Source organism: Ambystoma mexicanum, chromosome 11 (genome assembly GCF_040938575.1).
Source record: "Ambystoma mexicanum isolate Mex_15411 chromosome 11, UKY_AmexF1_1, whole genome shotgun sequence".
NCBI lineage: Eukaryota > Metazoa > Chordata > Amphibia > Caudata > Ambystomatidae > Ambystoma > Ambystoma mexicanum.
The window spans coordinates 946,569,294-946,857,651 of record NC_090934.1 but is presented as its reverse complement, the minus strand read 5'-3'; the positions used below and the strand labels follow the sequence as shown (position 1 = coordinate 946,857,651).

At 45.4% G+C, this 288,358-nt stretch overlaps 1 protein-coding gene across 1 annotated transcript; it reads left to right on the top strand.

Annotated features, from left to right (window-relative positions):
* The first annotated feature begins 47,307 nt into the window (after window positions 1–47,307).
* On the top strand, window positions 47,308–280,548 carry LOC138505080 (mucin-2-like). The gene is made up of 9 exons (XM_069625398.1): window positions 47,308–47,320; window positions 47,619–47,733; window positions 107,023–107,161; window positions 143,848–143,946; window positions 181,879–181,948; window positions 218,848–218,988; window positions 219,075–219,239; window positions 274,558–274,652; window positions 280,414–280,548. Exons 1-9 carry the CDS (start codon window positions 47,308–47,310, stop codon window positions 280,546–280,548), a joined length of 972 nt encoding a protein of 323 aa, XP_069481499.1.
* Window positions 280,549–288,358: the final 7,810 nt, after the last annotated feature.

The window sequence follows — 288,358 nt, the reverse complement described above, 5'->3', positions numbered from 1 at the left end:
GGGGGGACTTCAAACCCGCCTGCATATTCGCAGCAAAGTGGAGATGAGTTTGCTCAGAATCAGACAGTGGAACAAGCACAACGCAGCAAGCAGTAGTAAATCTGCCTCAAGGGTAGTAACAGCATTCACCTATGCAGATACAGCAAAGCACAAGCACGGGACAGTTAATAACTCCTAGTATAGGAGATGGTACTGTAGAAGGAGGGAGTCCTTTTACAAGTACAGGAATGAGGCTGTATTCACAATAGGACAGTTCACTGTCACTGGGAGACTTGATGTATTCAATACTATCCGTGACGCCAAATCCTCACGAGGAACCAAGGGTAGACGTCAGTATAGGAGGCAAACGTTTTTTTTGTTTTTAGTAGACACAGGAGGGAAACATTTTAATGTCTGGCAATGCCATGAATACTCAAGGTTTCACAGGAGCTATAAGTAGAGTTCCTTTTACTGAAGACTTACCAGTCTCTATAGGAGAATGTGACATGTGAGTGCCACTGCTGTATTCAAGGGAGACACCTGTCAATATATTAGGTTGAGATTTAATGACTAAGTTGAACATGACAATTTCGTTTACTGATGAAGGAATAGTGTGTTGAACTCCAGGAATGCATTATTTCAACGTGAGTGAATTCATTATGGCATTTGCAGGACAAGCGACCATGAGAGCTTTCCCATTAGAACCTGAAGTTTTTCATGATGGGATACGCATCTTGTTGACATGGCTGCCAGGCTTGGTAGGCAGAACTATGAGAATACCTGATGGGTTTTTATTCAGGCCAAGGATACCTATGGACGAAGAGGAAGGGCGAATCTTTCCACTCGAACTACAAGCAACTATAGTGCGAGGAGAAATGGCCTTGCTTGATGGGAATGATCATGATGGCAGACGATGTTGTACAGTAATTGTTTTTGGGGAGGGTTACAGATTGACTGACGTCACTGATGAGGATATGTTTGGAGATCATCCATCAGATGACGAAGTAATATTTGAAATGAGTATTACTTATTGGGTACGAGCCATCAAACAAGAAGTTCCACAAAAAATTATGGTAGTGCAAAAACATCCTGAATATTTTGAGGAAGACTTGGCAAACGTGCCAGCTTCTCTATAGACTACAGGCCCTTATGACGTATGCCTACTGAAGGGATTTGGGGAAGTGAAGATTAAATTGAAGCCAGGAGCAATTCTACCTCAAGCACAACAATATCCTATGTCTCAAGAGGCAGATGAAGGTATTTTTATTACGATTTCTGCCATGATGGATCAAGGCATCTTGGTGACATCAGAGTCACTGTGTACCACGTCAGTGTACCCTATCAAAAAATCTAAGGGGGTGTCATGGAGGCTAATTCAAGATTTACGCCTGAGTAACCAGATTGTGGAGGCTGAGTTCCCTCTAGTTCCTAATCCTGCTACAATCTTATGCAATATACCTGTTGAAGCATGATATTTCACTATGATTGATTCAAAGAATGTGTTTTTACTCAATCCCCTTACATAAAGACTTGCAGGATCTGATGTCATTTACGTTTAGACAAACTAAGTTAAAAAGCACAAGATTACCTCAAGGGCATTGTGAGTCTCCATCGATTTTCAATAGAGTTCTCCATATGGATCTGAGCAATATTGATCTGGAAAATGTTGTATTGCGATACATATATGACATTTTAGTTTGCAGCACTTCAGAGGAAGGATGTAGACGTGATTCTATTTAGTAAATGATTACACTTGCTGATAAAGGATATAAAGTTGACAAAGAGAAGTTATAATATTGTCAACAAGAAGTGTTGTATATAGGTCAGCTGATTTTGCATGAAGGAAAAAAGGTTACTCCTGAGAGAGCTGAGGCTACTTTGAAAACCACAAAGCCACACACGAGAAAGCACATGCAAAGATTTCTGGGACTGTGTAACTATGTCAGAGCATAGACCTTTGATTACAGTTCCTATACAAGGCCTTTATTACAAGCTCTAAAGGAAGTACAGGCTACACATCAGAAAATCATCTGCACCGAGGAGATGGAAGAAGGGTTTGATGAATTAAAAAAGGCAATTTGAACAGCTCCAGTTTTAGGGATTCCTAATTATGCTGAGGAATTCTTTTTATTTTTACATACGAATGGTACCGTTATGATGGCAGTCCTTACACAAAAAACCACATTGCAGTACAAACCCCTTGCATATTGCAGTGGGATTCTGGACCCAGTAATGAGGGGTCATTTTCTGTGCGAACATTCTTTGCAACCGCTGCGTTTGGCATTGATAAGGCTGCAAGTATAGTGATGGGATGCTCTATGACGTTGTTTGTTGAACATGCATTATTTGCCATCTTGGAAAAACCAAAAGGGACACTGACTTCTCAAAGGGCTTCTGCCTATGAGGTAGCCATATCAAATCCAGCGATTAAAATAGTTCAATGCAGAATGGTGAATTCTGCCATGTTTGTAGCTGAACCATTGGCAGAGGATGAGCATGCGCATGATGAATTCTATGATGAAATCCCTAGGATAAAGGACAGTGCTTTAGCAGGGGGAGAAATTGTTTTTATTGACGGTTCTTCAAGGATCGATCAAAATGATCGGCAGAGATATACAGGTGCCGCTTTAGTAAAACGCCCAGCTAATGGGGAGTTCCAAACAATGATAAGTGCATGACTCTTGTCTCACTACTCAGCACAAGCTGCAGAGTTTGTGGCACTGATAGTCGCGCTCGAGAATCATGCAGACCAGGAAGTAACGATGTACAGTGACTCTGCCTATGTGACATCGACAGTACACGCAGGATTATCACGTTGGAAAAGGAGGGGCTACCTCCGAGCGGATGGCACTCCAGTGCAGCATGCCTCTTTATTGGACAGGCTTATCAAGGCACTACAGCTCCCAGTAGCCATTGAGGTCATTAAATGCACAGCTCACACTAAAAAGACAGACTTTATCTCACGTGGAAATCAGGCAGCAGATGATGAAGCCAAATGCGCTGCATGTTTAGAAGATATTATGTTTTTTGATATGCTTAATTTAAATGAAAAAATGGTGGTGATGATGAGTGTGTCCGACCCCTATAGTAATCTTTCGAAGACACAATTGATAGAGGTTCAGGGAGAAGCACCTCAAGGTGAAAAGGATCTGTGGACACAAGAGGGTGTTCTTTAAACCCTCTGAAGCATTGTGGCAACAAGACAGCACTGGTAAACTGGTAATGCCTGTAGACAGATTAAGGGTGGCACTGGAACAGCTACACTACCCTGCACACACAACTAGAGAAAACCTTGCTGCAACTATTGCCGAGGATTGGTTTGTTCCAAATTGGTTAGAACACATTGCATTCAATGTAGTGAATTGCATTGTGTGTCAAAAATTCACAGCTGGGCATACACTGCGCACAGTTAGAGGAGTTATCCTGAGATGTAATGGCCCCTTTCAGCATTTGCATATCGACTATGTCGATATGCTGCAAGTATGTAATGGGTATAGATACATGATTGTAGTAGTCTGCCCCTTTTCACGATGGATTGAAGCTGGGCCATGTACACATCCAGAAGCTACCTGTGCAGCAAAATCCTTAGTGCAAAAAGTATTTCCTAGGTGGGGGATATATGAAGTATTAAGATCAGATAAAGGTCCTCATTTTGTGAATCAAACTTTTGAGCAGATCGGCTTGTTGCTTGGTATAAAGCACACGTTTTCCTCAGCTTACAATCCCCAAGGAAATGGGATCTGAGAGAGGCTCAACGACCTGCATAATAGCCACATTGAAGCTTATCTTGAAGAAAGGGTGGTTGCATTGCCTACCGCTGGCATTATATGCATTGAGCAACCAACCAGGTTCGGACCACCATCTTACCCCCCACGAAATAGTGACAGGGAGGCGAATAAGGACACCCCTCACACCTCCTTCCAGAGTTAGAAGTGATGCCCAGCCAACGTCAGAATTGTTGGGAATGGAGTTGCGTGATTATCTTACATCTATGACCTCAAGTATCTCTGTCATTTCAGGTCAGCTATGGAGAAGAGGGTGTGGGGCAGCGCAGAACACAGAAGGAGATACTTCAAAAAATGGACTTCAAGAACTATGTGTTCCAAAAGTGTTTCCCGGAGATGCAGTCCTAATTCACAATCATACGAGAAAAAAGTGGGAGGAGCCCTGCTTCAACAGTCCTTTCATCATAGAAGACTTCGCGCCGTCTGCAGTGAGAGTGCAGGGCAGGCATGCTTGGACTTTTCTAGGGGACATAAAGATTTATGCCAGAGAGACCCCATCACCCCCGCACCCTTCTGAAACAAGCATTGGGGAAGAACCTCAGCAAGTGCAGACAAGGTCTATGATGAGGAAGAAGGACGCAGAAGCTGTGTAAAGACAAAGAGTTAATTGGACTGTGGCTTATTTCGAACACTCTTTTCACTCATTTAGAGTAGAGTTAAGGGAGGATATTTGTCCTAGAACCACAGGAGTTTGTGACATTGGACAGAGGCATGCTTAAGGCTTGATAAGAAAATATGCCAGATCTTGATTTCGTTTTTGACAAGTGTAAGAGGGTACAATACCCTGATTCATTCCTCACTGAGTTCCTGCTTGGGTCTGCTCTGCTCATGGTGGTGCCCAATGACAACATTTCACGGAACATATTTGAAGTTTTTCTGTTTGTGTTACACACGTATCCTGCAAATTTGGGGAGAACTACTAGCATTCACGTTTTCCTGCAAGATCCTAAGAATGATCTGATCGTAAGGAGATTGCTTGCAGCAATTATTGAGCAAGTTCTGCAACTTCCTGAATTCAGTGGGGAAAGCACAAATGCCCCGATCATCTGTCAATGCACACAGACTGGTCAGTTTGGTCTTCTATCACCTGGTTGAAGAGTGTCCACAGCTTGTTGGAAGACACACGGATGTGCGTACATTCCTAAGGGATCAGAGAAATAATGCAGCATTAAATGAGATTTTGAGAGACATTATATTTCAAGTAAATGCTTATTCCGTGAGAACTCTTAGATCTGAATGAGGCTTTTTCTTTGAGGGACAGATCGAGGAATGACTGGCTTAAAAGAACCCTTGTTTCATGCTGAGAGAAAATCATCATGTTATCTAGTGAAAGACCGATTCGAGGAGTCCACTGGGAATTCGTGTTCATCATCCAGTAAGCAGACGGTTGACCAAGGAAGGGTGTCGAGTGAAATAAGCAGTTTCAGAAGCAGTGCATCATGGTGCCACATTAAAGTGTATTTTTCCCTTCTTTAGGCAATAAAATGGGCAGTATTAGGAGCAATATCATCATGCCAGATCCAGAGAGACGTCCACGTTGTGCAAAAAATCGATGCTGCACACTGACATATCTCTGTGTTATTTATGCTTGCATTTTGTTCATAATAATATTGCTTTCACTTACTGTGCGAACCTCCTATTACATAGATATGCAAGGAGAATCTTCCTAAACAGAAGGAGGGTATAAACGTGGCAACTACTAGGCAACTAAGACCCTATATAGTCATCCCTGGTCCAAAGAATGATGAGGAATCACCCAAGTCTGAGTCAAACGTTACTGATGATCAGGCACATGCAAGAAGTGTCTTAGAGATTATTTTTGGGTGCCAAAGACAGGCTTTATCAGGGAGACCAAAGAAGTGGGTGTTGAAAGATGAACCTACTCAGTTAATGCATGTAAACACACCTAATTCACTGACTAGTGTTCCTGAGATTGGTCCAAGTCGAAAGAGTTATGCTTACATATTTAATAAACTAATCATGGCAGATCACAAGAAAAGAACAAGATCTAAAAGAGATACCAGGGTGGATGACTTTGAGCTAAACGTTTACCTGGATAGTACAGCACATTTAGGAAACAAAATATGGTATCAACATATGAGGGAAGTAGGATGAATAACCTCAAAGGAGGAATGCTTTGTATGTGCACTCCTGCTTTATAGTATGGGGAAGTCTAAGATCTTCATAGCCATTGAAATAGACATCCAGACAGCTTGTTGTCTTTCACACATAGCACTTTGCAGAACCAGAGGTCAGTTCATGGGTCGAGATGCTTATCTCAAATGGGCAACTGAATGGACAGATCCAGATGAAGATGACTATGTCCAAGATACAAAGACAAGAAACGGAGCCCATACTAAGAATCATGTGATCAGATATGAGAAGCCTGGAGTGAAAGGAGCTGGAATCATATGGGAAGTAAACAAAAGTCTGGAGAGTCCAGGAAAATCTGTAGAAGAAATTCGTAGATGGAAGAACAGAGGCCAAATGCAGATCTGGGGATCAGTGTTATCCCCAGACAGATGGGAAGAAGGAGTGGAAACCTGCAGAGCCTTGGTGGTCATTGGTTGTTATAAACCTGCCATTGATTTTGTGTAGAATTGATGCACGCCACTATGGCCAGGACTTGCTAAGCTACTGACTTGGGTCGAAGACAGGGGAGGACCCTAGCAGATAGTGCCCTTAGAGAGTGCAAAGCTGTGCTTCAGAAATAATGGCACAAGAAAAGTTGGAGAAAATCAGAACTGTGGTTGAATCTTTGATGTACCAGGAATGATACATGGAACAACAGTAATCATGGATCACTATTGGGCTTGTGGATCCAGGGCATACATGTTGCTACCCAAGGATTGGGGAGGGCGATGCTTATTAGTGAATGTTCATGTTCCAGCATTGGTGATTCCGAAAAGTGACTTGCATCTTGATACTTTCCCAAAAGCAGATGCTCACCTAAGAAAGATGAGATCTGTGGAGCTGATAAAAAGAATGAAGGGAGAGAATTATTTCTCAGCAAACTCCATAGAAGCTTTTCATGCTATTCCATATGAGCACAGACTATTTATCCAGACAGCATCAGTGTTTTCGATGATCTTCATGCCGAGTGTCGAGGTTGGAGCAAATACCAAATGGCTGCAGATTACCGGATGGAAATTGCTACAGACAATTAACACTATCATAAAGGGATTCAATGCTATCAGGGAAGAGTTTAGAGCTATACGACTGATGACTCTTCAGAATAGATATGTCTTGGACATGATCACAGCTATGGATGGAGGTGTTTGTGCAAAAATCAGAGAATCATGTTACACATTCATACCCTCTCATGATGACGAGAATGGAACCTTGACAGAGGCCGTAGGTATGCTAAAAAAACTCCATGGCCAGATGATCGACGAAGTAGAAGATATTACTGATGACAGCTGGTTTGGATCGCTCTTCTCTTGTGTTGGACAATGGATGGCAGACCTTTTCAAGTTCTCTGGAGCCCTGATATTAATGATATTGCTTGGATTCTGTGTGATCAAGATAATAATCTCCCAATGCAAGAAAACAACCAAGAAAGCCATAGGGATGAAAATCATGATCAATGTCGAACCAGGATGGAAAGCCAAAGATTTGACAGATGAAGAAATCAGATAATTTGTGTCATGATGCCTGCCCCCGGAAGACCAGACCAGGCCCAGCAGCCCCAGAAGCAGGCATCATGCCACTTGGAGCATACCCAAAAGCCCCAGTTAGGGGCTGTTTGGGTACAGTCCTGGCGCCTATGGCGCCAGGCTCATAAAGATAAAGTCAGTCCTGGCGCCATGGGCGCCAGGCTCATTATTGATAACTTACCTGAAGCAGACCATGCTGCATACTCACCTGAGGCAGACCATGCTGCATGAAGACTCAAGCCAAATGAGGCTTAGGAGGGACTATTTTACTGAAGGGACTATTTTGTTACTTGGGTGGGGCAGTGGAAGAATACTTACCTGGATCTTCTTCCAAGGCTATTTAAACCACGCCCGGACAGCCACACGTGCTTCGCGTTATTCTGCTTGCTGCAGCGTAACGCTCACCGTGTTTTCAGCAGCTCCAGTCTTCAGCCACGCCCGCTTCAGTCCTGGGACTCCTGAAACAAGAAGACAAAAGGATAAAGGTTAGAACAGGAGTTTTAACTTTAATCCTTACCTGAATCCTGATCCATTTCGCCACGGAACTGAAAGACAGAAGTCTTTGAAGCATTGCTTCGCATTCCTACGGCGCCGCGCTGAACTCACCTGCTTGGCGGTACTTCAGCATTCCATCATGCTCTCTCCATCTCGCGGCCGCCCTCCGACACCTAAGGAGACAAAGACAGCAAGGTGAGCAAGGGGACTCTCTAAGGCCATACAAGCTACCCCCAAGGATTTACCTGATTTACCACGGGAGGTATTCACCTCATTTCGGGTCGGCGCAGTCAACTCTGCTTCATCGCCGTACCCCGGCCCCTAAGAGGAGAAAGCAAGGACAATACCAGTTACCCCCCACAAAACTTACCTGATTTACCACTGGGGTCTCACCTCATCTCGGGTCGGCACAGTCAACTCTGCTTCATCGCCGTACCCTGGCCCCTAAGGGGAAAAACACAATAGACTTACCTGAATCTTACCGAGTGCCATTTGGAAATCTTCGAGTGGATTAATCGGCAACTTGCAAGGAATCGGACAGAGTGAAGAGCAGACATTTGAACTCTTATGAACAATTGGACTTTAGAGTCAATACTGGAACTCACCAATTCCTCTACGCCAGTGAAGTAACTGGTCATCAACGCGCCCATGCGGTCGACGCAGGATGGAGAGCTCATCCTTCCAAACCATCAGGTGAGACTAAGGAGGGGACATCAAGAGTGATCAGTGGGAAGACAACGGGAGTGGGCAAGGTGGGTTGACACTCAATTCCACGGGTGGTTAATTCCTCTTCTCCTTTGCAGAAGAATATTCTTGCGAGCCAGACAAACTAGGCTGAGCGGGCCAGTCCAGTCAGTCATCTCGGCGCTACACGTCACGCTGGTGGAAATAACAGCGGCCCAGTTCCGGTCGACGCCCCCGTGGGAACGAGGTGAGCGTAACAGAACGCGAAAACCTACCCACAAATACCCACCTGGGCGTCATGGAGACCTCGGAAACTGATCAGTTGGCCCAATTATTAGGGGAATTAAGGGCCGAAGTGCATTCCGCCCGCCAAGAAACCAATGCCCTCAGGAGGGAACTGATAGTGTCAAAAGAACGAACTGATGAGTTGGCCAGACAACTATTACAGAGCCAGGCTGGACAAACACCTCTACCAGGACTTGGGGCAAGTCCAGCTCCTGTACCATCGAGTAACCCGGTGCAGATAAATTTACCTGGAGCCGTTCCTTTGGCTCCGCCTGAACGCTTTGCCGGAGACCCAAAAGGGTTTGCAACATTCATGAATCAATGCCGCTTGCACTTTTTATGTAGACCTGGAGCTTTCCCAAACGATCAGGCCAAGGTAGCCTTTGTACTGTCATATCTCAGAGGCAGTGCGGCGGATTGGTCCATTCCACTAGTTAACCAGGAGGACCCGATTCTTCGAGATTTCCAGGGTTTTCGAACAAGCATGGAAAGACTATTCGCCCGACACTCCCGAGGACAGGCTTTGGACAACGAACTTTTATCCCTACGTCAAGGTAACCAGGATCTTTTATCTTACATTGCAACTTTCAATAGATTAGTAGTGGAAACGGAATGGCCTGAAGCCAAGCGAATCACATTTTTCCATCGAGGACTTCGAGGAGAACTCAAAGATTTTTTGCCCCAAATCGTGAACCCGCCTCAAGACTGTGCTGAATATATAGATCTAGTGGTCCAGCTCGATCACAGACTTCAAACCAGGAAGGCTGACCGAAACAAGTTTGAGAACACGGTGTTGGTTAAAACCCACGTAAGCTCCAAGGGAGTAGATGTCTCAGAACCAATGCAAATCGGGGGGGGTTAAAGGACCCCTAACCCAAAAGGAGAGAGATAGAAGACGACAACTGCAATTATGTTTATATTGCGGAACTGCTGGTCATTTTCTTCGGAACTGCCCTGTAAAACCACCCAAGAAAGTTATAGGAGCAGCAGACGAAAACCATGTGAAATCTGACTCGGGAAACGACCACGCCCGGCAAGCGTAGAGGTCCGCTTGCCGAGCTTAAAGAAGGACACTCTGACCTCGCATTTCACCATACCCATGGTCCTTGTAGATCCAGAGCAGCCATCACGCATGCACGCGGTAAAGGCGTACGTAGACACTGGAGCCATAGGAAATTACTTGGACTGGGAATTGGCTACCAGGATGAATCTATCTCTCACCCGCAAGACTACGGCCGATGTTGTCACCACTGTAGATGGAACGGAAATCGCCTCTGGACCCGTAACTCATTCCACTGCAGAGATGACATTGCTGAGTCAAGATGGGCATCGAGAGGCTATGATGTTTGACTTAATCAAGGCCCCACAGTTTCAGCTGATACTGGGGATAACTTGGTTGGAAAAACATAATCCCTGTATTGATTGGGGAGAGAAGAGACTAACCTTCCCAGAATGTGCTCACACCTGCTACCCAAGGAAAACTCAAAACTCAGTCCTGACCCCAGTAATTCCAGTAGCCATGCAATTACCTGTTGAATACCAAGACTTTCAGGATGTCTTCCAAAAGGAACAGGCAAACACCTTACCACCTCACAGATCATATGATTGTCAAATAGATCTTCTACCTGGAGCACAACCACCTTGCAGCAGAATCTATGCCCTTACGGAACTCGAAAATCTTCATTTGCGCCAGTACCTAGACCAGTACCTTGCTAATGGCTTCATTTGCCTGTCCAAATCCCCTGCATCTTCAGCTTTGTTCTTCGTACCGAAAAAGGAAGGCGACCTTAGAACATGTATAGACTACCGCGCACTGAATCAGATAACCATCAAGAATCGATACCCACTGCCTTTGATCCCAGAACTACTAGACCAGGTGAAGCACGCTTGTATATACACGAAACTAGACCTTCGGGGGGCATATCATCTGGTACGTGTCAAAGAGGGTGGCGAATGGAAGACTGCTTTTCGCACCAAGTACGGACTATTTGAGTATCAGGTGATGCCCTTCGGACTATGCAATGCACCAGCAGCCTTCCAGTTCTTCATGAACAATGTCCTCCGAGAGCTTATCGACGTTTGTGTGGTCGTCTAAATCGACGACATCTTAGTATACTCTTTATCAGAATCTGAGCATGTAAAACACGTCCGAGCAGTCCTAGAGAAGTTACGCCAGCATAAATTATATGCTAAACTGGAAAAATGCATCTTCCACACTACGGAAGTGGAATTCCTTGGATTTATTTTGACCCCGAGAGGAATCCGGATGGATACACGAAAAGTGGATGCCATTCTTAATTGGCCTTCGCCAAGTTCAATCAAAGGAGTTCAAAGCATGCTTGGCTTTGCCAATTTCTACCGCAGGTTTATCCCGGACTTCTCGCACATTGTACATCCCATCACAACACTATTGCGAAAAAACAAACGCTTTGTGTGGACAGAGGAAGCCGAGAACGCCTTCCAAGAGTTAAAAGCTAAATTCACATCTGCTCCCATATTAAGACACCCGCACCCCGAGCTTCCCTACATAGTGGAAACAGATGCATCCAGTTCAGCCATGGGAGCAGTCCTTTCCCAAAAGGATCCCGAAACTAACCAGCTTCACCCAGTGGCGTTTTGGTCAAGAAAATTTTCAGCCCCCGAATTAAACTATGCCATAACCGACAAGGAGCTGCTGGCCATCAAGTCCGCCTTCAAGGCTTGGCGGCACTATCTACGGGGTGCCAGACATAACATCACGGTCATCACCGATCACCGCAACTTACAATACCTAAAGACAGCCAAAGCCCAATCTTCGCGCCAACTCCGTTGGGCATTGTTCTTCGCCGAGTTTGATTTTGTAATAACCTATCGACCAGGTTGTAAGAATGGTAAAGCAGACGCCTTGTCCCGGATTGGAATGGGAGAAGCAGAAATAACTTTAGAACCCGTACCCATAATTCCGGAACAGAGAATCCTTGGCCTGACTTCCATACAGACACTGGAGAAAATTCAAAACAAGATCCACCAACTCTTTGATTCCGTTGCCCTACAGGACTGGGCAAAGAAAGGTCCAGAGTACTCTGTCATCGATGATTTACCTTATTACCAAGGCCGGCTATTTTTACCGCAAAAGGAACTACAGGAACTTGTCATTTCCCATTACCATGACACCTTAATAGAAGGGCATCCGGGTATTGCAAAAACCGAAGGTAAAATTAGGAAGCAATTTTGGAGGCCTACCTGGCGAAAGGATGTCAAGTCATTTGTCATGTCTTGTGGCATTTGCGCACAAAATAAAGGGCAAAAGAAAAAACCTGCTGGATTATTGCAACCATTAGACATACCACCTACCCCTTGGCATACCTTGTCATTAGACTTCATCACGGATTTACCCCCGTACCAAGGTTACAATACCATTCTAGTTATTGTAGATCTTTTTTCTAAAATGGGCCACTTCATTCCTTTAAAAGGGATACCTTCAGCTTCAATCCTGGCCAAGGAATTCCTTGAAAATGTTGTCCGCCTGCATGGCTTTCCTTCAGTGTTAATTTCAGATCGGGGCAGTCAATTCATTCACATTTTTGGAGGAAATGCTGCCAACTGGCACAAATTGATGTTAGGCTTTCGACCAGTCACCCCCCTCAGACCGACGGTCAAACGGAGAGGACCAACCAGACTCTTGAACAGTACCTCTGTTGTATGCTACATCAGTCTCAGGGGAATTGGAAAGACATTCTGTGGATCGCAGAGTATGGGTACAATAATTCTGTACACTCAGGAACTGGACAAAGTCCTTTTTTTACCAATTATGGGCACCATCCTCGAACCTCGGATTTGGACTCACCCCAGCATTTAGAGATGCCCGCAGTGGACAATCGCCACGCTGTTATTACACAAGCCTTTAAAGAAGCAACCATCCATTTGCAAAAGGCTAAGGAAAAATACAAAAAGGATGCAGATCAGCACAGAAGTGAAGCTGCTCAATACCAAATAGGGGACCAAGTATGGTTAGCCACTAAGCACTTACCACCAAGGGGACTCAGACCTTTAACCCCAGGTATTTGGGACCTTTTTCTGTCAAGGCAATTATTAACCCAGTGGCCGTCAAGTTGGACCTACCTGCTCATATGCAAATCCATCCCGTTTTCCACGTGTCTCTTTTGAAGCCAGTGCAACCAGGAACAAGGCTAACCACTCCACCTGAACCTATCCTCATAGACGGGGAGCCCGAGTTCGAAGTCAAGAATATTTTGGACTCAAAAAGAGTGAGATCAAAACTCTTTTACCTAATTGACTGGAAAGGTTATGGTCCACAGGAAAGGTCTTGGGAACCTAGTGGCCACGTGCATGCACCTCGTTTAGTGAAGAGGTTCCATCGGGAATTTCCAGACAAACCACGGCCAAGGGGGAGAACCACTTTAGAAGGGGCCTTGAGGGGGAGTGCTGTCATGATGCCTGCCCCCGGAAGACCAGACCAGGCCCAGCAGCCCCGGAAGCAGGCATTATGCCACTTGGAGCATGCCCAAAAGCCCCAGTTAGGGGCTGTTTGGGTACAGTCCTGGAGCCTATGGCGCCAGGCTCATAAAGATAAAGTCAGTCCTGGCGCCATGGGCGCCAGGCTCATTATTGATAACTTACCTGAAGCAGACCATGCTGCATACTCACCTGAGGCAGACCATGCTGCATGAAGACTCAAGCCAAATGAGGCTTAGGAGGGACTATTTTACTGAAGGGACTATTTTGTTACTTGGGTGGGGCAGTGGAAGAATACTTACCTGGATCTTCTTCCAAGGCTATTTAAACCACGCCCGGACAGCCACACGTGCTTCGCGTTATTCTGCTTGCTGCAGCGTAACGCTCACCGTGTTTTCAGCAGCTCCAGTCTTCAGCCACGCCCGCTTCAGTCCTGCGACTCCTGAAACAAGAAGGCAAAAGGATAAAGGTTAGAACAGGAGTTTTAACTTTAATCCTTACCTGAATCCTGATCCATTTCGCCACGGAACTGAAAGACAGAAGTCTTTGAAGCTTCGCTTCGCATTCCTACGGCGCCGCGCTGAACTCACCTGCTTGGCGGTACTTCAGCATTCCATCACGCTCTCTCCATCTCGCGGCCGCCCTCCGACACCTAAGGAGACAAAGACAGCAAGGTGAGCAAGGGGACTCTCTAAGGCCATACAAGCTACCCCCAAGGACTTACCTGATTTACCACGGGAGGTATTCACCTCATTTCGGGTCGGCGCAGTCATCTCTGCTTCATCGCCGTACCCCGGCCCCTAAGGGGAGAAAGCAAGGACAATACCATTTACCCCCCACAAAACTTACCTGATTTACCACGGGGGTCTCACCTCATCTCGGGTCGGCACAGTCAACTCTGCTTCATCACCGTACCCCGGCCCCTAAGGGGAAAAACACAATAGACTTACCTGAATCTTACCGAGTGCCATTTGGAAATCTTCGAGTGGATTAATCGGCAACTTGCAAGGAATCGGACAGAGTGAAGAGCAGACATTTGAACTCTTATGAACAATTGGACTTTAGAGTCAATACTGGAACTCACCAATTCCTCTACGCCAGTGAAGTAACTGGTCATCAACGCGCCCCTGCGGTCGACGCAGGATGGAGAGCTCATTCTTCCAAACCATCAGGTGAGACTAAGGAGGGGACATCAAGAGTGATCAGTGGGAAGACAACGGGAGTGGGCAAGGTGGGTTGACACTCAATTCCACGGGTGGTTAATTCCTCTTCTCCTTTGCAGAAGAATATTCTTGCGAGCCAGACAAACTAGGCTGAGCGGGCCATTCCAGTCAGTCATCTCGGCGCTACACATCACGCTGGTGGAAATAACTGCGGCCCAGTTCCGGTCGACGCCCCCGTGGGAACCAGGTGAGTGTAACAATTTGTGAAGGCCAGTATCCATGCACCTGAACGAACAAAGTTCCTATATCCAAAGAATCATAAGAAGTATGTGAGAAGATGGCTCTATTGCAGTCCAAATGGGGAGTGCAGCATCATGACATTGAACAAGGATGAGCATGTGAAATCGGCAGGATGCCTGAGGTGGGGTCATAAAGATATGGATCCCAAAGAAGCTCTTCTTCAGACCAGGATGTATGCATGTAAAGGATGATGAGAGAGTGGTCGATAAATTGCCCAGAGGGGGGAGTGTAGAGGAGGAGCCAAGTACCCCCACCTCAACCACTTCACCCATATTAGCTGATTGTTGGAAACCAGAGTATGTGACATATGTGGAACAATTGAGACGACAAAGGCCAAAAGGAATCCTAGAGGCAAGGTTCCCTTTGAGAAACCCATACCTGCATACAAGAAAATATGATGGCCATTTGAATGAAATCCTGGAAGAAGCGAAGCAAGTAAATGGACAAGGCGAATGGTGACGTCATACAGACCTGAGCTGCTGTACCTAGAAGGGATGCATAGATTAGAGAATGCTGATATTCTATAAGGCATCAAGAAAGTGTCAAGGATAAGTGACGTCTTGGGATCAAGGTGAAGAAGCTTATGCCATAAAATGGTTGAAGAAATGAAGCCAGTGTACACGTGTACATATGCAAAAAGAAACGCAAGCAGACACAGTATTCTTGAGGCTAGCTTTATAGTGAACAGATTTCGGCATGCGCCAATATATACATAAATGCATAAGGAGCAAAGGATGGATGTTTCCACTACGTGTTATAGCAGAGTTAGACTAAAAATGGAAGGCCTCATTCTCAGTGTGGCGCAGTAAGAAAACACATGACTTAAAAGTGAATCTCAAATAGACGAAGCTGGATGAGCCATGAAGTCAAGCCAAGAAACAAACATCTTATCAAGTTGGAATGAGCTGACATTGGATACAGAATCGTGTGAAAGAACGGCTCCTGTTCAGAAGCCATGAACAAAACACAGAAGACGTCAGAGGTCTATTAAAAAATAGTATTTTTAAGACAGTAAAAGCTTGAAATCATGGTCTATAATCAGAAGAAGCATGAAGTTGGACGAGCAAGATGCTCACACCTACGCATGAGAGTAGAGCGTGCTTTAACTCCCCTGGTTCTCGACAGTACAGAACAAGCTCAAGGCCGAGCTAGAAAGCCTAATTGACTACACTGACCATTGAGGTGATAATAGATTGATATGCTAATTGGTGGGAAGCTGGGGCTAAAACAAGCTCACCAACACCTGGAGGTCCAATCTGCATGCTGCTAGACGTAGGTGGAAAGTACTGGCGAAGGTTAGAGTGCCAACCAATTGTAGGGGACCACATAATTAAGAGTCATATTGGGTGTGTAACCAATGGGACGTTGTGTATTTAGTGACGTTCATAGTGGCCATGTTGAAGGGAGGGCTTAGTTGCCCCACCTGATGTTAAGAAACCTATCACTTCCACTTATTATCCCATACTGGTATGGATCGTATACTTAGATATTCACCCAGAACCTATTAATATGTAGGTTTTGTAGTTTGCCACGTAGGATGATGTTGGTAGTGATGTAGGTCAATGTCAATGATGACAAGTTTTTGATATAGAAGCTACGTTTTTTATGAACTGCTTTGAGTATGAATATCGAGCGAATTCGCTGATGTTCATTGTGCTCCCTGTTTTAGACAATTGAAAATAAAACAGTTATCCTTTTTACCAACTAACTGAGTCATTTTGATTATTGATGTTTGAGTAACTTCTACATCCCCATTCATCTCCAGGGTAATTGCTACTTATCTCAAAGGGCTTAGGGTATTCAGTTCATTGTAATTGGCTTTGTCTACCATGTACCTCTTTTCTGCTAGTACAGTCAACATATGCACAGAGTCATTCCTACACTGCGTTTCTGTTTTGCTGCAAGTCAAGATGTCGTCTACGTATTGTGTAACAACACTTTATAACTGTACCTTGCCTAAATCCATCTGTAGTTCCCTGTTGAATATGAAAGGAGACTCTGAGTATCCTTGTGGAAGCCTAGTGTTTGCATTTTTTATTCCTATATAGGAACAAAGTTTAAGTCTTGTGGGTCTGGATGGATGGTATAGAAAAGAAGGCATTCATCAAATCTATAACCATGAAGTGAGTCACTTCCGTAGGAATACTACACAAAATTGTCGCAGGGTTCAGAAATTCTTCCTCGGCAATATGGTTCAAAGGGTGTAAATCCTGTATAAAACAGCACAACCCCCCTGTTGCCTTTTTCACAGGGTACACCGCTGTGTTGCACAGTGACTCTGATGGTATTAAAACGCCTTGCTTGAGTAGGGCCGCAATGGTATCCTAAATGCCCTCATCTGCCTCCCTTGCCAAAGGGTATTGCTTAGCTCTTGGTAGAATGGCTCCTGCCTTAGGTTTTATCTTCAACGCTCCTATCCCTTTCAAAAGTCCCACGTCATAGGGACTTGTGGTCCATAAGACACTGGGGACCTTGGCCAAGTCTTCCTTGAGAAATGACGGTGTTGATTGTTGTATCATCGTCATTCCCTGTGGCACTTCTCTGAGGTGTATTTTCACTAAATATGTAATGCTAATGTTGAACACCATCTCGTGATCTGAGCGGTTGTCTTTAAATAATTCTTCGTCAGTCATGGTAGTCAGCCTGTACCCTTCTCCCACTGCAATCACTGACCTCCATACTCGCCTGGTGTCATCTGTCCCATGTACTTTTATTCTGTCTTCCCCCACTATTACTGCCTCCAATTCTAGTGGGATCACCATCCCCTCTGGCTCGTCTAATGGTAGTTCTGGTCTGAATATGTACTCATTTGGAGGGCACCATAGTTTTCCCTGATTCCCTGGGAGCCATGCTATTATTGCCTCAGCTCCATATCATACCAATTCTTCATCTGCTGGCACCCCTTTTTGTACCATTCATCCGCAATAGGCTTGGACAATTTCCCTCACGTTCAAGAGGTGAATCCCAGGTGTTCAACACACTATCCCTTGATCAGTAAATGAGGTGGTCATGTTAAGTTTGCTCTTAATGTCTCTTCTCATTATTTTTACTAGTATCCTTTGGGAATACAACAAGGGTAGAGCTAAGTCATGCTCCCGCATAGAAGGTGTAAGATCGTCTGTAAAAGGAACCAAAACTGTTGCGCCAGAAAATTGCATGACATTGGATACCTTCCCTCCATGATACAGGACCTAGTCGCCCCTGTGTCTACGAGGAAGGAAAATGTTGTGTCTCCTATCGGCATGCCTATACGTAGTTCCTCTTCCGGGTTGGGTGTAATCGATAGGATGGAACACATCAGGTCTGTCTGTGGGCTTTCCTATTGTGAGTATAATGACATTCCGTTCCCTGTGAATGGGTTGCTCCCTACCACAGTCACCCCTCCCAATTTCCGAGTGGGCGTCATTCCCATGGAGTCTGTGCCATGTATGGTGACTGTGAATTATTCTGCATCTGCAATGCAGGTGGTATCCGTGAGTACTGCTGTGTGGGCGCTGCATCTGCGGTGTCTGTGCCATGGTTGATATGCCTGCAAGTATGCGTCTAATGTCTGCACTTGTGTTTGGTCCTGAGCATAGTACTCAATCTGTTCTCCCTAATATGTGGGCTGATATTGCATTGCCCCATTCTGGTGCATTCACCCCTGCTTCTACACACCCTGAAAATGTGTCCTTTTTGTCAATATACCCAGCACTGGGGTCCTCACCCCATTGGCCTTTGATATTCTCCTGAAAATCCCTCTTGGCAGTGCTGCATCTGGTATCCATATCATCGGCCTCTAGGTGGCCCTCCTCTTCCTCTGAACTCGTGATGCGCGTCAACCCAGCATGTTATACTTTCCCCTGGGCAGCGGTCTGTACTGCGCATGCAGGGCACCATGTCCTTCCATGCTCGTCAACATTGCTCCTTCTAGTATATATTTTGACAACTTCTTCTGCATGAACTTTGCCTCTTCCTGCTTTCTTTCCTCATGCTTTTTTCTCTTGCATTCTGCATTAGCCTACATTAGTGTACTATACTGTGCTGAATTTCGGACCATGGTTTGGCTTGCATCCCCATTAACTTCTTGCGCTACCTTTGCACCTGCTCCGGCAACCCTTGACATAAAATATGATAGAATAATCCCACTGTTTTGTCCCACGTTTCTCTCATTTCAAGTCTCCATTTCTCTTGAGTAGCTTGAATGTACTTCAAGGGGTTTTTGTCTTCCCCTATTTTGCATGCCATAATCGTGCTAATGTCTGAGTTGTCTGGGTAATGTACACGTAGAGCGCGCCACATGGCCGTTTGGCAGTTACGGCGAACTTTCGTGCACTGTTCTGGGCGGTTGTTCCTGGGTAGCCATCCCTTTTCCATGCATCATCGGCAACTTCCCTGAGAATCCCCAAAGTAAACTTTCCACATCCCCCACCACCAGTGTTGTGCCTACTGTTAGCCTTTCTATCTCATATATCCATTTCCACGCTCCAGCAGTCAACAAGGTTAACTTAGACCTCAAGTTGTATTTGTCAATCTGTTGCCATGGTATATATTGAGGTCTCCCCCCTCCCTTCTCTAATAAAGGGAATTGAGTCAGTTCGGTCCCTGTCTCCCAGTGTCTTTGGTGGCAGTGAACGCCCTTGCCAATTCTCTCCTACGTGCTAGAAGGTCCCTGAGCCTCTGCATATATGGAGTAGCGCTATCTGCAGTGTGCGATATAGCACTAGAGTGGTGAGCCCTCCCTTCCTTGTCACCCCATTCTCCACCCATGTCTTTGTCGGCTTCCCATATCGTGTCTCGGTCTGGGCTCTTCACTATAGACCGATGAGCAGGTCACCCCACTTCCTCGTTCTCACTCTCTATTAAGTCATTGTCCAACACGGTATCTTCACCATCGCTGTTGATATTATCTTGGAAGCTTACTCTTCTTAATACTGTGCCTTCCTGCTGCCCTTCTTCCAGGTGAATCACGCTTGCGCTCTCCCCCCTCATGAAGGACCCAGTGTTGTCTCTGTCTGGCAGCACTGCTGCCCTATCATATCTCCTGCCTCGGTCTCGCTCTCCTTGCTCCTCTCTCTCCTCATTGTCACAAAACCTTGCTAACCCAACTTCACCTGCACTTCCCTCAAAGCGTGCCCATCCTCTTCCCTGAGCTGTTGCTCTCTCAGGAGCCGTTCCACTTCCAACTTCCTCTTTTCCTCCTTTATCTGTACTTGCTTTTCCTTCTCTTCATCTGCCTTTTTTCTCAAAATATCCCCAAGCTCTCTCTGTCTCTGCATCTCTTGTTGTTCGTGCTCTCGCACTTCTTCCTTCTGTGTATCCCTTTGTACTTTCTTGCTTTCCTCCTTTTCTTGTCTCTACTTCTTCCATTATCGTTGCCCATTCCATTGCCTCCTCGTGTCCTTACAACCCATTATTTCCTTATTAGGACCTGCCGCTTCTCCTGCTGTCTTCCCGTCTAGTTTAAGCAATATTTGTCTGTCTACTGTGAGAAACCAGACAGTGCCTCACCCACTAGTCCCGGGGATCTGTCATCCAGGTAGCCAGGACACGGCCATCGCTTTTGGATCCAGTTCCTGGGGATGGACCAGTGCAGGAGGATCATCTGGGCGAGGGGTCCATGAGGGGTGGGAGTGGGACACCGGATTTAAAGACAGAATATCCCCTTCCCTGTAACACCTTTACCCCATCCTCGCCTGTAGGATATTTAGGAACTCTAGCCCCCCTTTTACAACACAAACAACCTGCGATGAGGGAAAACAGACTAACACCGGCCATATACCTCACATGTCCCAATACATTGGTCGGGGAATGTTGGGCAATTACTGACCATTGCATACATCCGACTTCCATTAAGCTTCCCCACACAGCACACAGCGAGGCACGGCACACGAGGAAACGGCAGTTCGAAGATGGCAGTTTTACGAGAGAAGACAGAGGGCAAAACAGAAGGGGATCACAAGGAGGGACTTGCCCTTGACCTTTTTTCGACAAGGAACCGTTACTTTCATGAAACCTTGAGAATAGAAAGCGTAAGACCAGGAAACCAGGCTCAAGAATCGTGCATTGTTTGTCGGAGGTACCCGGGGCCCTCTTGCGTCAATAATCAAGCGGGGAGAAGTGCCAGCCCCCGTGGTACAGTCCTTGGCTCCAATAACAAAGAAGCTTCAATGAAATCAACACAGCTGGTGAGTTGGGGGACCGATACAAGACTGGCTGGTGCTGAAGCCAAGGTTGCAAGCAGCAAGATTGTATTGCGAGCACTGGAACGAACATTGTTAAAACGCGTTTGATAAAAAAACAACGCAAGTAAAGTTGAGCTGCTGATGAGTGATTGAACTTTTGAAGCACGATACACTACCCTTGACAGAGTGGTCCGGCAACGGAAGGGTGCTCAGTCAAAAGTCTCTGTAAAGTATCCAGCTGAGAATTGACAAATTTGCACTATTTATCCCATTTTTCAAGGGGGGCGATCGGCTCAATACAGAAAACTATCGTCCTAGTGCCCTCCTTGATATCGATAGCAAACTTTTCATGCAACTACTCTTAAAGGATCTCTCACATTGGGTAGAGTCACGGCAAATTCTGTCATGCCATCAAACAGGTTTTAGGAAGAGATTGTCCACCAGCCTTAATGGCTTAATCCTAAACCTGGTTAGTGAAAAAACAAAGGGGAAATCGGACCTACCTCTTTATGGGGCTTGGGTAGACCTATCCAAGGCATTTGATCATGTAGACAGATCTTTGCTTTGGAGAAAACTTCATAGCTGGGGGATACTACATCATCTACTAGCAATGTTAATTGAGCTACATAGAAACACAACACTGAGAGTGCGGCTGGACGAACAAGGCCATCTCTCCGGTCTGATACAGGTCCTTAGAGGGGTCAGGCATGGCTGCATGGGGGCACCTTTGTTTTTCAACCTTTTTCTCTCAGATCTAGGAAACGTTTTGTCTTCAGCAGCGTTGGCCAGTCCGGGGATAAATGGAAGGAGGCTTCACTGGCTGGCCTACGCGGATGACATTCTTTTATTGGATAGCTCTGCAGTGGGCCTTCAGCGCCTCCTCAACAGGCTTGGGGAGTATGCCATCATTAATGGGCTCACAATCAATCCTTTGAAATCTAAAATACTAATCTTTAAACACCCAAAGAAGAAAGTTGGCTATGGTAACTGGTTTCTGGATTGGAAGGCCATCCCCCGAGTGGAAGAACTGATATACCTGGGTTATAAGATATTTTCGTGCTCTGCAAACAAAGTAAACTCAGCAATAATGGAGAAAGTTGCCCAAATAATTCCTCAAATGAAAAAAACTTAACGCAAAATATTGCAAATTCTCTTTTTACCGTTAATCAGGTTTTACATGGTTAAAGCAGTCCCAGTACTTTTATATGGCCTAGAGGCAAAAGAACTACTATGCCACACAAACTGGAACAGAATAGTGGGCTTAATCTGGAGAAAAAAAACCTGGCTCCCCCTTTATGTACATCAATTGAGAGTTTACGTTTTGAACTGGGTTTGGTCTCACTAGGGTGCCGGGCAGACTGAAAACTAATTTCATTATTTTGTGAAATTATCACTGGCCTCAAAAACACAAGATCTCAGGTTCATTCTTGCTTGGAGAAGAAAATAAATTGAATATTGAACAGATTGGAGCTGAACTCGGAAATGGTTGTTTCAAATCCCTGCAAAGTGAAAAAACCTTTAGAAACCTCGGACTGGATAGATACAATTACCAGTGTAAGATCTAGCAATCCTCCAAACCCATTTCTTAAGGTGGAAAAAAGCTGGCCTCTATCCCTCGTTATCTACAAAAGTTCCCAGATAGACTAATAAGAAACAACTTTCTGAGACTCAGACTTAATGTGACGCATAATGGGGAAATATTAGCAAGAAGAATCCAAGGGGATCAGGCAAGAAAGCTCTGTGAAAATTGCATACCTCCTGGCAAACAAACAGTAAGACACTTATTAATGCAGTCCGAAGGCACCTGGGCAACCAGATTGTCGCTCTTCCGAAGATTTGTGGCCAAGGAGGAAAGTCTATTTTCAGAGTTTTTTTTAGGACAGAATGATTGCTGGTCAAGAGATTATGTTAACAGCAACAATAGTACAAGTACTGAAAATAAGTGCCATCTTAACCTAAAAGAAATTTTTTTAGTACTTTGAAACGTTTGCTGTTTTGACCCCTGTTCCTGGAGGGACCCCGTGGTTTGCTTTTTATCTGCTTTTTATCTGTTTTATATTTGTTTTTAGTTTTTCTTCTTTTGACTCCCATTTTTCTTTTTCTTCATGGATTCATCTTGTGAGATTGTTTTCATTTTTGTAAAGGTTTTCTTTTATAAACCAAAAAAAAATTTTACAAAAAAAATTGACAAAATGAAAGTGAGAAAGAGAGCATATCAAGAACAGAGCGAATAATTGTGAACTCAAGTGGTCCGGCAACAGAGTGTAAGGGAGAATTTTCTGTGCTAATTCCCTTCAACCTTAAGAGGTCCACAACTCTTTTGCTGGACTCAGTACTTTTTAATTTTAACCCTGGAGTGAGTGAGACCTTTTTCTCATTTTCTCATGTGTTTTAACCTGATTCAGATTTTGTGTTTTCACTGTTTTTGGAGTCTGACAAACTCCATAGGCATCTGCTTTTTGTATGGTGACACACAGCACGGTCAGTGCAGCGTCACTGAGAAATCCTTTAGATGTCTCATAAGGTTTAAATACCTTTTCTTGTGTGAACTACAGTTCCCAAGAACAGTAAAGTGAAATTGACTTCACTTACTTTTTGTCTTTGTAAGTCCAGCACACAGCATCTTATGTGGAGTGCTGGGTGTTACTTTTTCATGTACCATGTTTGTTACCCTCCTACTTGAAATGGCTGGTGGCAGTGGTTTACTTGTTCTTGCCATTTTGCTTTTCTACCGCAGGCCGAACCCACAGCTGCAGTACAGCACCCATTTGTGACCATTTCGTCAAAATGGCCCCTGTCTTCTTTTCTCGCCATTTTCTGTTATTTAAGTCTTTCTTAGGCTTTACTCTGTGCGTTGAGGCAGGTTTGAGCCCTTTGTTTGTCTTTCCTTTGGTGGGCTTCAGCCCTAAAGCCCGCCCCTACCTCCAGTGTGTCTGGAAGGACAAGATGTGAGGGAGGGTCCCAAAACTTCCCTGTCCATTGTCTTCAGGAATGCCTGAATGCAGCTAGTCCTGATTGGCTGGTTGGCTGTCCTTAGACAGCCACCCTGCTGTGTGATTGACAGCCTAGGCTGTGCATGAATGGAAAAAACCTGCTTAAAAGGCCAGAGTTTTGGGACTACAGGCAGAGTCAACCACTGTGAGAAACATCTGACGAAGAAACCGTGAACGAAACCTGCTGCAACCTCCTGGACCTTTGAATTGCCCAGTGAAGCCCTGCTGCTGTGCGACCTCCTTTTCCACCTCGACAGAGAAGCTCCGGATGGAACGACATCTCTCCATGGGTTAGTGGGACCAACTAACCCCGAGACGAACTCCACTGGAGCACCATCCCAATTTCTCTGCTTCTCTGTTGCTGTGAGAGCCCAGTGCCAGGGGTCGAGTGTCCGTAGTCGAGTGCAACATCTGCCATGCAACAAATTCGGGCTAGAAGCTCCAGGAGACTCCTAAGGACCCTCCTGAAGCAGGACCTCCAGATCCAGAGTCCCCTCACCACAGTGCAAGACTGAGGTAGTAAAGACAGTCCAACCAGTGTACAAGATGCACAACGGTGCTGTTTGCAAAGCGCTGAAACCGCGAAGTGCCGCTGGACTGAAAAGAGCCCATAGCTGCTGATGACCTCCCAAGCACCGCCGCAGGAGCCCTCCAGAAGTCCTCCCTCTTGTCCCCACAACTGAGGCTCAGGAACCAGGGTCTGCACCGCTGTAGCAAGACAGAATACAGCTGGACCACTCTTCTTCTAACGAGAGGTACTTTTTAGGCTTGGGGTACTTATCCTATTGCCTTTAACAGCACTCTTCTCACTTGGGAATTGCATTGGCTTACCTTTTCGAGTTGATTTCAACTCCCTTCTCACAAGTTTAACAGCTTGTGGCCCTCCAAGTGATTTTTCTGAAACTCTTAACTTTGTGCAAGACTTTGATCCATGTAGTGCCAAAGACCCACAGACTGTGTTCAAATGACTTTGGCTGTCCTGGCTCCCTGATGGCACCCTTCTCAATCCATTGAATTTGGTACTGCTTGTGCCTCCATAGGTTGCAGCTTGGTAACACTGTTACTGCTGGGCAAAGGCTTTACCTAGACTTCATTAGAGGATTTATTTGTCCTCACATATTCTGAGAATCTGTTCTAACCTTTGTTTTTCCCTTGACCTTTCCTTTCTGCAACCCTGAATCTGCAAAGTATAACAGTCTAATATATAAATGCAAATACTATCCTTGTGATTGAAGTCCCCTCTGGGTGTAGGAGAAGTGTATGAAGCATATCCAAAGATTATTCACTGGTGTTTTTGACTCTGAAAAGTAATTTTAAAGTTGATTTGTATTGTTACAACCTTTTACCTTTTTAAAATATGCTTATTTAAAATGGATGTTAAATAAATAAATAACTATTTATAACTGAAACCTTGAGTGTAAGTGTTACTTGGCTACTTGTATTAACACATTTCCGGCCTGATTCATGGAAGTGTTTTATAATGGCGCAATCCCACAGGAAAACGTTCCATGAAAAAGGCCCTTCATTTGTACAGCTCTACAGCTCACATTTGCCCCTCTTTAGATGCTTTAGAGGCCTGACTGATCAGTCACACTACCAACTTGTGTAGTACAGACCTATACCAAAAGACATATAATTTACTGAACACTTTTCTTTTGCATAACATTGTTTCCCACACTATTTGTATTTAGAAGTAAGGATTGGTAATACGTTTATTAGTATATGCCCTTTTATTTTGACAGACTCGACTAGGACTGCATTATTATTATTTGATGGTTGTAGCTTGCTCCCATCTTTAGATTTAGGGTTAGATAGTCATTTATCAAACCCAATTGAAGTTCAATAAACACCCTTGAACTGTGATCACTTGTGTCTGTCTTACTGTTTAATACCATGCCTTCCTTACATTACCCAATCGTTCGATACTATATTCTCCAATCCTTCCTGTCTCGCCTCCATCCCCATGCCGCTCTCTTTTATGCGTGCTTGGATCTCACTGCACTCTCTTTTTGCACCTCCCACACTTTCCGCTTCCTCAACTGCGTGTCCGGTCTCGTTCTGCCCGTCTCTCCTGCTATATGCTGAAGGTGGAAATATGGGATTTGTGTACCCTGCCGCTGCTCTCAATTCCCTTGCTGGGTATAATCCATGGACCCCCGCTGCTGTACTGTCGCTCTTATGTTCAGGAGGAGGAGGGGCAGGGTCCAGGGGGTTTTTGCCCACGGCCTCCAGTTGGTTCAGCATCCAGTTGTGCCGCGCCACATCCCCTCCATCGTCCTGGAACATTTTCCACAGTTTGAATATAGCCATTTGCTTATTCAAGTTCTTCCCCTTGTAGACCTTGTGTATATCCATGTGTAATTGTTGCTGCACACATTTTGAGAAGCTCCCACCTTTTGGCCATGGCATAGGCAGTTTATCCACTGTGCTTGTGTCCATTCCGTGCTATATTTACAAATGTTGTCCTTATAACGCGGAAGGTACCAGCACATGTGCTGTAGGGGTGTGTCCCCCACGTTGCTGCCACAATACATTATTTTAATACTTACTTGGCCCCAAGTCGGGGCTTTGGACACTTCCGCTGTTATCAAACAAATGTACTTTACTTCAAGTCAACCTCACATTTTCAAATAACAGTTCAATCCACAAAGTAACAAGCCTCTCCGGCTCTCAATCAATATCCTCGGAGTGCTCCACACACCGCACTTCTGCAACTCTCTGCCTTCTCAGGCACACCCAATAATCTTGCGCATGTGCCTTCCACGGACCTCAACAAAAACACCACAACTCTGTCAATCCTTGATTGCCAAAAAAAAGTTCTGCACCTCCACGTTCTCTCTGAGTCCTATACACAAACCTCACAGGTGACGTCACCTCAATAATGGGAAAGGATCAAGACTCAGAATCGCTAATACCCGCCCACACACAAAATTGACCAAACATTTCCCAGTGACACCAAGACCGAGACAGATACAAACCACAAATATCCATGGCTGTCTTCCTACCTCCTAACAGGGGATACCAATATTTCATGTGCTCAGTCTGTACCTACAGTGTCGCCTTGTAGATAAAACGCCTCTGCAAGACTTAACCAGAAGAACACCTTCCGCAGTTCAAGCTAGCTTCACTTGCTAAGCCCTATACATGGCGATACCGTCATCCATGACCCGAGCAATAATGCCCAACCCACAGGAAATCCAATATTTGCTTAACTTATGTCATCTGTACCCTCGAGTCAAACGTCTAGGCCAACTGCTGTGACCAATCACCTAAAGATTGAATGTTCCCTAACTGCAAACAATTAACATCCACCTCTGCTTCTTACCACCCACTACTTAATACCACCCCACACCCAACATTTGTTCACCACTTCCCCTCGTTGCCATATGGTTGAGTCTATACTTAAACTCTGTGATCCGCTGATGCCGCTCTGCCACTGGCTCTCCCCAAATCGGCTGCTCCGCCCTTCTGGTCTGCTGGGCGTCCCACAGACCGCGGGCAGGATTTTCTCCAAGGTGGCTCCTGACGGCCTCTTCATGGGGTGCACCTTCTTTGTGGCTCTTGTTTTCCGTGGGTCACGTCACCTCACAGCCCATTAGGCATTGTGATGGAAGAGATGGCTTTGTGCTGATCGTATGTAGCAAACATTCTCTGCTACCAATTTGTAAAGCATGCTAGAGGACCGGGTGTACGCAACACAAAATCCCAGCTTAGAGGAGTACCAAGGGCCCATCCCCCCACTCCCCTGGCAATGACAGAGGACTCAACCATGGGGCAAGTTAGAACTGTACTTTATTTTCCAAACAGACAGAGATCATACAGGAAATAACAAGATCTCAGGCAATCACAGCTCCTGAGCCTATGTTACAAGCTTTTGTCCCGTAGTGACGTCACAATTCCCAACCCCTCCTCAAAATACCTAAGGACCGGAACCATTGGGTAGCTTGGGTAATAACACCTATAGAAATCACCTATATGAGTTGTTTAATTGGTCCTCCCATGTCAGGAGGGTTCGCCAGAATCCTCTCCAAAAACAATCTATTGCATTGTTGCATCGTCGCAGGACTACCATTTGCCCTTGCACCCTCACACACCACCCCAAGATTTGGGTGTCAAGATTGGCTGGAGCAGGTCTCCCCAGGCCTGGGACCCTGTTCTGTTTACAGCGCTCTGTGTACATTTTCAAGGTAATGAGAAAGACTGTATGTCCCCATTGTTGCCACTGATATAGCCAACTAGCCTGGGACAGTGCCTGCCATTTGCAATGTTTGGTTGACAATGCATGTATCAATTCTGCCTGTCTTCGCTGGGAACGGCTTTGCTTCTCACAGCCAGTATAAGGCCATTGTTCGGCTTGGCTGAGTCACGTGGGTGATGACCGCAAAACTGAGCTCCAAGGTGGCTCCTGACGGCCTCTTCATGGGGTGCACCTTCTTTGTGGCTCTCGTTTTCCGTGGGTCACGTCACCTCACAGCCCATTAGGCATTGTGATGGAAGAGATGGCTTTGTGCTGATCGTATGTAGCAAACATTCTCTGCTACCAATTTGTAAAGCATGCTAGAGGACCGGGTGTACGCACCACAAAATCCCAGCTTAGAGGAGTAGCAAGGGCCCATCCCCCCACTCCCCTGGCAATGACAGAGGACTCAACCATGGGGCAAGTTAGAACTGTACTTTATTTTCCAAACAGACAGAGATCATACAGGAAATAACAAGATCTCAGGCAATCACAGCTCCTGAGCCCATGTTACAAGCTTTTGTCCCATAGTGACGTCACAATTCCCAACCCCTCCTCAAAATACCTAAGGACCGGAACCATTGGGTAGCTTGGGTAATAACACCTATAGAAATCACCTATATGAGTTGTTTAATTGGTCCTCCCATGTCAGGAGGGTTCGCCAGAATCCTCTCCAAAAACAATCTATTGCATTGTTGCATCGTCGCAGGACTACCATTTGCCCTTGCACCCTCACACACCACCCCAAGATTTGGGTGTCAAGATTGGCTGGAGCGGGTCTCCCCAGGCCTGGGACCCTGTTCTGTTTATAGCGCTCTGTGTACATTTTCAAGGTAATGAGAAAGACTGTGTGTCCCCATTGTTGCCACTGATATAGCCAACTAGCCTGGGACAGTGCCTGCCATTTGCAATGTTTGGTTGACAATGCATGTATCAATTCTGCCTGTCTTCGCTGGGAACGGCTTTGCTTCTCACAGCCAGTATAAGGCCATTGTTCGGCTTGGCTGAGTCACGTGGGTGATGACCGCAAAACTGAGCTTTTTCGGTCTGCAATTAGTGAGGATTTTATTCTTGTTATGTTGCAGGTGGCTCCTTGCCCCGGGAGCCAGGAATATTTGCAACCAAACTTGTCTTTGGTTGCCGAGCACTTGCTCTGTGCTGCATGCTGTAGACTCTGCATCTCTTCTTCCTGTAGTCTAAGGCCTGTGGCTTCAGGTGAATTCAATACAATCTGTGATCTCCTTATATATGTATACAGTATTATTTTCTTAAGAGGTTAGTAGTACTCTAGTCCTTCCAGCTTCCTTATACGTCCTTGTAGCTCCATATGGTTAGTTGCAATAGGCAGTTGCAAGCTTGCTCCGTGTGACTTTTGCTCTCTTGCGTTTCTGCGTTTGGCTGGTGAAAAAGGAAAGAATTTTGACAGTATGCATATGTATCCGTCCTCTATCTACAGAACGGTGTGTGTTTGTTCTTCATGTATGCATGTGTGTCTGTATAACTTTGTGCAGGGATGCAAGTTTATTTTGTGACTAATGCTGCTATGTCGTGTTGTCACTAATGACATCAGCACGGCTGGGAATTTATCATTAGTCAGCCTAGTCCGGGGATGAGGCACCTGTATCCACAAAGACATCAGCTGGATAGGGTTTGAACGGTTGCCTAAGAGAATATCTGTTCCCATATGTGGAGTACACCGGCCTCCCTGGGGGTTGACCAAACAGCGACTGGCATCTCTCGTTTCTCATTCTTCGGGCTGACATGTGCATAGGGGACACAAGGGTCATCCCGGGGCACCCTCTCTTCAGCTGCATGATATTTAAAAAGAGATGGAAGAAAAAGAAGAGATGGAAAATGTATCATGGAAAACAAGAAGGATTCAAAGTTAAGAATGATAAGGAAAACTAGGTGTAAAAGTTGCAAAGGAATAAAGTGTAATATGAATAAAGAGAATACAGTGTGGTGGCTTTAGAAGAAGTACAGTACACAAACTCTCAGAGGACATCATATACTCTTGTTTATTAAAGTAAAAGTAAAAAAGCCTAACTTTCCCAATGTCTATGGATGGTTCTGACCTATATTAATATCTAAGGTGCTTGATTTGTATTGTATTGTATTGTATTTGGTTATTTATATAGTGCTCTTTCCCCATTGTATGGTCACAATGCGCTTTGTGGTTGGAACGCCCTTGGTGACCATAGTCAATGTGCGGGAGGTTCTAAGAGTTTTAGATTAGGAGATTCATGTGTGCATTTTCGCCGGTCCAGGACTTAGGTGGCTGGCTAGGCTTGACTTACCAGCCCAAAAGGTCAGGCACATGGGTGGGCGCTGTTGGTGGTTTGCGATAGAGTGCTATTGTTGCGAGAGTCGATGTGTGACCAACTATACCGAATTTCTTTTAGTTGTTAGTCGCTGTATGCTAGTGGCAGAGGTGTTGAGGTATGTCAGGTGTTTCAGTGTGGACGGCTATATGCACTGCTGGATGAGCACAGCCATAGCTGCATTCTGCGGTGCATGGATGTTTGGCCGTGCCTGCGGCCTGTGTCCACAGACCTGGTGTAAGGTATACCTACGGTAGGTTTCAATATTGTTCGGTTTCACAGTCCTGTATAGTAGGAGAGGGCTTCACAATATAACAGTAGAGAGGCCTAGGTTTCCTAGTCCTCTATAGTGGGAGAGAGGCCTAGGTTTCACAAAACAATTTGGGTACTAGGGAAACACGCCTAGAATTGAGAGTCCTGTATAGTGGGAGAGAGGCCTAGGTTTCACAATACAGTAGGTTTCATATTATAATAATCAGATATGGCATAGGTTTTACCATGCAGTAGGTTTCACAGCATAATAGGCAGATAATGGCCGATACACCTGGAATTGAGAATCAGTCGTCAATGTCCAAATAAGTATATCCGCAGTCCAAAACTACCCTAACTGACACTACCACCAAGAGTAAACTAACTTAGGTCCGGAGAATGACTCCCTTCTCCTGAGTGTATTGGCCAACGGTACCTTGGGATAGGTCTCTACGTCACCGTGCACACATGTTATTTTGATGATTTGACTATTTCGTAGATCTTCTGGATATAGGAGGTTGGCCCTGACCGCAGTTTGTGTACTTCCCTAATCTATGAGGGCATTAGCCCATACTCCGTTTACCAGCACTCTCTCATGAGTTTTAAAAGGTTGCGATCTGCAATAATATATTTCTGAATTTTCTGGTTCCAATTCTACTTCTTCCTTTTCTCCTTTCCAGGGTTTTGTTAATGTCCATCCTATTTACATTGTTTCCTCTGGTTTATTTTTGGGACAAAACCTACCGATTCCACATGAATAACATATCGGTGTCATGGGGAAAGGGTTTTTTTATTTTTCCCATTTCTTCCCTGGGTGATAGAGGACCTTTTATTAGTGGGAGGGGAGTAATCCTTTTGTGGGCCTCCTCTTTGTATTCTCTTGTGTTGGACATTTCTTTCAGTGTTTACCCATTTTTCGCGGGGTACAAATTTGGGCTGGAGTTTCATTTCTTTCTTCCCTTCCTCCAGTTTCCCTCGGTATCTTAGATATTTAGCAGCTTCTGAGTGTGCCTGGGCTATTTGAATGGCTGTCTCCCATGAGGATTTATGCAGTTGTAAAATACCTTGTTTTAAAGCAGGGGGAAAGGCATCAATATATTTTTCTAAGGTTAAGGCCTCAAGTACCTTTGCTAATGTTTTCCTTCCCAACCATTGTCTTGGGTTTTTTGGACCCTTGCCCGTACCTCTAGGGGAGTTTTGTTGTACAAAAGATGGCTCTTTTGGACTTTTAACCAGTAAAAACTCTCAGTCGGTCCCACTCGATCTAATAGGGCTCTTTTTATTTCTGGATACAGGTAGTCCCCAAGGGATTAATACTCTGGTAGGAAGCATGTAGGTCCCATTTTAAGAGGGGGCCAAATAACACACCTTCACTCCCTCATCCCAGTAAAATTGGGTAGCAAGTGTTTCAAAATTGATAAAGAATGCACCCAGATCTTCTCCCTCCTGATAAGGATGTAAGATACCATGGGGAACTATGCAGTATTGTGGGCCTGCCATTATTCGTTCCAATCCTTCCTGGAGGTGTTGATCTGCCGGTATCTGATGGGCTACTGGGTGCTCCTTGAGGGTCTCAAGTGTACTTATGGTGAGGTTGAAGGTAGAATTGAACCCAGAGGTGTTGGATCTTCGCTTGTGGCGTCCTCCCAGTCATCTGAATTCTCACTGACTTCTGGTGTACTTTCTAACCCCACCTCTTGGTCAGATTCATCTGGTAACCTTGTGGTCAGGTATCACACCCTTAACTGAAACTGGCTTTATTTTCTTCCATAAGGTAGATTCTATACCTAATAATACAATGGGTGGGAGTTCCTCAATGGGTCTGGCCCTATAACCCTGGGAAGGCGGGGATTGACTCTATGTCAGGACCTTAACATCCCACTTCTGACCCCATTTGTGGCGGGTCTGAAGAAGGAGAGAGACAATGAACTGGAGCGGGCACCCGCTCCAGTTCATTCTCTCTCTCCTTGTACTTTCTACTTCCGTGCGTTGAAGAGCGGTGGCACGCAAAAATGTCATATGAAGATATTGAAAAATTAACAGACTCACGAGCAACCATTTTGGGTTTTTCAGCAGATGAGGCAAACACCATCTTTGGTCTAATCAAAGACACACATACAGCAAATAAGAAGATCAAACAGTTGGAATACCTGATCCGTAGAGAAATCAACCGCAAATTACACGCAGTGACTCTTGGACGATATCATAAGGCTCAACGCATCCCTCGTGGCTTGAGGATTGGCCTAAAACCAACATTGTGCAAAGAAAATAAGGAATTCTTTAAAAAGTGGGAACAGATTTTAAACAGATGCTCACTTGATCTTATTCTTCTTACTATTCAAGAATTATCAGCAAATTTGTCCACTTTGGAACAAGAAATACAAGATTTAACCAAGGAGATTACTGAGCTTACCAACGAAGAGTCCTTTGCAGAAATTCTAGCCGACATTAACACTCGCCTTGAAAGCTACAAGTCAGATTTGGAAGCAAGGAAGATATGCAAATTCTGACGTGATACTTTTGATTATTTACGCAACGAGGTTTACACGTGGGCGGATAAATACCAAAACCAACCGTCTCAATTCAACAAACCACGCACAGAGCAGAGTAGTTCAGACACAGACTCAAGCAGAGAAGAAAATCCACATAATGAACCAACAGCATCAGGAAGTGGAGATTCGACAACAGAAGGCAGACCCAGAGCAAGAAGGAATAGCCAGCCTTTTTTAGACAACAGCAGAGGAAGAAAAGAACGAGGAGGGGCAAGAGGAAAAGGACCTTGGGTCCAAACGAGACGCAAAGCACGGACAACCTCGTAGTAAACATCTCAGACAGGACCCTTAGCAACCAAGAAAACAGCGTATTACAAAAGGGGCTCAAATTTGTACCAACCTACAGAACTAATTTATTTAACACCAAGATTGAGCTACATAAACTCACACGAAAACTAAAATTAAAGGTATTCTTTGCAGAAATGGAGAATGAGCAACAATCTGATAGAGATACATCAGAGTTAGTAGAATTCAAGTCTAAAAGTACTTTTGTAGCTCCAGTTACAGTTCCCGAAGTCAGCATCTTTGAAAAAATGGTTCTCGCAGACCTAAAAAAGATACATTTCGGTACGCCCAAATACAAGAATCTCAGCAGGGGTGAAATGGCCATCATCAAAGGCTTATACATGGATGACAAAATAACTATAAGGCCGGCTGACAAAGGAGGGGCGTTAGTTATCCAGAATACAGCAGACTATAAAAAAGAATGCTTACGACAACTAGGAGATCGCCAGATCTATGCCAAAATAGATCATGATCCGACGAACAGAATAAAAACGGACCTTGAGGCAGTTCTCACAAGAGCGGAAGAATTGGGCATGATTACGCACAAAACCAAACAATTCCTGCAGTACCCAAGACCTAAAACTCCACATTTTTATTCACTCCCTAAGATACACAAAAATCTCGACAACCCACCCGGAAGACCAATTGTCGCAGCGACAGGAGGGATATTTAAACCTTTGGGAACCTACATCGACAACTTTTTACAGCCGATTATACAAAAAACTTCTACATATGTTAAAGACAGTAATCATTTCTTAAACATCCTGGAACAGATCCAACTAGAAGAACAAGATATTCTGTTCACTATTGATGTAAATAGCCTCTATACGAGCGTACCCCATGACTTAGGACAGGCAGCAGTGGAATGGCTTTTACTTAAGGAAGATAACATAGGAGCGTATAAGGAATTTATACTGACATTCTCCAGCATGGGGTCTGGCATGGATTCACATGCTCATGAATATTCCCCGTCGTCAGGCTGGGAATCCTCGGTAAAGAAAAAAACAGTATCAGTTTCGTTTCTGATCTGTCTTTCGTAGTAATAACCAATCACTGGTCTCTGCGTCATACTGACCACAGCCAATGACTGCCCTCTACCTAAGCACCGCCTCTGGCAGCCATCTTCAGATTTTTACCGCACGTTCATGTGTTGGGATCCTCGTGCTATTGCTCTCGAGCGTTAGTGCTATTTTTTCACGTTTTTTCTCAAAAACTTAGTTTTTTCCGGTCAAAAGAGCCTCAAGCTCCACCGACTCTCCATCCGATCAACGGGGACCCGTGTCGGATTCGTCTGCGCCCCTCAAGGGTGAAGATTTCGTCGAGCTACGTTTGGAGGACTCCAGAAGCTTCTCAGGCCCGGACATGGCCCAGGAGAAGGGAAGCTCGACGCCCGGAAAGCTGTTCAGGGTCTGCCCTGGATGCCAGCTGCAGAACGTCTTTAAGGAGGACGAACACTCCTTTTGTCTCTACTGCTTACATGAGGACAAGACGCACGTGGAGAAGGACTGTGCGTTTTGCGGCAATATGTCGGAGCGGACCATGAAGGACCGCCACCAACGCCTCGCCAACTGGCTGGAAGGGAAGAGCCCGTCAGGCGAGAAGAAGAGGAAGAAATCCGAGCGGTCTTCTAAGACCTTTGAGGACGCCCCAGCGACGGGGGTCCAACACAAGGCCAAGCACCGCGAGTCCGCTGGCACCGGGAGCGCCGAACGGTCGGGCTCTACGGGCGCCAGGCAGGGCGCACCCTCCCCGGCACCTTCAGCCACGAGCCAACGCTCTGGGTCGGGTAAGAGGAAGGGCGAGCACCCGGCGAAGCTCCTGGAGAGGCCCCGGTCGAGCTCGAAGGCCCCATCGGAGGGGGAGCGAGGCAGTGTCCCCCCCCTCAAGGATAAGGCGGTGAGCGCACCTAAGGTGGTGAAGGCCTTAATCCATCCGGCCAAGCCCTCTATCGATACTGTCGCGGCGGCCCTGGCTCAGCCTGTGGAGGCTACACCAGTGGTGGCGACCTCGGGGCTCAGAGTCTCCCTGCCACCTCGGAGGGAGTCCTCTTTTGTGCCCATCGATAGGACCCCCGTGAAATCCCCGGCGGGGAAGAAAAAGGGGGGGCTGGGCGTCGTCGTAGATTCGGCTTCAACCTCGGAGGAAGAGCTGATCGAGGTCTTAAGCCACGGCCTTGGCGTGGATGAAGACCGGCCCGTCGGGATGGATCCCGACGCAGGTGACGACGACATCGTCGAGGGTGCCGACGGGGCCCCTGATCGCCCGCCGGATTCCCCTCTGCCAGCGCCGCAAGACAACTCGGCGGCCATTTTGTTGGCTATACAGTCCTTATGCACAGAGATAAGGACGAGACTACCGTTGCCGACGGAGGAACCTCTCCCGTCGGGGGATCCTGAACCGGGACCTTCTGGTGTTCCCCCGCCCAAGAAAAGAAGGATTCACCCTCCACCTCCTTTTCAGCCGTCGCGACCCGTCCAGCCCTCCTCCCCGTCCACCCGAGGGGATGATACGGGGACTGACACGGCAGCGACGGGTACGGACGACGAGGTATACGACGAGGATCTCCCGTCGTCACCTCCCACCAGGGCTTCTCCGCCCGACGAGATTGGATCGTTCCACTCCATGATCGCCAGGGCATCCGAGCTTTTCCAACTCTGCCCTGAGGAGAAGAAAAAGGAAGGATTCCTTTATCAACGGCGCGAGGCCAAGAGGAAGACGGTCCTCGCGGTGCCGCTACTGGACGACATTTGGGATGAGGGCCTCGCCCTCCTCAAGAACCCTTCCACGACGCCAGCTAGAAGAGACCGGTACGAGAAGAAGTACCGGGTCCCGGACGCGGCCCCCCTGTGCCTCCGGGCGCAGCCTACCCCGGACTCCGTCGTCTCCGCGGGGGCCAGGAAGAAAGCGGGGGGGGGGGGTGCGGCCTCCACATCGACTTCCCCACCGGACGGCGAGGGAAAGAAATTGGACGCTATGGGACGCAGGGTCATCTCGTCTGCAGCGACGACGATTAAAGCGGCCAACGCCTTGGCTATCGTGGCCCGCTACGACAGGGAGCTATGGTACAAACTGGCTCCCCTGCTGGACTTCCTACCGGACGACAAGAGGGCGGATGCCCTGGAGATCCTACAGGAAGGTGAGGTGGCGTCGGACCACGCCATCACTATTGCGACGGACATCGCCGACACTGGGTTTCGCCAGTTGGGCAACGGCGTGTGCCTTAGGCGGCGTGGATGGCTCAAGGCTACGGACTTCCGTCAAGACGTACAGACCAGAGTCCTGGACATGCCGTTCGATGGGAACAACCTGTTTGGGAAAACAGTGGACGATTCCCTTCAGGCCATTAAAGCGGACACTGAGATGGCCCGGGCCCTTGGGGTTCTACAGCAACGACGGACGCCCTTTCGGAGCAGCGGAGGCAAGGGCGCCTCCAAAGGTTCCGGCGGCGGTTTCTCCACCTACCGTCAAGCGGCCCGCTCGTCGTCTCAGGAGGCCTACAGAGGACGAGGCAAGTCTGGCAGACCCCGCCGTCGTCGCCAAGGAGGTCAAGGCGGCAAAGCCTCATCGAAACAGGATTGAACCGGCCGTGGGGTCGGGCCCCCACCGAAGCACCCCGGTGGGAGGCCGGCTGGCGAGCTTCGTCAGCGTGTGGGAGTCCATCTCCACCGACCGTTGGGTGCTGGACGCCTTAGCCCGGGGCCACGCGCTCGAGTTTCAAAGAAGGTGCCCGCGCGTCCCCCCGTGGCCAGGAAAGAGCTTCACGTCCCTCAGCTTCTCCTGGAGGTAAAGGCGATGCTCAGGAAGGGCGCCATCGAACTCGTCCCAAAGAGGCTTCGGGGCTCCGGAGTTTACTCAAGATACTTCCTCGTGAAGAAGAAGACGGGAGGATTGGGCCCCATCCTAGACCTGCGACGTCTGAACAAGTTCATCAAGGCGCAGAAGTTCCGGATGTTCACCCTCCAGCACGTCCTGGGTCAGCTGGAGGAAGGAGACTTCCTGTCGTCGTTGGATTTGGAGGATGCCTACTTCCATATTCCCATCCTAAAGGGGCACCGAAAATTCCTCAGGTTTGTGGTCCAAGGGCGTCACTACCAGTTCAAAGCCCTCCCCTTCGGACTACGGTCGGCACCCAGGGTATTTACCAAGTGCCTTGCACCGGTGGCGGCGCAGCTGCGCCGCGAGGGGATCCACGTCTACCCCTACCTAGACGACTGGCTCATCCGAGCCAAGACGAGGGAGCTCGCCGTGGAGCACACGGCAAGGACCGTCCAACTTCTCACGGACCTGGGATTCTCCGTGAACTACGCCAAGTCCCACCTGGTACCCGCGCAAAACGCACTGTTTCTGGGAGCGAAGCTCGACACAGTGTCCCTTCTGGCCTCCCCGTCGGAGGAAAGGACCAGGTCCATCCTGGGCAAGGTACAGCGGATGTTGGTCTCCGACGCGGCCAAGGTGAGGTCCATCAAGTCCCTCCTCGGAATGATGTCTTCTTGCATCTACCTCATTCCCATGTGCAGGCTCCGGATGCGCCCGTTACAGGAGTTCCTGGACGCGCGCTGGATCCAAACGACGGGCGGCTTCGAGGAGAGGATCACACTCGACGAGAGTTTCCGCCGAGCGGTCCGGTGGTGGGGCACCCGCGCGCATCTGACGGCGGGCATGGACTTCCAGACCCCAGACCACCAGGAGACAGTGACCACGGATGCCTCCCTGGAAGGGTGGGGAGCGCACACCGAAAATCTGCACGCGAGAGGCCTTTGGCTCCCGACGGAGAAGTCCCTCCATATCAACGTCCTGGAGCTCCGTGCAGTGTTCTGGGCCCTCAGGTCCTTCCTTCCGTCCCTCAAGGGCAAGGTGGTGAGGATCTTCACCGACAACACCACCACCATGTTTTACATCAGGAAACAGGGCGGAACCAGGTCCCCAGCACTGTCCAAGGAGGCGCAGGACCTGTGGCATTGGGCCGTCGCCCAAAGGATGTTTCTGGTGCCGTTTCATCTGGCAGGGATAAAAAACACCATCGCCGACTCACTCAGCAGGGAGCTGCGCTCGTGCCACGAGTGGGAACTACGGCAGGATCTAGTGGATCGCCTCTTCCGACGGTGGGGCACACCCCAGATCGACCTGTTTGCGACGGCGACGAACTCCAGGTGCCGGAGGTTCGCCAGCAGGTTTCCCCAGGCGAGGAGCATGGGCGATGCTTTCTCGTTCCCCTGGGAGGGCCTGTTCCTCTACGCGTTCCCTCCTTTGCCACTGCTAATCCGGCTCGTCAACCAGCTCAAGAGGTCACGGTGCAGGATGATCCTCGTCGCACCTGCGTGGCCGAGGCAGATATGGTTCCCGGACCTTCTGGACTTATCAGCGTCCCCGCCAATCAAGCTGCCGGTGGACGCGGATCTACTCTCCAGGGAAGGAGGCGCCATCCTCCACCACGACCCGAAATCGCTGAACTTGCAGGCCTGGCTCCTGCAGCGCTAGAGTTTGGAGGATACGACATACCGGCCGACTGCAGAGAGGTTCTTGCAAAGGCCAGGGCGTCCTCGACTCTTAAATGCTACGGACACAAATGGAAGAGGTTCTCTGTCTGGTGCCACGCACAGAAGATTAACCCTCTACGGATTACGGCTCCCCAGGTACTGCCGTACCTGCTGACGCTGGCCAAAGCTGGACTGGCACACGCGTCCATCAAGATTCATCTTGCTGCGATCTCCCGATACACCAGAACCACGGGCCGGACGTCCTTGTGGTCTCATCGTCTGGTGAAAGAGTTCATGAAGGGACTGTTCAGATCGTTCCCGCCGGTGAAGGCTCCGGCCCCGGTGTGGGAGCTCAACGTGGTGCTGACCAAGCTCATGGGACCTCCGTTCGAGCCTCTGCACTCGGCCCCGTTGAAGTTTCTGTCGTGGAAAACAGCGTTTCTTGTGGCCATCACCTCCGCACGACGGGTGGGAGAGATCCAGGCCCTTTCCTGCAAGGCCCCGTACTTGACTTTTCACGACACGAGGGTAGTGCTCAGGACGCACCCCTCCTTCATGCCCAAGGTACCGTCGGACTTCCATCTCAACGAACCCTTGGTGTTGCCTGTGTTCTTCCCGTCGCCTTCGTCGCCGGCTGAGAGGACTTTGCACTCGCTGGATGTGGCTAGAGCGCTGAAGTTCTACGTGGACCGCACGAAGTGTTTTCGGAAGACGTCACAACTCTTTGTGAATTTTGGACCTGTCAATCAGGGGAAGGCTCTCTGGAAGGCTTCCATTTCCAGATGGCTCTCCGGATGTATCATGTACGGTCATCGTTTGGCAAACCGACCGCTGCCTGGCCGTCCGAGAGCCCATTCCACCAGAGCGATCGCAGCCACCACGGCGTTCCTTTCTGGTGTGCCCCTGCTGGACATATGCAGGGCTGCTACGTGGAGGTCGACGCACACCTTCACGAAATTCTACTGCGTCGATCGGGATTCCAGGGAGGAGTCCAGGGTCAGCCAAGCAGTGCTGTGCAACCTGTTCGCCTGAGGTGAGCCTGGTGAGGAGGTAAGATGCTTAATGTTGGGTTTGATGTAATGCTTAATGTTGAGCCTTTGCCACCTCCCGTGGTTGTGCATGTGTGTACTGCTATGTATTCTTTATTCATGAGCATGTGAATCCATGCCAGACCCCATGCTGGAGAAGGAACAAGTTACTTACCTGTAACTGTTGTTCTCCAGCATGGGTCTGGCATGGATTCACATGCGAACCCTCCCGCCTACCCCTCTGTGGCTCTTCACTTGGTCATACTGCCACTTCACGTGCTTCCAAATCTGAAGATGGCTGCCAGAGGCGGTGCTTAGGTAGAGGGCAGTCATTGGCTGTGGTCAGTATGACGCAGAGACCAGTGATTGGTTATTACTACGAAAGACAGATCAGAAACGAAACTGATACTGGTTTTTTCTTTACCGAGGATTCCCAGCCTGACGACGGGGAATATTCATGAGCATGTGAATCCATGCCAGACCCATGCTGGAGAACAACAGTTACAGGTAAGTAACTTGTTCCTTACTCACTTTTATCTCCATGAATTTCTACTTCACCTATGAGAAAGAACACTATCTGCAGATATCGGGAACTGCCATGGGAGCCACAATGGCACCAGCGTATGCCAACGCATTTATGCATCGGTTTGAAACCGAACATATTCTGGAAATACAGAAATGGAATGACCAACTGAAAGTGTGGGTGAGGTACATAGATGATATTTTCGGGATATGGAAGGGATCCACTGAAGCATTAAAGGAATTCTTGACATATCTAAATCAGATTGATTCACAAATACATTTCACCGCAGAAATAGGGAATCCCAATATCCACTACCTTGATGTTGAAGTAAAGGTGAATCAACTACAGATCACAACCTCACTGTACACTAAGCCCACCGACAGGAATAATTTGCTACATCGTATGAGTTTTCATCCTCAGAAAACGCTACGGAACTTATCCTATGGACAGATGCTACGATTGAAAAGAATCATTAGTGATCCAGAAGAACTTCACCATGAACTATGTAAATTGGAAAACAAATTATCCAAACAAGGATTACCACCAAGAAGAATTAGATGAGGCATCTAGTGACAGCTAGAACCAGAGAGAATATATTGCAAGAGAAACCCAAAAAAGAAGCCCCTACAATAGTATATGTGTCTAAATGTTCGACTCAGAGTGCACAAATTAAGAAATGCATCACCAAACATTGGGCAATACTCACCAGTGATGAACGTACAACGTCCTTATTCCAAACTAAACCAGTGTTTGCATACCAGCGCTCAAACAATTTACGTGATCTACTGGTCAACACAAGAGACACTGAAGGGAAGAAACAAAAAAACAAAAATATAAACAACAAGGTACCTACCCATGTCTGAACTGCAACAATTGTAATAGTCTCATCAATGGTAACACAGTATCACACCCCCACACAGGAGAAAAGATCCAACTTAGAGATTTCGGGACATGTGACTCTGAGAATTGCATATATTGTATACGCTGTCCTTGTGGACTTTATTACGTAGGAGAAACTGGACGAAAGCTGAAAACCAGGATGAGTGAACATAAGTCCTGTATACAAAATAGGAATCCAAACTCAGCAGTGGCTAGACATTTTAACCAAAAAAAGCATACGGTAGCCCAGCTAAGATTCCAAATATTGGAAGTACTAAGCAACCAGCAACCAGGCATCGATCCGCGAAGAAGACGTCAACAAAGAGAGGCGTACTGGATAGATCGGCTGGACAGTTTATCACCCAGGGGAATGAACGAAGAATTGGATTTGAACTGTTTTCTATAAGTAGACACCATGGTATTAGTGATTGACCAAGCAGGACCAGCACGTACTGCATGCAGAAGTGAGGTTGAGATCATTCCCTACGGACGATATTCCGACATCTGATCAGCCAAGCTGACTTACTAATTAGTTACATATGTGTTTCTGTAATGTTTGTTTATATAATGTGTTTTTTCACGTGTTTATATGACTATTTTATCATGTTGCAGCAATTTCATTATCATTTAAATTGTATTTGTTTATTTCTTGATTTTTCAATATAATTAAGGGTACCAATATAGTACACATAATCATCATTTTTACTGTTTGCCAGACATTATGTCTGCAGCATGTCACTTGTCACAATCGCATGCAGCATCCACTTGTTTACAGTTAGAATTAGCCCCAAGCAAGATGGCGTCTTTTACATAGACAGGACTCCATCTTAGAGGAGGCATCACCATAGTAACCTAAGCCTCACTTTGAACACAGCTTAGTGTTTACTTAGGTAGTGATTTGACAGAGTATCATGACTCAGCGAGGCACGTCTCCCGCGCTGCAGCACTAAACACAAGGTAAGCGCTAAATGGTAGACTAGCTTATCCACGTTGCAGAAAGGTAAAAAATAGAGTATAAAAGCAGATGCAAACGGGCTGACGGCACACTCGATTTTATGTCATTTTTTGATACAGGCTGACTTGTGTACGTGATGTGAAGCGGCTGCGCCGCACATTGAACTAAAAGCTTTTTGAGTTTGGATAAGCCAGCAAAGGTCAGCAATTTTGATCTGTTCACAATATAGGCACTTTAACATCACGCATGTATTCTAAACACAGTAATATGAGCATAAGCACTCGTTTTGAGCGGGTCAAAGGGATTTCTAAATCCGACTGGTTTAATCAATGTTAGATACCACAGGACAGCCATTACTTGTTAGTAGAGCATTTAACACACAATGTGTATCAGTATTTCTAACATTGAATGGACATTTGGGTACTGGCATAACAGAAAATCGCATGAAACATTGTAAAATGTGAAGATGCACAACACGATGTTTATGTGAAAATGTTTATGTATTATATTGCTGACTCTCTCTTCTGTTTTTCTGTTTTTCTTTATATGTTTCTGTGTATGTGGGACCCTGTTGATTTTTCATTTTGTGTTTTATAACGTGGTTAATTTTGGACTATGCTGGCTTTTGTACGATTGATTTAATTGACACTTATGTCTTATGTTTGGCCAAAAAATCTTGATTAGATAGGCCCCGATGAAGGACTGTTGAGTCCGAAATGCATTGGCCATTTTTTGGGTAATGTTGCCCATCACAAAAATGATTGCTTACTGGCACTTTAAATAAACCACCAAACTCAAGAATCAACGACTCATTAATGTTGACTAACAGAGCACTGAACTCTTTTTGAAACCCAATTTGGATTTAAGGGTGTGCGGCCCACACCGCAGGCAAGTTTGCCTAGGTCTTCTCTCACACAGGTCTGAAGAAGGACACAGAATCTCAGAGGACATGATATACTCCTGTTTACTAAAGTAAAAGTTAAAAGGCCTAACTTTCCCTATGTTTATGGGTGGTCCCTGCCTGTATTAATAATAACTAAGGTGCTAGGTTTTGTCAGTTGTCCAAAGAAACAAATCCACTGTCAAAAACTACCCTAACTGACATTACCACTAAGAGAAAACTAACTTAGGTATGGAGAATGACTCCCTTCTTTTGAGGGTACTGCTAGTACCAGTCTTTGATATTCAATTAGCAAATAGTCTCTTGTGACGTCTTGTATTAGTCTCTTTAATTCCCCTAGTGGGATGTTGCACTTTCTTTCTTCTTGTTGAATCCCTTTTAGCTCTCTCTTAGTTACTTTATAATTTTGGTCATAGACCTGCTTGTGCCCAATCGAAGGGAATACACTTTTCCTGGGTCACTCTGGTTTGTAGCTGGTTAATGTCTGTAAGCTCTGAGCCCTGCCTTTCGTTCTCTTTAATACTATTTTCGTATTGTGCAGGATAGCTCTTTGCTTTCCCCCTTTCCCAGGGCACTTTGTTTCTCTAGTTCTCTCTCTTATTATCCCGTTTATCCTCAATGTTCTCTCATGTTTCACAATATTTACATCTACCGGTTTGCAAAGTTCACTTGTTTCATTTCTTCCACTTTGATGAGTTAACTTAGTTTTATAATGATTTTCTCTTGGTTTACAATCTTTGTTACCATTTGCTTTCAAAGTTAAATCTATTTTATATCTTCCACTATGATGAGTTGACTGTGTATTATAATGATTTTCTCTTGATGCACAATCTCTGTATCCATTTAGATATAAAGCAAACTCTATTTCATGTCTTCTACTATGACGAGTTAACTGTATGAGGTACAGATTCTCTGGAGTCCTCCCGCACTTCGCGTTTGCGCGGTTACCTTCTTTCATGGCAGGGAGCGTTGTTGGAGAGTTCCGGTACCAAGATCTCTCCTTCCTGCTGGCTATCACGGACAATGTCTCCTCTCTGGCATTTGGGTCATTTCTCTCTCCTTCTCGCAGCGCCACCGTGCTTGACTGCACTCACAGACACACAGTTCTTCTGGGTTGTTGGAGGTCTGCTGCGATCTTCTGATGACGGTCCACCACAGATCCATGTCTGTGGTCTCACCACTGCATCTGCTTGGGCTTCCGCCCTGTCGGTTTCTCACATCCCGGGTGTTGGTGTGACTTTGACGTCCAGGAAAGAAGCTGCAAGTGAGTTTGAAACTTGCAGGTTTCTTGCTTTCTTCTCTCATCCGGTGTAGTGCAGCTTGGGGTCTGCAACTCCAACTATGATCCTCTTTCTTGTCTCCTGCTTCTTTCTTCTCCCTCTTTGGAATCACGTCTTTTAACATACTCTACCCAGTAAAGTGGACGTCCTGATTTAAAGGGATATAACCTTTTCTCTCAAGATAATTATATCCCTTAGGAGTTTCTTCACCCTAGTTTTGATAGCTCATATTTTCTTGTGTTTTAACACATCCCATGTAGACCATGGTATGGCCAACCTGAGGAAGTTCCTCATGGGAACAGGAGACCTTATCCCCTAAAGGGGAGTCTCTCCCGGTGAGGTCCCACTTGCCTCTCTCCATAGAGATGGTATTGCGGAGCGTGCTCTCCTCCCTAGCCTCAAAGGAAGGGCTCCCCTTTGGGGAGAAGTGACGAATTCCCTCAATTCAACACAGCACAAGAATAGACATATTAAGAAAGATGAAGGGATAGACTGTAATGAGGATGTGAAATGAGGATGTGACAGAAGGCATGCAACGGGAACAGTCACAGAGAATTTAGAGAAAGGACTTGGAGGAAAATAAGGGCTAAACAGCAAGTACGATGGTGTGAGAACAATGAAAAAACAGTGGAAGGAGAGGAGCATGAGAAGAGATAGGAAAGACTAGAAGTGAAAGATGACATGGGAGAGGAAGGTCTAGACAGGGAAGGACAAAGTAAGGAAGGAGAGAACATGGATAAACAAAAACTGCTAGAATGAGGTGAGGACAAGACAACGAAAGAGAAGTTAAGCGAGGCTTACGTGGTGAAGTGAAAGTGGTAAAGGATGGCGAAAAATAGAATTGGTGGTTTCTGGCAGAGGAAGGAAAAGAAGCACAAGAGATGAGAATGTGGGGAGAAGGAATGACAACATATAAGAGGAGAAGGAAAGGATTGACAGTGAAAGAGAAATTCTGATAGCCCAGAGTAAGATTGGAAGGAAGAAATATATCAGGCACTGGGAGAAAGAGATGCAGGAGAAGATGAGAGGTATTCAAGAAGAAGTAACCAAAACAGTTTAAGACCACACAGAAGGGATAACAATGAACTAGTCAGTGTAGGAGGGAAGAGAGAAAAAAAACAATGTATTAAAAGGCCAGAGGAGTTAGAAGAATTTGAAAGGAAAAGGTTATGAAATAAAAAAACTAATATAATGAAAAAAGTCATGGCAGGAAGACAACAAAGCGAAGAGAGCATGTTTGAGGAAGGAACACAGTGAAAACAGAGCTATGAGAAAAAGGGCTTGTAAAGGTCCAATGTTTATTGCGGATTAGCTCCCAGGTATTATGCATGCTGAGTAGTTGTCATGTTCACACTGAAGGTTCTTGCTCTACATGCTTGCAAGCTATTAATGGACGTTATCCTCTTTTTGACTATTTATTTTCAGCCATAACATGCCCTGAAACCTTGGTGTACCAGGAGTGTGGTTTTGCTGTTGAGGACACATGCTCGAACCAAGAGACTTACATGGTTAGCCCTGATGTATGCTCAGCAGGCTGCTTCTGCCCACCAGGCAAGTGGATTCATATACCTATTGATCTATTTCTTGACTGTGTGTCTCGGGGCTTAGTTAAGGAGAAGAGGGAGATTGATGCTGCCTGTTTGCACTTCATGAAATGCACATTGGAGAAATGCACACAAGCTAGCAACCAAAAGATAAAGGGGGGAGATCAATCAAGAACTGTGTTGAGATATGGTTGAAAGACATGTAGTCCTCATTACAAGTTTGCTGGTGCAGGAAAAAGTGGCAGTAAATCCAATAGTACTGTACAATTTAGTACTAAAATAAAGTTCCTAACTGTGATATGCAATATTAAAGTAGTTACAGTGATTTTAATGCTGACGTCACATCTAAATACATACATAATGAAACATTAACAATGTTAAAAAAAAATAACGACATACCTTTTACATCGCGCATATTATCTACATGCAGTCTGTTTCTATAGTTTGTGGCTGCCATCTAGTGGACCTTTTAGTAGTTAGAATCCTGGTTTTGTGGTTTTTAAATGTCTTTTCACTTTTACAATGTTACTCTCTACCTACTTTTGCCTTGCTAATACCCTTTATGGGGGGACACCCCAGCCTCTGTGTCCACTTATGCCTGTCATTCCTCTTTTTCCTCCTCCCCTTTATACTATTTTTAACTGAAATGCATATGGACTTTTTTTCCCACTTAAACCTAAACTTGCAATACTATATTGCTGCCTATATTTTGTTATTTTTTCATCCTGGCACTGTTTTTATCCTCATTATTTTTGCAATTCGTTATTTTTACCCCTTCATTTATTGTCTCTCTATTTTTCCCTGCAATGTCATCACTGGTTCTCATTGAAGTATGTGAGTTGCTGTGTTACATCATGTTTCTCATAGAGTATATCACTTGAAGCAAAGACTATGTGGTGCCTTTTTAGATTGTTTTCTTTCATAAACTTCAACAGAAGTACAGACTTTGTAGTACTTTATTAGAATGTGTCTATTTATATACTTCAATGGAGGCAAAGTTTCGAGTTAATCGATGAAGATCTCTTCTGCGTGGTATCTCAGAGACAGTTTATGGTGCATGGCATCCTTTTCCTCATGTTATTGCACTGGAGGTTCAGACTGTGGCATCTTGAATGTAATGAAGCTGTTTGGTAGGCGTCAACATAAAGTTATAGGCTGTGAGGTAATTAGCTGTTCACAATAGAATCTGATCACAAATAGTATCTCAGTAACGTCTCATATTATGAGGTATTGGTTACTATATGTTCCATATGATAACTACATGGAAGATCAAGCTGTGAGGTTTTGCAGGATAATCTGTTCCCTGAAATACCTCAACAGAGGTTCAAACTGTGAGATATTTTAACGTGCAAATCTGTACAGTGCTGCACAAGAGGTATGTTGTCTTTCATTTATTAAAAGACTGATGTTTCCATTTGATTTACTTAGAGTTTATACGTAAGGACAGCATCTCCAACTGCATCCCCAAGGATCAATGTCCATGCACACTTCATGGAAAGGTCTACGAACCAGGAGCTAACTACACTCGTCCATGCCGCTCCTGGTAAGTACCAGTGCTTTCACAATGTGCTCTACTTCACGCTTTTGACTCTTTGTTCTGGCTAGCGAGGACTGAGAGCAGAGCCGTACTATTTAGAATGTGCATAATTGTTCCCATTTTTTTTAAAAAAACATTTTAAATGAAAGAATGAATCAATTTATTTTTTATAGAATGCAAGTTCACCATACAAGGCATTGTGGTGCTTTAAAGATCATGAACATAAAAGACTCTAGGCTCTATCAGAGCCTTTGCGGTATCCCAACAGTAATACTATACCACAATGCAAATAGCGTTACTGCTACTCGGTCCGGCACTATTAGCACGGGATCATGAGTAGCGGTGCAGCAGTACGTTTCCATTACCCATTGGGTCCGTTGGACCCAATGGGATTGGGGGCACTATTGCTACCGGCGGTAATAGCGCCAGCAGAAATAGTGCCAAAAATGCCTGGAAACGGTAGGAAAGCTGGATTTTTACCTCCAGCAAAAAGCTGGAGGCAAAACTCCAAAGTTTCCGCACAACTCGACATTGGGCGGACCCTTAAATGTGGCAGTAATAGCGTTACCGGTGCATTTAATGGCTACCACCCAACTCGTGATGAGGCCCTCAGTGTACTCACTAGATTGTCATTCAACATTGAACGGGAAAGCCACGCTAGTGGCTGTGATGGAGCCATGGATAGAGCCCCAATGTGTGGAGGCCATGATTAGCCCCATCACTGCCAAAGAAGTGGAGCGTGCTGTATGTTAGCAACAAGGAGGCAGAGCCCCAGGTCTGTATTTTCTCCCGTCCGACTTGTTCAAGCAGGAACTTGACATTTGGGTCCCCTTTCTTACTAAGTTTTTTAATGGCGTACTTTCTTGTAACATTCTACCGAATAGTTGGAAATAAGCTGTTATCCGTCCTATTTATAAGAAAGTTGACAAAAAAGTATACCTTCACATTACAGGCCCATTTCTCTGATTGACTCTTTGCCAAAACTGTATTCAAGGGTGATCTTACACAGACTGTAGAAATGGGTGGACATTTCAGGCGTTCCTACTCATGTCCATGCGGGCTTCCATCCAGGGGTCACCACGCTAGACCAAGCAATGAGGTTGGACCTTTTGCTTCACAAATATGTGCGGCTAAACTCACAACCTGTGTATTTGGTGTTTGTTGATTTGCAAATGGCCTTCAACACTGTTCCAAGAGACCTCTTATGGGCCACCTTATAGGAGTTGCATATCCCCACGAAACTGACCCGTGCCATCCATCAGGTTTCTGTATTCTGGCAACTGTGCCCTCATTCGTTGGGGGGCAAATGGTGAAATGACAGTCAGTTACTAATGGCATTGGAGTTAGGCAGGGATGTGTCTTAGCCCCACTGCTATTTCTGTTATATATAAATGATATCACCCTTGATCTGCATGCTGTGGCAAAGGATGCTCTTTGCCTGGTAAGTCGTAAATGGAGTTTGCTTCTTTTGATGATAATGGCGTTCTTTTGGCGAAAACCCTGATGGGGCTTCAGCATCAGCTTGAGTTATTCGGGAAATTATGCTGTGCTAAAGGCGTTTGCATTAATTTTTCAAAGACAATGATGTGTGTTCCTCGTGGATGCCACTCTTGATGAAATACTAACTTCTATCTGAATAACTATCTGCTGGAGATGGTTGACTCGCATTTGGGACTGAATTTTTCTGACAAGCTGAAATGGATACCTGACTGCAAAGAGCTCTTTGACAGGCACACAGCAATATGGTTTTATTTCTAGCATGGTCTCCCGATTGGTGTGGTGAGGCGGTATTGGTATACCTTAAGATCTATATGACACAGGTAGTGCCTGCAGTCACCTATGGAGATGAACTGTGGGGCTGGTCTGATTGTGCTTCTATCCAGGTTGTGGAGAAGACATTTCTTAAAAAGATACTGTGCCTATCCTCATGTGTGCCCTCTTTCACAGTTCTTTGGGAAGTGGGACATATCCAGATTAAATATACCATTATGCTCCAACCAGTATTGTACTGGTTGAGGATCTGGAATTCAGAGGCCTTTGTATTATACAGGGAAGGGCTGCAGGAGGTCCTATGCATGGGGGAAACAACCAGCTACCATGGTTTAAACACATGAAGGAGATGCTTGCCAATATCGGGCTTGCAGATCAATGGGCAAACTTTACCAGCTTTTTGGCTAACAGTCATGTCATGATCTGCTTCAAGCAATTGGCATGGGGCATGATGATAGATTCTTGCAGCACGAAAAGACGTAGCAGACAATTATGTTAGTTAAAAAGATGTGGGTTCAGGAGCTGTATTTGGATTACCAGTTAAACCCGATTGATAAGATGATCTATGCTAAATCTCCACTAGGTGTTCTGCCCCTTGCCCATTCCACTTGTAATTGGGGTGAGAGCAAGTCATCTTTGTGTCTGTGTTGTCTTACTACGACGAGGATGATGCACTTCTTTGCTTTCGTCTTGCCTATGCCAGGTAGAGATCCCTTTGGCTCAAGCCAGTATGGCTACGCTTAAATGTGAGATCTTCCCACATGGCACTTGAATTTCTGAAATGCTGTGCCTTCCTCGGAAGATATAACAGCGATTGTAGATTTTTAAATCTTTGCCTTTAGGAAAAAGGTTTCTTTCATTGTAATTTTACGTCTCGGGGTGATGCGTTTGGCATAACTCTGGATTTGGTATCTATGTTTTTGATGTTTTATTCTGCTGTGTTAACACTCATTTTATTATTGTATTTTATTTGCATTGTGCATTTCTTTTATGGTGTTATTACGCCAAAATAAAGAATAAAGTAAAGAACATAAAAGGCATTATTGATAAAAGGACAAAATCAGATGAAGCTAGCTACATAAATACCTGTTGATGTTTAAAGCCTGATCAGAAAGCAATATGTTATTGTATGGTTCTGCTCAGACATTTTCATTTTTGAAGGAACATTAATGTATCTATTAAGTTGTAAATGGTTGCATGGTTGGAATAGGGGAGATTTCATTGCACACTTAAAGCATATTAAACACTCGAGAAAATAAGGATTTAGAAGTACATATTTTCGTAAAGCTATTGAGCTACTCCCAAGGGTACAATTTTCAACATGTGTAATTTATACCTATCTGTGATCGTAAATTATGACTTGGTGTGATAGTCATAACAAAACATGTAAGTATGCTTGGTGGAAATTATGTGACGAATCATAAGAGATTAACAAGGATCATGAAGTTAAACCTAAATCTGTAACAATATTTGATCTTGAACATTGATAGTATTAACAATGTATTAAAAAAGATAATGTTATATATTTTGTTTGATTATGTGATGCAGTTCCCTGCCTAATCTTGGGGACCAACAGCAGGGTGGTTAAAGGGGCCAGTGGTCCACCACCCCCAAGCAAGTGAATGCTGGACTTGGAGGAGGTACCCGGGATCCCCAGACCAAACTCACTGGGTTTTCGTACTAAGGTAGTGGGCAGTCACTGGAGCACTCACACACCAGCAACCCTCAGAGAAAACCACGGAAGGGGCATCCAAGGTAAACACATTCAATAAATGTAGTAGTGGTACTCAGCGAGCATTAGTCCACTGCCTTAGCCAGACCAAATAGCCAGCATAGGAATGGATTTCTTTTCTTTTAAAGGGAAAGATGTTTGTTCCCCTGACATCACTGGTGAGTGTTTTGATACATTTTTTCCATCGGTGCAGCTACCAGATAAATAACTCTCACGAGTAAACCACATTGACCTGGGCAGTGGCCCTGCAGATGCAAAGTATCACTCACTAAACAAAATTAGTGACATGAAGCATACACATACTTGCTGCAGGAACTTTAAAATAAGCTCTCGCTGTTCATCCACCCCTGCTCAGATACAGAGTTACATTTTCCCCATGTGGAAAGCATTGCAGTGACAATAACAACATCCCTGGCTTACCGGGGTTTTCCAGTTGCGTGTCATAATATCCCAGCAAAAATGTCATCATACAAGAATGGCGCCGTTTTTTTGCGGTGATATTACCCCATGGAGCCTGCGTGGGACACCCCCCGCAAACCCCATATTTTTTTTAAGGGAGCGTTGGAAACCCCTGCTCCCATTTACCCCATAAATTATGCCCATAAATAATGTTGCCTATGCCGTTTCCCGGCGATTATGTTTATGGGGATAATATTACCTGATACCAGTTTTTCCTGATGGATACATGGGAAGACAGAATGACACTGTCTAAAGCAGGCAACACTGGCAGAGCTCACAGGGGCTGGAAAGGACATTAGGCACATGCCCACAGTAGTTCTAAAAGCCATGCTGATAGCAGGTCTTTACGTACCCTAAGGCTGTTCCCCTATCAGCTCACATGACCACAGATCAACCTAGTCTGCACTACTCAGGTGAAATCCTCATAACCAGGCATCACACGACTGGAGGATAAACCCGACTATAAAAGCCAGCCTGCCATGTCTAGAGTGCATGGTGTTCGAGAAGGAGATGGAGGAGATGTTTGAATTGATGTGCGAGTGGTCTATTGAGGGGAGAGTTATTTCAAGCAGTTAATTAGAGGATGGAGTGGGGAAATGTCATTGGACGAGTAAGGTTGTCATAGAGCTATACTGGAAGAGGCAGGTTGTCATCAAGAGAGACTTGTACTTGAGGAGGAGTGTTGTGTTAAGGCCAAAATTGTTGGAAGAGGAGAGGTACCATATGGAGGGGAGATATTGGATGAGGAGAGATCTCATTTGGAGAGAGGGCTATTGGAGGAAGTGGGTGATCCTGTGTACGATAGTACTGACAAGAATAGAAGGGGCAGAAATATCCACACCTGTATATGTGGAGGTCAAAGGTGTATCATCTGACTGAAAGGGGAGTTGGAGCTGCCCTGCATAATCTGGAGAGAGGATATCCGTTACCCCTGATAGCCAATAAGATCACAGAAATTCCAGCAAACATGTTCAGCCAAAGCAAGATTATAGAGGCAGGAGGAGGATGAAGGAGATGGTGCAGGAAGGCTGTAACAGGTCAAGCGTGCAGAGGAGTGTCCTGGGGACCAGGCACCTAGTGCAAGGAGGTGGGCAGGCTGAAGAGACCTACCCAAGTGTCCTCCTGGCAGCAGACCTATGGGGAAGAAGATCCAACTCTGCCTTAGAGGAAGATCAGAGACTTTGCTAAATCTGTGTTGTTTGTGCCTTGGATGGCCTTACTGTGGACTCTACAAGTGGGCATATGACTGTGGCCAGGAGGGGCCAAATCAGCATACTTTGTAAGAGACTTTCTTTCACAATTCACCATTGAGGACTTCAACCCCTGCTTTGAATATATAAATATGATTATTGTTTATTAACTACATCTTTGTGTTGGCTTCCTTTTGCTTCCCACATGTTTCTCCATAACAGTTACTGAAAATATGGTTTACATTAACAAGGCCCCTTCTGACACTGCTGCTGAATGGAATCACACAGCGTGTGCATTCGAGCAAGGGCTTTGTCAATGGCTGATACTGCTACTGCTGGCCGTGCTGTTTGTTTCATTTCATGAGGATCTAATCTGCATATGGACTCAGTGATCACGGTATAAACTTGCATTAACCACTGCAAGAGACTTTTTGTAACAACCTACGAGTGGACTTGAATAGACCTATTTGACACAATTGTTGCTTATTTTCACTTTACAGTGTCACTAAAGACTCCACCTCTACTTCCCAGAAGCCCTATATCAGCAGGAATGCGTGCGTATTCGAGCAAGGGCTTCGTCAAGGGCTGATACTGCTGATAGGGCTAGAGGGTGAAGAGGTGGAGATAAGTTTCTATCAACACAACGCTTTTTTGTCAAAAATCATTTGAAATAACTGAAAGCTAAATTGTTGTTTGTTGTTGAAAATTGTACTACTACATAAGCTTGTGAGCCATAGAGTGAATTGTGAAGTTATATACTCTTTTATCAGGAATGCCGCCGCCAAAGCAAGTAGCGGAAGCACTGTTTTCAAATAACGAAACACCTAAGCGCTCGATTCACTCTGCAAATGAAGCACGCTCTAATAAACTAGCGGCTCGTGCAAAATCAATCTCCTGCATAACAGATATACGCAAATTCTATCCAGACAGAATTCACACATTGATTTGTGTACGCCTTCTGATTCTCTACTAGCAGCCTTTTCGGAAACAAGTCTCCTGGGAGACTTTGCACTTCCAACACTAAGCCTAATTGAGGCCAGGGCTCAAATTCATGCATCTCATGATGGACTACAAACGATTCTTCCAACACAGGTTAATCAGCCCTCCAAGTCTGATATAAATAAGATACCCGTAGTTTCATCTTTAACTCCAGCAAAGGCACAAATCATTCAGCAGCAACTGATCCCCACAAAGCAATTACGTGACCCTCAAGACTATGAGCACCTGTCACAGTCGCTTGTCATGTTCACCCACTCACCAAATGAGTCCTCGATTTTATCAATATCCTATACCCAGCCTACACCGAGGCAATTCAAGCCTCCCTTGGTGCACTCTCATGAAACTCCTTCTCCAAATACAATGCTATTTCCAGAGATAACGTTACAAGCCATGAACACATTGCTTCTCTCTCTAGCAAAGCTCTACGAAAGTTTAGACTCTCGTCTCACCAATCAGAACTTTCTATTAAAAGAGTTACTAGAAACTAAGCGAAAATCTATACCAATCGTAGAGGCATCAACAATGACTCAAGAAGGAATATTGAACTTGGAGTGGAAATGTAGAGAGTGAAAATCATCCTTTGATAGCGGAAACCTCTACAATCCGATCAAAAGATGCTAAAGAGCCTAAATTGTCTGGAACAAGTAAAATTGAACATGCTCAAAAGCCTAAGACCTTGAAAAAAACAGGTTTTGTTCATGATGAAAAATTACAGGTTGAAGTAATTCAAACACATGATTTGACATCTTGCCAAACTCAAGGTGATTCTATAAAACCATCTGCAGTTCCTAAAGTTCTAAATAAACTGTCATTTAATATATTTGCTCCGCAATGTGAATTAAAATCTATCACAATCAATGAAGCAATGATAAAAAAAATAAAAAATCAACAGATAACAAAGGCACAGAAGAACAAGAATTCACGGCAATTCATCAGATGTTTACCTCTGCCTGATAGAAGAACGAAAGAACGAGGCTCAGCCATAATAAGGAAGTATGTGGCTCTATCGAAGATCAAAGCATCATTGCCGAAATGGAATTAAAATATCTCAAATAATGATTCCTTACCTGCACTGAATCTATCTTATGCCCCTTTGGCCAATTTGGTAAAGAAGCGCAAAATCAAAATCAGGTGAATCCTGTTATAACGAGTGCCGTTGTGTTTGCACCTCAATCAAAACCAAAGTTAATTCCGTCGCCAGTCACAAAACAAGTGGCAGATCCCTCTTTCACCACGCTAGAAACAAGACGAGAAGAAATACAAAAATCTCTCAATATATTCATGTCTCATCCTGTTGGGCCTATTATCCAAAAAATACAGTCACAAGGAGAGCTATGTATGTCTCGGTTGAAAGAGTATGATGACAGATCAGCAATTTTGCAACAGAATATAGGCAAGCAATCGTGTAAAAATCCAGCACAGGCAAGTGACAATGAGGTACCCTAAATGAAGCAGTCAAACAATAATATCAAAACAAAAGTAACTCGAAATAAAACTGGAAATATTGTTCGCTTCAGTCTAATACTTCAATGTCGTGGTAATGACTATGGGACATACAATCTCAACAGGGCTTCTGTGCTGAATATAATGAGTAATGTTCCTCCTAGCCTACAAGATGTAACAACCATTGACATAGCTCAAGTGGAATTCATTCACCCTCATGATACATCTGCAGTCAAATTGTGGATGTCATCAGGCTTGGTGAGGAATGCCATCTGGCAGGCCAGACATGAGCTTTACCAACTGGGCTTTTTGCTCTTGAATACAAATAACATGATGCCTGAGGACAACCAGAATCTGCCTATGACTCATGGACAGCATTTAGAAAAACCATGGTTGTCTACAGCCATGACGATTTCTTGTTCCTCAATGGATCAAGTAGATGTGCGATCTGTAGTCTTTTCTAACAGTCATCACACAAAAGACTATCAATAACAATCCGAACCCAGATTAGATCATGTCTTTAACTTGGGGTCGTGGAGCACACGTGGCAACAAGCATCTAACATCGTCTTCATTGAGTTGGCTTGCAAAATTTGATATGATTCTTCTCCAAGAGGTGTGGCTCACGAGTCCTCCAGTTTGGGACAATCATCAAATAGTTTTGAATCCAGCCACCAATGTGCTAAGAGTGAGACCGATGGCTGGCCTCATGGTAGCAGTGAAAAATACTGGTGACCTGAGTCTAACAGGTTGGGTAGCACCGAGCAGCTATATACAGTTAGTCAGAATTAAGTCCACCTCTAAACATGTTGCTTGCCTAAACTTATACTGGAATCATCTAGCGGTAAAAGTCAAGCAATTCTTTGAAGACATAGAAATGTGCTTAGATCTTATTGCCAAAGATCCATATGTAGAACATATCATCATAGCAGGCGATCTTAATATGAACTTCATGACAGGAAAAGATAAAAACCATCAAATCCCAATTAAAAAAATGGGTTCATTTAATGGAAGAAAGAGGCCTTAACATGGTCAATGGCTCTATCCAAAATAATGTAACACCTCGAAACACTTGGAGAAGAGGCAATCAAGCTTCTCTTATAGACTAGATCTATGTAGCTATCAATCTGTTTGCATGTTTAAAGTCCTTTAAAGTAACAGAACAAGATATACGTGATCATGCCATTTTAGAAATGACATGGTCGTGGTCCATTGGTTCTACAATATAATCCAACTGAATATTACAATACTCACCTAGCTATCTCAGCAAGGGGCAACAGACTTAAGTGGACACCACCCACGTTAGACGATTTATTTAAAGTTATATCCTTTCCTGATGACATCTTACGTCCAGACATTGTCTTATGGGATGGGATGTATGTCGCAGCTCTTCATATATTCAAACATGAAGGATGCCAAATCACTATTCCTAAGAAACCTAATAAATACCATTTGCATGTACCAGATGAAAAATGAGAAACAAATACGAGAACTTAGTCATCTACCTCTGGCCCAAAGGGTACGACAAACAGCTAAACTCAAGACGAAATATGTTAATTGGCTTAAACACCACAAAGCGAGTATGCATCTTAAAGATGCTCAACTTATGCTTTTCACCATAGCCTCAAAAAGTTTGGCAATGATATGGGGTCTTATAAAAACCATATACACTGACCCAACAGTCTATTATACAGATCAATGCGGTACCAGAGGAGATACGGGTAGAATACTATAACTCATTTTATGCTGACATTCCTTGGGCATATCATCCTTTGACAACTCCTTTGCAGAATCTGCTTCATTTGAATATCGATGTAGTGGATATTTTAGAAAATATAAAAATATTTAGCTCTTCCGGAGCACCGGGCCTGGATGGGCTATCCAACGTAATGTTGAACGCCCATCCCGAGGTTTGGTCAAATATATTTAGAGTAATATTCCAACAGGTAATCTGCTCTCAGAGAATTCCCCACTCATGGCAAAACTCTATTATCGTGCCTATCTATTAGAAGCGAGATCGACTAGATCCTAGAAATTATATGCCAATAGCACTTTTAGATGTGCCTGGGAAACTGTTTGTCCGTCTGATTTTTGCTGAGTTTACCCAATGGACTAAAGAATCTAACATTAATGATCCATACCAATCAAGATTCATCCCAGGTTTATGGACCTCCATCAACCTGCATGTATTACATGCCATTAAGCATCAAGAATGGCAGGTGAAACAACCTCTATTCATGGCTTTCATCGACTTGGAAACTGCATTTGATTCGGTATTTAGGCAGCTGCTTTTTGATAAACTATCAAAGAGCAACTGTCCCGACCACTTGCAACATTGGATACGTGAATTCTATACTAACACATCCATTCAAATAAGACTTTCAATGGACCGCAAATTAACTCAGAGTATCAACACATATAGAGGTCTTAAACAAGAATGCTTGCTGGCATCCTCTTTCTTTAATTTCTTCATATCCGACATAATAAACCACTTCATTAATATAATATCTGACTCTCCTCGATTGGGGGGCTGTGCGATCCACTGGCTTCTCTAGGCCAACAATCTTGTGCTGTTGGCAAAGACGACAAGGGGCTTGCAAATTCTGTTAGATCAATTAAAGGACTATGCCTGTAACAACAAATTGATTGTCAATTTGGACAAGTCTAAAATTATGATAGTAGCTACCAACCATGCGAAGAGAAGGATTCGTCAATCTTGGACTCTACACCAGAAACCTTTGGAGATTGTATCGGAGTACAAATATCTGCGGCTGAACGTTAATAATCTAATATCTGACGCACCGTATTACAATGAAGTTAGAGCCAAAATGAGCACAGCTAGCTCACAAGCCAAAATACTAAATTATAAGTATGGAACGTTCTCCCTAAAACCGATACTTACCTTTTATTGCCAGAAAGCAGCTTCGACAGTGTTATATGGTTCAGAGGCAAGAACTTGATGTGACAAATCTTTCTGGTTGGTGATTGAAGGAATTTTTGGGGAAAAAACTGTTGAAATTGCCAAATACCATCTCTATGTACATATTGTGTTATGAACTAGGGTTAACATGACTATATGCCATGTATATGTGGAAAATGTGCAGTTTATACCGAAAATGTATCATGGGTTCTAAGGCCAGAGCAATACTTGACACTTTGTCCAAATATAAAGAAATGACTGAACATAAAATGATGAAGGAATGGCGAGTGAAGGTTAAGGACTATTTGCTTGAGGTGGATGTAACTGAAAATGTATTGATAACTAATACAACCAAAGCAAAATAAAAAATCATGCTATGGGACTGGATTCAAACACAATCTCAATGTGTAAAATGTAAACATTCACAAATCTTCTCTACCTTGATTAAGAGACTCAGGACACCGCAATATTACATTTTGCAATTTCCGGATGCAAAATATCGAGATCTCTTTTTCAGATTCAGACTGAATGTCTGGCATACGAGAGATATTCTAGCTAAATGGAAATTAATCTCCTCAGTGGAAAACGTCTGCCGCTTTTTCAATAATCCTGAAGAACCGGAAACCCTGCCTCATTTGATAACAATTTGCCCATCCCTGATAAATCATCGAATAAAGTATGTCAAACGACACTTTGAGAGCTTTAGATTTAGAACTGCTGAGCAACTGTGGTATTACATGTATAACACTAACTTGAACAAAGTCAGAATTGCTCTTATGAACTATCTCATGGCACTCAATTTAGGAAATGACAATTCAGAATGAATAATAGAGTATGTATAATTAACTCTCTAACCGAAAAAAAGTCTGTATAGACCATTTACAAAACTGGAAGTATGGCTACAGTATAAAGATTGACAAATTGTTCTGAAATGAGAGATGAACAACTGCTTGTTTTGTTTATTGTACTCATGCTCTCTGCTGCTGTTTATGCTGTGTTTTCTTGTTGTTTGGTATTGTATTGATTATCAAACTTTTACTGTCTCTTGAACGTATATTTTTAATTGTTTTAAACTTTTTAGTATATGTAAAAATATTGAAAAGTTGATTTTTTTCAACTATACCAATAAAAAAAAATTAAAAAAGAATCACACTGTTTGGAGAACTTTTGCAGACTAACTGCACCTTGTACAACATTGTAGGCATGGCCGTGTCACCTTATTAGTACCCACCAAAGATATGCATTTTTGCGTATTTATCAACACTTTGCTCTAGGACTTCCGTGTTTATGTGTGTGCTTGTGTCTGAGAGAAATGTATATAAACTTGGGGACTTAGTACTTTCACTGCTGTATGTGAAAACAGTCTTTTACAAATCTTTTATAATTTACAAATATATTCATATATGTAGATGATCGTGCTAGCAGCAGTCTGGTTAAAGCTTTACACAGGAAAATGCAAACATGCTTTTATCAGCAACTTTTGTTCTCACACTTGGAAGCCGCTCACCTGTTTAAAAACAAACACTCGTGCCAAATTTGGCAACGTTTCATCAACTTTTAAATGCTGAAAAAGATCTCTGTAATGAATGCTTTCTGGGAACAAAATCTATTACTCTTGACATCCTGCGAGTAAGGAGTGTAGTGACATGTGTGAGCATGGCAATAGTCAATCACAAACCCACACTTCTATGTAAAGCTGCTCATGCATAACCATGCTACTTAAACAGCCAGTGCAAACGAAATATTGGATTTACGCGAGCAAGGAATGCTCCTGGACCTGGACGTCAGCAATGAACGTAATGACCAATCACAAAACTATAATCCTGTGTGAACCGCTTCTGCATAACCACATTACTGAAATGGCTAGGCAAGAATAAATAAAGTTTTTACTTAGTCTTGGGAGGATAGCTCCGGGCCAACGCGCTTCTCTTGGAAACAGGACGACGCGGAGCAACACAGGTTTGATCCTCCGAGTCCGCGCTTAGAAACCTCTGGGTATAACCAATTACAATAACCATCCATCACATATAAAGATCAGCCACCACACATGCATTTGGATGAAAGTATACTTCATAAAATAACACAACTCCACACACACACACACACACCCTTTCTGTTTGCACAGATGAAAGAAAGCATCCTGAAGCTAATTCTATTATGTACAAAAAGGTGCAAAGACCTATCAGATTTCCACTCTCTTGTTTAAATAACCCTGCCCACACTAAAGCTTGTGCCACTATTAAATAATCATACAGGGAACGACCTGTGACACAAACGACCCACCAATTATGAACCTGGAGTTCCACCAAGGAGCATATGGTCCGTTTCTTGTTTATAACAACGTTACACTTATCCATGAACAACATATCTCACAAACAGACTTACAATTTTCGCTCTTTAACTTAGAGGATGTTATCTTACAGGATGTCAATGACACAGAGACCTTTGGATGGCTACAATGAGGCTTGTACGTGGTATGCATATGCTTGTCCAGACCAGCATGTCCATTAAAAATAGCAAGAATGAACCTCATCGTACACATCTCAAATTACAAAATTCATCATGCTTCTGCATGCACACCATCACCACCACAAAGGCCAACAACATCATGCAGGCACCAATCAAAGGATCTCAACACTGTATACCCGAATACAAGGAATCCTCTTAGCCACAACCAAGCATGCTTTCTTGCAAAACACCCAATATGATCCTTTCACCAAGTCGGAAAACACAGAAAAACAGATTACCAAGGCAAAGGGAATTTTCATTCAAACCGCCAAACTACGTCACCTCATAACAATACTGAATTTTCTCAAGTGCATCTTTAACAGCCATAAGTCACAGTTATTTCAGTGTTTTGTTTAATACACTGTACACCAATGGCATGCTTATTTAAATGTTGCATATAAGCAAATCTCTGCTTTCGTATTTTGTGTAAAATGATGTACAACTGTGACCGATTACTTACATTTTGTACATAAGCACATCTATGTTTCAGAATATGTTGTTTAATATGATATACAGCTGTGATGTATGTCTTAAAAGCTGACAATGATTTATGCAACAGTATGCGTCACACACTACCCAGATACATCTGTTAACTAAATGTAGCAGAACTATGCCACATTTATTTCAGTTAGATGTTTAATATACTGTACAACTGTGACATATGTTTGTTTAAGTTGCACATAAGGATATCCTTATTTTTACACTTTTTTAATGCTATTTTCATCTCTGATATTTGTCTTAAAAGTTACATATAAGCTAACGCATGGTTCAGTATGTTTTTAATACAATGTAAAACTGTACAAAATAGCATGTTTTTGTAGTTTAACAAAAACACATTGTTTCTGTGTGTTCCTTCAGACAATTTACAACTGTGACCTATGTATTTAAAAGTTTTATATCGTCTGATTTATTGTTCAGGTTTGTGTTGTAATTGACTGCCCATCACACACACTTTATGTATTTTGCAAAAGACATGCATTACATTTAGACTTATTACTACACAACACACTGAACCTTGCACTGCAAACAGAACATAGGTCACAGTTTAACACGTGAGAATAGAATTCTCCATACCAACCTTAACGCCCCTAATGATGTTAAAAGTGGAAGGAATGGGCATTGTACTCAATGGTTTCCAATGGAACTGGGTGTAAGGCAGGGTTGTGTTATGGCTCCGATCCTATTCGATCTATATATCAACAGATTCATGACTAGGCTTGAACCCTGCAAAGTTGCTGTCCCACATTCTGTTTACTTATCTGTACCTATTCTCACCTATGCAGACGACACTGTCTTGATTGCCATGGCACCACAAGCTTTATAAAGGCCAATAGGCGTCTACACAGGGTTTATGAATGAGTTGGAACTTGGAAGTTAATGTTGCCAAAGCGGCTGTGATGATTTGCTCATCCCCCTTGCAGGGGGGAGGATCCCTTCTCTATTTTTGTTTGTTATTGGAATTAAATAAATTCCTGTCCGCTCATATGACTAGCTTGGAATGAGTATTACCTCCTCACTATCCTGTACAAATCATTATACTCAATTAGCGAATTGCATGGCTCAGGCCATTGGGGGTATCCATTGCTTTGAAAAATCATACATATGCTGACCAATTGAAATAATATAAAAAATATGTCATGCAAAGGTTAGTACTATTGCCAAATATAGTATGGGACTTTGGGGGTATGGTAACTTGTCTCTGCTGCTGATTCATGAAAATTCGTTTTTGAAACAACTGTTGGGTCTGCCATTGTCTTCTGCTCATTTTGCTGTCCACCAGGAATTAGGGCTTACCTGTATGATGAATTAAAATCTGGTTATGGCTACAAATTTGTGGAAATCCAAAAGCTGCTTTATCCCAACATAGAATATCATTGGTTTTCCCTTGATTGTTCATGTTAGGAAGATGTCAAATATTATTAATTGTGGCTCCCTACTTATTAAACCTGTTCTTTTAAAAACAAGTGAGATAAAAATACATCATAGAGAGATTGATTGTCGACAGGGAAGAAATAGAACTACGGAAAGTAGCCAATGCTCGGCATATTTTGTTGACTTTGAACACTCTCCAAAAAGACCTGTTCTGTTATAATTTCACAAACGAACAGTCTCTGATCACCAGAGCCCATTTTAACTTACTTCCATCAAAATCTGTCACGGAATGATGGGTTCTTGTGGCCATGAGAATGTCATTTGTGATCTGTGCAATAATGGCCCAGAAGATCTGTTACACATGCTATTTTTTTGGCCAATGTATAATCCTATTTGCAAATACATGTTAGCTCCTTTATTACGCAATTTTAACTTTTACCAATGTAGGCCAGCAATGTTTTTTATGCTATCAGCTGAGACTCCCTTGATTTCTTGGATATTATTGACTTTTTTGTAGGTCAGCCTTAGCAATTAGTAAATATATTTAATGAATTCGTAAACGCTTGTTTTAATGGTGTATTGATGTTGCATAACTATTAACCAATCCCTTGTTTAGCACTCTATTATTCAACAAAATTAGTTATTTTCCTCTTTTATATGACATTGTTTTTTTACTGCGTATTATGTTGCTTGTTTTTAATTAATGTGTTAATGTTGTTGATGCTAATACTTTTATGGATATGTTTTATCCAAAGTAAAGTAACTTGACTTACACCTAATGATAATGAACTTTTGTCAGTTCACATTGCCATATACCTAACATAGAATACACAGCGAGGATCAAAATACAACAAATGAATAGGATGTAATATCTGTAGATCACTGTGTAAAAATGCAACCCATAATTAGTGTGCCATTTGAAAGACAGCCACTGCACTTCAGGATCAGAAATCAAAACTCACCCAGCAAATCACCATATTAAGAAGCATATTAAGAAATGCAGTAATTCCTACGAAATTTGGCAGTAAGATGGCAGATTTACCTTCAGCTCTGAGCTGGAGGTGGATCCTCCAACCTTCCGCCCAACTCATAGCTGGGCTGTGCAGTAATGCTGCGGTAGCAGTATTACTGCCGCATTTTACCCGCACCGCCCAACCCATAATGAGGCCCAAAATATAGGCAGGCAGCGCATTCATTACATACATGTATTTTCAAAAACGACATGAAAAAAGAAAAGGAGTAGAATACTGGACCACGAGAAAGGTCACAAAAAAGTGAAAACGGTGCAAAAGAACCATTGCTATTATTGCACCACTAATTAATTTCAAGAGTTCATTAAAATGTGCTCATATAGTATTAGATAAGCACCATTCCACTAAATCAGTGTGTTCAAACTGTGGCCTTGCCCGCCAAGGGAGGCAAAGAAGATACCCATTGAGTGTCCAGAAGCCTATTTAGGGAAGGTTAAGAGTGATTTAATGTACTAAAGTAGTAGTGTTCAAACTGTTGTCCTGTCCCCTGCGCTTCTTCTTCTTCTTACTGATAGATTTTTTTCCATCATCAATGATTTTTGGACACCGAGGCTTGAGCCTCATTACTCCATCTTCTCGGGTTGAGTATGTAGTTGTGGGTTAGTATTCTTCTTGGTCTGTGTGCTCTTGTCACAGGAAGGCTGGTTTCACAGGTTCTTTGGATGGGCCACGGGAGGGCTCGGGTTCTGATCCAGTCCTTGGCAGAAGTTCTTGCTCAGCTTCGCTAGATGTTCGTCCAACATCTCGATGTCCAGGTCTCTGTGAAGGTCTCCTATCCTTGTGAAGATTGGCGCTCCAGACGATATCCGCAGGGCCTTGTTCTGGACTATCTGAAGACTCTTCCGTCCTGTCCGCTAAGGGAGCACCTAGAATGTCTAGTGGGCCAAGTTAAGGCTTTTTTATAAAAAGAGAGGTGATGAATTGCTTTTGATAGAAAATAAGCAGGCCCCGCATTTGGTAGTACATAACCAGCATTATCTTTATTCAATGAGGGGCTAATCATGCAAAGGTTTGAAAACCGCAGTACTAAACAGTATTAATACAATTAACTGTTTAAGAGCTTTCTACAAACGAAATAGCAAATAAAAGTAGTCATTCAACCTCATATTATTGTCAATAAAATAAGACATTGTTGTTAATGCAAGTAACAACAAATCAATACTCAACTATAATTACTGAATATATGTGTTAATTGCTTCAAGTCATTGTAATATACCTGGAGAAATGCGACATTGCACTGCAGAACAGAAGCCTCAACAACTGGCCTAAACCATCACAAGCTCACTCCCCTTTGAGACACAGTTAACAAACAATACTTTGCATATTAAGTTTAAAAAAACATTCCACACACTGTCAACACCAACAGGCACCAACTAGAGCAGCATTTCCAATGCACATGAGGAGAAAGACCTACACCATCACATACCCACCTCCCTGGGACAACCTGAGAACACTAACACCTGGATCCAATACAAAGAAACACAAGATGTGATATGTGGTGTGGCGTGAGCCCCTTGGCATTGTGCCAAACAATTTAGAATGGGACACAAAAGTGAAACCATGACATGGATATTTCTTTTTGGTTTTTTTTATTAACGTTGTGGTTTAAATGAACCTTTTGACATATATATTACACTCAAAATGTACATTTATTATTTTTATTAAGTGCATTTGGTTACATTTAGTACCTTTTACAGTTATTCTCAATTAATGAAATAAAAACATACATTATACAGATAATTAATAAAATATCTTAAAACATAAAGAAACAAAGAGGAAGATCCAATAGACCCACCAAAGAACGTATGGATCAATCATAGAGTACAACTGGCTACATACCTTCTTCTCTGTAATCAAGACATAAAATCCAAACGGAAGGCTTACAGATCCAAAGCCAGTTTCCTGACCGCCCGTTACCATACATGAATTACTGCCGCAGCAGTCACCAGAGATTATGCCCCGAAAATGGTGCCCCGAATTGGTCTGAAGTGTAGACTTCACTATAAGCCCTATTGTACTCCATACTAAGTACCCCACACTGTGTCAAAATGGGGCGTGCAGTTTCCACCTGCTTAAAACACAATCTACATAGTCGTTCGGTTCTAGGTAGGCCCGCCCATGCCCCTGTATGTTCTAGAAGGGGAAGCATTTGTAAGCAGGCCGTCAAAATAATCTCACCAGCATGGGGAGGTGCAGATTTACCTGATAGGACTTTGGCAGATCAAGTGTGAATGCCTGGTGGGCATAGGACTCAAATTTACGAAGGCCGGCCAGATGGTCTAGGACGGCACCAGCATCATGACAAATACATTTTTCGATCCTTCCCATGTTAAAATCCAGCCAAAACTCTGGAATACTACCCAAGCCAATCTCCACTAAGTGGAGCTTCACCATCTTCTCCAGGTCCCTAAACCACACACTCTTCGAGAATCTCTTGGAGTGCCCCACCGCCCTAGCCAGCAGCGTGTCGTCGCTTAAACAGCCATAATGCATCTTAGCACAGAAATTACTGGCTTCCGTTTTCCCGAACGTCAGTAAAGAAGGAAGACTCAGCTCCAACCTGATCGCCTCCACAGGAACCCCTGGTACTCCAAGTAAGGACCACAGGATTTTTGCTCAAGTCTAGGAAGCCACTCCACTTCCCTTAACGGGAATTCCTCCGGTGCATAGTGTATGCCCGGAATGATTGAGACTCTATAGACAATCATTTTTGCCTCCATTGAACTGCCACCCTGGGTATAAATGATTCTTTTGAGGGACAACCATTTATACCTGGCCCTGTGTTAAGCGTTCAGATGATAGACATGGCCTGATGGGGACACCCAGGTACCTATACACTGTTACCTGCTCTAACTAAACTCCACCCAACCTCCATACAAACGAAAGTGCACCATATGCTCCTTTCCCATCGATAATTACTTTGGTTTTAAAGGCATTACGGCTGAGGCCAGGGTTACTTGTGAAGATGTGTAGGGCATTAAGTGATTGCTGCAGGCCGAGCGGTGTAGTGTCTAAAATCCACTATATCGCCTGCATAGAGAAGGCATGGAATAATGTCCTTAACATACCGGGGCGGATGGTTCTGTCGCCCTAAGCACTGTAGGGAACTTGGATGGATACAAATGATAAATTAATATACAAATGATAAATTAAAGGGGTCAAAGGGCACCCCTGTTTCAACCCCTGCACAGTGCTGAGCGGTCCAGACAAGTCCCCTTCTTGAGACAATCTCAACCTAACCTGGGTGTCACTGTACAATGCTTTGATGAAGTACAGGAGTGATGTGTCTGTGCCCCATGCTTCCAGCTTTCCCTAGAGTTTCGATCTAATTACAATGTAAAAAGCGGCTGAGTAGTTAATGAAGCATAGGTATAGCACCACTCACGGATAGCATTGCGTGTCCGAGATGGGGATTAACAAAGTATATATGGATGGGCTAGTCCCAGAGCCTTTTCTTAAGCCTGTCTGCTGGTAGCTCAGCAGGCCCTTCTCCCTGACCCAAGCCAACAGCAGCTCCAATAAGAGGCTGGCAAAAAGCTTGGAGCTGCAGTCCAACATTGCATGGAACCTAAAGTTTGATAGATGAGTCCGCTGCCCCTTCTTATGAATGGAAATGAGTAGTGACGATTTCCATGAGGGATGTATGATCCAAGAGTCGCAAACCTGCATGTATAATGTAAAAAGAAGTGCCGCCCACCATTGTAGATCACCCTTTAAAACAAGATTATGCAGACCATCACGGCCCGAGGCCTTAGAAGCCTTGGACCTCAGAATGTTGCTACTTACCAGTGAGTTTGCCATAGATTTTCCTACCCCCCCCACAGCCAAATCCCCATCTCGCCCATAGAGCTTTTCTATCTGCTGTGCCCATTGTTGCACCGAGATACCCACCAACTCCCTGGACTCCACACCTGCCCCATGGCTTTGAATGAGAAACCAACATAGCCATGGGTCTTTATCAGGCGGTATATACATTTCCAGCCTTCATTTGAAAATCTGTACCCTTTCAGCCAGTTCTTGTAAGTTGCCCTAGCTTCTGAGATGGATTGAGCTTTCTCAATCCTGGTTAAGCAGCTGCTTTTCTTTACCCTATGCACCATCCCATTCAATTATGTTTTCCTTTTAGAAATACCGGGATCAAAAATACTCCCTGGCCTACACTGTTGGTTGTGCTTAAGGGTGTGCCTAAGATCTACAGGGCAGAAAAGAGACTGTAACTCCCTCAGATCTCCCCATGTGTTGCAGTCTCGAGCCACACAGAAGCTGAAGATAGGAGCAGAACCTTTGTGGAAATTTATGTGCAGTACCTTTTAGGGTCGCCAAAGCTAAGCAAGCAAAAGTCGTGTCCCATGGGGCTTGTGGGTTTAATGGGCAAGCGTAGGGTGACAAGCGGACTCGATCCCCCCTTAGTAGCTCGTAGGAGTGCTAAGCGGTTAAGAACAGGCTTCAAAGTGGGCCTACAAATAATGGGGGTTCCTGAAAGGGTCCCTCAAAGGGATAGCAGGAAGTTGGTTCCAAAGTGGAATGACAAGGGCTCTTCTGGGTCCATTTCTACCACTCCTGTTCCTCTATGGCAACTAGAGGTATCAATGTCCCAAATTCTAATGAAGCACTGATTCTGGCTGATCAGATGGAGGCCGATGACCAGATGCAGCAACAGCCCAATACCCCATACATTAATTACAATCGGGAGAGATCAAAAAAGCTCTCTCTACAGTGATCTGGCTCTGGGAGTTACAGTTTTCCTGAGGCCATTGAACCAACATGAATGCCAAAGCATGCTAGTCTCCCAGTCATGCACACACATCACAAGACAATACCAGGGCTCTGCATTCCAGACTTCAGGGCTATTAAAAACGTTTCTAAGGCAGACCCTTCAAATTTGTCCAGACCTCAGGGGTAAAACAATCACAAGAATGTTCCTCTTCGATAGCTAAGGGAGGCATGGGGGGCTGCCCAATACCCATCCAAACCCACAGTGCACTGTATGGATGGATTGGTTTCTAATCATTCGAGTCCGAAGAGCTCAGGTACCAGGGTGTACTCGCTCCTCTGAATGGATTGTTTCTGCAGAGATCCCGGGGAACCCCTGGCAGGCATGAACATGAACCCATACGAGAGGACGGACAAACCAACCCAAGTCCAAGTTCAGGATCAACCCCACTGCCCAGAGCGCCCAGCTTCTCCGGTTTGCCCCATAACTGGGGACATTATACTGATGCTAATGAACAATGTGAATTTCTTAGAAACCTGAGATCTTTGTGCCAACCTGCTCTACATTGTGAAGGAGGTGATTGACCTACTCAAACTGCCCTCGATAAAACCAATGGAGAAGTCAAACTGTTGCAGGCCGACCTAACCAGGCTGGTTGAGAATTGTGCAATATTTGAGGCTCAGTTAGATGCTCATAACTCAAATACTGGCAATCCAGTCCCAACTGAGTGCTTCCCAGTGGAGGAAAGGCAGCGGGCCTACAATCTTGCCCCATTGCTTCCATTCAGCCCTATTATGCAGGAGAAAGATCCTCAGGCATCTTCAGCAGCCAGGAGGGATATTCTCCCTAATGGAGTGGACACCCACGCAAGGGGAGGTAGTAGATTCAATGGATGCCAGGGTAGGGCACAGGGATCGTGGGGATGCTGCATTCGACTCTAATTTGCCTATGCCCTCCCGCAGGAGACCTCCGTTGGACATTCAACATGCTCGGGCCACTCATCTGCACCTACCAACACAAGTCACTCCACTAGTTGTAGTTATGGGTGTGCCGCCGCATAGGCAAGATCAGGCAGAGGGAACCAGTTCACTGATCTGCAAAGTGGCACATCATTTTAATGCCATGACTGGTGCCAAATGGGAGAGTGGCAGACACATTCTGATGGCCAGAAGGGTGGCATGCGTGGGCAATGGGGCGAAGACTTGTGAGGGAGTCTGCGTGTTAGTCACTTGTAGATCACCTGTACTTAAAGAACATTTTATAAAAACTCGGAATGAGAATCCTACAACCAGCTCACAGATAAAGGCGGTACCACTGGGTTTCTTCTATTACCCTTGAAAGGTATTTGTATTTATTTGTATTTATTAAATTTAGATAGCGCTTTATGCCAAAGCCCTTTACATTACAACAACAGGAATACATTAGAATAATAAAATAGAAGCATAATTGCAAAACATGAGACAAACTTTCAAAACAGTATGTAGAACAACTTACCTACGCAAACACGAGAAATGGAGCAGGGGAAGAGGAAGAGGGAAGTAATGGTGGAGTCAAGACGGGAGTGAGGAAGAAGAAATGTGAAGGGAGAGAATGAAGCTTACGAGGAAGTGGAGAGGATAGGGAGGTGTAAGTGAGAGGGAAAGGGAAGTGATGAGGGGTGTCAGGAAAGGGGATGAAGAAGATGAGATTTCAAAGAGGCTCGGAAAGAAGGAGTAAGAGGAAGTGGAGTGAATAACGAGAGGTAAAGAGTTCCAATGAAGGGGGGCTAGGAGCTGAAACTAACGGAACGAGAAGAGGCACATGGTGTGGAGTTACAGAGAGTAAGAAGAGATCAGCAGTTCGGAGGGACCAAGAGGGATCATAGAACGAAAGGAGAGAGGCAAGGTATGGGGGAGCAAGGTAAAAAAGAGATTTAAAAACAAGACAGAGGAAGTTAAATTTAAGTTGGGAATGGAAGGGAAGCCAGCCAAGATAATAGAGCGAATAGGAAATGGAATCATGAGGGGAGAGAAGGCAAAGTAAACGGATGGCAGAGTGGTAAAGGGATTTGAGGGGGGCAAGATGAGAGGCAGGGAGACCAAAGAGGAGAGAAGAGCAGTAGAAAAGGCAGGAGAAGATGAGGGAAGAGATTAAGTGTTTGCTAGCATGGAAGGTGAGGGAGGAACGGATTTTGCAAACATTGAAGAGGTGGAAACGACAAGCGCGGGCGGTAAGAGCAATGTGATGGGTAAAAGAGAGGGAGGAGTCGAAGTGAAGGCCTAGAGTGCGGGCAGAGATAGGACGATTAGTAGGGGGAAAGAGAATAAAAGGAGGGGGAGAGGGAGAGGGAAGCGTGTTGGAGGAAAATAATAATACTTCAGTCTTGTCAGTGTTGAGGGAAAGAAAGTGGAATGACATCCAGTTTTTGCCAGCAGTGAGGCAGGCAGAAAGATTACAGTGGAGGTCAGGAGTGAAAGAAGAGAAGGAGAGGAAAAGCTGGGTGTCATCAGCATAGAAATGGTGAGAGATACCGAAGGAAGAGATGATGGGGCAAGAAGGGAAGTGTAAAGAGAAAAAAGAAAAGGACCAAGTACAGAGCCTTGGGGAACACCGAAATCTAGGGGGAAGAGTAGGGAAGGTACGACTGCCCAGGAGACAGCAAAAGAATGGTTGGAAAGGTAGGAGGAGAGCCAGTTGAGAACTGAGCCTTTGAGGCCGAAGGAAGAAAGAGTATTGAGAAGTAAGGGGTGATCGACGGTATCAAAGGCAGCGGAGAGGTCAAGGAGGACAGAGGATTGCTTAGAGTAGCGAGCGGTGAGGAGGGAGTTGAGAACGTAGTTTCAGTGGAATGTTTAGGACGGAAACCAGATTGAGACGGGGGAGAAGAGAGAGATTAGTTACAAAGGCTGAGAGTTGAGAGTAGGCTAAACATTCAAGAAGTTTAGAAAGGAAAGGTAGAAGAGAAATAGGACGAAAGTTGGAGGCATGGAGGTGGTTAGCAAAGGGTTTCTTCAAGATAGGGATAATAGTAGCATGTTTGAAGGCGGAAGGGAAGATGGCGGAGAGACAGATGTTAAAGAAAGAGGTGAGGTAAAGAATGAGAAGAGGGTAGATCTTAAAAATTAATGGGGTAGAGAGGGGATCAGAGGGGGAGGCAGTGGAGTGAGTTTTGGACAGGAGGAGGGAAACATCGGAAGAAGTAATAGGAGAGAAGTTAGACAAGCAAGTGGATGGGGTGGTGAGAGAAGAGGGAGGAGGGGAATAGGAAGGGGAGCGAAGATGTCTTGGTGTAGAGAGAGTATTTTGGAAGAGAAAAAATCACCAAAATCAGAAGGGGAGAGTGAAGAAGTAATAGAGTGGTCGGGAGTGGGTGGGGAGAGAAGACGAGATAGGGTCTGAAAGATACGACGAGGGTGGGAGAATTGGGATTAGAGGAGGTTAGAGTAGTAGGAACGTTTAGCTGAGCAGAGGCAGGAGTCATAAAGAGAGTGGTATGAGAAATAGGAGGCTTGATTAGCAGGAGAGGGAAACTTGAACCAGCGTCGCTCAAGGCAATAGAGGAAACGACGCATAGACAAAAGGTGTGGAGAAAGCCAGGGTTGGGAGGGTTTGTGCGTAGGGCGGAAGGAAGAGAGAGGGTAAAGTTGATCAAGACTGGAGGAGATAGAGGAGGATAAAGAAGATAAGGATTTGTTAGCCGAGAGAGAAGAGAAGTCTGAGAGATGAGGGAGAGAGGAAGAGCAGGTGTCAAGGAAGAGGGAAGGGCTAAAGTTACAGAGGTCGCGTCGAGAGAAGGAAATGGGGCAAGAGGAGGGAGTGGGAGGAGGGTGAGTGAGGGAGAAAGAGAGTAGGGCATGGTAAAAAGATAGTTGGGAAGGGTAGAAACTGAGGAAGAGGTACAGGTAGAGATAAAGATATCGTCGAGAGTAGAACCTGAAGAGTGAGTCGGAGAGGTATGGAGGGGAGTAAGGAAGTAGGAATCGAGGATGGAAAGAAGAGGGGAAGGTTGATGGGAAGAGGGGAGGTGAAGGTTGAAGTCGCCATGAACTTTGAGGGGGGAGTGGAAGGGGGTGATGAGGGAGAGAAGGCAGTCAAGTTCATCATAGAAGGAAGAGAGGGGGCCAGGTGGTCTGTAGATCATTAGAAAGGAAATAGCGTGAGGGGAAGCGAAGGATTTGTACAGATATTCGAAGGAAGGGAATGTAGGAAGAGGTATGGTGAAGGGGGAAGGGAGACATTTAGGGTGACAGAGGAGACCAATGCCACCACCATGGCCAGAAGGGCGAGAAACATGAGAGAAGGAGGAGGAGGTGGTGGTGAGAGAAGCAGGTACAGTAGTGTTGTAAAGAGGGATCCATGTTTCAGTTATGCAGAGGAATTGAAGGTTAAGACGCAAGCACATGTCTAGGACAGCTGCAGTCTTGTTGCAGCGGGATCTAGCATTCCAGAGGGCAATATTGATGAAACTAGAGGGTTCAGTGATAGGGGGATAAATGAGGTTGGGGCAATGAGGAGGGGAAGGGGGGTGTGAGCTGGGGAAGAGTTTGAGCGTGGGGATAGCCATGAGGGTGCGGAAGAGCGATAGGAGAAGGGGCCAGAAGCGGGAGTGAGGAGAGGGGGAGGAGAGCAACAGGTAAGCTGAAAGAGGAGGAATAAGGAGATGTGCATGTCAGAGGGGGAGGAGAGGTGATGGAACAGAGAGAAAGAGATAATGATGGCAAAGGTGGCTAAGACGGGAAGTTGGGAGTAAAAAAGGAGCTCAGGGGAGAAGGGGGAGATCGGAGAGAGGAAGAAAGGGAAGTAGGGGAGTCACGGGGGAAAGAACAAGGGTCACAGAGCTAGTAGGCCTAAGGTAAAGGAAACCTCAGGGTAGATGGAGGAGGGTACAAAATGTGGCAGAGTACACAGGGGTGCCCAATAGGGGAGGCCAGAAGAAAAGGAAGCACAGGCGGTAGGCCGGTTGGGTTCAAGCATGTAAGGATGGGATGCAGACTGAGAGGAGGCCTAGGAGGAGAGGACCTTGGAAATGAGAGAGCTGCAGGGAACAGGGATGTGACACTAACAGAGGAGGACAAGAGCTAGAGTAATAGTGCTACAGTCCGGGCACAGGCATTATACTGGAAAGACCCAAATGTTGTGGAGGCAGGATGCAGGAAGCAGGCGGACAAACAATATACAGGGTTCTCGGAGGATCGGTTGCCATGGATGAGCAGGAGCACAGCAGCAGAGGGGGTCAGAAGGACCAGAGCAGAGGCAGACTTTGGGGAAGGGGGCCAGTTACAGCTGTAAAGTGTCCAAGAAGGCCGATGTCAGGAAGACTGGTGCAGGCAGAGGAGAGTCCAGTTGGAGACGGTAGGCAGGCAGTCAGGACAGAGCAGGCAGCAAGAGAGTTCACCAGGGCCAAAGCCAAGAAGAACAGTGCAGGCCAACGGAGAGCCCAGTAAGCGGAAGGTGACCCGCTGACTGGAGGGACCAGCGGTGAGAAAGTTCACAAGGCTGTAACCAAGGAGACCGGTGTAGGCCAACTGAGAGCCCAGGTGGAGGTGGACGACCAGCAGACAGGAAGGAGCAGGCAGTGAGAAGGCCTCAAAGGCTGTGGCCAAGGAGAATGGTATAGGCCAACGGAGAGCGCTGGTGGTGGCAGGCGGCCCGCGGGCGGGGAAGAGCAGGCAGGGCTGAAGCAGAGAAGAGCGGAGCAGGCCTATTGAGAGCCCAGTTGGAGGTTGGCAACCTGCTGACAGGAGGGAGCAGCAGTGAGAAAGTCCTCAACGCCATAGCCAAGGCAGAAAGTCTGTGAATGAAAGGGGGAAGAGAGGTGCGCCTGTTCCAAGACTTGTGAGCCTAATCATTGACAGGCGATCCATGCCAGGACAAAGTAGGCAGACAGGGCAGTCCGGGAGAAGGAGGAAGCGAAACGTGAACTGTCCAGGATCGAGGCGGCGAGGGGAGTCCAGGTGGCAGCAGCGCCGGCGGTAACAGGTAGCCCGAGGCGGCGGGGCAGGCCAGGAGTCGGAGGATGCCGAAGCGCCCTCACCAGGACCCAGGCGACGAGGATAGCCCAGGCGGGGACACCATCCACGATAACAGGTAGCCCGAGACAGGCAGGGCGGCCCAGAAGTAGGAGGTAGTCAGATGCACGCTCTCCCACTCGGCTTTCGAGCTAATACCAAACAGCATGATTTATACAAAACCCCCAATCCGGCAACATACGCTATTCTCTGACCTCCGGTCTATTGGCTATTCAGAGATTCGATCAGCCCTCCATATTGGCTGTTGGAAAATAGCAGGTCTCCCTCCAAAGATGATAAGGACTTTTTACTATTTGCTATCAGAAGTACCGGTTCTCCGAACTGGTTCTGTAGACAGACATGATAACACTGACATGGATAGAAACATGAATCCTATGGCCCGGACCTCGGGTTTTGTTCCTCATGTTGGGACCGGTCCTTCTACAACCACATTGATGTTTTGCCAATTTCAGGCAACAGTCTCATGTGTAAAGGTGCTGAAATCCGGGAAATAGGGTGGGGTGTCCAAATGTCATGTAGCCAGTAATGTCTGTTGGGTCCTAACGGGTTACTATGCTAAATTTGGTGCAGAATGGTGAAACGATGTGGAATTGTGTAAGGAACAATGATTTGCCAAGCCACAAACCCACAAACTCATTTTGACTTGTGCTGAGATCCGGGGAACGGGGTGGGGTGTCCAAATATCATGTAGCCAGTAATGTCCGAAGGGTCCTAACAGTTAACTATGCAAAATTTGGTGCAGCTTGGTGAAATGGTGTGTAACTGTACAAGGAACAACGCTTCGCCCACAAATCCCGCCACAAACAAACAAACAAACACATTTGGGCTTTTATATATATAGACTGGAACCCTGGATGTTGTCATTCTGCAAGAAACATGACTGAAAATGCACTGCCGATGGCTGGTTTTATATGCGTATGTACAAATGCAAAAAGATCCATAGAGGGGGCGAAATAAGGAGGGTCGTATCATTTGGATCTCGACAAAACTGAGCATCTTCTGTATAGAGACTCTCTTAAACATTGATGTAATTTTTATGGTTAAATTGCTATTCAAATGCAGTCGCAGCCTTATTTTTGTGAATCTTTACAATGCAATAAGGGGTCCCAATGATGATAAATCATCTTTAGGCATTCAGTTGAGGATATTTTAGAGAATAGGGGAGACTATATAATTTTGATTAGGGGAGATTTTAACATGAAGACTCCTTCGATGAGGAAAAGGACACCTCTTTTAATATACCACACACTCTAATGTCAGACCGTAGAAGGGATGGTTGGGGTTCCATATTTTTGCTCTATCTACAGGAGAGTGGGCTATGAACTCAAAACGGGTGGCAACTCCCAGATGTCCCAGGGAGGTTAACAAACAAGGGTGGTCTGCAGAAAAGCTACTGCATATTACATGTAGAGGATTGGCACCTGGCAAAAAATATGAAGGTGTTAGATCACTATCCTTTGGTTGTGCGGCTTCTTCTTGGAATAGCCCAAATTCTAAACACACACTAGGCAAAACAGCTTACATTTTAAAATGGTGTGAGGCAAAGGCATTGCTCAAGCGGTCACTTTCTATCACACAGGTTCTCGGTTCAAGGGCCTATATCATACCATGGGCAAATTCTTATTGCTGTTAAGTGATCTGTTATGAGATTGTAGAATCTTTTCCTAAACTAATCGTTAGTTTGGTACACCCATTGTCAAGTGAAATTCGATCCAGGACACAGAAGGCTTCTTTCTCCCTGGTAACTTGCCTTGTAGAAGGGCAAAATAGGATCTCTTGGCAGAATTAAAGAAAGTACCAAGAGAGAAGGCTCTAATAACTTTAAAAAGGCATGCTTTCAGAAAGGCAATGAACCAGGAGATGAAGGCGTAGAAAGAAAAGCTATGGGTAACCTTAAAGGAAACGGCTCAAGAACGTCACTTTTGTGTTATGCCAGGATTGGCTTGAAATACACAAAGGAATCTTAGCCAGCAGTCTAAATGCCGAGTGCCACCAACCTGGATCCAGGTTGAGATGTCTGCCGGATGAGTAGAGAATCCACCTTGTCGCCACTCTGTGCTGCCTTGAAATTGACAGGAGCAAGGAGCGGTCTCCAGGGAAACCCTTGTGGGGAAGAAAACCCTTGGTGTGCTGCTAGGGAGCGGAGAGTCCCACCAGGTCTCCGTAACAGATTGCCAACCCTCATATGGAAGTATCCCCACAGCTTAATAACCGAACATCAACTGTAAGAAAGGATCGGGGTTACTGAAAGTCTAAAACCAATCAGTTTGGAAGATGTCAGAATGATCCTTACTCTGTGTGCTGTGCTCAGGTTCCCAGAAACTGCTTCATGTGGGAACCGTAGAGGTAGAGGATATCCCTGTGGTCAAATAGAGATTAGTAAGCGAAAGTAGCAAGTAGCCAAAAGAGAGAAGAATGTAATGTCAGGGGAGATGGGAATGTGCTACCTTTTCACTTACCGTTGGAAGTGGCGCTCATTCTCCAAGAACAGCGTGGGCGTGTTCCTGAGGTCTTAGTCTGCTGTCGTGTATATGCCAAAGGTAAACCTAGACGGGCTTAGATACGGATTAATGTTTGTTATGGAAATATGTTAATAAATAAATGCTCATATATCCCCCACCTTTTGGACTGCATGCACACCTACCCGAGGCTGACAGGCAGCCGCCGACAGAAGGGGGTGTATCATTAATCCACGTGTGTGTTGAACGCGATGCAGTGAGTAGAATAGTGCTGGCAAGATAGGAGAGAGCGAAATGGGAAAGCGATGAATGAGAGCAAAGGGAACCAATACCGGAACAGTAGCGAAGCGGTTTTGGGATAGCAATGTTAGTAAGGAACCCTTACTTAGCGTGGGTGACTACAAAAGTAGCAACACGTAGACGCATTGGGATCCGAGGTAGAAAAGCACTTCCTGTAGCAGGTGGCGTGACATGCCGAGGGCTCAGAGGCTGATCCACTAGAACGGTAACTGGAACATTTGCCACCATGTTGTAGGGAGCCCTATACTGGGCTGCATTGGGCTCATATGCTGGATACTAAGGGCCAACTGGCAATGAAGACGCACGTACTAGACAGAGAACTGTGCGCTTCATCACACTTTGCGGCACTGTAGGAGTCAGCACAAGGCCAGGAAATGCACATTTCTGATCCTAATGCGCCAATATCAAATCGTATTGTTCTCAGGGTAGTGCCCATGACCTGTTCCTTAGATGATGTTACAGATGATGCAGTACTCCTGAAAGTTTGGGGTGACAATTCTAAGAGCTGTGCTCAATGCAGTCTGTAAGTCTGGTGTTGTTCCAATTTCCTGAAAATGGGCAATACTAGTTCCCATCTTCAAGAAGGCCGACAGAAGGGACCCACCATGCTATCGACCAAACTCTTTATTTGACATGGCAGATAAGTTATTTGGACGGTTGATCTATACATTAGTCCTTGAGTGGGCAAATAAATATTATCTTTAGCAAAAATCCAATAGGAGAGGGTTGGCACATATAAACAATCCTTGAACAACCTCCTGTGAACCAGCAAGCTATCCGAGGGCTATGGATGGCCTTAACTTTTATCGATCTATCTCAGCTTTTGAGTTTGTGGATAATGCCTAAATAGGTGTGGCATATGGGGCGGTCATTTGGGGCCACACGTAGGTGACCGCTTTGGAACGCAGTGAAAATGAGTTATTTAGGAAGCTACTTGGAGTCCTGCAGGGTGCCACCACTTTCTCGACGCACTCAGAGTTGGGAGCTATGTGTTTAGCTGACTATTTGAGACTAAAACCGCTCTTGTTATGGGTCTCAACCTGGACAAGCCCCCAGGCAGTTCTAAGGCGCATCATCTTGCAGACTGGTACGAAAATCCATGCCAAATTAATGCTAGCTCAAGAAACACACTCAAGCGCCTCTACTTTGCAAATTGCAATAATCAGAGAGAATGTTCTGAGCTTGTGAAGCCAAGGTGAGAATACATGCTTCTCTGAAGTGGACTGGGGGCTGCAAGCCCTACCTTTTCTGGGTTGCACAAAGACACGCTCGCTCTCCGATAAAAACATTCAGATTTAATATCTTGCCATTAAAGAGTGAAACCAGCAAATGGAGCAAAGGCATTGAGCTATCTGAATGCCAGTGTGATCCAAGGATAGTGGAAGATGTGGTCCATTTTATGTTCTTTTGTCCACTCTACGAATCCATATTGCAGAGGACAATCCGCCCGATTTTAAGGGAAATTAATTTTATTGGTTATGAACCAGCTCTATTCTTTTTAATATCTTGTAATAGCCTAGCTGTTTGTTGCACACTTAGATTTTATCTATGTAAAGCATTGAAAATATGGGTAGAGTTTTGATCCTGAAACTGGAATTTGAATGTTAGCTTGTTATTCGACTGAACAGGAAGTAAAGAAAGAAAAGAAGACTCAGCCCTGGTCCGTTCCTTATGGAGAGTACCACTTCCATTTTGTAATAATCTATGAGAGGGATAGATGAATAATTAGAAAATATTTAGTTTATGATCTTCATCTATGTCCTCAGTGGTTTAATACTAGTTCTTTGGTCTCCCAAAAACACTTAGGGCCTAATTACAAGAAGAGCGCTAAAAATGGGGTCACTACCGGCATGGAGGTACTCGCGGGTCCATGCTCGTATGACGCCGCTAATAGCGGGTGATTACAAGTGCGTGAGCACGCGCGAACCCCCATGCCGGTAACGGCCATACCGGCATGCCGCTAAACTCCCTCCAACTTCCCGATAGCGCCATCACGGGACCCGCCGATACTGCCTCTGCCTAGGAGGCACCCCTTAATACTAACACGGTAATAACAACATGCTAATACCGGGCTCGTAATACCGGACCCGAAAGTAACACCATTGAGTCGGAATGGGAAATGCTGAGGCGGCCATCTTCAAAAACACAATCCATTGCCATCCACCCAAACCACCTGTTGCATTCAGGAGAGACCAGTGGCAATCCCTTCACCATGTCGAAAGCTACCCGTAAAACAACCTCCCGCCTGCGCAAAAAGCGTTTCTCAGACGCAGAACTTAATATGCTGGCAGACACCCTTGCCGCACATGCTGACGAGATAAATCAGCAGAACCTGAAGCGTGAGGCGCAGCAACGCAAAAAGGAGATCTGGGAGGAGGTAGCCCGCAAGGTCTCGGCTGTCGGAACCACCCCACGGACAGTGAAGGATTGCAAAAAGAGGTGGGATGACCTCACGTTAATCCAGTCCATCGAGGGATTTGGGGAGATGGAGACGGGTGCGGCAACATCTGCAGATGGAGGTGAGTGACCCTGCAGATACCTGTAGGGGAAACCATGATGTAGCACAAGTGATGTGGAAGAGAGTCTAGGCAAGGCAATGCATTTCCCAACACACACATTAACATATTCTTGTCCAGATGGAAGGCCAAACCCTGCCACACTGAAATGCATGCTGAGGGCCAATCCCATTACCAACACACACCCAACACACACGTACCGTGCCCATGTAATGCATCGCACAAACCCCAATACAACGGCATGCCACCTGCCATGCAGCAAACGCCAAAATGCCCCCTCCATACTACCCTGTGTGACACACCTGTAAGATATGAATACATGATAAATGAAATACTCCTCAGCACCATATAATGCATCTAGCATGTAACACCATCACTGATGCCCTGCATCTCTTCTACCCCCCCAGGCACCGATGGAGAAGATGCCAGCCAGGATCCCACCACAAGGGCATCCACGTCCCGGCCAAAGACAACGGCCAGCGACAACACCACCTCTGGGGCAGCCTCGCAGCCCACAACAACAGCCAGTGCACCTGACACTGTGGACACTGAGCTGCCTACACCTACAACAGTGGAAGGCGAGGCCGTAGAACCACTGACCACCACCGATGATGCAGAGGAGGAGTATGTGGACCAGGAAGGACTGACGCATGTGGCATGTCCACACTCCCCAGGCCCCATGCCCACACCCCACATTCAGCCCTCACCCACCTGCAGCAGTGCGGATCCCTGCCTGCTCGATTCAGACATAAGCAGCATCCACGAGAACAGCACTGCCATTGCAGGCCCCGTCACAGCACCCTCGACCACTGCTGCTCCCACCATCAGCCTTGAGGCACGGCTGGCGAGGGTGGAGGCCAGACAGGACTCGATGTTGGATCTGCTCTGGAAATATATCGTGGATGGGGAGGACACGAGGTGTGGGATAGCCCAGGCCATAGCGGGGACCACAGCCGCCATAGCAGCAAACACAGCCACCATAGCCGCCTACACAGCCGCCGTCAATACCTCGGCATTGTTGATGAGAGACTGTCTGGGGGCCATCACGCAGGTCCTCACATCCATCCTGCTGCACATGCAGCAGCCACAACCCGCACCAGGCCTGCAAATGACCACAGCTTCCTCCCCATCCACCACACCCGCTTCCTCTGCCCCCCTTCCTCTGGACCCTCTAGCCCTGTGCGTCAAACAAGGCGCAGTGCGAGGCAACCTGAAATGCCGCCCCGGTCAGCAAGAAGTCCCGGAAATAGTGTGGGAGAACTTTGGGAGTGGGTCAGATGGTGTTGGCAGTGAATGGGAGTATTAGGGGGAGTACATTGGGGTGTTTTGGGAGTACATTGGGTGTTTTGGGAGTTCACTGGGGGGTATTGGGAGTTTACTGGGGGGTTTGGGGGGTTTACTGGGGGTTTTGGGAGTTCACTGGGGGTATTGGGAGTTTACTGGGGGGTTTTGGGAGTTAACTGGGGTTTTTTGGGAGTTCACTGGGGGGTATTGGGTGTTTACTGGGGGGTTTTGGGAGTTTACTGGGTGTTTTGGGTGTTTACTGGGGGGTTGAGGGTGGGGGGCTTGCACTATCTCCACTTGTTATCAATAAAAAAACATTCAATGGCTGGAAATTGTTCTTTTCGTGTGTATCGATTTTATTAATGATGGTGTACAGTGCCCAACTCCACACATTCCCTGTGTGCATGTCCACATGGACACAGTGTACAAAGGGTCACTGACACATGTCTATCAAGGTCCCTGTGGGTCAGAAGTATTCGTCAATCAGTGATTGGCGTACTGCACGGCCATCCTGTGCATCACGTACTGGCAGGGGTGCTGCTTCCCCTCCATCTTCATCCTCATTATCCTCACCCTGTGCATGCATGTCAATGTCAGTTGGCAGTGGTACATTTCTCCGGATGCACATGTTGTGCAGCATGACACAGGCCATGGTGATCTTTGCCACCTTCTCAGGCACATAGAGGAGTGCTCCACCAGACCGGCTTAGGCAGCAGAACCGCGCTTCAACAGGCCAAAGGTCTGCTCAATCACTACACAGGTATGGGTATGTACCCGATTGTACTCCTCCTCATGGCTGTTCCGCAGGTTCCGCACAGAGGTAAGTAGCCACCGCTTCAAGGGATATCCTCCATCACCTGCAAGCGAATACAGATAGGTCTAGGTGAGTCATTCTGAGCTGCCACCTTCAGGATACACAGTCATGGCCGCAGCTATTTACTGTCGACCTGCGCATGTCCCTGTAGGTATGCACGAATATTGTTTAGATGCATTTTATACTGCAATATGGTGTGGGAGTCTGGATGGCGTACAGATGATGCAGGGTGAAATCATGCATGCTGATGCGGATGTACTGTGGTTGTAGGACTTGGTTTTGCCTCCCATTTCTGCTGTGTATACTACACTGTGCATGGTCACACTAGCCACATTGGCACAGTTGCAATCCTGTTCAGTCATGCATTGCTTGACATACCCATGGTGGCCAGGTTGTGCGTCTTACATATTGTCATTGATATGCGTAATGTGTGCCACTGATGTGTCATGTTGGGGTTGGGAGGTTCAGGTCAGGAGTGTTTAGCTCTGCGTGCATTCCACACTGACCATCAATTCCCACCCAGGTGGAGTATGCATTCCCCCCTTTTCCACCCAGCTGGAGTATGCATCCCCCCCTTTCCCACCCAGGTGGAGTATGCATCCCCCCCTTTCCCACGCAGGTGGAGTATGCATCCCCCCCTTTCCCACCAAGGTGGAGTATGGATCCCCCCCTTTCCCACCCAGGTGGAGTATGCATCCCAACACATCACTATCCCAAAGCACTGCCATGGGCCAGTTAGGCAACTCACCAAGCAGCCAGGTACGTGGTCCAGCGTGTCGCTCCATGTGACGGGGTAGCGTGGAGTTGTGCAGCACCATGGCATCATGTGTTGATCTGGGAAATTGGGCGCAGCAATGTGTGATGATCTTGCTGGAGTCACATACCATCTGCACATTGATGGAGTGGTATTGCTTGCGATTGCGGTACACCGCCTCTGTGGCATGGGGGACTACCAATTCGACATGGTGCAATCCAGGGCCCGACACAATTGGGCATGCCTGCCAATGCATGGAAGCCTACTTTGGTGTTGGCTATCTCCTGGGCAGTCCGTGGTAGGGATATGTGGGTGCTAGCGTGCTTCAGGAGGGCATCCAGCACTTGGTTCAGCATGCGTGAAAATAGTGGTTGTGAAATGCCATGCAGCTGGCCCACTGTGTGCTGGTAGGTGCCTGTGGCCAGGAAGTGGAGCACAGACACCACCTTTAGTAGCGGGGTGATGGCAGTGCGTATTTCTATGAGGCTGGCAATGTTGTTGGCTATCATGTCCACTATGGTAGTGATGGTGTTCCGGTCCAACCGATACAGGGTATGGATCTGGTCAGAGGTTAGATTGAATGGACTGGGTCTGATGCGAGGGATTGGTGGCTGCCTAAGAGGTACTATTGGCTGCACTGGTGGTAATTGCTGGGCCTGTCTCACCCTCCTTCTCATGTTGCTGCTGCTGTAGTTGTTGTTGTAGTTGCTGTTGTTGCTGTAGTTGTAGCAGTATAGGCATGTCCTCCAGTGCCGTGATTGCAACAGCTAGTGGTATCATTTTGGTGTAGGAAGGGGTGTGGTGTGTGGGTGTTCTCCTATTATACTGGGCCAGGCTCCATTTAGTCCACCTGTGGTGATTGTGTGCACCTGTGGCAGTTGGCTTGATTGCTGATTGCTGTTTACGGGTGATCCACGATGCCTCTATGGCCGCCATCATGCAGGCCCTGATTACCGCCTTCGGGATGCCGGCATTTGCATGCCCGCGTGGGTTGTGATGTCCTCCTATTACCGGCATGCCGGTATTTACTCCCCGAAGGAGAGCGTGTAGGCGCCCATGCCAGTATGAGGGGGCACGGTACGGGCGGTGCCGGTATTGGCGGGTTGTCGGGTCATAATGCCTCGGACCCGTGAACGATGCCGGTATTGCCATTACACCTTCCTTTTTTCATTACCTCCATTCTCATAATGAGGCCCTTAATGTTGGACTTACCTCTGATATTAAACCCCAAATAGGAAAAGAATAATACTTGCTTCAACTGCGTTCATCCAATCATCAAGTTGATGTATTTAGCTTTCTTTGACTGGAAAACGCCCTTGTTGATTTTGCACATTTACTTTCAAATTGTTTTCCCCAGGGTACTGTTGAAAAACATCTAATTTTGACTGGAGGCCAATTGGTGTTGCATCAAAAAAATAATGATATAATCTGGATAAGAGAACCAAGATACTTGTAAGTTACCAAATGTAACCGAGAAAGAATGAGTGTAGTCCAGTGCTTTCCCCAGGTCAAAAAGATACAGGTTGAACAGAGTGGGTTCTAAAACACAACCTTGTCTAAGGCCGAGGGTTGTTGGAATTCCTCTTGACAAGGTGCATGTCCTGTTCAGCCTCTCCTTTATAAAAGATGCATATTGGAGCATCCTTTGGATTTTTAATAATTCTAGAGCATTGCCTCAGTCTTTTAACATCTGCCGTGGAAGAGGTCTTCTGACATTGTTGAATGCTGCACCAAGATCAAGGAAAACAGGATATACTGGTAGATTGCCTCTCTTAGTACCTTTAGAAAATAGGAAGGACGGTGGCCCTCATCACAAGTTTAGTAGTAACTCAGCGGTAGATCTGCTAAAATAACACCAAACGGAATTACTGTTACTGCCACTTGGTCCAGCGGTGTTACCTCCGGATTACAAGTGGTGGTATGCATTGTTAGCCTCCATTAATAGGACTCCATGGGGGATTTCAGCAGAATAACTGTTGGCGGCAATTCCGCCGGCCTGTAATTCTGCCAAAACTGCTGTATTGTAGTGGATGTACTTCCAACTCTTAGCCTGAGGTGAATCCTCCACCTCGCTGCCAAACTCGTAGTTGGGCGGTGCAGTAATGCTGTGTTAACGGTATTACCAGAACATTTGTACTGCATCGGCCAACTTATAATGAGGCCCAATTATGTGGTTCCCATGCCTAAAACTGGTTTGCTCCATCGTTATTCTGCTGACTTTTCTAGCCCATTTGTCTAGTCCTTTCAAAACTAAGGCTGACAGTATTTTACTGGATACTTCTAAAAGGGCTATCGGTTGGTAGTTCACAGGGTCTAACTTATTGTCCTTCTTATGAATTGCCATGATATGCGATGTATGCCATGAAACAGGAATTCTTGTTTGACATTTTTGTTATGTCTCTAAAGAGAGAGTACATGATGTCAGTACACAATGGCAGATTCTCTTTTAAAGTCAAATTAGACAAGCCATCTGGACCAAATGGGATCTATCAACGCTAATAGACTTCTATTATCGGTAGAATATAGCAACCTCTGAGAGAGGCTAGATCTTTTGTGCAGACTGCTTTTAATATAATTTGTCTCTCTTTTAGGAACATTTTAACTTTATGCTTTTGGCCCATTTTTTATATTGTTGTATTCAAATTCTTTTATGAAGTTATCTCTGTCCGAAACAACTCTTTCTGGATGCCTGATATTTGCTTTCAAATTACATTTTGTTATCATAACATTTAAATCAAAAGGTTGAATATGAGAAGTTGGTCGGGATGTATTTGTCCTAACTGGCAATGTATCATAGAGTAAGTCCAAACTGACTCACAATTATCCACTTGCCATAATCTCAATTAATTCCCTTTCCGGTGGTACATGAAAGAGCCGCTGTGTACTTTTAATGAATGCTCCAAATTGTTTCCTAGACCAAATTAGTCTATTTTGTCCTTCAATTAATCCTAGGATAACTAGGCGGGAATGTGCAGAGAATCTATAAAGTTCCATACTAAGGGTTAATATAAGACAGGCATGGTCACTTAATTCCGAATAGGTGGCTACCAGAGAGGTGCAAATATTAAAAATAGATGCTGAAGCAAATATAAAAGCAGTGTTTGATTTGGATAATCCTCTCCTCCATGTTGGGGCTAGAGGGATATCTCCTTTGATATTTCTGTTTAATCTAACTAAATTCTATTCCTTAAGAAATGTTGACCACAATTTACCTTTATTTGGTATACCCTTGTTTGTTAATGCCAACCCCTTAATAGTTCTGATGAGGTGGGGTAAATCTGGACACTAATAACTGAAGTACCTTCCCAGAAAAATGGTATTGCTATTACCTTCCAAAAAACACTCTAACAGGGTATCATTTAAGACATCAAGCATTTCCATTTTTGATGGATTTCAGTACATATTGATTAGTAGTAGATACCCTGTAAAATTACCCTCTGTATCTTCCAACTTCAATGCTAACGGGAATCCAAATTATTTTGTAATTCAGTCACCGAAATTGCTAGGTTATTTAACACTGCTGTTAGGAGACCACCAAAAGGTCTTCCAGTGGACCCCTGTTAAATAGATTTGTAAAATGTATTATAACCTTCTACAGGGGCTCTGTCTACTAACCACGTTTCCTGTAATAAAATTAACTCAAAATTTGAAATATATGGAAAAATCAGAGGACGTGCCACCAAATTTTTGTAGCCTTTACAGGTCCATGACAATAATGTACATGAATTCTCGCCAAAGATGCGTTGATCCCAAAGGAACAACATTGGGTTGTGATAATTCTGACAGGAGCCATGACCAATCTTTTGAGATGGGCTCATGAAAGTCTAGTAAGGTAATCCAAAACACAGTTCTGATTCCTGGATGATTTAGTAAACTATACATTTTTTAATCCATGCGTCCTGACCCCTTCCCGTGCCCATTTAGAGAACCCCCTCACCAACTCGATCCCTAACTGCAACTGAGGGCTATATAAATTGAAGTCCCTTAATAAAAGTGCATTTGTTTCACTCATAATTACATTCCAAATTAACTGTGATCATAAATGTAGCCGGTCTGATACAAATTTGACTTGCTCAATTTCTATTGACTGTATTAACTGAAGCGCTGGAATTAAGCAATAGGCCCCGAGCAGGAGGGCATTACCACTTTAGGTAATGCCCCGGGGTCCACAGTTACAACCCAGAGCGAAGCCAGAAGGGACTACGTGCAGTCCTTTCTTCCTTTCCATGACGGCCTGTCACAGATAGGGAGCGGACGTGCTGGGAACAGAAGTGTTCCCATCGCGTCTGCTCCTGAAATGGACTTCAACAAAGGTAGGTGGGGTTGGGGGGCGGGGAGGGAATTCTGTGGATGGGGGAGAAGAAAGGGGAGAGGGGAAGGGGAACACCACTTACCTCATTCCCCAGCGGGGGAAGATGGCGGCCTCCAGCCGTGAGGCTGCTCGGAGCGGGGAGATTACCACTGGTAATGCCTCCATTCCGCGCCTCCTCACTGGTGGCTGAGAGGCTGTTACCCACCACCCCCCCCCCTTAATGAGCATACATCCTGATCATCAAACAAAACCTCTAGACAGATACATTGCCCACTACTGCTAGTTTCAGTTTCGGAATAGATGGTGACACTACTGCCCTTCCAACCAGTTCATGAACTAATTAAAGTGTGTGTTTTCCTTTCCTCAAGATTTCCCAAAACATTTGTTACAGATGTGAAGTTGGCGCAGGAATCGGTCACTAGACCTGAGTCAGCTGTTTCTACTTGCAGTGGAGCTTCTCACATTATGCCATCCATTGCATGTCTTTTTTGGTCATCTTTGGTAATTCCTTGGTTTGATTGATTGATAGTTTATTTGAATAGCGCCTATACACACATGTGTTTCAAAGCGCTTCAAGGCAAGGGAGGGAGCACGAGAAAATACAATGACATTCTTTCAAGGCCTTGAGACATGAAGAATGTGAAATCAACTATCGTACTAGGCCTGGTGACATTTCACATAGTGCAAGAGCTATGACAATGATGAGCAGGGGAGGGAGGAGGGGTAGGAGATGAGAGCAGACAAGCGCCTATCATACTAGGTCTGACGATATTTCTGGTAGAGCCGGATATTGACCAGAGGTGAGGGGAAGAGGAGAGAAACAAAACAAGCGACTATTGTACTAGGCCTGACGACATTTCAGGTAGTGCTGGAGGGGGAGGGGTAGGAAACCACAAGTGCGGGAGGGGGAGGAAACAAACAAGCTACTATCGTACTAGGTCTGACAACTTTTCTGATAGAGTAAGTGCATAGAATATAGTAAGGGGAGGGGGGAGGGGGAAGGGAAAAAAATAGAGAAAGAGAAGACTGAGAATCGGTGAGTGTGGCGAAAGAGAAGAAGAGGTAAGCCAGCGAAATACAGTGTTATAGGGCGGAAAAGCAAGTGGAGAACACATCAAGTTGCAGAGGTAAAATACTGAACACATGTTGCAAGGGCATGATGTAAAAGAAAGTCCAGCATGAGAACGACGAGACCAACATGAGTCACATAAGTCCAAAAAGTCAAATCAAAGCATCAGCAACAAAGGGATGAGGTGTCATCAAAATGTGTCAATAAACTCCCGCAATGGGCAAGGAGGCCTTGATTTATGTGGGGGGATAGCAGGAGACGGCTACTCAGGGCGGGAGGGGACAGCAGATAAAAGGATTCAAACATACAGGCAACACATGCATACAACAGGGTGGGGGGAGGCAGCAAAATACATAGGCAGGCAGCACATACATACAATAGGGGGGCAACGAAGTAGAAGAGGCAGGCATACAGGCAACACATGCATACAACGGGGGCAGCGAAATACAGAAACAGGTATGCAGGCAGCACATGCATACAACAGGGGGGGCAGCTAAGTACAAGAGGCAGGCATACAGGCAGCACATGCATACAGCAGGAGGGGACAGCGAAGTACATAGGCAGGCATACAGGAGCACATGCATACAACAGGGGGGCAATGAAGTAGAAGAGGCAGACATACAGGCAACACATGCATACAACGGGGGGCAGCGAAATACAGAGGCAGGCATGCAGGCAGCACATGCATGCAACAGGGTGAAGTAAGGAGGGGCAATTTAATATATATATATATATCTTTATTCTTATACTTATTTAAGTTATTACATAAATAAACAAGGGACAACGTCGTATGCGTCTCCTCAGCTTCGCTTCTCTTCCAACTGTCCTTTTTCCACGTTCTCTCTCTCCCTTCCATTCTTCTTCCACGAGCATAGTCGCGTGCAGACGCACGCTTCACGGAAGAAGGATACTACACATCTCCCTTCTTTATATGGAAGGACTCTCTTTAGCATAGTTTCATCATCCCACATAGTCACAGAGATATCTTGGTGGTCTGGATTCTCTTCCCGACCTGGATCTGAACCTGTAACTCCAGTCCTGACTCTCATCTGAATCTGTTGCCAAGGAAGAAACCCTCTTTGATTTTCTGTTCAACACTTCACCCACACCTCGCACATTCCTACCTACATTGTCAACATTAGTGCCAACTCTACTTCTCTCACTGTCCAAATTTCCCAAAGCATCATACTGACTTCTCCATTTTTGACCACTTATATCCATTACCCTTTCATTGTTCCATACTCTATCATCCTGGGTTCTAATAGCATGGGAATAAACCTCTGCCACTCTCACAGGCTTGGACCATTTGCAACCATCTCTTCTCAAATTCTCAGGTAGTTTTATCCTCACCCAATCACCCACCTGAAACTCAGGTAATTTCCCAAAGCGTTTTTTATCATGCATTTTTTTGTTGTTAATTTGTCTATGTCTAATATTTTCTTTTGCAATTTCTATTTTATTCTCACTACTCACAATATCATTCATCCACCCTGGATACATATTTGTATTGGCTTTCCTGCCCCTGTTGAGTTCAAACGGTGTGACTCCAGTGGAGCTGTGAGGAGTGAATCTGTGGGCCAATAGAGTCTCTTTGACCGTTACCTTCCATTCTTTCCCATTGGCCCATGCCAGTTTTATAGCATCTTTTATCACTCTGTTAAACCTCTCCACAATGCCATTGGTTTGTGGATGGTAAATGGCGCACAACTTATGGTGAATGGCTTTACTTTTGAAATATGTCTCCATTTGCTCAGATTTAAATTGTGAGCCATTATCTGTGAGGACTGTTTTGGGATATCCCTCTCTCTCACACACTTCTTCCATGAATCTTATAACATCACTTGTGGTAACTTTAGGTAAAAATTCAACTTCAACCCATCTGGTTAACATGTCAATTATAACTAGACAATACGTAGCATACCCATCACTCCAAACGGGACCAATCACATCCATAGCCAATTCGCTCCACGGACTTTCAGGAACCTCTCTCAAAACCATTGGATATTCTGCACCCTTGCACACTTTATCGCTCTTAGAGCAAAGGATACATTTTCTAACTCGGTCTTCGATCAGTCTATCACAACCGGGCCACCAATATGTGCTTCTAATTCTTCTTTTAGTCTTTACAATTCCCTGATGTCCTTCGTGAGCCATCGTTATAATCTTTTCTCTTAAGTTGGTAGGGGGTATCAATTTGTCTCCTTTCATGAGGCAATCACTTTGCAAATATAATTCTTCACGTACATCCCAAAAAGCCTTTATTTCTGGAGAAAGTACTTTATTCCTCTTCCATCCCCCTTCTTTCACCATTTTCACAACTTCTAATAGTGTAATATCCTTCGTCATGCCATCATTCCAATCCTCCTTGGATACTGCTTGGCTTGATATTTCACACACGGCTTCACTATCTCCAAAATCTTCTTCAACGTCATCAAGATTGGTCAAACGGGACAAACAATCTGCCGTAATGTTCTTAGAACCTGGAATGTACATGACTTTGAAACTGAACTCTTGAAGTCTTGTGACCCATCTCCTAATCCTGCTGGATACTCTGTCTAGACCTTTGGTACTGAATATTTGCACTAAAGGTTTATGATCTGTGTGTATGGTGAATTGTACGCCCCAGACAAAGGACCGGAACTTCTCAATGGCCCACTTGATTGCCAAAGCCTCTTTCTCAATTGTAGCGTAATTCTTTTCTGGTCCTTTGAGTAACCTAGATGCAAAAGCAATCACTAATTCTTGTCCATTATAATATTGCGATAAGGATGCACCTAGACCCACGTCGCTTGCATCAGTGGTAATTACAGTCTTTCTGCCTCTAACAAAACTTTGCAGTGCTGGGGCTTGGGCTAACGCCTTTTTTATGAATTGGAATTCTTTTTCACACTTCTTGTTCCAACTGAATTTCTTATTCATCTTCATTAAACTCCTCATTTCGACAGTGTGGTCTGAGAAATTCTCTATAAACTTGGCGTAATATTCTGCCATTCCCAGAAAAGTCCTTAGTCGATCTTTGTTGTCTGGAGTCTTCATGGATTGAATAGATTCTGCCAGATCTCTCTTGGGTCTAATGCCATCACCAGTTATTACATGTCCTAAATATTCAATTTCTTTTCTATTGATTTTCGATTTGGCTTCACTCAAAACCATTCCAGCTTGGTGTAATTTGTGCAACACTCTGTTCAGCCTTATGTCATGTTTATCTTGATCATCTGCAAAGACCAATACATCGTCTTGAAAGAAAACCACACCTTCCATATCACCAAGTATGTTCTGCATTATTCTTTGAAAAACTGAAGCCGCTGATATTAACCCAAATGGCATCCTGCGAAATTGATAGAGTCCCTCTGGCGTAATAAAAGCCGTCAAAGATTTGGAATCATCATGTAATTTGATTTGGTGATATGCCGCTGTGAGATCTAGTGTAGAAAAAAACTTTGCTGGACCCAAAGTAGATATTAGTTCCTGTATATTGGGTAATGGGTGTCTGTCAGGGATCACACATTTATTCAATTCTCTCATGTCGACACATATTCTTATTTTTCCTGTGGTTTTCCTCACAATGACCAATGGTGAAACCCATTCCGCTGCATCAATTTTCTCAATTACTCCTTGCATTTCTAATTTGGTTAGTTCCTCTTTGACTTCCTTCTTAAGAGCCAATGGAATATTTCTGAGCTTTTGGGCTATCGGTCTTGATTCTTTTTTTATCAGTATCCGATGTGAGAAACCTTTTAAACATCCTATTACATCATCTCTAAATATTTCATTCTTTATCTTCCGAATGTCACCCATGTGTGATCCATCAATCTGGTAAACCATCTCATCAGCATTAGGATCTAACCTAACCTTGAGCGATTTTTGGTGTGTCCAACTGAGAAGTGCAGACTCTCCGCTTTTAGATACGTAAATGCGACCACTTGCTTTTCTCCCTTTGAAGTCTAAGTTTGCAACAAACCACCCAAGCAATTCTATTCTGACTCCACCGTATGCCTTGGGTTTGACATCAACTTCATGTAAATATTCTGGGCCGCATTTCTTCCACATCTCTTCTGGTATCAGCGTATACTTCGCTCCCGAATCCACCATCATATTGACTGGACATCCATTAACTAGAATTTCAGCCCTGGGGCTCTCTATGTGCGTGTCTTCATCAGTGACCATGAAAACACATTCTTCTCCATCATCATCGTCTCCAATCCAATTAGAGGATTGTTCTTGTTCGCCATTTGGGTTGGTCCTACAGCACTTTGCTATGTGACCTTTTCCACCACACCTTCTGCAAATCATCTTTAGAGCAGGGCATTCCTTATTGTCAGCCCAGTGGCTAGGGCTACCACATCGGTAACATCCTCTTTGTCTGGTCCTTCCTCTACCATCCTGGGGAAACATGCTCCTGTTTTGACGTTCAGCACCTGACGTCGACGTCCTCATCACATCGGGTCTATTCTTTCTCCTAGACTCGACTCCGCCGGGTCTTCTTGTATATGCTTGGTTATTGTACACATCTCTACTCTCGAAAGATCTCCGCTGTAAGTTGCTGGTGTTGGGTACTACTCCGTCTCTTTGTGATCTCACTTTCTTTTTTTTGTTGCCTCTAATAATTCCAATTTCTTCTTCTTGATCTGATTGTACTAGACTGATCGACGCTTTGACTGACACGTCTTTCATTCTATTCTCTAAGGTAGAAACACATGTTTCTGTGTGTTCTACTTCCTTGGCCAATCTAAGTACCATATCAAGTGTAGGATCATCTTCAGACCAAAGCCTCTCTCTGACCTTGCTGCTCCGACACTCAAGCATGAACTGGTCTCTGATCCTTTCATCGAGTTGTTGGTTGAAATTGCAATTCCGGGCCATTTTCCTCAAAGCAGTAACATATTGTTCTACAGATTCTTCCTTTTCTTGAACTCGCTTTCCGAATTTGTATCTTTCCAGAATGGTGCTCATTTTCTTGTCGTAATGTTTATTGAGTTTGGCAATTGCAATTTCATACATGTTCTTGTCCCTTGTTTCATCTTCTGTGAGGTCAGGCAGGTCCTCAAATTTCTCTTGGCCCGCTGGTCCTAAACAATGTAATAGTAAGGACTTCTTCCTCTCTATACTGTAGTTTACCCCACAAACTACATGCGCATAATGTTCAAAAGCTTTAAGCCATCGCTTCCAGGAAAGTATAGGTTCGCCAATTTCTGGTAAAAACATGTGTGGTGGTTGCACTCCTTGCATGGCCATTTTAATTGTATGTGATAGTCCGAGGATGGAGCTTAAAACTGTATTTCGTAAGAAAAATCGAAGTCCTTTATGTTCTCCCTTCTCACTGTGAAAAAGGAAGAGTGTGAGAAGTAATGAGGATTTGATGTGAGTATTGAAACCTATGGCGTTGGAATCTGTGAGTCTTAATATATATATATTTTTTATTTTTTTTTTTATTTTATTTTACATCCACTGTGAAGAGGAAGATCACGGAGAGTGATGAAGATTACCGATTTCTCGGCACGGAGTATTGCGTAATGAATTTAAGCAGGCATTACATCCACTGTGAAGAGGAAGATCACAGAGAGTGATGAGAATTACCGATTGCTCGGCACGGAGTATTGCGTAATGGATTTAAGCAGGCATAGACGTACGACAGTTAACAGTGAAAGGGATGGGTCCGCCTCCTCTGAGATCACGTAAAGTCTATTGGCGGTGAAAATATAAACACACGCCGTGGATGGATGGGCCTGAGATTGACAGCTGGGGCCAAGCCCGCCTCCTCCAGAGGCACGCACTGTCTATGGGCGGTGAAATTATTAACACGCCAATGAATAGACTTGAATTTAACTGCCGGGGTCCGCCCCTTCCTGAAAGCACGCAGTGCGGTGTGCGCCAGGCGGGGCCCAGGAGCAGTGAATAAATTAACTCGCCGGAGGCTCCACGGTCCTTGCACAGCCTGGGTGGGAGCCGCGTTCCTACCTGCTGTGCGGCCGGAGATCCTTCTCAACGGCCACAAATGTGTCTTCTTTCATCCTCGTCGCCATTGAAGTAAGGAGGGGCAATTTAATATATATATATATATCTTTATTCTTATACTTATTTAAGTTATTACATAAATAAACAAGGGACAACGTCGTATGCGTCTCCTCAGCTTCGCTTCTCTTCCAACTGTCCTTTTTCCACGTTCTCTCTCTCCCTTCCATTCTTCTTCCACGAGCATAGTCGCGTGCAGACGCACGCTTCACGGAAGAAGGATACTACACAGGGGGCAGCTAAGTACAAGAGGCAAGCATACAGGCAACACATGCATACAGCAGGGGGGGCAGCGAAGTACAAGAGGCAGGCATACAGGCAGCACATGCATACAACAGGGGGGCAGCCAAGTACAAAAGGTATGCATACAGGCAGCACATGCATACAACAAGGGTGGCAGCCAAGTACAAGAGGTAGGCATAAAGGCAACACATGCAAAAAACAGGGGGAGGGGCAGCGAAGTACAAGAGGCAGGCATACAGGCTACACATGCATACAACAGGGTGGCAGCCAAGATACAGGCAGCACATGCAAACAACAGGGGGGGCAGCGAAGTACAAGAGGCAGGCATACAGGCAGCACATGCATACAGCAGGGGAGGCAGCGAAGTACAAGAGGCAGGCATACATGCAGCACATGCATACAACAGGGGGGTAGCGAAATACAAGAGGTAGGCATACAGGCAGCACATGCATACAGCAGAGGGGGCAGTGAAGTACAAAAGGCAGGCATACAGGCAGCCCATACATACAACAGGGGGGCAGCCAAGTACAAAAGGTATGCATACAGGCAGCACATGCAAACAACAGGGGGGGGCAGCGAAGTACAAGAGGCAGGCATACAGGCAGCACATGCATACAACGGGGGGGTAGTGAAATACAAGAGGTAGGCATACAGGCAGCAAATGTGTACAGCAGGGGGGGGCAGTGAGATAAAAGAGGCAATTATACAGGCAGCACATGCATAGAGCAGGGGGGCAGCTAAGTACAAGAGGCAGGCATACAAGCAGCACATGCATACAGCAGGGGGGCAGCGAAGTACAAGAGGCAGGCATACAGGCAGCACATGCATACAACAGGGGGGCAGCCAAGTACAAAAGGTATGCATACAGGCAGCACATGCAAACAACAGGGGGGCAGCGAAGTACAAGAGGCAGGCATACAGGCAGCACATGCATAGAGCAGGGGGGGCAGCGAAGTACAATAGGCATGCATACAGGCAGCACATGCATAAAGCATAGGGGCAGCGAAGTACAAGAGGCAGGCATACAGGCAACACATGCATACAACGGGGGCAGCGAAATACAGAGACAGGTATGCAGGCAGCACATGCATACAACAGGGGGGGCAGCTAAGTACAAGAGGCAGGCATACAGGCAGCACATGCCTACAGCAGGAGGGGACAGCGAAGTACATAGGCAGGCATACAGGAGTACATGCATACAACAGGGGGGCAATGAAGTAGAAGAGGCAGGCATACAGGCAACACATGCATACAACAGGGGGCAGCGAAATACAGAGGCAGGCATGCAGGCAGCACATGCATGCAACAGGGGGCAGCTAAGTACAAGAGGCAAGCATACAGGCAACACATGCATGCAACAGGGGGGCAGCCAAGTACAAAAGGTATGCATACAGGCAGCACATGCATACAACAAGGGTCGCAGCCAAGTACAAGAGGTAGGCATAAAGGCAACACATGCAAACAACAGGGGTGGGGGCAGCGAAGTACAAGAGGCAGGCATACAGGCTACACATGCATACAACAGGGTGGCAGCCAAGTACAAAAGGTATGCATACAGGCAGCACATGCAAACAACAGGGGGGGCAGCGAAGTACAAGAGGCAGGCATACAGGCAGCACATGCATACAACAGGGGGGTAGCGAAATACAAGAGGTAGGCATACAGGCAGCACATGTATAAAGCAGTGGGGGCAGTGAGGTAAAAGAGGCAGTTATACAGGCAGCACGTGCATACAACAGGGGGGCAGCAAAGTAAAAGAGGCAGGCATACAGGCAGCACATGCATACAGCAGAGGGGGCAGCGAAGTACAAAAGGCAGGCATACAGGCAGCACATGCATACAGCAGAGGGGGCAGCGAAGTACAAAAGGCAGGCATACAGGCAGCCCATACATACAACAGGGGGCAGCCAAGTACAAAAGGTATGCATACAGGCAGCACATGCAAACAACAGGGGGGGGCAGCGAAGTACAAGAGGCAGGCATACAGGCAGCACATGCGTACAACAGGGGGGGTAGTGAAATACAAGAGGTAGGCAAACAGGCAGCAAATGTATACAGCGGGGGGGCAGTGAGGTAAAAGAGGCAATTATACAGGCAGCACATGCATACAGCAGGGGGGCAGCTAAGTACAAGAGGCAGGCATACAGGCAGCACATGCATACAACAGGGGGGCAGCGAAGTACAAGAGGCAGGCATACAGGCAGCACATGCATAGAGCAGGGGGGCAGTGAAGTACAATAGGCATGCATACAGGCAGCACATGCATAAAGCATAGGGGCAGCGAAGTACAAGAGGCAGGCATACAGGCAGCACATGAATAGAGCAGGGGGGGGGCAGTGAAGTACAAGAGGCAGGCATACAGGCAGCACATGCATACAACAAGGGTGGCAGCCAAGTACAAGAGGTAGGGATAAAGGCAGCACATGCAAACAACAGGGGGGGGCAGCGAAGTACAAGAGGCAGGGATACAGGCTACACATGCATTCAACAGGGGGCAGCCAAGTACAAAAAGTATGCATACAGGCAGCACATGCAAACAACAGGGGGGGCAGCCAAGTACAAGAGGCAGGCATACAGGCAGCACATGCATACAGCAGGGGAGGCAACGAAGTACAAGAGGCAGGCTTACAGGCAGCACATGCATACAACAGGGGGGGTAGCGAAATACAAGGGGTAGGCATACAGGCAGCACATGCATACAGCAGGGGGGCAGTGAGGTAAAAGAGGCAGTTATACAGGCAGCACATGCATACAGCAGGGGGACAGTGCAGTACAAGAGGTAGGCATATTGGCAGCACATGCATACAAAAGGGGGGCAGCGAAGTAAAAGAGGCAGGCATACAGGCAGCACATGCATACAGTAGAGGGGGCAGCGAAGTACAAAAGGCAGGCATAAAGGCAGCACATACATACAACGGGGGCAGCGAAGTACAAGAGGCAGGCATAAAGGCAGCACATGCATAAAGCAGGGGGGCAGCGAAGTACAAGAGGCAGGCCTACAGGCAGCACATGCATAACCCAGGGAGGGTAGCGAAGTACAAGAGGCAGGCATACAGGCAGCACATGCATACAGCAGGGGGGGCAGCGAAGTACAAGAGCCAGGCTTACAGGCAGCACATGCATACAACAAGGATGGCAGCCAAGTACAAGAGGTAGGCATAAAGGCAGCACATGCAAACAACAGGGTGGGGCGGTGAAGTACAAGAGGCAGGCATACAGGCTACACATGCATACAACAGGGGGGCAGCCAAGTACAAAAGGTATGCATACAGGCAGCACATGCAAACAACAGGGGGGGAGCGAAGTACAAGAGGCAGGCATACAGGCAGCACATGCATACAGCAGGGGAGGCAGCGAAGTACAAGAGGCAGGCATACATGCAGCACATGCATACAACAGGGGGGTAGCGAAATACAAGAGGTAGGCATACAGGCAGCACATGCATACAGCAGGGGGGGCAGTGAGGTAAAAGAGGCAGTTATACAGGCAGCACGTGCTTACAACAGGGGGGCAGCAAAGTAAAAGAGGCAGGCATACAGGCAGCACATGCATACAGCAGAGGGGGTAGCGAAGTACAAAAGGCAGGCATACAGGCAGCCCATACATACAACAGCGGGGCAGCCAAGTACAAAAGGTATGCATACAGGCAGCACATGCAAACAACAGGGGGGGGCAGCGAAGTACAAGAGGCAGGCATACAGGCAGCACATGCATACAACAGGGGGGGTAGTGAAATACAAGAGGTAGTCATACAGGCAGCACATGTATACAGCAGGGGGGGCAGTGAGGTAAAAGAGGCAATTATACAAGCAGCACATGCATACAGCAGGGGGGCAGTGCAGTGCAAGAGGTAAGCATATTGGCAGCACATGCATACAACAGAGGGGCAGCGAAGTAAAAGAGGCCGGCATGCAGGCAGCACATGCATACAGCAGAGGGGGCAACAAAGTACAAAAGGCAGGCATAAAGGCAGCACATACATACAACAGGGGGCAGCGAAGTACAAGACGTAGGCATACAGGCAGCATATGCATACAACAGGAGGGATCAGCGAAGTACAAGAGGCAGGCATACAGGCAGCACATGCATACAGCATACAGCAGGGGGGCAGCGAAGTACAAGAGGCAGGCATACAGGCAGCACATGCATACAACAGGGGGGGGCAGTGAAATGCAGTGGCAGGCAGCTTTATGGTAGCAGACAGGGACCTTTGTTGTGGGCCTTAGGTGTAGGGCTAGCTCCCACCTCCAGGTTGCTGGGATTGGCTGAAAAGGCCAAACCAGCCAATGTGAGGGGGAGCAGGCTCCTCAGGCAGTTATACTGCATTTGATTTGTCCCCCTGCATTTGCTTTGTCCCCTTTTTATTTTGGGGAACCCTTTTCTTTTTTTCCCCTTTCTTATTTTCACCCATGAAGATTCTTCCTTATTGTGAGTCAGTAATGAACGCAAACATTTCTGTGCCAGACATTTTTGTTGGTCTTAACTTTTTTATATTGTTTTCCTTTTTGCACATTTTCTTTCTTGTTAGATGGAGATACTGTTGATGTAGGCTCACACAGGGATAAGTTAAGTTACTGTTGGTGTAGGCTCACAAGAGGGATACGTTAACACTTATGGGCAGATTCTCAGAAAGTATTGCAAATGAAAGGGGTGCAGAAAATGCACCCCTTTCATTTGCGCTATATTTAAAAATGTGCAGGTCACCTTATTCTTAAAGATGACATGCGTATTTCAGAAGGGGCTGGACACTGGCTCAAAGGTGCTCTGCCCTACCCCTTTGCATGCATCAGTGTTGGGAGTGTGCTCCCGACACTAATGTACAACACTAATGTACAACAGTTGCAGTCATCAAGTTGCACATCATTCATGCAAAGCCACATCCAATAAAATAAACAAAAACAGTAATATGAAATGTTAACGTAGCATCATAACTCAGAATGCACCTGCACAAAAGGCAAAGCCTTATACATGTTCAAATGTTCCACACCTATAAATGTAGGTTTGTTGAATGGGAAATATTCTACAAACATGAGGGCAAGTCCTGCAAAACAAAATGTACTGCATAATAAATACCTTGCACCGGAATGCTCTACTATCCACTCCAACATTAATCTCAGAACAATTAAAAATAAAGAATATAAAACATGAAATAAAAGGATACAATAACCCAGAAAGTAATACCTATTGAATAGGCCTACCGTGGAGCACAGTGACGGATCCCATCAACACAGCCTCAAATCAGTGAATGCAACTATTACTCATGCAATCCAAAAGTGTTTACATATACCATTTTAACCCTTCAAAAATGTCCTTTTTCCCATACAACAACTACTCATCTGCTAAAAATCAAAATGTCTTCACTTTCAAATCACTTACTAACCTGCTTCTAAACTATCATCTTAACTCATTAAATAAAAAACTAAATAAATAAACATGATACAAATAATTACACATGCCTATGGCAAAAACATCTTAAAGATATAACTGAGAAGCACATTACTTTAAAGTTAACTTGTGTAGCACACAAAAACGTAACACATCAGCCATGTGCTCTAAGGCATACAATTACCCCAAGTTCCTTCGTCAATGATTAAAAGTAATAATCTACCAATCAAAAACACTCTTGTAATGTAAATCCTGATAGTTCACATACCACCACATTCACTTTCACCTACCTATAATTTGAAAAAACACGCATCCAATAACAGATATATATTACTCAAATAGGAACCATCAACCACCTTGAATGGTTACGTTTTTAAAAAACGTTTTTAGTATCAATGCTGGTTTTATGTTTAATAATGGGTTAAAGCTTATCACTGGCATTCCTGACATGTATACACTTCAACTTTTTATAGTCAGTAACCTTCCTTTTCAAAAATGTTTTTTTGTATGTTTTTTCCTCCTGGCATATATACAGGAAAACATTTTGTTCTAAAGTTAAGGTTGCTATCTATAAAATGTTTAAATCTATATATGTTAAAAATGCCAATGTCAAGGTTTAATATATTAATAAACTCTAAACTATAGGATAAAACCAAAATAAACACTAAACATAACATAAAATAAGACCAACATTAAAACCAATATCAGCGAAACCTAAAATCACCCTTTTGTTTTGGATTATTGTTAATGTGTTAATAGTATTTTGCATTTAGTTTGTATAACAATGTATGTGTGTTTGTAGTAATATCGACACAATGGTGTCACATGGGTTAAATTAATAGTTCATGAATAATAACCCCTAAACTAATTTTATTCAATTCAGTCAAAATACCCTGTCCACACATCTTGAGTACAAAAATATATATGTTTAATCTCTTGACTGTAAATGTGTATATATAATAAATGTTCACAAAACCATACCAAACATAATTGGCAATGAATTTCTGGGCCAAAATGGCACCACAATGGATAATGACAAAACATGTGTGACCAATCATTATTACTTGAACCAATGAAACTAGCTAAATCAAGTCAAAAAATGAAAAAGGCAATTGGAACAATTCATTGTTACATAAATAAAAGTGACAATCTCAAACAGTGTTTGTATTTGGCATGTAAATGTTAATGTTTTCTATTACATGATGGTTATAAAAATGTACTTTGTTTTGAGGTATTCATTTTATTATTAGGAGTGTGTATTTTTTTAACTAACTTAATTTCAGATGTGTATTGTTCGTATTTATTTTAATCTTTATCTTGCATGTTTAAGAATGGATTTTATGTTTGCTATGTATGTAGATGGTTTATGTTATAAAATTGTATCTTGGTGCTCTCTTTATTTTTTTATTTGTTAATTATGAGTTAAACTCCTTGCCATATTTGGTTTATGTTAGGTTTAGTGTCCCTGCTGGTTATTTTTAATATTGTTTGGTGTTTCAAAATACATTAGACATTAATGGTGGCATTCCCAATGTTTATGGATATTAACTTTTTATAAATAGTTTTAACTTTTAAAAATGAAGTCCACACAGAGTTCCTCATTTTTTGAGGGAGTGTTGTTTATTTTGTATGCGAGTTATGTTGACAGATTTGTTAAGCAAAAACAAAGAGGTGATGGCTGTAAGGTTTAGACAGAATCTTAACCACTGGCATTGCTCGGGGCAACCCTACAGACCATCGTTCTTCGCCTGCCAAGCCATTACAGAAGGAGAAAAACCATATGCAAATCAGGCTTGGTCCCACCCCAAGAGGGAGTCCAGCCCGAACTACTAGGTCACATCCCTTCTGCACGAGACCACAAGCATCCCCAAACATGTTTCGGCCTTGTTGGGCCTCATCAGTGAGGAGTAGCTTGGGTCTCTAGGCCCAGCAGGCACGGGACCCACGTCTGGGCATACCCGTCCCACTCGGGGTGACAAAGCAAAAACAAAGAGGTGATGGCTGGAAGGTTTAGACTAATCTTAACCACTGGCATTGCTCGGGGCAACCCTCCAGACCATCGTTCTTCGCCTGCCAAGCCATTACAGAAGGGGAAAGACCATATGCAAATCAGACTTGGTCCCACCCCAAAAGGGGCAGTCCAGCCCGAACTGCTAGGTCACATCCCTTCTGCATGAGACCACAAGCATCCCCAAACATGTTTCGGCCTTGTTGGGCCTCATCAGTGAGTAGTAGCATGGGTCTCTAGGCTCAGCAGGCACGGGACTCACGTCTGGGCATACCCGTCCCACTCGGGGTGACAAAGCAAAAACAAAGAGGTGATGTCTGGAAGGTTTAGACTGAATCTTAACCACTGGCATTGCTCGGGGCAACCCTCCAGACCATCGTTCTTCGCCTGCCAAGCCATTACAGAAGGAGAAAGACCATATGCAAATCAGGCTTGGTCCCACCCCAAAAGGGGCAGTCCAGCCCGGACTGCTAGGTCATGATGAACTTTGCATACAGAAATTGAGACTGTTGGTGGTTTAATTACTTTCTGTTTGGGTTGTTGACATAGTAATGCTTAACCTTTTAACTAATGAAGATAAATGTGGTTTCCTATTTTGATTTTTCCCATTAATGAAAATAAATGAAGTTGCATATTGTGATTTACTAAGTGTGTTGATTGTTTTTGATGCATATCTGAGCAAAAATAAGTATCTATTCGGGTTTAAATTAGTATGTGGCTGGAATCATGTTTTTGATTCGTAGATTATTACTTTTAATGATTTTATGAATATGGGTACAATGTTATATGGTAGGGTTTATTTGCATAAACATGGCTGTTTCAATTGCATGAAGCATATTTGGTAGGCATTTAAGTCATTTTCTATTGTTATTTTCATTCTGCACGTCTGCATAATGATTAATATGCATTTCTACGGGATGTTTCTTCTTTTGTTTGTAGTTTGACATATGTTTTAAGTGTAATATTGTTGTTTTTGTTGGGTTTTGTAAAGGAAGTTTGGGCTTTCTTGGCTCATCGAGTGTTTAACATTTATGCTGACTCTTACCTTTGTTTATTAGCATAAACCTTTTTGTCCTAGAATGCCCTTTTTAGGCTGGGATGGTTTCTGATTACAGACACAGATTAAATAATGATCGATGCAAAGCAAGATAATTGTTTTTAATTGATGTGATTTTTATTAGCAGGTATATTATGTTTTATGTGTTTGATTTTTTGTGTGCAGTGTTTCTTTGTGAATAAATTGAGTCTTTTTTTCATTATACTTTTTATGTTCAGTAAGAACTTACTTAAATTATGTATGGTATTTGCATATTCCATTTTCACATGTATTATTCCACATAAGTAAATACATCTATTCTATAGTAGATCTTCATTTCATTGTTTTTTTTTCCATTTTGTGGATTGGTGAATGAGCAATAACCTCAAAGTGGCTTGAGTTTGGCTGTGGGGCATGGATGAACCATTGGGCATTGCATACTTTGCTTGAAACATGTTCTGGTTGTTTTACATCTTACAAGTATGCTGTCATGTGTATCAATGTATGTTCTACAAAGCCTTCCCTTGCCTCTGTGAGTAGACTTGATGTGTGCAGCGTTTTGCTGTTGTTTAGCGTCTAGTCTCTTCTGTTATTATTTGTTTGTCTTTCTTTGAGTTTGTCTCGAGTTTCTCTATGTGTGTATAAGAGATTCAAATATTCTGTGTTGAACATGGGCCTTCCATTTTCTGTTCATAAAGTTAAGTTAGTACTCATAATTTAGCACAAGAGAACAGGACTTTCCAACTTAGAATAGACATGAAAAAATGGTTACGCGAGGAAATAATCAACATTTAGGAACCAAGGTTTCAGTGCATAAAATACATTGTTATACAGTTCGTTATTGAAATCCAAACTTTTGGAAATACAAGTATTTCATCTAAAAGCTATTGGGCAACACATGTTTCATTCCAACTTGGAGCTTCATCAGGGCCTTAGTAAATAGTTTTCCGTTTGTATTCCTTGTTCTATTTCAACAGCTTCAGTTATAGGTCCTGGTGTCATGATGAACTTTGCATACAGAAATTGAGACTGTTGCTGGTTTAATTATTTTCTGTTTGGGTTAGCACAAGCCAAAGGTATGGTTGAGCCAATTTCTGTCAGCAAAAAAGGTTATTATTTATAATTTGTTCTGTTTCATTTCATGCTAGACTTTAGCTCGCAGTGAGACTAAGTGGAGCTTTGCTTGGGATTAGGCTATCAAAGTATATAATACGTAGCTATCTATAGTGAGAAAATATACCCTTAGCTCCCTATGCAAACTGTGTTCTTTAGACTGTGTGAAAGGTGGAGGTGGATGTGCGACAAGCAGGGTTGGTAGGGTGTGATGGGTCAGATGTCTGTGGGAAAGTGACGGAATACCCTGTGTTTATCGTTGGGGCATTATGCCCTAATCTTGCTATGTTTAAAAGAATCTAGCTTATTTCTGAGGAATCACTACACAGTCAGCTGCTAACTGTATGGGGACCCACTCCCTGGGATTGGGATGTGCAAGGAACTTAGGGTTAAACGTGGGAGAATCTAAGGCCACTTTCATCCAGACGGACCCTATCCTGGCTCATGCCCATCATGCATCACGAAGGTGGTATCATTATCACCATGCTACCTATCATTGTCACAATTGTCTCATGGGAATAAAGGTGGGGTCACATCCCAAAAGTCGCCAGGCAATGGGCTTTGAACTATCCTGGCTCTTTCAACCAGTTTATGGTTCTCTCCCTGGCTAGAGTGTCGAGCAAAGGCTCCAAGCAGCTCTCTGAAGGATGATATTACCTTCGTCCAGGCCCTGGATTCGATGGGCCTCCGACAGACACTGGTGACTTCCCCTCCCTGCTGCATCTTTATCCTTTTAGTATGGACTTTTATTTGAGGGACAGCAGACCATATATCAGTGACTGAAGACCCTCCTCTCCTGAGCTAAGAGTCTGGGCTGCCTGGGGGGCCCTAATAATGGCTTTATCCATAGAGGAATCACATTTATGGGACAAAACCTCTAGGTTATTTTTTTTATTAAAGTCTCTGCCCAATGCCACAGACACAAAGTTGTCAACAAGCCCCATACATTCAATGAACCAGTCACCTGGATCAGTGTCTTCATTATTGGCTAAGCAAGACTCATTGCTGGCACCCCAGTGATATAGTTTATCTTGATAAAAAAAATATGAGACATGCTCCAAAATGAGTCTCCAGTGGATGCCTTCCAGTCATTTCCTCAGAAGGTCCGGGTACGGAAGCGACACACTTCTGTGCAGAGACTTTCTGACAGAGTGCACAAGATACACCCGGAAGGCAGCACCCACACTACATGCTAACCTACCATTGAAATAAAGAAAAAGTGAATAAGGTACTTATCTATATCAGGGTGATAAGAGGAAGAGTAATAACCTGGCAGATGTTATATGAGGAGAGTAGCACTTTATACAATCCTAGTGATAATATTAGGGAGCCGTTGGACATTTGTGAAGTTGTTTCTCTGAATAATGGCTTTTTTGATTAGGGAAGTAGAACATGAAATAAGGAAGCAGAAATCGCTCAAAGCACCTGGATTTATTGGGGCACCAAATTACATTTTTCGTGTCCATATTGAGCTTGGAGTTCTGTTTCTGGTTCACATGTGTAATGCTATTATTGTCACTGGACAGGTACACAAGAGATGAAAAATGGGTATCATTGTTCCGAGCTATAAAAAAGGGAACAAATCCCTGCCCTTGTCGTATAGTCCCGTAACACTGCTGGATGGTACATCCAGTCTTTTTTAGGGAATTGTTCTAAGGAGACTAAAGAGTGGGTAACAGACCACGATATTCTGTCTGATACAAAACTGGCCTTTAAATTGGGCAAGGTCACAATAAATCAGTACCTAAATCTATGCTTGATAATGCCCAAATGTGTAATTGGTTGGGGTTGCCTGTCTACGTGGCCTTCATGGACCTTAGTTCGGCTTTTGACTATATAGACAGGAGCCTCTTTTGGCAAACTCTCAAGGAAATGTGGGCCTGGAACCTACCTACGTTATATATGCTGATGACTCCCCATACTAATATGCAGGCTTGCGTCCGTTATGGTAATGAGGGTGAGTTAAGTTATCCAATTGAGGTAGGGTATGTGGTAAGGCAGGGGTGTGTTTTAACACCCCTCTTGTTCTACCTCTATATTAACTCCTTAGGAGTTTTCCTGGAAGCCTCTGGGGCTGGTGGCCCTTTTCAGTAGCAGATGGTCCCCAGTTTTAAGTTATGCAGATTCACAAATCTCTCTTGGTCAATACATTCCGCAAATGTATGACACATCACAGTCTCAGGATAAAGGTTGCAAAGTGTCAGTTAATGTGCTTTTCCAGCAAAAAGAAGAAGTCTATAGGTATATCCCTGGCTGTCCATTTGCTCATTCCCTGTGATCATTTTGATTATCTAGGGTTAAGATTCAACAAGAGGTTAACGTGGAAGGATAGTATTGACAAACAAGGTACAAAGATGTTACAGGTTATAGACAGGCTTTTAAGATTTTCCAGAACCCTGAAGCAGCACTCTGTAGAGTATATGTTGATGATCTTCAGAGGTACGGAAATTGGTTGCTGCAGGAGCCTATATGAGTGAGCTGTAGGGCTCTGGAAATCTGGAAGTAGTACAAGAAAATAAATTGAGAATCGTTTTCTTGCACACCTTTTGGGTGTCTCCTACAGTACATCAGCTCATGTCATGCACCTGGACACAGGTGTAGCCTACATTACTGATTTATTGTCCCTAAGGCCTTTTTTATTCTGGCAAACATCATGGTCTGAAGAGGAGGGGGCTTTAACCAAAATGCTGATTAAGAACCTGATATTCTTAAGAAGTCTAAACGAAAGTGGTTGGCTATGTCATATCAAGAAGACTTGGCAGAAAATGGGGTTGGTGACTTGTCTTGTGACCCCTAAATATATTGTAACAGTTCCTAGACACATGTTAAAATTAAAAATAAGGGAAATATGGGAGCAGACCAGGGAAGAGGCAAACTCTGTGAAGACTTCAGTAAGGCCCTATTTACCTCTTGCTCCATCAGTAGGTGTTGCTGGATATCTTTTGACAGTTACTAATCCTTGCCATCTGATTATGCTGACATAGGCCCTTTTTACTGTTCTCCATCTCAAAACAATCACATGTAATTGGACAGGCCATCGCAATGAAGCAGTTGCTACCTGTTTCTGTGGGGTGAGAGAAACACTATTATTTTGTATTGTTCTGCCCTGTTTACAAAGATTTACGTAAACGTTATTTGGTGAGTCGCCTGAGGGGTAGTTGGTTGAGAAAGTGAATGCCAGCTTTTTTACTGCTACTGTCTGACCCAGATTCCAAGGCGGCATATGTCTTTGCTAATTATTTAAGAAGAGCTTGGCTTATTGTGTATTGTGCTTTGTTTGGATTTCTCTGAATTTCTTCTTTCTTTGACTGTCCTGTTGATCCTTTTATATCTATTCCTTTTCAGCATCTGCATTGGGGGTAGGTGGAACTGCACAGAACATGAATGTCTGGCAACATGTTCTCTGGAAGGAGGTTCACACATCACAACCTTTGACAGGATCACTTACAACCTCCATGGGAATTGTATCTATGTCCTAACAAAGGTATGCAACCTAGTGACAATCGCATTACAGGCATTTTAATCCCTAAGCTGATATATATATATATATTCGCTGAAAAGACCTTTGTTAAGGTGCAATTAAGTTGGGCAGATTTAACGCAACAAAACCCTTGAAATTCAGTGGATGTGGAAAGTCATGACCAGCTTAATTCAGTAAGTTCCTGTTGAGGTCCCCCATAATGCTATTTTGTATGTCATTGTGAATCCATTCTCTTATAATATGTATGTGCTTGTGGGCTTTGCAACGGGAACACACAAAGAAAAGCTGGTCATGACTTCCTACATCCGCTGAATTGCATGTTTTTTTGTGCCTTAAATCTGCACAAATTAACTGCACCCTAACCAAGGGTTTTTCAGACAGTTTCAAGGGTTTTGTTATTCCATTGTTTTTTACTGTCACTAGCCTTGGCTTTCGGCCTTGGGCGTGCCCACTGTACATGCTCCCCCAATATGTTTCTTTTTGACCCACTAGATATACATGTCTTTCGAGCCCACTAGCCAGAGCCTTTGACCCTGGTCACTGAGCACATCCTTCGTCCGTGCCCACGTTATATTTTAAAACAATACCGAACCAATAGCCATGGCCTTCGCTGGATTCTTAACTTACCTATAGTGCTGCGACTGCTGCACTATAATATCTATACAAATACTGAGGGGAAACTGATTATGAGATTTTCTAACCAGAAGATGAGACCCGTGGTTCCCATTTATTGTGTTCCATTTTGCAGTACTTGTGGTATTTCTAAACCACTCTCTCCAAATCTTATATCTGTTTGTACTCCCAGCATGCCAGTATATATGCAATTTGCACATTACTTTGGCATGCAAATGAACATGTGCATGTAAACCCACTTTGGGTCCATCTCAAGGGATTAATATATCTTTGTATACAGTCATGTATTGATTGATATATAATTGGATGAGGTTCTATTTTTAGCCAATTCTGGCAACTATTGATAGTCTTGAAATGAATGGCTGTTATTAACGCCATTAACAAGTGAACTCAGTACTCAAACTGAATAGCAGGTATAATGTTATACTAGCATTTTAACATGTCCGACTTGTTAAACCATACCTGTTCTGGTCTAGATGGCCTACCATAGAGTGCCGGCACCTGTATGGGGTGTGTGGGCGTGTTTACAGCGTGATCAAGGGTCCAGGAGGGCTCGAAACGCATAGCTGTACGTTTTCCTTGCTCAGATTGTCTGTTTATCATTAAAGAACATTGTTTCAGTAACTTTAATTTTTTTGTTCTCTCGCTGTGAACCTGTGTGAGTATGACTGTGGCGCACATCATGTGTCAGTTTTGCTTTTCATATATATATATATTTCTGAGGCTTGTGGAATCTGCTTAGATCACATGCCGTGCATAGGCCGACATCTAGTGGAAGCTGCAGAGTATTACAGTTTGTTTTTCGAAACACGAAAATGGGAGTCGACATAGGGCGTGCCAGTAATACTATCCCTAGTGTGACGTCCACTGTACCCATGATCCCTCATGCGTGTAGGACCCTCAGATTGTTTTTTTCCGCAATACTTGTCGGAAGCATTGTTGGGAAGTCCCTGGCTTTTTGCCATTTGTTAATAATTTATCTAAAAATCCCCGTTCTTCTAATCCCTTGTCAAGAGATCGACGCCGGTCTGAAGAACCAACAACCGTCGAGACTCGATGGACTTTGGGCCACAGAAGGGCTCTGGCCTCGGCCCAGGCCTCGGAAGGCCGCTGGCCTCGGCCCTGCAAGTAGGGAGAGTGGATATAATCACACTTGCTTTATTTCCTACACACACTCGCCCGCTGCCATTAGGTAACATATCGAGAGTACTCCATTTAAATTTTTCCCCAAGTGTAACCGCAAGTTTCCTTCGGTTGACAAACATACCATCTGTAATCTCTGTTTGCCGAGGGACCACCCCGAAGCTAACTGCAGAAGACAAATCCGACCTCCACCCCCAAGCTGCACAATTAGGGTCGGCTCCGGCAGCTCGTTCCACGTCTGCCTCTGAGTCTCGATGTTCTCACTCTAAAGAGACAGAAGCTATCCTACACACTCCCGAATCTCAGCGCCAGGCGTCAAAAGATTCAGAGAAGGCCAAACCATCAGGGAAACACTCCTTCACTCATGGTAAAGGGGACAAACAACAGAAGAAGCCGTCAAACACAACTTCTGCAGGTCCACAAGGACAAACATGGGTCTTCAGATAAGAGTAAATCTGGGACCCCTGACCCTGTCACCAAACATAAAGTTATCCCTCCCACTCTACGGGATATGGGAATAGGAGATGAACCTCAGCAGGAGGTGGTCATCCCCAGTTCCAGGGAATGGAGCTGTGACGACATAGGCAGGGTAATGAGAAGAATGTCTTCCTTGGCAAATTTCAATGAAAAAAATCGTGATTATTTTCTGAGCTATCAGAGTACCCCTGACAACTCTACTCCTTCAGGATCCAAAGACCCTCAGCCTCCCAATAAAAGACCTTGGGCCTCATTACGACCCAGGCGGTAAGTTACCGCCTGGGTCGTACCTTTACCACCATGGCGTAAACTATGTTTACGCCATGGTGGTTGGCGGATTTACCGCCCCATTCCGAGGTTGGCGGGGCGGTAAGTCCCCAATCCCCATTTACCCTTCCCCATTCCCATTTTTGCCCCATAGGGCATAATGGGAGTGGGGAAGGCGGTAATTACGCCACCGTAAATTACGGTGGCGTAATTAACAACAAGGTCCCTTAGCGCCATGGATTTTAACACCTGCTAAAAGCAGGTGTTAAATCCTCCATGGCGCTAAGGGACCTCGGAATCAGGCGGTAAGGGTCGGCGCTGTTTACGCCGCCGTAAACCCCTTACCGCCTGGGTCCTAATGAGGCCCCTTGTATGGAAGCTCCAGCTCAGTGACTGATTTCAGACCCATTCTCTGTTCAACCGTATCACCAGTATGCTGAAAACCCAGACATACAAATGCTGGACGACCAAGCGGGAGTTCATTATTATGGAGACGATGAGGACCAGGACGAGGAGGAGGAAGACGAAGCAGTGGTCTATAATCTAGACTCACCTGTTAACAAAGAACCACCGGTCACTGACTCACCTGTGGATAATCAGCCTCTTCTGAATGAGATCTTAGTTAGAGCTGCAGAGCACTTTCACGTAGACACTCAAGGAGCTCAGGAAGAGAGGAACTTTGCAGAGGAGATCATGGGGGATAAAAAACCCATCTCCCAAGCCATACCAATTCTGAAGTCCATCCAATGCAGAATTGACCCTTCCCTCCTCTCCCCTAATCTCACTAGGGCTGTCAACCCCAGAATTGAAAAATTGTTCAGGGCCGCCCAGTCAGACCCACTTTATATAAGGGGTCAACTTAAACCCGACTCGTTGGTAGTCACTAACACCAGGAAAAGAGCGGGGACACCTCTATCATCATCTGAAGTTCCCCCAGACAAGGAGAGCAAGAGGATTTATGGGTTAGGAAGGAAAGTGGCCTCCACTTCCGCTTAGGAAGCAAGAATCGCCAATACCACCACTCTGCTGGCAAGTTATAATTGCCACCAGTGGGAGTAGGTAGCTGCCCTCATCGCCTCCGCACCAGAACCACCTAAGGGCCAGTTAGCCCAGATTGCGTCTGAAGGTAGAATGGTGTCTGGGTGCATTCTAAAAGCAACCTTTCACGCCGCAGATAATGCAGGCCGGCTCATCGCAGAGAGCACTGTCATCAAGAGACACACTTGGCTCAGACAGTCAGGGTTTAAACCCGAGACCCATGTTACTCTTATCGACATGCAGGTGGAACCGATTGTCTTGTTTGGCAAAGCAGTAGAGGAGGCACTCAAATCTGCCAAGGAGGAATACAATACCCTAAAATCCCTGGGACAATTGACCAACAAACCCACGAACCAGAGAGGGAATAAAAATAATTTTCGTCGCTCACGCGGACAAAATTCCCAGAGGGGTTCAAATTACTCACAGGGGCAGGGTACATCGTGGGGTAACAACCAAGAAGATACCCAGAGTTACGGTAGAGGTAACAAGAGGGGCCACGGTAGAGGCAGAGGCGGTACGCCTGCTAGCAAACAGTGATGCTCCGGTCAGGGTCCCTTCCCATGCATCCCCAGTAGGGGGGGCGCATTTCCAACTTCACCCAAGCATGGGAAGGGATCACCTCGGGCAGATGGGTGCTGTCCACAGTGTCAGCGGGATACTGCATCGAACTGCTGGAGCGCCCCCGCAACCACCCTCCACGACAAAAAATACACTCCCGGGACCACCAAAAGATCCTCTTCGAGGAAATCATCAATCTTCTCGCAAAGGACGTGATAGAACTCGTCCCGGGCAAACCAGGTAAACAAGAGTATTTATTCAACTTACTTCCTTGTGCCAAAAAAACATTTGACAATTTCGCCCATTATTAGACTTACGCCCTGCAAACAAGTATGTCAAGCCCCAAATATTTCACATGACTACGCTCCAAGAGGTAATCCCCCTCCTAAAAAAGGGAGATTACATGGCAATATTGGACATGAAAGATGCCTATTTTCATATTTCCATGTTCCCAGCGCACAGAAGATTCTTGCGCTTCAAGGTGGAGAGTCAGCACTACCAGTTCAAGGTGCTGTCCTTTGGTATAGCCTCGATTCAACGGTATTCACCAAGGTACTGGCGGTGGTGGCGGCACACCTATGCAGGGAGGCAATCCCAGTGTACCCTTACCTGGACGACTGGCTCATCACGTGGGAGACCCCAGTAATTTGCAGTTCCAACATCCAAAGAACGATCAACCTCCTCTTCGAATTGGGTTTCTGAGTCAACGAGAAAAAATCAACCCTGGTGCCAAGCACCTCCAAACAGTTCCTAGGAGCTGTCCTAAACACGCAAGAGGGGTTGGCCTTTCCATCAGAGGAAAGAATTCAGAATCTACTACTGTAAATTCCTCAATATCAGCCCGGTCGCCAGATAAGGGTGCGCAAAGCGATGTGTTTGCTACGCATGATGGCGTCATGCATTTACCTGGTTCCCCACGCGCGTCTGCGCATGCGACCCATGCAGGAATGGTTGGCTAAACAGTGGTCTCAAGCAAGTGGTAAGTGGGATGATCTAGTGGTCGTTTCTCCAACACTAGTACAAAGTCTTCACTGGTGGACAAGAGAGAATCTGTCAAAGGGGAAACCCTTTTACGACCCGGAGATACAGGCCGTAGTCACCACAGACACGTCCCTGTCGGGGTGGGAAGCACACCTCCTTCACCACACAGCTCAGGGTCTCTGGTCTCACACAGTGGCCAAGAATCACATCAATCTGCTAGAGCTTCTGGCAGTCTTCAGAGTGGTTCAAGCGTTCCAAGCCCACCTGTTGAACCTTTCAGTGCAGATCTTAACAGACAGCAGGACCGATATGTTTTACATAAACAAACAGTGAGGGACTCGTTCGCCAAATCTGTCCCAGCTTGCCCAGAAGATTTGGAAATGGGCACTCAGAGGAACATTTACCTGTCATCTCAACATGTTCCAGAGGATCTCAATTCACTAGCGGACACCTTGAGCAGAGATCCCCTCCCAGAGGAACACGAATGGTGTCTACGCGAAGAGGTCGTAGGAGACCTCTTCTCACAGTGGGGTTTCCCCACTATAGACCTATTTGCCACAAGCGAAAACAGACAATGCCCAGGATTTGCATCCAGGTTTCCCCACCCAGGCTCCAAGGGGAACGCCCTGTGGATGAACTGTTTGACTATGCTTTTCCACCCACTCCTCCTCTGATGAGGAAGTGGGTCAACAAGATGCACAGGGAATCGATGACGCTCATCCTAGTTGCTCCCATGTGGGTGAGACAACCGTGGTTCCCACACCTGCGCAGACTGGCAGTGTGCGAACCCATAAAACTCCTGTGCTGGCACAACCTACTATCCCAGCACGGAGGACAAACAGTGCATCCTCAACCCAGCTCTATGAACTTGGCAGCATGGCTCCTGAAGTCATAGAGTTTGGCCATCTCAATCTACCACAGAGATGCATGGATATCCTAAAGGAATCTAGGAAACCTAACACTAGACACTGTTACTTTGATAAATGGAAGAGATTCGTTATTTGGTGCCAGAATAAACAGATCAACCCAGTTGATTGTACTCCTTCCAATATTGTCACCTACATGCTCCACCTGCTGGACGCAGGGATGGTGTTTAATTCACTCAAGGTACACCTGGCAGCGTTATCAGCCTACACCACCTCCCATAACAAGGTGTCGTGGTGGAAAGTACCAGTGGTTAAAGTATTCATGGAAGGGGTTAAGAGACTCCGCCCTCCAATTTCTAACCCACCACCAGGATGGGACCTTAATGTGGTACTTGCTAAACTCATGGGCGCCCCATTTGAACCCATGCATAAAGCTAGTCTCAAACACCTGACCTATAAGACTGCCTTCTTAGTAGCCATTACATCCATAAGAAGGGTCATTGAAATTCAGGCTCTGTCAGTTCAGGATCCTTTCTTTACAGTTCATAAGGATAAACTGGTTCTACGAACACACCCTAGGTTCTCACCTAAGTTAATTTCTAAATTCCACGTTAACCAGTCCATTGAGCTACCGGCCTTCTTCCAAGAACCCCAAAGCTCTGCTGAGGTGAAACTACAAACTCTAGATGTGCGAAGAGCGATCCTCTACTATGTAGACAAGACCAGACCGCTAAGAAAAACAGACCAAATGTTCGTCTCTGTAGCTACAGACAGAGAGGGAGATCGCGTCTCTGAAAGCGCCATCTCGAAATGGATAGGCAAATGTATCCAGCTGTGTTACTCACTTTTCTGAAAAAACGCCAAGAGCCCACTCTACTAGAGGCACTGGGGCCACTCTGGCTTTCATTGCAAATGTACCCTTGACTCCATTTGCAAAGCAGCTACATGGAGCTCTATTCACACCTTTACTCAGCGCTACTGCATTGACACTCATTCCAAGACAGATACTCAAGTGGGACAAGCGGTTCTAAGACATCTGTTAGCTCATGACCCTTCTCACATCCCACCTCCTTCATCTAACACTGCTCACTAATCTATGCACAGCATGTGATCTAAGCAGATTCCACAAGCCTCAGAAGGGATACATTACTCACTGTAATCGTATTTCTGATGCTTGTATCTGCTTAGATTCACATGCGCCCACCCGTCCTCCGCTCCGAGAGAAGGCGCATGGATGCTTGTAGTCTTATCTATCTATCTATTTGCTCAGACAATCTGTACTCACGCTACTCCTCATGCTACCTCATGTCAGAAAAAATACAATCTGAGGGTCCTACACACGTGAGGGATCATGGGTACAGTGGACGTCACACTAGGGATAGTATTACTGGCACGCCCATTTTCAAGTTTCGAAAATAAAACTGTAATACTCTGCAGCTTCCACTAGATGTCGGCCTATGCACAGCATGTGAATCTAAGCAGATACAAGCATCAGAAATACAATTACGGTGAGTAATGTATCCCATATACATATATGACATATATATGACATATATATGGCTATATATGGCATACACTACTTAACGTAATTATATTCCGTAATCTATTTGTATCTGTTCAGATTCACATGCTTTGCATAGGCCAACATCTAGTGGTAGGTGCAGAGTATTGCACATGTTGTTTTCGAAGTTTGGAAAGGGACATCGACTGGGCATGTATGTAATATTATCCCTAGTGTGATGTCTACTTTAGCCATGATCCCTCACGCGTCAAGGTCCCTCAGTTTGTTATGTTTCTGACATGAGGGCGTATGAAGTGCATGCATGAAGTATAAGTAAATTGATGATGACGTGTGAAATATTTATGATTTGCCTCAGAACCTTGAACTCCAAGAGGGGAGGAAAGGTGGGTGCATTTGAATCTCAGCAGATACTAGCATCAGAAATACGATTGCAGTAAATTATGTATGCCTTCTGAGGCTTGTGGATCTGCTTAGAATCACATGCTTTGCATAGATTAAGGCGCAGTACTTGGAGAAGGTGATGGGTTGTTTGAAGGTAGAGCAGGAAAAATATGTTTTAACACTGCTTGACCCACTTGTGTCACCTTTTGAATTTGTATCTAAACAGTAGTGTTGAGTGAGGATATAAATGAAACTCCAAGTGACAGCTTTGCAAACGGTATATAAGGGCACATTTGCAATGAAAGCTGCAGTAGCCCCAGTGCCTCGAGTTGAGTGTGCTCTGGGCTTGAAAGGTAAAGTTCTCTTGGCAAGAGAATCACAAAGTTGGATGCATCTGACAATCCATTCAGAGATAGCCAATTTAGAGACAGGATCCCCTCCTCTCCCTGCGGCTAGAGACACAAAAAAACTGTTTTACTGAGTGGGTTAGTGTTTTGAAGGTAATATGTGACAATCCTTCTGACATTTCAAGTATGTATGCTTTTTTTGACTGTATTCTTTGAGTTTGGGAAGAAAGCAGGTAGTTCTATGGATTGGTTCAGATGGAACTTAGAGATACATTTTGGAGAAAAGGCTGGATGTGTGCGTAAGTACCACTTTGTCTTTATGAATAACGACAAAAGGATCTTGTACTGAAAGGGCTTGAAGTTCACTCACTTTCCTTATCGACGTAATGGTGACAAGGAAAGCAGTTTTATACGTTAGATTTTAAGACTGGCTTTGTGCATTGGCTTTGGCTCGAGGGGCACCCATGAGCTTTGTGAGCACAACATTCAAGTTCCAGCCGGAGTTGGATCAGAAATAGGTGGGTATAACTTCTTAGCACCTTCCATGAATGCTTTGACTACAGGTACTTTCCACCACAAAACTTTACTTTGTGATGTGGTGTAGGCTGAGAGTACAGCTAGGTGTACTCGTAAGGCATTAAAGATCAAGCCTGAGACATAGTAAATAGTGTGTGAAAGTGAACAGTCAATAGGGTTGATGTTACGAGCTTTACACCACAAAACAAAGAGTTTCAATGTTTTGAAATAACAGTGTCTAGTGTTAGGTTTGCGTGTCACCTTTAGAATGTCCATACTCCTTTGGCTTAGGTTTAAATTACCAAATTCTATCATGTCAGGAGCCAAGTTGCTATGTTCAGTGTCTGAGGGCATGGGTGCATTGTTGTCCCTGGTTCTGTGACAACATGTTGTATGGGCACGGTAGTTTCATTTGAGGATAAAGAGACATTTTGAGCAAGTGTGAAAACCATGTTTGTCGTGCCCACATTGGAGCTGTGAGGATTAGCTTTACTTGTTCCTGGTGTTGCTTGTGGACTATCCTGTTCTGACCAGCATTAACAGTGTGCTTCCTTTGGATTTTTTTCTGAGGATACCTGGATGCATAGCTGGCATTGTACTTTCTGTTGTGTATCAAAAAGGTCTATGTTTGGTAAGCCCCAGTTTGTGAAGATGTTGTGTAGGATGTCTGCATTCAATTGCAATTTGTGTTCTGATGACAGCTCTGCACTTGTGCTTAATTCATCTGCCAGAGAAATGTGTTCCCCTGGAACATGTTGTGCTAGGGGAAACATGTTGTGTTTCAGTGGCAACAGGCAAATGTTCTAGGCTAGTTTGGAAAGCCCTGGAGAGTGTGTCCCTCCCTGTTTATGTATGTAGAACACGGCTGTGGCGCTGTCTGTTAGTATGAGCACTGTTCTCCCTACTAGCTGTTGTTTGAACAATTGTAGAGCTCTGAAGACTGCTAGCAGTTCTGTAAGGTTGATATGCTTGTGTCCACACCTCGTGTGCAGTATGTTGGAGAAAATGAGCTCCCCACCCTGCTAGCAATGCGTCTGTCGTGAGAGTGGCCTCGATTGCTGGGATTTTGAATGGCTTGCCTTTTAAAAGGTTTTCCTTTGTCCACCACTGCAGAGATAGAACACACAACTATGTATTGAGGGATTTGAAAAAGTATGCTTTGCACCCTCTCATTGAAGGGGAAGACTAGGCGGTCTTCTGTTTGCATCAGTGCCCTAGAAATTGTTTCATCTGACTGGGTACTAGACTGGATTTTTTCTCGTTGATTGAGAAGTCTAATTGATAAAGCAGGTTGACTGTTTGTTGGGTATTTTGTTGACACAACTGAGGTGTATCTTCTGTTATTAGCCAGTCATCTAGGTAGGGGTACTCTGGAATGGATTGCCGCCTTAGGTGTGCAGCCACCACTGAAAGGGCTTTGTTAAACACTCTTGGTGATGATGCTATGCCGAATGGTATCACTTTGAGTTGGTAGTGTTTGTCTCCCTCCTTGAATCGTAGGTATTTTCTGTGCGCTGGCAACATTGAAATATAAAAGTATGCATCTTTCATGTCCAATATTGCCATGTAATCTCCTTGTTTTAGTAGGGGGATTACTTCCTGCAGCATTGTCATCTGGAATTCTATGGCTTGACATACATGTTTGCAGGGTGGAGGCCTAAGACATGGCGCATTGTTAGATCTTTCTTGAGAACAAAGAAGTACATTGAATGAATACCTTTGTTTTCTTCTGGAAGTGGAACTAGCTTCAGTGCTCCATTCTGTAGCATTGTTAGAATTTCTTCTTCTAAAATCAAGTGATGTTCTGGAGACATTCTTCTTGATAGAGGAGGACAGTGACAAGGTGTTTCTAGGAATTCTATTGAAAATCATGCATGCATGTTCAGACGTGCGTGAGGAACTAGGTAGATGCAGGAGGCCATCATCGCATGGCTTTGCGTACGGTCATCTTGTGACTGGCTACATAATGAGGGATCTGGAAAAACATGTTTTGAACCCTCTTGTTGGAGGGAAAGACAAGGCCGTCTTTGGTCTGAATTGGAGCCCCTAGAAAATATTTGACTTGGCTGGGGTCTAGACTGGACTTTTTCTCGTTGATCGAGAACCCTAGACTGAATAGGAGATCTATCGTCTTCTGGGTGTTTGTTAGGCATGTTCCGTACGAATCCCCTGTTCTCAACCAGTCGTCGAGGTATGGGTAGACTGGGATGGATTGCCTTCGCAAGTGAGCAGCAACTACCGCCAATACCTTCGTGAACACTCGTGGATCGAGGCAATGCCGAAGGGAAGAACCTTGAACTGATAGTGCACATCCTCTATCATGAACCTTAGGTACTTTCAGTGCGCAGGCAACATTGAGATATGAAAGTATGCATCTTTCATGTACAATGTTGCCATGTAATCCCCCTGCACCAGCAGCGGGATTACTTCCTGCAATTCTGAATTTTTGCAATTTGACATATTTGTTTGCTGGGTGCAAGTCTAAAATAGGGTGCATGGTGAGATCCTTTTTGGGTACAAGGAAGTACACTGAATAAATACCCTTGTTTACCTGATGAATGGGGACGACTTCTATGGGGCCCTTTTCCTGAAGGATGTGCACCTCTTCCAGCAGGATTTGCAGGTGCGCTAGCGATATGCCTCTGCTCTTTGGAGTATGGTATAGAGGTGGCCGGTGGAACTCGATACAATGACTCTGGGTGACGGTCTTGTGCACCCACTGGTCTGAAGTGCACCCTCCCATGCGGGAATAAATGATGACAGCCGTTCCCAGACCGGGGAGGCATGTGAGGGGACCCGGACTGGCGAGTCATTTTGATACGGAGGCCGGAGAGCCCCTTGGGGTGGAGTTTCTGCCTCTGCCCTTGCCTCTGCGCTGTCCCCTCTGTTGATATTGGCTGTTGTCAATTGCACCTTGCCCGGAGGACCATGGGGTATCCCCTGCACCATATTGGCCGTGTGGAGATCCGGAAAAGGGCTGACCCCGAAAGGAACAAAAAGGCTTGGATGTGATTTGGTTGAGAGATTTGAGTGTCTCATGCTCTTTTTTTCGCCATTTCCAAGGCGTCATCCACAGCCTTACCGAACAATTTTGATTCTTCCACAGGTTTGTTTATCAAAGAGGCCTGAGTCTCCGGCTTAAAACCTAAATTATTTAGCCTGGCGTGCCTCTTAAGAAGAGTACCCTGTGCCAGAGTGCGTCCAGCCGTCTCTGCAGCATCCAGCATGTTCTTAAGGATGTTGTGGGTCACCTGCCTTCCCTCAGAGACGATCACCAGCAGGCGTGATCACACAGGTTCAGGGACCTCTTGGCGGCCTTCCTGAAGCAAGTTCCACTGCGCATTGCTATAACTCGCGAGACGAGTAGTATTATTTGCAATTCTGGTACAATAAGCTGCCGACATGGTGATACGCTTGCCAAGGGCATAGAGTTTCTTGCAGTCCTTGTCTGGGGGAGCCTCTGCAGTAGATAGTGGTACCCCCAGCCCTTTTCCTGGTGGTCGTAACAACCAGGGAGTCTTTTGTTGTTGCATGCCCCCTAATGTACATAAGTTCAGATGGAGAGGGGCGAAACAGTTTCTCAACCCGAGGGTTGACAGCTCTTGTAAGTGAAGGGGACAGTAAGGAGGGTGCAAGACGCTTCTAAATGGAATTCAGCAGGGAATAGCTTGACCTGTGGGAGGTTTTTCCTTTAGAATGTCCTCAACAAAATCAGAGTCCTGAACAGCTTCCTGCGTGGCGATTTGGAAGTGGTCTGCGGCCCTCTTCAGGATGGCATTGAAAGCCATTTGGTCATCAGTAGGCGATGGCTGCCTCTGTTGAGGCGAGGAGGGCGGGTCCAAACAAATGACATCTGGGTCAGGAGTTGGAGTGGGTGGGAGCCAAGGTGCTTCACCTGCTGGCTGAACTTGTCCCCAATCTGGGCTCTGATCAGTTGTGTCCTGCCCAAAAGGATTGTCCTCTTGACTAGTCTATAGGGATCCTTATATGTCTCCTCTGGTTCAGAAAACTCACATACTTCTTGATAGGTTTGACATTCGGTTGAAAGCTTCTGCAGCTTTGGTAAAATGGGGCAGGAATCCTCCTCCCTAGGTCTTTTGGGAGTGATGAACCTTTCAGAAAAGTCCATACATTTTGACATTTTGTCATGTAATTTTTGAATTTCTCCCTGGTCCACAGGAATGAGGCAGATGTCTCTGGAGGAGGGAAGGATTCCCTAGAGGGAGGTGATTTATCACATAAAGCTGTAGAGAGCGCATTGGGCCCTTCAGAGTACTCCTCAACGAGAGGGTGTGCCTTTAGGTCGTTCTGCCACTGAAACAATAGATGTGAGACTCTTGCATAGCTTTGGCGGCTATATGAGGGATTTCAACGTGCCTGTAGGCGTTGTCGCAGTTACCGGCTCTGCCGAAACCTTTGGCGCTGACGCGCTCTTAGACAGCGTGTCGGCACGCTTGTGCTTTTTAGAAGAGACACCCTTATGAGCGGAATGCCCGGATGCATGCCGAGAAGATGGATGCGGGAGGGCGCCAGACCGTGAGGTTCGGCAGACACAACGATGAAGCCTTTGGAGGGACTGTTGGCGTCTGATGCTTCTTCGATCTATCCGTTGAGGAAGTTTGGGGCGGGTTGTATGCTTATCCTTGCATGGTGCGTGTGTGCCCCTGTCGCCAGGGTGTGTTCTCCTCATAGCAGTACCGGTGGCATGCCTGTCGGGGCCAGGGGCGGGCATCCCAGAACCAGAAGGTTCCGCCGAAAAGGTCTATGGCTTCCATGTCAGAGCCATGGCTGCCGCTAGAGTCCTTGTCACTCGATGCGATGGCGCCAGCGGGGGAATGGCTTTCAACCTGCATTGCGTAGGCCCCCCACTGTTTTGTCCACCTATCTTTTTACATTTTAGGATGAAAGAGTTGGCAGGACCTACAAGATCGCTCATCGTGGTCACGAGGCAAGCACCTATTGCATTTGAGATGGGTGTCCTTCCACAGATATTTTCCATTGCAAGACTGACAAAATTTAAATGGAGTCCTCTCGATAGCAGAGGAAAAGGGCAGACAGACCAGAAAGGGAAAGAGAGGGGAAAATGAAATGCATTCTCAGGAAAGAATCAACCCAGGGCCCGCTCTCCCTACTGTATTGGTTTGGCCGGAAGGCCTAGGCCATGCGGTCGACAAACGTCGAACGATGCACCAGTCGCCGACCAGCCAAGGATGTCTTCGGCAGAGGGGTCCACGAAGTAGTCATCGAAGGAAGAAGTCAAAGACTAGACGACCAACGGTCGTGGGACAACAAAATAACTTTGCAACGTAAACTCTTGCAAGCTCCGCATAAGGCAACCAACTAGTTGGGTGGAAAGAAAAATCTGAGGGACCTCGACGCATGAAGGATTTGGGTACACCACACGTCACGTTAGACATAGTGTTACAGTCACGCCAATGTCGCCGTCCCCTTTCGATCCTCGAAAGAAAGATGCAATACTCTGCGATTACCACTAGATTTCAGACTATATGCACACCATGTGATTCTAAGCAGATTAACAAGCATCAGAAATATATATATATATATATATATATATATATCAAAATCAGCCGGTGCGAACACTGCAGCGCTAATGAGCTGCTCTCCCAGTCAAAGTCTTACATACAAAACAGCACAAAATTAGTCAGAGGAAGCCAGGGTACACGAATGAAGTTTAAAATGTCCTTTTTATTCACAATATAAATTTGTTTTAAAATATCTGTGTTGCCACACAAATGAACGCCAGGGGAGGCAGCGGCAAAACAATGACGCGTTTCGCAACTGCTCGTTGCTTGGTCACACATATATATCATTAAAAAAAAATCAGTTCTTCTAACCACTCTCTACCTCAATCGTGGGTGGCTCCGGGTGTATGGGTGAAGCCAACACATACAATTGATGCAAAAACAGGGAGCACTGAATCTACACAGTATTGCCAGAATAGTCAAAAACATACAGGCAAACACTCTGTAAAGTGTATTTGTGCAATCTTTTATTCAGATCAAAATCATCCAATATCGTTTGCAAAGGATTAAAGCCATGAATACAGAGAGGGAAAGACTAACCCATGTGTAGCTAGCTGGCACGCGTTCCAACCTCTACCAGGACTTTGTCAGGCAATAGTTCATGCTTCTCTAAGCTTGGCTCGAAAATGTAATATATATTCATCATTATTACATAGGAAATGCTTAAAGTCCCACACTTTCAGGGTAATTCTAAGGATTTATTGCCCACTAGTAAATCGGGCATTACCTGACAGACTGATATGCAACTGACGGTACGACAGTCATCTCGAGTCAGCTGCCAGTAATGGTACCCACCAAAATCCCTCATTCCTAGCCCACTCCAGGATTAAATGCACCATTCCAGTAATATTAGTTAAATAGTTTAAATGAGTTGCCAGACCAAAGTGTCCACATTTCTGTTTGTAAAAGTAGCTAAGTTTGAAAACTATTGTCTTTAAAAATAAAATGTACAAAATGCAGCTAAAAGCAATCCTTTTCCTTACCCTAAGCTTAAACCAATCTAAATTTAAAAGTAATAATTTAATTGTGGGTAAATACAATATGGGTTGCCCCTATTCCTCTTTTTTTTTTGTTTAACCAAACCTTTATTCGCTCAACATGGGTTACATATATAATTAACTTTGTATTTCCATGTAATATTTTGCATAGCACATATTCAATCAAAGTTGTTTACTGTATCAACTGCAACACTCCGCTCCTCCCTCCCGCCCCCCCCCCACCAGTTCCTGAAGAAGACTCCTCAAGTCCTGTTAATTACGGCTCAGTCCTCCTCTTCCTGTAATATCCCCAGCGCCCTCATGCTCTTCGGGATGTATAGGTGTGGGATGTCCTTGATTGTGTAGTTTATGAAGGGTGACCAAACTTTCCTAAATTTTCTCAATGACCCCCATATTGTCACCGTCATCTTCTCCACATCTACCGTGTCCCATACCGCATAATCCCATTATATAATGGATGGCGGCTCCTTCTGTTTCCATTGTTTAGCTATACATCTCTTTGCGGCCATCATTACGTTTGCCCATAGCATTCCAGCACTCCAACCTATTCTTTGTTGCCCCTCAGGCATAATGGGCAGGAGCACTGCCACTCCATCCAGCTCCATATTTACTCCATTATTTCACACACCTTTCATTTCACCTCCCACCAGAAGTGTTGAAGCTGCAGGCATCCCCACCAGATGTGCTCCATCCTTCCAGTTTCCCAACACACTACTGACATTGAGGTGTACATTTTATAAAGTCTCTCGGGGGTGTAATGCCAATGGTGTACCAGCTTGTATTGTAGTTCACATTGCTGTACCGAGGTGTATGAGGTATACCAGCCCTTTAGTGCTTTGTCCCGTTCCTTATCTGTGAGCACCTTTCCCCGTACCTTCTCCCATTTGTCCCTCAGTGCCCTATCTCCCCCCTCCTCCGCACTTAACAAGATTTTATAGATTGTGTATATTAGCCCCCTGTTGCTCTCTGTGGATGAAATTAGCTTTTCCCATTCTGTATATTCCCTAGTGGCACCCTCCATCATTGCAGGAGTTCCCGCCCAGTGTTGTAGTTGTTGATAAGCAACCAGGTCCCCTTTCTTTAGGCCCAGCTCTCTTCTGCGGTTTGCTAATGACCTGAATTGGGGACCTTCATACAAATCACTGATCTCCCTTATCCCTCTCTCCACCCACCGTTTAAACCTATTATATTCCTTTCCTGGTGGGGAGGTGGTGTTTCAAAAAATGGGTGTCCACTGTGATCGCCATGGAGACAATTTAAACCTCTTATTCAAGTGCTCTCAGATCTTCAGGGTGTTTCTTGTAATTGGAGTTCCCAGTAGCCTCTCAGGCCTGTCCACCTTCCTCATCGCTGATACTTTCCTAAGGTGCTCTCCCTCCACCGCTTGCTCCATGCACACCCACTGTTTCTGGTTCTCTGCCCTCCCCACTCTGCCATTGCTCTAAATTGCACCACCTGGTAGTATTTCATTACATTAGGGCATCCCACTCCTCCCAGGGTCTTGTTTCTGAATAATATTTTCCTCCCTATCCTCATCTTTTTCCCTCCTCAGATAAACCCCATGATGCACTCCTGAATGTCCTACATCAGTCTCCCCGAGACGGCCAGGGGAATCGCCTGGAAGAGATTCGAGAGAGAGCCGAGGGAGCACGTTCATTTTGACGACAGCTATCCTTCCAAACCATGATATGTACAACCCTCTCCACCTTGCTAGGTCTGCCTTAATGTGTTTCAGCAGCAGCCGGTAGTTTGTCCCCACTATATGTTTTATGGAAGTTGTCAGGTTCACCTCAAGATATCTGACTGGTCCCGATGCCCACCTGAACGGGTTACTGGTTTCCAGTTGGCTCCTTTCCCTCTGCCCTATCAATACTTTTAGAATCTATGATTTTGCAAAGTTCACTTTGAAGCTGGAATACTGCAGAGAAAGCCCTTATCTCCTCCATTATTGCCAGAAGCCAGTGTTCCGGCTCAGTGATCATTAGGACCACGTCATCGGCAAACAGGCCTATTTTGTGGCGCACCTTCGCCCACCTGACCCCTCGGATCTCCCTATTCTCCCTTCACCGATGCGCAAAGGGTTCCATCAACTGAGCGAAAAGGAGTGGGGAGAGGGGGCATCGTTGCATTGTCCCTCTTCTTATTGAGAATGGATTGGTCAACCTCCGGTTCACTTTAACCTTAGCTTGGGGATTCTGGTAATTAGCCTGTATCATTCTAAAAAATGTGTTCCTATTCCCACCTTTCTAAGTGTGCGCTCCATGAAGGCCCAATTGACGCGGTCAAACGCCTTCTCGGCATCCAGCATTAATAAGCAGGTGGGTGTGGTGCCCCCCCCCCTCTTCCAGCCTTAGCGATAATATGTAGGACCCTTCTTATACTGTCAAATGTGTTGTGTCCCTGAATTAATGCTGTTTGGTCCTGTGCCACCAGACCCGGTAGAGACCCTTCTAACATTGCCGCTAGTACACTCATATAAAGTTTGGCGTCTGCACCGATGAGTGCCATATTCATGGATTTGGATATCTCCCCCTTCTCTCAAAAGTAAATAAATACCCGCGTAAGGGCTTTGGCGAGCTGCTCCCTGAATGTTGTGTAAAATGCTGCCTTCAGCCCATCTTCCTCCGACTCTTGTTTGTCTTTAATCGGGATATTGCCCTTTGCACTTCTTCGCATGTTGTGTGTTCTTCTAATTGGTCTTTTTGCTCAGGGGCTAATCTCGGTCCTTCCCAGCCTGATAGGTATGTCGCTTGTCCTTCCTTATCCATTGGGTCCTCCCTGTACAGGTCTGCATGGAATTTTCGCACAATCCTATGTTTGGCTCCCCCCGCCCCAACTTGTCTGCCCCCCATCCTCCAAAGTGGCTATGAGCGCCTTCTGTTTTCTGGCCCTTATGTGCCGCGCTAATGCTGTCCCCACTTTATTACCTTGCTCATAGAACTTCTGCCCGCTCCTTAAGAGGGTACTCTCCACCGACCTGTTAGTTAATTGTTTAGTTGCCCTCTCGCGTGCGCTACTCTCCTGGCCACCTTATTTGTTCCCTTTTCCTTATGCATCCTCTCGAGTTCCTGTATCTCTCCCTCTATCCCTCTTTTCCTCTTTCCTTAACTCACGGCTCTTCTTTGAAGCTCTTGTGAAATACTCCTTAATGTGCTGCTTAAACGCATCACATCTCTCCCCCGGACTGTTTGCCTCACCCCCCCCCACTCCTCCACAAATTTGCATATCTCATTCTCTGTTGTTGATCTCTGAGAAGATATTCCTCCAGTTTCCATCCTCCACTGCCCCTATGTGTTTCCTTCCTCCCAATTTAGTGAGACCGGATCGTGGTCCGATATAGTCATGCTCCCAATATGAACTCTGCTGGTTGCCTAGACCACCCCTCACGTTGCCATAATATAATCTATTCAGGAGTAGGTCTTGTGGACATGTGAATAGAAAGAGTAATCTCTCTCTTGTGGGTGGTGTGTCCTCCACACATCATTGACCCCCCTCTTCTTTAAACCTTCTTAGCAGGTGTTTGGACGTTGTCCCTGTTGTATGCCCCCTCAGTCCACCAGACCTATCCCAGATGGTGTCCGCTGCTAGGTTAAAATCCCCAGCTGTGATCATTTCCCCCTCCCTGAACTTGCCCAGTTCATCTAGAAATCTATCGAAGAACCCTTCCTGCCCCTGATTGGGGGCATATACCGATGCCCATGTATACACCAGGCCACCCATTTTTCCTTTCACCATCACATACCTCTCCTCGGGTTCACGTTCTATTCTTGGTCCCTTCTATTCATAAGGATTTATGGAATAGGATTGCCACCCCTCCCCATTTGGTTCCCGCGGCTGCATGATATTGTAGTGGGTAATTCCTGCTACGTAGACGACCATCATCTCCCTTCATCAAGTGCATCTCCTGTAGGCAGACTATTCCTGCCCCCTCTTTGCCAATTTCCCCTCAGGTTTGTCACCCTCTTATTCGGGCTCTTCAGTACCCTTACATTCCATGAGTTTAACCTATACATTTCTTCTGGCTAGTGTTACACCCGATTGGCCTGGCACCCCTGCTTCCTCTGATTGACTGAGCCTTTGTCTCCCTGTACCCGGCCGCCCTCAGAACTGGTTAGACATCCCCAACTTGTAACTGTCCCTGGATCCATAGTCCAGGTTCTCGACGTGGTCCCCTTCTGCGAACAGTTTGTGGTGTTCACCCCTCCCCCCGCCCGTCACTCTCCCAATTCCTTAACTCGCATCAGGCTAGATTCTAGTCCTTTAGTCCTTTTTAGTGAGCCTCCACCCGGATTGCATTGTCCTTCGTCGTGTCTTCTTCGCCTTTGTTTGTGCTCCACCCGTGGGGCCCAGATCGTGCCTCGTCCGACCACTCTCCTTGTTGGTTTTTCGTGCTGGTTTCCCCTGCTTTTCTTTGAGCCACCCCCAGGTCCCTCAGACCATCCTCAACCTGGGAAACAGTTTTTTCCTCATTGCCCATGCGAAATTGGAGCCCTGTTGGGAAGAGCCATCTATATCTCAAGTTCCATTTATTCAATTCCTCCGTGAGTGGCTTGAATAAACATCTCCTCGCCACCAGTGTGGTTTGGGACAGGTCATCATATATCTGAATCTCACAGCCCCGTACTCTGATCTTCCCTTTCATCCTGGCTGTCCCATGAGCGGCGCTTCGTCCTTGTAGTTATGCATTTTCACTAGTATGTCTTGGGGCCTCGCACCTCGATCCATCCTTTGGCTGCCCACTCTGTGTGCTCTTTCTATCCCCATGTTTTGGGCCTGTTTCCCCTCTACTAGGTTCTCGAACAATTCCCGGGTGCAAACTTACAGGTCAGGCCCCTCCACTCCCTCCTCCAGGTCCTTAATCCGGATATTGGGGGTCATTACGACTATGCCGGTAGGGGCTTAACAGCACCGTTAAGTATGGCGGTGCCGTTAAGCCCCTACCGCCATATTCCGAGGTCCCTTAGCGGGTCCCAGCAGGAACGGCTGTTCTGACAGCCGTTCTTTGCGTGACCCGTTAAGGGACCTTGGAGCTAATAACGGGCCCACAATTTGCAGGCCCGTTATTAGGGCCTTCCCCATTGAGCTCTATGGGGGCTCAAATGGGAATGGGGAATGGTTTACTGAATGGGGACTTACTGGGTCCGCATAGGTCGGAATGTCCCGGTAAGTCCCCATTCAGTGAGACCGGACCCAGACCCAGGTTTGGAGGCAGCCATGGTGCTAATGGCGCCATGGCTACCTGCAAACTCGTAAGGGCCCCCAATGTCTTTTTGTGACCTATTTTCTAGGTCCTCACACTTCTCCTCCAGGGCCCTTATTCTCTCCTCCCCCTCCTTTGTCTGTTGTGCCCACTCGGGCACCTTTGTGTCCAGCTCCGTCAGGCGCTCTTCTATCTCCATTACCCGCTCACCTAGGGAGTCAATGTCTCTCCGGTTGCTCGTGATGGCCTGCAGGAGCTCTTCTCTTATGCTTTGACTGTCTCAGTGAGCTCCCCTTTGAATTTGGCCACTGCAGTAAGCAGATCCTCTTTGGTGAGTGCCATGCCCATGTCGCTCTGCCCCACCAGATTTCCAAAGGGAAGCTTTGTTTGTATTTGTCCCATATGGCGCCCTTCCAGGTCCCGCTCTCTCGGGTATTCTTCTTTTTCTGTCTCATCGACGTTCCTCTATTCCATTTTTGAAGACGTCTCTGTCCTCTGGTCCCAGGCTTCTCCTTTTATCCTTTTGGGTCCTTCCTCAACTTTGAATTGCCCTCTCCTCCTGCTTGCTCTTTTCCAGTCTGCTTTTCTGCTTCATGCAGGGCTTTCCCTGGTGGCTCCCGCCGTCCCTCCGCTCCAGCGAGGGAGTCCCCTTCTGTGCGTTCCGTGGGTACTCCTCTGATGTTTCCTGGGCCTTCACCCTCTGTTGTGTCTCAACTCCACCTTCTATTGCTGTGGGCGTGAGGTCCCCTTGCGTTTCCCCAGGGCCTTGAAGTGTCCTTTCTTCTCCCTTCTGTTTCCCTCTGGCCGCTGGCACCACTGTGTCTCTGGGGTGCCCTGTGCTGATGGGTACTCTTTTGGAGGTTGTTTATTAGTCTCCATGCCCAGGGCCTCCCCCCATCATTATGGGTGCCGTCCTTTCCCCTTTTTCAGGCCGTGTCGTTGTCATGATGCTTCCCTCCACTTTTCAGGGCTGCACTGCTCACTGCACTCAGACTGCAAGCACAGGATCCCTGCCTACAGCCTGTCTCCTTTTTGGCCCGTTGCTCATCCTCACCTGTCTCCTCGAGGCTAGTGGTTTCCCGGGCTGCTTCAATGCTTCTTTCTCACCTCTGTCACCCCCCCTCCTCCCATTTCCTGGCACTGCTCCTCACCTCCTTGCCATCTGGTTCCAGATGCTTGGACAGCTGCTCCTCCCAGAGGCCGGATGCTTTCCTCTGTGTTCCACCACACCGCTCCTCCTCTCCGGCGGTGCGCTCCTTCCTGGCTCTCCTGCTGCTGCCGTACTTCTTTACCTCTGCTGCGAGACACGATGAAGTTCTCGCAGGTTATCTCCTTCACCCAGCGGCTCTTGCTGTTCCCCCTCTGACTGCTAGCCCCTGGCCCCCAGACATCTGGGGCCGGGCGTGCCTGCTGCCATGTACCTTCTCTTTTGGACTTTCCCACCTTGCGTGCTCCTTCGCGGTCTGCCTTTGCTTCCCTCACAGCTGCACCGGGATACTTCGCAAAACATTCCCGGTCCTTCCTGTATGTGGTCTGCTCCCTTCAAGGTTCGGTGAGTTCCCAACGGCCCAATTTTCCCAGAATGCGGATCCACCGCTCTCCCCGGGGCCTTCAGGTGCCGTCCGCCATCTTTCCGTGGGGCCTTCTCTGCCGCCTCGCCCGTTGCACCTTCTGCTTCTCTTGGTGCAAGGCCGTTCCACTGCTCCCACCCGTTGCGTTCTGTTCCTCTATTTTAGCTCACACTATTTCTATTATTTAAGGATGTGCCTGGTGCCGGCTTCCACGTTGTATCATCGGGCAGGGACGAAGCTCATACGTAACACGTCCGCTCAGCCCACCAGCTTGGCTACGCCGCCTCTTTTTTTTTTACTTATATTTTTCAACGTGTTCTTTTTTTTGTTTAGATATTTTTATTGATTTTCAACGTGAAAGGCATTACAAACAATTATATCAACATTTAAGTCCATTTTGTTCAAATCAAAAACCCTCAAACCCCCAACAATTCGTCAATGTTTCACATATTTGGCATTAAATAACAGTGTTGAGTACAGATTATGTCATACAATATGTCTTCAGGTGATTAATCGGGGTTAATGAGAGAGAAAATGGGGGAGAGAAAAAAAAAGGGTCACCAAGTTAAGTTCATTGGGTCAGTTATCTCTCATTTAACCCATCAGAAACATGAATTCATTAAGCAATATTAGATATCAAGAGTTCATAAACATTACTACCATTGTTGCCCATTCTCTGTCAAAAGTGCGTAAGTGCAGAGCTAACAAATCTACAGCCAATTCAGGAATTCATGAAGTGCTTCAAGAGTTGTGGTTGGAAGAACATGTGTTCTTTATCAGAGACAAAGTCCAGAAAGGGGCGCCAGGTCTTCCGGAATCTCGAGAGCTTTCCCTCCATCACAGCTGTAAGCTTTTCCAAACCTAACAATTCCCACACTTTCATCCACCAGTAGGCCATCTGCGGGCCCTCTATCGCTTTGCAGAATCGGGCTCTGGTAATGCAAGCAGCCACTAATAAATCCACTAATAAATGCGAAATCAAAATTGCTTTATGCCCTGACATGGGGAAGGACCCATCTTCTGGGGCATCCTCCAACAGGAACACCCTTGGGTCCATGGGGAGCAAGGAGCCCGTGATTTCCTTGATTCTAGACCTCACCTCTAGCCAGTATGACTGAATAATCTGGCAATGCCACCACATATGAGCCATAGCCCCTCGCTCACCGCACCCATGCCAACATGCATCCGGATACTCTGGATTAATGGAGTGGAGTCTGCTGGGGGGGAAGTAGCACCTGAAACAAATTTTGATGGCATTTTCTTTTACTAGAGCACATCGAGAACTGGTCTGAGTTCGGTGCCAGATCCGCTGCCAGGATTCCTCTGGTATCTCCAGGCCCAGTTCTCTCTCCCAAGCTTTCATATATGGAAGCTTCTCATCTATTGAGGCTTTCTCTAAGAGTCTATAACACAGCGAAATCCTGCAGGACTGCTGACCTTCAAGTATTTTAAGGTCAATTCCCAGAGGGGCCCTTCTAACTGCCCTGCGGAGGCCCTATTAGTGAGCCAGTGGTGTAGTTGTATGTATCGAAAGCGTTCCGTCTCCGGGAGATCAAACTTTTCCTTGCATACCTGGAAAGTCAAAGGTTCCTGATCAGCATATAAATCTCTCAGATGCAAGGGTTTGTCTCAGCACCAGATTCGGACGTTGTGGGTGTGAGGCCTGGGGTGAGCCGGGTTCTGGTGATAGATGACAGTGGTCCTAGCCCCAATCGGATGCCCCTCTGCCCTCTGCCCCTCTGCGATCGTGCTTTATCCCAGCTCAGTAGAGTGGACAAGGTGGTTGGCAATATTCCACCCCTATAATTACGCGCTTCTTTCTGAAGTAATGGAAGGTGAGCCAAAGGAAGTGAGGCAGCCGCCTGCTCGATCTTTAACCATTTAGGAGGATCCGGGGAATCTCCCCTCAACTTGTTCTTTTTAAGTTGAATTGTTGACTTCAGGACCAAATACTGTCAAAATGTAAAATATTCCCATTCTTTGTAGTCAAAGTTAATAATGTGTCATATACTTTCTTAAGAAGTGTGGATGCATGTTTTTAGTAAACCTTTTTTGTATGCTTTTTTGACACCGCCAAAATACAAATACAGAACTATTGGCAATCTTTTACTATACCATCAGTCTTTACTTCTACAAAGCACAACGTTTGAAAAGAACATTACCTCTATGTCTATCTACCAAGTCACATTACTTTAAAACCTTTCCAAAATATATATGCATTTTGTGTGTGTGTGTATGAGCACTCCAGGAGTTTCAAATGGACTGAGTGCCAGGGTTGCCCATGTTTGTGGGTGGCTGTTTTGGCAAAGAGCAAGGCACTGAAATGGAGTAGCAGAAATCAACTGCACCGGGGGTCATAGTGCCCATGCTTTGGCCTTGGAGTAAGGAACCAGCTCGGCATGATGATGAGTGGATTACAGCCACCCGTCCAACGAGCCTCAGGTGTTCACAGTGAGTATAGATTAGGAATGCAGTCACTGGGAAAGATTCTGAAAACTTTTTGGACACAATTGATGAAATGCGCTAGAGCATCTCCTCACTTGCACCAAAAAAGAAGCAGCCCAATTCACAAACAACATCTCAATGGGATGCGCTTATTCAGATGCCCTTTTTTCCGGCCTGTCATACATTAGTAATGGAAGCACGCTCTCGACACTAAAGTAGGCAAGGGGGCTGGAAAGTGCATATTTGCACTATTATACAGCCGCTCCTGAAATGCTCAGATCACCTTTGAGGATAAGGTGACCTGAGCATTTCAGCAATAAGCGCAAATGAAACCACAGCATTCTCTGTTCTACTATCATTTACGCTCTTTTTTGAGAATTTGGCACACTGTGTTTTTCTCTATGTCTCATTTAGGTTGCCACTAGCCTGCCTTTTCGGTCTAGTCTAGCAGCTCTCCATTTTTAGCTTTACAATCAACAGGCCTCTTGCAGGTTCTACTGGGTATTTCAGTCTCTTTGTGAGAGTACAGCTCTGGGTGTTGCTCCCTGTTGTGTTAGTGGCAACCTAAACAACGATTATGCCATAGGGGATGTGTGACATTTTGTGTTGTGAATCCATCCACAGCACAGTGGACAGGCTTCCAGGCCTGTTGGAACACGTTGTTGCCTACTCCCTCCCCCCGCATTTAAGGACAAAGTGCTGCATGAGAATTTGTGGATTGCAGACACCCCCAATGAGCCTTGAGGTCACAGTAAGTAGAGATGAATAGTATAGGTCTACAGTCACTGTGTTATTCCGTGACTCATTTATGTTACTGCTTTTCTATTTAGCGGATCTGGCTATTCCCCAGTATCAGACTTGCAACGAATAAGACCTCTTGCAGGCTCTGGTGGGCTTACCAGTCTCTTGGTGTGGGTACAGGTTTGGGCACTGCCCCCTGTTGCAGCATGAGCAGCTTGAGCCGATGAAGGGGGGGAGCAACATTTCTGCTGTGAATCCTCCCACAGCACACACAGTGGGTAGGCTGGCGGCACTGCTTGGAAAACCCCAAACCTATGCCCCCAATTATCAAGTGGGGTTCTCAGTTGTGCCACAAAGAAGATATTTGGAAGGTAGACTGACCTGAAATCTTTTCCCACTGTCTTACCCACACTTTTCTGTTGCTGGACCTGTATTTCTCTACAGCCTGTTCAAGCTCGATCTGGATAACATGGGGAAGCTTGTGTAGGTTCTCTTTGATGTGCCATGCATGAGGAAGTGGGTTCCCAGCAACATAGAGAAGCTGTACTTTCTATATGCTCTGTCATGATGGCTTTTCCATGTGAATTGTACTTTTTCACTGGTTACTATGGTAACCTAGCAAAAACCAGCAGCTGAAAGTAGTTTGTGAATTAAGCTTCCTTCCTCGCAGCGCTGCAGATTGAATCAAATTCAGGTGTTGGGTGACCAAGCTTGTTTTTGTGTTTCCTTTTTCCTTCTTGCAGAAATTAGTTTGACGACAAGCAGTTTACTTTGGTATCAGGCTATGACTGTTTAGGAAGTGAAAATAAAAATTTGATATAAGAATGAATGTGCAATACATTACTTGTTTTCAGTGAAAAACGTTTCTACAGTTACATTGGAATTGGATACAATTTCTGTGTGAGTCATTATGCGAATGTTGTTTGGTGGAACCTGTATGGCACAATGGTTAGAGCACTGGACTTTGAACCCTAATAGGATGAATCTTTAAATTTTGCATTCTACTTCTTTGAATCCAGTTAAGCATGCAATAAATAAATACAGATTACATTTTAGAATCACAGTGTTTCATTCCTGCCTGTCATGTGGGGAATGCAGGGATGACATTACTACAAGACTGCAGTCTGCCTGGGGATAGGGAGGGACTTTACACATTCAGCTAATAAATGGCAGTATCTCCTTTTAAAGGGAGAGAGTATGGAGATTGCAGATCCCTGACCATTTTGACTGGTGGCACAGTACCAAAGCGGTTGGCTGTGTTGGCTACTGTATCTTGCTCCTCTGTGATCACAGGGCTTGCCGATGGTTCAGTGTTCAGCTAGATGGCCAGGAATGTGGCTGTGGGTACCCAAACCCCCACATCAGTAGGTGTTTTGTTTTTATAACATGTGCCCTGCTGGGTCAGGGCAAAGCGTTTGGTTTGGGAGAGCCCTCATAGCACTTCAGATAGTCCCTTGTCCCCTCACACCTGGGGTGTGTGGTTTGAGGTATTCCTTAGAAGACATGCACAGAACAGTGTAGGTGCTGTATTCCTGTGTTCAGTTTATTTTAGCTCTTGCCAGGTTTTGGCAACTGCTATATGTTTTTCAGATGCCAGCGGCACCTCGTTCCTCTTTCGAGCTGTGTGCAAGTATTTCTTCTTTGCTGGCCATGATGTCAGTAGTAGGTTGTGTCAGATCCAGCTTGGTATTCCTGCAGGAGTGGAAATAGCCCACCAGACCCGCAAACAATCTTTTAATCAAGCTGGCAAACCCATGGGGAAAGGGGAAGTGGATAAAATAACAAACGCCGGTTTCTTCAATAGCCCTCGACTCGTCTCCTGCTTTCTTACACTGTTTAGAAGATAACCTAAAAGTTAATCACAAACAATTACTCTTGCTTGTCTACACAACTGTAATATTTTCCTTGTTATTATTTAATCCCACTTCCCAACAATACTTGCAGCCTATGCTTCCTTGCTGATAGGCTTGATAAAATTCAATACTGCCAAATACTGCTGCTGATACTGTCCATTACTGCAGTCTAAAACTGCTGCTGAGTTGTTATTGCTGGCCACTGCTGATGCTGTGTCTTTATTGCTGTCTATAACTGCTGCTGTGTTGTATCTTTTCTTATTTTAAAATCTTACAGAATTTGTTTTCTCTTTAAAAGTCTTTGCTTCTGCTGATGCAACCTTAAAAGTAACTTGACTTCTTTAAAAATAAAGTTTTGAAATGAAATATTTTCCTGGCCTGAGCTGAACGTTGCTGTAAGGCTCTTCACCTTTTACTATAGTACGAGGCTGCACTGCTAAATTATGTGTCCATAGTCTATAACGTGAAACGTAAACAAAAACAAACAATTTCTGGCCTGTGTGGTGAAATCCTTTGAGTCTGTCAAAGATTGCGCAATGAGAAGAGATTTACGGAATCTCTCACTCAGCTGGCTCTTAGGACGAGATATGAGGCACGCACGCCTACATTTTAGGGTCCCTTGCTCTAGAGTTCACTGGCAATCTCCTTGTGCGTTGCTCCGAAAGAGGGTACGCAATGTTATTAACAGGGGAACAATTAACTGTTAAATTAACACTAACGCTATTGGGTTAATAGACACCATGGCGTTGTGCGACCTCTCACACTGTTAATTAATAAACGCGCGCAAGGCTGGTTGCTGTCACATTACACTGCGGCTTCAAACTGGCAAACTGCTAACGTTGATATGTACTGTACGCTAACATTCCTTTCAAATGAAAGCTACGCATGAAAAACTTCACCAGTCTTCTTCAATAAAGGTGTTCACAAACATATTAACATTTTACTACTGTTTCGTTCTTTCTTCAATTACTGAACTAAAACAAACATCAAAGAATTGATTAGCACTTAGCTTTCTTCTTTTTCTTCTGCTGGCTGGACATTTTATCTTCTTAGGTGATGCTTTAACAGATGACAACTTCTTCTCTGTGGATTAACACTGATACTCCTCTTTTTTCTTCTTTAGATGTTTACTGTGACTCTATGGAGGGTTAATTACTCTAGATTTCAGGAACTTAAAAAGCTCTGACCTACTCAGATGACAACTTGAATGAAAGGCAGTTTAGAATTCTAAAAATAATTCCAAACTACCTCACACCCAGCCTCAGCCAATCAACGCTCCTGCACAGAGTATCTATCTTGCCCTGGGGAAACAAAGGCTTCCTAAAAGATACATTAAGGAAATTTCAATGTCACTGTTACACATGCCATTTCACAACCACTAACTCCCCCCTATAGTTTCCTTTAGTCTAAATCTTAGACAGTCCACCTCTCCAACTGTTATCAACATTTTCATTATCAACATATCAGGAAGACAAATTGGTAAGATTAGGTATATTTTAACTACTTATAGGGCCTCATTACACGGAAGGCCGTAAGGGTTAACGGTCACTGGTAATGGTACCGGTGACTGTTAACCCTTACCGCCTTACTACGAGGTCCCTTTGCGGGTTGGTACTTTAACGCCTGCTTTTTAGCATAAATGGGAATGGGGAAGGGCAATGGGGGAAGGGGGAATTACTGCCCCGCCAACCTTGGAATAGGGCGGTAATTCCCCTTTCCTCCGAGGCGGTGCCAGTATTTTACCGGCATGGACCAAAGTGCTAATAGCACCTTGGTCCACTTCCTACCGTGTAATGAGGCCCATTGAAATTACGCCATTTCAGTATCCAGGTTCAAACCAAATATAGCTGAGTTGAAAAAACAAATAATTTTTGCTTCTGCTTGGCGTAATGCTCGAACTCTATGCCCCCCTCTTTTTTTCATAGTAATGTGTTTTAGGCCAATAAATTGTATATCCGCCTTATTATCCAACTGATCATTTTGTTGCCAATGGACTGCCAGAGGTAGGGTGGGGTCTTGGCTCCCGATTTTAGCCAAATTTTCCCGAATTCTAATTCTCAGCTCTCTTTTAGTACTCCCTATATACAATTTTTTACAAGTACATATAATTGCATAAACAACAAACTTTGTTCTACAATTAATTACATGTTTAATTACAAATACTTTGCCATTGGGACCCTCCAGGCTCCTGATTTTATCTCCTGCAAACTTGCACATTGTGCAGAAACCACATTTTCTGAAGCCTGGTTCGGTTTGGGTAAACCAGGTGGTTACAGTCTTCTTTGGTGTATCAGGTAACATGGATGGACAGATGATGTTTTTCAAAGTGTTGGCTTTCTTCAAGATGATGTTCGGACTATCTTCAATGAATTTGTGCAAATGTTCATCTAATTTTAATAGGTACCAGTGTTTTTGTAAGGTTTTTCTAATCAATTGATGATCTTGATTATATTTGGTTACAAACATAAGTTTCATTTGTTTATCCTCTGCAGGTTTCTTTGGAATTAATGTATCCTCTTGTTGCAAATTCTTAGTTTTCGCATAAGCTTTTTGTAGGCACTTTTTCGGGTATCCTCTTTCTTTGAATCTACTTCTTAGAAGTTTGCATTCTTGTATAACTTTTGGTCATCTTTACAGTTACGTCTTGCACGTATATATTCACCAAAGGGGATGTTGTGAATAGTTGTACGTTGGTGACAGCTGAGTGCATGCAACACCGAGTTGACTTCCGTTGTCTTACAAAAAGTTCTTGTTTCCAGATGATCCTCCTTGACATAAACGGTTAAATCTAAAAAATGAATGGATTCTACATCCGATTCCCTTGTGAATTCGATCTGTTATTATGTGTACTCTTCATAATAAACCTTACTTTCTGTTAGATTGATCTTAACCCTTTATTTAAAAAGTTGTTTATATTTCATTTCAGTGTGTATTGTGATGATTATGGCATCCAGCATATGAATGTATGTTACTTGTTCAAAATGTAACTTTTCTACATGAACATGTACAGTAACAGAGTGTGTTGTAAGAGCGTGTGGTCTAAGTGTCTGGTGTAAGTAAGTGTGTGGTGTAAAAAACATTGCCTACGAGCGCTTGGCATAAGAGCGCTATATGTCTCATACACAAAGCGGACATCAATCATTGCTGATTTTAATGCAAATTTTCAAACATACATTAGTGTACATGTATGGAATGTACATCTCCTACACGTACACACATATATATATAGAGTTTGCGTAAAAGATGTGCATTCATTCTCCACATGTCTTATACGTCTCCTATATGTATGAAAGCTCAAATTAAAGTGCGATTTAACTTTGATGTGAATTTTTGTACGCGCAGGATGCATATAGTAGTTTTGTATTTGATACATGTACGCAGTTTACATCTCCTCACAACTTACATCAAAGTCAGTCCTGTATTTTGCTACGTATAGTAGAGTACATGTACGAAATGTACTTCTTGTACACATACATGGTGAATTTGTATAAAAGATCTATATTCATCTTACACATCTTTCCTATTCTTATGAAAGCTCACATTAAAATGAGGTCTAACATTAATGTGAGTTTTATACTTGTAGGAAGCATATAATAGTTTTACATTTCGTACATGTACACAATTTATATCTCCTCATAACTTACATCAAAGACAGTCCTGAATTTGATGTGTATTTCGATACATACGGTAGAGAGTACAGGTACAATAGTACGTCTTCTACTCGTATGTGGACAGTACGCATACAAAATGGCATTCATTCTGTGTTATAGAGATACATCTTAAAATTGAAATAGCTGAACATTGGCCACCTCAATTTTCTGTTTTTGTTAAAGTACAGCAATTCAAGTTAAGATCTAGTTCCATGGAAAAACTCGTTTTTCCCCTATTGATGCAGCTTTTGTGTTGTTGCATGCACTTTAGTATGTTTCTTTTGGCTGCCCATCAACCCCTTGCAAAATATCCAAGATCTTGCTGCACTGCACACCCTTGTGCAACCAACTGTCTCCAAATTATTTATGAGCGGTCGATGGTGGTCAACAATGTTTAGATTGAGCACGTAGAAGCTGTTGCTTTTATTAGTACTGTGTTCTAGAATTGACCCACACTGATAGCCCTTCATAGTGCAGTACTATGAATTTAGTCTGCACAGTCACGGACTTGTGTTGGTTTATTAACCACTTCCAATGTGCTATCAGCTTGGGAGACTCTAGGTTGTATCCCCTCCACAACAGGTGTTTTGCTGAAGTGGCTAAGGTAAAGGGCATGTGTGCCACAGTACAGAAACACTAAGAGTGAAGGCACAGGTATACGTATTCAGCTCTGATTACTCCCATTGCAATGCAGTGATAGACGTGATCCTAGTTTGTACTGTCTACAAGACAAGCAGCATAACACAGCTCTACAGACTCAGCAGCATAACGATCAGAGTGTGTTGAGTTGTGGTGTGTTGTGTGTTATCTCCCCTGAAGGTGCTCCTCTTTCACACTCTCAAACACAATCACCCTACATGTTTCCTCCCTGCACTCCCCGTGGAGAGTCACAATGCATTCACAACATACTTCCACCTTTCAAAATGGCAGGTTCAATTCCATTCACTAGACCTGGGTCACAGTCCGCTGCTGGCATTTTCTCCAGACTGCACACTCAGTGAAGCATTTGTATCAAGCAGGATCTCCCACTATTGGTGCTCGCAGCCCTTTGCAACATCCCGTATGCACGCCTCACACCCGGAACATCAACGGTTCTAGGGATTGCAGCACACTCCAAAGATGTCTGCACACTGCATGGTTCTATATATCTCCCTGCAATATTCTCCCTAATGCTAGCTTCCGCTACAGGGCCAAACCACTCAAAATTGCAGTGGAACTGCATTCCCAAATTCACATTCCTTGTTAGTACTTAGGCACTCCGGAAAGGATGTTTTGAAAGGATTGTGTGCTGTATGTGAGAACTAGTTTAAGGTGCAGCCCTCTGCATGACAGCTCACTGGCACCCCCATTGCGGCGCTGTGTAGGAGGATGAACGTGGTCATTTGTTAATGTTATGTTTATTTTTTGAGTTACTTACAAGGGAATGTGGAGTGCTCTAGTAAAGCGGGAACTGACAGTTGGATCTGGACACTAAGGTACTTGGTACTGCAACAACTCTGTTTTTTATAAGGAACTCGTACTGGAATAAATCTAGTAAGAGAACTTATATATATATGGCTGTGCCCTTTCCCTATGTACTACGTTTTACTGGCGACAAGATGGTTGTAGCAACTCTCTAGAGCGAGTTACCAATATCCTGTTATTGTCATCTGGCCTATGAGCAAGATATGGACCACTCAAACGTGCAAAAACTAGTAGCATCATAGAGTTCATGTTTCATGTAGCACTGTGCTAAAAGTAGACCAGACTGTGCTATGGCTGTTGTGGGTATTGTGCCTAAGGTTTCACCATCGATGGCCTGTTTCACGTGTGAGCCTGTGGCTCTAAAATAACATCCCATGGCAGGGGGGAACTGCTGTCATTTGCATAATACTTTTCTATGCAGATGGAAGGCTTCTCGACTGTTAGTTTTCATTGAATCATCTAGGTTGTTGCTGAGTCGATACAGGGCAAAGGCCATGTCTCACACCCTTCCCTCTGGGAACATGATGTAGAGGCTATGATTGTCTGCGTCTCTTTGCTTCACTAGAACACATTATCCACATCTTGCTTTTGAAGGTGCAACACTAAATATCCTCCTAGTAGCAGCAAACTGTGGAATGCATTGTCTGCAAGGTGCCACTATGAATACCATCCTAACGGCAGCTAGCACACGTTTCCATCGCATACAAATTGCAATTCAGGTTGATAAATCTAAAACATTCCCCACGGTGAAAGTGTCTACGGTTAGAAAATGGAATAGTTAGTGTTTACATCTCATGCAATAGTGTTTGAAAAATATGGGAACAGGAACTTTAGCTGTAGACATAGAATGCACCTGTATCATGTTCTTTCCTAATCCTGATGAACCACAAGTCTAGTGGAAAGATTGTAAGAAATAACTTCTTCAATGCATCTGTGCTGTATATGGCCATAACTTGAGCACAGAGAGGATGAAAGCGCCTTTTATCATTCTTCAGGGCACCAGAGGCACAGAGTATTCCGTATCCAGTAATAAACCCAGATACAAACTGGCTCACTTTGGAGAGGCTTCTTTTGACGTCCAGGTTCCCTTACAGTGGAATCTTCTTCTCGCTCCCATGCGCCTAGCTGTCAACCTGCTTGCCTTCAATTTTTTAATAAAAATATATAGATTAGGGACACATGATCAAAAAGAGTGTGAATCAGTAGGGCAAATTGGTGATAAAAGTAAGGGGGAAATTTTGGATGATGGGTGATCCCTCATTTAATGAAATAGTTGATATAGCTAAGCACACAGAACATTCTGTTAAGTGTGCTAAGGAAAATGTTAAAGATGGTTGAAAAAGGGAATACAAATGTAAGGGAAGTGAGCGAAGACAAACAAATGTAGCGCTAGCAATGGAAAATTTAAGAAATCAAACAGTTGGAGAATGGTTCTAACCTGGTGCTGGTTTTAATTTTACATGTCATGAGTGAGGGTGGAAGAAGCATTTTTTTTACAAACTAGGGTTGTGTGAAGACAGTGAGGTGGATTGCTCTTTGGGTGATCTTTTGTTGCCCACTGGTGTAGTGCGGGGCCATAGATTGAGAATTAAAACGTATCCCACTATTGAGGTTAATTGCATTAACACTGAATTATTAGTGTACTCCGAGAAAACTGTGCTGGAATTATGTGAGCAGTTTGATCATGAAATACATGTGAATGGTTATGGAGAGCATCTCTCCTTTGTTGAGTTTCAAGCAGAGCTGGTCTTCAAAGGAAGACCTGCTAAAGTGAACGTGTCTTTATCGCATAAAGAGTGATATCTGTTTGGATGGCTGAACAGGAAACTTGGAATTGTGCTGTGGCCCAATGATCCCGAACAAGTGTTAGTTAAGAATGACAAAATCAATCATGGGGATGAGACTGAAGGGGTTTTGCCATAAGATCCGACTCCAGCAAGGAGGCTGTAGCAGCAGCAGCTAAAGTTAGAGCGCTCCCCTCATTTTGAGAAACAACATGGTGGAGGAGTTGCAGCACTTGCAAAATGAATGGTTGTCTCTACTAATAGAAGCTGGCCAGTCCAATGGCAATGCATGCCCCTGCGTCTGAACCAGAATGTTGTGGTGGAAATGTGTTTGTTGCCCAATATCAGGGAATTGGTATGCCTTACATCGAAAGGCTGAATACTGACCTCATATCAGATTGTCATCAAGTTACACTACAACCACAGTGTCTTAATCCTGCGCCATTGATCAAAGTAAGAGGACTAATTGCATTCAAGTGGTTGCTACTTGGACTTGTCAGCTAGCATGCCCCAAATGGTGAAGCACCAAAGAGTCTGGAATTAGCTGCATCCAAGACAATGTTCTTGAATGTGAGATAGACATGGATGGCATGACCTGAGGCTATGGAAAGTCTTGCATGTATCTAGTGAGTTTGGGCATACTTTGAACAGAAATGACTCTACATTCAGTTGTAGCAAAATTGAATATTTGGGAAATAAGCTTTCGCGCAAATGCGTACACCCAAAGTATGATTTGGTGAATGCCATACAACAAGATTAAAGGATTGGCCATGTCAAAACCAGGATTTGCCTTGCTTAAGGATGTGCTAAAGAATTCAAAGAAATACAAAAAGAGGTTTGAGGAAGCTTGTGAATCCATATTATATGCAGAGGCTAGCAAGTATAGCTTAGTGGAGGTGCTGTCTCAACTGCACGGCGGAATAGGGGCTACTAGAGAAGCTGAGGATTGTTACTGTGTCATTTAGAAGGAGGCCTTGGTTGTGTACGGGAGGAAAGAAATGTAATGTGTCTTTGTGGGTCCAGAACTTCATGCTTATGAAATTGCTCAAAGTAGTGTTTGAAGGTAACGGGAATTATGAGCTTTCTAGAAGAATAGTCAGGTGAGTTACTATTTTCAATGTTTGAATTGTACCATTGAATTTGTTCAAGGAATAAATAATGTGGGGGCAGAAGCCCTATTGCAGAAGCTGATGGAATTAGATAGTAATGAGCTGTGGACAAGGAGATGATGAAGATAATGGGCCACATTCCGAGGTTGGTGCTAGTCATGGCACTATTAGCACCATGACTAGCACCATTACCGGTACCGTGTCCGCCCTGGTTCAATGGGGACTTAACGGTCTAGTCCGACCTTTGCGGGACCGGTAAGTCCCCATTGAAAATGTCAATCCCCATTCCCATTGAGCCCATATAGGGCTCAATGGGAATGGGGAGGGTGCTAATAACGGTACCGTAAATTACAGTACCGCTATTAGCTCTGAAGTCCCTTTGCGGATCCCGTCCTTAACGCCTGCTAAAACCAGGCGTTAAGGAAGGACCCACAAAGGGTCCTCGGAATAGGGCGCAAAGAGATTACTGGTACCGGTGTCATTACCGGTGCCCGGTATCCCTTTGCGCCCGGGTCGTAATGACCCCCAATGTCTATGTGTATCAAGTGAGATGTGAAACAGAATGGAACTCTGCTGTTGGGGAGGACAATCTTTATAGGAACATGGTGGCATGTGTTGAAAGCTGGAAGTGAGCGACGAAATCAAGTGTTTCGACAGGGTCATGAATCAGTTAGGGCGTTAAGGTGGAAAGCTGTATCAGACTTCTATTTTCATAGCGCCCTGAGGGGTGCAGATAAAGACTCTTACTCTGGCCCATGAAGGACACAGCGAAATGACCAAAGAAAGGCCATACTGAAGAAATTAATGGTGGCTAGGAATGGGTCAAAATGTGCAGAATATAAAGAAGTAGTGTCAGTGTATTGTGAACAAGGGTGTTTGTGTTTCGCTGTTGGCTTTTTATTAAATCTAGCTATATTCATTTTGAATTACTGAAAGCTTAAAACAGATATGCCAGAAGTATCCATGATTTAATGTTTATGTTATTTGCGTCATGGCACACGCAAACATGTTGATTTATGGCACAAAGTGATGCTTGATGCAGACGGTAGAAGTATGGGTGCATTGACAGTGTTGGATGGGGTGTAAACAAGAAACAAGTATTCACAGGTAGGTAAATATAGACGCATGGCCGGAGATTGCTTTCCAGGAATTGGGATACCTTAAATGAAACCCTTGCATAGAGTACTTTGCAGTAAAAAGCATTTAGTAACATAAGTGCAAAGGCACTATGTAAGAAAAGTGCGTATGCAGGTGATTTCAAGCATTCAATTGGGAAATGCGTGTTCGAACAGTTACGTTTTTTAAATGCCTCAAGTTGTTTTGGTAATGTCACAAACGCATGCTGCTTTGGGGTTTTGCACCACCTTCAGACTGTGTGCTATATTTTGGGATTTATTATTCCAGTTGCTGACACTTTGTAGCTCCTGTGCAATATACATATTTGACATGGCTATGTTCCACTACTATTAGCCCTCAATAAATTAGCCTTATATCTTTGAGGGGGGGGTGTCCTCTAGTTGTGCTTACCGCAGGTAAACATCTGCCACGAAAATGTATTATTGAGGTTCATCAATTAATACGTTGTTTATACCATTTTCACAGCTGTGCAACAACAGCAGATTCATAGTTGAAGGCCGGCTATCAATCCCATTATTCCGACAGACGGTGCTGACAAGCGTCTTCCTACGTCTCGGTGGTCTGGTAAGGCTTTAATTTGTCTATAGAGGCACCTCATTGTTACGTCAGAGCCACGCCTTTAAACCTTGATGCTTCTTCCTTTTGCTACTGTTTACAGTACCTTCGTATGTTGTGATTACTAATTGAAATCAATATTTGATCTAAATAATGTTATCGAACTACAATTTTATCCAAACAAATTAATCTAAATACAGTTTTAATGTATAAATGATTCTGTTACCACAGCTTTTTTTATGCGACCAATCAACGGTATTTGAATGTGAAGAAGCCCTTAATTCTTTTCTTTAGATTGAAATGGTTAGTTCCTTTGACCGACATTTGTTTAATGCATGGTGCAGGAAAAAAATGATCTATTGCTTTGCTGATGCACGAGAAAGCACCCTATTGGCCTTACTGCGAGTTTGGTGGTAACAGTAAAGCATGTGATTTTTTAAAACCTCATATTTTTAAAATACCACCTAATTATGAGTTGGGATCAAATGATAACATGAGATAGTTCCTTGCAGTACCGTAGAGAAAATGGAGAACATTTGAGTTATTGACCCCATGAAGTACTTTCTGTTTATGCCATGCTACAAATATCATAATTAGGTGGTATTAGATTAGGATGTGCAGTATGTAAGATAACACACTTTTTTAACATTACTATCAGAATCCTATCCCATGTGTTATGAATTTTGGCGATTTTGAGACTGTGTTCAACCAACATGAAGGTAAGATTTTGGGGCCTCTGAGAAATGTTCATTATATAAATAATTCACTTTGGTCCTTGAATCTTAAACATATACCTGATATATGGTACATTACCCACATTCGTCCATCTCGGCTACACATTCTTCAACTGTATTGTTACATTTTCCATTTGTAGATCTTATTAGTTTAGACCTAGTATGTTGTTATGAATACAGTAGGAATCGTCTGGTGCCAGAAGGACAGGCGGCTCTTGACAGGACACAAGCATTGTAAATGATTCAAGGACATTTAGTACTGGTGCATATTGTCAGAAGTCATAAATGTTCTAGAATGTGTGCAAGTAACCAATCATAGCAATGGAGCCCAAAATTAATGTAAGGGGTTCAGAGTGATCCCCAGTAAAGAGACACCTTGGCTGTCCTTCTGCCTAGTCCATGCAGCACCGTTGGTGGTGGTGAGGACCCAATCCAATATGGCGGCCACATGCGTTCTTCCCACCCACACCAAGATGATGGCTGTGTGCCTCCGTGCATACCTGCACCAAGATGGCAGAAGGAATCCCCGTACCAGTAAGGACGCTTTACGCTATAACTGAAGCCCGCCTAGAAGCACAGGTGTGTTGCAACAGTTGTCTTGCAACAGTTGTCTTGATTGACATGTTGCAGTTTCCCTGATAAACATGTTCCTTGTGTTTTCTATAGTCCCTTGCTCTCCTTTATTGCTCCTCATTTGGGATATGTGCCCTGTTCCCGCTGTACTGTATTTCTAGATTTGTTTGCTTACCCTGAGCTTTGTGCCTCCTATTTCATGCACGTCTTTCATCCATGATGCCTGTGCAAGATTCTGCTGGATTGTTCCCCTGCAACTACAGCCATTGCATCTTGCTATAGCGACCAACCTCCACTTCCTCTGGAACCCATGCAGCTGCCTGCACTTGTTTTCTCTACCAGGTCCACCTTCATAGGTTTTTTTCCAGTTGGGGATTTTATCCTCTGGGTCTGGAACATTTAGGGGGCTTTTCACTACTGTTACTATGTGGGGGTCGATACAGCTTCCTGGGCTGAAGTTAATGCCACCAAGAGAATCGTTTTAAATGTTAACGACCTTAATGGACATAAATGTAAATGTTGAAAGGGTGCACACATTAGAAATGTTAGTATCAGAATAAGGTCCCAAATTGGAACCTGGAAAGGAGATAAATTGGTGAGCCCATTTAGAAATTGTGTCACCAGTGGAATTTTGAAATATGAACATACCTCAGATGAGCACTTAACAACAGGGCTGCCAATAGCCTGTTGGCTTCAGTTCCATTTTTCCACGTAAGTGGTAGCTCCGAGAAACTACCGCGCGCTTCCTTTATTCCACTGTGAAATGCCTTCTTCTTCGACTCGCACTACCGGGTTCAAGAAGTGTTGAGATTGTGAAATGTTGTTAACTGACCCACACAGAGTGTCTGTGATGTCTCGGGGAGGAGCATAAGACCTCGGACTGCTCCAAGTGTGAATCAATGACCGGAAAGACCTTGAGGGAGTGAAAGGGGAAATTGGCAATAGGTACAACCCCCCAAAAATCTCCATATGCCCCGCCAAAACCTTTGTACGTCAAGTCGAGAGTGACTCTCTTTGGAGGAAGAAGGTTAAGAGATCAAGATCGAACAGAGACTCCCACCACTCCTCTTCATCGTGGAGGAAGTCTAAAAAGAGGCACCACAGGTCACCTTCTTTGACTTTGTCGTCAGACACCTCCCTTGAGAGGGTATCTTGCCCCACGAAAAGCTCTTCACCTGCCGAATGGGAAGCATTTAAGAGAGAAATCCAAAAAATCTTCCAAAAACCCACAGCAAGCCTTTCTCCTACTGTGCCTTCCAAAGAAGCCGGTAAGGAAAGGGTTCTAGCCAAATCCTGCGCACCCTCGAGCCCGCGTTGAAGGCCAGATCCTCATTGTGAGCCATCGAGGCACAAGCATAAAAATAAGTCGAGGTCGTCGACACCATCGACGCCAGCTGCACCCTCGATGCCAGCTAAGCCCTCGACATCGATAACACCATCGGCGCCAGCCGCGCCATCAATGCCAACTGCGCCTTCGACGCCATTCATTCCGTTGATGCCAACCGCCCAACTAAACCAATGGCACAATCAAAGTCGAAATCGATGATTCCTCGAGCATCGAGTTCTCATTTTTTTAAGCCTTCAATGCCTGTCCCTGAAAAAACCTATGTTCTTTTACCAAGGAAAGAGTATTTCAAGTCTCTTACTTCAGTATGTGAGGAAAATGAGCCATCAGACAATCGTGCCCCTTTTGGACTCCAATTTGGCACACCCAATGTACCTGAAAGCTTTATCTCTGAAGAGTCCAAGCCAAAAGAACTTTATGATAATTTACAGACGGCCAGTGGGGTAGGCACTTCACCTGAACTGGATTTTGGCAGACCTGAGGCTGGTGAGCACACAGATGCCTCCTATAGACAGCTTATGTCTAAAGTGGCAGACTATATGGGGTGGAGTAGGCCTCCCCTCCCCTACGAACAGGATGATCTGACAGAAATCCTTGATAATGGTCCGCAGATGGATCCAATATTACCTTTTCATGTTGCTCTCCAAAAAAGGTTGGCAGCAAATTGGGAGACGCCAGAAACAAATCTGTCTGTGAATAAAAAACCTGACCAAAGAATACTGCCCTTCCAGTAGTAACCCCAACTACCTGTCTAAACGCCCCACTCCAGAGAGTCTAGTGGTACCGGCAGCTCGCTCAACTTCCAAGCAGGCAGCTTATCCTACTATCCCTCCAGCTAGGGATGACAAGAGAGAAGATGGATGTGCTAAAAAAGTATTTTCTTCAGGAAGTATGGCTCTAAAATCAGCCAACTCCACATGTGCACTTGCAAATTTCTCATTCACTCTATGGGACTGCATTTCCATGGTGGCTGAGCACATTCCCGAGGGGGAGGAAAGAGCAGTTTATTGGCCATTGTTAGAGATGGCAAAAAAGCCATGTGTGAGTCTCTTCAGTTGGGTCTGGATTCTGCTGACAGCAGCAGCAGAGCCATGGCTACCAGCACCGTAATATGCAGATTTGTGTGGTTGAGGAAGTCGGGATTTTCGGCGGATGCGCATTCCAGACTCCTCAACATGCCCTTTGACGGGTCTCACCTTTTTGGCAACAAGGTTGACGAGAGCCTTGAGAAGTTGCAGACCTCAAAGGCGGCAGGAAAATATTTAGGTGCTGCTATTAGGCAGCCTCAGCCTTTTTGCCCCAGTGCACAGCCTTGGAGGGGTAGATCTTTTTGATACTACTCCTCAGTTGGAACAACAAGAGGAATGGCTGGTCGAAGAGGCCAAAGAAGATTCCCTCGTGATGGACGAGATTCCCTCGTGGTGGATGAGGGAGAGGCAGGGGCAAACTTACCATCAGCGCCCGCATCAGCTGCCTCAAAACCTCTCTGAGGTCTTGAATCACTAATTACCAGTGGCAGGCAGACTGTCTCAGCATCTGCAAGAATGGCGAGACATTACTTTGGATGCTTGGGCACTAGAAACCACAGCCCACGGTTACTGCCTTCCTTTTATTCAGAGACCTCAGAACAATCCACCGGGGAACCACTTTTTGAGGATTCCAGATCCACTTCTTGTGCAGGAAATGTTTACCCTCCTAGTGAAAGCTGCTATAGAACCGGTGCCTGTAGCGGGGAGGAACACAGGATGGTATTCTCCATATTTCCTAATACCCAAGAAGGACGGAGGACTGAGACCCATCTTGGACTTGAGATACTTGTACAAGTTCCTCAGGAAGGACAAGTTCAAGATCGACAAACTTTCTCAGATCCTTCAAGCCCTCCAATTCCAGGATTGGATGGTATAATTGGACCTTCAGAATGCTTATTTTCCAGTGCCATTCCATCTCAAGCACAGAAAATACCTGAGGGTCGCCGTTGGCAGTTCCCATTATCAGTTGCGAGTTCTGCCATTCGGGCTAACCTCCGCCCAAGAGTTTTCACCAAACTGATGGCGGTAGTGGCAGCGACTCTCAAGAGAAGGGGGATTCACGTCTACCTCTACCTGGATGATTGGCTGATCAGGGCGCTTTCTACCGAAAAAGTTCTGCATCATCTCAGCATGACCTGCCACTCTCATCACAAGAAGTCCCATATGACACCATCTCAGAAGCTCCAGTTCATCAGGGCTGTACTGGATACATCCTTGGGAATGAGATTGCAACCCGAGGTGAGGGCTCTAGACATTCTGCAGATGGTCTCCAGATTTCAGAGCGCCCAGCGTCTCCCGGCCTGCGATTTTTTGAGGTTGCTTGGCCTCATGGCATCCAGTATTCTTGGTGCCAGAAGCCCGCCTGAGAATGAAATCCCTTCAATGGACCATCCGAACACAATGGTCCCAGTTCTCAGGAAACATGTTGGACCTACTTCAGATTCCAAGCAGAGTCGCACAGGATCTCCTGTGGTGGACCTGCAAGGACAACGTTCTGAAGGGAGAACCATTTTGGCAACCATAGCCAGAGATAACAGTAGTGACGGATGCCTCATTCCCGGTGTGGGGAGCCCACACCAACGATCTGACAGTAAGCAGTTGTTGGTCTCCATCACAGTCCAAATTACATATCAATCTTTTGGAGCTGAGGGCAATCAGACTAGCACTAGCACTGAAGGCCTTTCTGCCCTCTGTATGGGGGAAAGAATGTCCTGATAATGACAGACAACACAGTTGCAATTCAAGAAGGAATCTCTGTATTGACAGTTCGCCTAGCCGGTGAAGAGAACATGGCGGCAGACGCTCTGAGCAGGCAGCGCACAGTGTCCCACAAGTGGGAACTAGTTCAGGAAGTCCTTCAAGATATCTTCGCCCTTTGGGGAACCCCTCAAGTGGATCTGTTCACGACCAGTGTCACCCAGAAATGCGAACTGTACTGCTCCAGGGAATTTCCTCAGAGAGGAGCTCTAGGAGACATGTTCGTAGTGGACTGGGAGTTTCCACTCCTGTACGCATTCCCTTCAGTCCCCGTCATTCTACATGTGATCAGGAGGTTGAGAAAGTTTGGGAAATACATGATCCTAAATGCCCCGGATTAGGCCAGGAGGACATGGTACCCAGACCTTTTGGACATGTCCATCTGCCCTCCAATTCGTCTTCCACAAAGAGAGGACCTTCTATCGCGAGAGGAGGGTCGGGTTCTCCATCAAGCGGTCAAGACACTCAGCATTCACGCATGGTTTCTGAGAGGATGAGATACAAGGATTGGGTCCTCCCGCATGATGCCATGGAGATTTTGCTTTCAACCAGATGACCAGCAACAAAGTCCTTGTACTGTTGCTGTTCGTACAAATTCTGCAAATGGTGCTAAGACAAGAATGTAGACCCTTTTCTGTGTAAAACATCAGAGGTGTTATCCTTTAAACTGTCCTTAGCCAACCTGGGGCTCCAGGTTGGAACTATTAAGGGCTATTTGGCAGTGCTATCCATCTTTATGCGCTCGTCTGAGGTATCTTCATATTTCAAAATTCCACTGGTGACACAATTTCTAAAGGGGCTCACCAATGTGTTCCCCCCATCACCTTTCCAGGTTCCAATTTGGGACCTTAATCTGGTACTAACATTTGTAATGGGTGCACCCTATGAACCTTTACATTCATGTCCATTAAGGTTGTTAACATTTCAAACCATTCTCTTGATGGCACTGACTTCAGCACGTAGAGTGAGTGAACTGCAGGCACCTTCTTCCAAGCCACCCTTTATTATCTTCCATAAGGATAGGGTTGTTCTGAGGGTTAAACCTTCAGTTTTACCCAAAATCATTTCTGATTTTCATGTAAGGCAGAACATTGTTTTACCCACTTTCTATCCTCCACCTCATCCTGGCAAAGAGGAGAGATTACATAGATTGGATCCACACAGAGCTCTGAGCTTTTACAAATCTAGGCTATCAAAACTTTGTATTAACAATCCGCTTTTTATAGGCTAGATGGGATATAAGCTAGGTCAGGCTGTTACAAAACAGACCTTATCAAGGCGGATCATTCTGCCAATTTCAGAATGCTACAGTCTAGCGGGCAAGGATCCTCCGGAAGTATTAAAGACCCATTCCACCAGGGGCATGGCTACCTCTACAGACCTAGAAAGGGGTGTACCATTCAAAAATATGTGTGAGGCAGTGACGTGGTCTACTATCCACACGTTCACAAAAAATGACTGCCTTGAGTCTTCCCTCAGTCCGTATGGAAGCTTTGGCAAATCTCTCCTCCATTGAATTCATGAAAACCACTGACAAATAAATTCTTACTCCCTCGACCAAAACAAACACTTCTTTGGGAGTCTATCAAAGATGAGGAATATGTGGGAGGACACAAGCCATTCGAAGAACATGTTACTTACCCCCGGTAACGTTCTTTCGACTGGATGTTCGTCCCACATATTCCTCATCGCCCTCCCAACCTACCCCAAGGTAGAATTTCCCTTGCTATTATAGCTTTGCTCCTTCAAAGTTGAGTAAGGTCAAACCTGTGGTTATGCAGGGAGTTTCTTCTGTAAAAAAACAGCAGTGGAGCTAATGGGCACTGCGCATACTATATATGCCTTCGATGACATCATCCTCGAGACGGAGGCCCTCGAGGGACATCGAGTCGACTGCATCAATACACAGCGCCCACTACCAAGAAAAAGTTTCAGAACAGTTAAAGCTGGATATCATATATCATAGATGAGGAATATGTGGGAGGATCATCCAGTTGAAAGAAGGCTACAAGGGGCAAGTAACTTGTACTTCCCTGTCATTCTGGGAATTCCCTACTTGAAGCACCATAAACCGTTCATTCATTGATGTGGACACTTTCTTGGGTTCAGAATATTGAGTGTCTACATGTTTGTCATGGCCAACACAAGTTACTGAATTGAACTGCATCTCCCAGCTCTCTGATCACTAAGCTATGCGCTTTTCCCGCTAAGTACGAACATTACCAGAAAGTGTTTACCAAGGAACACAAAAAGGGACTCCTCCCTCATCGTCCTAATAATTGTTTAATTTGTGATCACAGACGCCATGGTACCCTTTAGCCAGATGTATGTCCTCTCTCCTCTGGAGAAATTGGCACTGCAGGAGTGTCTGCAAGAAAATCTGAAGAATTACCTTATTTCTCAAGCTAAATTCCTGGTAGGGTTTGGCCCTCTTTTTCATACCCAAGAAAGACACGACCAAATTCAGAGTTCCCGCATTGACTACTGAGGACTGAATCAGATCACCGTAAAATATAAATATCCTCTGTCTTTATTCATTGATACCCTACAAGCAGTTCAATCTGAGAGAATATTAAAAAAAATCACATCTGAATCAAAACTGGTGAGGAGTGGAAGACTGCCTTTCAGTTCCCCTTTGGTCATTATGAGTACAGGGTACTGTTGATTGGTCTCGCTAATGGACCAACAGACTTCAAGAGGTTCAGACACTTTCTTTTTTGGGATTTACTCCTGCATTATATCGTGGCCTACCTTAATGATATATTGATATTTTCTGCACATCCAGAGGAACATTATTCTCATATTTTCAAGGTCCTTAATCAACTGAAAGAACATCAATTATCATCCAAGCCAGAAAAATTCATTTTTGATGCTACCACTGTCCTTTAATCTTGTCGGAACAATGAACCACGATGTACCCCAGGAAAAGAAAAGGCTATTCTTGAGTGGAAATCTCCTACCTCAGTCAAAGAGGTGCAACGATTCCTTAGTCTTACCAACTTTTACGCCATTTCAGTTTTCTCATCTTGTTTTACCATTTACCGGAACACTGTATCATGTATGTCTCCAAGACAGTGTCCTACAGTGAAGTTAATTACTTCATCCAAAAGAAAGAGCTGCTTGATAATAAACTCACTTGTAAATAATGGAGACATCTTATCCCGGGAGCTTGATAACTGACAAAAATCCATACGGACCACCCTAATTTACAATTGTTGAAACATTTTGACTGTCCAAACAGTAAACAGGCCCAGTGTGCGCATTACTTCGACCAACACAACTTCAACTTCATTTAGATCCCCAAGACAAAGGGTAGTCAACACGTTCCTACAACAAATATGCCTTGCCTTGATGGCTGTTCTTCCAGATAAAGGGTTTATGCAGAAGTGGAATCTAAACCCGAAAAAGGCCTTCTTTTTCAGGGTCATCGATTATACATCCTAGGGACTGAAATGCAGAGCAGGACATTATCCAGTATGAGTCCCTTTTTCTGTACCTAAGGCTTCCATCCCAGAAGGATACCAGCAGTACTGAACTTTTAGTTCTACATTTCCTGAGGTGGAAAGGTAGAAACCATGCTAGTGGAAATATGGGCAACTCAAGAAAGTGCCTTAAGCAATCTACGTATGGCACAAAACAATACAAAGAAATATGCAGATCAAAATTGGGCAGAAGCACCCAGCTGCACGTCAGGATACAAGGGCCCTCATTACAACCCCAGCGCTAAACCATGGCGCTATTAGCACCATGGTTGGTGCCGGTGTTGTAACGAGTCCGCCATGGTGGAATGGGGAAATACTGCCCCATTCCAAGGTTGGCGGGGCGGTAATTCCCCATGCCGCCATGTCCCTTCCCCATTCCCATTTTTGCCCCATAGGGCTCAATGGGACTGGGGAAGGCGCTAATTACAGCACCGTAAATTACGGTGCCATAATTAGCTCCTAGGTCCCTTTGCGGGTTGGTTTTTTAACGCCTGCTAAAAGCAGGCGTTAAAGTGCCACCTGCAAAGGGACCTCGTAATCAGGCGTTAAGGGTTTAACGGCTCCAACACCTTTTACGGCGCCGTTAACCCCTTAACGCCTGGGTTGTAATGAGGGCCAAGGTATGGATTTCTTCTCGAAGCCTACCAGCTCATTGGATGCCTACTACATTGTCGTTTAAATACTTTGGACCTTTTCAAATCACCAGAGTGGTGAATCTCATGGTCTGTAGGTTTTAATTTCCCGATTTTTAAAAACAAATAGACACAGTATTTCATGTTTCATTGAAACCATATTCAGCTGGACGTTTTGCTCATAGATCAAAGGGCCCACCTCCACGATCAACTATGATAACAACCTTGAGTATGAAGTCTAACAGGTCTGTGATGCTCATTATCATAGTGGAGTCTCACAATACCTGGTGGACTGGAAGGGCTATGCACTCTGTGTGATCATTTTTGAACGGGAAGTATATGCCCATGCCTCCTTGTTAGTTCGCCAATTTCATCACTCCTTTCCATGGAAACTAGGGGCAGAAATCCTCGCAGGGTGCATGATGATGCCTTAGCCGTCCTGCCCCCTGGGCTGTGTGGCCCAGTTGGCTACTGTACAGACCTAATCCAAGATTCTGACCCCATGCGTTATGTCTATCCACATCAAGATGACGGTGTCCTGCCTCCATGCACACCACACCAAAATGGCAAACGAAAGTGCCAATGCCAGGTGCTACAAATGAAGCCTGCTCAGTAGCATAAGTGCATTGCATCTGTCGTCTTGTTTGACTCATTGCCTAGTCCCCTTCCCTCTTGTTTTCTTCCTGGTTCCTGTAATCTGTGCCTTGTTCCTGCTGCACTCCACTCTAAATGCATTCACGGCACATTTTACAACACAGTTTTTGGGGGAAATAGAGGAAAAGATCACGCAATGTTTAATTAGTTCTCAAGGGTGACACATAAAAATATCCAGTTGATGCCAGACCAGCAATAATACACAGGAGCATTTTAACACATTTCTTGTGTGCCGGTTTCACATTATCTGCCAATGCTGCTGTTGTTATCACTTTCATGATGCTGCACCCACAATATATGCCAACAATGGCACAGTAAATCACTTGTATGATGCATTGCCCACACTGTAGACAAGATATGCTGGCAATATCCTCTTGTCAGGAACCTGGTCAGAACCCTTGGCAGATGATTTACTGCAAGTAGCAGACATATGATATGTTTTATTTCATAAACACTCAATTTACTTAGATGTTTTTTGGATCAAAAACATTTTTAATTGTAGACACAATTATGGTCCAATGTATTCCAGATAATGAGCGCCATCTTCAGGGATCTTTTTGTTAACAACAAACATAAAAAAAATATGTAAAATCATATAATTTTAACCAATGTATGTCTTGGAATCTTTTATCAGTATAGTATTACTTGCCTTGGTTGTGTCAGTTCTCAATCTAAAAAATAATAAACAAGACAAACAGAAGAAAGGTAGAGGAAAAGGAATGCATCATTACAATATTATAAGTGAGGTTACATCTCATGATTAATGTCATGCTTATGAAAGAGCCACCTGATTCAAACAATACTTAAGAAAACATACCTTCCTAGATGCTGTCACTACCAGGAATGAATTTTCGTAAAGTGTGGTAGGTGTCTGTAAAGTCAATATAGGGTAAACTCAAAACACATACAGTGCGACATTGCACTGATTTCAGAACTGATTGTATGGTAAGAGAGAGTCTGTTTCCCAAAGAGAAGGACTTACCAAAGTATGGATTGTAGTGATAAAGACTGCCCACCAAAGGAAGCAAAGTCTGGGCCGTGAATTCCATGGATGGAAATTGATTAAATGTAATCCTTTCCCAAACGGTAGCATGTATTTATGTATTATGTCACAGGCATGGTGACATCATAGGAGTGATGATGTCATCTACATAGTGATACTAAAAAACAACAACCAACACACTTTACCCTCTCCTCCTTCTTTTGTTATACTTTCAAAGAGTTACCTCGTGAACCTCGTGTTAGGCAGAAACTTGTGCAGTTCCCTCTGGGGCCACTGCAAAAGATTTAAGACTACAGGTGTTTGGCAGTAAACCCTCTTGGTAGCAGTCTGTACCACACAGATTCACTTGGTAGCAGTGGCTGAGCAGTCAGACTTCCCTCAAGAAGAGTTAGGCATTACACAGAGTATTCACAATAGGTCAAAAGAACACAGTAGAACAAGTAAACACTGACCAGAGCTTGGTGTAAAAGAGATATAATTATGTATTTAAAACCACATCTAGTAAAACACACAGGCACTAATGTTAAGCAGTTCAAAAACACGGTCACTAAAAGATATACACTCCCTTAAAAGAATATTAGACAAGTCTTAAGTAAAGCCCCACTTATTTTCAGACAGCGGTGAGCGCTTAATGCAGATGGCACTCTAATAATTCGTTTTGAAAAGGGAGAGAAAAGCAGAGTATAATTTGAAACAGATCCCAACACTTTCACAAGAACACAACAAGAGAGGAAGGCAAATTAAAACCGTGAAGTTAGAGTTCAGAAGGCCGGATCCACTTTAAGAGGATCAGAACGAAATGTGTCCAAGGTCACACGGTTGAAGTGCACAAAAGTCTTGAAAAGGTTCAGAAAGAGTTGGACCAAAGAAAGGGACCAGTTAGATGGTCAAGGCCGCCAGCCCAGTCCAGAAGGTTAAGGGATTATTATTACCTTGTAGCAATCTTTATAAAGGGAGCCCTGGCGGACACGGTACCTTAAAGGGGTGAGAATACTCCAGCGGGGGCAGTTGTTCCTGGCAGCGGATGCAAGTCGGTGCTTCGTCTGGGAGAAGAGAGGATCTCGTCGGGGAGGAAGACAGGAGTCCGTTGCACTGCCAGGGAAGAAACCAGCCACGGAGTTCTCAGGTAAAAGGAGCGGTCCTTTTATTCGCGGTCCAGTGGTAAGTGGCTATCCGGTTGCCGGGGTGCTTGGCACGGGCAATTCGACCACAAGACGTCCTGGGATGCGAGGAAAAGAAGGTAAACTGGTTGTGCCCACCAGTCAGGGGAAGAAGCCTCTCCAGCCGGGAGATCTTCTCTGTCGTCGGGAAGTGGTGAGTCAGTTCCGCAGGGCTCCACCGGTGGTGTCGTCGTGGTAGGTCGGCTCAGCTTCTCCCTCGTCGGATTCTCAGGTCCTGTGGCGACTTCTGAAGTTCCAGTCCCCAAAGCCCTGCTTTTATGCAGCACACCCCCATTCACTCAGCCTAGCTGTCAATCAAACATGCTAAGTGGTGAGCCGGCCGGCTCACCACCTGGGCCAATCACACAAGAGTGCGACTTGAGTTACCAAGGTAACTCAGTCCATGGTGCCTAAACCCCCTCCCACACCCCCTGTGGTACCCAGACAGAGTGGCACCACTTTTGGAGGCTTCTGTGGAGAAGCCCGCCAAAAAGTGGAACAAAGGGCTCGACTTGGGTTGGAGTCACAGAAGAGAACACAAACGCCATTTTAGAATGGAGTCCTGGCAAAAAATACCAACCGGCGAATTAATATTAAATAAATAAACCGGCGGTATGTTCGAGGCTATGAGAATTAAATAATTAAAGTTGGTAGCCTCGAACAATGGGAAAATCCCATAGGGATATATTTGCGGTCGAATATAAAAAGTAGTATCCACTGCCACCAGCCAAAACTCGATCAGGGGGGACGGAGACGTGCCCCTTCGACTAACAGACCCCTGGGCAATCGAATTGCCCCGACCAGTACGTCCACAATATGATGGTTTGTACCGGTTTCTGTTAATAATTTGGGACTAGTAAAGCCAATGGTGACTTTACATGCCCTGGGAGACAGTAGTCAGTCCCAGGGTATGGAGTCTATGGTGGGGTGTCACTATGATACCCCTGTGTCACTGCACGGAGGGTGCTGTGTAACACACATAGTAAAAACACATGAGGCCCTATGGAGTAAAGGACCCCATAGCCCATAAAACACATAAACAGTCAAAGGAACACCATAAATCATGTCCAAGAGTGGGAGAAAAAGAGTCTCACTCTTGGCAGGAGAAAAAAACAAACTCCAGAAATCCAGCAAAGCTGCTGGGGGACTCACTAGGTTAGGAAATTCCGCCTAAAGAGAGAAATCTCCCTAACACCTCGTAGCTTTTCATAACCTTTTTCACTACACATGGGACTCCAAAATGGTTATAAAAAATATATAAGTCTGAATTTTATTATTTTACCTGGAACATACACATTTCTTTCTTCTCCTTTCTTCTCCTTTGAACAATTCATCATAAGACCACAATAGATTTAATAGTACAAATTTCAATTTTTGAGCAAAATGGGGTTAGTAAATGTGATTTTTGTATATCAAGCAGTACATTTAAATTTTTTGGCTTGCAACCACAGGCTTAAACAGGGAGTGTGATATTTCTCAATTCTTGACTTTAACAATTAAAAAATGAGGTGTGTTTATTAGTTTTTCAGTCACATTTTTGAAGACCACTCTCCCTTTTTAGTCTTTTTTGTAATATCATATCTTCCAACTTCCTTAGAGATAAGTTATTTCACCATATCTCTGTTTTATTAAAATTGACAAAACATGGATTGGATAAAAACAATGTTGACACCAAAGCGTTTCAGCCCTTTACAACAAGATCCGTTCGTTCACCACAGTCTTTTAGTGATTGGTATCTGGGCCTTCGTCAGGACAAAAGTTGATTGTATGTATAGCTTGAAAAAATGTCTCAAACCCCATGGTTACTTCATTGGGTCTATGCAAATACTGAATAATAAAATCAGAAGGGGATTCACATTTGTGGTTTTCACCTTACCATATTGGTAATCACAAGCTTAACACTGACATGAGGGGAGCACAACCTTTTCTTTATTGCTGCATATTTTGTTTGGATTTCATTGCAGTCTCTGTGGGAGAAATGTAAATATTCCTCTGTCATATTATTCAACCCCAACATCTATTAGTACATACTAAACTCGTATGTTTTTTTTTTCAAATTACTTAATTTTTTTATCAACCAAATATATTCAAATGTACCTTTCTGTTCCTTTTTTTATTCAGAACAATTGCGGCAGCCAACTATTTTTCAAGTCATCAGTCTTGCTGTGTCGCCTGCTTAATATATATATATATATATATATGTATATATATTCTTTCATATAACTGATTTACAAACAGTCACAAAGTCGTCGCACTCTCCATGGTGAAAAATAAATTCCAGGGCACTGATTCCTTCCAAATACATTCCTTTTTATTGTATTCCGTGGAATCAAGGCAACAACAACGTTTAAAAAGATAAGGCTTTTCCATTCAGTGTAGCAAGGGATATGTGTGACGCGTTTCGCGGCTTCCTCGCTTCTTTTTCAAAACAAATGCATACTCCAAAAGGTGCCTGTTAAATTGTCCATTGCATTATGGTATTTAGAGGTAGAAAGGGGACTGATTACTCTTTCTCTGAGATTTTACTTTTTTCGTTTTTTACGTGTCAGCCCTCCTCTTAGTTATAACCAGCATACATTATTATTGTAATGCTCATTATTATACCATGCACTACATGGATTAAACAGCCAGTGTTAAAACGCTCAATGATTGTACATGGAAATAATTTACATTTGTAACATGTGTTGTTAAAATACTGAATGAGGTGCGAGATAATACACAAGCATATAAACTTCATGTTCTCCAATTGGGATACATATTGTTTGCTGCGGTATAGCATGGTTGACATAAAGTGCATAGTGCTTTTTTCATTTTTAAGGTGCAATAGTGCAGAAGCAACATGTTTTTCTGTAGAAGGCCATAGTGCATTAGCAGCATATTTCTCTATGAAGTGCCAAAGTGCATTAGCAGCATCATTTTCTACAAAATACTCTAGTTCATTAGCAGCATATCTCATTTACATTCCCTAATGGAATTACCTTAAAGTGCATAATGCATTAATAATCTAAACCAGCATTTCTTTCCTTATTAAAGTGATATAGTGCATTAGCAGCATTGAATCAACTGTGCCCAATTTATTGCATAGTGCTAGCAGCCTATCCCATGGAATAACACAACTTTTTAAAGTGCTTAGTGCAATAGTAACACGTTACCAATCCATCTGAATACATATCTAAAAGCGACCCACTCTATTATTCGTTTCTTTGACTCCATAATTGCTAATCCCATGATTCTGGTTGCAACTTTCATAACATTATTTGTCTGAACAACCTGCACAGTGTTTAAATATTAACCTCCTCTATCCTATACATTTAGGATCACTTTATCTTCCCTTTCATTATTGAACCTTCAACAAGCACTGTGATATGTACAGTAAAACACATCTTATAAAAGATTAAAGAGAAATAACAATCACCAACAAAAAAGCAGAAATAGATGGCAGTGCTACTTTTGACATTCAGAACTTAACCTGATGCAAAATATTGGACAATATACATGGCTTGGCATATTGACCCAGAAACATGTATAATTCTTCGTCGAGTTGTGATCATTTGGTTGTTTACTTTCAAAATCCAGAATACAACGGCTTTCTTTTTGTTGTAACATACGCTCTCTATCGCTACCCCATGGACCAATTGCAATCTTATGAATGCCAAAGAATCTAAAACTGTCCAAATTGTTGCTATGGCATTCCACAAAATGTTTGGCCATCGGGTAATTGGCGTCATTATGTATAAAAGCTTGTGCATGCTGTTGAATCCGGATCTTCAATTTGCACTTAGTACTCCCAATATACCATTTCTGACATGAGCATGTCAAAACATATGCAACATACTCAGTTTCACATGTTATTCTGTCCAGTATTGAGATAGCATTACCCAATATTGGATGTTTGCACAGTTTCTGGCATATTTGCAAATATTACATTTTGTACACTTGACAAAGCCTTTTCTTTGGTTTCCAAGCCAACTTTCCATGTTTTTGTCTTCTTCTTTGGCCATATAACTCTACCAATGTATCTTTGATGGAACGATTTCTTCTGAAACAGAAACTGCAACGAAGATCCTTATCTGCCAATAGGATCTTCCAATGTCTTTGTATTGTTCTTCTGATCATAAGGGCTTGTGTGTCAAAGGTTAAAATCAGGCGTGTACTATCTGTATCTGTTTCCAACTTCGTTTATTTGGAGGGTGCCATCAGGAGACTTTGGCTCACTTGTTTTCTTGCCTTGATATATGCTCTTTGAATTACTTTTTTGGGTTTTTGGGTGTTGTTTTCTAAATCCGTGGGCAGTGATTTTGCTCTCTGAATCATAAACCTCCATGGCAGTTCTCTGAACTTGTCTGAAGAATTCATTATTGAAAAGGAACACATTATTTGTTAAACAGAGATCAATCATTTCCAACACCATTTCTGTGTGTTCGAGATAGTTCGGAGATTTGGTATTCGTGGCCAATTGAGGTATAAAGAGAGACAACATTCATGGTTGCCATTATATAATCAGGTTGCCATGGTATATTGTCCACACAAGATAGAAAGTCTTTTGTATCTCTTAGATAGGATGGAAGGATGGAGGCGAATGGAAATAGAACTTCATCTACGTACTTTGACATGTATTCCAGGGCTGACCCTATTTGGGGCACAATGGGTCTCCCTGGTGGTTTCTTAATATTCTTGTGTAGTTTGGGGAGAAAGTATATCATTGGTGTGATTGAGTGAGTAGTTTTGAGGAATGTGCAAGACTCGCCTGTCAGTATTCCTTTTTGTTCCCATGTGACAAGAAATGATTTTATTTTTTCTTCCAATTCTTTAATCATATTATTTTTGATCCTTTTATAACATTTTGCATCATTTAGCTGTTTGTATGCCTCCTTTATATAGTCCTTTTTTATTTTGTAGTACAATGTTTTGTCCTTTATCGGAGAGTTTAATAATGCAATTTGTCAATTCTTGTAGTTCTTGGAGTGCTTTCCTGTCTGTTACTGACATGTTGTCTTTAAATATTCGTTTCTCTTGTTTACGCATATCTTTTAAATGTTCAATCACAAGGCTTTCGAAAGCCTCAATACTGCTACCCATATTAGATGTGGGACCAAACTTAGATTTTTGTTTAAGTTTACTTTTTGCAGTCAAATCCGTACTGATATTAAGTTCCGTGAGGTTGACTGGTTCTTGTTCCATGCCCACAGCCAGTCCTTTTTCCAATCCAATCAGGTCTGACAATATGCTTAATTCACCAATCTTAACTTCTGTCCTTCCTGTCGCTTCTTGAGTAGGCTGTGTGGTTTGTTCATTAGTTGCAAAGAATTTCCTTAGGTGTATTTTACGTATGAACTGGTCAAAATCTATTTGAGTTTGCACATAATCATTATTCGCTGTGGGGCAGAAATTACGGGCCAAATTTAGTATTTTATGTTGGTCGGCAGTGAGGACATGCTCTGATAAATTGATAATCTTCAGATTTTTGTCATCACCTTGATTTTCTTCTTTTATTTCCCAGAGCGCAGCAATCTAGCGGGTATTGTTTGTGGCATTTGTTGCCCCTCTACCCCCTCCTCGATTTTTTTCGCACCCCTCTGCCTCTTCCCCGAGTTTGGGTACCTCCTCTTGTTTGTTTGATTTTTCTGCCATCATGGCATAGTAAATGCATCTCGTCTAAAAAATTCAGATGGATATTCGGTTCTTCGTTGTCACTGCCTGTGATCTCTGACTCCAATGTCGATGAATTATCACTTAATATCTCTCTCCGCTGCTTCTACTTATGTCAGTTTCTTGCTCAACGTCTGTCTCAGTTGGTCAAGCCTTCTGGCAAACGTATAAACCCTGCCTGAGTCGTAATCTTCCTTATCTCATAGGCATTTCCTCTGTTTTTTTTTGTTTTATCTCTTCTTCATAGTTAACAAGGGTTTATTCTGTGTTGTTTTTCAATTTTTTATCTTCTACACTCTCCGGTATCAGTTTCAGTTTGTCTTCCACCTCTTTAATTTTCTTCAGTACTTTTATCCTGTCGCCACCAGCATACTTCACCAATAATTGTAAAAAGGTTTTATAGCATCCATTAGTTGCATCACTCCATTCTTTTAACATGAGTAGATCTTGTTCCTCAAATGAGGGAATAGTTGGTATTCTTAAACCCTGGGGAATTCTCCCCACTTTGATGTAGTTTATTAAAGAGTGTTGTTCCCACCATTTGCTCACTTCTTTGCATTGCAACTTTTCCAATTCCTTCATTAAGCCAATTTCGCTATCATTTTGTGCTTCTTTAATTGTGTTAGGTAAGGTCTTGCTGACTTGCAATGTTTCATTAAACAAAGTTATGGCATGTGCCTTTCTTGTTGCTTCTGTACTTGCTTGGGAGTTCGCCATTTTAGATCCCACGCTCTGAAAAGTATTGCAGTTTTCTCGCTCACCTATTTTATCCACGTTGTCAGTTTTTCCAAAAAATCAACAAGATTCAAAGAACACAGCAATGGAACTTTAATTAGTCTGTGCAAGCCATGGTTTTCACTTGATATATATATATATATATATATATATATATATATAAAACCACGTGATTTTCGTGATCAAATGTGTTAGATCACATATGTATGCCTAGTTATTCAAAATCAGGTGACTCTGGTTAGCTTTAGCATCACATTGCTCCAAAAATAAATGTGCAATTCCATAGGGTTTTCTATCTACAGTGTCTTGAAACTGAGCTGAAACTCTGTGGGAATTAGCTTCTGTTACTATAATATATATTATGACACGCACCGCATGTGATTACAATGCACGCTTCGGTAGCTCTAGTTTATTTTATGGGGCACCAATCTCCTTCAATGTTACCGGTATCAACTTTCACATTAATTTGTCTGTGCATGGATGAAAGCACATTATTTCCACAAGCGCTGCGTGTAATTGCTCAAAAAATCGCTATTCCATAGGTTTTCCTCTCTACGGTGTCTTAAAATGAAGCTGAAATTTCTTGGGAATTTGTTTCTGTTTTTTATTACATCTATTATCACATGCGCAGCATGTGATTGTCATGCGCCTCTGTATCTCTAGTTTATTTTATTTTACTGGGCGCCAATCTCCTTACATGTAACCGGTATCAACTTTCACATTCATTTTCCTGCTCCGATATGAAAGCGCATTGTTTCCCCAGGCACCACATGTGATCGCCCAGCACGCGACAGTAAATCAAAAGTTATCTTTCAGGCTGCTTCGGCATTGGTTACAAGCTTTCACCTTGATGGCGAGAACTTCATTAACAAACTTCGATTGCCGGCACTGGGTGCCATTTAGTGTTCTGATCTAATGTAAATGGAGAAAGGCCCCCATAGCAATGGTCCGTCAGACTGGTTGTTTGTCATTTTTTTATTATATATGGCTGCTCCTGCATGCACCAATGGCTCTATTTCATATCAATTTTCCTACATCTCTCCTTGTAGCAGGTGATCACCTGACTTTGCTGCCGCGGTATGATATTCTCTCTTCTAGTTCCTGTTTTAGTTGGTTACTTGGTAACCATTCTAAATAGCCTGGATAGCCTGTCACCCTTTCCGTGTCAATGCAAAGCGCCATCTTGGAAGGGGTTGAATCAGTGTTCTCACCTTTATTCAACAGTTACTCTTTTGTTTCACAAATTGTTCTATTTTTTAATTGGATTTTGACTCTTTGTCAAACACAGAGTTTCATGGGCCAATGTTTTCTACAAAAATGTGAACATTCACACTTTTATTGTAGCCAATTCCAGTTTGTTGTAAAACATATCAGGTGCAATTGTAAACCTGGTTTTCTATATGTATGGATTTTCCTCATAATTTTACATTTGTAGATAGGCTCAATACTAAATTGAATATTTCATCAGCCCAGGTGGAACATATTAAAGCGGGCCATCACTTAACTAGTGAATATGACTACCATCCTCTGTCTTGAGAGCCACCTTCCTGTGCAGATTCTTCTATGCATGGGATGTTTAAATTAGAAAAACAAACCCCATTCAATACTTGTGTTCAACACATTCTTTACAATATCCAATTTATGAATCCATTTCTGCTCTAATCTCCTTAGAGACAAATCTCTGTCACTGCCACGTTTGTATAACAAACCAAAACATCTCAGTATGGCTGTTATTCTTTCACAGAAATGTTCTACCATTGGTTTGTCCAGGATTTTGTTTTTTATGCAGGACATGTGCTCACAAATGCACTGTCTTATTTCACATTTTGCCTTGGCCACTTATAATAGACCACATTGACACCACATTGCATATACAGCCCATGTGGTACTGCAGTTGGTAAATTCCTTCAAATCCATGAAATATCCTTTAGTTTCAAATTTTTCATTTTTTCCGTTAACCCACATACAGAGCAATTGCCGCAGCTTTAGTGGCCTGACTCTGCGGGCAACCCCCATAGGCTGGTCAGAGTCACATCTTTTGGTGGTCTGTTATGTGTATGAACCAGCATCTGTTTCAGGTTTTTTGTTTTCTTAAAAGCAACCCGGGTTTTGTTGGGTTGAAAATCAGCCAGTTGGATGGTCGGCCAATTTTTTTAGCACAACCTTTCTCAGTGCATCGCTTATTGGACTCTATGTTATAACACTTGTAATCCTGTCCTCAATATCTTTTCTGTGTTTTGTGAGATATATATACCTATCCATATGCCTTGCTCTTTTTTGTGCATTTTGTATCACTTTCCCCGGATATCCTCTCTGTTTTTGCCTGCATGCTAGGCCATCTGCATGTTCCTTCAACTGGTCTATGTTGGAGCAATTTCTCTTACCATATGAAAGTAGGGTATTCTTATCCATTGGTTTTCGATATAGGGTACTCACTAAGTTGCCATTGGCTTCTTTACTGATAGTTAGATCAAGGAAAACTACTGAGTTCATTCCCAAGTCATTGTGAACTTTATATATGGATCACATGAATTTGACCATGTCTTAAAGAGTTCAAGAGCAGCTTGGTTACCTTTCCATATTAAGAAGACATTACAAGTCAGCTGGTCCGGAAACAACGCTGGCAGTAAATCTGCCGCCGCCGTTGTTTCCAGACCGGCTGATTCCGAGTCCTGCCAGCGGGAGGTGTCACTCCCGCCAGGTCTGACCTGGCTGGAGTAACACCACCCGCCTGCAGGCAGACATGGAAACACCTGCTCTGTCATAGATGGAACCAGTGTTTCTATGGTCCCCATCCGCATGGAGTCCCATGGAACTCCATGGGAATGGGGATTTACAGAATTCCGCCTCCAAAATTACCGGGTCACTGGGGTTATAATGCCCAGTGATTCCAGCAATCACGGAGGCGGAATGGTATTACGGGTCCGACGGCAGCCTTCCGGTTTTTCCCGCACAGCTACCGCCGGACTCGTAATGAGGCCCATTTTTTTTTTTTTATAACACATTTTATTGGTTTTTAAACATACATACAGAACATCAACAAATCCCCACTCCTTTCCTCCCCCAACTCCCGGGTTGGTTCATCACTCCGTTCCTGTCTTGCCGCTTTGCACTTTACTTTCGGAATCTGCATTCCTCACCATGTCCCGTATAGTTGTTATGTCCATTTCTTTTCCTATTTTACCGACGAGGTCTATGCAACTTGGTTTTCCCACTTTCCCCAGATCTTGCTGGCTTTTGCCGGGCATCCCCGTGCTGTATAGATTCTATGCTCTGTCGCTGCACATATGTCCATTTCATTTGACCATTGGGCCACTGATGGGCTTTCCGGGGCCCCCCATTTCTGTACTATATCGCGTTTTATCAGGCCCATTGCATTGGAGAGAAAGATACCCTCCCATTTATCCAAAATATCCTCATCTGGGGCCCCTAGTAACATTATAGCAGGTTGAGGGATTATTGTGCGCCCCAGGGTTCTCGTTAACAGTTGACAACATTGCGCCCAGAAGGATTTGCTTTTAGGACATTCCCAGAGGAGGTGGATGAAAGTGCCCTCCTCCCTCCGACATTTCAGACATTTAGGGTCCTCCGCCCTCCCCCAGCCAAATAGGGCCCTCCAGGGTAGTACACCCTGTGAAGTATCTTAAGTTGTACCAGTCTTATTCTGGAGTCTATTGCGATTTCGCGTGGGTGCATCAATATTTGGATCCAGTCCTCTGGTTCAATGGGCCCCACGTCTCCCTCCCATTTATTTTTAAGACTGACCAGATCCGGAGTGGCAAACGCGTTAATCGCCTTGTATAGAATGGTGGTGACTTTTTTCGGGGATGTGTTGTGGTAGTAAGTTGCGTTCCAGAGGTGTGTAATCTGGTATGTCGTCGAGCTCTTGCCCATGTGCATTAATGGCGTGAGTCAATTGCAGGTAGTGGTAATGTTCTGTGTCAGATATTCCGAACCTTTGCTGCAGGGTTTTGAATGGAAGGATGGAACTCCGCAATAATGTCTCCTATTGTGTTTATCCCCGCCTCCACCCACCGGGTCCATGCAGTCAGCTTCCGTACCTCCTTCAATCCATGGTTATGCTATAGTGGTTGTGCCATAGTGATCCTGTTCCCCCAGCCTATGTGGGTGTGTGCCTGCCTCCAGATCATTGCGATATGGGTAGACATTGTTTGTGTGGGGGGTCTGGTTAGGGTCTGGTATGGCGTTTCCAGTGGTGGGGTGGCTTGGATTATGGGCTCCTTCGCTCTAATGTGTGATCGTTCGGGGCCTCCATGCAGGAGGTCATTGACCACGTTTAGTTGACAGGCCCAGTAGTAGGACCCGAGGTATGGAAGTCCTATGCCCCCCTCCCAGATGGATCGTTGCAACGTGCTCAATGCTATCCAGGCTGCCCGCCCTTCCATATCAGTTTCCTGACTAGGCGTTCTACCCGATTAAATTCCGCGTTTGGTATGGCTAGTGGGGCATTCTAGAGTACATAAAGGAAGTGTGGGAGCGCCATCATTTTGAAGAGAGCCGATCTGCCCATGAGGGGGAGAGGAAGTAGCTTCCAGTGCTGTACATCCCCGGCAAAACGGTTGATTAGTGGGTGCAGGTTATGCGCTATGTATTCCGAGAGAGTCCCTGAGACCCATATGCCCAGATAGCGGAAGCCTCCTCTTTCCACCCGATATGGCATGCCCCGGGGGATTGCCAGGTCGTCACCCTTCACTGGGAACAAGACTGATTTCCCCCAGTTAACTCTAAGTCCACTGAATTCCCCAAAAGTCATCAACATTTGGGTTATGATTGGGCACTCATGGTCTGGGTTGCTGAGATAGAGTAGCACGTCATCTGCATATAGGGATACCCTGTCTTCCCGTCCGCCTGGCCAGCAAAAGCCCGACCATGTGGTGACCTGTCGGAGCCATTGGGCAAGTGGTTCAAACGCTAGGGCGAATAGAAGGGGGGATAGAGGACAACCCTGTCGGGTGCCCCTGCCCAGTGGGAAGGTCCTGGAGGTCCAGCCATTTACCCTTACTGCGGCCATTGGCACCACGTACAGCAGTTCAACCCAGTTGAGAAAGGTCTCGCCAATGCCCATGCGCCTCATTGTTGCCCACAGGCTTTCCCACACCACCGAGTCGAACGCTTTCTCGAAGTCAATTGCTAAGAGAGCAAGTGGCGCGTCGATGCTCGGGGCTTTTTCCAGGAGTAGATGCAACCTGCGTAGGTTCATTCTGGTCGATCTTTGCGGCATAAAGCCGCACTGGTCCGGATGCACCAGTGAGGGTATAACCTGTTGAAGTCTTTTGGCCAGTACCTTGGCCAAGATCTTTGCTTCGCTGTTAATAAGCGATATAGGCCTGTATGATGTGCACCGGTCAGGGGCTTTCCTTGTTTGGGAATGACCACAATGTTGGCCTTTCGTAGGTCCAATGGAAGGGTGCCCTGTCCTCTGGCCGCTAGGAACAAGTCCCGGAGGGGGGTTGCCATCTGGTTGCTGCCCAGCTTCCTCCAGGTCTCGGCCGGGAAGCCGTTTGGGCCTGGTGTCTTCCCGGATTGTAGCTGTGACATGGCCTCCATGATTTCGGCCTCGTCCAGTTCCCTGTCCAGATATGTTGTCTGCTGCTCCGAGAGGTGCGGGAGCACGATCTCGTCCAGAAGGGACGGATCTACCGGCGAAGTTGGGGCGGCGTAGAGTGCGGCATAGAAACTAGCGAAGGCCTCCGCTATTTCCGAGTCTGTTTGGGCTAGTCCACTGGGGTCTACTATGATCTGACTGACATGTCTGTGCCCCTCCTCTCGACGTTCCAGCCAGGCCAGTAGTTTGCCGGCTTTATCGCTGTGTTCATAGATTCTGGTCCTTGACTCCCTGTGCGCTTGCTTTGCGTTATCTAGTGCTGTGTTGTGCAGGGTTGCTCTGGCCTTCGCGAGGGAGCGGTGGGCGTCAGGAGTGGGGTTAGCGACATATCTGTTCTCCCATTCCCTTACGGCTTCCTCTGCCTCCACAACTTTCCTATGGTGTTCCCTCCTTTTATTACACGTCCAGGCCGTTATTTCCCCTCTAAGAACCGTCTTATGGGCTTCCCATAATATCACCGGATCCTCCACCGAACCCGTGTTAATTTCAAAGAATTTGTTGGATTTTTCGGTAATGTGCTCCACGAATTCTGGAAGGCCTAAATAATAGTTATTTAGCCGCCAAGTCTTGGGAGGCAGGGGTCTGTCTGTCTGGAGCAGTATCTCCAGGGGAGAATGGTCAGATATGCCGCGGGGAAGGAATTTGCCGCTTTTACCCTATACGCTTCGTGAGTCGGAAGGAAAAAGTAATCCAGCCTGGACAGGGACGCGTGGGCTCCCGAGTGAAAGGAGAAGCCCTGCTCTGTGGGGTGGAGGTCTCTCCGTAGGTCACTTGGGCCTAGAGCTGATGCGAAGGTCGCTAGCCGTGTGGGTTTATTTGGGTTCCGGTTCTGTATATGGGTCCGGTCACGTGTATTACACATAACATCATTAAAGTCCCCCCCAAGGATCCATAGATCAGGCTGTTGTTGCGCCATGAATGCTGTGATATCCCCCAGCAGGAGAGCCTCACCTAACCCCGGTGGGGAGTATATCGCCAGAATAGCCACCACCTCCCCCCACAGTGTGCCTCTGAGTAGCACGAAGCAGCCGCTGGGGTCTAGTTCCACTGCCGTCAGTGCAAAGGGGAGCCATTTATGTAGAAGGATCAGGACACCTCGGGAGCCCATCGTGTAGTTAGTCCTGCGGAAGAATCGGCAGGTCGAGCCCGCTAGGTGCGTCTCCGTAAGGAGAGCAATGTCAGGGGAACGCCTGTTTAGGAATTGCATTATAAGCCGACGATTAAATCTTGAGCCCATGCCATTTACATTCCATGTGAGGATCTTAAGGCATCTGTGACGTTCCGTATCTACCATTGGGACATACGCGTCCCCCTGTGAAGCCGTTATGTTGTTGTGTAGCCATTGCTGTCTAGGGATTCAAATTGTTGTGTCAGATGCGTGTGTGATATATATGACTGTGAGAGTACCGTGGTCATGCCTGGTGGGATCGTGGATGTTGGGCATGATATGTTTTGCGGTCTTGTGATGAAAATTAGGGTTGTGTACCTTCCCGGAAAATTCCTAACATTTAATAACTCCCCATCACCCCTCCCCATACTCCTCCCCAACATGAAGTATCTGTTGCCCGAACTCTACTGACGCTAAAGAACTATGTCGCCAGATCAACTTGCTATAAACTGTTATTACTTCCCCACCGACTTACAGCTCCTCCTTGGGTCAAGTGTCTGGAGTCGGGGTGGGGGTGGCGTTCGCCGATGGTATGGTGCGTTGAATATGGATACATATACTGCGTTCGGTCCTTTGTGCGTAGGCGGCGGTGACCCCTTTCTGGAAACAGTCCAAACAAGGTGTTTGTCGCGGGTGCCTGCCTGGAAGGTAGTCGGTCAGTGTGCTCTTTTTGATATTTCCATCCGTTATTTTGTGTAGCCAATGTCTCTCTTGCTAAGGATTGGGGCCTCCATTAGGTTTATTCAGATTCTCCAGTATCGGTTGTCGGGCGGGTCTTTCCTCCCCTGGTCTCGGTCTCGGTCTTCCCCTGCAATCTCGATCGGCCACGGTCCAATCTCCTCCGATGTGGTTCTCCGCCCATCTCCATGCCTTCTGTGGATCAGTGAAGTGGACTGTTTTGCCCTCATGTTGGATCTTCAGCTGTGCCGGGAACAGCAGCCCATATTTCACATTCATAGAGTGAAGTTTCCTTTTCAAGTGTTCAAAGGACTGTCTGGCCTTCTGAACTGCTCGGGTGTAGTCCGGGAAGAAGGTAATCCTGGTTTCATTATACACCACCGTCCCTTGTGTTCTGGCCATCTGTAGGATGGCGTCTCTGTCGCGGTAATTAAGAATTTTCGCGATGACTGTCCTTGGGGGCGCCCCCGGGGTTGGACGACCCGTGGGCACACGATGTGCACGTTCCACCGAGAAAAAGTTCGAGAAGATTTTCGGTGCGAAGAGATCTGCCAGCCATTCCTCCAGGAAGAGTTCCATGCTGGGGCCCTCTGTGCTCTCCGGCAGGCCTAAAATGCGAATGTTATTGCGTCGGGACCTGCCCTCTCCCTCCTCCACTCGGGCTTCCAGGGTTTTCAGGCAGTTCAGTGTTTGTGTGAGCTGCTGGTGCACACCGCCCAGGTCGTCCTCCATGAGATTCGCTGATCCGCTGTCCTGTTCGGGATAAGAGTTTTTGGAGGTCGTGGCGAAGGAACGGAACCTCGGTGGAAATAGTGTCAATTTTTTGCTCTATTGAGGAGCGTGAACTGGCGATTGCGGTCATCACGTCCTTCAGGGACAGGGGTTCATCCATTGGGGGAGGGGGTGTCCCCGGATCCTCCGCGTTTGGTGCTGTCTGTGTGCTCGTGGCATATTGATCCATGGTGCTTTGCGTCGTATTTCTCTTGTTTCTTTCCTTGCCCATGATATGGAGTCCCACAGGGGGGCAAGTGAGGGGACCAAAGGTGGACTTGTGGCCCCTGCTGTGTTACCTCCGTGTTGCAGTGACTGCAGCTCTAGCCTCCCCAGGGCTTGGAAGAAGTTGTGGTTGTTGCGCAGAGTTCGGCGCCGGGTTCCAGTTGTTATAAAAGATTGTCTGTGGGGAAAGAGAGCTGCCTGCTCAGTGTTGGGGGCTCGGATCTATCGGCCTCGTTTGTTTCCCGGCCGCGTATCTCAGGTCATCTCACCTCAGGTCACCCGCTTTGACTGTGTTGCTAGTCTAGGGGGTCCTGTCGCTGGAGGGTGTCCTGCTACGTTGTTCCTCCCTGGAAGTTTCAACTGCCGCGTTGGTATGCAGGGGGGCTTCCCTCGCAGCGGCCAACCAGTCATGGGCCGCCGGGCCGCAGGCCATCCTGCAGGGGTTTTCTGGTCGCCGACCCCCAGGGTGTATGCTACCCTTGGGTCGGCGCGGCGGGCGTCCAGGTCCAGGCTTCTCGTCTGTGGGTGGCCCCGGTCGATTTCACCAGCCGGGGGTTTTGAGCGAGGGCTGGTTCAGCAGGTTGGGATCATGGGCGGGTTCCTCCAGGCCTTCGCTCTATTTGAGCGTGCTTCATGCACGGCGGCCATTCTGTTTGCCGTCGGAGGTCCCACTCCACTATTTTCCGGCGGCGATATCTTTCTCCTCACGCCGCGGTTTCGATCAACCTCTCTGTCGTGTATAGCCACTGGGTTGCTGGAATCAACTTCCCAAATCACTGGATATCAGCAGGATATTTCGGGCGGCCACGGGACCAACTGGGATTCACGTCTCCATTGCTTGCTCGCTGGCCACCAATGAGGCCCATTGTTAATATATCCATTCCAATTTTTGATGTTACTTTGAAAAGGATTTTGATCCATTCCAATTTTTGATGTTACTTTGAAAAGGATTTTGATTGCACTCTATGTTTTAAAAATTCAAAATAAAATGCTATTTTTTTCCAAAATTGTCCATATATAGGTTTGCAAAATCTGCACGAAGGTTGCACTGTGAATTTGTTGGAACAACTTATCCCCAAAAAGAAAGAAGTTCTTTGTCAATGCTATAGGGATACATTCCAGTCTGAAATCTGTAGGTACTATGCCTTCCGCATTGGGTCTCTTTTCAAGAATCCAGTCTCATAACGTCAATGCTCACAAGTTGAGGGATACTTGTATTTAGTGTCTCCACATCAAGACTTGCCAAAATGTCTTCTTGTTCTGTATTGATGCTGGTCAAATTGTTGATCATCTCTGTGGTGTCCCATATATACGATCTATGTGGTGATGTCATGCTGCGATTGTCTCACAGTGGCCAAGAAAGGCATATAAAAGTCTGAGCACAGACAAAATGCATAAAGATGGTGATGGAAAATGTCAGTAATTCTAAAGTAATTAAAATGATTAACTTAGGTTTGATCAATGTTATAATTATGTGTGCATGTCTCAAACACATCTTATTTGTGATCTGGGATTACAATGTACCATGATGTATTACCCGATCTACTCCACAATTCTTGATGCATCAGTCAAAATGAAACAATCATTTTTTTATATAAAATACGATATAAGTAGAGAAAAGATGAACAAGATAATGAATAACTTCAACAATTCCATGATAATGATAGTGATGTTCCATTTTTGCCTAACAATACAGTCATGTACATGTATTATGAACACACCATAGTTGTAATTTAGGATTGCAATATGTCGTCACGGATTACCAATGTTCACCTATAATGTAATCTTGCACTTCATCATTCTCAATTCATTGATCCAGACCAAGTAGTAAATTCCAGCATTGCATTGTGGGGAAAAATGTAACCCTATTGAGTCCATCATAATCACAATGTTTTTACTATTTATAAGAAACAATTCAAGTTTAGTTCCTCATTCGTTCCTCCTGTAATTATAGAGTCCAGTTTATGTATACAGTAGGCTTTCCTCTGGTCTGGACGTAGTTCAGTGTTCCATCCAATATTCTTGGTCTGTACCACCTCCAAGATTTGGAATCTCATCTCTGATGTTCGATGTTTCAATTCTAAGAAATGCTGTGTTACGGAAGACTTTTAATTATTGGTCCGTAAATTCAACCGTGTTTATTCCAATGTAGATTTACTTTACATTTACATTATCCAACATATTAAAGACCACACAGACATATGGTACTGTACATACGTTCACAAGTAGCTGTGATGGGAGATGTCTTGCTTTTGTGTTTTTTTGGTGTGTACTAATATGTCTTTAAAGTTTTTGCTTCTAGAAAATGCAAATACAGGAGGTTCCATGAAAAGAGAATTCAATATGTGATCATGAGAAAAAATCTTACAATGTTTGTGTATGATTTTCTTGTGGCTTTGTAAATAATACTTGGATACATATACCAAGTTGTGGTGCTCCCTGTGTTAACTGGTGTATAGAATGTAATGTCTTGTTGTGTTCTCTAATGTGTTGCATGCTGTGGCTAATTCATCTTCATTGTAACCCTGCTCTAAGAACTTGAGTGACATCTCATCTAATTTCTTTGAACAGTCTTTTTCATCAGTGACTATCCGCTTTACCCGTTGGAATTTACTTTATGGCAAACCTTTCAAAGTGCTTTGTGAATGGAAGCCTAATCTTTGCAAAGGATTATTGCGATCTGTAGGCTTACAGTATGAGTTGGTGATCATTTTATCGCCTGTGCTTCAACTAATACATCTAAAAATGTAACTGACCTCTGCTGTGAACTGTATTCCCTCATCATTATCATTGATGCACTCCAAAAACAGATTCAGGTCTTCTCGTGTGCCCTAGCAACTCAAAAAATAATAAGTGATCAGAGTCGCTTCGGATAGACACTCAATGTTGTCTGTAATAATAATGCTGTCTGCGCTCTATGACTTTGTACAAAAAATATATTTTGTTTATTTCTATTTATTTTCTTGAAGTCATAAAAAATGTTATCAACAAAGTACTACATTACTTTACTCACCTCATTACAACACAACTTTTTTCATAAACAATTATTATGTTCCCATCACTTTGTCTCTGTATAATCAATTGAACAACACTCAAAACTGTGATAACATATCATGACTTTCACAGCTTTAGGCTAGTAATGACGAACGACCTGTATTTCACAATGTTGACAAACAAAATTCACCCTATTAACAAATGGCACAGAACAAAGAGATGAAAAAGCTCTCTGGACTGACTGAGTGTAGTTTTCTTTTTTGACGTTTATAGCCTTATACCATATCTCCCTAGTTTGGACAGCCCACATGAGTTTCGGGAGGTCCCTCCATAACTGCTCCCCGTCCTCCATATCTATGGGCCCTCCAAGTGACCGCTCCCATCTGGGCATATATATATATATACATATATATATATATTGGGCTGTCTAAGCGTTCCATCTGCCAGGAATTAGTAAATGTTGGAAACTAGCTTCTTGTGTTCTGGATTGGTAGTGGGATATTTCTGGAATGTTGTGAGGGGCCTTGTCGCATCTGCCTTGTTAGTGGGGGATAACAACCAATGCCTAAGCTGTAGATATTGTAGCGTGTCCCTTTCCCTCTTGTTTGCATTGATCGAACAGTTTGACCCCCTGGCCCTTTACCATGTCCCCCATCTTGGTGCACCCCTTAGCCTTCCACCTGGCAAACGCTCCTGGCTCCATCCCTGAGTGGAACTGGTTTTTTGAAGCAGTGGTGTGAATGGAGATGGGAATGTAGTAATGCCGCTTTGGCGTATTGCTTGGTCCCAATTGTCTTTCAATATGCCTGTATTGGCGCTTTTGTGAACGTTTGGTCTGTCTCCTCTGCTCAGCCACTGAACCTCCCTGGAAGGGAGAGGGGTGCCCGTAACCACCCTGTTCATGCGTAGCCATATTTTTTCTGGATTCCCCGTTAACCAATCCTTATATATATTGCAGTTGGGCTGCTTTACAGTACAGAGAAAAATTTGGCAGGCCCACGCCCCCTCCTGCCGCCGCTTGTGCATTGGGGCCGTCATTGTGTGCAGAGCGACCCTTGTGGCTCTGTTGTTCCCCACAAAAGCTGCAACATCTTGTTCAAGGCTCTGAAAAAGCGTTTGGGGATAGGAATGGGGAGTGTCTGGAAGTAGTACAGCAGTCTGGGCTGGATCACCATCTTAATGGTATTAATTCACCCAAGCCAAGACACTGATAGGGGGCCCAGCAACGCAGCTAGGCTTTGGTTGCCTCCAGCAGCGGTTTATAGCCCAGCTAGCAATTTGGTCATTGCTACCACCAAAAACATTATGCCCTGTGGTGCCCAGCGGAAAGAGGTGCTTTCCACAGCCCGCTGCAGAGAGTGTCCAGTAAGCACCAAGTTCAGGATTCCCGACTTTGCGATATTGACTTTCAGTCCTGCCACCACCCCAAATACTTCTATATCCCGTACTATAGTCAGAAGAGAGCGATCGGGATCGGTGAGGACGAAGATCATGTCGTCCACAAACGCCATAACCCTGTGGTCCTCGCCCCCGAATGGAATCCCTCGAAATTCCCCCAGCAATCTAATTTTACTCAGGAACGTCTCTAAATGCATAGCATAGAGGAGCGGGAAAAGGGGACAACCCTGCTTGGTTCCTCTTCTATGCAGGCTAGTCTTGGATAGCTGTCCGTTAAGAGAAAGCCTAACTTTCGGATAGCTATAATTAGCACGTACCCTTTGCCGGAAAGACATCCTGAACCCCATCAAATCAATCGTGAACGACAAAAAGGACAACTCCACACGGTCTAACGCTTTCTCTGTGTCAAGTGAGAGGAGGACCAATGGAGTGGCCTTCCTCACGGTTTTCTCGATTAGGTTGCAGACCCTCCTAATGTTATCAAAAGTCTGCCACCGCTAAATAAACCCTGATTGGTCCGGGTGTAATAGTTTAGGGAGAAGGTCTTCAATTTGGTTTGCCAGCACTTTTGCATAGAGCTTGACGTCTATGTTAATTAGGACAATGGGCCGGTAAGTCCTGCAAAGTGCTGGATCTTTGGCCGGCTTCAGAAACAGTACCATCTTTGCTTCTTCCACTGTTGGGGTTATGGCATCCGAGTTCCCGAATGTGTTGAAAAGACTATTCAGTCTGGGGGAGAGTAGCTTCTGGAAAGTTTTTGCAAAAAATGGAGGGATAGTCATCAGGGCCAGTGGATTTGTTGGGCAGAAGTTCCCTAATTGCTTTTAGTACCTCTACGACAGTGATATCATTCTCTAGCTGTTCACGTTCTCCTAAAGTTATTTTTTGAATGGGGATTGAGTGGAGGTATGCATTTTGCGAGGCACCATTGTGTCAGTCAGAAGCGTAGAGGGCTGTGTGGAATGTTGTAAATTGCTCGATGATGTCCGGTGTAGCAGTAACTTTGGACTCCCGGGAGTTAATATCTCAGGAATAGTCTGCGATGCCGCCTTTTGCTTTAACCGTCACGCTAGAGGCCTTATTGGCCTTCACACAGCATTTCTGCCGAAGGCGCAACAACCCCTTCTCCACCTTTTCAGTCTGGAGGAGTTCAAGTTTGCCGCAGTGGTTTGTATATGTTTTGCGAAGTTGCATCCCTGCATCCATTTCCATTTTGAGCATGACACCCTGGAATTCCCACTCCATCTCACGATTAAGCTCAAAGGACTGTTATACCCTAGCCGCATGCATTGCATTTAGGTCTCCCCACATGGTTTCCTTGAAAGCCTCTTAGAGACACCATTTCATGGTTTCCGGTGAGGCGTTGAGATCGAAAAAGTCTATAATCTTCTTGGATTCTATTTCTTTCCTCAGTATTTGGTCTGCTGGGAGCCCTTCGGGGAACAATCAATTCCATGGGCCTCTCCTCGCCTTTGGCAAGTCCAGCCTTCTGGTCAGCAGGGCATGGTCTGAGACCTGGATAGTTCCAAGGTCGATTTCCCTAACCAAGCCCAGTATGGTAGCTGAGGACCAGATATAGTCAATGCGGGAAAAGCTTTTTTTGGACATGTGAGTAGAAGGGCTAACCAAGAATAAGTCAGAGCCAGTTGGTCCAGTTAGCGCAGAGAGCTTGTGAGGGCACGAGCTGCCTGTGGTATGCATGCAAACCTCTGTCTCTCCCCGGGTCCCTTGCTAAATTAAGATCCCCATCAAGAGTATCTCCCCCTTCGCAAATGACTCTAGGTCCGCCAGGGTGGCTCTAGGAAACCATCCTGTCCAGTATTTTGGGCGTAGATAGATGATATGATATGATATGATATGATATGGCATTTATAATGCGGCTGTACTCAAGTGTTTCTAGATGCTATTGTTAGTGTTGTTATGCCTTGTTGAAGAGTAAGGAACAGATACCTCCCAGGTTATCCGCCATAGAGTCAAGGATACGGATATCGGGATCTAAGCAAAGGGCTATCGGCACCCCAGCCACCTTACCTTGGGAATTAGAATGGTATATGTGTGGATAGTGTTATAATTTAAATCTGTGCCTATCCCTTTTCCATATATGTGTCTCTTGGAATGCCACTAAGTCTGGTTGCTCCCTTGAGAGAAACTGCTCAATTTTTTGTCTTTACATTGGGGTATTTAACCCCCTCACATTTAGTGTAAGGCACTTGAAGACGATCTGGTTTGTGTTTTAATGCTGATGTCCCCCATCCCCGGCCTCCCCCTTCCTGCTGCACATGCCCTGCCCATCTGAACCCCCAACATAACACTCCCGCCCCAAGCATCTCCCCCCACAAATACTCCCCCTAACTCCCAGAAGTGGGTCAAAGGACCTAAGGAGTCTCCAGACGTATTACCCTCAGATTTGGTTTGGTCTTGATTCAACACCTTGTCCTGCACCTCCGCAATTGAGTGCCCCCCTCCTTTCCCCTTCTGTCCCCCCACACCCGCCTCCCACAGCTTTCCCTCCGCAACTTCCTCAAGTCCTGGGGCAAACGATTGTAGCCCGGAGGCTCCTCTGGCCGAGCTCCGTTAGGGGCCATTCGCTTTCCAAACCAGGATGTACTTGCAGGGTGTCCCATACGTCCCTGAGTGATTCCAAGTGCGGGTTGATCTACAGTGACCCCATCGGTTTTGATGCTATTTTTAAGGTGGCAAACTCTGTTGGCCTTCTTTTGTGCTCGTGCCGGTCGTTCATCTATCAGGTGGCGATTTCTGCATCTCGTTCCTGGGTTTTGCGCCCATTACCAAGGTTTCCTCTGGTGGGGGATGTCTTCCCCTCGTGGCGCTAGGTTTTTGGGTGAGCGTCACCCTGCGTTAGGTGATTAATATGCTTTCTTTCTTCACATTAGTTGATCCTATTCTGGCGCCCCTCCCAGGTGAACAAGCAACCAAAGGGAAACATCCATATATTTTTGATCTCTCATCGCTTCTGGAGCGTCGCCTGGGCTAGGTCTTGAAATAGTTGGATCTCTGTGCCGTTAAACGTAATGGGCTTCCCAAAGGACGGGTTCTTTTTGCGGGTAGCACGTAAGTGCCGCCAGAATGTCCCTGGGTTGAGCGCCCGGCTCTAGCATCCTGGGACCTGTTCTGGGCACTCTGTCAATATGAACTTCTGCTGTATCCTCCCCAAGAATGTCCGCAAAGATTTGCTGCACAGTTCCCTTGAGTTCTTTATCTGCCACCGCTGCAGGCAGATTTAGGATTCGGATGTTAGATCTGCGGGTCCTATATTCTAGGTCCTTGCATTGCAGTTCTAGGTTGTGAGAGAGCCTCGCCATATCGTCTATTGCTTCATCTGATTTTCTGCTATCTTCCACCAGCTCTTGAAGCACTCTCTCTGTGGTATCTGTTCGCTCTCCTAAGGATTCAATGTCCTTTTTCAGGTCATGGATTGACTGTTTGACTTCAGTCGTGAACTCTGCTAACTGTGATTGGAAGGTGGGTAATAGCTTCTCCTGAAATTCATTAAACCAGGCCTCAAGGTGTTACGCTCACCTGGTATCCACAGGGATGCCACCCAGCCAGGTTACTCGCTGGTATGCTTCTCAGCTTTGCCCTGATGTGGTCTGCGGGGAAGGTTCTGCCTTGTGGTAGAATTAGGTGTGCTCTCCATCCTGCCTTCTTTGCAGGGGCGCGTTGTCTTTCATGGGCGAATGCGCGGTCCAGTTACTTCACTGACGCTGGCCCGTTGGATATTGTTCAGGTAGGTCTTATTGCTGTTCTTTAGTTTTGTTGCTATCCTGCATGCCTTTCTTTGTTTAAAATGTCTATTTTTTCTTCTCCCTTAGGTATGCGGAGCTTCAGCGCGGCGAACTGGCTTGGTTGAGCCCCGCTGGTAAATGTTGGTGCATTAAGAGCGCTATGATGCGGTAAGTAAGCGCTATGTGCATGATGCGAAGTCTTGCCTTTGCTAACCTGTGTTTTCCTTCCTTGTAGGTCGTGGTGTTCTTCAGCACGAGTGGAATGTCCGGAGTGGTGCCAGCCTAGAGGCGACCACCCAGGTAAGCCTTTTGAGCAGTTCGTAATTTGTAAATGTCTCTACTGCTTTCTTTAATGTTGCCTCTATCTTCCTCTTTCAGGTCGTTATGTCCGGGAGGCGTGCAGATTCGAGGAAGCTGTTCTCAGTAGCTGCGAGTGTTTAAAGAAGACTGCAGGTGAGATGCTGCTGCTAATGATGTTCCTTTTGTCTCCTTGCAGGTTCTGCTTCTCCGAGGGAATAGCTGGACAAGGTGAGCATCACGTTGCAAGCTGCAAAGTAATGCGAAGCGTATTGTCTTGCTCGGGTGTGGTTTAAATAGCCCCAATAAAATAGTCCAGGAAAAGTAGTCCGTAGGCTACCACACCCAAAACACTAGACCGCATAGCTTAGTTCTTAGGACCCAAGCTATGTGTATGCTTCCATGTTGGCTGACAATAATAAAGTAGTTCCCCAGCACATTGTTTATTCATGGTGTATGAGCCTGGCGCCATAGGCACCAGGACTGGCCCCATGAGGGCTTTTGAAGAGGAGGCCAGGTTCTAGAGGCCTGAGTCCTGACTCCACCTGCCCAATGGGTTTGCCAGAGGGTGTTTTGGGCGAGGGTCGTGACACAAGGTCCGCCTTGGACATCGCCATTTCTCCTGAGGGTGTGGGTTGGGTTTGTTTTCCCTGGTCTGCTCCTGGCTTTGGGGGTGTGGGGAGGATTCCTGGTCCTTGCTCTTGGTCCAGCAGTGGCAAAGGGTTCCTTCTCTGGGCACCGCCGGAAGAGGACACTTGCCAGGATTGCCCCATCCCTTGCTTCTTGGCATTGGGTGGGATCCCACTCACTCCTTTTATATGGCTCTTCACTGTTGATAGGGAGAGCCATATCTCCCCTGTCGACTGGCAGCTGCCCCGGGTCTCAGTGGACCCACCTTACCAGCAAAAATCGCTGGTGTTTCAGGCACCGTTAATACCTGCGCCTGTAATACCGGCAACATCCCCCATGGAGTCCAATGGGACTCGACTCCATGAAATGGGGATTACACCAGCTACCGCCACTCGTAATCCAGTGAGCATTCCACCGGACCGAGTGGCGGTATCGGCAGATCCGTTTGTCGGTATTCTGGCGGATTTGCCACCAGAATACCGGCAAACTTGTAATGAACCCTAATGCCTAAAAGCATTGGCAAATAGGTCACAAATGATTTCTCAGAAAGTACACAACCACCAAAATGGGTGAGATTGGGGACCTATTGGAGAAGTATTCGCCAATTTCAGAACGGTGAAATTGAAACGTCTCTCCTAAATGTATTCCTGTGTTAAGCAACCTATAAAAAGTATAACTATAGTCTGTTTATGAATCCCTATTATCAACTAGGTTCAAAATGTCTGTCCGAATTGTTTAAGAAATGCTAGCTGATAGACATGAAATGTTTTGTCAATAGCCTATCGTGTAATGCATGCCAAATAAACTAATTAAGGCACTCTACATTTTGTGGTCGGTTTCCTCATTCAGTGATTCAGTCTGATGTGGATTCACGTCAATGAAGGTTCATAGATTGATTTCCTCATGGGTTCATGCTCGGGAGTGTATTCCTGCACAGGATAAAACGAGCTTGCTTAGAGTGGTGCCCTCGGACATTATTCCCTTCGTGTATTCATGGCTGTACTTAGTCATAAATAATGGCTTTCTGATTCCAGGGGGAGCCACAACACAATGTGGGTTTTAGATGATAGAAGCTCCGAGTTTGTGTATATATGAACAACCTGTAAATTAGTTAAGTGACGAAGTACAACCATGAATACACCATGGGAACAATGCCTCGCGTTCAATTGATTGCCTGTAACAGAGAGGCGCATAGCAACGTATGAACGTATGTGCACCGACAGGCTCCACCGTTGCATTGTTGTTGCACTATAACGCACTATAATGGCTATATGTAAATTATGTGCATTTCCTTGTGTAAATGCCTCCAATCATATACGCAAGGTGGGAGGCATTTAACAATATCAAAATCAGATGCTTGCGTTAGTGCGTTACTTTTTGGCAGGAATAACGGATGGAGCAGGCACACGTGTAACGTTTGCTCTGTGAGCCAGCTCCCCCGGCCAAAAACAGCAAAATCCCCTAGAGTGGTAAACATGTTTTATTGTACAGGTCTTATCACCCCACCCCGGGATATTGGAAAATGACTGTTTACGGTATTTTGGTAAAAAGATCTTCAAAACTGCCCTTATTTGTGTGCCAAAAACAGTGATAATTGTAACTGCGTGCAATGATTTGGTGTATCTTTCTGACTGGTGTCTCCCCATTTCCCACAGACCATCGAAGTGCACTCCTCGGGCCGTGTCTACAGCAAGCAGGGGAACATTCATCTTCCCTTCATTACCGGTAAGACTCTCCAGCACAGCTGTATGCTATCCAGAAAACACCTTCCAGACCTTTCTCTGTCTCATAAAACAGGCAAGGCACCGCTCCTCTTTAACATGTACTTGCTGTAGGGTAAATTGTAATTGTAAGTTGTTATTTATAACGAATACCTAGAGGTTTCTTAGCGCGTACCGAGGGATCACTCTGTCGTTCCCGCGTCGTCTTGCTTCCTAGGCTGCCCCAGAGCTATTCTGCCGAGTAAAAACAAGTAGAAAAAACCTATGAGCGCACAGAGAACATAGTAATTATTTCAAGTCAACGACTTCAAACCAGTCATTTTGGAAGTCACAGAAATACCGAATCGATTTACAATCAGTAGTGAGGGGTTTATAAAGGCTTTTTCCTCAGCTGGGTACTCTGTGGCCACAAAATGGCAGAAAGTGGGAGAACAGCACTGTTGGAAAAGCCTGCTTATTTCTCAACAGACCCGTGTATTGCTTTGGCAGGGATTACTTTAGTTTTAACCGAAGTCCTGAGACTACATGTGATGTTGTGCTATATACGTCGTTATTTCATAAAAATAAGAGCTAATTCCACGTAGGGGACTGCCAACGTTAGCGCTTACATGTTGCAGGGACTCCGCCATACCATTTTTTTAGTCTTTTTTTGGAAACTTTATTTTTCAGTTTCGTCTTTTTATTTGTGGAGACAAAATAAAGCATAACACATGGACTCCATGACATTTTTATTGTTTTTAAAACGCAGTGCAAAACCTAGCAAAATCTCACTTTTAACTGTGGTTTGCAAAAAGGTAAATGTCTCCTGACTTGTATACATTAAATTTGACATTTACAATGGATTCCTATGGAACCCTAAGTTATAATGACTTACCTGGAATTTCGACCCTGACCTTCCAGGTCCCAGTCTACATATAAATTACATATGATCAGGATCAGTGGGGATAAACAAACATTGGCCTAATTTAATTCTCAATTAGGCCAATGTTTGTTTATCCCCCACTGATCCTGATCATATGTGATTCATATGTTCCTATGGAATCGGTCTGCTTTCACAGATGCTAAGAATAACTCTCGGCAGGTTCAAAGAATGTGCTAACAACCAATGGATTCATGGGATTCCCACTCCATCCTGGTAAGCATTGAAAAGGGCCCAGCAGACTGTCACTCGCTCATCTATTTCTAAGCCTGACGGTCCTCTGAATGGCCAGCCATAAATCAATCTGCTGGGCGGAGAGGTGCTGTGTGGTGTTCCTTACACACCCCAGTTGAGGACCTCTTTGGTCCTCTACAAAGTCTGGAGGGAGCTAGGGATCCCCTGGCTCCCATCCAACGCCATTTTCCACATGCTTAGTTAGGGGAGACGAATGGGTGGCCCCCAAAAATCAAATCTTCGAATAATGCTAGCAAAAAGCATGCATTATGCTTGCCGCTTGTGCTCCTGTCACCACCATAACCGTATCCAGAGTCAATGGTCACGAGGGATGTCTCTTTGTATAGGACACAACACAATGGCAATCCAGCCCTTTTACTCACTGGGCTTTCTGTGATGGCTATTTTCGATGGCCCATCTAACTGCAGAACAACAGGGTCCTCGCATTAGTATAATATGAGTATAGATTCTAAGCCATAACAATGATTATTTGGTGACATTATATATAGCGTTTCATACAGATCTGCTTTAAAGTGCCGTAGTAATTGGTGTCACTATTATTCCACACTCGTTGTATAAGAAAAATATGGTTTGCATTTTTAGCTGCATTCTTTTTTAAACACGATCTTGTGTTGTTCATGGAAAGATTTTCAATGGAGTTTTTAAACACACCAGTCAGTGATCATTAGACCTTAGGTGTCAATCTTCCGTGTGTGTAACGCTATGCCCATTTTGAGAACCAGGTGTATTATCACCTCTTCACTTCAAGGGTGGTACGCACATTGGAACAAAATGTGACCCTTCCTCACAGGCACGGAGAGTAATTAATCTGTACCAATATAAGGGCACTAGCTGCAGTTACATAATGGTATGATATGATATGATAAGGCATTTATAACGCGCTTATACACAAGTGTTTCAAGGCGCGACGTGGCAAGGGAGAGGGGAACAAACAGAAGACAGAGACAACGATCATAATAGGCCAAGTGTCATTCAGATCGCGCAAGTGCAGGGGAAGAGGAAAAGTGCGGAGTGGGAGTGGGTGGGGACAGTGCAGTACATGGGAAAAATAGGATAAATAACAATATGAGAAGTAGTGCCAGCTGGTGGCAAGTGCAAGGGTAAGTGCAGACATCAGGTGTCAAATGCTGGAGGGTGACTGTAAGGATACCGAGAACAGTCCCCAAGTGTGGGGGGTTGCCAGGGAGGCAGTGCAGGTATGTAACTGGCAGGGGAGGGGACCTGGGCCCGAGATCAAAGAGTGGCCAGGTAGCCAGTACATTTCAGCCAGAAATTCAGCAGGGGAGAGGAGGAGAGAAAGCAGAAGCGAAGAGAAAGGTTTTGAGGTGCTTCCAGAACTGGAGATGGTTCTCCTCAAGTTTCAGGGAGGCAAGGAGGCTGTTCCAAAGGGAGGCCCCAACCAAGGAAAGAGATCTACCACCAACTCGTTGCTTGGAGAAGCGACTGACCCTTAGGGAGTTGGAGGCGGATGAGCAAAGAGCGTCGAGGAGGAAGATATCTAGGAAGAGTGAGTTGAAGGTATTGAGGCCACAGGCCCCAGAAGGGGAGCCAGTGAAGAGATTTCAGTCCTGGAGAGATATGATCCCTGGGCTTGAGACCAAGGACAAGTCTTGCAGTCCTGTTCTGGATGAGTTGTAGAGGGCGGAGAGTAGAAGCAGGCAGATTTAGCAAGAGGCTGTTGCAGTAGTCCAGCCTAGAGAGAACCAGAGCTCTGGAGACAGTGAGCTTCTGTAGGAAGGAGAGGAAAGGAAGAATACCTCTGAAGAGGTGCAGCTGGTAGTGTGACTTCTTAGAGACGTCAGAGATGTGAGGAGAGAAGGAGAGTGTGGAGTTGACGATGACTCCAAGGTTTTTAGCCTCACAGGTGGGAGCAGGAAGAGGGCAGAGAGCGGCCGGCCAGAGAGTGACAGGAAAGGAGGGAGCGGGTGTGCCAATGAGGAGAATCTCAGTCTTACTGGCATTAAGGCAGAGATCATTGGTGGCACACCACTCCTGGATAACAGACAGACATTCACAGATGAGAGACTGAGAAGAGGTGGCCGAAGCTAGCCTGAAAATGAGCTGGAAGTTGGTGCAGAGCGCGGCAATGCCGTGGGCAAGAAGTGCCAGGTATTGGTTGAAAAGCCAGGGCGAGAGGATAGACCCCTGGGGGACACCACAGGTTGCGATAGAAATAGAGGAGAGGAAGGACCCAAGTTGGACCTGGGAGGGTCAATGGAGAGGAAAGAAGTCAGCCACTCCAGGGCCTGACCGATGATACTCAGGTTATCATGGAGACGGTTGAGCAGGATGGCATGGTTGACTGTGTCAAAGGCAGACGAGACATCAAGTAAGATGAGGACACATGGGGTGTTGGAGTCAAGATTTGAGAGAAGGTCTTCACGGATGTTCAGGAGAGCAGTTTCCGTGCTTCTGGCAGCTCTGAAGCCAGACTGATGGTCATGAAAACAACCAAGAGATTCAGTGTGAAGATTAAGCTGGAAGATGGCCAGTTTTTCCAGGAGTTTGCCCTGGAAGGGAGTGATGGAGATTGGGCGATAGTTAACCGGACAGGACGGGTCGGCTGAGGTTTTCTTGAGAAGGGGGTGCACAAGGGAGTGCTTCACGGGTGATCGGAAGACTCCAGTGGCGAAGGAGTGGTTGCAGAAGTCGGCAAGAGCAGGAGCCATTGAGTCGGTGTGATCCTTGATGGTTTTGGAGGAACAGGGATTCAAGTGTTTTGATGAGACTTTCATAGATCAGACTTGTCTAGAAACCTTGTCAGGGGAAAATAGGGGAAAGGCAGAGAAGGAGGGAGGAGAGGTGGACAGAGAAGGGCCAGAGGAAAAGCAGAGAGTAGAGGGGTAGAGGTGGGAGAGGAAGAGAGAGAGGACATGCTATCCTGAGTTTTAGAGATGAAGTGAGAAGCCAGAGCCGTGCAGAGGGCCTGGGAAGGGACAGGAGAGATAGAGACTGCAGCAGGATTGTCCAGTTCCTTGCAGATTTTAAAGAGTTCGTCCATGTTGTTAGATGCCGCAGAGATGCGGGCTTGGATGTGGGCTCTCTTCTTGGTGCAGACTGAGAGCCGGTATTGCCTTTGGAGCAGGCAGCAAGCCAGTTTGTCAGAGGATGTACCAGAAGCATGCCATTTCCGTTCAGCCATCCTGCACTTGCGTTTGAGGGTGACGAGGTCTGAGTCACAGATAAACAGCATGCACCACACAGTACGTTCCATTCCCTATGGATGGGCTGCAGTAAACCGGTCTCCTTTGAACCTGTATTATGTCAATTTGAATGATGTATGCCAAGGAAAATCTATCTGAAATCTGTGAATTAGTATTTTGGTCTTGTCAATGAAGACTCACTATAACACACACTTTTTTCAGCAATTCTGACTGACAGTTTATTATATTTATTATTAAAAATCACATTATCCAGCTACCATTTGACATTATACTTTTATACATATACTTGGAGCCAGTGGGCAATCTGGTTGCCCTGCCAGGCTTCTCACGTCCTGTGTAGGATGACAAAACCCACCTCTTTATTAAAGTATCGTTGTTGGATGAAATTCCTTCTGCTAAGGCAGAAGTCTGCAACCTTTGGCTCTCCAGATATTTTGGACTACACTTTCCATCATACCTAGTCTGCATAGTTAATGGTCAGGGTTCATGGGATTTCTAGCATGAAACATCTGGAGAGCTGCAGGTTCCAGACCTCTGTGGACCTACGGAGTGGTCTCTGTGCCACCAAGAACTGGATGCCAGCCCTTTCACTCAAACTTAACCCTAGAACAACAGGCCAGCTTTTATTCACACTTCCCTTTCTTTTCTCCCTTTGCATGACTGGTTATTGTCACTGCCCACTCTTAATATTAGTCCCACATTCGGTTTCCTCTGTAAAAGTGTTGGGCTTCAAACTTGACACAAATGTGGCTTTCAAATCTCACATTTCTTCCATAACTAAGTCCTGTTCTTTCACTTTGTTCTCTTGAAAAAGATTGAACAATGTTTTTAACGGATTATATCCTCCCACAGATTCATCATCTTTGATTTACCGATATCCTGCTTGCAGTTGCGGAAACTTTGTAGACAGCAGATTGTGGCATCAGAGCGATGTCCCTCTGCCGCTTCGATTCCTGCTCCCAGTCTTGACATTTACAGTGGTATAAATAGCATGCACTGTGCCTGTTGCCTCAGTTTGTTTTTCTGCATGTACATCATGCTTCAGAACGGTTGGACTCACCTCAGCAATTCTTTTCTACTGCATAGCACTATTTCTATGAGTATCTCTACTCTAGAGACAGGTTCCAAGAGGTGTGCGGACTGTGACTCGAAGATTTCGATCACATAGCCGCACAGGATATTCCTCTGGTACCTCGGTAAGGAGTATGAATGTGGCTCCTGTCAGTGCCTGACTAACAATGCTGTGGGGTGCGTTTAAGGCCCTAAACAGAAATCCCCTCCAGCTGAAACATCGCATTTAAACCCTGTCACCAAAAATGGCCATACTTTGCTTTCCCTGTCACGTGAGTGGCAAGCAGAAGTATGCAATGCATCCAAAACAAACAGCCCTGCGTTGTTTTATTTCACCTGAATGACAAGCAGTATGAACTGCATCAAAAAACGGCCCTGCGTTTTTGTTTCACCTGATTGACATGAAGTTATCCACTGCATTCAAAAACGGCCATGCTACCTCGTACAGAATTGGCGATCGGCTTACCTAATTCCCTATGACCCGCTCAAACCGCATCTAATGTATATGTATATGTCAGGGGCTAGTAGAAATATGAAGTTATGAGACATAACTGGGTTTTGTCAAAAAGTGGCCAAGAGAAAAATGAAGGGTTATAAATGCAAATAGACAGAAGGTGCCCTCTTCCCTTGAACCATTCATGCCAGGGGGCGGAGAGAAAAATGGTAAAGTGTCCTATCTGAGGGGTAGGGGTAATTATAGAGTACTCCACCTAGATTGCAAAGTGAGTGATGTAATTTGTGCTAAATAAGGGGGACTGTACTAAGTCAGAGGACACAAGAAATCCAGGGAGACAGGAGAAGGAGGACGGAGAGGAGGCGGCTGAACTATACCATCTTTGAGAGTGCAGTGGCCAGACCCCTTGCATAACTGTTCAGAGCGCCCTGCGATCCAGCTGTCTTTCCAGAATCCCCAACCGAGGCAGAGTGCAGTGACTAGACCCCTTGCCTAGCTGTTCGGAATGTTCTGAGATGCAGCTTGCTTTCCTGAATCCCAAACTAAGGCTTACTTTGTAAGTAGCTAATAACCTCAGCCCTAAATTTCATAAGCCCTTCCTTTTTGTAGCATTGCACCCATTGAAAAACCCATTGAAAACCTAATTGAAAACCCAATTGAAACCCTCACATTGCTTGTGTAATTCAGTCACCTTCCCATAGGAGAATCTGTGTTTAGCCTGCGTATGCTAGCATATTCCTTTGGTAAACCTCTGTGTCTGTGTAAATTCTTAGCATATTTTTAAGTAAATCAATTAATTCCCCCATCGAAATTAACCCCCTTGTCCATGGTGTCTATCTTTAATAATTATATTCATTAAAGTGTTGTCTCAAAAGAATTAGTCTCCTAGTAATTGAAAACCGAATTTGCCCGTGCATTGTGTGCATTAACCCACAAATTCCTATTTGTATCTGTCCTATTAAAACCCGAAACTGTAGTCCCTTTGAGAGCAATCCCTTTTGTCTTCAAGTCTATCTGTTATGTGTCCCTGTACTTGTCATTGAAAACCAATTTTCCTATTCTGAGCTCTACCCCTTCCCTGAGCTGCCCGTCATTGTAAATCCAGTGTAAAACGAATTTCCATTTGCCATTGTATTTTCCTTTTTTTTGCATTTGTTTCCTCCCAAAACCGATTTTCCTTCTTTATTTCTACTTTGCCCTTGTGTGCTGATTAGTAGTATCTAAGCTTCCCTATCTCCTCAAGTGTAGCAACACAAATTTAATGTCATTCTGTCCCATAGCAGTTGTGAGTAATAATCAAAATCCCATTCTGCCATTTTGCTCCGAAAACGGGTTTTCACTTTCTTTGCTGACTTCTCATTTTGGGGTGGTGGGCTGTTCTCTAAATCTGATTTTCTATCTCTTTCCCTACTCCTTGCCACTGCCTTCCATTCAAAGGAATCAAGTTAGCCCATGTTTGTGGGGGAGTGTTGCAGGGGGAGTGCTAACCCGTTGGTGTTATCTCTTTCTAAAACTGCTCTTTTTCTGTGTTGCAATGAAAGATTGTGAGAATTGTAACAGTATATCTTAACCTAATTGTTTTATAGAGATTAGTGCATTGTGTTACCACAACATTTGTGGCTGTGAAATTGTTTGATTTTCCTTTTTTCGTTAAATAATTCATTAATACATTTCTTCTTGATACACACCGGCCGGATTCCTGGTCCATTGTGACACGGGGTATTTGTGGAGGTTGGGTGCGAGACGGGTTGGAGGCCTATTCAAACAGAAAATAACCTGTGGTTTATTAAAAATAAAAAGCGCTTTATTGTGCACTGCATTCATTGTCGAGGCAAAGGAGTCCCTGACTGGAGTGTGCCGTGTAATAAAACTGTGACAAAGTGGGGGCTTGTCTGGGATTGAGATAAGAGTTTTTACCTGGGACAGTGCAGCACAGTAGACTAGCCCATTGAAGTATTGTTACATTTAGTGGATGGTAAGCTGTGTTACACTGTATCAGAGCGGTGTGGCCAAATAAAATATTGTAACCATAACCTAGGCAAGAGCAGGGTGGAGATTTTGTCCTTGCATAGATAACCCACCAGCAGTAGAACACTCTTCATAATGAGCACCGTGGAAATTAACATGGCTAGTCAGCACCTCCTTTCCAAATTGTTCATCAGAGGGGAATGGGCAGAACAAAAACACAAAGTCTGGCAAGCTAGAATGATGCAAGAGGTGACCCCTATAAATAAGGATGCGTGGCAGGACAGTGGCCTGTTACATCAAGTCATGACTGACTTCTATATGACACAGAACGTCAAAGCTGAACAAATTAAAATGGTCCAACTCACTGCATACATGTACTTCCACATAATAGTCATGGAAGAAAGGTACCAAGAAAATTTTACCTCTGTGCAAAATCATTCTGAGCTTTTAAATCAAACACAGAGTGAGTTAAGGGAATTAGAAGAGAAAATGCGAGAGAGCCAAAATTCTAAGTTAGAATTAGGAAACCTCATCGAGCAGCTAAAGGAGGAGTTGGCAGTACAGCAACAAAATAATTCAGAGCAAGAGTCCCAATTATCTTCGCCAAAAGAGGAGTGCCAAGAAAGGGTTGATTCCCTGAAAGAGAGTCAACTAAAATTGAGTCAACAAGTGACATACAACAGAGCCTGCTTAGACGATATGTGCACTTTACAAAATCAGATCAAGCAATTGGAAGAGGAGAATAGCAAATTAATCATTAAAGAGGTCCATTCCCAAGCTGAATTTGACCAGGAGCGCCAGAAGTTGAGCGCTATAAAACAACAGAGGGATAACTTTAGTGAACAGAATTGCACACTGTATCAGGAAAAAAATAGCCAGGAAGTGTGCAAATTAAAAACAGACCGGGAGAGAAGTGAGTCATGTTTTCAGGAACTGACTAATATTAAAATTAGAGAATGGAAAATTAATGGGGCACATAAGACAAATAAAATTAGAGAATGAAAAATGAATGGGGCACATAAGACAAATAGAATGTGATCTAGAGTGGACAATACAGACCAAAAATGCGCAGAGTGAGGAGATGCATCTCCTGCAACAGAAATGGTCTGAATATTCCTAGACAATACAAGAAGCACAGAAAGAAATGAGGCCCTTGGTGATGAGAACAGGGGATTCCAGAGCCAAGTAGTAGCACAAGGGAAGGTCATAGAAGCCAGTCAAGCCCTGATAGCAGAGCACAAGGCTCAGGCCTTCGCATACTGTCAAGAAATAGGGTATGAGAAAGAGAAATTCAAGAGGTTAGAAAAAGAGTGTGCTAGGTTTAATAAGGACTTGAGGAACCCCAAACAGTTAGAGAGTGACAGGGCAATCCCTAATCATGGTGTAGGACCCTCTATACCAGGGGCCTAAAGCCAACTTACCACCCTGTATATGCAAGGCGCTGCTAACTTCATGTCTACAGGTTCACAAGAACCGGAACCATGAGGCAGCCAGACTCAATTAGGCCCAGCATGATTGAGCCGACAGGCTAGTGTCCATCAGAGATTGATGGGCGTGCATCCCTGTTTAGGTTCAAAAATATTGTGACCAATGTATCTGACCAGGAAGACTCATATGAAGAGAAAATCAGGGAGTTAGACTGGCAGAAACATCAGCTACAAAGGAACCACCTGGTCCACTTTGTGGATAAAAAGGAGTCTGAAATTAGGCCCAAAAAGAGCATCTTGAAAACCTCTGCCCAATCAGGGAGGTGAGAGGAGTTCTCCACCAACCCCGGAAGAAGGGAGGAGTCAGGTGAGTATTCCCCTGTGCGAAAGAAGGAGTCCAAGGGAGTCCCAGAGAGCCCACAATATAACAGGGGCGAAGAGACTAGGCCTTGTCATTCTGGGAGAGACTTTCAGCATCCAAGAATCAGGGAGCGCCTAGAGGAATGGGATAGGAATTCAAATAGCAGCAGCTATGAGTCTGAGGGCGAATGGACTCAGGTGCAGCGGAAAAAGAAGGCTGCCAAACAAAAAAGAACTTTGGTAAAAGACCCCATTAGGCAAACAAAAGCCATTAGAAACTTTTTGACCTTGTACCATAAAAATGCCAATTACTCAGTGTGGGAGCATCTGGAGCTGTATGACCTGATGATAACATCATTTGGCATTAATAATTATTAGAATTGCATGGATTCTGCCAAATGGACATTCTCAGCTTCTTTGCTGGGCTGGAGGATCCCAATCACTCAAGGTGGTCTACCTACAAGGCGGCTATCTTGAAGCACTTCTCTGTGCACCAAAACCCCCAGGAGGCTTGCATGGTGGCCTAAAACCTACAGTGCGGAAAGGATCAGGCCCTGAGGGAATTTGTCCAAGAATTAAAGTGGACATTTGCACAAACCACTAGGCGGGTGTGCACGAACAGTAGGGAGTTCATAAATACCTATTTCATGCACTTCCTAAGTACATTATGATGCAGTTGGTTAGGGACTTCTACTAAGAAAGGACCCTGGACTAGGTAACAGAGCAAGCTACTTGGATCTATGAGGTCCAAAAGCCAGTAGAAAACAAGAGTTCCCCCAAAAATCTCAAACCAATCAACACACCTGCTGCTGCCAAGGTGGCGGAGGTGAAGGTTACCCCCATTTTAGACCTAGAGACGGGGGGCCTAAAAATACACCTCCCACTAACCAACCAAACCAGAGGCAAAGAAGAACCTCTGACCAGTCCCAAGCAGGTGGTAGCCAGGCAGGGTACCCCACAAATGTGTCACCTGACTGTGCCACCTGCATCAGCCCGAGGTACAAGGGGAATAGACCCATCTTGGGGTACTTATGGACTCCCCTGGCTCAAGGGGTGGATCAAACCAGGTAAGTACGGCCCCAGGAAATCTTCCTCTCAACTTCCCTCCAAACTTCCTGTCATGATCCCAGTAAATGAGCACTGTTCCCATTCAGGCATGCAGGAGAAGCCAGGGACATCACATCAGTCAGCAGGTCAAACGTGGGTACAAGCCTGGCACACATGGCATTTGCTCCCATAGTCTCTCATAGTGCTTACAGTGATTTTATACACTAAATATGGCCGCTGCCAGGTCCATAGATAACTTACAGCACACTCTATACCTATCACAGACGGAGCTACTTAAGTCCGCCTCCGCTGGAGTGCTCGCTTCGCGTCTGCTCCACTGACAGCGGGTAAGGCTACCAGCATCTCTCCTCACAGAACCTGTCAAAGGAGAAAAAGACAGAGACATTAGTTTTCACAGAAAAAGCAACAGAATTCCATAGTTATAGATAATACTTGCCGAACCGAAGTACTTCCAAAGCATTTCTTCAGTCAGCTGTATTGTTTCATAGCTGCAGCATCTTCTGTCAAAAGTTCTCTCACAGCTGCAGCATCTTCAAGCAGCAGTCTTTGTTCGCGGTCGCAGTACTTTAATCCAGAAGTTTCCTCAGCGGTCTCCGCCTCTTCCGAAGGTATTTCTTCCTCAACTTTCCGAAAACCTGCAAAAAATAACATATTTCATTAACGAATGAACTTAATAGAAATAAGACAGAAGAAGTTTAATAAGTTACGTACCTGACGTTTCTTCAAGTTTTTACCACTTAGTTTTTACAGCGCACTTCTCTGATGGCTGCAATTACTCCGTATAGACGAACTTACACTTGTTAAACGTTTCTTCATTCCGAGTAACGTCACAGTCATTCCGCAGCCATTAACCTTTCCGAGTTCAGAGAACCTGCAAGAATAGGAGAAAATATTAGAAAGAGAGATCTCTCCAACGTAGGGACTATTCACAATCTAACAAACTGTAGTATTTTCTCCAAATACTTATCCAAGACAATTCTGGAAAAGCAAAGACATTATAAAGACAAGAGGTTATTGAACACCTGAGCTTTCCAAGTTTAAAGTTTCTTCTTTGCAACGCGCCCCTGTAGAATAACAGGATGGAAAGCTCCACAAAACATAAACACAGGTGAGAAGGGAGGGATTATCAAGAGTACACAGTTATACAGTAGCTTCTCAGAAAACAGATATTATAGTAGTTTTATTGTTGTTATTGTTGTTTACACAGAAAAGGAATCCACAAGTGCCCAAGTAACAGATCCACTGGCTGAGAAGGCATTACGCTCCTGAGGAGTCCAGGTAAGCATTACACTTCCCTCAAGACAGCAGTAATCTTCCACCCCCTAGTTTAATTTTCTTCCCCAGGTACCCCCAAAACCCCAACATTCATAACAACCCTTTTTTCGCTCCCCGATTTTAGGTGTCTAGAACTGCAAATCAGGGCTAAGGGAGACCAAGGATGGAGGGCTACCAGAGAAACCTTCCATATCAAAGTTACTCTGGGAGAAGGGACAGTTACCCTTCCCGAGAGCAACAAAGATTTGACCCAAGACCCCTGAATCAGCCAGAGAGGGTGTCACAACTGGAGCGCCAGGTCCAGAGCTTGACCCAAGACCTGAGTCGCGTGTTGAGGGCTCAACAGAACCCTGAGATGAACATGGCTAGTCTGAACAGCTCAAACCAAGGGTCTGGCACTCTGGGACAATGACGGGGAGAGAACCCCGACAACCAGCAGAATCTAGAGGGGGAGGCTCGGGAGGAAGGGGGATGCAAAGACTTAGAAGAAAATCTTCCTTCCTCACCCATGAAAAGCCCCATGAAACCTCTGAACCTGAACCCAAATCTCCTACCCCCGAAAAGCGGCAACAGAGGGTAAGTAGGAGAAACCAAGGGACAAAGAAACCCATTTTGTGGTGGAAGTCTGCATCCTCCAGTTTGAAGGGGAATAACCCCTGTAGGATTCTGGGAAGAAAGTCTTCTGTTTCAAGGATGGGGGATTCCTCCCAAAGAAAAATGGGTCCCAAAAGACCATAACTCCAACTGGGTAGGCACGGGGACTGACCTAGAACCGTCTATCCGTGAACCCTGAAATGTCACCCTGAGAACTCAGCAATGAATGAGGGATCTGCCCCTCAAACCGGTTCAAGAGACTGTCTCCAGGAATAGGGGGACAGCACAGAATCAGGGGAAAAAGGAGATTCCCAAATCCCCCAAACCGATTCAAGTGACTGTCTCCAGGAAAAGGGGTACAGCACACAATCAGGGGAAAGGGGGATTCCCAAATCCCCCAAACCAATTCAAGTGACTGTCTCCAGGAAAAGGAGGATAGCACAGAATCAGGGGAAAAAGGGGATTCTAAAATTCCCCAAATATCAGAATGCCAAATTGTACACAGATTCCCGAACTGCGACACAGAAAAGTGGCCAAGATCCCATGGTGTTGGAGTCCAAAATAAAGAAGTTAACTGCCCAGCTGGCCCAAAATGCCCATTCCCTTTGCACCATGGAGAAAAAGAAGGTAGGTTTTATGCCCCTGTCTGGGTGCAAGGGCAGTGTGCATTTCCAGCACTGTTGGATACCGGATCCCAAGCCACCCTCCTGTCTAAAAGGCATTTGAGCAAATCAATTCAGGAAGGGGGAGAGTCACCAAATCCCCCTCACCTCTCTTCCTGGACAACTCCAGAACTTCGATGGGAATGATATTCCCGTCGAGGGCACTGCAGAACTGGAGATCAAAATTGGGCAACACAACATGAAACACCCGGTCATAGTCCTTACTCCAGAGGGAACCCCATGCCTCTTAGGGAATTACCTCCTCCGGAGGTTGTCTCCCCTAATACTGTGTGAACAAGGTCCTCTGGACTCAGACTAACTGGCCAATAAAATTAAAACAGAACACCAACTATGTAAGCCTAAATGGCACATGCCACATGGTTGAGCAGTGGTCTGACAAAATTGAGTTCCATTTTAGGAACAATCAAGTCCCTGACATCACTGTAATTGCTGAAGGACAACAAACTGGTCGATGGGAACCCTTCTCGATTCCTGAAAATCAACCTTCCTTTCAATTCCAAGTGGCATTCCAGACTGGTAGGAAATACCCGAAAATGTTATACTGATCCACAATTTGGAAACCCAAATCCCATGATGAAAAGTGATGAAAAACCAGGTTAAAGCTGGGCTGATATTCAGAAAAAGGGTGAACAGCTGTTCCTCCCCGTTCAGGTAAATGAGGGGGGAGCCTGTTCTCGCCAGAGTAGGCCTGAAAACTGAGGAAATCTTCATCAGCGAAGCGTTATTCAGGAAACTCCCAAAAGATCAGACCACTCCCATGGTTGAGTTGTTTTGTCAGTGCGTATGGGGTCTGGAAACTCCCTATTCCAAACATCTCCTGCCTAGCAGGTGTATGCAAAAAATGTCCATTGGTGATAAAAGTATAGAGCATAATTGTTGGGTCATGCAAGATGTTCCCTCTGGCTTCTACTTAGGCAGTGACATTCTCAATCGGTCAACAATTAATTGAACATCATTAATTACAAAGCCTGGTCCCAAATGGAGGGTAACCCCATCGGCTTTGACAATCCTGAAAAGGCATTTCAGTCAGCCCAATTGCTATCGTATGCAGTTGAAATTCAAATTGGAGAGGAGGTCACCATCCTAGGATGGACCTGACAAATCCCAATCACCCTAAAAATTAAGAGAGGACAGAAACTCCAAAACCTAGACGTTTATCTACATTTAAATCATCATCTCCAACAGCAGGGGTCGGGTTTTACCAAACACCATTAGTTGACTTAGAACACAACAACATTCCAATATTGGTGGATAAGAGTGACCCTAGCAGTATCAATCTGGGCGCAGACACCTTTATTGGAATGGCAGTTGATGACCAACATTTCTTCATTGATTTAGGGAATTAAATCATGGGACCAATCCCCAATGACTGCTACGACTGTGACGATGACATACCGCCAGAAAAGATCTTTACCCGGCAAGGGGGGAATTTCTTGGTGTACTCTTCCTGCCCTTACGGGGGCGAAGAGGTGACCTGTGAAATCAGGAAGGATGAGGTGATATTCCAGGTCCACAGCGACTGCCTCTCCTACCTGAAACCTCCTATCCAGGTCAACACCATCACCAGAGATCTCTCCACGCAGCTGGAGCATACTGCAGAGATTGCAAAACCAGAGGCCTTTCCAGGCTTCAGACAGATGATTGAGGAACGGGTCAACCTAGCTGATGCCTGTGAGACCGAGGAGCAAAAGCAAAAGCTTAAATAGGTGTTTTTAGATTATCAAGAAATCTTTGCCGTGGACCTGTATGCCTGTGGTTGCACTGAGGTACATTCTACAACCATACCCACGGACCCTGGGATAACTCCCGTATTTGTGAAGCAATATCGGTTGCCTCTCGCGTCTATCGAGTCACTCACGGAAATCATAAAGAACCTAGATTCCCGTGGGATAATTAGTCCAGTCCACAGTACCTTTAACAATCCGGTACGGGTGATACTAAAACCTAATGGCCAATGGAGACTATGCGCTGACCTTAGGGAGTTGAACAAACAGGTCCACTTGTCCGATGGCCTCTTCCCTACATTGACCAGGGACTGGCCCAGATCCAAGGGTCAAAGGTGTACACTGCCATTGACCTAACCAATGGATACTGGACAGTACCTGTGAGTAGGGAAGACCAGTACAAGGTGGCCTTTGCCTTCGGGGGGGCAGCAGTACACATGGACTCAAACTCCCTTTGGATATATAAACTCTGGCAATTAATTTAACATCTTTCTGCACAAGGCCATGCCCGACTTGTGTGAAAGGCGTAACCTGACCTATGTGGATAATGTCCTAATTAAAAGCTCAACTGTGGAGGAACACATAGCGGAAATCCGCTGTGTTCTGACCCAGTTGAAGAAAGCCGGAGCAAAACTGTCCTTCCAGAATGTGCAGTGGTGTAGGACCCGCGTGAACTTCTTAGGTCATGAAATCACCCCTGAGGGTCTATGTCCCCAGGCAAAAAAGGTGGAAGCACTACTAAAACTGAAGGACCCCACAACTCTGCGTGAACTAAAGAGCCTTCTTGGACTGACTAATTACAGTAGAAAGTTCATAGAGGTTTACGCAGAGGTCACGAGACCCCTGGTCCATCTATTAAAGGCCGGGGTCAAGTGGGAGTGGGGCCCAGAGCAAGCTGAGGCAGTGAAACAACTGAAGAGAAGCCTCTCCCAAGCACCTTGTCTAGCTTACCCTGTCAAAAACAAGGAGTTCTTTTTGGAGACGTGGTTCTCAAATATGTGCTTAACAGCAGTATTATAGCAGAAGCATGACAAGGTCAATAAAGTAATCTCCTATGCGAGTAAGACTTTATCTTCTGTGGATGTCGATTTTGAGAAGGCACTCCTGGCAACGGTGTGGGCATTGAAAAATTACCGCCCGTTCATCCAGGGGGAGCACATCATCGTCGAGACTCCTCACCAGCCTTTGCAATACCTCCAAAGTGACAGAATCCGGGCAGGGAATGTGAGTAATTCCAGAATTACTTCCTGGAGTGTGTCCATGCAAGGCTTTCCAGTGGAGGTCCGATATGGCCAAAACAAGAAGAGTCCCCTCACGCAAGGTTTGGCTGACTTGCATGATTGTGCTCGAGAAAACTGTCTCGAGGACGAAAGTCTCAAAACACAAGACAACATGGAGGCGTACCTGAATTCCCCGCACAAGGTCTATGAAGAAGACACGTGCCAGGGGATGCCCACAGTTTATGTGGATGGGAGCTCCTGTCATGTTGATAACAACGGGGAAAAGGAATTGGTTGCCGACGTTGGGAATGCCTGGGTGAATGATGCCCTGGAGCCCTCCGCTGGGTACAAGATCGGTCCACAAAGTAATCAGGTGGCAGAGTTGATGGCGGTTCATCAGGCCATCCTCACTGCCGTGCAACACCGACTCCAAAAACTGGAAATAATCACTGATTCAGATTATGTCCGGAACAGGTTTTTGGAGCACCTGATAAATTGGAAAACCAGAGGCATGCTGCGTGCAAACAATAAACCACTCAAGCGTGGCAAACTAATCAAATCTATTGATGATCTGGCCACCTCTAATGAGATGACCATCTACTGGAATAAGATCAAGGGTCATTCCAGAATAGAGGGACCAGACAAAACTGGAAATGACCTGGCTGACCAGTTGGCCAAAACCGGAGCCATCCATGGGGATCTCCTTGAGATCGAGTCCCTGTTGGGGGAAATCCAGGTTGCTGCTGTGACCATGTCCCAAACACTTGCCCAAAATGAACTCTCAACTGCCCAGTGGAGTAAGGAGACCCCAGATGCCGATCTGATTATCGCACAAAAAGGGGATCCGATTATTGGGAAATTTTATCAACACATTGAAGACCCCGTGAATTGTCCTCTGACCGAAACTGATAACAACGGGAAAGAGGACCTGCAGGTGTTGATGAAGTTTCTCAAAATGTTCTGAATGCAAGTCCATTTGTTGGTACGGGGATCCATCTGTGGATGTGACCAGTGGGTGGTACCTACCTCATTCCAGAGCCTGATGCTAAGTCATGCCCATGATGCGGCCACAGCCGGTCATCAGGGGTTTCATAATACTTTGAAAATCTTGCGAGAGGTTGCCTACTGGCCACACATGGGTCAGGACCTCGACCAATATTTGAAGGGGTGTCTTGTGTGTGTGCAATTTCAGCCACGTTCACTTACACACCAAGCTCCCCTCCAGAAAAGGGGATGACACTGCCTTGGTCAGATTTACACGTAGATTTCATCGGGCCCATGATTTGCTCCTCTAGTGGAAACAAGTATATTTTAACAGTAAACAGCTTGTTTACCAAATGGGTGGAATATCTCCCGGCCCCAAATTGCAACGCAGAAACAGCAGCTGCCCTGATGATCAACCGCATCTTCTTGCGTTTCGGCCTTCCCAAAGGATTGAGTCGGACTGAGGAAGTCACTTTACCAGCAATGTGATGACAAAGATGTGGGAGATACCTGGGATAAAGAGAAAACTCCATATTGCCTACCGCCTAGCCTCTAGTGGGGGAGTTGAGAGGTACAATAAAACAATTGTGAGCATTCTTAAGAAGTTTTTGGCAGACTCTGGGCCTAGTTGGGACATCCGACTGCCGCTTGTCCTGATGGCCATCAGGTCTACACCATCTTCTATGATCAAAATTTCTCCATTCGAGCTAATGACTGGATGAAAAATGGTGCTTCCCCATCACCTGCTCTACTGAACACAAGAGCAGACACTAATTAACGCGTCCACGGCTCACGAATATATTGTAATCTGAGAAAACACCTGCAGCATGCTTTTGCATACGCTCAGCAGAATCTGGAAAATTTGGCAAAGGGGGTTAAAACCCACTATGATTTAAAGACTACTAAAAAAGAATATCAAGTAGGAGACAGGGTCTACTTGTGCAATTTTCAGAGGAACCAGACCACGGAGCGGGAATTCCTCCCATCCTGGCGCGGCCCCTTTGAACTTGTAGGCAAAATCTCACCTGTCGCCTATAAGATCTGCATCCCTAAAGGAGAACAGACAGAAGAAAAATGGGTCCACATCAATCAGTTAAAAAGCTCTCATCCCAGACACGCTTTGCGACTGATTGCTGAGCCAGATGAAAATCGAGCAGAGGAACCATCTGAAGAATGAAAAGAAAGGAGGAAAAATCAGATGGAAGCATATATATATATATATATATATGTATATATATATATATATATATACACAAACAGGGAGTCATTCTCTTGGTGTTATATATAAACAGTGAGTAATTCTCTTGGTGTTATTGTAAAAATTAAAAGAAAAGTTGATGTTGAATAAAAATAGCAAGTTGTTGTCATTGTAATTTCTCTGTAAATCTTCTCGGAAAAATGTCTATAAAAGTACTGAAACTTGTTTTTTTAAAATCTTCTATTAGAGAACTAACATCCTTAAATTCCAGCCTGGAGAGGAAAAGCCGGGGACGTGTAAGGAAAGGAGGAAAGGGGGTGCATACCTCCAACCCAACAATGGAAGAGGATACTGGAGTACCCGCTCCAAAGGAAGGAAGGAAATGGGGTGCCATGCCATAACCCCCAATCCAGAGATGGAAGGGGATACTGGAGTCCCCACCCCCTGAGGAAGGAAAATTATGCCAAAGGAAACCCCACTCTGCCCTACTCGTCCCCAACAAAAAGTCATGGAAGAGCAGGGGGAGATCTGTGGGGTGTATTTAAGGCCCTAAACAGAAATCCCCTCCACCTGAAACATCGTATTTAAACCCTGTCACCAAAAACGGCTGTGATTTGCTTTCCCTGTCACATGAGTGGCAAGCAGAAGTATGAACTGCATCCAAAAAAATGTTCTGCATTGTTTCATTTCACCTGAATGACATGATTATGCACTGCATTCCAAAAACAGCCCTGCGTTGCTTTTGTTTCCCCTGAATGACATGAAGTTATGCACTGCATACAAAACGGCCCTGCATTGCTTTTGTTTCACCTGAAGGACATGAAGCTATGCACTGCATTCAAAAACGGCCCTGCTTTGCTTGTGTTTCATCTGAATGACAAAAAGTTATGCACTACATCAAAAAACAGCCCTGTTTTATTTTAATTCACATGAAGGGCAAGGATTCCTACATTACAACCCGACACAGCTTTTGCTTTCCATTTCATATGAACAGCAGCCCTTGAAACACTGAAAATGAAAAAAAAACATCTTGCACACGTGTGAGAAAGAAAATTTACTTTAAAAAGCCACTGTGAAAGGATAGCTCTGCTCGCACAGCAATTACAGGGAAATGTGCTGTGGAGGGGTTGACTAAGCAATGTACATTATGTTTCAACCCGCAAGACTTCAGTCACCTTGGAAGAGGCTCATAATACCGGAAAAAAACAGTTTTTGGGCTCAGGAAGGAAACTTCTCAATTGAAAGCCCTCTTTCCCACTGGAAGTCGCACCTACTAATGAATCATCCATATACTGAGAGCGTTATAATTCCCTGCTCTGCCAGACTTGAAGGCAGGCGCTCAGGGATTTTAAGGAATGCAAGTGTGGCTAAAGACTTGACTGGGAGGTGTGAGTTCCTCCTGCACCCACTACCAAGAACCAACTGACAAATTCAAAGGGGGTAGTACAAATATCTGGTCACCGGCTGTGGGGGATAAAGCGCCCATCCCACAGAGGGGGACAGATCTTCCAAATTGACATTAAAGGACTGATTCCATTTTTAGGCATTTTTGTAGCAATTAGAATGAGAAATAATTTCATTTTATGCTATGTTTTTATGTAATTTCCAAGCGGTTTTTAAGAGCTAAAGTGCATTTTCCTAGGACTTTGGGGACTAAAATGGCCAGTTAAGACTAGTTTCTGGCTGCTCGGAAGATTTGACAATTATGAGATTTGATGGAAAGATGGAAGGTGAAATTAGGAACATGCTTGTCATTTGCAGAGTCATAACTGTTATACATTTTATGAAAATGACAAAACGGTGCCAAAGGTCCATGCTACCTCGTACGGAGTTGGCGATTGGCTTACCTAATTCCCTATGATCCACTCAAACCGCATATCGAATGCATATGTCAGGGGCTAGTAGAAATATGAAGTTATGAGACATAACTAGGTTTTGTCAAAAAGTGGCCAAGAAAGCAAAGAAGCATGATACATGCAAATAGACAGATGGTGCTCTCTTCCCTTGAACCAATCATGCCAGTGGGCGGAGAGAGGAATGGTAACCTGTCCTATCTGAGGGGTAGGGGTAATTATAGAGTACTCCCCCTAGATTGTAAAGTGAGTGATGTAATTTGTGCTATATAAGGAGGACTATACTAAGTCAGAGGACGCAAGAAATCCGGGGAGACAGGAGAAGGAGGACGGAGAGGAAGCGTACTATCTTTGAGAGTGCAGTGGCCAGAGCCCTTGCCTAGCTGTCCAGAGTGTCCTGAGATCCAGCTGGCTTTCCAGAATCCCAAACTAAGGCTTACTTTGTAAGTAGCAAATAACCCCAGCCCTAAATTACATAAGCCCTTCCTTTTTGTAGCATTGCACCCATTGAAAATCCCATTGAAATCCTAATTGAAAACCTCACATTGCTCGTGTAATTCAGTCACCTTCCCATAGAAGAATCTGTGTTTAGCCCGTGTATGTTAGCATATTCTCTTTGGTAAACTTCTCAGTGCCTGTGTAAATCCTTAGCATTTTTTTTGTAACTTCTTTTTTTATTGATTTTACAATACAGAAAAATGCATTTCCCAACTCCCCCCACCCCCCCAAAGGCAGCTGCGTTATGTCCATAGTCCATTAGCGCCATGGACCAGGCACTCCAAGTTGTCAATTGTATAACAGGAAAACAATGACCACCAGCGAGCCCCCCCCCCTTTCTGCTGGGATGCCTCCTCCTTGTCCATAATCCATCACTTCCCTGGGCATTCACCAATGCTCATAGCAGGTCCAATAATCACAGACGCTGAGGGTGTAGATTGTTATCCTTCGCATACGTTGCCCATTCAAGAGCCACAATTTCCTAAAGTTTCTGCAACAAGTCCTGTAGAAGAGGGACATCTTTACTCTTCCACCTCTGCGCTATTAGGATCATAGCTGCAATTATAAGGATCACCCTTGCCTTCCCCCGAGATTTAGGCTCTCCCGCTCTGATACCCCGCCCAACTCCCAGGAGGACCTTTTCTGGGGGTCTGCTACTTCGTGGTCCGAATGCTTGCTCCTGAGCCCTCTGGACCTCCAGCCAAAAGGGCCTTATTATTGGTCATGTCCACCAGAAGTGCTGCATCGTGCCCTCCATTCCACACCCACGCCAGCAGATCCGAGAGGTAGTAGAATATACCTCCCGAAGACGGGCTGGTGTATAGTGCCACCCAAACAAGATCTTGTACCACATTTCCTGCAGCTGAGATGCTTTGACCACTTTGGGAATTTTCCTCCATAGCCTTTCCCACTCTTCTCTCTTGATTGCCCTTCCCAAGATCTGTTCCCACCTCTGCATATACTTCCATTGACTTCTGGCAGTTGCTTCATCCAAGATCTTATATAGATTAGATATTAACCCCTTGGACCTATCATTAAATAGAAGGAATCTCTCAAAGCGTGTCTATTCCCTTGTTGCAACCTTTTTGTTCACGGGGTTCAGGACTCAGTGGTGTAGCTGTGATATCTAAGTCTTTCCCCCTCTTTCAATCCATACTCCCTCTTATACTTCTTGAAGGAGAGAATCCTCCCCCCCCTGAAACATATCACCCAGCCATTTACAGCCCCCCTCCTGCCACTGCTTAAATGCTCCTCCCTCCATCCCTGGGGTGAAATCTCCATTGCTGAACAGGGGTGTGAAAGGGGAGGGAAAGGGGAGGGAAAGGTCATAATTCCCTTGTTACTCACCAATTTGTCTCAATTCTCCGCCATCAATTTCGTGATGGTGCTTTCATATACATGCTTGGGCCTATGCTGTTTTGGGAGCCACAGGACCTCCGCCACCGCTCTGTCCATTGCCACCCATTGCTTGTCTTGTGTGGCCTCTCCCTCCCGGAGCCAGTCTCTGATCACCCGTAACTGCGTTGCCTCATAATACTGTTGGAAATTCGGTAATGCCAGGCCCCACTCCCATCTCGGAGCCATCAACAGGTGTCTGCTAACCTGCGTTTTTTTCCCTTCCCACAGGAAATCTCTAGTCAAAGATCCCAATTCCTAAAAAAAAAACCTGAACAAATTGCCTGAGGTATTGCCTGGAAAAGATACAACAAGCACATGAGGGTTACCATTTTAACCGTAGCCACCCTGCCTAGCCACAAGATCCGAAGACTCCTCCACTTACGGAAGTCCCGTTCGATAGCCTTCAACAACGGTGGGTAATTAGCTCAATACCAACCTGCCAAGGTCCGTATGATTCTCACATCTAGATATCTAATCCCCCTCTCCCCCGGGCTCCATACGAACGGGGTAGCCCCCATCAGGGATTCCTGATCCTCCGCCCTTAGAGTCAGATTCAGGAGCTCCGATTTGCCAAAATTAATCTTGAGGCCAGAGGCCCCCCCGAATTCAGCCAGCAGTTTCCAGTTTAGGTGAATGGACTCTGTTGGTGCCATCAGGGTTAATAACAGGTCATCGGCAAAGGGTGCTATTTTTTGTTCTACTCCCCCAAATGGAATACCCTTTATCCCCTCTGCTTCCCTAATCGCCTGCAGAAGAGGCTCAAGATAGATTACGTAAAGCATAGGAGAGAGGGGGCAGCCCTGTTTAGTACCCATGCTCACTCTAAAGGACCTAGACATAGTTCCGTTTACTGCTATTCTCATAGTGGCTCTTTGGTAGTTGGCCTGTACCATGCGTAAAAAATGCCCACTGAAACCCATCTTCCGCATTACCTTAAACAGAAAAGACCACTCCACGCGGTCAAGCGCTTTTTCTGAGCCCAAAGAAAGGAGTACTTCGGGAGTGTCCGTTCTGTGAGTCTTTTCCACTAAGTGGGCCACCCTCCTTATGTTGTCCGCTGTCTGCCGGCCCCTTATAAATCCCACCTGGTCTGGGTGGATCAGGTCCGGGAGAAGACCCTCCAACCTGTACGCCAATATTTTGGTGAAGATCTTGGCGTTGATGTTAATCAACGCAATGGGTCTATAAGATGTTCGCTTCTCAGGGTTCTTATCGGGCAAGGACAAGGGTTAGTCTAGCTTCCTCCATAGACGGAGTTATTTTCCCCGTTGTCCCAAATGCATTAAAAAGGCAAGTTAGGTGAGGGACCAGTACAGTTGCAATAGTTTTATAGAAGGCCGCGGTATAGCCATCAGGGCCTGGTGCCTTATTCTGAGGTAAACCTCTGATCACCTTCGCTACTTCCTCCTATTTGATCTCCCCGCTCAATAGTTACGATGCTTCCACTTTATCTAGAAACTCAAGCTGCAAGCAATCCCGGGGGTCCTATGACGCATATAGAGATTCATAGAAAGTGATCAACGTCTCTCGTATCTCCCCCGCCTCTGTAACCCTTTCCCCCGACCCTGTTTTTAGGGCTATGATCGCATTTCTAGATTTCACTCCAATTAATAAGCGTGCAAGGAGAGCGTCTGGCTTGTTCGCTTTAGCGTAGAATTGCTGACGGACCCTCAGAAGAGCCCCCTCAGCCTTTTTGGTTCGGAGGACCTCTAACTGTTCTAGTGCCCTGCGATAGTCCCTCATAGAAGCTCTAGTCGGGGTCACCCCTGCCTTCCACCTCGTCGTTTCTACTTCCTCTTCCAACCGCGATTCCAGCGCTTTCAATTGCTTCTCCCTATGGGTCGCTGTCGCTATTAGTTCCCCACTCAACGTAGCCTTAAAGGCGTCCCATCTTATCTCTTCTCTTGTATCCCCCCTCTGCTTGATTACAAAGAAGTTCCTTATTTTATCCTCTATTTCCTGCTTAATTATTGGGTCTCTGAGGAGGTGTCCTGGATACCTCCATGTGATCCGCTATACCGATGGTGCCCGTTACTACCTCTCAAACCCGGCCCACTAGACTCGAGGTTACCCAAATATAATCAATTCTGGATTGAGATCTGTGGACCCCAGATAGGAAGGTGTAGCCTTCTTTTTCCTCCTAACCTCCAGCCACACATCCCTCAGCCCTGCACCGCATATTCTATCTTTTAGATCTTGCAACATCACTGCTCCACCTCCTCCTACTAGGCGCCCTGACCTATCCCGATCACTTCCCCAGGCTATGTTAAGGTCGCCCAACAAAATGATTTGTCCCCGGGCCTTGTCCTCTAGATTTTCCAGGACCCGTTTCAGAAATTGCTCCTGACCAGCAATTGGTGCGTACACTACTGCCAAAGTATACAGGCTGCTCTGGTACGTCCCTATAACTATTATATACCTGCCCTCCTTGTCTCTTATAGTTGCAGAGATCCTAAAGTCCACCGAGTTTTTGATAGCTAATGCGTTTCTTGCAATCCCAGAATGTCCGGGTTCTCTTTTCTCGTGAACTGTTCTGGTTTTTTCCTCTTGAGGGGGGTGTTCAGGCCTGTTAGCCACTTAAGAGTGAATTAATATATCTCTACTTCCTTGGCACCTTGGATCTCCCCAGGGCTTCCTCTTTTATGGGTACCCAAGCAGCGGAACATTCTAGCCAGCTCCCCTAATCCCCCCTGCATCTCCTGGCGTCGGATAGAATCTCTGCTCTCCAGGCCTTGGTCTCCGCTGCCCTTCCCAACCCCCTCCCTCCTCCCGAAGATCCCCCCCCCCAGAAGGGCTTGCCCTTCCCGCCTCCCACTTCCCCGACTCCTCAGGTGTACCCACCCTTTCTGATTCATAGATGGGTGCTCCCCCCTGCCAATTCCTCCCTTTGGTGGTCCACCACCCTTATAACGTTTGATGATTTAGGTCTCCTCTTGTGCATCCCCTCCCGCCTCCCCGGTGCATTTCTTGTTGCTTTCCTTAGGCGGTTTACCACTCAGCTTCACCCTCCTTCTCTTCTCACCCACTGTTGTCCAGGCCCGTGGCCTTAATTCTGGCCCAGCAGTTGCAGGTTGCCTTCCAGATCCCATGGAGGCGTCTTCCTGTAATGTGGTTATTCGCCTCTGAGACCCCTCCCACTCGAACAACAATCCAAATGGGAAGGTCCACCTGTATTTAATCCCCCTCTCGTTACGTACTTTAAGAACCGGTCCCATTTGCCGCCTTTTCGTCAGGGTGCTGCTCACTAAATCCTGGAACAGCGCAATGCAGTGTTCATGGAACATAATTTGCTCTTGCCTCCTTGCCTCCCTGAGGACTGGTCCCTTTTGGGCGTACCTTTTGAACGCTGCCAAAACTTCTCTAGGCCTCGACTGTGACCATGTGCCCCCTCTGCCCACTCTGTGAATACGATCAAGCTCAATCTTTTCCGGAGGTGCGACACCTAGGATCTCTGCGCCTTTTAAATCTTTGTCTTGGACGGTTTCTGGTAGCATTTTGACTCTTATGTTGATTCTTTACACCATTACATTGATTAGATCCTCTCCATCATTTGATTACATGATCTTATAATTGTTGTTATCTTTAACATCTTTTGTATTTTAAAATATGTTTTTTTGTGTAACTATTAGAATGTCTTATTACACATTGTATGTACTTTGGTAAATGTTTTAGTTGCTTGAGGTTGGATGATTGTTATTCAATGTGGGCGAATGAGTGAATGACTTATCTGGAATGGTGAGTGGGGTAGCAGCCTAGTCTTGCAGCTCCTGGACCTCTACCTGAAGACATTTTCAAGATATAATGAACTGAAAGAAGAAGATAGTAGAGGCTGAGAATCCTGCTTCAAAAAATCTAAACAGCTTTTGGAAATGGATGATACCTCTAGCATTAAGGATGTCTACAAGATTCTTCTCCAGGTGGCCCAGGATGTCAGTGAATTCAGAGTCTTTGGCTGATCTCAAGTTGAAAGCTTTTCAATTGGATGGCAGAGTTTCAGATCTGGAGAAATCATCTCTGTCTATGAACACGGAAATTACAGGTAGCTTTCAGGCTTACAACAATCTGAAGTCTGATCTACAGAAAGAAAAAGAATTGCGTTTGGAACTGGAAATGAAAATACGGGCCAACAACATCAGACTGGTTGATGTGGAAGACTTGGCTGATAAGGAAGATCTGATCCCTTTGGTCATCCACATTTTTAAGGAAAGTTTTAACTGTATCTCCATTTCTCCAGGTGATATTGACAATGCTTTCAGGATTGGTAAACATCAGGGGTGAAAGCCAAGACACATCCTTGTGACCTTTATGAAACAAAAATCTAAAGAAAGTCTATTGGGCTCTGCTAAATTGGCAGGAAAAGCTGTTTTCAAAGGTAAACCTGTTTTTATTTATCCGGATTTTCCTAAAGAAGTTCTCATACAGAGGAAATCTTTTAAAGGGCAAAGGATCTGGCCAAACAGCTAAATCTGAAAGCTTTCATGTCCAAAAATAACTTATTAATAAAAATAATAACTATAATGCTGCCGGATGGTGAGAAGAGCACTTCTGACCCTGTTCAAGCTCTGCGCTGGCTGGAGCAATACAAAGGAGGAATGTCTGCCTCTATTCCCCTCAATTGAATTTATATGTGGACCCCTCGTGATTGCCCTGACTGGTTATGGTGATGGTTAACTTATTTTTTATTGATTTCCTTATTTACTGAATGATTTTTGCTTTTTGCAAATGACACTGTAAACTTAAGCCAGTTTAACGTTTTTACGCTTCAAATATATGCCTTGGAACGTGCACTGATTCACTGACATGTGGAATCATTACGCTGCCAAGTTGGATCGTATTATTATTGCAAAGTTGTTTACCTGCAGCGTGTTGGTGATGGTGACAAACAGCTTGGTTTGAAAGGGTCTGATGTTCGGTTGTGCGTGGAGCTTCTTGCCCACAAAGGATTTGTTTCATCGTTTCCTCTCGGCTTGACGTACTTAGAATAAAGGACCTGACGTCGCGGTGGTCAGCTGATCCAGGACGTCCGCTTATACGGAAAGCGGCGTACATCGTAGGCGAATTTGTCATTCTGAGCTACATTACTCTGGAGGTTGGATCCTTCCATACTGCTGATTTTATTCGGGGACTAGTTTGGTGCCGGTGAGTGACTGCCTTTCATGTCTCCAGGAATGACGCTGCGCTCCACTGCCTCATTGGGGGTCGGACATTATTCTTCCATATGAATTCTTTTTTGTCTGACGTTTTTCCTGAACCCTTTGGTATTATAATCTAGTCGTGACTAATGGATCCACATTTTAAGGATTTTCTGAATGTCTTTTCCTGAGACTCTTTGTTTATAACATAATAACATCACAGATCTGCTACAATACAATCTTGGTTTTTACATGTTTTTAGGATTGGTATGGGATATTTATATTTGATCGGTTTTCTTGTATTTTATTAGTGCAATTGAATCCCTATTTACTCACTTACTTTGTAAAATGTGCAGGGCACGTACATTTTATGGTTTGGTCTTTCGTGATTGAAATGTACTATGACACGTGTGAACACTGCTTTATGTATGGGGTGTGTGGTGTTTTCTCCTGAATGAGTGGTGAGACATTTATGAAATGTTTTAGATATGACACCTCCTTCATTTCTATAACCAACTTGATATGTTGTGAAGGATCTGTTGCTGAGTGAACTTCTTCTTCCAGGTACTGCGATGTTCTGCTGATTCTTTCAGAGTTTGGAGTTGATATTAGAAACTGGTGATGGGTCACATTTAACCTGATATACACTTTTTACACCTAATTTAGGTTTTACTTTAATGATTTACCTTTGCTCAAACCAGAGTGCGGCATCAGGGGGTTGGTGGGTTGATCACGGGGTTCCTTCATTTTTGCTTTGAATCTACTTTTAGATAATCTATTCTTTGAGTTCACTAGGTATTTGGGAGAGGTCCTAGAGTTTGTTCTTTATGAATGTTTCTTCCTTTATTTTCTAGGTTGAACAGACTTCTCAGTTTATACTGTTTCTTTAGATGGTACTCTGTTTTTTTTGGTTTTTCTTTTTTGTCTTTCTGTGCTCCATTAAGTGTTTAACTTTGGATACACAGTCAAACAGCATGAATAAAGAAGGTATATGTGTAGTGACTTGGAATATGAATAGAATCCCCCCAAAAAAAGAAAGTGTTTATGACTCTAGATGAAATGAAGGCAAATATTTACTTTCTCCATGAAACTCACGTATTGTCTGATGAGATTAAGGAATTAGAGAAAGACTGGGTAGGTTGTGCTGTAGGTTCCTCTTTCTCTTCAAGATTGTGGGGAGTTGCTATCTTGATTCAGAGAAAGGCTCTGATTAAAATTTTGAAGGAATGTACTGATAATGAAGGGAGATTGGTTGCTTTACTGGTGGAGATTCATGGGGAGCAGTTGGTTTTATGCAATGTATATGCGCCCATATTGGACATTGGTACTTTTTTTAGGATGGTGGTACAGACATTGCTAGATTTGAGTTCACCAAATATCCTCCTTCGGAGTGATTTTAATACTATCATAAATCCGACGCTTGACAGGAGCCTTGTTAGAAGGATTAATCGGATTGATCCACATCACCAATCTCTTATATCGCTCATGGAGGAACATAACTTAAAAGATTTTTGGCGGCCTACGCACCCTGATATGCGTGAATATAGTTTTTTTTCAGGTGCTCATGGTGTATATTCGAGGCTAGACATGCTTCTCACTGGTGGTTCCTTATCAGAAAACTCTATTTCTTGTGATATTGGTGATATTATAGTGAGCGACCATGCTCCTATTACATTGCATCATAAATTAAAATTTGAATGTTGTAGATCATCTTCTTGGAAATTTAATACATCTATATTGATGGATGATGATATTCTGGATAAGATTGTTTCTGAAACCAATTTTTTTGTTGAGGAGAATTGTACTGGTGAGGTTTGCTCTTGAAATGTTTGGGAGGCTTTTAAATGCTCTATGCGTGGGATATGTTTAAGTTTATCCTCCGGTAAACTAAGGAGAGAAGGTATTGTTCAACAGGAACTTGGAGAGAAGATCAAAATTGTCTCTCACGAGTTGATGAATGTTCCGACAGATTCGACAAAATTAGGGATTTTGAACAAACTAAAGAGAGAGTTGGACAGAATACTCACTGTGAAGGCTGAAAGATGTTTGTTTTATTCTCAATGGACTTACTTTGAGAATGGGGAAAAGTGTGATAGATGGCTCGCGTACAGGTTGAAAAAGAAAAACTCTGAGTCCGCCATTAACTCTATCATTGACACTGATGGTAAGATAACATTTAACCCGAGAAGCATCAACCAGGTTTTTCATAATTATTATATGGATCTTTATCGTAATGAGGCGGGCATTTCAGGAAAAGGAGATGATTTTTTTGGTAATCTAATGATGCCTAAGATCTCCGATGCTGAGAATTGGATTCTGGGTTCCGCACTGACAGTAGATGAATTGAAAACAGCTATATCCAGATTGAATATAGGTAAATCCCCCGGTCACGATGGACTTCCAATTGAATTTGTTAAAATTCTTCCAAATTCGGCCCTTGTGCTATTAAAAGATATGTATCTGTCTAGCAAAGCGGATGGGACGCTCCCCTTGAGTACTTGTCACGCCTCAATTTCTGTATTTTTTAAAAAGGGGAAAGACGACAATCTTCCATCTAGCTATCACCCTATTTGCCTTATTAACACAGATAATAAGATGCTGTCTAAAGTTTTGGCTTTAAGAGTGGAAAGTTTTCTTCCAAAACTGATTGGTGAAGAGCAGTCTGGCTTTATGAAAAAAAGACGCACTTCTAGTAATATTCGGAAACTTCTACATAAATGGAAAAGGTGTATGAAGGTGATTATGATGCTGTTGTGTTTTCTGTTGATGCTGAAAAAGCGTTCGATAGAGTGAATTGGGAGTACTTATATCCTGTGTTGAAGGTCATGAATCTTGGTAATGAGTTCATCTCTTGGGTTCAGTTGTTGTATACCAATCCTACCGCAGATGTTAAAACAAATGGAATGAGGTCCGAGCCATTCTGTTTGGAACGAGGTACAAGACAGGGTTGTCCCTTGTCGCCGCTCTTGTTCATACTAGCAGTTGAATCTCTGGCTGTTGCCCTCAAAACAGATCCCGGTTTGTTTGGTGTCAAATGTTGGGGAGTCATGCAGAAATTCTGGTTCTACGATGATGATCTATTATTGGTTCTTCAAAACTTGGAGGATTCTCTACTTTGCTTGATGCAGATTTTGATCAATTTTCAGGAAACATCAGACTACAAAGTTAATTGGCTTAAGTCAGAGGTAATGACACTTACTAACAAATGTGATAAAGCTCTAGTCACCGGCTTAGGTTTCAGATGGTGTGATGTCAGACTACGCTATTTAGGTATTTGGTTGACGCCTTCAGTTTATAATTTGGTTGAAGTAAACATGCGTGTTGTCTGCGAGGACTGTAAAATTGACCTAGAAAGATGGTCGCATCTTAACCTGTCGATGTGGGGCAAGGTCAACGCCCTTAAGATGAATTTAGCTCCAAAAATAAATTATATTACTTGTATGCTTCCACTAAAAATTAAAAATCATTTTTGGCAGGACTTGGATCGTATGATTCTGGAATTCTTGTGCGACAGGAAACTGCCTAGGCTTAAGATATGGAAACTACAGCTTCCAGTAGATCAAGGAGGTCTGGGGGTTCCCAATTTTAAGGCATATCATTTGGCCTTTTTTGCAAAAAATGTTATTCCATTCCTTCACAAGGTTCCTGATCCTTGGGCCGTTGCGGAATCTAGTGCCTTCGGTCCTCATGGTCCTGAAGCATTACTTTCTACAAATACAAAGGATCGTGGCAGTAAATCTGTAGTGACCGGATCATTGTGTACTGTGAACTATTAGAGCAACTGGGCATAGATGCATTTAAATGCCAAAGGGCATCCATTTGGATGAATCCAAAGGTCAGGGATAACTCCATTACAATATTTTGCCCTGTGTATGGATGGTCGTTGGATGACGGCAAATGAGATTAGGGAAAGATGGGACTTTGATGCCTTGTCCGATTCCGCCTACAGGCGCTTGAAGCGGCCAGTCGGTGAAGTTGATTGGACAAATGCTTTGAATTTGGACATCTTTCTTGAAAAACCAAAGAGAGGTGAGGGTAGGCTTGCGAGAAGATTGTATAAAATGATGGTGACACATTTTAAAGGTAATGACCAAATACGGGAGTAATGGAGCAGAAGAATTGATTTTGATATCTCGCCAGAGAATTGGCAAGGTATTTGTAGAAATGTAGCGCTTTGCTCGTTTAATTTGGGTGAGAGATCTTGTCAAATTAAAATACTGAACCAAGTTTATTGGTGCCCTGAAAGATTAAAAAAGAGAGGTCTTTCTGACAGTGATGGGCTGCGTACATGAAATTGGTTCCTTGGAACACATGCTATGGAGTTGTTAACGTGTTTGTGATTTTTGGACAAGTATTTGCGAAATGTGTGAGGATTGTGGATCTGGATCTGAAATTAGACTTCAAAACAATGATATTGAGAGATGATTCAGAGTTACGTGAACTCAGTACTGCTCAGAAGAAACTGATCTTCAGGGGTTCGATTGTGGGCAAACGTTTGATTCTCCGAGGATGGAAAATGAGTAATGCTCCTTTGTTTGATCAGTGGATTGAGGAGATGCACATACTTTCAAAAATGGAAAGAATTAATTATAAATTGAAGAAAAAATTGACACTATATGACAACATATGGAGAAAATGTAATGATATGATTTTAATTGGGGACCTTTTTTTTTCCTTCTCGCTCCTTCTTTAGTGGGGGAGTTTGTGTATATATGTGATATTTGGTAACCTCTTGTTGTACATTGTTTGCTTGTCTTGTTACTGTTTCCTTATGTATTTGAAATGTAAATAATTTTAAAAAATAATAATTTTAGTTAATAGATATGTTTTCAAAGTTGATGTTTTCCTCCAACGCAAATGAAATTTGAAGTGTTGATTAATACATGATTTGTTCATCCTGTAGAAATTCTGTATCATGCTAAATAAATGTTGATACTTATTTTTGAAATAATGCCCTCTGAACACATTTTTCAGTATACTTTGGCTTGGTAATACCCTGGTGCAGAGCGTAGGGTTTTCCTGCGCCTTTCAATTATACATCCTTACTACAGGTCCACCATATGTTCCAGAAATTCACTCTGTGCCCACACTCCCTCCAACAAAAAGGAGTCACCCCCGGGTACAGTTTGGACAACCTCCCTGGCTCATACTGCCACCTATGTAATAGCTTGATCCTGTGCGTTCTGTATCGGCATGCAATTGATATCTTGTGTGTCCCTCTACACATTGCCACCCACAGTCCGTCATCCAACACCCTCTCCAGGTCCTCCTCCCATCTGGTCTTAGTAGTCTCAATACTTTTACCTGTTGTCGACACAAGTACCCTATAAAGAGCTGAGATCAGACCTCTAGTCCCCCTACCCGTATCTGAAATCTTCTCCACCTGTGTCAATTCCCATTGTATCATGCCTTTCCATTTCCTTGCCCTCACCACCCCTTTCAATTGCAAGTACAAAAGACAGAGTTGACCCACCCTTTCCAATCCCGCCTCAAACCAAACCTGGAATTGAGACAGCAGTGGTGCCCATAGTTGGCTCCCCTTCAAGGGAAATCCCCTTCATTCTCGGTTGCTGTATCCATATGTCCCGCAATACCCCCAAGATACCATGGTCCGTTTCAGGGTTTTATTCTGTGGGACCTATAACCACTTGTCTATCGTAACCAGCTTCTTCCGATAATTTTCTATGAAAACCCAATGCTTTTGCGGATCCATCCTTTGATGAGGGAATAGAGCTCATAACTGCACCACCTTATAGTACATCCCCATCTCCAAAACTGCCCAGGGTTTGTAGATGTGAGAGGAGTTTGTTCACATACATCCGCAGTTTAAACTCTCTCCCACCAACCCACAAGCCCTCCCCCCTAAGGAGAAACCCTGATCCGCCACACAAGGGGTTCCGTCGTGAGGGGGAATAACATAGGGGACATGGGACAACCCTGTCTCGTCCCTCTTTCCGTAAGTCGAGTTGCTTCGAAAACTTTCCATTAGCTGCTAATCTCGTAGTAGGGGCGATGTATATAGTTCTTATCCCCCTTAGGATTTTGCCCCCAAATCCAAACCTCTCCAAGACTGCGGACATAAACTCCCACCACACCCTTTCAAAAGCCTTCTCTGAGTCTAATGAGAGGAGCACTGGGTCCCCCCTTTCCTCTTGCAATGGTTCAATGTCTTACGCAACGTTTCAGCCCCCTGTCTTCCTGGGAAGAACCCCACTTGGTCTGGATGAACCTGTTGCTGCAGCACCTTTTCGAACCTATGCAATTTCCCTGGTGAATATCTTAGCATCCATGTGGAGCAGCGATATTGACCTGTATGATGTGGATTTTCAGGGTCCTTATCCACCTTTGGATTACTGCGATTAGGGCTTGGCCGCTTCCTGTTTCAGAAATTTAGCTAAATACCTTTTCCAGAAAAGGGAGAATAAGAGTGAGGACCTCCTATGAAATCCAACAGAGAAACCGTCACCTCCAGGCACCTTCACAGCTGGTATTTTTGATATGATCCTCTGAATTTCTTCGAATGTGAAAAAGCCGTCCAAATCGCTGACACATGGTGGGTTCAACCTCGGGAGAGGGATGTATTCCAAATATTGCACAATATGTTCCCTATCTGACCTCCTGTCCTTTCCATACAGCTCCTCATAAAATGCTGCGAATCCCTGAAAAATCTCCTCTGGCTCGAAACTCGAACTCCTTCCCGGCGTCGCCAGCTCCATATTCTCGTATATTTGCCGTGCAGAGGGGAAAAGAAAGGGTATCCGCCTGGCCCCGAATGCTTCCCTCTCCATACATCCCACACACCTTGCAACTCAAGCAGCCCTCCCAATGTGTCCTGTTGCAGATTTGTCATCCGGGAGCCAATCCCCGCCCCCCGTATACCTATACCCTTCCTATCCATCTCCGGACCATCCCACATGTTAAGGTCGCCCATAATCAGGTCCAAGGCCTCTGCACAGAAGGTTGCCTGCCCATGTTTGGGACAATAAATCATCGTCACCATCATACCTACTGCTCTATATCCCCTCGGGCCACAAGAATCCTGCCTTCCTTAGCCCTCACCACTTGATGGTTCGTCAGCCTCTACCTAACCTCTTGTGGAACAGGATACCCACACCTCCTCTTTTCATTTTCCCTGAAGTGCAGAAAGAGGGCCCTATCAGCGCACCTGGGATGTGCCTCTCCTCCCCCTCTAAGAACCTTGTCTCCTGCAATTCCATGATATCTAAGCCTAGCCTCCTGAATTCCCGGCCTTCCAGAGAACATTTAGATGGAGAATTCAGGCCCTTCACGTTCAGGATGACCATCCTGATCTGATTTCCACCATTCCCTCTTTTCCTTTCTACACCCGGCATTGTGGGTATACTGTAAACCTGCTGACTTTAGTCCTTACACCGCCCCACACTGCTAGCCTCCTGTCCCCAACCTTTCTTCCCGCCTGCAGGCCAAGACGCCCATCTACGCAATAGGCCACTACACTCCCCATTCCCCCACCCCAGTAACCCCCTCAATTGTGTGTTTGAGCCCCTCCCCTCACAACTTCCTCTAAACATTAATAAACAGTTTCGAACATCTGGTACCCCGGCCGGTAAGCCATACCTGTGTGAATGTCATTTCACCGGAGAGGGAGTTCCCAGCCTTCTGAATTTCCTCCCTCCCGGAACTCTTTTCCGAGGTGGTAACAACTTAGATAAGTCTACCTTCTTCTTCCCCTCTCCGGAAGGTTCTCTACGTCGTGGGCTTCCTCTGTAAGGTGTTGTAGAGCCAGTGTGACTTTGGTGCCTGTCGTAATCCTGTAGTCGACCCCTTGAACTTCAAAGATCATGACAAATGGATATGCCCGTCGGTATAGGATGCCCTTCGCATTTAACCAGGTTGTGAGTGAGCGACAATCTCAGCGGCGTGCGAGCAAAATGTTTGACAAGTCTTGGTAAATGCCAATCCGCTCCTTCTCGTATTGAAGCTCCAGTTTGTGTCTCACCCTCCCCAGCACTGCCTTCTTCTCTGTTTAATAATGAAAGCACACCACCTCCAATATAGGGCCATTACCTCTTCCTACTCCCCCCTGTGCACTCTCTCCAGTGTGACCTTGTTGCCCGTCTCAGCATGGAATAGAATGTTCACTATCTCTTTAATCTTGTTTTCTACATTGCCAGCTGTTTCTTTACGATGTTCCTTAAGGCCGAGAACTCTCAAATTACTATTTTCTAAATCGTCCAGTTTCAGTCACACTTCTTCCTCGCTATTCTCCAAGTCCAATAGCCGTGCATCATACCGCATTTCGAGCAGGTTTTCACTGATATGATTATTCTCCATGCCTTCCATTCTGTTCTCTAGTGAGTCGTCTGGTCCTTCAGATCTGATAGAGAGGACTGTATGTCACCTTGCAGGGCTTTTATTTCCTGGAGAATCCCCTTTCTATTGTCTTTGGTCATAATCGCAGAGGTCCTGTTCTTTGCGTCCTATATCTTTGCCAAATCCCCCTCTTCACCACCAAGCGTCAATCCCCTGCAGTATTGCTGTAGAGCCTGTACTCCTCTGAGGCCTCTTTCCTCCAGATCACATCCGTGGGTGCTCTCAACACACTGCAAAAATGCACTCAACCTGAGGCACATGAACGACAGTCACGTCCAAAGATGCCTTCCAACACTTCAGCTCGGAACCCCTAGGCTGGACTCCTCCTGTCAACACTGGGTTTCCCACCCTTGTGCCTTCCACAAGACTTGCCCTCCTCTGGGCCCTTCTCCTGCTACAGCCCCCTTGCAAGGGCCTCTCAATGCTCCTCCTCTACCGTGACCTGTATGTAGGGTCTTCACAGGGTAAGGCTATGTCCAGGAAGTATCCGTTAAGGAGGACCCAGCCAGGCAGCAAGACTGAATGTCCTGTCTGACCCTCAATGCCAGGGTTGGAGGGCCTGAGGCGTCAGAGCCTCTCTGGAGGAGCTCTTCCCTGCAACCCAGCTGATGCGCTGTCTCGTTCTCTGCTGTGCCTGTGCCTGAGATGCGTCCATCGCTGTTCTGCCATTCTCCCCGTCCAACGGCCTCTTCAGTGCTTTTTGGACCGTCGCTGAAGCAAGGGACTGCCGGCAGAGGGGCAGCGCTTCTGCACCCTGCTCCAGTCTGCTGCAAACATCTGGATCACGACCACGATAAAGCCGACCTGATCCACGCAGAACCGTTCACCTCTAAATCTGGACCATTAATAGGCCTATCCTTCATGTGCTCCTGCAGCTCTCCGTAGCTGCACCTTTTCAGCCCTTGCTCCTGTTCTTTCGTTCTTCTGTGTTCCGCCATACCAGTTCCTGTGGTACCCTTTAGCTTAATGATGATCTTGAGTGAGGGGTCAGTAACGCTCTAAATTAAGTTCATGTGGGGGTGGGAGGAAGCCGGAGCTCAGCTGCAAGCAACCATCTTCACCCGTACCTCATATCGCTCTCCCCAATATTATTTTTTTTGGTGTATTTTTATTTATATTTATTTTTGACTTGATATAAAATATACATATTTTCTTTTGGCTGTTGTTAAATGCCCCTTTGCCTTTCAATAAAAATAATGCTAATATAATATGGATAATATTACTCTAACAGTAATTCCAAGTCTTTTGCATAGCTTATTCATGTCATCTTGTGCGATGATTCTGATACTGTTTTCTCTTTTCACAGACCAAGTGACCATCTTCCAACCTACTACCCACTACATCATTGTGCAGGTGAAAGGGCAGGGCCTCCAGCTGCAGATCCAGCTTGTACCCATCATGCAGCTCTACATCTTACTTTCACCAAACCACAGGGGGCAGATGTGTGGTAAGCAGCATTCCTCACACCATGCAGAGGAACCGCATTGTAGTTTACAAATGAAAGCCTAACCTTCCTCTGCCATTGTCACCTAGGCCTCTGTGGAAACTTCAACAGCGATGATACGGATGACTTCATGCCTCCCGGTGGAGTGAGAGAGGGAGATGAATTTGCCTATATTAACTCCTGGAAGAGTCAAGTCTCCTGCCCTGATGCTGAAAAAGATTTTGTGGACCCATGCGTCTCCAACGCTCCCGCTGGTATGCTGGTTCCTCAGTATGGAACACATGTTTTTTCCAATCTTTTGTTATATTGAGCAACAAACAAAAATCGTAGGAATTCACAGGCCATGAGAGATGGCTCAACACACTATCAATATAGCAGTCACTAATGAATCAACAAGAGATTTTCAGGGCCTACTTGTTTGTCTTATAGAAAGATTTGCTGTAACCACCACATCTCATTACATGTGTGTTAACAAACTTTCACTCTCTTTGCCTCTCCTTTCCCCTCTGAACCATACAATCTTTTCCCCTATTCCCAAGAATATTTTCTTGAACTCTTTCAATTTGGCAAGCTTCAGCCTAGACCACAACCTCCCTTTTCCTTAAGGCTCACGTAGATTTCTGCCATGGAACTATCCAGAAGGCAATGCTTTTCAGGGCCTTCTTGACGTCTTGAGTTCTACTGAAAGCATCAGTTCCTTCCTGGTATTGCTCATGGACGATATACGATGGATATCTGGTGGTGTGTTGAGGTAGAGCCATACTGTGTTTTATGATGGCTTTCACGTGGCTAATCATTGGTTCATTTTCAGCCTGCTGCAACAGCATGTGTTTGTTGTCCTGATGTGGTTGTCCTCATTCTCTCTGAAGAATTTAAATCAACCTTTCTTATCCTTTTCTTTACAATATCACGCCCATGGGAGCTCTCAGAACTCTTCACTCGCCCCTCTTTCACTACAACCAGTTTGTCTCGAATGGTGCTGCCAGATTATCTCACGAGGGAAACCGTGTCTCAGTACTGGCCTTTAAATTCTCCATCTTTTGCAACTTGCTAATTGTGTTGGGTCACTAGGCAGAGCTCGGAATGGGCCAGAAGACGACAGAGTGGGGCTTTGGCAAAACATGCCTTTCCGGAGCAGCGCTCCTCAAACCATGTTTTGTGGCCCTTGCCGCAGACTCAGGAGCTTGCCCACAACACCCATGCTTTAACATGCAGGCTTCGAAGACTCTGCAGAACTTTTAGTCTTATGTAAGCATTCTCCTCATGAAGGGTCTGAAGTGGAGTTAAAACGCACACAATCCATGTTTCAACAAACAGACGCTTTCTTTTCATTTCAAATTCTTTATTTGTTTTAGTTGTAGATCACAACTTTTCAAATATATTATAAGTAGGTTAAAACATAATTAGATAATAACATGGACAAAAGTAAAAGTAGGTACGACATTAGAGATAAAAAGCATATGGCATATAGCATAGGAGACAAGGTGCATATTTCTTGAATGGTTATTTTCATGCAATTATATTTTCTTCGTTTTCCAGTGCATTGGTTTAAGAGAAGTGGTCATCATTTCCTATATTTCTTTGTCTTTATAGGAGACAGGGTCTTAGGTGTCTGCTTATGGAGTTCATGACATTTCTATGAGGCGGTGATAATGGACTAACTGCGTTCGACCAACCAGAATACACCCTTTTTATTGTACACATGGAATATTATTATCAAAAATAGTTCAGGAATCGTTATTGCACCATAACAAGCAGTACATCACATATTGTTGGACAAGAGTGGTCAGTGAATAAAAACCTTTAATGGAAAAGATGATCTAAATGCAGTGTGGTATAATATGGCAATACATTTGTCATAGTTGCGTATCAGCAACAGATTTATTCTCTGCATTTATAGCTCTAATTTTAATTTTAGCAGAAAATGAATTGTGGCTATGTTTAAGGAGATGTGTTCTGCATTGTATAATCATGATCCACATTTGGTGGGCTGATGATGCACGATAATTGCTGAAGAATTTATTGAAATATTCATTTCGTACCACGGATAAATTAGTGCACCATTAGATGTTCTAAAGTTTCTGGATGATGTCAGACAAAATCTACACATGGATTTAATAGCTTGGTCCTTAGAGCGAGCAGCTCCCAACGCTTTAGTTGGCCATAGGTTAAATCTCATTCTCATTAGATGAGTACGATCATTTTGACTTGGGAATTTCTTGAGATAAGCCAGAACTTGATTTAAAAAATTTTGGGATGAAGTTACTGAAATCAAGAATTTTGTATTCAGTGCATTTTTCCCCAGTGTTAATCCAATCTGAATACCAGAGTTTACGCTTTGCGCGATCAGGGTTGGTAATTAAAGTGTTTTCATTTATGTGTGCCTTTTCCGTGGATAGAATGCAACCTTCTTTCCAAGTATCTAATAATTTTCCAGTGCAGGTTTTCAATGATATGTGCTTAAGTCGGCAGTAAGGTCGCTTTAAATGTCATTTTCAACAGGCATTTTCTATAGAGCATTATTAATCCTAGTTCATGGCGAATTAGCAGAATAGGGAAGCTTTTTGGTAGAGAGAATATAGTCTTCCAAAACATTCCTTCAAGATTGTGCCTGTCTGGCTGGTTTTCAGAAGTTTCCATTGGGCACTGTATGTTACTGTTGGTATAACTTTTTGCTTGTAAACGGGACACCAGAGAATCATCCATATTTTGGGTGCCCTTGCTTTGCCTGTGAACGCAAAGATTCCATTGTATACTTCATCTCATTATTGACATTTTGCCCTATTTATATTCATGGATGATATCCAGTTTTTGCATTCCTATAGACCATGAAAATAAGGAGGTTTTATTTCCTCCTCTGTTGCGCTGCATTATCAAAATGTTAGATTGTTGATATTAATCATAAGTCTAGATACTTTCTGTAGACTCGGCATGGGCAACTGAATACAGAAACAGCCAAAGCCTTTCATACTTGTTGAATTTGTTCGGACTGGTATATATGTGCTGCCATGTAGAGACATTGTTTTACTTAGGGTGAGTAATGTGACCAATTCAAACTGCAGACCCCATCTTCCATTATTCTCTCAAAAGTTTTTTTTTACTGAATCTCAGTAAGACATGGTTCAAATTAAACATTCTGGACATACTTACGTTTCCATAATGCTCTTTGCTTTTATGCAAATCATCAGGATTGGGTTCTATGAACTGTATTGGTGACCTGGCCTGGGACCAGGCCCCTCGGCCCGCCCGCTCCTCCCCCGCAAGGATGAGAGGCTACCCCCAGAAAATGTTTCCCATTTCTAGCACTGGTTCTATGTGAATAAATGCTTGTAATTTCTTGAAGGTGGCAGGTCTGTTGGACATATTTTGAGCAACCTGGTTTTGACCTTTTTGTCTCTTATGGGTTTGCCCCTAATCCCTTGCTCCCTGCCCCATACAGCGCTACCCATATTTTGATAGATATATAAACAAATGTTTTTATTATAACGCCTGTTCATGCAGGGCTCCAGCCTCTAAGCACGGGACCAGTAATGAAACCTGTGCTGTTCGGAGACAAGCACGGTGCCCCTTAGCTATACTCTCAGTTTAGGTGTGCCATGCGTGTGCTTGTGTGCGTGAGGGTGGTTGGGCGACTCGATAAAACTGGGACGACCGCATCTACCATCTTCAAAATTAAAATGATGTCATCACTGTACACTGGTCATTGTAATTGAATAAAATTGACTGAAGTAAATCGAAGCTAAAATAGAATCCCTGAAGTGGATTAGCGTGTCCCGAAGACATGGAGACACCTGCCAAATCTAAACTCTAATCTATCGCTGCAAAATCCTTATCTATGCATATGACCTCAGCACTACACTCGCAATACAACTTTACCTACTAAATCCTATTCACTTCTCAAACGCTCTGTGCCTTGAAGTTATAGGCACGGGACAAAGTAAAAATGTCACACATGGAAGCAGTAATTTTTGGGAGCGAGGCTGAAGGCCGATTGTTTGCAAAACCTTGCCCGATGTGCTAATTGTTTGTGCTTAGGTTGCCAAATTACAGCCTGATTCATGGAATTATTTGCGTGAAAAACACAGATTTGCGCGCCTTTCTGCCCGAAAATCCCTGTTTGAAGTATGGGTATTTTCGAGCAGAAAGGCGTGCAAATCTGCATTTTTCACGCAAATAATTCCATAAATCAGGCTAATAGTGTCTTTGGGAGCGCCCCCTACACCCAGTCAGAGGCAAGATATGTGATTCTTCCCCCACAAGAGGAATTTTGCGAAATATGTAAGGAGAGGGCCTTACTGATGGAGGAGACATGCCCTTGGCTTCTCTATTCTCCATGCAGAATTTAGTAAATATATCGACCCAATATCACAGGAAGTTAATTGCTCGCTTCAGAGATCGGTCTGCATCCTACCGGTCACGACCAGTACACCATTGCTATCTTTCTGTGATCGATGAATTCAGTACCATTGACTGGATAATCGTGGCACCTGTTATTTAAAGTGGTTCCAAATGTCACAAATTGCAATGGCAACTACAAAATAAAATGGTTTATATATGTGTTCTTAGTTCATAATGCCTCATTGTGCCACCCCACAGGAGAATGCAGAAGGGATCGCTTCTCCCCACCTTATTAGTTTTGCATTGGCTCCTGAAGTCTAAGCAAATATCTGTAGGGCAATTTGCGTTTCCAAAAAATGGCATAACACTCCCAGGATGCATCAATCCTCTCACCTGGACTCACCCTTTACCGTTCCAGTCGTCCTTGTTGATTTGCAGCAAATAATGATTTGTAGAATCTTCTTACAGGAAAAAAAAACACTACTTGATGTTGACTTTGCCATCCTCTAGAGCTAAAAAGATGACAGCTGGTGCAACAAAATTCAAAATGCCATGCTCGTCAAATTGAAACCCTGCATACCAAAATCCTAGCACACCAAAGTGCACTTTCCAACCTCATTGACAACTGTAACAACACCACTAGGGTTGAAGCCTCTTCCACCCCCGCACCCATGTTCGATTTCAAAGACATGAGCGAACTTGAAGACACTGCCCTCCTTAACACTATTAAACCATCTAACTGCAAGGGCGACACATGCCCAGCACAGATTATTAAAGACTGTGCCTTCCCTCTGGTCCCCATCATCACAGCATTCATTAACTCGTCCTTCCGGGCTGGACACGTTCCAACTGGACTCAAAGGAGCCTGGGTCAGACCACTCCTAAAAAAACCTTCTCTTGACCCTTCAACCCCTGGAAATTACAGGCCCATTACCACGGTGCCCTTCCTGCTCAAAATTCTTGACAAAGCAGCCTACCTGCAAGTTCAAAAATGTATTGAAGACAATGAACTCCTAGGTCTTCGGCAGTCCAGCTTCCGGCCAAGACATGGCACGGAAACAGCTCTGGTCGACCGAAAAAATCAAATGGACGACCTCAGAGACGCGGGCACACCTGCACTGCTCCTGCTCCTCGACCTCTCCGCTGCTTTTGACTTGGTGGACCACAAGACCCTATGCCATCACCTCTCCACCGCAGCCAAATTCTCCCCGAGGGCTTGTGCCTGGACAACTTCCTTCCTGCAGGACAGAGTCATGAAGGTGTTCTCAGAATCCTCGTGCGCCAACCCCAGCCTCATCAAGTGCGGGGTTCCACAGGGATCGTGCATAGCTCCCACACTCTATAATCTATTCACTAGCCCACTATTAAAAATCCTTGACGCTCTGGGCATCTCATACACCAACTATGCAGATGACACCCAGGTGCTGATCCCCCTCTCTGGTGACTACACATCTGACCTTAAAACCCTCAATGCCATCTACTCCACAATCCAATCATGGATGGCCAAAAACTGGCTTTGCCTCAACAGCGAAAAAACAGAACTCCTGCTGATTGGGGCCCCCTCCACCTTTAGGAAACTAGATGAACATTACCAATCGTTCACAGTTGATAACATCCCTATCACTGTCTTCAAAGTCATCAAGACACTGGGTGTCTACATTGAACCTGACCTATCCATGAACAGACAGGTCAATGCAATTACATCCTCTGCAGCGTACCACTCTAAACTCCTCAATGCAGCTAAACCTTACCTCTCCCAACCAAATTGCCTCACCATAGCTAGGGCAATAATTGGGTCGAGGTTGGACTACTGCAATGCCCTCTTGGTAGGCACCTCACAAAAAAACTTGGCCAAACTGCAACTGGCCCAGGATAATGCCCTCAGGGCCGCAACTGGCATTTCAAGACGTGAACACATCTCTGAGGCCAGGAGGAAGGTCCACTGGCTCCCCGTCAAGGAGAGAATTACGTTCAAAACACTCGCCCTGGCGCACAAGTGCCTGCACGGTCGTGCCCCACCCTACCTATCTTAGAGAATCAGCTTGCACACTCCTACTAGGCCCACCAGGGCGGCCTACACCAACAGAATCCTTGTACCTTCCACCCGTAGGGTGAAAGCGGGCGGTACAAGCTTCCCCAACATGGCAGCCACGTTGTGGAACTCCCTTCCCCCATCCATCATGGGGATAGACTCCCATGCATACTTCAGGAAGGCCATCAAAACTAGACTCTTTGTCTAAACAACCTCTGCTATGCATACTGTAACATGTTTTTTTTACAATGTACTGTTTTCCTGCCTTTCCTGCCTAACTGTCATGAAATTGTCCCTTGTTAACCGTAACTAATTTCTATTTGCAAGTCTCTGCTGGGGCCGCATTCTTGTAACCCTGATTCAAGCCTCCCTAAGCTTTCTCATAGCGCCTCAATGCCTGAGGGCGACAGTGCGCTCTACAAATGCAAATACATAAATAAATGAAAAATAAAAAATAAATAAATAAAAGGGATAGGAGATGGGTGATTTTCTACCCGGGCCTCCATACTGCAGAATGCCCTTACATTCGAAGCACACATCTCAAACTTGATGGCATTCAGAAAAGCCATAACAACTCTAGTCAGGGGTGGACTGGGAACCAAAAATATGTTTCAAAATGCCCGCATTTTACATATTTGCAGCTAGACCAATCCTTTTCCTATGAGAAAATGTTGAAATAAAATAGGTTACCACACAAAAGAGGCCTAGGGTTCAGAAGCCTAATGGGAAATCTCCTGAGTCCCCTATAGGCATGCTGCCCCTGCTGTCCACTAGGGGGCATAAAGGCTGCAAAGGCAGGGGAGAAGATCATTCTGACTCCATGCCCATTCATTCTTTGGCCTTTCAACTGAGACGTCCACAGGAGTATGTATGTGGCAGTTTTGCAGGAAACCGTGTAACCAACCAGACAGTGGAACAGGGAGTATGGGACCGCGGTTGAAGGAGCACTAAGGACAGAAACCCATTGCACCTAGTATTTATTAACCCTATTACATAACAAAGCGTTCCGTGTACCAGCAATAAGCACAAATGTCAGCACCCCTGTCATGACATAAGGTAGCGTAAGATTTAATAACATCAGCATTAGTGTGACCTACACAATACATATTTCTCTAAAGTGGACAACCGGGTTCTCCTGTTCACCCCAGTGGAGTTTTAAAGAAAAACAAGATGCAGGAACGTTTTTGAAATTCTCTAAAACGGAACTTTATTTAAAATACCGAAAATGCCATGCCTCGAAATGAAAACGGATAAGCGTCCGCCGTTCGTTCATACAATCGAGGGGGAACAGAGGGTCCAGCTAATCCAGCGAAAGATCTGCGTTTGCACCAACGTGCCACTTCTGTGGACAGGCGCGGCTCTCCATCCACACACTGTAAGATTCAGTTACAGCTATGACAAATTCGGTCTAGCTGGTAATATACATGTTCGCACTGAACCCCAGACTTGCCTCATAGCCTCTTCCATTAGTTCACAGCGTCAGTCTAGCTAGGTACACATCAAGTCTCCTGCACTAGCACTCTGTCATGACCACCTACAGCACCCACCCACTTACCTGGCCTGGCCATGTTACTGACTCTAACCCAGCCCAATACGCCTTTCTGATGCACTGCTGATTGAAAAGTCGTCAGAGCAGTGTTGTCGGCGATGCTATTCTAATCACCTTTCGTTTCCTTTGCTCACAGAGTCATCTACGCTCTGTCCGAGACGCCCCTGTTAAAGATGTCCCAGCCACCCACTGCCCACGAAGGGTCCACCCCTAAATTCGCAGATTATTTGCCATCTGCAGTTTATTTTGGAGAACTAGTGCACAGTCTCGGACTGGCCAATAGGGCATAGGGCCAATAGGGCCTAGAGGACTAGCACCACAGGAAAGGTTGAGCAGAGAGATAGATGGCCCTTGGGCTTGCAGGTTGCATCTAATACATTTGATCCTTTGCACAACACATCACACAGGGTACAGACAGACTGGTGGCATACCATTTTCAGTTTTTGTGGATCTGGAACAGAACGTATGCAGGCAGCAGCTGAGCTCACCTCGTCGTCGCCGGAGCACGGAGGTTGGCATGGGCGAGCACAGTCAGGCCCATGCAGTTTGTTTGATGTCCGGGAGGTGCTCCCTCCCAAATGTGCAGGCACAAGTCACGGGCCGGCAGGGGCAGAGTCATGCAGCACACTGCGAAGAGCGAACATCCCGGGATGGCTGAGGCTGGCCTGGATGGATGATCATGATGTGTATTGGTTCCCATTGAATGTATGTATTGTTCCCCCAAGAAAAGAGGCCCTATGCCCGAGAGGCCTACCGAGGAAAGTCCTGGTGGGTCAGTCCAGGCCTCCTACTACTTGGTCAACCATTCAATTAGTGTGTTTTCAGTGTGACAATCAACTTCTGGGGGACCGGTGGTCTAGGGGTGAATATCGGTTTCTAAATCATTAGTAGTACATTAGTACATTAGTAGTACACCAGAAAGGATCCGAACAGATTGGAATAACAAGCAAATTATAGACCTCCTGGGTGGACTGCCATCTAAATGCGAGGACAAGGAATGACTGCTGTCTAAGTGCGAGGAATGGCGGCGGACCAGTCTCAGGAGAGATGCCCGTCCCACCACAATAGTTAGGAAGGGGGCCCAGATGGGAGGGTCTGGTACTCTGTGTGACTCATAATTGACCAAGCCGTCCATTGAAGCAGCAGTTGGGGGTGTTAGCGAGGGAGAGGGAAGGAGGTAGAGAAGACCAGGGTCTTAAGAAGCTTCAGGACCAAAAGAGGGTCTGGCTCAAGTCTGAGAAGGCAAGGGAGGCCATTCCAGAGGGAGGAACCTGCCAAAGAGAGAGATATACCCCCCACTCTCTGCTTGGAAAAACATCTGATCTGCAGAGAGTTGGAGGTAGAGGACCAAAGGGCTCTAGCAGGGAGTTATTTAGGGAGAGAGAGTTGGATGTAGCGGGGTCCCAGACCCTAGAAGGCCTTGTGGATGATGCAGAGGGTCTTGAATTTGATCCTTGCAGCAACTGGGAGCCAATGGAGAGATTTAAGGGCTAGAGAGATGTAATCCCTGGTTTTGAGGCCAAGGATACGTCTCGCAGTCCTATTCTGGATTAGTCGAAGTGGCGAACAGAGGCAAGAGGCAGATTGAGGAAGAGGCTATTGCAGTAGTCATGACTAGAGAGGACCAGAGCTCTGGAGATGTTGAGTTTCTGAGGGAAGGTAATGAAGGGGAGAATGCCTCTGAGGAGGTGAAGCTGAAAGTGGTCCTTCTTGGCAAGGTCTGTGATGTGTGAGATGAAGGAGAGAGAGGAGTCAAAGATGACACAGAGGTTTTTTGCCTCACAGGATGGTGAGGGGAGGGGACCCAAGGAGGGTGGCCAGAGAGTGGGAGGGACGCGGGGAGCAGGGGTTCCGATCTTACAGGCATTAAGACAGAGATCATTAGACGTGCACCATTCCTGAATAGCAGTTAGACAGTCAGGAATCAGAAAGGAGGAGGAGGAGGAGGAGGAGGAGGAGTGGAGCTTGAAGGAGAGCTAAGTGTCATCAGCATAAGATTGGAAATGAGGAGAGAAGGAGGAGATCAGGTGGGCCAAAGGGGCAAGGTAGATGTTGAAAAGCCACAGCGATAGGATCGAGCCCTGAGGAACGCCACTGTTAGAAAGTGAGATGGAGGCACAGTTGCATCTGGGAAGGTCGATTAGAAAGGAAGGTGGTCAACTAATCCAGGGCCAAGGGTGTCATGGAGCTGCTTTATGTGGGTAGCATGATTGACTGTGTCAAAGGCAGAGGACAAATCTAGGGGGATGAGAACAGAAGTAGATTTAGAGTCAATGTTTGCAAGCAGGTCCTCACAGGTGTTCAGGAGAGCAGTTTCCATGCCTCTAGATGCTCTGAAGCCAGACTGGTGGTCATGGAGACAGCCAACATATTCAGTGCGAAGGGTCAGTTGGGAGATGGCCAGGTTCTCTGAGAGTTTACCCAGGAATGGGGTAGTGGAAATAGGGCGGTAGTTAGCCGCGCAGGAGGGGGGCAGCAGACGTTTTTTTTAGGACAGGGTGCACAAGGGAGTGCTTGAGGGAGAGTGCGAAGGAACCAGTCACAAAGTAATGGTTGCAGAAGTCAGCCAAGGCAGGAGCGAGTGGGAAGATGTTGTCCTTGATAGTTCTGGAGGAGCAGGGGAGCACATCGAAGTTGTCAATGGGTCTGCATTTGACCAGTGCATGTATGGCACTGAACTGTAGGTTTGCATTAGCCCCTTCCTGCCTCATTGCTGTAACCCTTGCTGTTATCCTCAGAGCTCTTCCATGACCTCACCAACCTGCTCTCTCCCACCATGAGGGATGGCCTGCTGAAACCCGCTGACTGGCCACACTGCTCCAGAGTATTTATTGACCAAGTTCTTGGTCACACCAATGCCCACTCCCATTTGCAACTCTTGAGTGGTCCTCTCTTGCTGGTGTGACTAAGCTAAGTGCATTGTCACCCTGTCCAGGGTTCACTGACTGAGCCTGGCCTAACCATCACAGGTAGGCTCGAACCTTCAGACTGTGAACCTCCGACTGTCAAACCTACAATGAGCCCCCTTGTTCCCCTGATTGCCTGTTCAGTGGTGGCTATTACAAGTCAGAGTTTGGGTATTGAGATAACTTATATCTCTTTATGCCCCCCCTATCTCCATTAACTTGCCTTGAACATAAAGCCCTTAGCTTAAAAATAACTTGTTCACCAGGCCAAAGGCAGTAGAACCTGCAGGAGTCCTCTTTTTGGTAATCTAGGGCCCAGAGACTGGTAGTTACTCCCTCCACAGCTCAAAGACTAACTGTAAACTTTCTTCAGCGACTTTACAGAAACCTGCTTAATGCGATCAACTGTCTGTAAAAGACTTAACTTTGAAAAGAGTAGAGTTATATCAGTGATGGGTCACACCTCCTTCTGTCTCCTTTTCTTGTAATCAGCGTGGTAGGATTTGTCACTTCCAGTCTCCACCTTACCTCACAACTATTTAGAAAAAGCTACAGGGACAAGTGACAAAATGAAAGAGGAAAGCACCAGGCAGTAAATGTCTTCATGTTGTAACACACTGTTGGTATGGAGTCCACTGGAGGATGATGGGAGGAGCTTAAGCAACGTGCACTCCAGAAGGTATTTCAAAGGTTGCGATCCTGAGACAGGGCTAAGAGTCCAGGAGGGAGACAAAGGTCTTGCCATGGGATCCCTGTGGAGGTAGAGACTAGAAAGGGTACCCGTGAAGGAAGCAGCACAGATTTATAGCTGGGAATGGAGGTGGGAAAAGCTACCGTGGAGCAAGCAGAAAGAACAAGACAGGTCTAACATAGCTTTAGCAACAGCTAACTTAACTTGTTGCGATGTGCCGAGCTGATCTCTGTGCATTTATATCACAACAAACTACAGAAAACAGGACTGACTGGCAAGCTCGTCGGCCTTCTTAGTGTAGTATCACCAAGTATTTGTAGAGGATGGGGTTGTAATGATATCAACTTGTGGGACCCTGCGACATTTGTCTTGTAATTTTTAGTACACCTTGTGTCGCGTATGTGAGAGAAATGGAGGACCAATTCCCCACCTCCAATGTATAAAGCACGGTCTCTCACAAAATAACTGCGCCACAGATTTTATTCCATAGTAAAACTGGTTGTTTTAATCATAAATTATCCTCCCGTGGGAGTGCCCATATGATGACATGTGTTTCGGCACACCATGTGCTTTTTCAAATCTGGGCAGTTGATCAATTACAAACATTCATTACTTCATTCCAAAGAAAGAACCATCCATATACAATGTACAGTTGAAACATGACAGAGATTAGGGGGTGGTGAGGGGTCGGATTTTTAAGGATTGCAATGGAGAAATAACAAACAATGAAAAAACAGGAAAAAAACATTTAAAAGAAAAAATTATCACCTTTTTCTCCATGTATGTATGCATATAACATTATCAATTAAACATCAGTTGATTGCGATAGCATTCTCAGATATTGGGCCTCATTCCGAGATTGGAGGTAGCCATGGCGCTATTTGCGCCATGACTGCCTCCAATAACTGGTCCGGCACCGGTCTTGTTCACTGGGGACTTATCGGTGCATTCCGACCCTGGAGGGACCGCTAGGCCCCATTGAACAAACCATTCCCCATTCCCATTTAAGCCCCCATAGGGCTCAATGGGAATGGGGAGGGTGCTAATAACGGGCTCGCAAATAGCAGGCCCGTTATTAGTGCCCTGGTCCCTTAGCGGGACACGTAAAGGACGTGTGGTCAGACCACACGTCCTTTACGGTTCCTGCTAAGGGACCTCGGAATTGGGCGGTAAGGGATTACCGGCACCGGTCTCCATACTGGTGCCGGTAATCCCTTACCGCCCAACTCATAATGAACCCCATAGTTTCATAGTTAAAATCTAATTGGCATTTTTCTAAACAATCCCATCTTTTAATATATGTATCTACTCTAAAGCTTAATTGCTCGAAAGTTAAGTGATCTAGTATCTTTGCTGACATATTACCCTTGTATACCATGTAACAAAATTACCCTGTGTGCTTTCCTTGCTAGAAACGCTAGTATCATGAATAAGCATGCACATCTTACCATACCTTCACATTTTCATTTCTTTGATTTCTTGCTGACTAAGTTCACAAGTTAAATCCCTCCTGTGGAAAATTACACTTATAAACACTCAGTCCATACATTCACCAACCCATTCTACTCGCTCCATTAGTTTATTTTAAAAAATGTATATAAGGGTCAATGTTCGCGCCTTGTTAAGCATCAGTAGGACTCAAGTATTCAAATGTATTCATTCCCTCATAGAGGCTCAGATTTCCACCGCTTGCACCTACATGTATACCATGTGTATTACATGTTTGAGCTATGTAACCACTACTGCAAATTTTACTACGAGCTTTAATTTTTCGCATTGTCATTCTCTGTAATAAATCGCCGTAATTACGTGTATCTTGCATTCAAGTGCCGCTTAGCTACAAATGCTCTTCCCTGTATCACCCAGTGTTTGCACTGTATGTGCCATACACCGTGTCTGTGCATTACAGGTTTGTCTTCATAAGGATTGTTCTAAGGTGGTAAAGTATACAAGCCATTTAAAGGCATGTGAAACTACTCCGGCATAAACTCTGGGATGCCCTCCCCAACACACTCAGAGCAGAACCTTCCTTACTCGCCTTTCGCAAATTCCTCAAAACCGCACTATTCATATAACCCTCACTACACTCTAGCGCCCAAGCCCACCTTGCCCTGCGAACCCACAAGATGCTCTATATATGTTATCCTCTATGTATTCTGTAACCCCAAGATGAACCGTGAATGCAAATATATGCTATCTTCTATGTACTATGTAATTCCAAGATGAACCGTAAATGCAAATATCAATGTAATTACTAAGCTTTCCTTTGTAACCAGCAATGTTTATATGTAACAGCGCCACTATGACCTTGGGCTGATGTGCTCTTTAAAAATACAAATAAATAAAAAATAATACTCTACACCTCCCTTTCCCCCCCACTTTAGCTATGTACAGTGCATATTCCTATGTTTGAAAGTGTTGGATTCTAAAGAAGTAGGTAATCCATTTTGTGTTTCAATGTTATAGGCATTATAGTGAGTATGCTTACCAGTATTGTGTTGAACTTAATGCTTGCTTGTGTTTAAACAATATTATATTCTTGTAGTTACCTGCATGGACGTCTGATCCTTAACAGTCTTTGCTCTTCTTACCTGAACGTTACACCAAACCTATCTTCTCCTGAGTGTAAGCCTATCTGCTCATACACTCAACCACTGGGAGAGTTGTCAAAGCCTTTAGTATAAACTGGTTGCACCTTTAGTTTGGCTTCTCCGAACCACTCACCAGAGAAGCTTCTGAAAAATCCTCTTAGCATGAACAGGGAGTCAGCTAAAGTTTAGACAATATGATTACATTGACTTTAGATTTTCCTCTTCGGGACCAAAATAAATAAGCAGCTGGATTAGGGCATGGTGCCAACAGGGCTGTACACTTTGCCAATAAAATAGGGCTTGGGGGAATTCCTCCATTCCAGCAAAAGCCTGACAGCTATACTGAGCAATAGAAGTTTCAGATGCCTTTGGGGCAGAGGATTGGGGCACCCAGAAGGTGAATTCCATTATTGGGACTGAGAAGGACTGTCCTGAAAGTCTCCTCAGGGTACACAATGGAAATTCTCTAATGTGCATGAGATCCAAGGTGGGCATTCAGGCCATTGGGAATAGTTTCCAGGTGAAACTGCTACGTATTTGGGTTTGCAGCAGGCTGAATGACAAGGCTTTGATTTATCATAACTTTAAAGACTGCAGCTGGGGGGCGTCTGTACTACTACCCATTATATGGGTCGGGTAGAGGCACAGAGGCACCCCGGCCAAAGCTCTAAATTGGTAGCAATAGACTAGCAGCGAAGGATGAGACTCAAGGGAGGGGATGCAGGCTGGATCTTAGGTACAGTGAATCCCCAAGCTCCCACAAGGAATGTCCACCCATATGTTATGTGCTGACACAGTTCTTTTATTACAGGATAAAAAGTTACTTTGATATATACAAATAAATAATACTCACTCTTGTATGCAGAATTCTAATCAAATACTTCACTCAATATATATAGTTGTATGCTGTACCCCAGTTACCCTTAGATTCAGTTTTAATGCACCAACTGCTGACAGTTATTAAAACGCATTACATTTATTAGGCACTGGTTAACCCCATAGGCATTAAAGTAGGAATGCAGGTAATACTTGGAACATTTGCAGAATGCTTTCTTTGAGAATAGAAATGCAATACTGTGTGAGGATCCCTCCACCTGGGCAATCTGTAAGAAAAAGGTAAGTTGCACTTTGCTTTTCAAACAATGCGCAGTCCTTATATGTTTAGTAATTGTCTGCTTCGAGGGGTTTGTGTCCTCTGACGATTTCCACATCTATGACAGGTAGTCACCACAGTTGTGCTGCTTTGGAAATACATTTTGGCGTCAGAGTCCTGCGTGGATGTCGATACACTGTCCCTCGAGGGCCTCCGTCAAGCCGACGTCACCGGATGTTATAAGTAGGACGCACGATGCCCGTAGCATCAGTTCAGTTTTTTCCGCGAACATGTTTGCTTCGGAATCTCGGCGCGCCTCGGTTCTTCTCCTGGTTGAATCGGTTCTTCGAACTTGGTTGTTTGTGAAGTATCATGTCTTTGTCTTCTTCTACCCCGCAGTCGGGCTTCAAGAAGTGTTGGGACTTCGGTTCCAAGATGTCAATTACAGACCCGCACGACGTCTGCCTCTGGTGCCTCGGCGAGGACCACGCCACCGATGACTGTGACAAATGCCAGTCTTTGACTTCGAAGGCGGGAGCAAAAGAAGAAGTTGACTGGAGTTAGGTTTTCCAAGCCCCGGAAGTCGAAATCCACTGGGCTTTCGACCGACGATTCGAGGGGCGACTCTCCGCATCAGCATAAGTCCAGGGTGTCTCGGTCCCGGAGTGGTTCCCGGCATTCCTCTGCCTCTTCGAGACACTCTCGGAAGTGCCGTCACAGGTCGCTTTCCCCGTCCTCCTCCAAGGACTCCGCCAGACGGTGGGTAGCTTGTCCACCAAGCATTAATCTCCGGCGCAGTGGTACGCATTTCACAAGGAGATGATGGCGATTCTCGAATTGCAGGGCTCCGTTCTGTCTGCCCCTTCGAGAGAAGCCGGCAAGGAATGCGCTACGGCCACCGCTCGCACGCCTTTTGGGCTCAGGCGGTCGGCACAATCATTGGGAGCCATCGAGGTCCCGATCGGACAAGGTGGATCGCTCTAGCCATGCCCACTCCAGGTCCCGGTCCTCGACGCCCTCGAGACCATTGGAGCCTGTGAGGTCTTCTAAGAAGACATCCACGCCACTGGCGCCATGCCCGTCGAGGGACTCTCTCTCGGCTCTGAGGAAGTCGTCGACGCCATCAGCGCCGAGGCCGTCGAAGGACGCGCTCGGGGCTCTGGCCTCGAGGCCGTTGTCGAAGATATCGGTGCCTCGCTCGATGTCGCCGCCGATTCTCTCGACGCCCTCAAAGCCTTTTGAGAAGGCTTTACCGGAGGTGCCCCGTAGACCGCTGGAAACCGCGAGGAAGGCCCTGTGTAAGTCAGTGAGGCCTGTGTTTGAGCCTTTTTCTGTGCCCTCATCCAGGGATTTATTCTAGCCTTTGGATTACATCTCAGAGGTGAATGAAGGGTCAGATGTGGAAGGGTTTGTCCGTCCTGAGGTTCCTGACGAATTGTTGTCTGGTCATAGCCAGATGGAAGATCTGCGTCAATCCTTGCATGACGCTAGTAGTCTGGACACCTCCCTGGAGGTTGAATTTGGCAGGCCTGAGCCTGGCACACACGCCGAGTCTTCGAACAGGCGTCTCATGTTGAGGGTGACGGAGTACTTGGGGTGGTCTGCTCCCCTGTGGATTTTCTGCAGGATGACCTGACAGATATTCTGGACCAAGGTCCACCCACTGACACGGTGCTGCCATTTCATATGGTCTTACAAAGAAGGGTGGCGGCGGCTTGGACTGCTCCGAAGAGTCTCCCGGCAGTGAATAAGTCATTGCTGAAAAAACACCGTCCAGCCAGTGGCGACCCCGGCTACTTGTCTTTGCACCCAGCTCCGGAGAGTTTGGTGGTGCAGGCGGCTACGGCCCCAGCGAAGCAGGCGGCGTACCCTACCATCACTCCCGATAGGGACGACAAGCGCTTCGACGGTTGGGCGAAGAAAGTATTTTCATCTGGGGGTATGGCTTTAAAGGCAGTCAACTCCGTTTGTGCCTTGGCAAGATTCTCTCACAATTTGTGGAATTGTGTATCTTTAGAGGCTGAACATATTCCCGAAGGGGAGAAACGGGATGGTTTTCTTGCCCTCGATCAGGATGGCAAGGATGCCATGTGTGAACGTGGCAGACTGTGTCAGCCGGTCCATGGCGGCGAGCACCGTGATGCGCAGGTTTGCGTGGTTGTGGAAGTCGGGGTTTGCACCTGATGTACAGTCCCGGATTCTCAACATGCCCTTTGATGGTGACCATCTTTTTGACAGCAAAGCTGACGAGAGCCTTGAGAGGTTGCAGACCTCCAAAGCTGCAGCAAAGTCTTTGAGCGCTGCAGTTCGCCAACCTCCGCCTTTTTGTCCTAGGGGACAGCAATGGAGGGGAGGTTCCTTTCGATATTACTCATCTTTTGGTAGATCGAGGGGGGCTGCCAGTCAAAGGGGCCAACGTAGGAGTACCAGAGGTGGAAAACAAGGTACTCGAGGTGTCAAAGCCTCTCGAGCAGTTGCCTCGCAGCCGCTTCAGCTCAGTCATGAGGCCATGTCCCATGGTTCGCCGGTTGGGGGAAAGCTGGCCCAGCATCTTGTAGAATGGCGTGCCATTACTTCAGATGTGTGGGTTCTGGAGATCATAGCCCACGGCTACTGTCTTCCTTTCCGGCAGAGGCCTCATGACAATCCACCGGGGAAGCTCTCTTTGAAGAGTCTCGATCTGCTCCTTGCGCAGGAAATCAGATCCCTGCTGGAGAAAGGCGCCATAGAACTGGTGCCTGTAGCGGAGACGAACAAAGGGTGGTATTCCCCATATTTATTTATCCTGAAAAAAGACGGGGGATTGAGACCCATCATGGACTTGCGTGGTTTGAACAAGCTCCTCAGGAAGGACAAGTTCAAGATGGTTACTCTCTCAAGTCCTCCAGGCCCTTCAACTTCAGAACTGGTTGGTGTCTCTCGACCTCAAGGATGCTTAATTTCATGTGCCGATTCATCCCAAGCACAAGAAGTACCTGAGGTTTGCGGTTGACGACTCGCATTGTCAGTTTCGGATCCTGCCATTCGGATTGACCGCCGCCCCGAGGGTCTTCACCAAGCTCATGGTGGTGGTGGCAGCGTATCTCAGGAAAGGGGGGATTCACGTCTACCCCTACCTGGACGATTGGTTGATCAGGGCACACTCTCCCGAGCAAGTCCTGGATCATCTGTCAGTCACCTGCCACTCCCTTCACAGGCTGGGCTTCTCCCTCAACTTAAAGAAGTCCCACTTGACACCTACCCAGCGGCTCCAGTACATCGGAGCAGTACACGACACATCCCTGGGGCTGTGTTCGCCTCCCCAGGTGAGGGTTCATCACATTCTGCAGATGATGAACAAGTTTCAACGTGCCCAGAGTCTCCCGGCGTTCGAGTTCTTGAGGTTCCTCAGCCTCATGGCATCCTGCATTCTCCTGGTGCCAGAGGCCAGGCTGCGGATGAGATTTCTGCAGTGGGCTCTCAAGATGTAGTGGTTACAGTCCTCCGGCAGGATGTCGGATCCCGTTCAGGTGCCGCCCTCGGTCGCCCAGGATATCTGTGGTGGGCTGTCGAAGGCAATCTGATGAAGGGGGCTCCATTTTGGCTACCCTGGCCGGAGGTAATGATCGTGACGGACGCATCCCTCATGGGATGGGGAGCTCATGCCAACGAGTTGACATTCAGCGATCGTTGGTCTTCGTCGGAGTCCAGACTCCATATCAATCTGTTGGAGCTGAGGGCCATCAGGTTAGCCCTGAAGGTTTTTCTGCCATCTGTACAAGGGATGACTGTCCTGATTCTAACGGACAATACAGTGGCCATGCACTACCTCAACAAAAAGGGGGGCAGGGTCTCTCCCACTGTGCAGAGAGGCAATGCAGCTCTGGTTCTGGGCCATCCAGCAGGAAATTTCGATCTCGGTAGTTCATCTGGCTGGAGACGAAAACGAGGCGGCGGACGCTTTGAGCAGGCAGAGCACGGTCTCTCACGAGTGGGAGCTGGCTCAGGAAGTTCTGTTGGAGATCTTCGCCCTTTGGGGGACCCCACAACTGGATCTCTTCGCCACCAGTGTCAACCGGAAGTGCGAAAGATTCTGCTTGCGGGAATTTCCTCTAAGAGGAGCCTTAGGGGACGCGTTCATAGTGGAGTGGTCCTTCCCACTGCTGTATGCGTTTCCTCCAGTCCCCGTCATTCCGCAAGTCCTGCGGAGGGTACGGAGGTTCGGTTCCCAGGTGATCCTCATTGCTCCGGCATGGGCCAGGAGAGCGTGGTACCGGACCTTCTCGACATGTCCATCTGCCCTCCACGCCGTCTTCCCTACTGAGACGATCTGCTCTCACGGGAGGGGGGTCGGGTTCTCCATCCAGAGGTCAAGTCTCTAAACCTTCATGCTTGGTTTCTGAAAGGTTGAGGTGTAAAGGTTGGGACCTCCCTGAAGACGTAATGGAGGTGTTGCTTTCGGCCAGAAGACCCGCAACAAAGTCCCTGTACCGTTGGAGAAAGTTCTGCGCCTGGTGCAGGGTTAAGAATGTGGATCCTTTTTCATGTGCCATTCCTGTGGTTCGGTCTTTTTTGCTTTCGTTAGCCCACAAGGGCCTGCAAGTGGGTACCATTTAAGGGTTACCTGGCGGCTCTGTCATATATAAGTGCTCGTCTGAGGAGTGTTCTTATTTTAAGATCCCTTTGATTTCTCAGTTTCTGAAAGGGCTAACTAATGTGTTTCCACCGTCACCTTTCCAGGTGCCAGGTTGGAATTTGAACTTAGTTCTGAAATTCCTAATGGGAGCTCCGTTTGAGCCCTTACATTCTTGTCCTTTGAGACTGTTGACCTTTAAAACTGTATTTTTGGTTGCGGCTACTTCCGCTCGCAGAGTGAGTGAGTTGCAGGCACTATTCGCCAAGCCACCTTTCACAGTGTTCCATAAGGACAGGGTTGTCCTTAGGGTTTGTCCTTCTTTTCTTCCGAAGGTTGTGTCGGACTTTCATTTGAGCCAGAAGGTCATTCTTCCGGCTTTCTATCCTCCGCATCCTGGTAAGGAAGAGGAGAGGCTCCATAGGTTGGATCCTAGGAGAGCTTTAAGTTTCTACATCTCACGCATGTCCCGGGTCAGAGTGGACGATCAGCTCTTTGTAGGATATGCTGGAAGGCGTTTGGGACAAGCTGTTACTAAGCAGACCTTGTCCAGATGGATTATCTTGACAATCTCTGAATGTTACCATTTGGCGGGTAAGGCTTACGGGCCCATTCTATTAGGGGTGTGGCTGCATCTACTGCTCTGCCGAGGGGTGTTCCCATTCATAACATTTGTAAAGCAGTCACATGGGCCTCTGTCCATACTTTTGTAAAATACTACTCCCTGGACTCTATCCATGGGCAAGGAGGTCCTTTATTCTGCAATTTGATTGGGCATTTTAAAATTCTAAATTCTTTTCCCACCTCCATATGTTGGTACTGCTTTGGGAGTCTGTCATAGATGTGGAATACGTCGGGGGACACAATCCCTTCGAAGAACAAGTTACTTTCTTACCAGCTAACGTTCTTTCGATGGGATGTTCCTCTGACGTATACCACATCGCACCCTCCTAGCCTGCCCCTCTACAGAATTTCTTATGCGATTGCAGCTTACGTTTCCACAAGGCTTTCTGTAGTCATACTGGCAGAAGATTGGTGCTACACATTCTCGGAAAAAACTACAACTGAGGCTACGGGCGTCGTGCTACTACTTATAACATCCGGTGACGTCGGCTCGACGGAGGCCCTCGAGGAACAGCGTATCAACATCATCGACGCAGGACTCCGACACCGATTTTTTTTTTTCCGAAGCAGCACAGCTGTGGTGATTACCTGTCATAGATGTGGAATACGTCGGAGGAACATCCCATCGAAAGAACGTTACCAGGTAAGAAAGTAACTTGTTCTTTTGTTTTTACAGATCCCACCACCCCAAAGTACACGGGAAGCCTCAGGAGAACAGGGTCCAAGATGAATCTAGAACCCTTGGATGAACCCTGAGGTTGGAAGACACTCTTCCCCGTCACAGCACTTTGGGAGGCGAAGTGGTGAAGTTTCTCGGTTTTATTCGACAATGGCCCTCGAGAGTGAACACCCTCTGGAAGAAGGAGTCGCTGGGACGTTGGTGTTGAGCAAGGGAAGGGAACCAAGCAGTGTCGGAAAGGCAGCTATGAAGGTCTGTCATGGTGGTCTCTTTGGTCAGGCTGTTACGCCGGCTGTGGATGTCCCATGAAGATGAAACTTGCTGTGGACCTCAACATGGCTTGGGGGGTGTATATAAGTTCTTTGCTTTCCACGGATGACCTTCAGTGACGGCAGGTGCAGTTAGAGAAGTAGGGGTCGGGTTTCTTTAGTTTGCAGTTTGTCGCTGTTCAGTTATTTGGTGCTGCAGCCACAGCGCAGGCTAACAGGATGGCTTCTGGTGAGTTGGACCCGAACACTGGACTCCTCTGCAGACCTCCACCAAGTCTGGACCCTCAGGACTCGATCTTTGCTTCGGTATGGCGGGAATCCCACGAGCAGGCACTTCTCTGCAGGTCGGCGACACTGGACTTCTTCAGCCATGGAAAAGTGGACAGATGTCGTGGGTGCAGTGCCCTTTGATGATGTTTGCAACTTGGCAAGCTCCAGGGGTCAGGCAGCACTATGCCAGTGTACCCCCTCTTCTGGGTGATATACAGCAATCTGGTGGACTTCTTGGGCTCAAGATGTCCGGAAACTCCTCTTCAGGACCCAGAAGATACTTCTGCGGGATTGCAGGCACACAGGTCTGGCTTACAGGACACTTCGGGGGAAGAGAGGCAGTCGTACAATGTCCCCTCATAGCTATGGGAGAGGCAGCCTCTCCAGGTCCTCTCTGATTTAGTCCAGGAATAAGCAAAGCAGCCTTTGGATTTGTTGAAGAGTTGCAATTGCAGGCTTCTTCCTTAAGCTGGATTCAGGATACAAGCTTCAAGAATACTCCAGGTTTCTTCTTCTGGCTTCTGACTTCAGTTTCTGACATAGAGTTAAGTGAGGGGTCCCTTGTCATACACAACTGTCCCCCATTCACTCAGGCTGAACTAGGCTGAACCAGCTAATCACATACTAGCGCATTCATCAGGGAGCATCCAATCAGGCTAACAGGCATTCGGGCCATTCCCCCAAACCCAGACACTCAAAAGAGTGAATGCGCATAGGAGGCAACTCCCAGCCATTCAAAGCACACGCTGCATTCATACCAATTTCAGTCAGGGCTGGCTCAGGCAGACCACAGGCGTTTTGACACACAACCAAAACCAGACACCCACAAAACAGAATGTGATTTGACTCCTCTCCATTCATTCATGTCCCACCCATTGGGTGTACCCAAAACAAGCAGTCTCTGGTAAGGCTCCTAGCAGTCTCGTAGGAGCAGCCTCAGCGCCATATACAGTCCTTCCACCAAACATCCAATCAGTGGAAGGGAACAGAGCCAAGGCTTCTCAGGACTTTGAGAAACAAGGGGAAAAGCAAAAGAAACAATGAGGCTACCATGGCCGTCTTGCCTTTGCCCAGGAATCAACTGATTCCTGTGGCAGGGCCTGAGAGTCCCAAAAATGTAGGACACTCAGAGCCACTGTCAAGTCAGCATGTAGCTGCCCCCAGCCCATACCCTGCTCTGTGGGCAACGCATAGATGCTAAAAAACAAACATTAGAGGTACAAGGGTGTACCTCTACCCATGGGTACAATAAGGGTATCCCATGGGTCTTTGTTCACCACAAATAATCAATGAAGAGCTGCACTGCCAGGGGTCCAACTGGACTCCTGTGCAGAAAACCTACAGAAAACACACTCAGGGAGGTAGTGGGACAAGGACGAGGAGGCCCTGTCCCTCCAAAAGCATTTCCAGCATCACATTGTCCCCCCAGACTGAGGTTAGGATGGACCAATCTTCCACAAGATTGTCACCCTCATCCAGATGGCCAACATACCTTCTGAAAAGGCCATCTGCATTATTATGGTCTATGTTCAATAGTGAAGTCCAGCCCTTGCCGGCTAATGGACCACCTGAGCAGTTTGGGGTTTTCACCCTTCATCTACCTAAGCCGCTTTAAGGGATTACGGTCAGTTTGGATCTTGAGGCAGACCCAGTAAGGTAAGGTCCAAAATGCATAAGACTCCAAACTATGCTAAAGCATTGCCTTTCTGCAGTGGTCCACCTACATTCTCTAGCTTTCAGTCGCTTACTGATGAAGATTATGGGATGCTCACTCCCTTTGTTGTCCAACTAGATAGTTCCAATTCCTGTGCCACTGGCATCTGTTTGTATAATATAGGGTCTACTCTAGTCAGGTGCACACAACACAGGTGCCCCCACCTAGAGTTTTCTTCAAGCCATCATAGGCCCTCTGACAGTCCTCACTCCAATAAACATTCTTAGGCTGCTTGGGGGATGTGAGAGGGGAAGCTATGGTGCCCTAGTCTGCCATGAAATCCCTGTAGTACCAAGTGAGGCCCAAATAAGCTGTCACCTGGGTTTGAGTACTGGGGGTCTCCCAGTCCTGTACAGCTTGTACCTTACTGGGGAGAGTTTGGATGAGCCCCCTCCTTCCTCATGACCAAGATCAGTGAACGTCCCCTTGGCTATCTGCCACATGGTGGCCTTGATAGTGAGGTTGACCATTTTCCTGACCTGCAACACCTGATCCAAGTGAGTAACATGCTCTTCCCAAGTGGAACTGTAGACAGCAATGTCATCCAGGTAGGCCACACAGAAGGCCTCCCATCCACTGATTGACTGACTTTCGGAAGGTGGCAGGGGCATTTGACGTTTTCTGCTTGGCTTGGTCAGTCAGAGCTATTGGGCAATAGCCGGATGTGAAGTCAAAGGTGCTCACAAACTTGGCAGCAACTATTTTGTCCACAAGCTCATCAGCCCTGTGCAATGGCTGAGCATTAGTCTTGGTGACTGCATTGACTCCCCGGTAGTCCACATAGAACCTCCAATCTTTGCTACCTGCCTGGGAACTGGCTTTGGGAACAACGATCACAGGGCTGGACCATGGAGTAGTTGAGGGCTCAATGATACCCACGTCCAACATCCTGGTGATCTCTGCCTGGATGTGGTTTTTTACAGTGTCTGACATCCTGTAGCATTTGCTCCTGACAGGTACACTGTCACCAGTGTCAGTGTGATACCTGCACCATGGGGTGAGGCCTTGTGTCAGTGAGAACAGAGGGGCATACACCTGGAGCAAAGCCTTGCAGGCCCTCTGCTGCTCTGATGTTAGATCTGGAGAGAGATTCACTCCCTCCACTGTGCTATCCACAGGGCTACTATGTAGCAAGCCAGGAAGGGGTTCACTCTCATCCTCCTTTTGTCCTGAAGCTCGCATGAAACATGAGACTTCCCCTCTTCGGTGCTAAGGCTTGGGCCTGTTCCCATGGAAGAACTGAGGGGCTACCCCAGGGGTACCCATGTCAACCAGATAGTTGACTTCAGCCATCTTGGAGATTACCCTGAAGGGTCCAGTGCACTTATCTGCCAAAGCTATGGTATTGGTTGGCTCCATAACAACGATCTCCTGGCCAGGCAGTCCACCTGTGAGGCCTCAAGGTCATGCCAGTACTTGTTCAGCTCCTGGCTGGCCTTGAGATGGTCTGATGCCTGGACTTGAATATGCGCCATCCTCCTTCTGAGGCCTAAGCTCATAGTCCCCCACTTGCTTGGCCGGACCTGGAGGTGTGGCTTCCAATCCTTATCTAACTAAGGCAAGAGGCCCCTTCACTGGACATCCAAAGAGGAGCTCACAAGGCTGAATCCATCACTCTCCCGAGGCACCTCTATATAAGCAAACAGCAGACATGGTAATAGGAGGCGTTGCAGGGTCCTAGAGGGGGGGACTTGGACTCTTAACTACAAAAAGTCATACAACTAGACAGGCAGATTAGGGTGGCAGAGCTGGCGATGACTTCGACATGGAGGCGGGCCACCCTACGCCAAACTGCTTGGGCACGTTCCCAAGAGACAACCGGACCAGCACCCGAGGTGAGGGACGGTCAATGTCCTGTGGCTGGCCTGGATGCTGTATCAGCAGTCCCCTTCCTATCTCCTGTAACGGGTGTCCATGACCAGGCTGATCTGCATAATGTTTTACACAAGGGCAATAGTGTTGCTCCTTCCTTGGTAGTTGAACCACAGAGCACGGCAGGAGGAGGGTGTGTTGAGGGACCAAACAAGGAATTCATGTTTCCCCTGATGAACTTCTTAACAAGTTTCAAAACCGGTATCATGAACACCTTGTCGATTTTAGACAACCAGGTGAGGTCCCTAAAAAAAGAGGTTGAGGTACTAAGCACCCAGATTAGGCAAGCCTGACTTGTGTCCCATCAGGGAAGGGGACCGATCAGGGAGTACTAAACTCCCCCAGTCTGCTATTCTGGGAAGAGGCATAGCAGTGAGTTGGGAGAATGTTATGAGTCAAGAATTAGTGGTCCCCATGGAAATACATGCTCCCTCCAACCATCCTCCAGTTAGCGTATACTCCCCATGATCTTTAAACGACCACAACCCTTACCCCACTGTTTGAAACCTATAGGTACCCAATGTGGGGTACAACTGCTGGTACAGGAAAAGGCAGATTTAAGGCATTACCCCCTCCAGTTGCCGCCGGAAGCTCTACCATTGGTGGGTGTAAAACAAAATGTACCAACCCTGGGAACTGGGTGCACTGAAGACTGCGGGTCCCTGATGGATAAATCAGCTCAATGGGTCAACTCACATATTGATGGGAGCTTTATAGATCCCTGTTTGATTCTAATGTCCCGTAGAGTACCGTGGGTGGGCTCCATGGAAAAATCGATAGCTGGGGATTGTGTGGTGGTAACTTTAAAACATGTACAGATTACCAAGTATTTGGTAGAGTCTAACCTGGGCACTCCCAGTCATAACCGTAGGGCTTGGTTAGTCCTGCTAAGTTTCTCTACCCCCAGGATAGGGTGAAAGGAGGGGCAGCAGCTAGGGACTTGGGTTGTGTTCATCTAAAAATGATCTTGGGTCCATGCCGGACCCCCTTACAAGCGGTTCAGCACTCATATGGTGGGGGCAGCAGGGGGCAAGGGGTGTCTGGCCTAGATGGCAGTGTATCTGACTCAGTGCTGGCCCAGAACCAATTCACTTGCCTGACTGACATGGACGACATCGAATAATGCGATCCCCCTGGGGTGGCCCGTGGACATTTGCAAGAGGTGTCACTGGTTGCTGCCATGAGCCCTCCCGAAGCGGGGACTGTGGCCGGGGCAGATAATCTGTCCTTATTGTCATGGAATGTGACCGGAATAAGAACAAGGCTGGCCTATTCAGAGACACAGACCACATTTAGTGAAGTAGATGTTGTACTGCTCCAAGAAACATGGTCACAGGATGAGATCAATGTTGATGGCTTTGTTTCATACCAGTGGTTGGTGGAGGGAAATAAGCAAGGGAGAAGCTATGGCGGGTTATGCATTCTGGTCAAAACATACCTGCAGAGCACACAGGTGACTTTGACAACTCTGGTGCCATACAGATTGCTGGTCAAAATCCTGAGACCGGGCCAGGCGGACCTCTTAGTAGTACATTTCTACAATAGTCCCCATAAACAGTATGGGAAAAGATTGTCTGAGTATGCTGGCTCTAGCCCTGGAGGAGCTTTCTGCCAGGCTTCACATGGGTAATGTGTGTTTGGTACTCGGGGGCAACTTTTATGCTAAATTGGGGAGTGGGTCGGAAGTCAACTTATATGACAACACAGAAGATGCTGTGGCAGGGATATCTGCTCCCGTTATGATGGACACTAGGCTCTGTGCGGAAGGGTTGCGTCTCGGGCACTATCTCGACAAGTGTGGACTACGGTCAACAAATGGGCAGCTCGGTGGGGACATTCCGGGCAGGATTACTTTCTCTTCTGCAATGGGTAGCTCAACGATTATTTCTGTGTACCAATTAAGCAATGGGGTCTCATAACAGGGTTCAGAGTTTTTGACAATATCTGTAGTGACCACTTTCCCATGAAACTTGAGATTAAGTCAGCCCCAAGGGTGGACAGTTTGAGCCAAGTATATTCCCCATTCCGGAGGTATCCCTAGATACCTCCCGGCGTGGGCTTAAATGGAAGGAGGATAAGAAAGATGAATTACTGAGAAAGGCAGTATTATGAAGCTCAAGCAAACTCAAGAATCTGCTGTCAGGGAACCTGGAGAGTGAAAATATACTGGAGGAGTTTGGAAGCATGCTGACTCAGCTCTCCCAGGTGTTTTCTCGTGAACCAGGCAAACGAGGAGGACAGAGAAGGGTGGGCGGGTTTAACTCGGGATTGCACAAGAGCCAGGAAAAACCTTTTACATGCTTTGGGCAGTATTGGAACTCCCAAAACTGTTATCATAGGTGCGAGATCCCACTACAAAAAAATGCTGGCCACCAGAAAACAGGTAATCGAGGAAGAAGCATGGGAAGCCTCATTGTGAGCTGCAATGAATAATTATTCAAAATTATTTTGGGAGATTGCCCAGAAGGGCCAATACTACAAATTTAATATGGGCACCCTGATTAATAATGTTTTAGATAGGTCTGGATGGACCACCTATTAAGCTTAAATAGTGCAGGGAGCATGGTTGATGAAGAAGGACTAGCGTCTAGGGGCAGTCCGGGATGTAGTGATGTGATGGGCACTGAGGCAAGTATTGTCTTCTCTGTGGATGAAATCAAGAAGGCCATTGGCTGCCAGCGTTGTAACTGAGGTACGGGCCCAGACAATGTCCCGGGTGATTTATTCATCATGGCCTGCTTTAATATCTTTGCTGTGGGTGAACTCACCACGTGTTGGTTGGTCCTTACTCTCATATTTGAAAACATCAATATATCGGTAAGTATACTGCCTCGAAATGAGTTTATACACATTGGGCCTCATTCCGAGTACGGCGCTAACCAATGGCGCTATTAACGCCTTGGTTGACGCCGTACCCGGACCGGCAGCGCCTTGGTGGATGGCGGAATCACCGCCCCATTCCAAGGTTGGCGGGGCGGTAATTCCCCATTCACCAAGGCTCTTCCCCATTCCCAAATGAGCCCCCATAGGGCTCAATGGGAATGGGGAAGATGCAAATAACGGTGACCGTTCATTACGGTCACCGTTATTGGCTTGGAGGCCCCTTTGCGCCCTCGACTTTAACACCTGCTCAAAGCAGGCGTTAAGGGCGAGGGCGCAGAGGGAACTCGGAGTATGGCGGTAAGGGATTACCGCCACCGGTCTCGTTACCGGTGTCCGCTATCCCTTACCGCCATACTCGGAATGAGGCCCATTATCTAATGAATTGTATTTATTTTATTTATTTATTTAGATTGATAGAGCACACTACAGCCCGCAGGCATCGAGGCGCTATATCAGAGTTTAAGAAGGCTTGATTAAGGGTTACAAAGAAGCCGCCCATGAGCACTTGTTTACAGTTCAGCGTAAATGTTTACATAGTATCACAGAGTACATGTTGATGCATGTTGTCAGAAAATACATGTTGATACTGTCAGACAAAGAGGTTAGTTTTGATGGCTTTGCAAAAGGCTGAGTGAGATTCAATGATCCTGATGTGAGGAGGTAGGGAGTTCCAGAGTATGGGGGCAATGGTGGGGAAGCTAGAGCCGCCCGCCCAGGCTTTACCTGTAATTATTTTCTAGCTGCTATTTTCTTTGTGGTTTTTATGAACATATGTTTTATTGTGTTTTAATCCGTGTACATTTTTGTTCTATGCATTGTTTTTATGGATTGTTTTTCATGCATATGCAAACTAAACATCATGATGATGAGAATAGGAGGTCCCATTTCCTGCTCGCAGGCTCTTCCAAAGCACCAACACGTCTTTGAGAGTTTTATTAAATATCTCAACCAGGCCATTGGTCTAGGCTGCCAGGATGTAGAGAGCCTATAAGTTGCCCCACTTTCCTTCCACATTGCTTGCATGTAACTAGATAAAGTTGGATCCCCTGTCAAAGAATACCTATTTAGGGAAACCCACTCTGGTGAAAATGCCCAGGAGTGCCGTGGCAACCACCTTGGCATTTATGGTCCGAAGGAGTATAGCCTCCAGGTACCTGGTGATATGACCTACCAGAACCAGGATGAACCCATGTCCACCTGATGTGGGAGGGTCTAGGGGACCGATAATGTCGATGCTAACCCTCTCAAAGGGTGTGCCAACCACTGGGAAAGGCTGCAATGGGCCAATGACACGGCCTACAGTCTTACCAGGCAATTGGGACGTGGGGCAGATCTTGCAAAAGACTTTCACTTCTACCCCCCATTCTTGGCCACCAAATGTAGTCTGAAGATGACCAGCTAGGTGCACCTCATGTGCCAACTGCAAAAGGAAGTTCCTGTGGTCCTTGGGTACAGCCAACCTTTTAACTGCACCAGGTTCTGACTCACTATAAAGGAGCTCACCCTCCTAAAAAAATCTTGAAGCTCCTAGGCACTTCATCTTGTGCCTGGACCTGTCTCCTCAGACCCTCAAGAGAGTGGCACTCTGTCTGACCTCTGCAGAACTCTCCCCTAGAGGGCCCCCTTCAGCCAACAAGGACTGAAGGTCACGGTGATCATCTGGGATGAGTACCTCTTCCCAAGGAGGGTTATCTGGCTCTTCTCCCTCCGGAGTTGAGTCTAGGGTCCCCACTGGGCCCAGTACCTCAGGAGCCTGGTCCACAGTAGGTGCTGGTGATGCAGCAGGTTGAGAGGGGGCCCCCTTCACAGAGGTGGCCTTCTTGCTCTTCCTTCTTGACTTGGGTTTCCCCTTCGACTTGGGTAGCTCACTGTCAGTTAGACCATGTTTGGCCTTAGACCTAGTGACTGCAGCAGCAGTCAGGTCTGGCCCATCAGAAACCAGCCCCAACTCGACTAGGTCCTTACCCAACAAAACCTGAATAGGTACCTAATCTTGTACTATTAAAGAAATTGTTGCTGTCTTGTGATCCACTTGATTTGTGACTAGGGCTACAGGGGCAAGTATGGATGGCCCACCAGCTTACCTGGTGGTTCTCAGAGGAGCACCTACATAGTCCTCTGGCTTGAGCAGGGTCCTGTCCACCACTGTCATGCTAGACTTATTGTCTCTGAAGCCAGTGCAGGGCTGGGCATTAATGAGGATACTTCTCAAATATCTCTGGGGATGCAGTGGGATAGTAGCCAGTACTTCTGAGTGTTGGTCCCAGGTCCCAAGGGAAAGTAAGGAAATCTTTGCAGAAGCACCAAAGGTGATTCCTGGAGAGGAGGGGAGGACAGTGGCCTCTACCTCAGGTATAGGGTAAGGGTAGGTCAGGCTGACAGCCTTTACACCATGTGCCTTACCTTTGCACTTAGGGTCACTCTTCCTGTGGTCCTGTGTTCCACATTCCCAACATGTATCAGGGATGTGAGGAACTAGATCGGGACCACTGGGAGTCTGCTTTACAGCAGGGGTACCACTGCTCTCACTCCCACCCCCATGGGACATATCCCCACTAGGTGTATGGACCTTACAGGAGGGATGTTTAGGTTTACTCGAAAGTGGCTGCTTTTTGGACTGATCAGGTTTCTGAGCAATCCCCTTTCCTTTGTCCTTGTCCTTACCACTGGTATCCTTAGGAGACACCCTGTGGGAGACCCACTTGTCAACCAGCTTGGCTAAGAGGTGAGACAATTCAACAAACGTTTTCACGTTGTATCCATCAATCCACCCCATCATGTTCATATGTGCAGCACTCACGGCCCTCATTACGAGGTATGCCGGTAAGGGAACATCGATGCCGGTATGTAAATACCGGCATCATTTACCGTTCCGTAGCATTCCGACCCGCAAACCCGGTATAAGCGGCATACCAAACAACGGTGCTGCTAATAGCGGCATAGGCGCGTACACGCGCCCCTTCAGGGAGCAAATACCGGCATGCCGGTAATAGGGGGTAATTCCAACCCACGCATACATGCAAATACCGGCATCGCGAAGCCAGTAATCACAGCCTGCACGATGCCGGCCATACAGGCATCTCAGACCACCCGCAAACAGCAAGCAAGATACAAGGCAGCTGCCACAGGTGCACACAATCCCCACAGGTGGAGTCAAAGGAGGCTGTGCCAGTATGAACTGAGCACACCCACACACCACAACCCCCCCCACCCCAGTGTAGGCAATGCAGATTTGCCCAGTACAAAAGGAGCACAACTAAACACCACACCCCTTCCTACACCAAAATGCCACCACTAGCATTTGCAAACATGGCGCAGGAGTACCTGCCTATACTGATACAACTGCAACAACAACAACAGTAGCAAGAACAGGTAGCACAGAGGAGACACAGGAGGAGAAGGAGGTTGAGACAGGCCCATCCATTACCACCAGCGCAGCCACCAGAGCCTCATAGGCAGCCAGCAATACCTCGCACCAGACCCAGCCCATTCAACCCTACCCCTGAGCAGATCCACAGCCTGTACTGGTTGGACCGTGACACCATCACTACCATAGTGCACATGATACAGAACGACATTGCCAGCCACATACAAATATGCACTGCCATCCCCCACTACTAAAGGAGGTGTCTGTGCCACACTTCCTGGCCACAGGCACCTACCAACACACAGTGGGCCAGCTGCATGGAATTTCACAACCACTATTTTCACGCATGCTGAACCAAGTGCTGGATGCCCTCCTGAAGCACGCAAGCACCCACATATCCCTACCACGGACTGCCCAGGAGATAGCCGAAACCAAAGTAGGCTCCCATGCACTGGCAGGCATGCCCAATTGTGTCGGTGCCATCGACTGCACCCATGTGGAATTGATAGTCCCCCATGCCATAGAGGCTGTGTACCGCAATCGCAAACAACACCACTCCATCAATGTGCAAATGGTATGTGACTCTAGGAAGATCACCCATTGCTGCGCCCGATTTCCTGGATCAACACATGATGCCATGTTACTGGGTAAATCCACGGTACCCCATCAAATGGAGCGACATGCCGGACCACGTGCCTGGCTGCTTGGTGAGTTGCACAACCCTCCCATGGCAGTGCTTTGGGGTACTGATGTGTGGGGGTGCATGAGGGGGGCAATACTGCACCTGGGTCGGAATAGCCGGTGATTGGAGAATGCATGCAGAGCCAAACACCCCTGACCTGAACCAGTCAAACGGTACATGACACTTCACTGGGCCACATATCACAAATAATGCATATCAATGAGAACAAGTAAGAGGCACAACCAGGCCACCATGTGGCCACCAGGACGGCAAGTGTGGCTATGTGGGCAGTGTGACCATGCATAGTAAATAATGAACAGCATGAATTGGAGTCAAAACATTGTTGCACTACCACAACATATCTGCCTCAGCATGCATGATTACACCCTGCATCATCTATTGAATGCCAACCAGGCTACCACACCTCATGACAGTACAGATTGCACCTAGATAACATGTTTTCATGCTTACAGGGACATGTGCATGGCCACACCAAATAGCTGGCGGCATGACTGTGCTCCCTGAATTACGGGAGTTCAGAGTGACACATACCTATTTGAATCTGCTTGCTGGTGATGGAGGATATCCCTTGAGGCCGTGGCTAGACACCCCTGTGCATATCCGCAGAATGGCCATGAGGAGGAGCACAATTGTGTGCACACCCGTACCCGTGTTGTCATTGAGCAGACCTTTGGCCTGTCGAAGTGGCGGTTCCGCTGCCTCAGCAGGTCTGGTGGGGCACTCCTATATAGGCCTGAGAAGGTGGCAAAGATCACCATGGCCTGTGTCATGCTGCACGACATGTGCATCCGGAGAAATGTACCACTGTCACCTGACATTGACATGCATGGGCCGGGTGAGGATGATGAGGACGGAGATGGAGGTGAAGTAGCCCCACTGCCAGTACATGATGCACGGGATGGCCATGCCGTATGGCAAGCACAAATTCAAGTATGCTTCTGAAAAACAGGGACTATGAAAGACTTGTGTCAGTCAGACACTGGGCCAATATGAACATGCACACAGGGAATGTTGGGAGTTGGGCACTGAACACTGTAACACATTAAATGGATGCACACGAAAAATAACAATGTCCAGCCATGGATTGTTCTTCTCACAACTTGTGTATTATTTAAAACTGCAAAAATGTGCCCACTCCCCCCTCTCAGACCCCCCAACAAACTCCCTCACCAACCCCACAAACCCCAGAAAATACCCCAACAAACTCCCTCACCCACCCCACAAACCCCATAAAATACCCCAACGAACTCCCTCACCCACCACACAGATCCCAAATGTCCCCATGTGTGCAACACACAGTGTTCCCTTCACCAATGTAGTTCTTCACATTGTCATTGGCCATACTGTTATTTCCTCAAGACTTTTGGGTCTGGGGGTGCCATGGCCGAGCGCTGTGCGCTCCTGCGCGTTAACCGCACAGGGCTCGATTGCACCAAGGTGGAAGGGGTTGTTGTAGTGGAGGTGTCTATTGTCAGTCCCATGGCTGGGCCAAGGTGTTGACGCTGCATTTGCGGGATGTTGGCAAGAAGGGCCTGTGTCAGTGTCCCCATGCACTCCCTGAATGCACACGTAGATGCCTCCACAGCAGCTGTATTGGCTGCAATGGCCGTGGCTATGGCCCTCATGGCCTCAATCCCAGCGTCGACCTGTTGATGCATGATTTGCAGCATTGACTCTTGGCGGGCCTCTAACCTTGCCAGGCGAGCCTCGAACGAGGTGTCGGCCGCAGGTGTACTGGTGGCTGGCAGGGTGGTGGCTGGCAGGCTGGTGGAAGGCACCTTGTCTAATTCTCCAAGGTCAGAGTCATGGAGACACCGATCGTCCAGGCTCTCAGACTCCGCAGTTGGGTGGGGGCTGGCAATGGGACTAGGGGTGGGTATTCCAGACATGATTCCAGCCTCATCATCCACCTCTGTGGACACAACGTCTGTGGTGGCTGGCGGAACGGCTCCCACTGTTGTGGGTGCCTGCTGCTGTTCTGTCGCCGCAGGTGCCCCCTGCAGGTTTGATGCCTTGCGTGGCACACTGGGTGTTGCTGCAGGCATTTTCTTGGACAGCGGGGTGGCGGTGGCCCTCGTCCCTTTGCGTGCACTGGATGTACTCGCACCCCTGTCCTGTGTTCCACCTTCCTCATCGGTGCCTGGGAGATAGAAGAGATGCAGGTCATCAGTGATGTTGTCAAATGGCAGCTATGATGTATTGCAGTGTAATATGTTCATACATTCAGGCATCATTTCATTTCTGGTGTGTGGCATTTGGTGTACTCAGGGGACATGTTGGCAATCAATGCATGGCTGGTGGCATAGCATTGGTTTGGTGTCTGTGTGGTGGGTCCCATGGGCATGGTTGGGTCACGTTGCACCTCTGTTGGGATTGGGATTTTCACTCAGCATGCGTGTGGTGCAGGGTGTGGCACTCATTATTCTATGGATGTGTTGATGTAGCCTTGGAACATGCATTGCCTTGCCTAGTCTAACTTCCACCTCATGTTTTGGTATACGTGGATGTGATGGTTCACTCACCTTCCTCTGTGGTAGTTGCAGCGCCGAACTCCTGGTCTCCTATTCCCTCTATGGATTCCGGGTCAATGAATGCACTTGCGGTCTCCTCCCATGCGGTGAGCTTCACAGGGGAGTGTGGGCCACCGCCTGTCGCCATTGCGGCCCTCCTGTTCTCCGCCAAGATCTTCCTGACCCGGAGGCGGAGGTCGTCCCAGCGCTTCCGACAGTCACGTACACTCCTTGGGGTGCTTCCCACTGCCGACACCCTCTGAGCGACCTCCTGCCAGACCTGTTTATTTTTGGTTTGTGCCGCATGCTTGACGTGTGTGCTCCTGATTGTGTCTGCATGCTGTTCGAGGGTGTTAGCAAGCATAGTCAGTTCAGCATTAGAAAAACGCTGCTTCCTCTTCCTTTGGGAGGATTTTCTGGTGGCCTTTGACATCCTGCTTCAGTTGTGGCACACAACAACACGAGTGTAGTGGTGGTTATGGAGGATGGCAATGGATTGTGTTTTTAAAGATGGCCGCCGGCTCATTTCCCGTTCCGGCGCGATGACGTAATTTCCGGGTCCTTTTTTGCGACCACGGTAATACCGTGCCGGTATTACCGTGCCGGTGTTTAGTGGTTGTTATGACGCGGTTACGGAATGGGCGGTACCCGCAATGCCGGTATAGGGGGGTTGGTGGCCCGTTACCGGCATGGCGGTTTTGCCACTACCGGCATGGGGTAATGCGCGTGCTCGCGCACTCGTAATCACCCGCTATTTACCGGCATGCCGGTAATGGACCCGGTTTTACCGGGCAACTCGTAATGAGGCCCATACTCTCCTTTTTCTTATGGTCCCTGAACCTCTTAAGGTACTAGGCAGGTATCTTGCCAAACTTGGCAATCAAAGTAGCTTTCATACACTCCTGCTGGCCCCTTTCTTCGAGACTCAGTTTCAGAATACATTCATAACCACCTGAGGTTCCCTACTCAGAAAACACTTAGCCCAATCCTTCTGGTCAACATCATGGATATGACAAACCATCTCAAACGCCTCTAACCATTGGAGAATATCTGAACCCTCCACATACACACCCACATAATCTTTCAGGAACTTGGTGGCAGAAGACCTGACACTCCCAACTGGTCTAGCTGAAGTCTCCACCTTAAATTTCTCAAGCTTCATTCTTTGGCTTTCATTGTCTCTGTCTTTGAGTATTACATATTGTGCCAATTCCTCCTTCTTCAACTCAGCCTCAGTCTTTAGCTTTTTGCATTGAAAGGCTAACTTTTCTCTTTGTAGCTCGAACTTCAATAGTTCACGTTTCAGGGCATCCCCCTAAAGAGCAATGCTGGGTTTTTTAATAGAAGTGGCAGGAGAGGTGGCAATCCCAGGGGTAGAATCTGTAGTATCCTCAGGGGCACGGTCCCCATTGGAATCCTCTCACCGTCCTTCATCAGGAGTATTACAATGTGCCTGGTAACCCACAAGTTCAGCTATAAGCCCTGCCCAAGATATATCCTCAACCTCTAATTCTCTCTCTTCACAAGCACTCTGTAGAGTTTCTAAGCTCATTCGGGTTAGTTTACCATTAGCAATTTGTTCCATTGTTTGTAGTGATGTCTTTTAGTATGTGCACCGAATTTTGGAGGTAGCAAGGTTAAACACTGAGGGCCTCATTACGAGTTTTGAGGCAGCAATGCCCTTAATAAGGGCATAGCTGCCTCCAAACTCGGGTCCGGGTTCCCTGAATGGGGAAATACCGGGCCATTCCGACCTTGGAGGGCCTGGTATTTCCCCATTCCGGGAACCCGGACCCGGTACATCCCCATTCGAGCCCCCATAGGGCGGAATGGGGAGCATGCTAACAATAGGCCCGTTAATAACGGGCCCGTTGTTAGCATGCTGGGCCACTGTCATGATGCCTACCCCCGGAGCGCCAGGCCCAGCACCCCCGGGAGCAGGCATCATGCCCCCGGGTAAAAGCCCAGCAGCCCCTTATAGGGGGCTCTTTGGACTCTGTCCTGGCGTCTTTGGCGCCAGGCTCATGTTGGACATCAGTCCTGGCGCCATAGGCGCCAGGCTCATAAAGGAAAGTGTTTGGTGCACTTACCTGATGCAGACCATGCTGCATACTCACCTGATGCAGACCATGCTGCATGAAGACCCAAGCCAAATGAGGCTTAGGAGGGACTATTTTTCTGAAGGGACTATTTTGTTACTTGGGTGGGGCTGTGGAAGAATACTTACCTGGAACTTCTTCCAAGGCTATTTAAGCCACGCCCGGACAGCCACACGTGCTTCGCGTTGTTCTGCATCCCAGCAGCTGAACGCTCACCGTGTCTGCTCCTGCACCTGGACTCCAGCCACACCTGCCTCGAACCTGGAACACCTGTAAGAAAAGAAGAGAAGAGAAAGGTGAAAACCAAGAACTTATTCAAACTTCTTACCTGCATCCGGAATCTTCACGCCAGCATTCTTGAAGAGAGACTTCCATTTAAAAGCATCGCGTTGCTCGCTGCAGCGCCGCGCTTCACTCACCTGTCCTCGAGACATCTCCCGGCTCCATCGCGGCTGTCAGCACCGGTCGCCATATCTCTGCACCTAAGGGAGAGAAGAAGAGACAAAAGGTGAGCAGAGGGAACATAGGAGGAAAGCCGAATTTTCAGCCATAATACTTACCGGCTTTTCGTGGTGAACCATTCCACATTTCGGGTCGGCGCCGCTTCTTAGGCAGGTACCGCACCCCGGCCCCTATGGGAAAAGGACAAAAGACATTACTGGGGAATTATAAAGACATTTAGAGGGGTTGCCCTCATCACTAACTCACCTGATTTTACCGTCGGCAATTTAACCCCTCAACGCATCGCCTTCGTTCTGCACCTGAAATAAAGGACAGATCACAGGTTAGGAAGACAACATTAAAAGAGGCTCACACTTGAACTTTTGAATCTTCATACTTACGGCGTATCGCTCCGAAAAGTCAAGTGGATTTTGCCAGCGCCATTCTGAAAACCAGTGAAGTAACTGGATGAACGCGCACCCCTGCACCAGAAGCATGATGGAGAGTTCATCCTTCCAAACCATAAGGTGAGCTTAAACCGGGGGTTTTGGAGGAAGTCAGAGAAGAACGAAGGGGGGAAAAGGGGAAGCAAGCACACTCTTCTGCAGACAGTTAATTCCCCTTTCTCATCTGCAGAAGGATATTCCTACGGGCCAGACAAGCAAGATTTGGGGGTCCTGTTCAATCGGTGGTCTGAGTTATGCGCTTCACGCTTGAAGAGGCCACAGCAACCCAGACTAGACCAGCGCCTCCGTGGGAGCCAGGTGAGCGTTACAGCCACTTGCGGGACCCGCTAAGGACGTCTGGTAAAACCAGGCGTCCAGAGCAGGTCCCACGAGCAGACCTCTAATGAGGCGCTATGGGGTTAACAGCGCCAGAAGCTCTATCGGCGCCGTTAACCCCATAGTGCCACGGTCGTAATGAGACCCTGACTCCTAATACCAGTGGTCCTGCTGCTTTGCCAGCAGTGTAAAGACTGGAGGGGTGGTGTCTGTACTACTACCCACTATATGTTTGGGGTAGAGGCATCCTAGCTAAGGCTCACAATTGGTAGCAATGGGCGAGCAGCTAAGGCTGAGACTCAAACGAGATGATGCAGGCTGGATCAAAGGTACAGTGAACCCCAAGCCCCCACAAAGGAATGTCCACACACTATTTGATGTGCTAACACAGTTCTTTTTTTAAAGGATAAAAATGTATCTTATGTATACAAATAAATAACACTCACTTCATACTCAGAAACCTAATCAAATAGTTAACCCAATATACACAGTGCTGTACGGTACCACAGTTACCCTTAGATTCAGTTATAATGCACCAACTGCTGACAGTTATTAAAAAGCATTACAATTATTAGGCACTGGTTAACTCTGCAATAAATGTGCTGATACAGTGCCGATCCGGTGGGGCACGTTTACCAGTCGCAGGAATAGCGGGGGTGGGAGGACCCACCCCCGGGGGTGGGAGAGGGTATTATTGACAACTGTTATGCAAGTGCCTAGAGTGTGTACACGCCCCGAGAAGCCAGGGTGAATGGGTTCAAGGAGGGACATAGAGGGGGCGTGCGATAAATATGGTAACATAAACACGCAGGCTGCTGCTGTACTGCTCGAGTCAGGTGAAACCTACAGGTGAGTGGAATACATGGGGTTGGTTCAGGCAGGCCCTTTACAGCAGGCCACCTAGATAATTGCGCGAACACTCCACGGAAATGGGGTGGGGGAAGTTGTACTCAGGCTGACCATCCCCAGGAGACAGCAGTCGCTGGGAACAGAACCTGGCGATAAACACAAGGTCAGTGAGCCGGTCACACAGGTGCTCGCAGGGACCAGGGGAATTCAAAATTCGCAAAGCTATGTCCAGGGAGACATATTCAGAGCACAATCAGTGGTTACAAACAAATTGCTCTTTGGCAGGTGGGCCTGAGAAGAAGTGTGCAGAATGAAGGGGTGATCCAGGAGGAGCTAATCAGAAGGTGAGTTTTGGTGTCCCTGAACAGCAACAAGTGTACTGTGTCCTTTCTGATGTCTACGAGGCCCCTCATTGGTCGCATGCTGTGTGAATGTCTCCCTTCCCACTAGCTCACACTGTCGTGTTTTTCCTATGTGTGCTGACCAATGGCAGGTTAAGAAAGATCCGGAGGTCAGCACGATTACATAGATACTAACAACCAGTAATTTACGGGGAGGAGCAGGAGGAAATGTGGCACCACAAGGTGAGGGAACGAGCCAGGGGAGGGCATGTCTGTTTGTTCCAATCAGTTCTAATTAATGGGTGTCTAGCTATAGGGGACTGACGTGACCCATCCAATTGGTATTAGGTCAAATGAACTTTTAAAAAAAACATTAAAAAAACGATTTAGAAAGACCGATCCTTGACCGCACAGAGCCGTCTTTCTAAAATCAATCTGGTACACCCCTGCCACACACGAGTGCGCACAGGGGCTGACAGCCACGCCAGGACCCGGAAGCGCTGACGAGTTAGACCGAGTAAGTGTATGTTTGTGTGTGTGTGTTGTATGTTTGGGTTGGGGGAGTCTTGGTGGGGTGGGAGGTGGGGGAAAGAGGGATGGGGGTTGAGGGGGTGAAACACCCTATTTCAAATTAATTGTGCCAGAAATGGGGAGAGTGGTAGGGGTGGTTGGTGGTTGGGGAGGCTTGGGGGCCAGCGGAATGTCTTTTTCGCTTTTTGTAGGATGCCAAAAATCATACTTTTTGTTAAGTGACCTACGAAAAGAAGAATTATGACATAGAACCAACCAATTACCTTCGTAGAACACGTGAAAACCTGATAAACTAAGTGTAACTGTTTCTAACCATGCAAACCTTGTATTCGCTGTATAAATGGTCCAACCTCAATGGGCAGCTTTGTCAGCTCTCATCAATCAGTTCTGTTCCACTATTCTGTTTGATTTGTGCTTCCACGGCTGTAATTAACACTGTTACTTCTTGCCTGGTGTACGCTCCTTTTGGATTACTGCTGGTTCATTGTCGATTACATACACTTAGAGGACCCCTAATACAACCACATAGACATTAAAGTAGAAAGGCAGGTAATACTTAGAACATTGACAGAATGCTTTCTTTCAGAAAAAAATGCAATACTGTGTGAGGATCTTCCCACCTGCGCAACCTTTAAGTAAAAGGTAAGTTGCACTTTGCTTCTAAAACAATGCCGAACCCTTATATGTTCAGTAAATGTCTGCTTTTGTTTATACAGTTCCCACCACCTCAAAGTTCCTGGGAAGCAACAGAACAGGATCCAAGATGAATCTGGAACCGTCGGATGAACCCTGAGGTTGGAAGATACTCTTCCTCATCACAGTACCTTGGGTGCCTTGGGAGGCGACGTGGTCGAGTTTCTCGGTTTTACTCGACAATGCCCCTCGAGGATGGACCCCCTATGGTAGAAGGAGTAGCTGGGGCATCGGTGTTGAGCAGGAGAAGGAAACCAAACAGTGTAGAAAAGGCAGCTATGAAGGTCTGTCGCAGTGGGCTCCTTGATCGGCTTGTTACATCGGCTGGGGATGTCCTATGAAAAATTAAACTTGCTGTGGACCTCGGCAAGGCTTGGGAGGTGAGGATAAGTTCTTTGGTTTTCGTGGATGACCTTCAGTGGCAGCAGGTACAGTGGCAGAAGTAGGTGTCATGTTTCTTCAGTTTGCGTTGTTTTGCCATTCTGTGCTGCAGCCGCAGCACATGGTGACAGGATGGCTTCTGGTGAGTTGGACTCAAGCACTGGATTGCTCTGCAGACAACCACCAAGTCTGGCCCTTTCGGACTCGATCTTCGGTTAGAATGGTGAGAAACCCACTGGCGGGTACTTCTCTGCAAACAGTGTTACTTCAGCTGTGGAAAAGTGGAAAGATGTCGTGGTTGCAGTGCCCTTTGAAGATTTCTTCAGATGGTTGGAACTCTGCATTGGGCAGTACTATGTCTGGGTACCCCCTTTTCTGGGAGATACACAGCAGTCTAACTTTCCAGTGGTCACGAACAGCTTCCGGACTATGGACAAAGCTGGTGGATTGCTTGGTTTTAGGATGTCTTTCTATACACTCATCTTCAGGACCCCCATAAATACCTCTACAGGATGGCAGGCATACAGGTCTGGTTTCCAGGACACTTTGGGTGAAGAGCAGCAGTTGCACAATGTCCCCTCATAGCTACGGAAAGAGGTTGCCTCTCCAGATCCTCTCTGGTTCAGTCCTGGAATCAGCAAACCATCCTTTGGATTTGTTGAAGAGTTGCAGCCACAGACTCCTTCCTCCAGCTAGATTCAGGATCAAGCAAAACAAAATAGAGGTGATGTCTGGAAGGTTTAGAATTAATCTTAACCTCTGGCATTGCTCTGGTCAATGTTTATGTTTATGTTTACTTGTTTATATTGCGCTTGAGCCTGCAGGCATCAGGGCACATACACAGATAACAAACAACCAGACATCATGGAAGCACCTATAGCCTAAGCGAATAAGAGTTTTGAGATTTCTCCTAAACGTGTCGTTATTTACTTCACAACATATTTCCAGTGGGAGTTTATTCCATGTCACTGCAGCCTGCATGGCAAAGGACCGTCCATTTCCTTGCGTTCTTTTACATCTTGGCTGAGCCAGATGCATAGAATTCTTTGACCTGGTGATTTTGGCAATGCGCTCCATCAGTAGTCTTTCCTGCAGGTATTGAGGTGCTTTCCCATACAAGCACTTGTGTATGATATTTTTTACTTTAAAACATATTCTGGCATCCACTGGGAGCCAATGAAGCTCCTTTCTGTAAATGGATACTGGATCTCATCTTGTGGTGCCGTTAATAATCCTAACCGCATCATTCTGAAGGACTTAAAGTTTCTTTATGCATCCCTTACTAGCTCCAGCAAGAATGGCATTGCAGTAGTCTAGCCTAGGCATAATCATAGCTCTTACAAGTGTTGTAAAATTCACGGTTGATACGTATGGCTTTACTAGCCTTAACAGTCTTAGATGATATTGGGCCTTCTGGACAATATTGTTTACATGGGCTTCAGCACCCAGTGATGATTCCAGAATCACTCCCACGGTCTTCACCTTGGGAACAACGTTAATGTAGTGATCTTCTATGGTGAAGCCCTCATACAGGCTAGTAAGCTTATTCCGTGCCTGTGGAGACCCGAAAATTAAGAACTCTGTCTTATTTGCATTGAGACAGAGACCATTCGTTGTCATCCAGACCTGGATAGCCTCATATATTCTTTCTACGTATTCCAGATCCTTCTCATAGACCCCACTTAGCTCTATAATGAGCTGAGTGTCGTTGGCATAATTAGAAAAAGGCACCCTCAGTGCGTCTAAGACATTGCATAGGGTACGGCAGTATATGTTAACTAGAACAGGGGATAGGCACACTCCCTGTGGAACCCCACATTGGATTATCTTTGGATTCAAGCATGCCTGATCCCATAATATCTTGGATTGCCTATTGGCGAAAAGATCTAATTCAACTAATGGCTTCAGTTGAACCTCCTCCATAATATGCAAGCTTCGTCAGTAGTTTTTCTTGGTCTATAAGATCAGAAGCTGCCGACAAATCTAATAACATCAGCAGCCCTGACATACTCCTATCTATAATATCTAACATTTCTGACTGCAGGTCTAAGAGGGCGGTTTCAGCACCATGGGCAGTTCTGAAACCCGATTGTTTTGGATGTAGAATGTTATAACTCTCTACATATTCTTGTAATTGAATGGTTGCTAGTTTGTCCACCAATTTCAAGAGAAACGGCACATTAGTTATAGGCCTTTGTTTTTGTAGTCCAATCCAGGTTTTATGTTGTCAAAGGAGTAACAGTTACGTTCTTCACAACATCTCGCACATGGCTATGAGGAAAAGTGGCATTGGCAAAGCGTAAAAGAAACAGAGCAAGAATCTCCAATGTTCCAGTACTATCTTTGCTGGGAAAGTATCCTCCATACAAGTAGTGGGTTGCATGGTTTTAAGAACCTTTTCTAGCTCGCTTCTTGTCTTGGTTTTAAAAACAAATTCCTGAGTAACAACACCCTTAGGTATTCCTGGTATAATCAGCACAAGTTTGGATGGGAGAGTGTCTACATTAATAGCAATTTTAGTTTGGGCTATTTTAACTTTTTCCGCAAAGGCTTTTCAAGCTTGTTCACAGTCCTCTTGGGTCGGCTCTATCTTTTTCATGAACGCTTCACATTCCTAGGACTTCAAATAATTTTTTGCTCATTATTTGCATTTAGAACCTGTAAATTAAAATATTCTTGTTTAGTTTTAAAAATGTCTTTCCGATATACTTTTTCTGGTTCTTTCCACTTATTTTTACTCGCTGGTGACTGCAGCTTTATCCAATTTCTTTCTGCTTTCCTTTTTGCCTGCTTATGAATAGCCAAATTTGCAGTATACCATTTTTGTCTGTTTGACTTCTCTCTAACAACCTTAGTTTTTAAAGGAGCAATATTAACCAGCAACTTGGTTAAGCTCTGTTCATATTGTAGTGCTAATCGCTCAGGAGTGTCTCCATCGTCAGTGGAGGCCATAATTTCCTTGAGGCACCATTCTAGGTCTGTTGCTTTAATATTGTGTAAGTTCCTGCTTGTAACTTTTTTAGTAGCATTTTCCTTTTGTATACACAAGGTGGGAGGTTGTATCTCAAAAGTAACTAAAAAATGGTCAGACCAAATGCAAGGTGCCGTTGTCAAGATGGCCGGAGGTTGATTTTAACCGTTACCCAGTCAAGAATATTACCCTCTTTATGGGTGGGTTCTTTGTTCAATACCATGAACTGGATATTTTGCAATAGTTGCTCTAAGTGTGAGGCATCAGGAACTGAGGCCTTCCCTAGGTATCTATTAAAATCACCTAGAATGATCGTAGATCTATTTGATTTATTTGTATTGGCCAGAATCTGTGACATTTCTTCTAGAAAAGTAGGCATATCATGAGGAGGGCGATATAGCAAGATAATATCCAGGCAGTTATTAGGTGTGGGAGTGGTTTTTATATTTATAATCTCACAACCTTCACACAATATAGGTGATTGAAAGAAGGCTAGCTCTCACCCAGCTATAATAGCCACTCCTCCGCCTCTGCCTATTTCTCGGTTTTGACTGAAAAATATGTAGTCGTCTGGGGTGGCCAAATCAATGTTGGGGCCACTAGAATCCAGTAAACACGATTCTGTAATACACATAATATCTATTCCATTATCCAAAATATAATCACGCTCATCCGCAGCTGATTTGTCCAAAGAGCATGTGTTTAGTAAGGAGATTTTCATGTTTAGTGTCAAATGCCCAAATATATGGTGTTGATATATATATTTTACCACATAGAGCCAAGGCCGCTTTAGGCCACTAAAGGGCGGAACTGAGTGGAAGGGATAGGATTCCCTTAACTACCACCTGTCGCGCTGAACTCTCTAGGCAGTACAGAACAATATGGGTCCAGCAAATACCAATTACAACTAAAATCCTAAAAAAGATGAAATTACCTTTAGTTAAGAGTTTGTGAAAAATTAGTATAACGGTGGTGCATCCTGCATGTCCTGCGCGGACCTGCACAGACTTGGCCCCACTGTGATGTGCCGCGCTGACGCGCCTGGCAAGGGGTTAAATGGAAGAAAAGAACTACACAACTCTAGGGAGTTGTAGTCCTACTGCCGGCATTACTAGAACAGCTGACAGGAGCATTCTAAGAAGTAAATAATCAATTCGGACTAATTTGCAATTCTAATAACATGCAGTCAAAGTTAGCAGCAGTAAGATTCCACCTAACTAGGTAAGTTAAAATAAATAATCTAAAAGATATTAAAAATAGTGGCAAGCAAATAACACAAGTCCCAAATCAAATTTAACGTCACAATCATCCAGACCATCGTTCTTTGCCTGCCAAGCCATTACAAAAAAGCAAGGACCAAATGCAAATCATACTTGGTCCCACCCCAAAAGGAGCAGTTCTTCCCGAACTGCTTGGTCACATGCCTTCTGCACAAGACCACAAGCATATTCAGACATGTTTCAGCAACGTTGGGACTCATTACTGAGGAGTAGCTAAGGTTGCTAGGCCCAACAGGCACGGGACCCACGTCTGGGCATACCCGCCCCACTCATGGTGACTATAGCAAACCAAAAGAGGCGATGGCTGGAAGATTTAGAATTAATCTTGACATCTGGCATTGCTCTGGGCAGCCATCAAGACGATCGTTCTTCGCCTACCATTACAAAAGTGGAAAGACCATATGCAAATCAGGGTTGGTCCCACCCCAAAAGGGGCAATCCAGCCTGAACTGCTTGGTCACATTCCTTCTGCACGAGAACATAAGCATCCTCATTCTAACCCATGCTGATCCATATCCTATATTTTTGTGATTTAGGGCCAAGATAAAAAAAAATCACACATTCCTGACTACGGGCCTGACTAGATGAGTTGACTGCATGGAAGGGCATGTTAGATGCAGCAAGCAAAGGTCAATTTTTCAATTATTTTGTTATGTAATTGTCATTTTCAATACATGTGGTGATTAGAAATTACTAAATCACTTAGTCACATGGAGAAGGCATCAGTAGCGGCACCACTTTGCGTTACATGCAAAGCAAACAGACCTTTTGGAGACCTTTTTGAGTACATTTTCCACCCCTAATATTTAACATTTAACTAACTACTAAACATGGACGCAGCCTAAGGTTGCATACCATAGATCAATTTCATGCATATCAGTGAAAATATAAGTGAGGGTTTTGTCTTTTATTCTTGAAAAATGATCGGACATTTATGGTGTTTTCATGGATCTATGAAGAAGTTTCAATTTCTATTTTATACACATTGCCTTTTTTCGATTTTGCATGTGTTTAAAATGTTCCTTTGCTTTTGTGAGATTTGGGAATTCCTCTAAACCAATTATTGGTATCCAACTCTCTCCTGTCCCCTTATTATTCGTTAATCTCATCACCCCTATATGTTATGGGGACAATTTCAAGATTTCGGGATTTTCACTCTTTTTTGTAATACACATTGCATACATCTTTTGTGGTACTGTTACCAGTGCTTAATGCTTGTCTTGACCACCCAAATTCTGACCCCATAATTTGGGTTCCTTTCAGAAATGTGATGTCAGACTTGCACCGGGCCTCCAACATGAAAGCCACAAATCCCTCAATCTGTGTCTCCTTGATTGAATCTTTTGAAGGCAAGCATTCAAATTAAAATAGCCTGCCATGTGCAAAGAGTTCTGAATAATAATTGGTACATACTTGCCAAACAATTAGGCCCATATCCTGCTATGCCATGTCATGCTAAGCTTTAAGGAACAGAGGTACAGTACAGCAATTACACAAAATTGGAGATTGCGCCTGTGTTCATAACCTTTGCTATATTATGTAAGATTGTTGGTAACAACTAACTCACATCCTGCAACCATGGCTGGACACCCAACAAACTCTCTAATAGCCTCCACACCTTCCTCCCTGTCTCCAGACAGCAAGCATCATTACTATTAATTTATTTATTTTATTTATTGTAATGTGATACAGTTTTAAAGAAATTAAAACTTTACACATTTAACACAAGTTTACAGGAAGGCATAAGAAATTAGAATACTTACTTAATAATTAATACATCAGTACATCAAATATCAATCAATTCATTGGACTTTCTCGTATAAATACATATACTTAATATGTATATTGACAGAAAAACCTTAGTAACACACTTAATAAGCAAATTTCCCTGAAGGGGGTGTTCAGATTAATCAGATCTTAGGTCAGGTCATTAAGATCAGAGCGAAGAATGATACCTCTTACTGATCACAACTACTCATTTGTTTTTCGGCAATTAACCAGATGTCAAATAGTGCGATATGGAGCTTAGAGTTTAGAGTGTTAATACAATAATTCCAGAACTCATGAGATCCCAGATGATCCATTTTGTGTACATAAATTCTGAAATACTTGGAATAATGGTGACTCATCGATGGGCACTGTGTTAACACATGCCTTGCTGTTTCAGAGTTGGATGAAATACCACAAACTCTGCAATTTTTTATAGATTGTCGAGACACATGAACCCAAGGTCTGTTTACTAATGTGGGTAGATAATTGATGCGCAGGAGCAAGATGAAACGTCTCAACGCCGGGGAAGGGCAGAGATTGTGATATAATTGACTCTTCTTGAAAGTATAGAGGACATAAGTCACAAAACTATAACTTTTCAAGGTAGCCAAATGCACATAATTCTCCTGCCAGTCCCAAAGTGCGATGGACTTCTGCAGGCAGTAAAACATCCTTTGGTTATCTTGGCCCCAATACGGGGACCAGCCGCTTGCCTCTCTCAGCGCCAACATATCTTGCTCCAATTTAGACTGTTTACAGCCTCCCAAAAGATCTTTTACACATTTCAATAAGGGGTTAGTTGGATTGTTCTTAATCTTAATGTAAAGCTCAGCTCTCTTACGCAATACAACAGATTTAAGGGAAAGAAGCCCTAGTTCTAAACGTAATATTGCCACCGGGATACATTGGGGGAGACCAAGTATACGTCTCCAGAATTTCCCCTCCAAGAGCTGAAGCCAGTCTAGATTCATGTTAGTCAATGATTCTAGCCCATAGGTGACCATAGGTATGAAACACTGCACATAAAGTTGTCTTGCACCCCAGATTGAATAGCCACTCTGATCCTGGGTAAACCTACATATTAAAGCTGTAAGTTGAGCTGCTTCTATCTTTCTTGCCTGGATACAGAGTGTATAGTTACCTCTATTATCAAACTCCACTCCTAGATATTTATAGGAGTTTGTGTAATTAATTTCAAGCCTGCCAACATACATAGTGGGGCGTGCAACTTTACCTGCAGTATATAGAAGTACTTCGGTTTTATTCAGATTGATGGTCAATTCATTCACCTCTGCGTATTGCCACAGCCTAACCGCTGATCTCTGAAGTCCACTGAATGTGTGATCAAAAATCACAACATCATCGGCGTAGGCCAAGATAGTACACTGGGTCTTACCCACTTTTGGGGGACAATTCCGTATGCCCCGAAGGTATTCAGGTATGTCTGAGACAAAGAGGTTGTAAAGCAGAGGAGCAGTAACGCAGCCCTGCTTAACACCCCTTAACTGTGTAACTGGGCGTGTTAAATTACCTGAATTATCTAAGCGTAGCTCTACCAAGGTGTTTGTGTGAAGTAACTCTAAATAGTAAATGAAAGCTGGAGGACAAGACCAACTTTTAAGTTTGTGCCAGAGTAGAGCTCTATTGACTGTGTCGAAAGCTGCCCTAAAGTCGACATAAAGAGCATATAAAGGTGGACTATTGGGCTGTAATGCCTTGTTCCTAAATGAATCCATGACTAACAAATTGTGTGACGTTGAGTAACCAGGTCTAAAGCCGCTCTGAAAATGGTCTAAGATCCCCGTTTTTTCCACCCATGCTTGTAGCTTTTTTAGTAGGAACGAAGCAAATAATTTTCCAGTGCTATCTAGCATTGAGAGGAGTCGATAATTAGAAGGGTCCAGTCTGTTACCCTTTTTAAAAACTGGTATCAGAATGGCCCTTTGCCATGTGGTCGGCACTCTACCGTCAGCTATTACTTTCTCGAACAGTAACTTCATTAAGTGTGCCCAAAATAGGGGATTACTCTTTAAGACTGCGTTGGAAAGTCCATTGGGTCCCGGGGCACGAGAAGCTTTTAAGTTTTTGATGTTACTTAATATATCATTAATAGTGACTTTAAAGGGGGAAGGTATTAGGGAGATATAACCAGATGACTCTTCGAACCCAGCGCCACTTCCATTACGCATTTCAAGAAAGGAAACCCATTCCTGGGCACCTATTGGGTTCAGCATTGGGATTCTCCCTTTACTCTTTGCTCCCCCTAGGATTGCCCAGATATTACGGGAATTTCTGGAGCAAAGCACACTTACTGTTTTACACCAGTTGCCCAATTTAAGATTTTTTTTATAGTGTTTTAACCACGTATGGTATTTATTTTTTAATTTTCGAGTATTGAGGGCAATTAGATTTAAAGAATGGTTAGTGGTTCTGAGTTTCCTTATATCTCCCCTAAGTTTACGTTTTGCATTGCGAATTATCTTATCAAATGGGGGATTCGAGGACATTTCCTTCAGTGCCAATGGGCGTCTGCATATCGCATGTTCCCCTGAGAAACTGGTTATCCAGTTTTCAATTTCATCGGGCGACATGGCACCTAGTTTTGTTGCATAGTCTAAGTTCCACTGGTCAGTAACCCTAGAGGCCTTAATAATGTTATTGTCAGACCAGATAATTCGGTTTGCTGGATAGTTTACAATTAATTCTCCGCTATGGATATTCTGAGAAATGGAAAGAATAGTATCTACGGTCAAAATAAGCAGATTATGATCACTCCAAGGGCTCTGGGTTACTGACATATAGAGGACCTTAGTTGCCACTTCGGTACTGGTGTAAATATAGTCGATTGTACTCTGGTACAATCCCTGATGCCAGGTACTCTTTCCTGGTCTATCACTCTGGGTTCGACCATTCATTATCTCCAAGTCCCAACATTTGAAGAATAGACGCCAGCATTCACCCTCAGTATCCTCTAATGCAGTCTCCATTCTGCTGTCTTGGTGTAGGCCATTAGTGTGAACAGATCCCCGGGCCCCAATAATATGACAATTCAAGTCGCCGACAAAAATAATGTGGTTAGACCCGGTGTTCATTCTCCATTTGCCAATTAAATCGTGGAGTGCTTCTTGTATTAGTTCTCGATGCTTAGCACCCGGGGGTTGTAGACATTGATTATGAGTACTTTTATCGCTGTGACATCCATCCCTAGTACTGCTTCAATTGCACAGATATAGTCCTCATAGGTTGTGGATAGCCTGATACTAGGGATGATATTCTTCACTCCAATCAATAATCCACCAAATGGGCGACACCTGGGTCCTTTTTTAGCTGGACAGTAGTGTATAGCATAACCGTCCATGAGAAGTGGTGACATGAGCCAAGTCTCCTGGAGTAGGAAAAGATCTTGAGTAGCAATAAGCGGGAGAGAACCCTGAGAGGTAAGAAGATGAGTGAAGCCTCGAGTATTCCAAGACAAAAGAGAACAAGTTCATTGCTTTTGGAGGACCATAGGGAGTGAGTCAGCCAGCCATTTCAAGGTGTTTTGAATATCACTTAGTTGTACCTTCTTGTTAGTAGGGAGGTTAGGCATTATGGCCCGACTGGTCTTCCTGGTACTATCTACGCTTGGTATTAATGGGTCCTCTTCTTCTTTGTTTACATCAACCCCCATCCCACCTGTGCTAGACTAGATTTATGAGCACAAATTAGCTCGATCATTTCATGTACCTCACAGTGGAGCGGTGTTACATTGGGGTTGGGTATTTCAAAGGTTGCACAAAAGAGAAATCTTCAGACCGTATAACGCGCAGTTGTGGGATTAGATGAAGTTTGGCAGCACTTGAGATCTGTTCAGCCATTTATTTGCATTGCTTTGATTCAAATTTTTAATGTAGCATATTTTCAATAGAGTATTGTTAGGTTTATCGTTTTGTTTCATGGCTGATGAAGATTTCTGTGGATATTTATCTTTCCTGCGTCGAGTAGAATATACATTGGATTCTTCCTCTGAATAGATTGGTGATCCTGGCTCCTGATCATTGCTACTGACATACGAGATCTCATTAGGTTTATCAGGCAGTAACCAGCTAGTTAGTTTGCCTGCTTGTGCGCTCGGGCGCTTCTTTGATCTGCGGGCTCTTTTCCGTGCTTTCCTAGATTTTATTGGCACGGGTGCTGTTGCTGGGAGTGAGGAGGCTATAATCACAGGAACCTTTTGGTTCTTTAACCGTCTGGTCAGTCTCCGTTGCTCCTTGCATATAGGAGCCACCTCCCCTTCCATTAATGCAGATGCCCTTTCTTCATTAATAGAAGGAGCCTCAGTTGTAGAGATTTCTTTGAGACTTGCAAGTTCCAGATAGGGGGTGTCTTGCAGGATTCGAGGGTCGGGTAGACCCAGATGGAGGACTGTATTTACATGAATTCTGCCACAAAGTTTGAGTAGAATTTTTAGGGCAAATTGCATGGTGCCCATCGAAGTTTGGAGTTCAGCAATTGATGTTGCTTGGGAATGGGAGTTATCGTTTCCCCTGATCTCATCGGCCCCGGCTGACCCTTCCAGGTCGATATACAGATTAGGTGAGGCCGAAAGGCGGTCCCTATCCGAGGTAGATGATGGGATATCGGGGAGAGGTGATTGTAGGTCTTCAACTCTGCTAGGGATAGTGCCACCAGTTGGTATCAGGTCTTGAGGCTCAGCGAATGATGCTGCCAATGCATCTGTCGCACGCAAAACCTGCGCTTCCACTGTCTGGCCACCATTGGTGGCAGGATTTCCACCTCCTGGGAGAGGGGTCATAGATTTTTGTATGGACAGACAGAGATTCAACAGCGAGTTGTTATCAATATCATCATAGTTAGAAACATCCAATGGTTGACTCCCATTGTGATTAGATTCATGGGAATCACCTAAAAGGTCAGAGCCCAATTTTTTTTTTTTAGGGATGACTTTTTGGAATAACGCAGGTATAGTACCTTTATCGGGCTTCTCCCCCTCATGCACAATCTTATTGTCTTTAACAGTAGGTGTATGATCGTCCTTGGCACCGTTACCCCTCCTCAAGTTGTAGCAGGTTTTGGAAGTTTTAGGTTTAACCATTTTGAGCAATTTGATCGATTAAAAGGTAACCAGGATCAAAGAGGTTGTTAATACCTCCGCAGTCTCCTGATCACACGTATGTTTGCTTACTTAGCAATATTTCATGTAATAGTAAAGTTAAGCTTCACAGCCCTTACCTCCACTGAAGTTCGTAGTGTTTCGGTTTGATTGTATAGGGCCCAGTGTAGCTAGGTTATATGGCACCCCAGCACCGAACAGCCATAAAACAGTCAGCGCCCTTGACACCGTCGGGCTTAATGCCGCAAGGGTGGCTGGGGGCTGGCTAAAAGCCCAGTTGGAATCACGTGATGAGTCACGTGACGGCGATGGACTCCGCCTCCTCCAGGAAGCGGTCTGGGCACAGCAAGAGCTTCCCTTAGCTCGCAGTGCTGTGGCAGGGGCTGAGAGCAGGTAAAAGTTCCTTTTGTTAAAACGAGGCTTCCAGGAGCAAGTGAACACCCCGCTCGGGCGGCTGGGGGCTGGCTAAAAGCCCAGTTGGAATCACGTGATGAGTCACGTGACGGCGATGGACTCCGCCTCCTCCAGGAAGCGGTCTGGGCACAGCAAGAGCTTCCCTTAGCTCGCAGTGCTGTGGCAGGGGCTGAGAGCAGGTAAAAGTTCCTTTTGTTAAAACGAGGCTTCCAGGAGCAAGTGAACACCCCGCTCGGGCGGCTGGGGGCTGGCTAAAAGCCCAGTTGGAATCACGTGATGAGTCACGTGACGGCGATGGACTCCGCCTCCTCCAGGAAGCGGTCTGGGCACAGCAAGAGCTTCCCTTAGCTCGCAGTGCTGTGGCAGGGGCTGAGAGCAGGTAAAAGTTCCTTTTGTTAAAACGAGGCTTCCAGGAGCAAGTGAACACCCCGCTCGGGCGGCTGGGGGCTGGCTAAAAGCCCAGTTGGAATCACGTGATGAGTCACGTGACGGCGATGGACTCCGCCTCCTCCAGGAAGCGGTCTGGGCACAGCAAGAGCTTCCCTTAGCTCGCAGTGCTGTGGCAGGGGCTGAGAGCAGGTAAAAGTTCCTTTTGTTAAAACGAGGCTTCCAGGAGCAAGTAAACACCCCGCTCGGGCGGCTGGGGGCTGGCTAAAAGCCCAGTTGGAATCACGTGATGAGTCACGTGACGGCGATGGACTCCGCCTCCTCCAGGAAGCGGTCTGGGCACAGCAAGAGCTTCCCTTAGCTCGCAGTGCTGTGGCAGGGGCTGAGAGCAGGTAAAAGTTCCTTTTGTTAAAACGAGGCTTCCAGGAGCAAGTGAACACCCCGCTCGGGCAGCTGGGGGCTGGCTAAAAGCCCAGTTGGAATCACGTGACGAGTCACGTGACGGCGATGGACTCCGCCTCCTCCAGGAAGCGGTCTGGGCACAGCAAGAGCTTCCCTTAGCTCGCAGTGCTGTGGCAGGGGCTGAGAGCAGGTAAAAGTTCCTTTTGTTAAAACGAGGCTTCCAGGAGCAAGCATCATTACAATCAAGCACTCTCTAAACTCCCATCTCTACCACACACCTGCACTATACACAGAACACACTCACATGCTGGCAATTGTAACTTACAGCCTTCCTGGCAAAGCCAATAAAATAAAAACCTGTACTCTACTCTGTCTATTTCCACTAACCTACAATCAACCTCAACTTTATTCTTGTAGGACCAAAAGTGCAAAGAGGGTATACACATATGAAAAGGTTATAAAAAGGCTATAAAAAACAGTAACATAACATAACTTACTTACTCCTTTAGTCACACACTTATGCCCACACACAAACTCACTCACATTGGGCCTCATTACGAGTTTAGCTATAATCCAGCAGAAAATTCAGTGAATTACTGCCAAATCGGTGGAAAAACAGCATGCTATTGTTCACGCTGTCAGTGGAAAGACACTCCATTAATCACAAGCAGAAAGAGTTCTATGAAATTATTTGGAATAATTAATTGCCTACAAGAAATCAAAGAGCAAATCATATCCACCACGACATTGATTAACTAAAATGCCAATGTACTATAATTCTTCCTGACCAGCCACCTGATGGCAAAGCATGGGTAGAGGATATAAGGATATTCCTAAAAGAATATTAGGATATACCTAAAAGTATATGAGGACACTCTAAAAGAGGATATTAACTGATTAAGAATACTGAAGATATTCCATTAAAGGAGTTTGGATGATCGAATTTAAAAGTATACTAGCTAACACTATTGAGGAGATTTTACAAATTTCAAATTGACAACAGAATCTACACCACAGAAGACAATTAAAAAAGATTTGCTAATGGCAAATAAAAATAAGGGAAACCCCAAGAGAATGTACTAGGCAGTTGATAATTAGGTTACTGTAGATAGATACGTATTTATGGTGGATGGAAATTGTGTTCCAGTGAATTTGATTCATTGATCATGCTCTAATATCAAAATGGTGCATATGCAAAGTTTGTATTATGGTGTCATTTTATTAGGGTTTATAGATTAATGTTTTAGATTGATGTATTAGATTGATGTATTTGCTTGATGAGATGTGTAAAGTTTGTAAAGTTCTTTTGGAACTAAACAAACAAAATAAAAAGAGAATGTACTAATTACCAACTCAACTAGTTAAATGTGCTCAACAAAGAAAATGTTAACAAAAATTGAAATAACATATAACACTGATCACAAAGTGCACGTTTATTTCCCTCTTTCCTCAGTTTGACACAAAACTCGTTTTCCGTTACCGCAACTCCATCCCATGGCCTTATCATGGGATTACGAGTGCTGGAAGGGCAATGTAAATCCCCATTTGGAGTCCATAGGACTGCATGGGGATTTTGGCAGAATGACTGCAAGAGGTTATTAAGCTGCAGTAATTCTGATGACTTTTGGAGAAAATTGGAGGATCTATCTCCAGCAACTTGAGGTAAGCCCTCCACCTTTCCTCCAATCTTGGAATTAAGCAGTGTGGTAAAAACGGTGGTAATCCCATTACTGGCAAAAAAGTGGTGTTATGGAATTACAGCCACTTTTTTACTGCACTGCCAACCTCGTAATGAGGCTCATTGTGACCTCACCACATGGGAAATGATAACTCACAGCCAGATGTGAAAGTAGTATCATGCAAGAGATAGCCATAAAAACATCCTTGACCTAGTGCCTTATTTAAAGTATATAACATACCAACAGACCTTTGCTTTGGTGTGGGTGTATCCGTCCATCAAGATTCAACCTCTCTGGTTCTTGCTTTCATTTCTATCATTAAAGGCATGTTAGTCTCCTGGGGCCTGTATCTTTATTAATGTCTTATTTTTTCTAATTGCTTTAATGTGGTATTTACTTTGCTTTTGCTAAATCACAGAAACTCCTTTTTTAACATTAAAACGTATTCACTTTCTCATAGACGGTAGTTGCAAGAACTATGTTATTTCTGTTTGACCTATGCCCTCTTCAGAGTGACAGCACAGTTTGAACCTGTGTCAGAGAAAGATTTGAAATTCCGCTTTATTCTAGATAGAATTTTTCATTTCATGTGATGTGATGTGTGGGTCTCTTTGCACAGCAATCTTCTTTTCTAACAAAACACTGCGTTTCCACTTGGGTGTTCATTTTGCTTTTTTGCTGGCCAAATATGAACAGAGGGATAACATGATGTCCATCCCCGTCTGTCTCTCTGTAGAGCAATTTGCTGACCAGCACTGCCGCCACCTGGAAGATCCCCACGGTTCTTTTGCAGACTGCCACTGCGTGGTTAACCCAAAGCTGTACCTGAAGGTAGGACTCTTACTCTTGCTTTTCTCACACCAGTGATTCATACAACTCAATGCTTCAGTTGTGACGCTTTTGGAAGTGTTTAAGACAAGAAAGATCGCTAACTAGGGTCTCTGAAACTAAAGACACTCCCAGTTGCAGTGTGTTTGTATTATGACTTCCAGTGATCTGACACCAGAAGTATTCCTAGCCTTGATCATAGCCAGCTTTTTCCGTTTACTCTATATGGATTCCTCATTCTGTCCACAGAATTGAACACATATGCATACAATTGGAACAGTTAATATCTGTTTTGTTCTTAGGTTTGGAAATTAGAAGGCAGGAATATTACATCTGGCATGTCACCTACTAAATGATTCAATTTTTGTCTTCCATGGAATTTACTCCAAAAACATGAATACTGACTAAAAGAAATGGAATTCCACGAAAAAACTGTATGGAAAATCCTGCATCATCCACGTACCACATTTTGGGACTACAAAAATCTTGTATTCCAAAATACCGAATTTGGGATTCTCCCCTAATTCGGTATTTTGGTCTGCGGGTGTGGCCCCCGCATACACATGTGTTGCGGGAGACAAAAAAAATCTCAAATTACAAAATGCAAACGTATTGTGTTAGTGATTTTGTAGTTCGAGATTTTGGATTTCGTTAAATCAACGTACATCCGAAGAAATTCCACCTCATATTCTGCTTTCAGCAACTTAATATCGTGGTCTGAGTTGTTTCCTTGAATAGGCTCTTCTTGAAATACTAACACCTTGAGATTGAAAATGCTTGAGATGAGAAAGGGAATCAGTGTCCATTTCATCCTATGATTTACATTTTTTAAATTTCTTTACATGTCCTTGTCGCCACTAGAATACCTTTGGAATAGCTGCCCACTCCGATTCGGATACTTATGTTGCACATATGTCTGAAATATTCATTAAAAAAACCCTGAATCTTTTCACGAGTTGCTAAACATATTGCCCATTAACGCAAAGTGTATACAAGACACCAGTAACAATAGCTGCGCTTTCAAACCCCTGCAGGCTGTTCACGCAAGCAAAACCCTTACTGTCAAGAGGAGTTGCTAACTTTACCACAGGGAATTCACCGTATCACTCTGCATATTCCCAGACTGCAGCAGAATATCAACGGAGGAAAACGCTTGCTCTTTTATCAAGGGAACTGTATACTCCTCCAGTGTGATGTGCTTGACAAATATGACTGCATATAATGCTGGTGAACTAAGCTTGCCTACAAAAGTCTAACATGAACTTAGTGACCAGTAATTATGGTGATACATTGTGTGGTGCATGTTCGGAAAAGTAAAAGCTGTGATTGCATGTGCCTTCTAAGATTGAAACCCACGACTTTCTCATTTGTTCAGCAGGTGCATTTGACCAATTAACTATTGTTGCAGCACTTACACTGAAACCATTTAAACTGCTAATAACTAAGACACCAGTAACAATAGCTGCGCTTTCAAACCCCTGCAGGCTGTTCACGCAAGCAAAACCCTTACTGTCAAGAGGAGTTGCTAACTTTACCACAGGGAATTCACCGTATCACTCTGCATATTCCCAGACTGCAGCAGAATATCAACGGAGGAAAACGCTTGCTCTTTTATCAAGGGAACTGTATACTCCTCCAGTGTGATGTGCTTGACAAATATGACTGCATATAATGCTGGTGAACTAAGCTTGCCTACAAAAGTCTAACATGAACTTAGTGTCCAGTAATTATGGTGATACATTGTGTGGTGCATGTTCGGAAAAGTAAAAGCTGTGATTGCATGTGCCTTCTAAGATTGAAACCCACGACTTTCTCATTTGTTCAGCAGGTGCATTTGACCAATTAACTATTGTTGCAGCACTTACACTGAAACCATTTAAACTGCTAATAACTATATTTTCTTAAGGATAGGTTCATTTCAAACTAATACATCCCCTTCCTCTCAGGAATCAACCCCTGCCCCAACAGGCTGAGTCCTTTCAGACAATCTTCAGGTGCGCGGTGTGTTGCCCACTGCATGGTGTGAGGCAATCTGCATCTTAGCACAGTGGACAAAGCACTTTACCAAACTGGCCTTCGGCCGTCCTTCATACCCCTTACCCTCCTGATGTTCTCATTCCTCAAATGTTCTCTTTTGTTTGCATGAGTTCTGCCTTTACGATCAGGCCTCCCCCATGTACTATATAAATAGTGATTGTCCTTATGATATGTTGCCAGTTGAAAAATTGGTGCGTCGGAACCTATGTTTTTATAAATCATTTAGGGGTCAACTGCCAAGCACTATATACCACTAATTTTATTTGTTTATTTATTTATTGTGTATTTGTTAGGTGCTTATACAGTAAGTAAATTCTGTTTCAAAGGGCCCACAGGGCAACAGTAAGGGAACATGGGATTGAAAACAGTGAAATACAGTGGAAGATAAAGACGAACCTACTGTGCCTTGTGAGTATTCAGAATGTGCAAGTGCAACGCGAAGATGGGCGGTGGGTATGGGGGTTAGTGCTGAAAGGTCTGTACTCATTCAGCAAAACCCGCTATAGATGGGCAGTGACTTCCACTGATGGGAAATACTGTTATAATGTTATAACTCCTACCTCTCAACCTTTTCAGTCCCCTCCGTGGGTGAAAACTGGCGATTTTGTTTTTAGCGGGTGAGCGCCATGAGTGACATGATTCCTAGGTGGGCGACACCCGCCCAAAGAGTGTGAGTTTAGAGGTATGTATAAACCATCCAACAACACGGCTGAATTCTTTAAAATCTGCACAGAACTTGCCAACCCTTCTGCAGTCTCCTCCTCACCTCTTCCCTCCCAGGCCCTCTGCATCGCACAACCCACACACTTCACTGCTAAAAATCCAGACTCCTGAGCACCCTCGCATCCCTTTCCACCTCCCCTTTCCTCACTCCCCTGCCTCCTATGGTCTCCCATCCTCCTTCTGCCTTTCTCTCCTCCTCTCTTATCACACATGATGAGGTTGCCAGAGTTGTCTGCTCCATGAAGGTCTACTCCAAACAGGCTTCCCCCTGCTCCTCCAGAACCATTAGACACAATATTGGCTCTCTTGCCCCTGCACTTGCTAATTTCTGCAACCACTCTTTTGCTATCGGATCTTTCCCCTCCCCCTCAAGCACTCCCTGGTGCGCCCCTTCCTGAAAAAACCTTCTGCAGACCCCTCTTGTCCAGCCAACTACCACCCCATATCTATCACCCTCTTCCTTGCGAAACCCTTGGAGAAGCTGGTCTTCCCCCACTTACCCAACACACTGAACTTGTTGGTTGCCTCCACGGCCATCAATCGGGATTCTGAGCATCCAGAGGCTGCTCTTCTCTTCTGAACACCTGTGAGGAACTGCTTGCATCTCTTGATTCCAACTCTCCAGCTGTTCTCATTCTACGTGATCTCTCCTCTGCATTCGATATGGTCAACCACTCCAAACGGCTCCACGATATCCTGGGTATCTGGGTGCGGGCACTGGACTGGCTGACCTCCTTCCCCACTGACTGTCCCAGGTTATTCAGGGCTCTTTCTTCTCACCCACCTCTGTCTCCACCTGCAATGTCCCCCAGGGCTCCAAACTCTCTCTCTCTGGCTCTTTAACACCTATCTTGCTCCGCTTGATCATCTCATTTCCACCTTCTCCCCCAACTTCTATTGTTATGCAGAGGACACACAACTATTCTTCTAACCTTCCTCTGACCCTCTCCTTACTTCCTCCATCATTCGTGACTGCCTTTCTTCAATCCAGTCCTGGTGTACTTCCAGTGATCTCTGCCTTAATACCAGCAAGACTGAGATCCTTCCTATTGGGACTCATGCTCCCTCTTTCTTCCCCTTACTCTGGCCATCTTCTATGTGCTCTCCCCCTTCTCCTTCATCTGAAGCTAGCAACCTTACAGTCATTTTTAACCCCTCTCTTTCCTTCCTCCCTCACATTCAGGACCTTGCCAAGAAGGCCCACTTTCAACTCCACCTCCTCAAAGGAACTCTTCCTTTCCTCACTTTCCCCAGAAGCTCAATGTCCCTAGAGCCCTGCCTCTCTCTAGGCTAGACTATTGCAACAGCCTTTTCCTTAATCTACCCTCTTCTTCTCTACGACCCTTCCAGCTAATCCAGAATAGGGGTGCGAGACATATCCTTGGCTTCAATCCCAAGGACTGCATAACTCCAGCCCTGAAAACTCTCCACTCGCTCCTGGTTGCTATAAGGATCAAATTGAAATCCCTCTGCATCATCCATAAGACTGTCTGGGCCCGGGGACCACGCTATCTACAACTTTCCTTCACTAAATACTCTCCCTCCAGAGCTTTACGTTCCTCCGGCACCAACTCTCTTTGTATCGAACTCTTCAATTAACAGCGAGCTGGTGGACAATCTCTTTCCTCAACTGGCTCCGTCTTATGGAACAGCCTCCCCCTTCCTCTTCGTCTTGAGCCAGATCTCCTCAAATTCTGGAAGCTCCTCAAGACTTTCCTTTTCACCCCCCCCTTCCCTTCCTCCCTTCTCTGCTAATCCCCCACAGTTGCTGAGATTGGTGACTAAGGCCCTTATGTGTCCTCTTGGGCCCTATCCTCCCACACCCAATCGCCTTCAGCCTTCGCCCGCTCCCAGCACTTGTCTTGGCACCCACTGACCTATGTCACAACAGGCCTGCACTTACTTATTTATTGGCAGCTGACAACTCACCTAGACACTTACAGCTGCTCACTCCCTAGCACTTCCCTCCTGGTACACCTAGCACTTACCCCTCCACCCCCCACTCCCTCATCCCTTCTCTTTCTTTAGCCACTTGCATGTTCTGAATGCTCACAATGCCTAGTAGGTCCACCTCTATCTTTCATTGTTATATTTGATTTTCTTTCCCTCGTTCCCTCCCTGTTGCCATGTGGACCCTTTGAAACACAATTTACTTGACGTATAATTACCTTACAAATGCACAATAAATAAATGAAAAATAATATAAACCCCATTCTCCGTTTGCTCCAAAGTCGAAATCGGTATTATGGAGCTGACAGAGACTGAGCAACAACTGCCCAGAATATGGTCAGATATGTGCTGTGGATACACCTGTTGATCACCCTAACTCCTGCTGTTTTGTAGGGGACAACCCAGAGGATCCCCCACAATCGAGCAGGAGTGTCATAAAATCCCTCCCTCTGTAGACAAAATCAAACAGGCCCCTTCATCCAGTAGAGACCTTTTGCCTGGAAAACCGTGTGGACTGTCCAGAATGAATAGCAGGTTATGGAGTAAAAAAAAGTGCTTATCCCTTTTGACCTCCAACTACCAAAGTAGTGGGTAAACATTAATTGAGTGATATGACCTCACGTGACCTCTTTGTGCTCTTTGAACTGGAGAAAGGCCATGCCTTAAATTGTCATCTGAACACAAGATGACCTCTAGTTTTATTTTTTTTCTCAGCCGTATGATAGAGTCAAGCATTTGCAAGCAACTCCTGTGTTGCCGTTTCTAAGGTCCAGGCCGGAACTTCAGGCTCACATGTGTTGCATATGAAGGGGTATCCTGATTTATAGAAGGCATTATGCAACATACATGGGAATTCTATTGGCACCCTGTTAAGACCAAGAAACCAATGAAGCCAGGCCAGGACATGGGTGATAGAGTTCCAGCCACTAAATACGTTGCAGTGCCGCAAACTCTCGAATGGCAGTGTATTGGGTATGTGTGCTTACGTAGGTAGAGGTTGTTCCAGCAGCTTAATGTTGATCGGTGACACACGTACTATTTTTTCTTCTGCCAGAACTGCAGATACGACGCATGTGCCTGCTCAGATATAACGGTCTGCCTCTGTGCAGTCCTTGGATCCTATGCCAGGGCCTGTGCAGCTGAAGGTGTCATCCTGGAAGACTGGATACCTGATATTTGCGGTATGTGAAAAGGGGGCCTGGGTTGTTGTCTCAACCTTTGTCAAGGAGAACATTAACCCTCAAATATGGCGAATGTCCTAAAACCTTGTGTTCAGTATCAAATGAACCATTTAAATCTTAAGAAATTGCTTATTACCCACAAACATCAAATACACCTAAAGAGAAGGAAGCATTATTTTAAAAAATAACTGGCAGAAATATGTACTGTATTTTTCCACCTCAAGCCTAAAATGCCCACCATCTATTCCCTTGCAAAATTGAGAAATGCGATTACTATTTCCGAAATATATAATGTGTATTGTGTGTGAAGAGAAGTACTTTATGATTTAACTATGTGGGCTGGAGTATTGTGTGTGAAGAGCAGTACTTTATGATTTTACTATGTGGGCTGGAGTAAGGTATTTGCCTCTATTCTACTATTACTCTTCCAGACCTGACCATCCTGAAATGCCGTCATAGTTCTTCTTTTATCCAAATATATGTTATTGAGTTGATGATGAAATAATATCAAAAGCAAACAAAAGGAAAAGTTCCCGGTCCCCTCTGGGACCAGTGTCGGAACAATTGGTATTATGCTTTCAGAATTGGAGATTCAACATAAGGGGAGAATTACAACACATGAGACGATGTGCATGTTTATGGTCTCTAAAATGTTCTGCTGAGTATAGTAATAACATCTAGCAAACAGTATGTGCCTCATTACGAGGAAGGCGGTAGCGGGTTAACGGGGCCAGGGGCCGGTAGAGCTGCCGGCCCCGTTAACCCCCTACCGCCTCATTACAAGGTGCGCTCGCGGGTCCTGTTAAGGATGCCTGGTTTTACCAGACGTCCTTAGTGGGTCCTTAGTGGGTCCCGCGAGCGGTCCAGCATGCTAACAACGGGCCCGTTGTTAGCATGCTCCCCATTCCCATTGAGCATTCGAATGGGAATGGGGATGGGTTCCTGGAATGGGGAAATGCCAGGCCTTCCAAGGTCGGAATGGCCCGGTATTTCCCCATTGCAGGAACCCAGACCCGGTAACCGGAATGGGGGTAGCCATGCCGCAAAAAGCAGCATGGCCATCTCCAGGGTCGTAATGACCCCTATGTCTCTATATTCCAAGATCCTGCGGATGTTATCTTTCCAGTAACAGTGAGTGCTAATGCTGATAAGTGCTATCAAGGGATGGAAGCTCACTTTAATAAGCCAAGTAGGTTAAGAGCCCTTTATATTTGGTGACACGTCATTTCTCTGTAGTCTGTACCCCGAAAACATAGCATCGGTCACCATTTGGTTAGGAATGTGTTTTGGTTAGATTTTAGATCTGAAGTGAGTTTTTCTATAGCAAGAAGGTGCCAAAGCTTATTCCACGAAGATTGACATAAGGAGCCTCGGATTCACGCCATGTTGCACTTATTACTAGTTTGGCTGCTAAAAGAAGGATCGTGATGATTTTTTTCCCAATCCTTATCTGAGAGAGCCCTACCCAGCTCTCTCTGACATGCTATTTTATGGACTTTTGATTGTTCAGGTTGGGCCTCAAAGATTTTGTATATGTTTGACAGCAAGCCTTTGGTCATTGTAAATTCTGTGACAACGCTTTTAGTGGCGTAGTCACTGCAGCTCTACCTCACCCAGTGTCTTAGTTGGTAGTATTGTAAGTGATCGCCCTCAACTAGTGAGAACTTGCGCTTGCAATCTTTAATTATTTTATTTTATTATTATTGAACATATCTGCAACACACCAACCTATATTATTTTGCCATCTTGGAAAGGCATATGTGTGCAAAGAAGCATGAATTCTGAGTTGTCCTGGATCGGCGTAAAGGGAGAGGGAAATGATGTTAGACCCAACAAGGAGGTAACAGAGTCCCAAGTGCCACAAACGGTTTTATTTGCCAGATTAATATAGACAGCCTTCCACAGGTGAGTTCCAAATGTTGCAGCACCCCTATGCCACCATGGTTTAGAGGAATAGGTCAGGCACCATTCAGCCTGTAGCCATAGCTGGGCTGTCTTGTAGTAGAGTGCTAGGTCAGGACATTGTAGGCCCTCTGGTCAAGATCACTCAAATTATATTTTTGGCTAGCCCCAAACAATACAATGAATGCCATATAGTCGTTTGTTTAGGTGTAGTTTATCGAGAGGAATAAGAAGAGTTTGGTATAGATAGAAAAGGCGTGGGATTACATTCATCTTAATGGTTTGGACCCTGCCAAACCAGGAAGCCCCAAACAATACAATGAATGCCGTATAGTCGTTTGTATTGGTGTAGTTTATCGAGAGGAATAAGAAGAATTTGGTATAGATAGAACAGGCGTGGGATTACATTAATCTTAATGGTTTGGACCCTGCCAAACCAGGAACTTGTTGCATGTTTCCAATGCAATAAATCCTGTTGAATCTGGGTAAAGAATTTTGGATAGTTAGATCCCTATAGGTCTGAGATCTTGGGCTTCAAATAGATTCTCAGATATTTAATGCAGATCTCCACAAATTTAAATAGAGTTTCAGTTTGGAGAATATCTTATTATTCTTTGGGCATTGATAGATTTAGTATTTTGAATGGATTGTGTCCTCCCACGTATTCCTCATCTTTTGATATCTCCAAAATCCAGCTTCAGCTGCTTCAGAACTTTTTTTCGGCAGAGGGCGCTGTGCGTCGATGCAGTCGACTCTATGTCCCTTAGGGGTCTCCACCAAGAGGATGATGTCATTGAAGGTATATATGGCACGCGCAGCACCCGTTGGCTTCATTACCGTTTTTCCGAGTAAGCTTTTGCTTTGTGAACTACGGCGCACTTCAGATATTTCTTTGAGAATTATCAAAAAGTGTCTTCATCTTCGGCTCTGACAACCCTAAAAACCGGGTTTAAAAAATGCCAAGACTACGACGCTGAAATGTCGCTTACGGACCCACTTCGAGTATGCTTGTGGTGTCTCGGTGTGGAGCACAAGACCTCAACCAGTCAGAAGTGTCAATCGATGGCCGGAAAAGCTCTGAAGGAGCATATAGGGAAATTGGCGGTAGGTAGACTCCCCTTTGAGTACCCCATCAAAAAACGTTCTTCCGACAAAGCGAGACACAAATCTCCTTGACGGAAGAAGACTAAAAGGTCCAGGTCACGGAGTGGCTCCCACCCCCCCAGGTCGTCGTCGAGGAAATCCAAGAAAAGGCATCATAAATCGCCTACTTCGTCATCCTCTTGCTCCACCAAGGCCTCTTCTCTGGCTGAATGAGAATCATTCAGGCAGGAAATGCTAAAAATGTTCGAGAGTCAGAAACACTCAAAGCAAGTAGGCCACTCTCCTATTGCACCTTCTGAAGCCGGTAAGGAAAGGGCTCGAGCCAAATCCTGCATGCCCTTGAGCCCAAGACGAAGGCCATATTCCCCTTGAGAGCTGTTGAGGCCTTGACATGATGCAAAGTCATTGAGGAATCCTTCGAGCCATCGAAGTCCATCGCAGACAAAGTCCAAGGACAAATCTACGTGAAAGTCGTCGACGCCAGTGGTGCCGTCAACGCCATCAGTGCCATCAATGCCGCTAGTGCCATCGACGTCTAAGACATCTTCATCGTAGACAGCGACGACTCCATCGGCATCTGGCTCGAAACCTTCAAAGCCATCGAGGCCTTTGCCAGTAATTGAGAAAACCTTCACTGTTTTGCCTAGGAAGGATTTATTTAAGTCACTCACTTCCATTTATGAGGACAATGAACCATCTGATGATAATGATGCACCCTTTGGATTACAGTATGGCAGTCCAAATGTTCCTGATAGCTTCATATCAGAAGAATCTATGTTACGGAACCTGCATGAAAATGTACAGACGGCCAGAGGAGTGGATACTTCACCAGAGTTGGATTTGGTTAAGCCAGAATCAGATGAGCATGCAGATGCCTCTTACAGGCAATTAATGACCAAGGTAGTTGATTATCTGGGATTGAGCAGGCCTGCCCTCCCATTCAAACAGGATGACCTTATGGATATCCTGGACAAAGGTCCTCAAAGGGATCCTATCCTACCCTTTCATGTCACTTTACAAAAGTGCTAATTGGGAAGCACCGGAATCAAGTCCGGCAGTCAATATAAATTTGACAAAGAAATATCGACCGGCAAGTAGTGACCCCAGTTACTTGTCAAAACATCCATCCAGAAAGTCTGGTGGTACAAACAGCAACCGCTACCTCCAAGCAGGCTGCCAATCCGACCATCCCACTACATCAGGATAATAAACGTATAGACGCCTGGTCAAGGAAAGTCTTTTCTGCTGGTAGCATGGCTCTCAAATCAGCCAACTCTACATGTGCCCTTGAGGAATTCACCTTCACTCTATGGGACTGTATATCCATGGCGGCTGAACATATTCCCGAAGGGAGGAAAGAGACGGCTTTTTGGCTATTGTAAAAGATGGCAAAGAGGCCATGTGTGAGTCTCTTCAGTCGGGTTTGGATTCTGCGGACAGCATCAGCAAAGTCATGGCAGCAAGCACTGTGATAGGCAGGTTTGCGTGGTTAAGGAAGTCTGGATTTGCACCGGACATGCAGTCTAGACTCCTTAATATGCCTTTTGACTGGTCTCATCTTTTTGGCAGCAAGGCTGACAAAAGCCTCGAGAAGCTGCAGACCTCGAAGGCGGCAGCCAAGTCTCTAGGTGCTGCTGTTAGGTAGCCTCAGCCCTTTCACTCCAGTGGAACGTCTTGGTGGGGTAAATCCTTTTGCTGCTCCTCCTTAGTTGGAAGAGCGAGAGGAATGGCTGGTCAAAAAGGCCAAAGAAGATTCCCTCGTGGTGGACGAGGGAGAGGTGCAAAGCCCGCTAAAGCAGCGGCATCTTTACCATCAGCCACTGCTTCAGCCGCCTCAAAATGTCTCTGAGGTCTTGACCTTCGACATCCCAGTGGGAGGCAGACTGTCTCAGCATCTGAAAGAATGGCAGGGTATTACTTCAGATGCTTAGGCATTACAAACCATAGCCCAAGGTTACTGCCTCCCCTTCATTCATAGACCTCAGAATCATCCACCGGGGAGCCATTTGTGTAAGGCTCCAGATCCGTTCCTTGTACAGGAAATCTTGACCCTGCTAGAGAAAGGTGCTATAGAGCTAGTACCTGTAACATAGAGGAGAAAAGGATGGTATTCTCCATATTTCAAGAAGGACGGAGGACTGAGACCCATCTTGCACTTGAGCTACTTGAAAAAGTTCCTCAGGAAGGACAAGTTAAAGATAGTCATACTTTCTCAGATCCTTCAGGCCAGCTCCAGGATTGGATGGTGTCATTGGACCTTCAGGATGCTTATTTTCATGTGCCAATCCATCTCAAGCACAGAAAGTACCTGAGGTTCGCTGTTGGCGGTTCTCAATATCTGTTTCGAGTTCTGCCGTTTGGGCTGACCTCCACCCGAGGATGGCGGTGGTAGCAGCAAGTCTCAGGAGAGGGGGGACTCACGTCTACCCCTACATGGATGATTGGCTGATCTGGGCGCATTCTCCCGAACAAGTCCTGGATCATCTCAGCGTGACCTGCCACTCTCTCCACAGACTGGGCTTCTCACTCAATTACAAGTAGTCCCACATGATATCATATCAAAAGATCCAGTTCATCGGGGCGGTACTGGATACATCCCTGGGAAAGACCTCACCACCCAAGGTTAGGGCTCAAGACATTCGGCAGATGCTCGCCAAATTTGAGAATGCCCAGCGTCTCCCGGCCTTTGACTTCTTGAGGTTGCTCGGCCACATGGCATCCTGTATTTTCCTGGTGCCAGAGGCTCGTCTGAGAATGAGATCCCTTCAATGGGCTGTCAGGACACAATGTTCTCAATTCTTGGGCAACATGTCAGACCTATTTCAGGTTTCAAACAGGGTCGCACAGGATCTCCTGTGGTGGGCCTGCGAGGACAATATTCTGAAGGCAGAACCTTTTGTGCAACCATGGTCGGAGATAACAGTAGTTACGGATGCCTTACGGGGTGGGGAGCCCACGCCAACGATCTGACAATCAGTGGTCGTTGGTCTCCATCAGAGTCCAAACTACACATCAATCGTTTGGAGCTGAGAGCAATTATACTGGCGCTGAAGGCTTTTCTGCCTTCTGTATGGGGAAAGAAAGTCCTGACAATGATGGACAGTGGTCATGTACTATCTCAACAAGAGAGGAGGTGTAGGGTCACTATCACTGTGCAGAGAGGCAATGCAGCTCTGGTTCTGGACAATTCAAGAAGGAATCTCCTTATCAGCAGTTCACCTAGCCGGAGAGGAGAACACGGTGGGGATGCTCTGGGCAGGTAGAGCAAGGTCTCCAATGAGTGGGAACCAGCTCAGGAAGTCTACAAGAAAGGTCACTGATTTATTGCTAATGGTATTTGTCCATTTAAGGGCATGGTTACAGCTTTTAAGCCAATTGATGAATTTGTGAGCTGCAGTCTCTGAACCCTCACACACTATCAACATATCGTCGATGTAGCGTTTCCACAAAATAATGTTGGCTAGGAATGGATTGGTCTCAGAGTACACAAATGAAAGTTCAAATTCCTCCACGTTGTGATGAATCCGATGGTGCCATCACTCCTTTCCCAGCAGTGACCTCTCCTCATGTGACCAGGGGATGGCAGCCGCTACCTGATCCTGACCCTGGGAGCGGCTATATCAGGGAGGATCACATGGAGGGAGGCAGCCTCCGGGAGAGTATCATGGCATCATCGGCTGAGACATGGTATCCCCCTTTTTCTTTTGAGGATACCCCATCCAAGCCCAATGCCTTATGGCATATTGTCATAGCTCCCCTCATGCACCTATGAAGGGTACCGAAAACCTTTTCACAAGACCTGTATGCAAGCCCTCAGACTATAGCTACAAGTCATCCAAAACAAACTAGCACTTAAAAATAACTGAGAACGCTTACCCAGACTTTACATGCAAGTCGTCAAGAATAGACTTCCATTCCCAAAAATACGAGAATACTGTGATGAAGATGAGCGAAGTAATGCAGACCAATGGAGGCCAATAGCACAAGCTGCGCTCTAGTTGTTGCAAGCGCATACCTGTGACTGGGCAAAGCAGTTGACAGAGGCGCAGTGCTGGCAGGAGAATGCTGCTCCTCTCGGTTCTTATTGAGAGAACTTGGGGCTGTAGAGTGTTCCGTGGAGCCAACCGGCTTGTCGACAAGGAAAAGGGAAGCTGACCGCGAGTGAGAACACACTGAGGAAATGCCAGAAGCCGAAGGAAGGCTTCTGGGCGTTTGCAGGTGTTGGAAGGCATCCTCGACCTTACCAGAGCCTGAAACGATGCAGAAGAGCCCAGCAGCAACCACAAGATGCACAGAAGCCAAGAAGCAGAGGTGGCGAATAAGAAGAAGATGCCAAACGATCGCCACCGGTTTACGACAGGAGAAACAGAATATGCTAGTAAGAGCTACTTAGTGCACCCAAGAGAAGCGGGGACACTGGGGCGTATTGGCAGCCATGCCAAACCCAAATCATTATTAATGAAGCACATGAAAGAGAGCGAGCAAGAGAGCATTGCTTTAAAGGGGAGAACAGAACCAATATAAGAAACATTCACATTTGTGAGTGTATGCAATATACTTATAAGAGAGCCCCTGGCAGTATAGTATACCAGGCAGATACAATACAAGATAAAGCAAATAAAAGCGACCATGTAGTTTGGAAGTGTGTGTAGAGCCCACATGAGAAAAGTATACCAGGCAAATAAAAGGTGCAATGAAAATAAATACGTATAAAAAGACCTGGTAGGGGAGTATACCAGGCAGATACAGGTTGCAAGAGTGATCATATATGAAAAGCCCTGGCAGGAGAGTAGACCAGGCAGAGGCAAGTTA

What these genes read in the sequence shown, in the direction of transcription:
- LOC138505080 (XM_069625398.1), top strand. An exon ending in TCATCTTCCCTTCATTACCG is followed by an intron (nt 181,949 to 218,847) that starts GTAAGACTCTCC and finishes CTCTTTTCACAG; the next exon opens with ACCAAGTGACCATCTTCCAA. An exon ending in ACCCAAAGCTGTACCTGAAG is followed by an intron (nt 274,653 to 280,413) that starts GTAGGACTCTTA and finishes TTCTTCTGCCAG; the next exon opens with AACTGCAGATACGACGCATG.